The 288,358-nt window shown below is 43.2% G+C and overlaps 2 protein-coding genes across 3 annotated transcripts; one reads left to right on the forward strand and one right to left on the reverse strand.

Moving 5' to 3' along the window:
• The first annotated feature begins 42,795 nt into the window (after positions 1 to 42,795).
• Positions 42,796 to 152,888, forward strand: PHIP (PHIP subunit of CUL4-Ring ligase complex). Of its 2 annotated transcripts, XM_083177163.1 has the most exons (40): positions 42,796 to 43,016; positions 43,132 to 43,190; positions 43,320 to 43,349; positions 43,846 to 43,905; positions 82,131 to 82,281; positions 82,378 to 82,476; positions 99,060 to 99,220; positions 100,520 to 100,741; positions 101,362 to 101,462; positions 104,079 to 104,149; positions 104,864 to 104,964; positions 108,068 to 108,108; positions 108,782 to 108,880; positions 109,203 to 109,350; positions 109,600 to 109,734; positions 112,158 to 112,286; positions 115,955 to 116,180; positions 120,724 to 120,858; positions 121,411 to 121,594; positions 121,860 to 121,980; positions 124,533 to 124,673; positions 125,254 to 125,348; positions 126,374 to 126,599; positions 126,990 to 127,109; positions 130,337 to 130,444; positions 131,667 to 131,791; positions 133,935 to 134,017; positions 134,250 to 134,361; positions 135,782 to 135,843; positions 136,435 to 136,590; positions 136,674 to 136,794; positions 136,909 to 137,034; positions 137,429 to 137,501; positions 140,078 to 140,128; positions 140,894 to 141,043; positions 143,916 to 144,068; positions 144,299 to 144,459; positions 144,794 to 145,050; positions 148,769 to 148,933; positions 150,331 to 152,888. In XM_083177163.1, exons 1-40 carry the CDS (start codon positions 42,818 to 42,820, stop codon positions 151,071 to 151,073), a joined length of 5,700 nt encoding a protein of 1,899 aa, XP_083033289.1. In that variant the 5' UTR covers positions 42,796 to 42,817; the 3' UTR covers positions 151,074 to 152,888. The 2 variants fall into 2 exon arrangements, with proteins under 2 accessions (XP_083033289.1, XP_083033290.1); XM_083177164.1 differs by lacking the exon at positions 136,909 to 137,034.
• Positions 152,889 to 160,375: 7,487 nt separating this feature from the next.
• IRAK1BP1 (interleukin 1 receptor associated kinase 1 binding protein 1) lies at positions 160,376 to 172,004 on the reverse strand. The gene is made up of 4 exons (XM_083177165.1): positions 171,654 to 172,004; positions 167,022 to 167,087; positions 162,843 to 162,973; positions 160,376 to 162,299 (listed from the first exon to the last, which is right to left on the reverse strand). Exons 1-4 carry the CDS (start codon positions 171,936 to 171,938, stop codon positions 162,044 to 162,046), a joined length of 738 nt encoding a protein of 245 aa, XP_083033291.1. The 5' UTR covers positions 171,939 to 172,004; the 3' UTR covers positions 160,376 to 162,043.
• Between the last annotated feature and the right edge of the window lie 116,354 nt (positions 172,005 to 288,358).

Genomic DNA, 288,358 nt, shown 5'->3' on the forward strand with positions numbered 1-288,358 from the left:
AGTGACAAGAAAAAGATATTAATCTCTGGATACTGGCCATGCTACTATACTTGTTAATCAAAAAACCTTAACTGTCCACGATAATGAAATCCCACCTACTGGAGTATCCCAGTTATGTTTCCAGGGGTGTCTATTTGGGGTCTGGACAAATATTGCAATATTTAAAAAAAATAATGATTTTCAAGGGATATCTGCAGTGTTAAAAAATCATTACCGATATACTAAAGAAATACTGAAAGAACCTTAAAGAATGTTAATCAAATATTAAAGGAGATTACAGGAAACAGCCCAGCCAGAGGGATTCATTCAATCCCCTTGGCTGTACCGTGTCCATCTTATAGATCCACCTGGCTTCTAATTGCAACAGGGCTTTTCCCCTGTTGCCTCCCCGTGGTGAGATGGGCACCTGATCAATAATTTTATGGCGCATGGATGCCACCTCATGTTGTTTTAAGGCGAAGTGGCGAGCCACTGGTTGATCACTGCTGCCACTTGCAATGGCCGCCCAGATGGCTGTTCGATGTTTGGATGTGTACGTCAAGACCTTATTGATGTAGATTTTATTGCCTGTGTGCGGATGGGCTATGTAGTTCCCTGTAAGAATGAAACCACACGTGGTGCACCCCAGGCATTTGTGGCACCCATTCTTTTTAGATAGAAAGTGTTTTTTGGGGCTGCCTGTATGCAAACCCGTAACATCTGTCTTGAACAACCAGTTCTTCAGGTTACGTCCCCTTTTGTAGCTGGGCATCAACCGATGATTCCTCAATGATTTTAAATCGGGGTCTGAACTGACCATAGGCCAGTATCTTTTTCCTGTGCGCACCAGACTCTCGCTGTGTTCATGGTGCTGCTGAACCTAAGGTATCACTTTAGTTGTTTTTATTCTTTTATGTTCTTCTACCAGCTTTTCTCTTGTGTGCTTGCTAGCCTTTTGCCTTGCCGCCTGTAATTCTGATGTGGGATAACCTCTGTCCCTGAATTTCCTGGTCATAGCATCCAGTTGTATCTCCCTCTCTACTGGATCACTGGTACATCGGCAGACTCTCACAAACTGTGAGTATGGTAACCCGTGTACTGTGGCTCTCGGATGGAAACTGGCATGATGAAGCAGTGTGTTTCGATCCGTTTCTTTTGTAAAGAGCAATGTTTTTATCTTTCCCTCCTGGATTTGTATATTGATGTCCAGGAAGTGTATCTCGTTCTCGTGATGGGCCACTGTTAGTTTTATCGGGCTAGCAGACGCATTCTGTTGATCGATCACCTCCAGGAGGTCTTTGATGTCCCCTGCCCAGAAGAACAGGAGGTCATCTATATAGCGGTAATAAAGGTGTAGCCTGGATGCAATGTTCTCATTTTCGAAGAACATTTGTCTCTCGACGCTCCACATATATGAGTTTGCTAGCGACGGGGCGGCCGCCGACCCCATCGCACAGCCCACTCTCTGTCTGTAATATCTTCCATCATAATAAAAATAATTATGTTGTAGTGTGAACATCAAGATGGCAAGAAAGAACTGGAGGTCTGGGCCCGTGTAGTTGATGTTTCCCGTTAGCAGCTGTTGTACTGCTTTAACCCCTGCGGCATGCGGAATGCATGTATATAAACTGGCAACATCTGCTGTTGCCAGTTTGGTGTTAACAGGAAGGTCCTCCATCTCTTGTAGTTTTCTGAGCAATTTGGAAGAGTGTTTCAGATGGGTAAATGTGCTCTGAATGCATGGCTGCAGGAAATAGTCAATGTAGATGGCAATTGGTTCGAATAATGATCCCCTGGCAGACACTATGGGGGAAATTTACTAAAGAAAATTTGTAAAAAAAAAATAGGTGTATTTGTATCCAGAAATACACTTATTTTTGACATTTACTATCCCGAAAATACGGCAATTCGTATTCGTATTGATGTGCATCTCCAACAAAGGGGGGGAGACTGAGGGAAATATTTAATGCAATAGAGTGGGGCTCCGATAATACCTAGGAAGCAGTTTGTACTGTGTTTCCACTACCTCCAAACTCATAGAACAGCATGCCATAATGTCACAATGCTGTTTACAGTTTATATGTATCCCCCGAGGGGAGAGATCAGAGTCCCGGGCTCTACAATAGGAAGGGATGTCTGAGGTATAATTATGTAGTATAATCTTGTAGATAACTGATATGACAAGGGTGTAAGTTATTTTGTCAATGCAAGCTGGAGGTAAAACCAGAAGTCCAGAAGGCATGATTCCATTTCGGGCCTCTCTATGGTTCTGCTTTACTTCTGGATGTCCTGTTCTGGCTGCCGATCCTTCCAAAAATCCTATAACACTGGTCCTGGCTGGGCAAAACATCCACAAATTGGTTACTATAAGTGCGGGATGCTCCCCTGCTTATTACTGTGCAAGATGGGAAGATACTTCTACTTTATGGATCTTCTCTATTGCCAGTATCCAGAATTTGTTTAGCTGTTTTTCGGTTTCTCCTCGAAAGCCTGGGGATGCGGATACGGACATAATTGTTTTTTTTCAGCTGATCGAGAATTGGCCGGATTAATGTTATATATGTCATTATAGTTTATGATGCCTATTCTGATTTTTCCTTGTGTTATTTTCATTTCTGTTTTATTCTCTACTGCATTTAATCTTTATATTGTATTATTGTGGATATCTCCTGGCTATATGTGTGTGATGTCCACTGGGTTATTGCCCTACTTCTATTGTTATAGTCTATTTGGTATGTAATTTGACATATGTGACCTGTCCCTCCTATTATTGGTGGGAGGGACAGGTTCCCCCCACAAATGTTTATATTTTATAACTATTACCGAGCCATTGTCCCAGTCAATCCATCCGCTTATTATCCGTCCATTATATGGGGGGGTTTAGATAGATACTGTAGTGTAAGGGATGGGAGAAAGGGGTGAATTAGGTCTTTAGGCTAGTTTAGCTAATATAGCTGAAAGCCACTAATTTATCTCCTCTTAGTGATGGTTAGTATAGTATACCTCAAATACCCCAATTGGGACTGTGGACAACACAACCTTGAAAAAGAGCCACTTTTAATGGCACGAAACGCTTTGGTGAGGAGGAAACATCATCCTTTTGTCTTGGGACCTAACAGCCATTATTCCAGCTTATTTGGCAAACACCTAATTCTCTAAACCCGTCTGAGTTTAGGAGGAGAGACTATTGGCCCCAGTGACCATTGGATATTGCATTTTTTTAACCTTGTATTTTGCATGCTGCCATTTTTTTTTTTTATGATATTTGTGGACTTTTTATCTTTGTGGTGAATAAATCCTTCCTTTGGAAAATATTGGAGTACGTTACCCTTCTATATCCATTTGGGAGGTTCTACATCTGGCATTAAAGATACCTTTGTGTGTCTAAAAGGTGAGCCTTTGATACCCTTGAGCGTGTTACCAGTTTGGAAAACAAAGATACCTTTATGTGAAAATAGTGCAAGGTGGACAGGTCAGTCACAAAAATTGGGTCACCCCCTTAATGTTGGGTTGTGTAACTCCATCACTGACCTGCTTTCCCCGGTCTTATTTCTCTCTTTCTGATTATTCATGTTTTCTTCAAATCCATGGAAACCATCCATTGATCAAGAAGAGGACTAAGAATACATTGTGTGCTAAAGACAGCGCAACAGTGTACACCTTCTTGTGCAATATTAGACAATGCCATCTGTTTATAATCCTCCATGTAAAAACCCATCGGGACTCCTGGCCACCTGGTGATCACTTTGTTGCTACCATAGTCTACCATACAATCCATCACTAGTGGTAATATGCTCTGTGTAATGTTTTTATATTGTTTATGAATTAATGTTTATTTATGGAATTCCATATATTTTAATTTTGTAATATATTGTATTAAAGCTATTTATTTAGAAAACCGTTCATCTCTATTCACTATACAACAGCCGGCACTGGTACATCCTTTTTTCTTGTTGTAATCTTCCAATTGGGGCTGACAACCCCTCTACCAGCAGCCAGTTAGTGGCGCTCCTCCTAACTCCTTTTACTTTTTTAAATTAGAAGTTGTTGACCTCCCAGGCATAAAGCCTATTTCATCATTATGTACGATTTCACTTATGACCCTATTAAGTCTCCTTGCAAGGACTTTCACCAATATCTTAATATCATTTGTTAACAAGGAGATAGGTCTAGAAGATTCAACTAGCCTGGGGTCTTTATTTTTTTTGGTAGAATTATTATAATTCATTTCATTCATTCATTCATTCATTCATTCATAGATGTTGGCAGAGCCCTTATATCATGTAGCTCATTAAAAAAATCCAAGAGTTTTTTTGTTGAAAATGTTTTTTTATACATCTCCAAGGGTATCCCATCCATGCCGGGCGCTTTGCCCCAGGAGTCAACATTATAGCCTCTTCTACTTCTAAGAGGGTTAGTGGAGCATCCAACCTACTCTTAGAATCTAAGGATAGTGTTAAATGCTCCACTCATGCTAGGTACTGTAGGTATGGATTTCTTCAGGGATATGTACCTGTTGTATACAATTGACAGTAATATTGCATAAACCTTTCAGCTATGTCTGGAGTCTGCTGGATTATTTCCCCTCCTACATCCCAAATTTCCATCACTATGCACGTTGGCCAATCCAATTTTGCCAGGCTAGCCAGAAAGTGATTGGGTCTATACCATTTGCATATGTGGCAAGTTCTGCTAACAGTTCCCTATGCAATACCCTCTCGGATAAGCACCTACGCCATGCCTCTTGAGCATCCTTCCATGCCCCTCTGCTCTCTAAATTATTTTGCAAGTATTTTTGTTCTTGAGCACAACATTCTGTCTCCAGCTTCCTTCTTCCCTATAAAATGCCTTTAACCCTGCAATTTCCTTTATTATTGAACTCCTGAGACTGGATTAAATGCATACCATATAATTTTTACCAGTGCTGTCCCTTCATTAATCTCAAAAGAATCCTGCCATAAGATTCTAATTTGTCCCCTGACTGAATACGTGTCAATTAGAAGGCGTTTAATATCCATAAGGTGAACCCTTTCTTATCCCACAGCTGCACTTTCATTTCAAGGGGTGAGTGATTGAATATACCTCTTGTCGTGTAATTTTCTGCCTGAATTCGGATCAACCAATCATCAGTAACAAAGGCCAAAAAAAATACCTCTGTTGGAAATCAAACATAAACACATTGGCATAGGCCAGAGCCACCGCCGCTTCCATGACACACCCGGATGTCTGTAGATATATCTCACCATTAAAAATAAAATAATTTTTGGTCAGGACAAGTTCAAGTAGCTTCAAGTACAAGTCAACATTAAATTGGAAATCATCCAGATTGCACAAAAAGTCCCGCATAGGGCATATTGCTACATTTGATGATTTACAAACCCACACAATTATGTGTGTTATGGACGTGTCTAGTCTATATACGTCCATACCGCACCAGCAGGGACTCTCCGCTATGCGGGACTTTGGATGATTTCCAATTTAATGTTGACTTGTACTTGAAGCTACTTGAACTTGTCCTGACCAACAATTATTTTATTTTTAATGGTGAGATATATCTACAGATGTCCGGGTATGCCATGGGAGCGGTGGTGGCTCCGGCCTATGCCAATGTGTTTATGTTTGATTTCGAACAGAGGTATTTTTTTCAGCATAGGTTTGGCCAACACATTTGGGCGTTCTGTAGATATATTGATGACCTGTTCATGTTTTGGAACGGTGGCATTGATTTATTTAATATAATGATGTCTGAAATTAATGCAGTGGATATGCCCATCAAATTTACGTTCAAGACCAGCAATTGCAATATTGATTTCCTTGATGTGTCAGTGTCTATTGCAAATGGGAGCATCAGTACATCATTATTCAGTAAGCCTACTGACCGCAACACGCTGTTGTTGGCCAGTAGTCACCATCCCCCTCCACTAAAAAAGGGGTTGCCATACTCCCAGATGGTCAGGGCAGTTAGGATTTGTAGTGACAGTACGAAAGTAGAGCTGCAATTGGATAAAATTGTAGAAAAGTTCCGTCAACGGGGATACTCCCTCAAGTCTCTCAAAACAGCCAAAGATAGGGCCTCTAAACTTAACAGGGCAGATTTATTTAAACTATCAGTTAAAAAACAAGGTAATGTGTTTCCATTTATTTCCCAATTTGACACCTCAAGTGTAGTAGTGCCAATAGCCAGTAAGGCTTTATGGCCAATCTTGGCCACTAATAAAGATTTACCAGCCTTTAAAAAGATTCGCCCTTTATCTTGTTACACAAGGGGACGTAACTTGGGAGATATTCTGGTTCACACCGATGTGTCTGGTTTTGACGCTATTAATGAACCTAATACCATTTATAAAGCACCAGGTTGTTATAAATGTCCAAAGTGCGTCACCTGTGGCTTCCTGATTGCAGGGAGCAAGTTTAAGGACCCACAATCCACCAAGTTATATTCTATCAGACATGTGCTCACTTGTGACACGCGATTTGTTGTGTACATGATAGTGTGCCCTTGTGGCTTATGCTATGTTGGCATGACATCGTGTACATTTAAAGAGAGAAAGGCTATGCACCGTTCGGCTATTAATGCTTCCACTGGTGGCAGGGTGACTAGCAAGGTTGCGGAGCAACCAGTAGCCATGCATTTTAAAGAGAAGGGACATTCGCTAGCTTCTCTTAAATATCAGATTATTGACCATGTAACAGAGTCTAACAGGGGTGGTGATAGATATAAACAACTACTTAGACTGGAAGCTAAGTGGATCTTCACCTTAAACACAGTAGCTCCCCTGGGCCTCAATGAGAGATTAGTGTGGAGTACGTTTATGGGAACAGTAAGATTGTGCTACTCTACATTGTGGTTGAGTGTTGTTATTTCAGCTATACCTATATATGGTTATATGAATATTATGGTTTGTTCTTTCTTTGTATTTTTTCCTATGCATTGATATAGGCGGATTGCCTTGGACATGAGCTCTCTATACTCACACTGTACTTGTTTGTAATTATGTAGGTCTGTATATACAGTATGTATATATGTATGTTGATGATTATGCATACCGCTTTGGCAATGTTGTCTGTGTTACTGGGCATGATTTGATGTCCCGGGAAGGTGAGAGATCCCGGGATGTCATCATAGCTCCAGTGAATGAGTGTGGGTCCCCTGGTAGCACGAGAGCGGGTGGGTGTGAGACATCCGTGCTTGTGCAGCGTGCTGGGGTACCTGATACTCTACACAGTTATAGAGTGTATGTTTAGATTTGATAGACATGCCTTGGTATGTTATGCCTATCCTGCCCCTAATCTCCCATGCCGGCTAGCTGAACTGTTGTGATGTGGCTATGGTAACGACGCCTGCGTGGTGTGAGCCGCAGGTGCCAGGCCTAGGCGACATCATGACAGCTGTGGCCTAGAGTCTGGTTGCCATGGAGATGGCGTCGGTATGTGGGAGGTGCTGACGGCAGATCCAGGCGTCTGGCTCTGCAGCTGCCATCGGGACCTGTTAGGGCACGCACTGTGCTGGATACTTGTGCTGATGGCCGGTTAGCGGGTGCCTGTGGAGTGAGAGCCGCGGGCGCACGTTCCGGGCATCGGCGAGTTGACCGCAAGCTCTGTTCTGGATACCATGGTAACCAGTTAGCGTGTGTGAGCCGCTGACGTGGTTGCTGTGCGCCAGTTCAGGGGGTAGGGAGCTCAGTGGCGTGGAGGACGGGGCGGAATGGCGAGTACATATATGTTACTGAACAACAAATTAGCAAGACAAATAGAACAGACTTTGATAGTTTTTACATTATTACCAATAGAATGTAAAAAGAATGTTAAAATAAAAGACACACACACAGAAAAGTATAACTTTATTTTACACACAACCATCTGCCTCCGCTGTATACTAGAGACGCAGAATGATTTCTGGCCAACCAGGAGCCGAGAAAGTCGGCTCCTGATTGCCCAGAAATCATTTTGAGCAGAGACGCAGAGGAAGAAGGATCTCTGCGTCTCTAGTGTATAGCGGAGGCGGAGCGGGTACCACAGCAGCCGGGAGCAGCGGGACTTCAACAGAAGATGCCGAGGTGGTCGCCACAGGAGCAGGTGAGTAGGATTTCCTTCCACAGGTACCCCTTTGGATTACTACGGATCCAGGACCCCGGACTCTTCAGCCCTGGAGCCCCAGACCAGCCCCGGAACCAAGCCACCGGACCGGACCCAGGGACCTACCTACGGGATCAAGATAGGTAAGTATCAGTGTGTTTGTGTAATGTATGTATTAAACTTTTATTTTTCTAATGTGTCAGTGTGTATTTATTTAACTATTTTTTTTCTGTGGAACTACAAGTGCCAGCGGGCCCTTTAATGCCCCGCATGCTGGGACTTGTGGTTCTCCAAGTCCCAGCATGCGGGGGAGGCTTGCTAGGACTCATAGTTCCACAGGAAAAGACAATAGGTTTTTCATCTATTTTTTACACTGAATCAGCCCGGTGGCCACCGCACAGGGCCACCGGGGACAGCACCAGGCTTCAGCCTGGTCAGGTAAGTCCTGGAGGGGGGGACCCCTTTATTGGGGGGGTCCCCACTCCCCCAGGACCCCTGGCCAGGCTGACCGGTCAGAGGGCTGAATGATTTGGCCACGGGACCTTATATAATAAGTGTCCCCGGCTGTGGCATTACCCTGCTGGCTGGTTTGGCCTGGGGCTGGTTCTTAAAATACGGGGGACCCCTGGTCATTTTGTCCCCCGTATTTTGGGAACCAGCCTGGGGCTGGTTTTAAAAAATCAGTGAAGCCCTATTTGTCGGGTTTCCTGATTTTTTAATACCAGCCCCGGCTCTTTCAGCCTGGTGCTGGTTACGGCTGTGGGGGGGACCCCACGCCGGTTTTTGTTTTTAATAGGTAAAAGGGTGACTGCTATAATTATGCCCTAACCCAGCCCATTATGATAATTTTGGTCACGTGACGTGTCAATAGCCCAAATCGAGACAGTGTGTACGGTGATACAATCTTTTTCTTGCGACTGTTTGGACGGGAGTACATCAGACGTCGCAAGTAAAATTGTACAGGTGTATACGCGCGTGTCGGCTGTTGTTTGTGGACGGTCCGACGGGAGTACAGTCGGCCGAACGGTTGCAAAAAATAAGGATTGTATAGATGTGTACCCAGCTTAACACCCTAAACTTCACATTTTACCAATCTATATCTAATGTACTAATGCAACATGCCACATTCAATCTAATTGTAGGGGGAGACATGATGTTTACCTAAATCACTCTAAAGACTCTAATCAAAGAGAAGCCATATCCTTTTTTTATGCTCCCAACATGCTCCACTTGATGTATGGAGGTTGCAAAATGGTTCCAGTAGGGAATATACTTACCACTAATAAGTCCATGACACAAAAATTGGATTACTTTCTTCTGGAAGAATCCATCTTTACTCGTATATCTCACACTTCTATAGATAACATCATGATCTTTGACCATGCCCCTATATTATATGACTTGGATTGACAAAATCCTTTTAAAGCTTCAAAATTATGGCACTTCCTGATGTACCAGGTTACCTGCTCAGTGTCTGGATACGAGTGGGTTCCCATGCCCGTCACCTCTCGGCTTCCAGGCTGCCCCAGCGATCCCCAGTGATCACCATCGAGTCCTCTCCGGCTCCCAGGCCGCATCACAAGTACTCTCCTCCGGCTCCCAGGCCGCACCATCGAATACCATCGACCGGCTCCCAGGCCGCATCCCACGGTACTCAGTCCCCTATACTGTGTACACCTTGCTACCTACATTTCTCTGTGTTGCTACCAAGCATTCAGTGCCATCGATCACCATTGATGGTTTAAGTACCCCATAACATCTTTGCTCTATCAGTCTCCAGAGTATCAAACCCTGCCAAAGTCACAGAGGAACCTGGGTAGAGGGCCGTGACCTGGTCGGCAGTTGCAGCTAAGTCCATATACCCTTGCGGGGGTCACTGGTGAACACCGCTGTCAGCTTAGAACCCGCGCCTCTGCCTTAGGTTCAGCCAATCCTCTGTGTCCCCGACAGGTCATCATTCTCCATCCCTCCGTGCATGAGCTCCAGATATCTCAAACCTCCCAGCTTCCGATTCTCTGCACCCTCCACTGGCTCACCCTGGTCAGTGCCGGGAACACAGCAAGTCCAGGCCGTGAAAAATCTAAAGCAGTTATGCGTGGACACATAATTTCATGTGGCCAGGCGTGACAAAGAAAATAGAGAACAATTACAATCTCTAACCAATAAACTATGCAACTCACACCAACGTTACCTAACTATCGCAAATGAAGACCATAAAATCACATATCTTCGAGATAAGAGCCTACTTGAAGCCTTTCTATTGCAAGAAGCAAAACTAAATACTGACTATATGAGAAATCAATGTTACCGTTGGGGTGGCAATTCGGGATGACTATTGGCCTTTATGGCTAAAAATCAAATGAAAAAATTTTATATCACTAAATTACGTGACCAAAGATCCGAGTCGGTCCTAACTTCCCACTACGATATTTTGAAATTACTACAATCATACTTCACGGATCTTTCTAGTGAACCCAATTCAAAAGATATCGAAGATTTTTTGGAAAATGTAGGTTTACCTAGATTAACAACAACACAAAGAGAAAGTTTAAAGGATAAAATCACGGATCAAGAAATTTTTTTTGCTATTCAATCCCTAAAATTAAATAAAGCACCTGGTCCCGATGGTTTAAATGCCAATTACTACAACTTTTTAAAGACTGATATTATCCCACTTACCTCTTTATATGAATAACTATTTGATAAGTTGCCTTACTCATCTTTCAATGAAGCCATAACACTTTTATTACCTAAACCAGACAAAGATACTTCTATCCTAGGATCATATAGGCCAATTGCGCTATTGATTCAAGACTTTAAGATTCTAACTAAAATATTATCTGTCACAATCCTGCCAGAACTCTGTGTGTTTGTCCTGTCTTACGTGCCTGTCAGTCTTGTATCTCAGCCTGCTGTAGCAAGATCTGAGCCTTTGCTAGTAATGAGCACCTGGGTGAGTTCTGTAGTTACCAGTGGAGAAGAGTCATGCAAGTTCTCTGTTTGCCTCATCCAGAGACTGTTCCAGGTGTGGCCGTTTCTAATCACCCGGCTGCCCAATCAGTGCTGCTCTGAGGGGTTATCCTCCCAGCCCTGCATGAACATTGGGCTTTTGCATTGTTGTCAATCGCTTGGGAGGAAGCTTCAGCCTGTGCTCCTGCTTAAGCTCTGTGGTGTTCCTGTTACCCAGCATTTGTATCCTGCATTCCAAGTACCTGCACCAGTGTTCACCTGTTCCTGCATTGCGAGTACCCGCACCAGTGTTCACCTGTTCCTGCATTGCGAGTACCCGCACCAGTGTTCACCTGTTCCTGTGACCACCTGCCTCTGCGTGCCTCAGTACCTGCACCTGTGACCACCTTCACCGCTGCACTCCATGCTTCCCGCACCTGCGCTCCAGTGGTCCTACTCTGTGCTTCCGGCACCTGCGCTCCAGTGGTCCTACTCCGTGCTTCCGGCACCTGTGCCCCAGTGGTCCTATTCCGTGCTTCCAAGTAACTGTTACCAGATTCCAGCTTCCCAAAGACTATTACAAACTTTCAATTGTCTCCTGTACCAGTTTTCATTCTATGCAATAAACATTTCCCATTTGTATCCACGTGCCTCCATCCTGTTTCCATTTGGTTGTCAGCTAGCCACCAAGGTCACTCCCGGGTCACAAATCCCCAGTCGTGACATTATCTATCAGATTGAAGGGAATGATGCCACAACTTTTAACCCCACATCAATTAGGTTTTACAACAGATCGACATTCAGTTTTGGGGATTCGTTCAGCTATAGCAGTAATCGCCTTCTCGTCAAACGATGCTACCACATCCACAGTGTTATTGAGATCAGATGCCGAGTAAGCCTTCGACAAAATTTTATGGGAGTACCTTTTCAGAATCTTAGAATAAACTTAAGTTTATAAACTTAATGAAATATTTGTACCATAAACCCTCTACTAGGCTTTTGGTTAATAGTCTTCTAGGCAAATCCTTAATAATGCAGCGAGGAACATGGCAAGGCTGCCCATTATCACATATGTTATTAAATCTAGTGTTAGACCTTTTACTATGCCACCTACAACAATGGCCGATCATGCAGGGAGCTAAAATTGGATCTCAGCAACTGAAACTGCAGGCCTTTGTTGATGAACTACTGATATTTATTAGAGATGTGCGGCGGACACTTTTTTGGGTTTTGGATCTGGATCTCCCTTCATGTTTTGGACAAAACCACCCTTGCGGGTTTTGGATCTGGATTTTTATGAAAAAATGCTAAAAATGGCTACAATAACAGAATTTGGGCCTGTTTTTGCCCCTAAAGTATTATTGACCTCAATAACATTAGTTTCCACTAATTTCTAGTCAATTTTGATCACTTTACAGCTCACAAAATTGTTTTCATTTACTGTAGTAGGGCCAAAAGGTTATACCGAGGTAGCTGGATGACTAAGCTAAGTGACAGCAGTGGGCATCACATACATGTGGACCTTACACTTCCAACCTGGCACATCTTGGAAGCAGAGCGGCACTGCAGGGGCAGACAGGATGGCAGTTTAATAAACTACCCCCAAAAAAGAGAAATGCTCCAAAGAGCAAAAAATACAAAGAGGTGCAAGATGAAATTGTCCTTGGGCCCTCCCACCCATCCTTATGTTGTATACAGGACATGCACAGTTTAACAAACCAATCATTTCAGCGACAGGGACTTCAGCAGCAGGGACTGTCACATGTGGCTGAAATGATTGGTTTGTTTGGGCCCCCACAAAACAAGCTGGCAATGGGCAGTGCACAAACTGGCTTTACAAGACGTCATCCTCAGCATCCGATTCCTCACCCGCATCCTCTTCTTCACACACAATGAATTTGTCATCGCTGGAATCAACCAATACAGAAGGACTGTGTGTATTCGGACGTAAGTGCTGGTGAAGGAGGTCCAGTTGTTGGAATTTCTCCACGTTTTGTGGAAGTAACCTCCTACGCCGATCGCTAACAAGGTTCCCAGCTGCACTGAAGACTCTCTCAGAATATACACTGGAGGGTGAGCAACTTAAATAAAACAAAGCCAGTTTGTGCAAAGGCCGCCGCATTGCATTTTTTTCTTACCAATAATAGAATGGACAGTCTGACATACCTATATCGATGCTATCGCTAAAGTAATCATCCACCATTCTATCAATTGTGATAGCATCATAGGCAGTAGACATGTCCATTATGGTAGGCAGCTCCTTCAGTCCGGACCAGATGTCAAATATATTTCTGGACTGAATAGCAGTGGGTCTCTTAGGAAAATGTAGTTTTTTCCTCACAACCCCAGTGGGAGAAACGGAAGGAAGAGTTGTGTGCCTGCCACATTCCGCTTCAGCTGACAATTTTTGGACCAAGAGGTCTTTGCACCTCTGCAGATTTGTGCCCATTGGTAACAAAGACACAATGTAAGACTTAAATCTTGAAATGAATTAAGGGCATGATCTACTAGTCCTACATATTTAGCAGATTCAGAACTCCTCCTTCAATTTCTCCAACTGCTTTTGCAAAAGGCCTATCAAGGGAATGACCTGACTCAAGCTGGCAATTTCAGAACTAACTTCGCGTGTAGCAACCTCAAAGGGCTTCAGGATCTTGCACAACATGGAAATTATTCTCCACTGAGCTTGACTCAGGCGCATTCCCATTCCTCTCCCTATGTCATAGGTCGAGGAGTAGCTTTGGATCACCTTTTGCTGCTCCTCCATCCGCTGAAGCATATAGAGGGTGGAATTCCACCTCATGACCACCTCTTGCTTCAACTGATGGCAGGGCAAATTTAGCATTTCTTGCAAGTGTTGCAATCTCCTGCACGCACTTGCAGAATGGTGAAAATGTCCACAAATTTTCTGGCCAACTGCCAACATCTCTTGAACACCCTTGTAATTTTTCAAGAAATGTTGCACCACCAAATTTATTGTGTGAGCAAAACATGGGACATGTTGGAATTTGCCCAGATGTAATGCACAATATTGGTAGCATTGTCGGATACCACAAATCCTGAGGAGAGTCCAAGTGGGGTAAGCCATTGAGCAATGACCTCCCGTAATTTTTCAGCTGTATGCCTTTTACTGAAACCTGTGATACACAGAGTAGCCTGCCTCTGAATGACAATGGGAAATGATGTTGCTGCTGCTGTTGCTGCTGAATGCAATACATCTACCCAGTGGGCAGTCAGTCATGTAGTCTTTAGTTTGCCCTGTTCCGCTTGTCCACATATCCGTGGTTAAGTGGACAGTTGGTACATTGCCCTTTTTGAGGACACTAACAACGCTATTTTTAATGTCCATGTACAGTCTGGGTATTGCCTTCCTGGAGGTGGAACCTAGATGGAATTTGGTACCGAGGACACAGGACCTCAAGCAACTCGGAAAAACCCTCAGAATTAATTGCTGATACTGGACGCACGTCTAATACCAACATAGTTGTTAAGGTGTCGGTAATACGCTGTGCAACGGGGTGACTGCTGGCATACTTCATCCCCTTTGTAAAGGATTGTTTTACAGTCAGTTGCTTGGTTAACTGATCAGGACTACCATTCCTGGTCCCCTTCCTGGAAGCAGCAGCAGCAGAAGCAACAGGTGTAGCTCTTAAGGATGCTTCTGAGAAATCCAGGATAGGAGAGGATTCAGTCAGGCTCATGACATTGGGTGCAGGACTACTTTCCAATCCGATAATCGATGAGGATGTGGATGATGCAGGTGTTTGAGGAGATTGCAGGCCCTTGGAGCTAAAAGAGACAGGGGAGCAGGACGGTGACGCTGGGCAGGCTGCTACATGTTTGTTCATGTTGTTTCTTTTGACAAAAACTTCTGATGGATGCGATGCAAGTGACGTAACAGTGAGGTGCTGCACGTCCTTACCTCTACTTACAATAGATTTGCAAACGCCACACACAGCTTGACAGTTGTTGTCCAGATTTGTGTAGAAATAATTCATACATAATAGGTGGATTTTTTTGTCTTTTGCCCTGGCATGAGAATGGGCTTTTTTATACCCCGGACAACAACTGTCTCCGTTGGTGCCTTGAAACAAACAACATCATCCTCAACATGGGGTCATCCACATCCTTCTGTGTGCCAGCTAAACCAACAGAACCCACATCCTCATCCAATTTCTCAGAAGCATCCTCAATAACCAGGTCAGCATCTTGACTGTGGATGCTTTTCCACACACTTGCAGATTGCACGCAAATGGTGGAATGAACCTCCTCTTCATATACAGTATTTGAAAGGTCCGGCTCACATATGGCATCCGCAGGCACACTTCGACTCTCCTCTGGTATTTGTGACATTTGTGAACTCGCCTTTGTCTTCTTAACAAGTTTCCTTTGTTTGATTGTACTACCAGAAGGGCTACCATCATTCTGAGACGCTGTACCATCAGTCAGAAACAAAGGACTTAGCCTTTCCTTCCCACTGCATGTGGTGAATGGCATATTGCCAATTTTATGCTTCTCTATCGGTAACTTAACCTGTTTGGATTTTTTATGGACCTTTGTAAAATGACATTTGTGCTTTGATTTCACATGGCCTCTAGGCCTTTGACCATCGGCCTTGTCATGACTGGTGGTAGCAGCTTCAGCACTTCTATCAGGTTGCTGATCTCCCATTATTTCCTCTTCCATCATCCTCCAAAAATGTGTTTTTATTTTATTTATTACTTTTATTTATTTATCTTACTTTACACTGGACACAGCCCCTGGACACTGCCCCTGGATACAACCCGTCACCCTGGACACAGCCTCTGGACACCGCCCCTGGACACAGCTCCTGTACACTGGACACAGGCGTCACACTGGACACAGCCCGTCACCCTGGACACAGCCCCTGGACAATGGACACAGCCTCTGGACACCGCCCCTGGACACAGCTCCTGTACACGACACAGCCGTCACACTGCCCCTGGACACTGGACACAGCCTGTCACCCTGGACACAGCCCCTGGACAATGGACACCACCCCTGGACACAGCTCCTGTACAGTGGACACAGCTGTCACACTGGACACTGCCCCTGGACACAGCCCGTCACCCTGGACATAGCCCCTGGACAATGGACACAGCCTCTGGACACAGCTCCTGTACACTGGACACAGCCGTCACACTGGACACTGCCCCTAGACACTGGACACAGCCCCTGGACACATCTCCTGTACACTGGACACAACCCTTGTACACAGCCCCTATAGACTGGACACAATCCCTGTACACTGGACACAGCCCCTGTCACATTGAACACTGCCCCTGCACACTGGACTTGTGTACAGTCAGCAGCCCTAATCGAGTGAGCACTGCAGCACCAAACAAAAGCTTACAGCACAGAGCACAGATCCTAACCACCCTCTTCCCTCTCCTATAATGGAGTGAAGATGGTGGGGCGCGCGTGTGTCTTATATATAATCCAGATCCCGTGAGAATCCGACAGCGCGATAATGACGGTTTGCCTTGGGCGGGAACTCCCAAGTCAGCTCGGATCCAGACTTGCGATGTTCGGGTGGGTTCGGATCTCAAAGATCCGGACCCGCTCATCTCTAATATTTATCTCTGATCCCGAGACTAGCCTAGAACCTTTGTTTGACATTCTTCATCATTATGGTTTGCTTTCGGGATTTGGGATTAATCTGTCAGGGTCAAAGGCCTTGGCATTGAGCAGCATCCATATAGACCAAATGCTCCTCTTGTAGGAGTGAAATGGGCCTCTTTCCAGATACAGTACTTGGGAATAAGAGTTCTGACGAACCAGTTTGTAAAGCACGCACCAACGGTGTGCGACCTGATAGTGCATTGTGACATTCATTGATAATATATTCAGTATATTTGCTTCGCTCATACAAGCCCTTTTCAGGGCAGTGGAGAGACGTTTTCTCTGACCGCTACAGCACCACACGCTGCTATATATACTATTACTTATATTTCTCACAGATCTTCCTATCATGGGGCAATTGCTTTGGTGACTGTAATATATACACGCCAATCCTTAATGGGCACAAATCTTCAAATTGCCTGATTATAGGGTAACCGTATATGTGATTGCTATATATGTGTGAGTGCAGACATCTGCATCAAACCTAAGACACAGATATCTTCATTCTGATCACATGTACTCAAATGAGGGAAGCACACTATGACATTCGTGCCGGGTTTTTGGCGGGGCACAGAGCATCGCAACTTTTAGACCCCGTTCTCACTGCACCTTAGACCCGGGAAATTCCCGTGTCTGACCCGTTCATACTGCTTCCCCTGGTCTGCCCTGCCAACAAGTGTGTGAATATAATAGCAGCTCTGATTGGCTGTTGATAAAGTAGCTGTGATTGGCTGTAATAGAAAGCAGCTTTTATTGGCTTTTTCCCAAGCACATTGCATTGCTGGAATCATGGCTGACGAGATGTCCCTGATGTTTTGCACTATTTTGCTGTTTCATGCAGCAAATGAGAGCTTGCTGCAGCTGCTAACATTGTGCTACCTTGCACAGTGTACTTTGAAGAGGAGGAAAGCGCAATTTCTTGCGGAGAGAGAGAGTGCTCAATTTCATTATGTGCGCAGGAGAAGCGCTTTCATCGTATCCAGCATTACCTCCATATTGAGGTTCAGCACTGGCACTACCCGGCGAATGTGGACCAGAGACCGCTCTCATGGCGAGGTCTTTTGGTCTACAGTGGAGGCTTATGAGGATGACCAGTGGATCGAACATTTTCGCATGTCACATGGGACCTTTCAGTATGTGCTGGACCTTATCACCCCTGCACTTTCTAGGCAGACCACAAACTGCAGAATACCCATCTCTCCTAGAAAGAGACTAGCGATAGTGTTGTGGTGGTATGCTGCCCCTGGAGAATACCGCACAGTCGCGTGCTTGAGTGGGGAGATCTACGGTTTGCACTTTAGTGCATGTGGTAACGCAGGCTTTGCTGGAAGGCCTTTACCGTCGTTTCATCACCTTACCTCAAGGCCAAAGGTTAGACGACACCATTGCTGGTTTCGTGCATCGTGGTTATCCAGAGTGTGCTGGAGCCATAGACGGGACACACATCCCTATTATTGCCCCCACAGACAACCATGCCGATTACTTCAATCGCAAAGATTGGCACTCTATAATTCTACAGGCTGTAGTGGACCACAACTATTGGTAATTTTCATTTTTTTTTTAAATACTAGACTGTGCTATAAATAATTTTTTGCTAAAACAATTCTAAACACTTTATATTTGCAGTTTCACTGATGTCTTTATTGGCTGGCCAGGACGTTCCCATGATGCAAGGGTTCTAGCCAATTCGGACCTATATCTTATTGCTGAGGAGAAGCAGGATGGCTTGCTGTTCCCTAGAGAGGTAAAGATATATGTTTTTGTTTGTTGGGGTTGGTTTTTTTTGAGGGTTATCTATGTATAACCAACATACCACATGTATTGTTGTATTTCAAATGTCTGTCATTACACCTGTAGGGTAAGAAAAGTGGCAATTTGCTATGTGAAGCACCACCAGATGAGCATACTTGTACTCCCACAATTACATATTGTAACTCTTGTCTTACTTTACAGAAATCCAAGATCATCGATGGGGTGGAGATCCCAGTACATATTATCGGAGATGCAGCATACCCATTACGGCGATGGTTAATGAAGGGGTTTACTCAGCGCCATCAACTTACCCCAGAACAAATTCACTTCACCCACACCCTCAGTTCTGCATGGATGGTGGTAGAAAATGCCTTTGGGCATCTGAAAGGCCGTTGGCGTTGTTTAATGAAGCAAAATGACATTGATAATAGCTTCATGCCTCATGTAGTAGCTGCCTGCTGTGTGTTGCACAACATTTGTGAGTTAAACAAAGAACAGTTTCTACCAGAATGGACCGTACTGGAGCCTGAGGTATCAGACCACTCTGCAGATTCTAAGATGTATGAGGGGACACACACCAGTGCAGAAGACATTCGCACCACCATAACCACACACTTATTTGCATTAACCCATTAGATCACAAAAGTTATTAATGACAATAAACTACCGAGACATTTCAGTTTGTTTGTACATATTTATTCATACGTACAATAGTGTTTTTCTTTCAAAAACCAACTGTAGTGTGTGAACATATAGATATAGGAAGTGCATAAAAAATTACAATATAAAAATGTATTAGCACTATAATGACAACACCCAATGCCTAACATAACTTCTGTACAGGCCGGGTGGACGGACAGGTAAACAAAAACACAGAAAACAGATCTACAACACTTGGTAGCGGGGGTACTCCTGTCTTAGAGCAGTTGGATTCTGCTCATGACTATGTGGACCAGCCGCATACTCAGGGCAGTGCATAGGAACTGGTGGAGGGTGAGGTGCACCAGCTGTACACTCAGGGATATGGCGAGGATTTGCTGGAGGGTGAGGTGTCACAGTCGCATACTCAGGGCAGTGCAGAGGAACTGGTGGAGGGTGAGGTGCACCAGCTGTACACTCAGGGATATGGCGAGGATTTGCTGGAAGGTGAGGTGTCACAGCCACATACTCAGGGCAGTGCAGAGGAACTGGTGGAGGGTGAGGTGCACCAGCTGTACACTCAGGGATATGGCGAGGATGTGCTGGAGGGTGAGGTGTCACAGCCGCATACTCAGGGCAGTGCGGAGGAACTGGTGGTGGGTGAGGTGCACCAGCTGTACGCTCAGGGAAATGGCGAGGATTTGCTGCAGGATGAGGTGTACCAACAGTATACTCAGGGAAAAGGTGTGACATTGGTGGAGGGTGAGGCGTGCTGTGTGGCGCCATGTTTCCTTGATTTGGGGGTAAAAAAATAGTTTGGCCCGTGCTATACATTGGATAACTACCCAGAAAAGTATAATGTGGTGGCTGGGGCTGTGCATGGCCTTGTGCCCTAAAAAGGCTATTAACCCCTTCCCGACATTTGACGTACATTTACGTCATGGTCGGGATGTACTTCCCGACACATGACGTAAATGTACGTCATGACTTCAAAGTGTCACCGCGTCTAGGGAGGCGGTGACAGAGGGACGATGTCTGCTGTCCCTGACAGCAGACATCTTCCCTCATTGCCCAGGGGGGGCAGCGATGCCCCCCGCCATGGGCGATCGCTGCGATTGGCTGTTCAAACGTGAACAGCCAAAAGCAGCGTTTACTGTGTGATGTGCATAATTTTGACTCTGCTGCCCCCTAGTGTCCAAAAAAATTAAAAGCAGGTTGAAATAATTATGTAATAATAAAGTATAGATATGGTCTTTGTTCGTTATTAACTATTTTGAGTGGTATGATTATTTGTCTCACAAGCAGAAAATGTAACATTTTGCAAATTGCAAAATGTTCATTTTTTTTACGACATTTTGGTATTTTTCACAAAAAAAAAACTGTATCGACCAAAATTTATCACTAACTTAAAGTACAATGTGTCACGGGAAAACAATCTCAAAATCACTGGGATAAGTAAAAGCAAAATAAAGTTATCCCCACTTAAGTGATACCTGTCAGATTTGAAAAAAAGGCCTCTGTCAGGAAGGCAAAAACATGCTGCATCGGTAAGGGGTTAAGGAACTCCATTTCCTTCAGGTGTTCCAGCATTACGGTGGTCATTGCTTTTGTAGCTTGTTCCATCTTTGTGGCCCTCTTCTTCTGTTGTGGAACATTATAAACTATGGGAAAAACAAACACAACACATTACTAAACAAGCCTATAATATTGTTAGTTCTCCTCCTATCCATTGTTGGTGCCCATGCACTAGGAACCCACCATAAGGACTGCATACCAGGTTAGGTTATCGGGATGGTCAGGGGGGGATTGTGGGCGACTTCTCATTCAGACCTGTTAGCAATGTTGCTGACAGGCCTGATTCAGATCCCCACTACACACATGCATGTTGATGTTAAATAGGAAAAATACATAAATAAAAAAGCAGTGTTGGCAGATACGTGCTTGAGGCCTGTTCCCTCCTGCACACTAGCTACATACTGCGACATTTTTTTTTTACATCCAAAAATATTGTACTATGTAATATTGGTGTGTGTAAAAGTATTACACTTACTGTTGGTGCGTAACTGTGGAAGTGCACTCTCTGTTTGTGGCGTCGCTTCAACTGCAGCACTTGCTTCAGCTGGGAGCGATGTTGCAGACGTTGATGGTGGTCGCTGCAATGGCAATGCTGATGGCGGTTGCTGTACTGGTGAAGGCGATGATGATGGACCTGCAGCGGAATGCTGTGAGTTAAACGTGAGTTAAACGATGAATCCAGGATCTCATGCTGGGATTCACCATGGACTGAGCAGAAATCCATTTCACTGTCTATGGCATCAAGGTCAATGTGTGACGCTGCTGCTGCTGCATTCTCTTCACAGACACTTGCTGCACTGCCAGCAAAACTGCTGGAGGGGGACAGTGATATGGGGTTAGCCAGTGCAGAGTTCCCAAAGATGGCATTGCACTGGTCATAAAACGGCCAGTCCATACGGGCACCACCACTCTTCCTCCTGTTTAGGTCATGGACCTTAGAATACTGCTTCCGCAGGGCTTTGAGTTTGTTCACTACCTGCTGCTGCGTTTTGATGATGCCACGGGCACACAGGATTTTGGCAATGTTGTAGTAAACTGTGGAGTCCTTCACTGTGCCGGTCACTTGCTTATTAATTTCCTCCTCTCCTCTCACAGCAAGCAGCTCCAACACTTCCTCATCCCTCCAGTGCGCCATTTCTGCTCTCCTCGACGCAGCATTAAATGGACGTCACATGTCACCTGATTACATTCCCCAATCAGCTTGCTACTTCGCATCTTGTGTGAAAAACCCGTGTCTGTGCTGTTCAGACTGACGTACACCCGTGTATTACCCAGGAAAAACCCTGCAAAAAACCCATATGTAATTCCCGGGGCATAACACCCGGAAATTTCACAAAGACGCGTTCACACTGAGACGCGACACGGGAAATTACTGCTCACCCTGCCAAATACCCGGGTTTTTTAAGCAATGAGAACGGGGTATCCGTCTCCTTATCTGGCAATATCTAAAGGACATGGTTCCTCTATATGCACATAACCAGGTTTAAGACATAAAAGTGTGCCACAATTATAGAATTCTCATAAAATGTCCACATCATTAGCTGTATAAATAAACAGCAACAACCCTAATCAGTACCATTCCACAGATTGTTCAAACTACAGGGCAATGGTATATGTGAATTAAGTACATACTGTGTACCTGCAGATACCTTATACACAAACAGCCTAAATATGACCACATGTATCTAGTGGGAGAAGGGATAACTCACCTTAATATTTGTGAGCACTTCGCCTTTTTTATTTAAGAAGTGACAGTTACCACCTTTATCAACTAGTGAACACACTGATATATATTGAACACACTGTGATATATATGTACACACAGTATCTGGGTAATTAGATACATTTATAACACCCAGAAACTCAGCATTAATAGACATAAGGGGCATACACACGGAGCAATTTTGTGCTATATTCTAAGCAATCTGACTAGATTGCTTAGAAAGTAAGCACAGATCTCTCTGTGTGTATGTCCCGAGAGACTAATTATCTCCTGCTAACTAAGTCAGTGCATGCAGTCAAAATCTAGTCAAATTGGTTAGCAAGTGACTGCAAATCTGTGTGTACAGCAGGAGAGATTCTGATCGCAATCTCTCATTCTGAACCTATACCCGGACTCTTTTTGCTTAGCACAAATCTCTGCATGTGTATGTGCTCCCCATGGGTGATCTGGACACCTGGAAATATCCTACTCTAAATAGCTTAGCACACATATACATATATACCCCTTAAGTCTATCAGTACCCAAGCATTCAGTCTTTTTATTCGGAAAGAAACAGTTGCAGAGAAAACAAATACAACCCTGCAACATTGTATACAGTGGGGGAAATCTACTAAGGATAATACCCCTAAAAAATTTGTATTCATATAGTAAAATACAATTTTTTTTAGACGTATACATATTTTCAGGATTTACTATCCTGAAAATCCGTAAATCATTATGCGTATTTATGGCACATTCGTATTTGTAAATACAAATACGAATGGATACGCAATCACTAAATATGAATAGGAATCACCATTCAAAAGAATGGTGATTCCTAATTTACTAAGCGGCCATATTGAAAATAGCGGTAAACGGTTGCTAATTGCCGGGCAAATACGCCAGAAAAATACACTTACTTTTACTGGCGTATTTGGCAGAAGCCTGCAAGGATCAGTCAGATCCATGCAGGCTTGTGTGTAAAGAAATTGAAAAAAATAGAAAAATAAATCATTTTAAAAATGGGCGTACCCAGCCCCAGGCTTACAGAGCCGGACCTGGTTGTAAAAAAATCAGGGAACAAATGAAATAGGTGTCCCCTTACTTTTTACAACCAGCACCAGGCCCAAGGGCTGGTCCCGGTTTTCAAAATACGGGGGACAAAACGAGTAGGGGTCCCCCCATATTTTAAGAACCAGCACCAGGCCCAACCAGCCAGCAGGGTAATGCCACAGCTGGGGGAAGACTTTTTCTACAAGTCCCCCAGCCAAAGCATTCACCCCCTGACCGGTCAGGCTGGGCAGGGGTCCTGGGGGAGTCCTCCCCCTTCAGAATTACCCAACCCTGGAGTAGTTCCACAGCAAGACAAATAGTTAAATAAACACACAGACACCCAATAAAAAACTTTATTACACACAGAGCCCTTGCATACAGATACTTACCTATCTTGAGCCCGTAGGTAGCCCTCTGTCCATCATGATCCGGTCCTGAAGTAATCCATAGAGGTACCTGTGGAAGCAAATTATACTTACATGGGTCCTACGGCGTAGATCATGTCCTCTTCAGTCCAAGTAGGCATCCAGGGGGACTTGGCAAAAATAAATAAACCAAGACTTTTCAAAGGAAGGCTGCGCTTATACAATAAAAGGTGCATGTGGCTAAATTAACACTAGACACTTATATAAAAAAGGTTTTTATTGTAAAAATAATATTGTATCGATTTATTTTCCACAATAAAAATGCATATAAATACATACACACACACTTTCAATAGTCGGTGGCCACCTATAGTGTGAACAAACAATTATAAAAACTCTCAGTGCTTTAAATGGTTATTATAAAATAGTCTGTGCATTTTTAGACTTATTCAGCCCAAATTAAAAAATGTATAATTTTCTCTGCTTTAGGACCAAACGGATCAGAAGGGTTAACCAGCTCAAATTGTGTCCATCTGCTTTAATGTATCAAAAGCATAGATATTTGTATCCAATATACCGTATTTATCGGCGTATAACACGCACAGGCGTATAACACGCACCTTCATTTTAAGAGGGAAATTCCAGGAAAAAAATAAGAATAACTCAGAACTTTTTTTTTATTAGTATTATTACCACTTATAAGGTAAATAATGTAAAAGGACAGTAAAAGCAACTGTTTTAACAAAAGAAACTTGGATATTTTGTTTTTACAAAAGTTTACTCAGAAATCACTATCTGGGAAACCAAGAAACTCTTCATCTTCACTGCTATCTTCAAAATCGCAATGAACACTGCTGCTTTCACTGCTACTATCTTCATAAATCAGCTCATCTTCTTCACCATCCAAAGCATTACTTATGCCGCATTTCTTAAAAGATTTGATAACAATATCTTCTCTAACTGCGTCCCACGAAGTCTTTATCCACTGACAAACTTTTGAAATGCCAGGTCTTTTCATTCGGCCAGAATTCGTCATTTCATGTTGGGTTTCATCACACATGTATTTATTCCATCCTTCACGCATTACGGCTTTGAAGGGCTTGTTAATGCTAACATCCAATGGCTGCAATTGTGATGTTAGTCCTCCTGGAATGACAGCTATTTCTGTTTTGCATTTTTGAAATTCTTTCTTTGTTGGTTCTGTAAGATGAGATCTGAATGAGTCCAGTACTAACAAGGATGGCTTCTTTAACAAAGCACCTGGGCGCTTCTCCCACACATTTCTAATCCAAACCTTCATGCCTTCTTCATCCATCCAACCTTTGGGATGAACATGCACCTGTATGCCACGTGGAATTTTCTCTTTAGGCAAAGTTTTCCTTTTAAAAATGACCAATGGTGGCAGCTTGTTTCCATCTGCAGTGACAGCAAGGACCACGGTATAATGATTTTTCTCATGCCCTGATGTTTTAATTGTTACTGTCTTTGCACCTCTTGCTTCCACAGTTTTGTTTGAAGGAACATCGAAGGTGAGTGGTACTTCATCCATGTTGCCTATTTGACCAACTTCAAAATTTGTTCTTTTCCTTTGTTTGATAATAAACTTATGAAAATTTATTATCTTCTCCTCATAATCATCTGGCATACGCTGGGCAATCCTGGTTCTTGTTCGCATCCGAAGCTCATGCCTCTTCATGAATCTTTGGCACCATGATGCTGTTCCTTTGAAATCATGTATTTGCAACTCTTTGCTGATTTTCACTGCATGAATAATGATCATTTTTGTTGATAAAGCAATACCAGCTTTTCTATGATTTACTACAAACTCCTTCACCTTTTCTTCTAATTTTGGCCATTTAACAATACCACTGCGAAAATTGCATTTTGTTTTTCCTAATGTCTTGAGTTTTTCTTCCATTTTTCGCCACTCTCGTATTGTGCATTCAGTTGGTGGCTCTCCAAAATGCCTTGCTGCAGCCCTATTTCCGTGTTGTTTGGCATATTCCACAACCTTCAACTTGAAAGCAGCTGTATATGCTCCACGCTTTTGTTTTAAATCCATTAGGGATACCAGTAGTCACACTGCAGTGGTATACGGTACTTTTTACCTAAGTTTAAATAAAAAAAAAGAGTAAGGTACCGTAGTATCAGGGGGGTGTAATTTTACATTCTGTAACGCAGTCTGCTGCGCTATATAAGACACTGTAACGGAATCTAAATGCACTATATAAGACGCTGTAATGGAACATGCTGCACTATATAGGACACTGTAACGGAATCTGCTGCACTACCGTTATATAAGACGCTGTAATGGAACCTGCTGCACTATATAGGACACTGTAACGGAATCTGCTGCACTATATAAGACGCTGTAATGGAACCTGCTGCGCTATATAGGACACTGTAACCGAACCTGCTGCACTATATAAGACACTGTACTGGAATCTGCTGTGCTATATATAAATATACGGTATCAGGTGCTGACAGCTGTTAATAAATACCGTAAATATATACCGGTAAATATGTATACAGATAAAGCAGAAGCCAGAGAAATTCACTCATCATTTCCCCCCCCCCCCCGCCCCCCCAGCCCCCAGGTTTATTACAGTGTTATTACACTGTTTATTAGCATACAGCATTAATTTAAATACCGTACTGGATTTTACTTGCAGGGCAGCACAGTTATCCTTCTCCTCCTCCAGGCTACAGCCAGCGCTTGGGAAGGCTGATGACGCTGCTGTAGCCAGGGAGGAAGGAGTCACTGTGCAGGGAGGAGCTTTAACCCCTTGGGTGGTGGGTTGTGCTGGGGCAGGACAAACCTACCAGGGCAGGTTTATCCTGCCCCAGCAAAACCCACCACAGAAGGTTAGAAGCAGCCGGCCCCCCCCTTGCCTTCGCTCCGGCGTTAGTACGCCGGAGCTTCCCTGCTGCCTCTCTCCCCCTTCCTAGCCGCCTGTCACATTTAGCAGTGACGTCGGCGGCAGGCTGGGGGATGTTCGCGGCTCGGGAGGACTCGGGTGCCTGAGCGCTTCCGAGTCCCCCCGAGCCTGGCCGACATTACCCGAGCCTGCCGCCGACGTCACTGTAAAGTGACAGGCGCGCCGGGGTGGTCTGGGGAAGCTACGATCGCCGGAGGACAGGGGGACTGGGCCTGATCGGAGGTATGGGGTAGAGGTGCTGCGCCAGTGGTGCACACCTGGACACCACTGGCGCGCACCTATTATATACCAATACAGGTATATTTACCGCAATTTACCGCCGTATAGCACGCATATCGGCGTATAACACGCAGCCATCTTTTCCCCCTGTTTTCAGGGGGAAAAAAGTGCGTGTTATACGCCGATAAATACGGTACATAATTGAGTTACTCACAAGTTCCAGGTTGGTATTAATGGTGTATAAGATTGGGGAAAGGGGCTGGGGTGGAGAACCCGCGCACAAGTAGCACTTACTCAATATAGTGTATAAGATGTATCATGTAATTTGTGTTAAATTAGTGTTGAATCCAGAGTAAAAGGTGAAATATTGATTGGTACAATTAAGGAAGGAATATCACATTTGTGGAGGTGCACCCCTGAGAGTAAAGAGTCATATATTTAATGAAAGGAAGAAAAAAGTACTCTCCTTTGTTTGGGGGCACGCTCAGAGAAAAATATTTCAAATATTTTTCTCTAAGCGTGCCCCCAAACAAAGGAGAGTACTTTTTCTTTCTTTCATTAATGGTATTAACGGTGTTCAAATGCTGATTTAGCAGGGAGGCGGGAGGCTCCTGTACGTATGGTGGTAATATTTGTAAATCAATGTCCCTCCGTTCTACAAGCCGCAGCATGCAGATGCTGGAATGCCGACCCAATTCCGGCAGTTGGTGTCAGTCCGAAAAGCCGCGTCTCTCACTCGCGGCTGCGGTCACTTAGCGTCCGTTCAGACCACGGTGCTGCAGAGTGGCGTCTCTCACCCGCCCACTCTGACATCAGCAGCACTAGTCCTCTGTATCCGTACCTTTGTGATTGATGCTAGTGTCTGTTAGTAGGCAAATGCAGCAGTGGATATTATATAGATCTGGCAAGGTGTCCCTCTTTTGGTCCTGGGGTGCCGGGCAATTCCAATAACATGTTTCGCTCTAATTGGAGCTTTTTTTTTTAAAAGCTCCAATTAAGATCGCACTACCTGACCTTCCAGCCCTCCTATTAGTCGACACCGGAAGTAGGTCATCTGGAACGCACCGGCGACTATTTACTTATTCTTCTATTATTCCCTGGAAATAGATTATAGTGGTATGCACCACCTAACCTCCCAGCCCTCCAGTCAGCCGATACCGGAAGGAGTCATCCAGAACGCACCAGCGTTCCCGGAAGTGCCACTTAGGCTAAGTTTTTACTGCTTACCACAAGTTATACAATATGCACATAGTGCTTTTTATTTATATACATAAAACGCCACTTTCACTATATAATAGGGCTTAATAGCCCCTTCCACAGTGCCTCATATTGGCTATTATAGTCCACTTCCTCATCCATTACCACAGGAAGTGAGGTCATACAGAAAGGGGTATATAAAGAAGCCCCATATGGTAGTCAGCACACTGGCTCTCTGAGAACCTGTGATTCACTACTTGTCACACTTAGAGGTAAGGTTACACTTTTTAGACTCCATATTTGTAATGCATCCTGTGGGGGCATATCTGTATAGTGTTTTTGATGTAAGGTCCTTCTTTGCTTTAAGGGCTATATCTACATATTGTGGACAGGAGAAAATTTTATCAAGCTACTGTCATTAACCTGTCATTGCGTATTCCGCCTGATGTCTTTTTTTGGTAATTTGTTAAATAGGTATGTGAATTTCTTATGGAATGGCTATATATGCTATTTTTGTGCTAGTCTATAGCTTAAACATATATTACATGTTATTCTATAGCTTAAACATAGGTGGATATATATATATATATATATATATATATATATATATATATATATATATATATATATTAATATATAGAATCCAATGCAGCCGGCACTCTATATTTATAGTCAACCTGCCCCAGGTGCCAGAAGAGTGAAGAAAATACTAATCCAATCCCCGCAGGGAAATAACGGCACTCAGGAGACGTTTCTTTGAAGCAATAAAATGTAATGGATGATAGGGGAACGTTTTGGGGGTTTAATCCCGTCTTCAGCCCCACACCACCGGCTGTAGGTGTGGGGCTGAAGACGGGATTAAACCCCCGAAACGTTCCCCTATCATCCATTACATTTTATTGCTTCAAAGAAACGTCTCCTTAGTGCCGTTATTTCCCTGCGGGGATTGGATTAGTATATTAATATATATATATATATATATATATATATATATATATATATATATATATATATATATTATAGTGCGTAGCTTGGACCAGGCACTCAGGCTGCCAAAATCATCTGCCGGGGTGCCCACTCAGGAAGATATGTAGTAGTTTGTGGAAAGCTGGCACTCTCTCAGACTCTCTCAACAGCGTCTCGGTGGAAGGGGAGGTACTCCTACACAGCATTTAGGTAAGCTTGTTTTTACCTTCCTCTTGTCCTGCACATTGTACTTACTTTGATAAAGGGAGTCAAATCCAGAAACGTCAGTTCTACCTATCTGTGTCCGGCTGATTTGTTTCTACAAAGTGCGAGAGAGTGCCAGCTTTCTATATATATATATATATATATATATATATATATATATATATATATATATATATATATATATATATATATATATATATATATATATATATAGTTTCTCCACCCATACCCTCATAAGTCATGTTTGAGGGATAGTTATAATCCTAGAGAGGGTTACAGTCTGGTATATCCCATCCCCCATCTATTTACTTATCCATATTATTGTCCTGTATCGGTACCAGACCCCAAGTAGGCTCCCCTCCCCTCCCTCCCCACACACAGGAGACCCCAGTGCTGCTTAGAGTAGATATCACTTCTAGCTACCCCTTTCCCCCTTCACCCATTAGCTCGGTTGTGTCCCCATATACCTATTTATGTACCCCGAGGGTAAGGTTCCCCCCATCTTTAAACTGCCCCATTGCTAGAACTAATGGGAGTCTCCATTTATTGGTTACTATACTATCACACATATATAGTTCTTATAACATATCACATTTCTCATCTTTTTCCTTAATTAACAAATGGTTGTATTAGTAGTCATCCATTCATTAGCCAAGGTGCTCACACTGTTTGTTCAAATGTGTATTATACACGTCACTGAGCCCCTTCTTATTCTTGTCATTATAAATAAAAAAAATTTCACTAATTAGGAACTCCCTTACATCCCACTAACACCCTTTACACGAATAATAGGGTCCCAAACGTTAGATCTATAAGTTCACTATTGTTCTAAATTTAAAATAATTTACACTTGTAATTCCCCTTCACCGCTTCGTTAGGGAATATTACATCACTTATTTAACATTAGTTGTTTCCTTTTCACATCATACCCACTTCCTTGTATCACACGTTACCATGGATACTGTGGAACGCAAACTGGCACGCAAAGCGTGTGCAGTCGGACACCAGGAGATCATTAACATTAGCTAGATGGTTTTACCAGACAGCATTGGCGCTCACACACACACACACGTTATGGGTTAAATGAGTCACGCACTCCCCCTGTTTCCGTCACGTCCAGCCGCCCATTCAGTAGATAGATCCCACCCACGTGACCAGTAGTAATGATAGATGGTTGCTACGCAATAGGGGAACGCCAAGCAGGCATAACGCCCACCCCCTCCTGATGACTATGGCGCTCAGCCTCCTATCGGATGGAGCTAACGTACACGTGACCAGCCACTCAAACAGAGGGCTGACACGCAAAATGGAACGCAGAGCGTTCCCGGATATGCGATATCCCCCTTTAGATAGTTATTTATCACTAGAGACAGGATTATATGCATTTGCATATTTGCATATGCATTTGCATATTTTGCCCATTCTCACTGGTTATTGCATATTTTACCTAAAATCAAGTGATGGTGCATATTTTAGGCCCTGCCCCCTTTCCACCCGCGAGTCACAGCACTGCTTTGCCCTGCTGCTGCTGGCCAGGTAGTGGTAGAGTGTGCAGGCTGGGGCAATATGTGCGCAGTGTGGGGAACCTTGGATGTACACTGCTCTAGGCTGCCAATCCATGTTGATAAAAGTCAGTCGGGCGGATGCCATTACGAAGCTCCTGAACCATTGCCTGCCCCTGGCCTGGGACTTTACACCAAGAGACAGACTTCTGCAGCATAGGAGACAGGCAGAAGGGTTGTGACATCACACGGCGCAGAGGAAATGCCGTGTCACAGTGAGTATGCGGCACAGGGAGGAAGCCTTTCACTGCACCGCCCTTACATGCTATGCTGACATTTGATCCATCGGCGCTGGACATGAGGGTCCGTGTAGTTGATGCCAGAAGAGCCTAGGACACTGCAGTCTGCTGTAGCAGCCAGGAAGAAAGAAAATCCTGTGTACAGCACTAGACATCTGCAGATGCTGTGGGCCTATTTTTGAGGTTTATTTGCAACTAATTGTATGCTGATTTTTAAATAAATAAGTTAATAATAACTTTTTGTATTATTTAATGTAGCATATTTTAACACTTTTCATGCATATTTTAAGTATTTTTCATGCATATTTGCATGCATATTTTAAGCTTTTTATGTTGCATATAATCCTGTCTCTATTTATCACTTTTGTCTATCTAGAGAGCCTAGGTTCGCCTTATCCAGAGTTATACAGCTATATTACCCTGTACCCCACCCTTAGTATCTCTCAAAAGCCCGTATATATCTTTAATCACTTACCTTAAAACCGGAAGTGAGGTCACTCTAAGAGGGGTATTTAAAGCCTCACTCCACAGAGGTTTATCATCTCTCCCCATGCTGATTATGACTGAGGCTAACTGATTCAGGTAGGTTACACCCAATTGGTCTTGTACACCTCTGACCACTGTATGTTATGGTCCTTTGTAATGTCCAGAGTGTGTCTGATATGCATCACTGTAAACATGGGACATAATGTATGTACTATTTATGCGCACTGGCACCTCTAAGTCCACACTGGGCATGAGTAAAATTAAGTGTTACTTATATATATTGTCCCAGTGAGTCCCAGTGAATCCTAGTTATAACATATACTGATGTTATTTTCCACTAGTTGTTCTGTTTAATAACCAAATATGGTGAACTAGCTAACATATACAGGTATTTTATGTACCTTTATACCCATTTGTGGATTATTAAAGCCAGCGGCCATATTCTTTAAGTTGACATATTTCAGTCAGCCTGTGTTTAACAAGCATCACATTTCCCTATGTATAAATTTGTAACCAATTATTATGTATTAATATTCAGAATTGACTGTACAGTTGGAAAATAAGTCATCTGTCGGAGAGGTGTTTTTTGTGCTTCTTGATTCGGTATGTACATTTCCTTCCCCATTGTATCCTATTTCAAGTACCTATATTACCAATTACACATGGAGATGTTGTACCGTACTGGATGTTCAGTTATATATATTTACCTACTATACCCCACTTTGACCATTGGGCCATGTGTTAAGATGCTTATACGATTATAGATACTTATTATATGCTTTTTAGTCTTTATGATGTTATTATTGGAAAATTGGACCCACTGACTATTAAGTTGTATGTACTCATTCATTCACACTGTATTAATTTACAGATTCCATTATACTCATCACTAAGTGGAGTATCACAGGGTCACCGGAATAACTACTGTGACCACATCTCCCTTAACTCCCAAAAGGGCTACTTATTATATTTTCATTTGTATCGAACCAAGGTATACAAAATCCATAGGTATGTTCATTTTCTACCCCTGTTTTTCACTAGGGTGACTCTGGGAAATCCCGACTTAAACTTTTTCTACAGTTCCCTGGGAGGAACTACCCACATTTTCTCTCCTCTTGCTCTCCTCTTTTTGTCTCTTCCTCCGGTCTTCCATGTTTTGAGAAAATATCCTTCTTAACAAACTTTCTTGGTTAATTCCATCTCCTTACGGCATTGTTTCACCACCCCCTTTTTAGATCCTGGTGTATTACCCCTGAAGAAGTCCCTAGTGGACGAAACACGTAGGGTTCTGCGTGATCTTTCAACACCTATGATCAAAGCTGTATTGGATGATAATGACACACCATTAAATCGTATAATTGACTTCAAATGAGAAGCTCTTTTATGAAAGTATTTTTAATTGTTTTACTGTATGTAATAAATGTTTTATATTTTTCCAATTGTGGATTGGTGAAACTATCTTCTGAGCGCACCTCTACACCTTTTTTCCTCTATATATATATATATATATATATATATATATATATATATATATATATATATATATATATATATATATATATATATATATATATATATATATATATATATATATATATATATATATTTTACATACACATACATATACACACACACAGATATGGCTATATAGCCCAAAAGTATGGAGACATTTCCATTTATGGCATAAAAAGCCACATCTATAACTAAGGGCCTTATTTTGGTTCACTCTTTCTGACAAAATCCTTCTTAGATGGACAAAACCATGTGCACTGCGGGTGGGGCAGATGTAACTTGTGCAGAGAGAATTAGATTTGGGTGGGGTTTTACTTCAAAGTGAGATCTACATTGCAGTGTAAAAATAAAGCAGCCAGTATTTACCCTGCACAGAAACAAAATAACTCACCCAAATCTAATTCTCTCTGCACATTTTACATATGCCCCCCCTGCAGTGCACATGGTTTTGTCCATCTCAGAAGGATTTTGTCAGAAAGAGTGAACCAAAATAAGGCCCTAAATTATCCAGTAATCTATTAGAAATTTAAAATAACCTTATTTCACTCCCAGGTGGTCCAAGCAACTACTATCATTACAATAGATCGCTGCATAAATGACCACCAGTCAATTATTGTATCTATCTAAAGCAGGGCTGGGCAACACCGGCCCTCCAGATGTTGATGAACTACACATCCCAGCATGCCTTGCATTAGTTTCAGCATGGCCACATAGCAAAACTAATGCAAAGCATCCTGGGATGTGTAGTTCATTAACATCTGGAGGGCCGGTGTTGCCCAGCCCTGATCTAAAGGATATACCTTCATTCATGCAGAGGATGCATTACCTCTGGGTATGTAGAAATTACATGTATCTCATCTCTTTGTTCATCATTCTCCTTCTCCTTCTCCTCCTCCTCCCCGACTAGTTTCCTCCTTTTTTGTTTTTGTTCTTGTATTGATCATATTTTTAAGAAAAATATTTAATTTTTTTAATTTTTTGCGATTTGTGTATATATCTTTTTAAATGTATTAAAATAGCAATATATGTGTTTAATGGCAGACCTTCTTTCACCACTTATATAGATTGATTAATTTCCCCTGATGAAGTCCTGAAGGACGAAACGCGTTAGGCGTGGATTTATAGTATATTGCGTGGGTTTACTCCGGTTTCCTTCCACAATCCAAAAATATACAGATAGGTTAATTGGCTTCAAACACAAAAAATTAACCCTACAGTGTCTGTGTGCGTGTACATGTGGTAGGGAATATAGATTGTAAGCTCAACTGGGGCAGGGACTGATGTGAATGTTCAAATATTCTCTGTAAAGCGCTGCGTAATATGTAAGACACTGTTATATATATATATATATATATATATATATATATATATATAGATATATATATATATATATATATATATAGATATATATAGAAGTCCTGGGCTAGGCACTCCTGGAAATGGGTTGTAGCTTGCGGCTGGTGCCTTCACAAGATAGTTACAAGTAGTGGGAAGGTGCGGCACTCAGTCGGCTTGTAGTCCATACGAAATAAACACACAACACACTGGTTGAAGCAACCAGTGTGTTGTGTGTTTAATTCGTATGGACTACAAGCCGACTGAGTGCCGCACCTTCCCACTACATATATATATATATATATATATATATATATAAAAAAGAAGGAATAGATGTGCGCCCTATGTTCTTTTCACCTCAGAATTTACACAAAACTTAAAACAAGTGGTTTTATTCAACACATTAGTACATAGATTCTCAAATCAGATAACAAATTTACAATCCAGATGACAATTTTACAAATAGTAAGAAGATCCTACACCCAATGGTGTTTACATTGAGGATTTCACAGATGCAACCCTACGCATTTCGTCCCTTGGGACTTCCTCAGGGGTGATCTGGATCTAAGGGGTGAAAGATGAACCGTAACTAAGGTGCTTCATTGAGGACCTTAATAAAATACTAGGTCAGACTGACCGCTAAAGGAGGAATGAGACATTGCAGAAAAAAACCCCACCAAATTGCAGAAACCGAATGATGAAGGAAAATGGAGGAGGGAAAGAGAGAAAACAAAAACCAAAAAGGATTCTATGTCCCATACACCAATATGTGCTTGAAATTAATAAACTTCCATACCATAAGAAATGGGAATGGTCTTGGAAGTCACAGATGAAATTAAAACCAATGCAATATAAACAGTTGCTGAATGTGTCAGGTTCCGTATGAAAAAACTTTAACATACAGTAGGCTCCAGGATTGCCTAGAAATGGATATCAACCCAGTGAGTAAATCTAAAATACTTTGTAGGCCATATATAGTAGTATTCAATACGAATAGAAATAAAAACATATAAAATCAAAGAGGGAGCACCTACCAGGGAATGCACTTAATATCGTATACAGGGATCATCCACTTATTGGTGAGTATCACTTTAAAGCAGTCTTTTTAGAAAAGTGTCACTTCCAAATGGGTATTCAACAAAACAATCTAAAAATAATGAAGTATAATACATGCTTAACATACATATTACAAACTTTGTAATGCCAATCCTATGCAGACACTCATTTAGTGTATTATATGTACATATAATACACTAAATAAGTATCTGCCTACTAGGGATGGCCATCTATGGTTGCCATCGATGGCATTAGTGTAGCTGGCCATCGAGAGTGCTAAACGATGCAATGGATGACCATTGATATTTTTACCTATTGATAGTAAACCATTGTATTTGACTGATTGGCCTGTGGGCCAATCAAAACACAGTGGCAGGGCTTCATGGGTGTCGGGGGGCAGAGCTATGCTCCATGCCCTGGCACTTTGGGGGAAAAAAAGCAAAACATAGTTTTGCTGTTCCATCGATGGAGGGAAACCATCTGGTTCTCCCCCATCGATGGCAAAAGTATTCAGCATCAGACATAAACCATTGATTATTGTGAATCATCAATGGTCATCCCTAGCCCCTACCTGACATCAAGCAAGAAACCCATAGCAACGAGCATGTAGGTAAGAAGAAATGAACAATCCGGACGTAATTCAACCTAAAAAATATATATATAATGATAGTGTTTCCACTAATGCTGCTGTTTAGTGGGACTGCTCAACTAGTCCCAATAGGAACAGACAAAAAAGAGGAAAAAACTGCGCAATGGGAAACACTATAAATCAATAAAATTTATTATAAACAATAATTGGTTGTACATGAGGTATGTGGCCACAACCTAAATATAATTAAAACATAAAACACATACATATAAAAATGATACTTTAAATAGCACCAATAGACTGTACTGATTCTTATGTTACAGAGTAGCAAAAGTTAGTATATGCCTCAGCAGGTTAATATTGCAGGTTAATGGATTAGATGAGATTGTATACTAGGATCCATAAAGTCCATGCATTCAGACTATTGATGTAGTTTTGCTTACGTATAGTTAGTAGATAGCAGCATGCAAAGTTGTCATTAGTGAACCATCAGGATTAGTTGTATAATGTTGTCTGGCCAGACAGGAAATATATAAAAAAATATATAGGTGTATACCTTTGGAGACTTGTAGCAAGTTGCAGTTTCTGATGCCTCCCAGTTGCTGGATCTGAATTTCCTTAGTGGGTGCAACTATATCCGGAGTTGTGACACCAGTGGCTGTTGATATAAAGGCAAGTCTCCTCAGGTGCAGAAATGTCTAAGTCCTCAATGAAACATGAGAAGAAGGAAAGTTCTTTAGTCAGTCTCTAACGCGTTTCCCCGCCTGCTGTGAGCGTCGGCGGCTTCCTCAGAGAGAGAATCAGTGGATTGTGCATGAATCCACTGATTCTCTCTCTGAGGAAGCCGCCGACGCTCACAGCAGGCGGGGAAACGCGTTAGAGACTGACTAAAGAACTTTCCTTCTTCTCATGTTTCATTGAGGACTTTGACATTTCTGCACCTGAGGAGACTTGCATTTATATCAACAGCCACTGGTGTCACAACTCCGGATATAGTTGCACCCACTAAGGAAATTCAGATCCAGCAACTGGGAGGCATCAGAAACTGCAACTTGCTACAAGTCTCCAAAGGTATACACCTATATATTTTTTTATATATTTTCTGTCTGGCCAGACAACCTTATACAACTAATCCTGATGGTTCACTAATGACAACTTTGCATGCTGCTATCTACTAACTATACGTAAGCAAAACTACATCAATAGTCTGAATGCATGGACTTTATGGATCCTAGTATACAATCTCAACTAATCCATTAACTTGCAATATTAACCTGCTGAGGCATATACTAACTTTTGCTACTCTGTAACATAAGAATCAGTACAGTCTATTGGTGCTATTTAAAGTATCATTTTTATATGTATGTGTTTTATGTTTTAATTATATTTAGGTTGTGGCCACATACCTCATGTACAACCAATTATTGTTTATAATAAATTTTATTGATTTATAGTGTTTCCCATTGCGCAGTTTTTTCCTCTTTTATGTAGGTAAGAAGCACTTATGTGGCATAATATGTAATAGGCATTACAGTGTGTGGTATATGTAATGGGCATTACGGTGTTTGGTATAACATGCAATGGGCATTGTAGCATGTGGTATAATATGCAACAGGTATTACGGCATGTTATATAGCGTGTAATCGGCATTACATAGTTACATAGTAGGTAAGGCTGAAAAAAGACTTGCGTCCATCTAGTTCAACCTGGTATAGATATCCATTGCTGATTTGGTAGGTTCTGGTATTTTACAGACAATTTATATTTCTTATTTGTAGCCATGGAAGTTTTTCTCCAGTAAATGTTTGTCCAACTTTGCCTTGAACGCATTTAATGAGCCAGCCGTTACCACCTCTCTGGGAAGAGAGTTCCAGAGTTTGACTGTTCTGACCGTAAACAAATTCTTTCTACTAGCTGAATGAAATCTTTTTTCTTCTAATCTATACTCATGCCCTCGCGTCCTAGATTCCTTTCTAGTAGAAAAGAGGGTGTGTGAAAGTTCCTTATATTGGCCCTTGATATACTTGTACATGTTGAGCATGTCCCCCCTTAAACGTCTCTTTTCTAATGTAAATAGTCCCAAATTGCTTAATCTCTCCCCGTAGCTTAAATTCTCCATTCCCCTAATAAGCTTTGTTGCTCGCCTTTGGACTTTTTCTAATTCTATGATGTCCTTTTTATAGTGTGGGGCCCAGAACTGTACTCCGTACTCTAGGTGAGGTCTCACCAATGCTTTATATAGTGGCATAATTACCCATGAGTCCTTAGTTTCCATTCCCCTCTTAATACATGCCAGAATTTTGTTGGCCTTTTTTGTAGCTACATTACAATGGGCACTACATCCTAGTTTGCTGTCTATTTGGACTCCTAGATCCTTTTCAAGTATGGAAATTCCCAGTTCCTCTCCACTAAGGTTGTAACTTGCACACTGGTTGTGTCTCCCAAGGTGCATAACCTTACATTTATCTACATTGAACCTCATCTTCCATTTTTTTGCCCACTCATCTAGAATTGCAAGATCATTTTGAAGCATGGTGACATCTTCTGATGATTTGATGACTTTGCTAAGTTTTGTATCGTCCGCAAAGATGGATACATTGCTGAGTAACCCTATCCCAATATCGTTAATAAAAATGTTAAACAAAATGGGCCCCAAAACCGAACCCTGGGGCACTCCACTTAGTACCGGTATCATTTCTATTACATAGCCAATTCCCTACCCAACTGCAAATATTTTCACCCAATCCTAGGTTCTCCATTTTATTAATCAATCTCTTGTGTGGGACAGTATCAAATGCTTTAGCGAAATCTAGGAAAATCACATCTACAGCATTTCCATTATCGAGGTTTTTGCTAACCTCTTCATAGAACCCTAGTAGATTAGTTTGGCATGAACGATTTTTCACGAACCCATGTTGGTTAGTACTGAGTAGACTGTGATGATCTAAATATTCCTGGATACCATCCCTTAAAAATCCTTCAAATAGTTTACCCACAATTGATGTTAAACTAACAGGTCTGTAATTAGTGGGATCTTCCTTTTTTGAATATTGGCACTACCTCTGCTATTCTCCAATCTTTTGGTACTATACCTGACGATAGTGACTTGCTAAAGATATAATGTAGGGGGGTAGCTAGTTCATCCCTTAATTCCATTAATACCCTCGGATGAATCCCATCTGGCCCTGGTGATTTATTTGTTTTGAGTTTGCTTAGCCTCAGTATTATTTCCTTCGGCGTGAAATCCACAATGAGATCTGGCTTATTTGTCCCGTTTGTGGTAAATGTTCGTTCCACAGTCTGCTCTCCCTTAGTAAATACTGATGAGAAGAACTCATTTAACAGTTTTGCTTTTCCCTTGTCCTCAGTAACACTTTTTCCACTAGTATCAGTTAGTTGGCCTATGTTTTCCTTAATTAAACGTTTACTATTTATGTATTTAAAAAACTTCTTTGGGTTGGTTTTGCTTTCAGTGGCTATGCACTCTTCATATAATATTTTAGCGGCTTTGATTATCCCTTTACAAGTTTTATTTGATTCTTTGTATTTTGCGAACGCCTCCTCATTCAAGTTATTTTTATAGAATTTAAAGGCTCTGGTTTTATTGTTGATAGCTGACCTTACTTCTTTGTCCAACCATGGTGGCTTTTTTTTGTTGAATTTACCTTCAGTTACTTTAGGAATGTATTCAATAGTTAGTGAATCAAGCATCTTTTTTAGAATATCCTACATTTCCTCTGCATTTTTTCCCTCCATAACCGTTTCCCACCCAATTCCTGTTAGGGCTTCCCTGAATAATTCAAAGTTTGCTTTTCTGAAGTTTAGTATTTTTGCAGATCCTTTTTGATGTAATTTACTGAAGTTGATTTCCAGTGAAACCATATTGTGATCACTGTTCCCTAATTGTTCAATTACTTTTGTGTTTGAAACTAAGTCTGTGTTATTTGTTAATACTAAGTCCAAGAGTGCCTCATCACGAGTTGGAGTTTCTACCGTTTGTGTAATAAACTGGTCTTTAAGTAAGCTTAAGAACCCATTGCTTCTTGCTGATTTACCTGTTTCGTTTTCCCAATCAATGTCGGGTAAATTAAAATCCCCCATAATTAATTACTGAGCCTGATTTGATGCTTGTTTGATTTGGTTTAAAAGAAGAGACTCTTCCCTTTCGTTTATATTTGGTGGTCTATAGCATACCCCTATTATAAATTTGTTTTTTGTTTTTTTATTATTGTCGGTTATCTCTGCCCACACTGTCTCCGAGTTGTCGTCTTCCAGGTCTGTGCTCATATTTTTCTCACATGATGTTAAGTTATTATTTACATATAGGCACACACCCCCGCCTCTTCTATTTTCCCTGTCTTTCCTGTAGAGTGTATATCCCTCCATGTTTAATGCCCAGTCATGCGACTCATTACACCATGTTTCTGTAATACCAATGATGTCGTAGTCATCCCTACTGATCACCGTTTCTAGCTCCCCGATTTTACTCACTAAGCTTCTTGCATTAGCCAGTAAGCATTTTAATTTATGTTTATTTTTAGATATGGCTCTAATATTGTGATTAGTTTCACCCCAGGACCCATTTGAATTCTTTACTAGCTTCCTCTTTCCCCTTCAATAGACTCTCTACAGGCCTCCCCACCATGCACACTGCCTGCCCTCTTTATAGTTCTGGGAATTCTTCCTCTGTCATTCCCTCCTTCCCGTATACTAAGATCATCTGTACCTAAGAACTGTAATGGGGTAACGTGACTGTTACAACATAACATTTTATTACATGACATTCCTGATGCACCCTGAAAGTTACCCCCGATTATACCCTTGTTATGTCCCAGGACTTTGTCTATGTCCCCCCCCCCATCTCCTTCCCCCATATGATTCCTGATCCCAGTCCGGCTTCTCTCCCTGATGGTCCTATAATGTCTTGCTGCCCCCACCCCCCCGTCACCTAGTTTAAAATCTCCTCCAACCCTCTAACCATCCTTCCCCCCCAGCACCGCAGCCCCCTCCTCGTTCAGGTGCAATCCATCATGGCAAAAAAGATGGCGCCTGACCGAGAAGTCCGCCCAGTGTTCCATGAACACGAATCCCTCTTTCCTACACCAATCCTTAAGCCACACATTTACCTCCCTGATCTCCCTCTGCCTCCCTGAGCTAGCGCGTGGCACTGGTAATATTTGGCGTACACCTTCAGCTCGCAACGTGCCTGTTTTAAGTTTGTCTGGCTCCTACACTTTCACCCTGGCTCCTAGATTTTAAAGAAATTTGTCGAGCCCTGTACTAGCAGGATATCTCATGAATTTCTGGGGGTACAGTGTGTATTACAATTATATGATTTCCTTTCTCTCAAATCAAGGTGGTAACGTTGGCGTATCTAAATGTATTTTGGGGTAAAAGGTAAAAAGTTCCCTGACCCCTGATTTAGCATAACAAATGAATAACATAAGAAAAAGTTTACTGAACACGTTTTAGGTGAACTAAAGTAAAGCCCCCCAATCTACTACATAGATATATCTGAAGCGACAAATCTCTTCTCTCCCAGGTATCTGATCTGACTCTGGGCTAAATTTCAACTCTATTCACATCAGATACATTTGTTCAGACCTATAATAGACCCCTGACAGCTTCAGATGAAATGGATCTTTGGTGCAGAACCTACAGGTCTCCACAGACGAGAACGATTTTTTTGCTGATTCGCTAATTTCCGACCGAAAAGTCAGCCAATTTTTACAGATAATCTGCCAAATGTGCGCTCCCGTGGATCTTTAGAAAAAGATCCGAAGGAATGCACATGGGATCTTAAGATCTTTCTAGTGTGTGGGCACCTAAAGACTTAAGATCCCATGTGCATTCCTATTGATCTTTTGCAAAATCTTCTGATCTATCATGCAGCAGGTAATGAACGATTTGGCCTCAAAACACCCAATGTAGATACAATGCAGACCAATTGTATGTAAATTGGGTATGTTTTGGACCATTTCAGATCCGATTCCGATCCGTGGCTCGTTTCACAGCAGGTAGGATCTGGAAATGACCATTCAGCTGGGTACAGGTCGAGATCGGATTTAGATCGTGTGCGCCAACAGATCATGTTCCGATTGTACAATCGTCTTATGACCTGCATCGTTCTGGTGTGTACCAGGCATAAGATCAGAAGATTCGGCAAAAGATCTGCAGGAACGCGCATCCGATCGAGATCGACAGATTTGCAGCAAGAATCGCTGATCGCTTGGAAAATCGGCAAAAAAAGTAATTCTAGTGTGTGGGCACCTTAATATTTATTTGTCAGATGGACTTGAGATTCAGCCGCACATCTGATCTGAGGGAGCCCAGTTTTGGCCTTTTTTTCTTAAGATTGGTCTGTCAGATCCATCTGCATCTGAAGAAAACAGGCCAAATTGACAGAAAAATATGTATTTTTCTATTTAAAATAAAAACATTTAATGTTGGTTTACATTTTGCAGGGTTTGACATATGTAAATACTATGTTTAGCTAGACAAATACTTAAAAAAATAAAAAACAACATTGTCACATTTTTATTTTACTGTATACTACATAAACCCCGAGGTCGTAATTGAAAGGATTATTTTCCAAACTGAAAATCAGGGACTTTCCGTTAATGTAGAAGTTATGCAGTGTTTATGAAAAGAGTATGGGACTTTTTTTCTTGTCTTCTCTAGTGCTGGGCGGAGGGATACCAGATTCAGTGAGAGCGTTCTCTCTCAGGCTTGTTGTTTCCTCCCACCGCCTGGCTTTGCATGGTGGAGAGCGGAGGCTTCTCTTTCTCCTTCCTGCTCCAGACCCTGACAGCTCCAGGGGCAGGGCCCGGGGATCCGCTCCGGCGGCGGTGGCGGGAGGAGGAGGAGGCAGTAGTGAAAGCAAAGGAGGAGGGGGGGATACACAGCCACCCCAACATGTCCTCTTCCAGCAGCCAGCACAGCACCGAGCTCAAATCCGGTATGTGCGACCCCCACCCCCCCCCCAATAAACCATATGTATATGTATGGCTCCGTGCAGCCTCGGATGCTGCGTGTGTGTACGGTCACTCACCCTCTGTTTCTGTGTCTTCCAGAGCTCTATTTCCTCGTTGCCAGATTCCTGGAAGATGGACCCTGCCAGGAGGCAGCTCAGGTATAAGCCTAAGCAAAGGGGGTGGTCCCCCCTCCTGTAATCCTAGTGCTCTGCTAGCCCCCCAATATCAGTGCTCAGTTGTGTTTAGGGGTTCGGGGCATGTTGTGATCCTCTGCTCTGTCTCCCCAGGTCCTGATCCGAGAGGTGGAAAAGAAAGAGGTGAGCGGGGACCCGGAAGGGTGATGCGGGAATGGTTGACTTCAGAGCCCCCCTTATACTGTACCATGTGCCCCCCCTGATGCCCCATCGCTGTCCCCTACCCCTAAGTAGGGCTCCTGCCGAGCCATTTCTCATAAGACAACAGGAGAATGCCAGGGCTCTGAGCCTCCTGCACCCTCCCCCTCCCAGCCAGGCAGCACTTAGCAGGGGGGCGTGGGAGCCATGTAGTAGAGTATTGGGGGGCTGCGGGGTGAGCTGGCCGGACTAGTACACCCCCGGGCAGCCTACTGTGGGACAATGGGCACCTGGCTGTGAGGCTGCAGTAAGGAGCCCCAGGAGAGAGGGGCAGCGGGGACGCCATGGCACAGGGGCATGGACGCTGCAGCCAAAAATCTCACCGAACAGCAATAGAAATGGAAGTAGTTTGTGATGCGCCCTGACCAGGCTGCTGCGTGCTGCTAACAGACCCCTCGCTCTCTGCCTTTCTCTATTGCAGCTGCTGCCGACCAGGGCGGACTGGACGGGCAAGGAGCACGCCAGGACTTACCAGAATTTGGTGAGACTCTCCTACCGCTTAGGAAAGTTTTTTATTACCTTATATTTCGCAGAGTGGAATAAAATTGAATTTCCCGCATTTTTTTTGTACTTGCCACTGATGTAGTATGGGGCATGCACTGAGCCTGGCACTGGGGTTGCGGGGCGATGCAGGGCTGCAGGTGGGATCAGCAAGCATGGCTGGGTGACGGCTACTATCGGGGTGAGTGGTGGTTGGCTTTTTATAGAGCCAGGTAAATGCCATTTTAATATGCTAGAAATAAGAGAGACGTCATAGATGTTGTGCAGCAGCAGTGAGGAGATGGAGGAGGGAGGGACCTGCGAGCAGCCCTGGGAGGAGGGGGAAGATGGGAGGACGCTGCTGCTGCTCTGTGCACACACTCTGCCCCAGGCACAGCTCACACATCACTGCGAGCATGGAAAACACTACTTATTCCAGCTAAGAAAGGCCTCAGCTGACCAAGAATGCAGCTATTTAGTGTGATTCACGCCTGGTTAGTCCTGCTGTGAGTAGATTGCATGCATATGCATCACTTTACCATGACATGCCAAGGTTGTGTAGTATTGTTTTTTGACTAGGAAAATATTAGTTTAGGTTGGCTTTGTGAATGTTGAATGTCATGCAGTGTTAGTTTACGTTGCATAGTCAAAGGGTTAAGCAGCTTTTAAAAACCTTTTTATTTTTTGTTATATTCTTTCCATTTGTGGTACATCAATATTTTGGTTCTTGGCATTAAGTACATTACTTTTTCATGTGAGTCAGTTTGTTGTGTAACTGACACAGGCTAATGTGTAATTGTTACATTTGTATCTTCAGTGTTTGTTTACTATCCCACTAATATAGCACATGTCTTAAATGTTTTACATCTTTTTACTACAATGTAAAATTTATTTTTCTTCTGTTTAAGGGTTTTCTAAAAAAATAAATGATTTGTTCTTTGGCAAATCCTTTTTTGCTCTATATACATGTATTTATTTTAGCTTTCCTTTAGTGCTAGCATGTTATGCTTTACAATTAAGGATCTAATGCCGCCCATACATGCTGCGATCCCGGCGGTACGATGTGTGCTTTGAGGTGCGCGCTCCTGCGGCACCTTATCGCACAGTACAAAAAGTATGTTCTGCACATAATTTTTGTACTTGGTTTTTCATCGCATCGCATTGCATTGCATGCAATGCAATGTGATGGATGCTATTTAAGCCCACAACGCACGCCGGGGTCGCAGCGTGTATGGGCAGCTTAAGTTCATATATTCAAGCCCACCCCCCCACCTTACAGTATGTCTCATGTCTCCTTGTTTATTTCTATAATTATTTTGTACTGCTAGTTGCATCCATTTATTATACTGCTTACGTACTCATGATTGTACTCCTTAATTTGTAGCTTTTTGCATTATCTTCTTAAATTTATAAGTGTATTATTCTCTACCACCCACCTTACATGGGTCATAAGGTCGACAGTCAAGAGGTAGACTATTGGTCGACATGGTCAAAAGTTTGACACAAGCAATTAGTCGACACAAAGAAAGTTGATATTATTTTTTATAAGTCGACATGGACACCGTATAAGTATACCATGTCCTGTTGCGTGGATCACCGTGTTTCGGGCACACTTGTATAATCTCACTCTATGCCCACTTGGATAGTAAAGTAGTAGAAAATGTGAAACGTTGACTTTTTTTTCATTACTACCGTTTCCATGTCACCCTATCACTTGTAGACATTTTTACCATGTCGATCTAATGCATGTTGACATTTTTCCATATGTCGACCTATTGACCGGATAACCCCCTAATTACAGTACTGTGGAATTTTGTGGTGCCAAAATACAATTTTGATACATGAAGTGTTAAATGAAAATAAAATATTGTCAAGAGGATTTAAAATGAAATTTCCTTGTTTAGGTAAAGGTTCAAATCCTTGCATGCTAAGGTCATTTGTTATCACTAGATGGTGGTAGACTCACAGCTGTCTTCAAATTGAATATTTCAGCCCTCACTAAAAGTATTTTAGATTCTATGATTTATTGTACATTTTTGGATGACTTTACCTTACTAACTTATCCAAGTCACGTGGCATTATTTCCTTCTGTTTCACAATTATGTTTCAGCCATGTGATACCCCTTTCACGTCAAAAACCCTGTAATCTGACCCGGGTTAAAAGATTTAGGGGGTTATTCTGATTCACTCAGGCACAATCACTCTCTAATGGACAAAACCATATGCACTGAAGGTGGGGCTGATGTAACATGTGCGGCGAGAGTTAGATTTGGGTGGGGGGTGTACTTCATCCTGAGATCTATATTGCAGTGTAAAAATAAAGCAGCCAGTATTTACCCTGCACAGAAACAATAAAACACCCAAATCTAACTCTCTGCACATGTTACATCAGCCCCACCTTCAGTGCACATGGTTTTGTCCATTAGAGAGTGATTGTGCCTTTCCGAGTGAATCAGAATAAGCCCCTTAATCCTGGGTTGCTGTGCAATGTGAACGAGTCCAGTTCACACCATATAGAGGATGCAGAGTTGGTTCCAAACACTACCTCCTCCCCTGCCCCCCAATAACCTGACACCGCTTCACACTTTATTGACCTCAGTGACTCGGTTTATTGCATGTTTTCATTTTTAGCAGATATTTTGCACAGCTCTCACATGTTGGCACTCAAAGGGTTAATAAAAGTAAAACTCAATACATTTTCTTGCCAGTTGCACCCTGTTTTAAAGAAAGCTAAAGGAAACCTGTTATAAAAACTGCTGTAACCCTGCCGCAGTTTTTTCTCACACTAGCCACAATGTGATGAAGTGAAGTCATTGGGAATCCCTCTCTTGAGCATACATCTGTTTCAAGTGAACCTCTATTTGAGGTGAAAAAAAATAAACAAAAAAACAGTTGTATTGGTATGAAATCCCGACGCCGAAATCCGGACGGGGGGGGGGGGGGGACACAAAGTGACACCCATAGAGAGACAAAGTGCTGGGATTCCGACTGCCGGGATACTGACTGCATCCCATTTGGTCCATTCATTTGAAAACTGTAATGTGTTAATCCATCACAGTGTGTTCTCTTAGTGATCAGGACTTTGTACACTGACTTACTTTAAATGTAAACATATGAAGGTACAAGTCATACCCCTTTCACACTGCACTTTTAAAACGGTATATTGCCGTTTTTTTTCCTTTTTAAAACGGTTAAGGCTGCAGTGTGAAGGTGCCAGAGTTGATTTACCGGTTAAAGTTAACTGGTATTTCAACACGTTTAAAAAGCAGAGTCCTACACATTTCAAAGCCGTTTTTTAGGCAGTGTGAATGGCTCTATTTCTATGGCTTGAAACGTGTCCCTTGGGGGTCAAACAGGTTTGGTATTAAATGCTTTTTAAAACGGTTTTCACCTGCAATGTGAAAGGTCTTAAGGTTCAGACCCATTTTAAAGTCCCATTTAAGAATACAGGGTCAATACCCGTTTCTGCAATGTGAAAGCCATATCAGAGTATAGAAAGGATGTTTTGAAAGCGCCAATTGTCGCTGGTTTATATTAAGTATAAAATGAACCTGTGTTTTGGTGTGATTAGGCAGCATTCATTTGTATCCCTAGGAGAACTGCTTTTTGTACTAAAGAAATTGTTCCATTAGAGTTGTTTATTACTAGGTTTTTCCTCAACCTTAGCACTTCCAAGCTTCCCTGCTTATTTATTTTCTATTTTTTTTTCTGTTTTATCCTTTTTTATAGCCATAGAAAAGTGAAACACTTGAATCTCAAGTTTATATCATGAGTGCTTAAAAGACTGTGATGCGATCTTCTGAAATGTGTATTAATTGGGGAACATTTAGTTCCCAGAACACTTGTTCAAGCTGCTTGAATAATTTTGACATCATTCCTGTTTTACATGTAAAATGGATAAAAGCTGTGCTTTAAATGTGAAGTAAAAAGCGTCCATATGACACATTTGATCCATTCACTGGCAAGGGCAACTGTTATCTGTCCCCTGCAGATGTTATATTGTAGTTTGATTGGCTACTAACAACTTTCTGTCCCCTACATATAACTTTCTGTCCCCTACATATATTTGGACAGATGCCCAAAGCAGCTTTTTGTTGCCAGAGGGGTTTGTAATTTCATTTATTATTTTTATATTAATAAACCATTGCACTTGGCCTCCTTTTTAGCTGATATAGTCTTAGGCAACCTGTAGTACATAATACCTTCTACCTTTTTATGATGACCATACATGATCAAATCTGGTAAATTTGACTTAAGCAGCCAGATAAAGTTTCTTTGATTTTTGGACACTGCTGTATAGCTTATGCAGCATAGTAGTGTGTTGGGACACTCCTTTCAGATCGCACCTACTTCCCGGGTTCATGCCGGTTTGTTGCTGGCTCAACCCGGTCATAGGTGTGATCTGTAAGGGCTTACCGGGTCCAGCAACCCAGGATTTGAACCGGTGTAAAAGCAGAGTTCTTGATGGTTCGTTGCTGTGCAGTGTTAATAGGTTAACCGGATCGAGCAACCCAGTTTCCGTTCACACTGATGGAGGAGGCAGTTCTTAGAGCAGCATCAGCTCCAAGCGCTGCCTCCGCACCTGCCTGATGTCAGCGACCCAGCAATATTACTGGGTCGCTGAAGGGGTCTGAATAGAGCAAAATGCAGGGTCGCTCTGGGACTGAACAGTTTCAAAGTCCTGGTGCGACCCTGCATTTTGTGAAAGCGATATTAATGTCTGCATAATAATTAGGTCACAGATTGCAGTTTTGATAGATCTATATAATTTGTTTGTACAGTATATTCCACTTTCTATGTTCATTCTTTAGAAAAACTTAATCTGTGTACAGATATTGCAGCTGTACCCTGGGACATGTGCAGTGTCATCTGTTAATGTCACAAACTTTCACTGTTACATGGACAGTTGTGTTGGTTTCAAATTTCTGAAAGTGCATTAAAATTTCTCATGTTATGGTAGGGGGCGCGTGGTTGGGTGCCGGACAGTTGCCCAACAGTCGGGATCCTGAGTCATTACCCCAACGTCGGGATCCCGACAGTCTAAACCCCGACACTCGGGGTCCCGGCGGCCCCCGGCTATTCTCCCTCGTGGGGGTCCACGACCCCCATAGAGGGAGAAAATAGAAAAGGTGGCGAGCCACTGTGCCCGCAGCGTGGCGAGCAAGGGGCTTTGTTGCGCTGGCCCCGCTGTCTGAGTCCGGCCAGAAGGGCTAATGACTGGACCATATACCACATCCGCGTGGTTATCGTGGGGGGGCTTATATAGACCTGACATTTAGAACCATTCTGTCCAAATGTAAGCTTGCCAACAATACTAAGTTGATACACCCTATCAAATAGTCTGTACCTCTGAGTGATTTATCGGATCTGTGTGTACCTGTACCTAGCAGTCTCTTGCTGATTGTGTAATTTCTTCAGACCTCACTAGGTAGGCCAGGAACACCTATAGTGTGTGTTGCACACTAGACCCTGTCCTAATCTGACTGTTGCAGGATGGTTTTAAGCCTTTTATACTAATGCTTCTGCATACACACCATACAATGATTGACTGATTAGCCTGGTATTTGGGTAGTATGCAAGGAGGAGGAGTTTGAGGTTATTAGCATAATGATGGCCATTATTATGGGCTTGTCCACCGCTTCCAGGTTACCTCAATAGGACAAGTCCCTAACACTACTCTTGAGACAGGTCCAGGGCACGGGATCCCCCAGGCCAGCCCAGCAGAAACACCCCATGGCATCACATTGGTGTGAAATTAAAGTGATGGTAAAAGGGATAGGGGAAATTATGTGTGATAAGACTTAAGTAAGAGGTAATAATAAATGTGAAGGATGCTGGAAAGTGTACGATATGATGCCATGGAGCAGCCCAGCAACAGCAGCCCAAAGAGCCCCGCTCTTTAAAAACAATCTGGGACAGGTGGGAGGGGTGCTAGTTAAGGAGGAAGGAGTCTCTATTTCCTTCCAGTGTGTATGAACACACAATATAGTGTTCCCCCTAGGAATTTTTGGGGGCAGGGCGCCGCTGTATGGGATGGGGGCGGGCCTGCCGACGTCATCGTTGTAGGCGTGCCCGGGCCGCCGCGTCACCATAGGGGGCGTGCCCGGGCCGCCGCGTCACCACAGGGGGCGTGCCTGGGCCGCCGCGTCACCAAAGGGGGCGTGCCCGGGCCGCCATGTCACCAAAGGAGGTGTGCCCGGGCTGCCGCGTCACCAAAGGAGGTGTGCCCGGGCCGCCGCGTCACCAAAGCGGGCGTGCCCGGGCTTCCTCCGTCGTACAAGGGGGCGGACCTGGCCCCGCCGAAGTCCGTGAGCTGCCGGGGAAGCCTAGCGCCGCCGAGATTGCGGTGCCTGGAGCTTCCCCGGGCACAACATTAGTCAGACAGCAGGCTCTTTTAGCGGGGCGCTGCTGGAGTGGCAGGGCGCATTTTGCCCTTTAGAAATCGGGCAGGGCGCAGCGCCCCGCTAAAACAGCCTAGCGGGAACACTACAATATATAGTACATAGGGGGAGGGGCCCTAAACTGCACACCCTGGACATGAGGTGCTACCTGCTGAGGCCTGTAGTGCAGCAAGCAGAAGGATGAGTTTGCAGGTGCACACTAAATATAAATGCTAAATGTGGCAGTGGAAAAGGGGTATTCGGTCTATCAAGATTTTTAATTAGCTTTTTATTTTCATAAGTCTTCTTTTTTTGGGGGGGGGGGGGGGGGGGGGAGGGGAGGGGAGGTGGCTTATATATAGACCTGACATTTAGAACCATTCTGTCCAAATGTAAGCTTTCCAACAATACTGAGTATGATACACCCTATCAAATAGTCTGTACCTCTCTGAGTGATTTATCGGATCTGTGTGTACCTGTACCAAGCAATCTCTTGCTGATTGTTTAATTTCTTTAGACCTAACTAGGGAGGTCAGGAACACTTATAGTGTGTGTGGCACACTAGACCCTGTCCTCATGGGTGTGGTATAATTGACCAACAGTCGGGATTCCAACAGTCATTACTCAGACGTCGGAATCACAGTGGGGGAGCGCAATGAAGCCACCTATTTTATTCTCCCTCTGTGGGGGTCGTGGACCCCCACGAGGGAGCAATCGGGATTCCGACGTCGGAGTAATGATTGTCGGGGAGCTGTCCTGCACCCGTCCTCATCTGACTGTTGCAGGATGGTTTTAAGCCTTTTATACTAATGCTCCTGCATACACACCATACAATGATTGACTGATTAGCCTAGGTCTAGGTGAGCATACACAGTTCATAGTGGTTCTTTTTTTTTTGTTTTAATATTTATTTAAAATGACTAGTTATTATTGGACAGATGTATGAACCAGCGTTAAGTGCAGAAATGCACTTAACGCTAGTTAACTTGGGGGGGATTACATTTTCCCCAATGTATCACTAGCGCACCTAACGTACACTAGTGACAGCCTGCGGGGCTGTCCCCTGTAATCCCCCCCCCCCCCCCCCAGTGTTTAGCGGCTGGGGCGATGTATTAACAGCCACCCAGGTGTTAAATCGCCTCGGCCGCTTCGCCAGCTCAGGGCTAGCGTCCTATCCCCCGCTGTGGGGACAACGCTAGCCCTGCTTCTGGCTCGGGCTGCGCTGAAGATCTTGTGCATGCCCATTAGAGCTGGCCGGAGAGAGCGGGAGCGTGCCAGGGGAGCCGATAAGGAGAGCCATAAACGCTGAACATAACTGACTCTCCTTATCGCCTGGGGGGATCATACATCTGGCCATAACGCGGGCCCGTTAATTAATAAACATTATGGGCAGATTCATACATCTGCCCCTATGTTGGTTACTTGTATTAAAAATAGTTTTCCTATCTGAAATCAGGTTAGCAGATAGTCTTCACTGCAGACAATGCGTTGTGTATATTTTTTTTATGAAAAGGTGATGCAAAAAAAGTTTTATTTTTTTATTTTTTTGTATACATGCTATGGAATAAAAAATGTATTTATGTCCTTATTGTAATCCAGTTAACTGCTGTTGTATCAAGTACAAAGTTTTTCTGTTTTGTTAAATCTAATATATAATTAAAAACTGTTTATTGTACTGTTTACACACTTCAACTAGCTAAAGGACATCCAAATATGTTTATCTCTCTATCTCTCTATCTATATCTATATGTATGTATCTTGCAGTGTTCACAAATCCTTGGATATTGAAATAGAATGTTACATACAAACAAACCTTTCTGAAGCATCTACTTATGATGTAGAGCAGTGTTTTTCAACTAGTGTGCCTTGAGCTGTTCTCAAGTGCCCCCAGATCTAGAGATGCCCAAACCCATTTACAGCCACCACCAGTTCAAATGTTATTGACTGGTCTCTTCTTTTCATTTAAAGGGCCAATGTATTTTATTTTTGTTACCTGTGGGGATCAGTGTGATTGTTTTTAATGTGGGGGCCAATAGGTTTGTTTTTTTCCTGTGGTGGCCAATGTGTTTTGGCCTGTGGGGATCTCATGGTGTGCCTTGGCAATTTTAAAGTCCTATTTAGTGTGCCGCAAGGTAAAAAGGTTGAAAATCACTGATGTAGAGTGTCTGACTGGTACCAGTAGTAGTGCAAGTAATATGGATCCTGCATCCTATGCATCACCCCCACACCAGCTCTGATAAACTATCCCGAGACTGGCCCTGCAGAGTTTTCACCTCTATTGGTCTGTTCCTTCTCTGTCGCTGGGGTGATGTATGCCTCTGCGTTGACTGTGCATGCAGAATTTATTATTACCAGTTTTTCATATAGTGCGCACATTCTGCAGCTTTCAGAGAATATTTGAACATTCCCTGCCCCAGTGGAGCTTACACTCTATATTTCCTACCACATGTACACGCGCACACATTCATTCTAGGGTTGAGTTTGTTGGGAGCCAATTAACTTACCAGTATATTTCTGGAATGTGGGGGGGAAACTGGAGGAAACCCATGCAAGCACAGGGAGAATATACAAACTCCACACAGTTAGGGCCATGGTGGAAATAGAACCCATGACCTCAGTGCTGTGAGGCAGTAATGCTTACCATTATAGCCTTTGTGCTGCCTAAGATGGGTATTATGCATATATATTTTTCACTTGTTTCTAAACTTTAACCATAATACATTACTTTATTAGATTGAGGCACCATATATGCATTATTTCTTATGAAAAACAGAACCTAAAAAGGCTGATTTGCTGCACAACAAAATACATTACATATCAATATGTAAATTCTTACATTGGCCTCCCTTTCGGTTTCTGATGTGTTAATCCAGGCCCGGGGACATACAGGTACAAAGCATACAGACATACATAGCCATAAAGTGCATACACACGGATAGATTTGGCGAAAGATCTGGGCCTTCCCGTCCGACTGAAATGACTAATCGTTCTGTATGTATGAACAAGGCAGATGACGATGCGCGTACCTGCTGGTCGATCTTTCCTGCATGCAGAAAGATCATAGACCAATCATTAGCTATGTGTACCAATCGTTTAATGTGTATGCATGATGAATGACTTGGTAAAGCTGATTGACTGGCTCCCGCTTTAACGATTAAAAAAGTGATCGTTCATGTGCAATCGTTTGTACAATCGTTCACTATTTGACACCAAATCGCTTGTCCAAGAGTTCTGAGGACATCGTTAATGAGATTGGATTGTTTGCTAAATCTTTCTTTGTGTATGCACCATTAGGTTCAGGGGCAAAAAAATCGAGCTGCGGTTCCTAATAACACTTTTTAAAGGATCTGCTCACATTTTCACCCCAAAACCTAAGCATTCTGGGGTAGATTTATTATCTGATGATCAGGGGGCTAGCGCTTCCCCTGATCTGACACCTGCTGAGCAGGTGTCTAACGTGGAGCACTGTGGGGCAGGAGGCATAGCGCAGCTACAGTATTTTGTATTGCGCGCCTGCCTCCTGCCTGATTTTATGAACGGTCATCATCGCTGAAAATTCCGCCCCCTGCAGCTATCGACTTTGACAGCTGCAGGCGGCGATGCCCTCCCTATGCCTACTGCAGGGACAGCGCTGTCCCTGCTGCTGGCTCTGAGCTGTGCTGGGGATCTCGTGTGAGTAGCGAGATCCCACGCAGTCCAGCTGGCCAGGGAGAAACAGACAGCGCGTCAGTGTTAACTGATGCGCTGTCAGCTGGAGGAGGCATCGCCGGAGAGTGGAGTTAGCGCTTCGGCTGCCAAGATCTTAGTAGATCTTTTCGCTCTCCCCTCCTGCTTCGCCTCGCTACTGAGGCGAAGCAGGAAGTGTTATAGCAGCACTTTTAGCGCTGCTATAATAAATCTACCCCTCTGTATCTATTTGTTATGAACCGCTGGGCTGTGGAGTTACGCAATTATTTAGACAGTCCTGCCAAAAACCTGGGATGCCCTATATGTCTGAAAGGGGCTTAAATAGGCAATAGTTGTACTTTCCACTACTGTTTCTCTTGAATGTTATCCATGGGTCTTCAAACTGTGGCCCTCCAGATGTTGTGAAACTACATGTTCCAACATGCTTTGCCACATTTTTTCCTATAAGAGCATGCCAAAACTGTCAGGGCATGCTGGGACATGTAGTTCCACAACATCTGGAGGGCCACAGTTTGAAGACCCATGAATGTTATCTAACAGGCGTTTTGTTAATAATTACTTAAACTGAATAGTCACCTAGAAAACAATACCATTCATTTTTGTTGGTTGCTTGTTAAAGATAAAGGCTTGATTTGTGTGCTATTCACAGACACATACTTGTTACCTGGACAACTTGAAAGATTTGAAGCCTTCCTCTAATACACACTCCTGCTTTGGTGACCTAAAATCACTCAATATATTTCTGTGGTGTAAATGTTTCTTTTTTTTTTGGGCTGCGTGTGGAGAAAAATATGAAATCATATATAGTATACTCTTTATTAAGCGTTGTGTGAGTGCAGAAACTATATTACATGTATAATGATAGTGAGCTTTAGAACTTATTTTATTTGTGAAATACAGATGGAGCCCCTGCCATCCTTGGCCAGGGCTCGCCAGACCCTCCCCTCTGGCGAGCGCCGGCGGCAGGGGCTTCACTGAACTGGTACCCAGTCTCTCGGCAGGGACGCTGCGTGTCCCTGCCCGTCTCCGCTTCAGGGAGACGGGCAGGGTTAGGGGGGCGCTCGGGTGGCGGGGGAGGCGGCGGGGACTGGAGGAAGGCTCCGTTTCCCAGGGGGCGCGCGAGCGTCTCGTGCACACACGGCACCTGGCGTGATGGCGGGGCTGGCGTTTAAAATGCCAGCCCTACAAAGATGAAGCCATCTGTAGTATTCGGTAATCTATGGAAATTGTGGTGATTTTCAGTGAAATGCGAACTGTTTCATCTTTCCACTTGCGTTCTTTATTGTAAAATTCACATCTGCACAAGCAGCAAACACGTTAACTATACATTCTTGAACAATTGCACCCTTGAACAGTGGTTTTCAATTCTGTTATATTTATTGTTCCCGCTAGCGGGGCGCTGCGCCCTGCCCGATTTTTTATTTTATTTTTTTTAAAGGGCAAAATGCGCCCTACCCCTCTGGCAGTGCCTCACTAAAACAGCCTGCCTTCCTCCCTGCAGGTGAGACCAGGGAAGCCCGGCGCCACTGTAGATAGTGATGCCTGGCACGTCCCCGGCAGTGCAAAGCCTTCGGGGCGGCCAAGTCCGCCCCCTTCACGCTGCCCCCTGTGAAGCAGTGCCCTGCCTTCCTTAGTTCCTAGAAGGAACACTAATATTTCCCTGATTTTCTGTTTTTGACCTATCGGGATCTGCATGTTAATCGTATGAAGGGGGAAGTCCATCGTTTTGTGGGCACCCAAATGTGATGGAGGAATTTAGTTGTCATGTCCCCCACCCCATATAACCGTTTGCATGCCCATTTGTACTAGCTAACATGATCTTAAGTACTGCTTTGGGTGCTCAAAATTTAGATTTATCCCACATCGTACAGTGTGAAATTAAATGAAACTGATAAGCTATTCAGTTTTCGTTTGCTGCTTTCGATGACATTCCTCTTTACTCTAACCATTCCGTGCTGTACTCTTCAGCTTAGCCAATTTAAACCACCTGACCCTTCATATGAATGGGAATTTTATGTTGTACTGCAGTCAATACCTGCTATGTGTGGTTGTGTGTGTGTGTGTTTTTTTTTTTTTTGTGTGTGGTGCTCTTAAGTCCCTCCTTTTGTGTAGAATATATCAGTGAAAATGAGTAGTTTGAAGATATTATACAATCTGTGCAAAGGATTTTTCTGCTGTGTTTTTACTGTCTTTCCTTTATCCATCCGAGTGAAGCTGGGTGCACACCGAATACAGTTGTATTCTGGTGAATAGGTGTGTGTGTGTGTGTGTTTGCGCATGCAGTTCTGATGCAGGAGTGCATACAAGACTTCTGCAATGGTCATGACCAGGAGTTTGCATTTTATGTGCTGCACTGCCATCCTTCGTTTCCACTGGTGGTCATGGCTGGATACATACCCTCGGGTAATCAGGAGCATTTAAACCTATCAGCCAGGGATTGAATAGGTGTAAACCCAGCTTTATAATGATTAGATGATTTAATGCTGCTCAAACTGTCTACATTATAGAAGCTGTATTTAATAAAAATATTCCCGTTTGTGTGCATAAGATGACTTTTAAATAGAAGCCTTTCATTGTCTGTTATATTTTATTTCTGTAAGAAATGCAGTTTCTCATTTGAAGCATATGTAGGCCTGGCTGCAAGAATACAAAAATCAATGAAGTGCGGTGAGGGAATTGTTTCTGTATTGACATGGAAACTGCTACAAAGATGGGGGAGCTATACGCTCTGAGAACTGCAATAATAAAAATAAAAAAATCTGGCTTATCTGCATTTTCCCATGTTAATAGCTAAATTTTGTGAGCCAACTATGGATTGCTGTGTTCGGCAACAAATCAATAAAGATTTGCATCTCTAAAGTATCTAAATGAATCATAGCAGAAAATGTAAGCAAATAATTATAAGAGCTACTACTGCTGTGTACACATTCTCCACAATGTAGATTTTTGGATATCATAGTGTCTAATGCAGCAAATTTTGGGAAATTAGTTTTTTACCTAAAATAACCTGCATTGCTTGTGACATTTAGCCCTTTCTACAGAGTTTATATATATGCAACTCTTCACCCCCCCCCCCCATGTAGTATGATATATATGGGGCATTTATTTACTTTTTTTGCAGAATATCTACCATCACTTTTAACAGGGTGATATAGAATTCTTGTTCTGTCACTGGGCTCTCCCTGTACTGTTCCTCCCTGTACAGCCCCATAAACACGGGGTGATTTCAGAATGAATCCCCGTATGTAAGGGTCGCGGGGGGAACATGCTTCTGCGACCGGCCCTGAAGTAATCACTGGTCGCAGGAGTATGCATGAAAACAGGAAACTTGGCAATGTGCTCGCTGAGCGACATGTACTGTAGCTGAGCGATAATCGCTCAGCAAGCATATCGCTTTAGTTTAGCTTTGCAAAAATGCTAAATGTGCTGAAAAAAACATAACTAGAAATATGTGCTAAAAGGACACGCGTAAATAATGGATTCTCGCATCACCCCAAAAAATTTTGGTTCCCTGAATTCAGGGAGATTATCTTGTGTGTAGTAGCTTCACTGAGGTTTATGACTCAACTGTTTACTGGTATAAGAAATAAGTATCTCACTTTGCCGCTTTAGGGCTAATGAGAATATCATGATTACAAATGAAATAGGTTTTATCATAGTTATTGCTAATACTCAGGAAGTAAAGGAGATTAAAGAATGCATTTTACACACCGAGCTAAACTTAAAATTGCCATAATCATGTTCTTATTCTCTCTTTAGCTGTAAATAATCTTTGTGCTGTTTTAGGCCTATGATTGAATTGCTTATTTTAGAAGCTTCAGAATTTATACAATTAATGCATGTGTATTGTAAGAATGAATTTTTAAATAAGCATATTAAAAAGTCCCAATTCCAGGTTCTGGGACGGGATCGGGTCTTAGTCATAGGGCATATTCCTAATGCAGCCCACACACGCGCCGATGCCGGCTGTGCGATGCTGTACGATGGGGTGCGCGCTCCCGCGGCACCTCATCGTACAGTACAAAAAGTATGTGCTGCACATACTTTTTGTACTAGCTTTTTCTAGCATCGCATCGCATGCACATCGTATGCACAAGGCATACGATGCGATGCTGTGTGTGCTAGTTAAGCCCACAACGCACGCTGGAATCGGTGCGTGTGTGGGCTGCATAACACATGAACCCATTTCTCCAAGACACCCCCCCCCCCCCCTTCCCCATGGATCCTTGCTCATTACGGTCTGCTGTCAGCCTATCCAGTTAGGCAGGACAGGGGATTCAAGGATCCTGGTGTGTGGGCCTCCTCCTTTTTTTTTTTTTTTTTTGTTACAGAGATAATGGTTCGCATTACGGCCTCTCAACATTGAGGTCGTGAATTCAATTCCAAGTCATGGCCCACATATTTATAGAATTTGACGGCCGATAAGAACCATTCAGCTCATCTAGTCTGCCCCTATTTTTTTAAGCCATATTGTTACCTTTAAACCCAGTTTGTTTAATTATTTGTAAGGATGTCCTTAGGTCTCTCATGCGTGTTTAAATTGTTCTACTGTCTTATGGTGCCCATACACTTCTGCGATAAGACATTGCAATATGATGTTCTATCGCATCCGTTCCCACGTTATGGTGCCCAAGTGCTTTTTTTTACTATCATTCAGATGGGATACTGAGGTCTTAATACATTGGGGAATAGAGGTCATCCGACAGGAGACAGGCACATAAAATTTCTTCAACCAGGGTGTGCTGGCTCCTCCCCTTCAGTTCCCCTCCACTAGCCAGTTTTAGAAAATGTGCTCTCAGGAGAGGATGCACACTCCTGGAGCTTCAGAGTTTTTCGTCAATTTACTTTATTTTATTATATTGAGGTTGCTGTTTGGGCTATACAGCTTCCCTGCTTCGAGCGAAGCTGGGGGAAGTGACAGTTGCTGGCCTCTTAAGGTACCAAACTGATCCCTGCTGCAGGTCCATTGACCTGAGAGGGTGCTTGTTACCACGGGCATTGCACTGCAGGGCGCACACCCCCAGCTCAGCCTGAAGTCGTCAAGTGGTGAGTGTTACCCGGGGTAACCTCAGTGGGATACCCCGGTTCATGTGCGGCAAGATGGCGACTGCAGTGTCCCTGCACAGGGACCGCTTACAACCCCGCTTGCACTGGATGCCAGGGGCTGCCACTGGACCACCAGGGCATGCTCCAATTCTGCTTTTAATTTTGTTTTAACACAGGCACCAGTATAAACAGAAGTGTAGCCCTGGCACCATTAGAAAGGCTCAAGCTGCTTCCTGCTTCTTCCTCATGCTGTGGGTGTCATTACAGCAAGCAGCAACCACTCCTCAGCAGTGCAGCCTTGGGGGAAGAGATCAAAAAGCAGAGACAGCAAGTATAGCGCTTCTGTGGGAATTACAGCCACTTGGTATATATATATTATACAGGTTGAGTATCCCGTATCCAAAATGCTCGGGACCAGGAGAATTTTGGATAACGGATTATTCCGTATTTCGGAATATTTTAATATTTCAATTATGTATTTTGAAGTATCTTGCATGTATGCTGTATAAACACATAAAATACACACAAATATATTTTATTACCACATAAAATACACACAAATATATTTTATTTGTTCAAAAAACAAGGTTTCAAAACATGAAACAAAATGTGTGTACTATCTCAGATATTGAATTTAAATGCCAAGCAGTCATTGCCTTGCACATATATAGTGCCAGTTACATAGTATGTCCTCAGTACTGCTGTTACAAATGTCCCCAGTGAGTTTTTAGCAAAAAAAATATTTTTTATTCACTTTCTGGAATGTATGGTTTTCGGAATAATTCGGATAACGGATACTCGGATACGGGATACTCAACCTGTATTATATGCACTAGCATATATTTTACCAGTCCCTCAATCTAAGGGGCTAAGGTTTCAAGGTGTCCACATATCCCTCTGAGTCCCTCCCCCACGACTATAAGCATTGTGCAGACTGTATGTATGTGTATATATGTAGGCTGTAGGAGGGTCTGAGGAAGGTGTTTATTCACCGAAACGTTACCCTGTGTTTCTACCACTAAAAGCCTTTTACACTTGTTGGACGTCTCTGAGTGCCATTATCTCCTGACTGGGATATTGGATGCTATGTATATATGTGTGTGAGTGTGTGTGTGTGTATATGTATATATATTGTGTGTGTGTGTGTGTGTGTGTGTGATAGAGCATTGACACATATCTGCTTTTATCTACACTGACTTGGTTGTTGTACGAAGTGTTCAAGTGTGTTTGTGGGGTGATTACATTCTCCAACGTGGTGAGAAAAATAACCTGCATGATTCGCAGCACCAAATTTGCTCCAAGCTCTGCATCACAGGTCACTTGTGAGCAATGTATGTCACCACATCCCAGTAGTGCTTCTCCAAAGCTTAGTGGTCTTTCACAAGGTGAAACCCAGCAACCCTCCTGGGCCAGCAGCATGAAAGCTATGCTGGAGTCTGTCTCATAACAGCTTGCAGCAAATACATTGCAAACCAAACAAGTGCAGCAGGATTTATCTGTCCTTACTGCTAGGGTGGATATTCTCACACCCACGCCAGGGTTGTCCGTAAGCAGGCACTGGCCTGCCATTGCTCCTGATTCTGACCCAGAGGACTCTCAAGGGTCGCAGCCTTCCCATTCAAGGCATAGAGAATCTTATCCTAGCCATCAGAGAGGTATTAGATTTACCTCTCGCTATTCCTGTAGAGGGGGATCCCTTCTTTGTTTCACATAGGAGGCAGGATAATGTGTTCCCAGAACAGGCTGATTTTAAAGGATGTATTTAAAGCAGCCTGGAAAAATCCTGAAAAACGTTTTCAATTGTCAAAGCATTTTAACTTCTCTTTCCCCTTCGACCCCCTCGGGTCGGAAAGCGTGGGAGGAGCCTCCAGTAGTGGACGATTCGGTGTCCCGCTTATCTAAAATGCTGGTACTCCCTGTACCGGGGACTTCAACCTTGAAGGATATGGTTGACAAAAAGGTAGACTGCACGGTTAAGTCATTTTATTCCGCCAGTGGCACGTCATATCGCCCGATGCTTGCTGGATGGCAAAAGCTGTATTTATGTGGGCCAACCAAATACAGGAAGGGTTGCTGGGTGACATGGACGTGGCCCAGGTGGCTGAGAAACGATGTCACATCCAAGATACGGCAAAGATGCTGTGTGAGGCGCAGAAGGAGCTAGGCGCCATTAATGCGTGTAATTCGGCCATGGCTGCATCGGCCTGCAGGACCCTATGGTTAAGGCAGTGGGTTGCAGATGAGGACTCCAAGCGCAGCGTGAAAAATCTTTCCTTCATGGGTGAAAGATTGAATTAATTCATCAAATTCACTTCCAAACAAAGGCCATGGCCGGCAAGTCTACCTTCCTTCCATCTGCTTCCACACAGGTAAGACGTCCTTTTTCAGGGAATACCCAGCAGTCCTTTCGGTCCGCCAAATTTAAGCCAAAGGCCAGAGGTGGCTCCAATGCCAACAGAGGTGCCCGTGATAAGCCCAGGAGAACAGCGACCTCTTCCAATCGTGACCGCTGCGCCCAAGCCCTCAGCATGACTGGCCCCTCCCACCTCTAGCCTTTCTCGCGGTGGGGGCTGGGCTGAAGTATATCAGCCACGTGTGGGATGCATCCGCCCTCGACCTTTGGGTCAGGAATATTATTTCACATGGTTAAAAGCTGGAGTTTGAAAGACCGCCCCCTCACAGGTTTTTCAGACCAGGACTCCCGGCGGCTGCGGAGGATCGCAGGACTCTCAGACAGGCTGTACAAAAGTTGGTTCAGTCTCATGTAATTATACCTGTCCCGGCTCTGGAGAGGGACCAGGGATACTTTTCCAACCTATTCGTAGTACCGAAGCCGATGGCTTGGTCAGACCGATTCTCAATCTAAAGTCATTGAACCCCTATCTTTGGGTCTTCAAATTCCGGATGGAGTCCTTGAGAGCGGTCATTGTGGGGTTGGAGGAAAACTAGTTCTAGCATCCATTGATGTGAAGGATGCCTATCTTCACATTCCGGTGTGGGGTCCACACCAGACTTACCTAAGGTTTGCTATTCTGGACGAACAGTTTCAAGCCCTACCCTTTGGCCTGTCTACCGCTCCACACGTCTTCACCAATGTTATGGCGGAGATGACGTTCCTTCTCAGGACCCAGGGGATAAACATCCCATACCTGGACGACCTGCTCCTAAAGGCGAAGTCAGTGCCAAGGTTACTGAGAGCGATTGCCACCACCAGATTTGTGTTGTCAGAACACTGGTGGATACTGAACATACCCAAATCCTCTCTAGTTCCGACCCAGCGTCTCCAATTCTTGGGGATATATTGGATAAGGTGGAGAGGAGGGTGTTTTCTTCCGGAGGACAAGATGTCCACACTTCAACAATTGTTGGTGGAATCGGGCCGTTTTCACTCCTTGCGTTGAATCATTTTCACTGAAAAATCTGATTCACCCTATTCAATGTTCGCCGAAAGCCGGACAGATCTCAGTTTCAAGCTTGCTGCAATTAGCTGGTGTATTTCAATGGGGTTTTCACTGGGATTTGCCGAGAGTGTATTCAATGCTAGGATGGGGAACTGTTTTCTCCCTGATTTTTGCCATGATTCACTGTTTTAAATTCAACATCTTTTTAAGGTGAACTGGAAAGTGATCTTTTAAAATAAAGGTGGGTACTTGTGTATTTTGGCGGCGCCCATCGCATACCATAACACATACGATGGTATGCGATGCGACGCGATATCGTACGATAGTGCACGATGGCATACAATTTTGAAATTGTATGCCATTGTACATGGCATACGATGCCATACGATGCGATGCGATTAAACATTGTATAAGCACCCTAATGGGTGCTTATACAATGTTAAGCACCCAAATGGGTGCTTACAATGTTAAATGCACCCCCACGCCACCCCCCACTATAAACGTGAACCCGAAGCGTGGCGAGCGGCGGCGGTACGCGTCCTACGACCTTTTCATACCCCCACTATCCACGTCGGCGTGGAGTTGAGAATAGAATAGTGTGGCGAGCGCAGCGAGCCACCGAGCCCGAAGCGTGGCGAGCGCAGCCGGATACCTTCACAGGTAAACGCGTCCCCTCGCGGGCTTCACAGGTGTCCGTGGCGACGCGGACACCTGTGAAGCCCGCGAGGGGACGCGTATAACTGTGAAGGTATCCGCGTCCCCTCGCGGGGCTCGCTGCGCTCGCCACGCTTCGGGCTCGGTGGCTCGCTGCGCTCGCCACACTATTCTATTCTCAACTCCACGCCGACGTGGATAGTGGGGGTATGAAAAGGTCGTAGGACGCGTACCGCCGCCCCTCGCGGGCTCGCTGCGCTCGCCACGCTTCGGGTTCACGTTTATAGTGGGGGGTGGCGTGGGGGTGCATTTAACATTGTAAGCACCCATTTGGGTGCTCAAAAGCACCCTTTAGGGTGCTTATACGATTTTTGGTCGTATAGGGGGTCAAAATCGCGTCGCATCGCATGCCATCGGGTGCATGGCATGCGATGCGATGCGATCTGTTCGTCGTACGACGGACATCGGGGGCGCCGCCAAAATACACAAGTACCTAAAGGTGTTTTTTTTTTTTTTTTTTTTTTGCTCTGTGAAGGGTCTTGCTATTTTTATTCATGTGCATGAAGCACATGAATATATCTTATAATTAATTATTTTTTTTTTTTACACATTCGCCAGCAGTGGGCTGGGAGCCGCTCATTAAATATTCACTTTACACTGGTCCCGCTCATTACAAGCGGGACCAGTGCAGCGGCCCCCTCCACAGCGCCCCTGCCAGCTCTCCTGGGGGGGGGGGGGGGGCAGCTTGTGCTGCCTGTGTCCCTGGGAGCCCTCCATTCCCCCCACACATTCTGGCGCAGGCAGGGAGGATTCCATCTCCCTGCTTGCCGCTGTCCCCCGGCTGGGTTGGTTAATCTGGTTCCAGTTTTGTGCTTTCACACTGCACCTCCTCCCAGATTGGTCTGAAATTTTATAGATGCGATCAGAAAGGGGTATCGCTGTATTGGGATCATTTATACCGCCGTATAAAAATATCTAATGTTGTATTCCCAGGGAAGTACCAAATATTGTTCAATAAAGAATTTTCAGAGTTTTGTTTTGCATGAAATGTTATAAGATATTAGATGCAATAGTATGTACATCGTATGAAATCATTTAGATCTGTTTATGCTGAATTCTGAAAATGTATGAATGCACCTTTTTCTTCTGCGGAAAGTATAGCCTGACTGGGACGTCTGCAAAACTTGATTTTATTATCTGTAAATGAGTTCTAATGGAAGTATAATAAATCCAGAATCGTTACATAAAGGTGTGATTGTTGGGCAAACGGATATCCAAGGTAATTGGAATAAGTGAGCCTGTCCTGTTCCTAGCTAGCACCAATCCAAAACATAATAAAATAAATAAAGGTGCTTGCTTGGGAAAGTCATTATAGGTTTGGATAAATCTGTAGGCTTCTGGAGGGGGTCACCACCTAAATATTACTGTTTAAAATTGAAATAAATCTTACATATATATATATATATCTCTAACGTATTTGTAAAAAGACGCACTCACCGGACTTCTCTTCTCATGCTTTGTGGATTTTAATATACATACCACAGCAACAGTTCACATAACAGTGGGTGACCATCCACCCACTGTTATGTGAACTGTTGCTGTGGTATGTATATTAAAATCCACAAAGCATGAGAAGAGAAGTCCGGTGAGTGCGTCTTTTTACAAATACGTTGGATTTGTGGGAATACCCATTTGGGTTTACCTTCTGGATTGAGACACCCCGGCAGGTGAAGTTGAGGAGGAGTGTGCTGTCTTATTTGTGGCAAATATATATATATATATATATATATATATATATATATATATATATATATATATATATATATATATATATATATATATATATATATATATATATATATATATATATATATATATATATATATAATATTGTGGGTTGTTAGCATACATGGGGCCAATGTTATGATCCCCTAGAAGGTTAGAGACTTCCTCAATGAGGTGACCTTGATGTTGGTGGATCAGCCCAGAACTGTGGCCAAAGTTATGCTAACAACCTCTTTATATAATTTATAATTGCAATTTCATTTTTTTTCTATACGTAGCAATATACTAGTAGGAAATTTTATGCTCAATGATGTTAGTACAGGGGTTCTCAAACTCTGTCCTCAGGACCACGCATAGTTCACGTTTTCCAGGTCACCCAACAGGTGCATTAATTACTCCTTGACACATTTTAAAAGATCCATATGTGAAGCTAATTATTTCACTTTTGATTCTGTGAGACCTTCAAAACATGCACTGTGTGGTGTCCTGAGGACCAAGTTTGAGAATCTGTGTGTAAATACTAATAGCATAAGGAGGAAAAGAGTGTCCTATTGCAGGTGCACCACAAAAAATGAGTAAAATATAACCTTTATTAGTATTCTCTGCCACACACTGTACAATCATCACACGCCATAATAAACAGTTTTCAGCTACACCTGCCTGCCACCTTTGTTTCAAATTGTGTTATCCCACCTCTGTATGTTATGCATGTTTTTTAATCATTAATGCAGCCTTTTAGAGAATACTAATAAAGGTTATATTTTACTCATTTTTCGTGGTGCACCCGCAATAGGACACTCTTTTCCTCTTTTTCTCCTTATGCTCTCAATTTCAGTGTCCAGAGGTAGCAAACCCCTGTCCATATAGTTAACAACCTAAGTACTAAACTACCTAAGTACTATTTCAGGGGTCAATTAGATGGACCCCTGAAATAGTACTTAGGTTGTTAACTATATGGACAGGGGTTTGCTACCTCTGGACACTGAAATTGAGAGCATAAGGAGGAAAAGAGTGTCCTATTGTGGGTGCACCACGAAAAACCACTAATTGAAGTCTTGTGCGACCGACCAAACCCCCCCCCCCCCCCCCCCCCCCCCGTTTCCCTGTAAGTACTAATAGACTAACTACTGTACTTGTACTGGTCATTTCTCCCCCCCCCCTCTGTTTTCCTACACCTCCCCATCGCTGTAACCATTTTCATGTGTACCTTTTTGTATGTTCAATTCTCTTTGTCTAGTCTCCCACTCTCCTCCATTTTTTTTTTTCTCTCATTGATCACCATTTCTCTCCATTTGTCTCCTATACACTTTCTTTCTTTCTGATTTGAGCCTTGCCAGTCTCCCATTAGTTACAACACCAACTCCAGTTTAGTGTTCTGCTGAATGCTCCCTCAAGTTGTCAACAAGGTGATGTACACACTAGTGTCATTTCAGTAAATCACTGTGCATTGTGGCCATTTGCAGCAATATGCACCTTCACCACTAGTATGTATGTATTTATTTATTTATTTGTGTGTGTGTACGACACTCAGTTTTACAAATACAGTAGTGATTATGCCCTCCAAAATGAATTGACATAGTTCTAGAAGGCCTGGCACTCTGTGGCATAGAAAGGAAGCCGCCCGTTCCATTTAACAGGTCAACGTTTCAGTGTTTATACACTGCAAGTTTTGAAAATAGTGTATGAAGAGCATAGCAGGTTGCCTATTTCTGGCTTTTTATTTTTTTTTTGCTTGTTTTTCTGTAAACCAAGTATTGTTTAGTTCTCCTACATAAATATGTTGCTATTCCCTTGTTAGCTTGTGGATGATTTTTTTTTTTTTTTTTTTTTCCTGTCAAGGTTGCTTCTACACAAACAAGCCCCTTAGGACCAATAAGAGAGAAGCACCTGCTACTAGGTTTTGTTAAATAATATAGTTTTCTCGCAGATGTGTGATCAATGAGCAGGAAATAGGATACCGGCTAGGAGTCATTGTCTTATTTATCCGACTGCCCAATTGATGTCTAAACCTTGATTTCAGTCTTGTGTGAATTTCCTGGCATTAAAAAAATGTATCTCTGCTTGCATTTTATTGACTGGAGCAGAGAAATAGCAAAAGGTATAATTTACTGCCTTGTTTTGTATAATCATTTTGGATTAGAATTGGTTCTCAAGTTATTGTGGTGCTATATTATTTTCATTAATCTTTAAACACCAGACTACTGAAGGCATACGTTTTAAGTACTTAATATACTCAATTAGGGTTTTAGGACTACTATACTAATAACTGTATAATATAGATGTTACACCCCCCCCCCCCCACCCCGATACATATTAAATGAAAATCGCCTGCACATCATTGTTTTCATTTGTTCTGTTAACTTTAACTTTAATTATGGTGTTTGATAGGAGATGTAGATATTGCTAGGTCTTGCCACTGAGGCAGATTACTGCAGTGTGTGGAGTTGTGATTGTTTCTCTGCAGGAGACCTCATTTTGAGGAAGGAAAGATTGAGTCCCTTGTTCTTTCCTTCTTGCAATGTGAGTCATGTCTTTAGTGATGTTGAGAAAAGACAATTAAAAGCTTTGACTGATTATTGTATGGGGTTTAAGTTAAATTTCTCTACCGTCCAATGGGATACTGGATTATACTATGGGGATAGAGATCCTCCGCAGGAGAGACAGGCACATTAAAGCTTTCAGTGTGGATGCACTGGCTCCTCCCCTCTATCTCCCTCCACTAGTCAGTTTAGAAAAATGTGCCTCAGGAGAGGCAGTGCTTTCTGGATGCTCCAGACTTTTTCTTCAAATTTTATTTAGTTTATTATTTTGGGGCGCTGCTTTGACCAGGCAGCTGTCCTACTTCGAGGGTGTCAGGGGTAGGGTCAGTCCCCGACCTCTTAAAGTGCAGAGCTGACCCTGCTGCAGGATAATCTGTCCTGAGTGGGGCCTGTCACCGCACAGCATTGCGCTGTAGTGAGCAGGCCCCCCCAGCTGCCGCACACCCCCTGACTGGTCCGAAGACGTCTGTGGTGAGTACAGGTTGGGGGTCCCACAAGGGAACACCCCAAACCGTTCCGTGCGGCAAGATGGCGGCGGCAGTAGTGGCGGCCCTCTCGCAGGGACCGCGTGACCCCCCCTCATCACACGGGCATAGGGTGATGCCGCTGGACCACCAGGGATGCCCAGGGCGTTTTTTAAGCATTTTTATGTGAAAAGCACTTCTTATGCCAGTTTAAATATACTGGAAGCGCCAGCTCCGTGTAAAGGGGGCGGGGCTTTGCTCAGAGCGGGACCAGGCTCTGCTGGGCGCGCCCTGTCTCTGCTTCCTGCTTCTTCACGCATCCAGAGGTCGCCATTACAGCTCCTCAGCGGCGTGGTGGATTTGATCCTTTGCAGCAGCGGCAGAGACAGCAAGTTATAACAGCGCAGCAGCGTTGCTTAGCTGTGTTATTTACACTGTGTATGACATATCACTGTGTGTTTTGTGCATTACCAGCTCATTTAAATCCGTGAGTTAAGGTTTAGGGTGTACTGGTCTCCTCATATTGCTCTGAGTCTACCCCACTGGCTAGTTAACCACTTGTACACACACCATAGTCTCTAATACAGAGGTGTATTACACTTATACTTTGTAGAGTTACAGTACATCAGGTGTGGGTGTTGTGTGTGCGTGTGTGCGCTGCTGGGGGTGTCCTGTTGCTTCATCATGGTGAAAAAGTTAACATGCATGGTGTGCAGCACAAAGTTTATTCCAGCTTCACAGTCACAGGTTACCTGTGAACCGTGTATGATGCCACAACCCAGTGGTGTAGCCACTCAGGTCAGTGGGGTACCCCCACAACTTGTGGATGGGTCACAGGCTGATAGTCAAGAGTCTGCCTGGGCCAGCAGCATAAAAACGCTGATGGAATCTGTTGCTTCCACAGCAGACGCAGAGGGTGCAAAGGGAATTAGCCATGTTGTCTGCCAGGGTTGATATTCTCACCCCTCCCCCTACTCAGCCTCCAAAGCGGCCTGCTACTGCAATGGCCCCTGACTCTGATGATGACATCCTTGAAGTGGGAGATGGGGCAAATGAACAGGATACTGTTCAGGAGCAGTCTTTAGTTCATGGTTCTGAGGCTTTAATTAAGGCCATTAGGGAAGTGTTAGAGCTTCCTATGGAGCAACCCTCTGAGGGAGATTCCTTTTTCATGACCCAGAGAAAACAGCCAGTGTATTTCCCAGAACAGGCTGAATTAGAAAGTGCTTTTAAAGGTGCTTGGCAGAACCCTGAAAAGAGGATCCAGCTTTCAAAGAGGTTCACAAATGCATATCCCTTTGATCCTGTTGGTAGGAAGAAGTGGGAGGAACCGCCAGCGGTGGATTCCTCTGTTTCCCGCCTTTCAAAGAAGGTGCTGTTACCAGTTCCTGGGGTGTCTACCCTCAAGGCTGGGGCAGATAGGAGACTTGAAGCAACACTTAAGTCTATGTTCACGGCCAGTGGGGCTTCACAATGCCCGGTATTGGCCAGTTGCTGGATGGCTAAGGCCATTTATACTTGGTCCACGCAGATCCAAGAGGGTTTGTTGGGGGACATGTCCGTGGCTCAGATAGGTGAAAACCTGCGTCACATTCAGGACATGACACCGGTGCTTTGTGAGGCACAGAAGGAATTGGGCGCTATAAACACGCGGAATTCTGCAATGGCTGTGTCGGCTAGGCGGGCTCTGTGGTTGCGCCAGTGGGTGGCTGATGTGGATTCCAAGAAGAGTGTGGAAAGCATACCTTTCACAGGGGAGAGGCTCTTTGGTAGTGAGCTGGACGACTGGATTTCTAAGGCTACTGCAGGAAAATCCACGTTCCTCCCATCAGCACCCACTCTGGCAAAACGCCCTTTCACTGGTCCCTCCCAGCAGTCCTTTCGTGGGTCCAAGTTCCACCCTAAGGCCAGAGGCGCCTCTAATGCTAGCAGAGGCACTAGAGGGAAATTCAGGAAGCCAAACCCCTCAGGTCATCAGGACCGTTCCACCGCCCCTGCTGCCTCCAAGCCGGCAGCATGACGGGGTGCACCCACCACGAGACTGTCTTGCACAATTTTCAAAGTACAAAATAATTTCCCAGTGTTTCAGCTTTTAACAAAAGTACCAAGTTCAACACCATGAAGTTCTTTTATGTAGTGGCTAGTTCTTCATCAATACCTACTTTAATTCGAGATATATATATATATATCTTGTATCGGTATGGCACTCACCAAACTTTCAAGCAATAAGCTGCGTGCCCCTGCGTCAATCAAATAGTAGTCACAGATCCCCAATCCCGCAAGAAGGAGAATCAGCACGGCACTGCAGCATAGGTTCAAACGTGTTTATTCACCTCAACGTTTCGGGGAGTGACACCCCGTCTTCAGGAGGACATGTGCAAACATACAAACATACAAGTGCTCACCTTAAAAAGGGGATGCAGGCCACCTCCCATCTCTACAATCACCGCCTCGCTGCCCAGGTGCCGGATTCAGGTGCACCGCCGACTGAGAGTGATCTCATCAGCGTGCGTCCCTTGTCTCCATGGGAACCACGCCACCAGACATCCATCCAGCCATACGACTGCGATAGTATGCCCTTAGCGTGGCCAGGTCACCAAGGCAACGCTCCACAACAACCAGGCGCGCTCGACACGGATCAGATAAGAGACGGAGTGCTACTATCCCTTACACCAATTTAAAAACATACACAAAGCAGATACATTAATATATATATACAGAATATATTTAGACACTGTCTATTCTATAAAAAAATTATCAGAAAATTCTGAAACTTTAAAGCAGAATAGGTTACAGAAATGCAGACAAATATAAATATAATGTGGGAAATGTATCAATATATCAACAGTAAAATACGTACATATACTGTATAAGAAAAATAAATAAATAAATTCCTAAATCACCTAGAACAATACAATGCAATAATTGATGAGAACTGCAAAATTATGTCAGGGCATTCCACATGATCCTTTCGTTAAGGCCCTTGGGGGCCACAGTGTCCAGCCTATAAATCCACGATGCCTCCAATCTCAAAAGCTTTTTAACCCGATCACCCCCACGTGGGGACTCGGGTACATGATCTATCATTTGGTATCTCAGTGAACACAACGGGTGATTATGCTCTCTGAAATGTACCGCTACCGGTTGCTCAACCTTCTTACCCTCTAATGCAGCTTTAATGGACGAGCGGTGTGCCGCCATTCTTTCTTTAAATTTTCGACTTGTCATACCAACATAATAGTAGCCACACAAACACATGATAATGTAGACAACAAACCTAGACTCGCATGTTAGTACATGCCTGATCTTGTACTCAATGGATAAATGGGGATGTTTAACCCCTTCCCGACATTTGACGTACATTTACGTCATGGCCGGGATGTACTTCCCGACACATGGCATAAATGTACGTCATGCCATTTAACTGTCACCGCGTCTATAGACGCGGTGACAGTTTAAACATGTCTGCTGTCCCTGATGGCATAAAAATGTATAAGCTGTGTGAAAGCACCTCAGGGTACACTCACAGGTTTAGGGTATATGAAGGGAAGGATTCAAGAATTGAACCGCCAGAATGCCCCCCCTCCCTCGTAGGTGTTAGTGGAAAAATTGTCTGGGATTTAGTGCACCCCTTCCTGGATAAAGGTTATCACCTCTATGTGGATAACTTTTACACTAGCATCCCCCTGTTTAAGGCCCTTGGTTCAAGAGGTACAGCAGCTTGCGGTACTGTGCGCAAGAACCAAAGAGGCCTCCCAAAAACGCACATTGCCCAAGTAATGAGAAGGGGTGAAAGCAGGGGAATATGCACCGAAAATATGTTGTTGGTCAAATATAAGGACAAGAGGGATGTCCTTATACTGACAACAATTCACGGAGACAGTACCACCTCCGTCCCTGTACGAGGTACCAGTACCCACACCTCAAAACCTAATTGTATCCTGGATTACAATAGGTACATGGGCGGAGTGGATCTTTCAGATCAGGTACTGAAGCCGTACAGTGCCCTATGGAAAACAAAAATCTGGTACAAGAAGCTGGCCGTGTATATCATCCAGATGGCACTGTATAACGCTTACGTGCTATTCCGTTCTACCAGCCAGAGGGGGACATTTATGCACTTTCAAGAGGAAGTCATAAAGGGCCTAATATTTGGGAACCAGCAGGCAGAGGGCCCCAGTACTTCTAGTACTGGCCCCCGTATTGTACCAGGGCAGCATTTTCCTGATGAAATCCCCTCCACTGGAAAAAAGGGCAGGACACAAAAAAGGTGCAAAGTTTGCTATAAAAAGGGAATAAGAAAGCAAACTATTTTCCAGTGTGACACTTGCCCCGACAAACCCGGCCTATGTATAAAGGAGTGTTTTAAAATATACCACACATCTATGGATTATTAGGTTCATAATTTCACCGTGCTTCGGGGGTCTTGCTAATGCCACATAGCACCCACCATTCATTCCACCAGAATCTGAGCCGCAAAATCCAAAAATCACTCCTTCCCTTCTGAGTCCTGCCATGCACCCAACTGGTATTTTTTTGGTCACATGTGAGGCATTGCCGTACTCGGGAGAAATTGGGGCACAGATTATGGGGTGCTTTTTCTCCTTCATACCTTCTGAAAATGAAAAATTTGGAGCCAGAACTGCATTTTTGTGTAAAAAAATGTAATTTTTCATTTTCACTGCCCAGTTGTATCAAAATTGGTGAAACCCCTGGGGGTTTGAAATGTACACTATACCCCTAGATGAATTCCCTGAGGGGTGTAGTTTGCAAAATGGGGTCACTTGTGGGGGGGGGTTCCACTGTATTGGTGCTTGGGGGGTCTTGCTAATGCGACATAGCACCCACCAACATTCCACCAGAATCTGAGCTGCAAAATCCAAAAATCACTCCTTCCCTTCTGAGTCCTGCCATGCACCCAAATGGTATTTTTTGGTCACATGTGAGGCATTGCCGTACTCGGGAGAAATTGGTGCACAGATTTTGGGGTGCTTTTTCTCCTTCATACCTTCTGAAAATGAAAAATTTTGAGCCAGAACTGCATTTTTGTGTAAAAAAATGTAATTTTTCATTTGCACAGCCCAGTTGTATCAAAATTGGTGAAACCCCTGGGGGTTTGAAATGTACACTATACCCCTAGATGAATTCCCTGAGGGGTGTAATTTGCAAAATGGGGTCACTTGTGGGGGGGTTCCTAAATTTTAGCATCTTATGGTGCCTAGAAACCTACATGGTGCCTAAAAAATAATCTCATAAAAAGGAGGCTCCAAAATCAAGTAGGTGCTCCTTCTATTATGAAGCCTGTGGTTTGGTCAACGTGCACACTAGGGCCACATATAGGATATTTATGAAAACAAAAGAATTGGGGGAATCAATTTTTAGTCACATTTCTCTAGTAAAATCTACTGTGTTCCTTAGAAAAATGTATTAAAATTGCAAATCTGCAAAAAAAAAAAATGAAATTTTGAAATTTCACCTACACTTTGTTTTAATTTCTGTGAAACACCTAAAGGGTTAACAAACTACCAAAATGCTGTTTTGAATACTGTGAGGGGTGCAGTTTTTGAAATGGCATCATTTATGGGGGTGTCTCACATACAAGTCCCTCAAAGTCACATCAGAACTGAACTTGTCCCTAAAAAAAATCAGTGTTTGAAATTTTCTTGAAAATTTGAGAATTTGCTATTCATATTGTAAGCCTCCTAGTGTCCAAAAAAATTAAAAGGAAGTTGAAATAATGATGGAAACATAAAGTAGACATATGGTCTATGTTAGTTATTAACTATTTTGAGTGGTATGATTATTTGTCTCACAAGCAGAAAATTTAACATTTTGCAAATTGCTAAATTTTCCATTTTTTTACGACATTTTGGTATTTTTCACAAAAAAACACAGACTGTATCGACCCAAATTTACCACTAATTTGAAGTACAATGTGTCACGAGAAAACAATCTCAAAATCACTGGGATAAGTAAAAGCAAAAAAAAGTTATCCCCACTTAAGTGATACATGTCAGATTTGAAAAAAAGGGCTCTGTCAGGAAGGCAAAAACTGGCTGTGTCAGGAAGGGGTTAAATTGTGATCCCTGAATCAAATAGCCGCATGTAACACATTTTATACATTTATAACAACCTGGTTTTCTAGATTTGACCTGTCCAGAGGTATCATTCCCAAACCCTGTAACATCTGAGTGGACCAAAAAGTCCCTCAGGTTACGGCCTCTTCTGTAACAGTTAAGAGGTCTAACACCAGAAAAACATTTGAGGTCTCGATCTGTTGCTACTACTGGCCACAAAGTCCTAACTGCAATTGGTAGGACAGCACTAGAGGTATCGAAATTAGAGATCATGGGAAAAATCTTGGCATCTTTCTGTTTATTACTGGCACTCAAAAGGTTCTGTCTATCAAGGCCCATAGCCTTATGTTTAGACTGCAAGAGATTCTTAAGGGCGTACCCTCTTTCATGAAATCTAGACACAACCACATCCAGTTCTGATGATAACTGTGCCTTATTGCTGTTAATTCGTGCCACCCTCACCATCTGAGAATAGGGTAAACCCTTCTTCAAAGATGGGGGGTGGTGGCTGCTAGCCAGCAGCAAAGTATTTCTATCAGTAGGCTTAGAGAAAACCTTTGTAGAAATGGTAGAGTCTTTCAACATTACTTTAACGTCAAGAAAATCAATTTCATTTGCACTGTGTTTAAACGTGAATTTTATGGGGGTCTCCATATCATTGATCTCACCCATCATCACCTCAAACAGTTCCACTCCACCATTCCATATCATAAACAGGTCATCTATGTACCTGCAGAACATCCGGATATGTTGACTAAATCGATGTTCAAAAAACATCGTACGCTCTAATTCAAACCTATAGATGTTCGCATATGAGGGGGCGACCGCCGCCCCCATCGCACACCCGGATGTCGGCAGGTACATAGCACCATCGAAAATGAAATAATTTCTGTTAAGAATTAATTCTAAAAGGGATAGAAATAGCTGAATATCAAAACCAAAACTGTCGGGAAGCTCATTAGGGAAAATACGCATATACTCCAACCCCTGTTCATGGGGGATTGAAGTATAGATGCTAGTGACGTCCATGACGCACATAATGGTATGTGCCTCAATGTTAGTCACCTGATTCAGGCGATTCAAGAACGATGTAGTATCTTTAAGGTATGTGCTGCGGCGCATAATATGCGGCTGCAGCAACATATCCAATAATTGAGATGTAGGTTGATATAAACTCCCCCTAGCCGAGATGATGGGTCGGCCAGGTGGGTTGACAGATTTTTTTATGTAATTTGGGTAGGGTGTATAGCACTGGAATGACAGGACTCATCACCTTGAGTGCGCTGGCACATTTCTGGTCAATGAGCCCTCCACTCAGCGCCACATCTGCCACCCCAAATAATTCATGCTGGTAACGTTCTGTTGGATTACGCTTTAGCTTAGAATAAACTTCAACGTGGTCCAATTGTCTATAAATTTCACTACGATACTGTTCGATATCTTGTATCACTATACCGCCCCCCTTGTCGGCAGGGCGGATAGTGATACTTTTATCGTTTCCCAGTTTCCTGAGTGCCTGAGATTCCACATTTGATAAATTGCGATGTTTAACAGGATTAGCATTAGTATATTTATGAACTGAATTGTCTAGCAGTCTAACAAAAGTTTTAATAGAAGCATTGTTACTGCAAGGATCAAAAGAAGATTTATTAATCTGATTAGAAAATTTAGACATTACATTACCCACATTAGCATTGGTAGAGTCCTGGAAATGTTCTCTAACTCGCATATTCCTACCAATGCGATGTATGTTACATTGCCACTCAAATTCATTATGGTCAACGGTGGGTATAAAAGACAACCCCTTGTTCAATACCCTTTTCTCCACTTCCGACAGGGGTCTTTTAGATAAATTGAAGATCAGTTCTTGGGCGGCTTGCGACCTCTTGAACTGCCTTTCACATTCGCCACCTCGACGGGTTCTTTGGCTTTTACTGCTCTTCCTCTTGTAACCCTCCCTAAAGGGGGATGGGCAGAAGTAGAGGGCTCATCAGAATTGGCCACATTAAAGTCACTATCACTTTGCGATGATGAATGCTGGTGATTGCGATAGTTTTTCTTATTGCGCCAGGTGCGCCGATTATAAGAAGGTGCTTGCCGCTGCATCGGATCAGGTCCTGTCAGCCATCGATATACAGTATTATACTCATAATCCTGTTGGACTGTGAGTAATTTAGTTCTTTTGAATCGAAGTAGTTCAGCTTTATAGGTTTGACATTGATTATTTAGCTTGGACTAGATTTTTTCATGCTCCTGGTTACTCAGCAACACCTGATGTTCATTAGTGAGACTGTCCAATTTCTCCTTAGTGTGCTTAAGTTCCTTGCCGGCTTGCTCGATGACAAGGAGCATTAGGTCCAAGCTACATTTGTTAAGTACCGCAACCCAGCGGCGGCAGAACTCCGGGCTGGTCCTCCCAATTGTGGGGGTATTCCGGACCCTAAAACCTCGGGGAATCAATTTCTGGCGATAATAATCGGATAGTGACTGTCCGTGTAATAGAAAGTCTATTTCCCTTTTGCGTAATTTGAGTAAACGATGGTACATATCATCCGCTGTAACGTTAACCAGCTCCAAGTCAGATGTAAATAATATTTGGGACGCCTCATCAGCAGAGAAGTTCAAAGTCTCCCCCTTAGGGAAATCCAATGGTCCCATATCTGCATTGCGATCCATGACGGACTGGACTGAAGCAGGTTCCATATTGTCCGGCACTCTAAGCACTGTATCCACAGACAAATAGATCCAATAAATCACGGGTGGTGCCTCTACCCTTTAGGAGTCCTGACAGGGAATCCAATGTATATCTTGTATCGGTATGGCACTCACCAAACTTTCAAGCAATAAGCTGCGCGCCCTTGCGTCAATCAAATAGTAGTCACAGATCCCCAATCCCGCAAGAAGGAGAATCAGCACGGCACTGCAGCATAGGTTCAAACGTGTTTATTCACCTCAACGTTTCGGGGAGTGACACCCCGTCTTCAGGAGGACATGTGCAAACATACAAACATACAAGTGCTCACCTTAAAAAGGGGATGCAGGCCACCTCCCATCTCTACAATCACCGCCTCGCCGCCCAGGTGCCGGATTCAGGTGCACCGCCGACTGAGAGTGATCTTATCAGCGTGCGTCCCTTGTCTCCATGGGAACCACGCCACGCCACCAGACATCCATCCAGCCATACGACCGCGATAGTATGCCCTTAGCGTGGCCAGGTCACCAAGGCAACACTCCACAACAACCACAATATATATAAAAAAAACATTTGCGTAAGAAGTTGTTTCAAACTCTCTTTCCAGTTAGCTCTGTTGTTCACACACTGGGTGTCGTGGCATCTTATGGTGCTTCAGGGCACTTGTAGGGGTACCCTAGGTTGGTGGTCAAATTATGTATAGTTATTTTTAGAGGCAAAACAGTTTTTGTGGCTTCCAATGATAAATAAAAACAAATGCTGTCTATCACCACATAACTGAGGTGCGCAATGATTCAGAAGAGTTCGTGAACCATTGATACCCTTTTCACACTGCACCTCAAACCTAGGTTATTGCTGGCTCGGCCCAGGTCAAAGGTCTGTGTGAAAGCACCAAACCTTATATCCCAGGTCGATCAACCCAGGTTTTCGACTAAGAGGTTAAACCAGGGTCGCCCTGTGTATAATGGATGACCCTGAATTTATGTAAAGTGCTTGACCTGTGTTGGACCTGGAATCCGACTCGTCAGAGCACATTGTTACCTCTATTCGCTCTTTCAGTGAGACTTAAGGGGCAATTCGCAGTACTACACATCACTGTCGCAAGCATAGGCAAAACGCTGAGTACAGATTGCTCCGCACACATCGCAGGTGCACCGTTGAGCGCCATGATGTGTGCTGAGCGATCCTGCTTAAGCAAAATGCTCAGCAGAGGCTCTGCCCCTTGCCCCGTGTGTACGGATATTTACACTAAATTTAATATGCAAGGTATTGTAACTTATTATTTTAAAAAATTTAGTGGACTTGAAGCTTCTCGCTTGGAAAGCAGTTTTTCCTCTGGCTATTTTCACAGCCTGTGAATTGTCAGAGTAGCAATCTACCTTGTGGATCCCCATATTTAATAAATGGACGTTATTTTTGCACAACTATGGCCCTTATTCTGGTTGGTGCGGCCAGAGCCGCACACGGGGCTCCGGCCGCACAAACCAATCCCCGCCCACCCTACGGATCGCCACGGCTGTCCGTACACGGACGGCTGGCGATCCGCATAAAAATGGTGGAGGCGTACGCCTCCACCATGGTGGGAGCTGCCCCCTGCATTCGATGGTCGTCGACCATCGAAGGCAGGTCCGCACGCCGCGGCAGCTCCCGCAAGCTGAGACCACACGGACAATCGTCCGTGTGGTAGCTTGTATGGGGGCTGAAAGCTGACATCCGGCGACGTCAGCTTTCCGCCCCCATGAGTTGCGTCATGGCCTCATTACCATGCATACGCCCCGCGTTTGCATGGGAACGCCCATGAAACGCGGGGCGTACACATAGGGAAATGAGGGCATGATGCCTCTCACGCCCCTATACGCCCCCTTTGCGGCGGACGAAATACGTCTGCGGCGAAGGGGGCTGCACATGCGCAGATTCACCTCTGCGCATGTGCAGAGTAAAAACATCGGCGGTACGGCCGCACGCGGGCCGTACCGTCCGAATTAGAATAAGGGCCAATGTTATCAGTCTATGGTAGTTTTTTTGATTAATTTAAATCGCAACATTGTAATTTGCCCTGGGTCAGAATATGTGTTTAGGAGAAGATGTATACCTTAATCTTGTGCCATTGTGGTGAAAGTTGTTACATGTATGATCAGGTGGGTCATTTTAACCTGTGTATATGATCTTCCTGATTTTTTTTTTTTTTTTTTTTTTTTTAAATTGTAAGGATGATTGAGAAGATTAAAAAAAAAAAGCAAAATTAATAACTTCTGTGTCATTGTTAATACAGTGTCTAAACAAAAAAGTAACTTTTTGTTAACTGAATCGTAAGATCTTTGAAAATGTCAAGCAATTCATAAACCAAATCAGTCTTATGAAATTCTAATGGTGCCCACACACGCACCGATCCTGGCGGTGTGATGCTATGCGATGGGGTGCGCGCTCCCGCGGCACCTCATTGCACAGTACAAAAAGTATGTGCTGCACATACTTTTTGTACTAGCTTTTTATCGCATAGCATCACATGCACAAGGCATACGATGCGATGCTATGTGTGCTAGTTAAGCACAGAACGCACGCCGGGATCGATGCGTCTGTGGGCACCTTTACACAGATATTGAGATTTTGGGTACTTATATGTTATTTGGGCACCCACTATAGTAAGTACGCTCATACCCCCACTATCCATGTCGGTGTGGAGTTGATATTATATAGTGTGGCGAGCGTAGCGAGGCGAGCGGACACGTAAAACTAAGCAAATGGCTTAGTGGGTGCCCAGCTAACATATAAGTACCAGATTTTGTCATAACCTTTCTGGAGTTTGTGCACGTCTAGTTCTCTGTACTGACATCCACTGAGTGGTAGCGGTAAACTGGTATGGAGGGGTCTGAACTCCAGTTACTTAAAGGTTTGACAACATTGCATAACGTAATAAAAAGACATGCAATATGAAAAAAAGCCGATTCCATATGACCCAACCTCAGTGATGCCGGGTTAATTTCTTGGATTTATTTAGGTAGAACCGTTTTGCAAGTATGACTTATGCTTGGATAGGATTATCATCTATGGTTATTTGGCTACAAAATAAGTTGGCATGTCTCCAAGCAAATGATTGTTGATTGGATTACGATTTACCATGCTTTTTGTACATTTTGTTAGGAAAACTGGTTCCTTTAAAATGTTTAGGCCCACTCTAACCAGTGGTTGAGAGGGATGATGTTTGGAATCCGGTGTTCAGAAGATAGCGGTATCCCCTCAGGCATAATGCCAACACCTCTTAGGTGTCTGTGAACGTATAAGCATTATACCACGATTTTCCTTAATAGAATATGGATGGTAACATTTATTTATTCTATGGGGAAACTGATTATATAGTAGAAACCTGTTAGGGACTTAAGTCCCTCATACATTAGGCGGACTTGTCTGAAGGACAAGTCGGACCTAATTTCCCCTGAGCTCCCCTGGCAGCTGCCTGGGAGAGCTCACTATGATTTGGCACTTTATGTGCCATTTTCTACATGGGATAAATCGCATGCGATTTATCCCATGTAAAGTTCCCTGGCAGCTCTCTCTTAGCTAATCAGCAGCCGGCCTATCTTTTGAATTTTCAAATTCTGCCGCTGCTGTCTGCAGTGTCCGCTCATCAGACTGCCCGCTCCGCCGCTGCACCTACAGCCCCCAGGCACTTCACGCAGCCTGGACCCCACGCTGCCCAGGTTTTTTATTTTTTTCCGTGCGGACTGCCTGCCCTGCCCTCACAGCCATTGGGTGATTCGTGCTGCCTGCCCCCTTTACATAGATGTGCCAGCGGTGCTTCACCGCTGGCACACACCTACGGATTAGAACAACACATTGTGGGTGCTAAAAAGCACCCGCGATGTGCAGATGATGGGTCTGATCTGACAGATTGAACCTGCAGCAGGTTCAATCTGTAGGGTCCTACCCGATGCCCACGGGACCTCGCATCGGGTCGGATGGGATGTCAAACACATCTGATTAAGGGCCTATTTCTCGGCCTGATCCATCATAATCGAGCAAAATCAACCCAAATTGGATAAGTGTATGGGCACCTTTAACATTGGGACTTGTATACATTACGTACGACTTTCCTGATCTTTATATCTTCATTTTTATTATCGGAGCTCAACAGAATTCTTACAAACTATATTTGCTGAAAACCGGAATACATCACTTTCCAGCAGTAGCTTTTTTTGCAGGATGCCATGAGTACAAATACCTGCAAATCCCTCACTTCAGCTGATGATTTAGCTACTGGCTTCTAGCTTGTAAGCGCTCTGGAGCTGCAAAGGCCTGCATACAAACTCTGTAAAATATTCAGTCTTCCATATTCTATACTTGTGGTGCTTGAGACGAAATAGTGGCCAAGGAGCCACAACACTGTAAACATCTGCTTAATGCTATTATTTTTATTAAAAGTATAAATGATGCACTTTTCATACAGGATATAGATTTCTAAACATTTCTACATTAGGGTACACATTTGAAAATCTATTATGTACGAATTATTGTTTTCAGCCAAATTGAAATTCTAGTCCTGCTGAGAAAAAACAAAAACAAAAAAAAAAACACACACAACTGGGCAAAACCATGTTGCACTCAGGCGAGGCTGATGTGACGTGCAGAGAAAAAAAATCTAATACCCCTTTTCCACTAGTAACCTGGGTCAGACAGGGTAATTTGTCCCCGGTTCAGTGCCGGGATGAACCTGGGTTTAAGACACATTTCCACTACAGTGCTACCCGGTAGAAGAGACCACAAATATTTATTTGAAAAAGTTTGTGCTTTTATTTTAGTCCCAAATATTCAAAAGTGTCTTCACACAATACATGTACCTAGACATGTAAAAAGTGCACATAAACCTGTACAAAATGCACACGAAAATACCCCAGAAGCTCCAATCAGCTTTGTTTTTCAAATATACCAGGTTGGGAGTGTTTCCACTAACCCTAAACCAAGGTCCAAACTGGGTCCAACCCTGATCATTACCTGGGTTGGAATGCTGGGGAATCCAAACTGGGTTATTTGACATGGGAGCATATCCACTAGCAGAAAGACCAGGTAGATGCGTGTCCCCGCTGACATTTCCAGGTTATTTCTGCTAGTGGAAAAGGGGTATAATTCTCTCTCTGAACATGTTACATTTGCCCCACATACAGTGCAACATGGTTTTGCCCAGTTGTGCACTTTTTTGCTTTGCTGACAAAACGGAATCAGGCCCAGTGTGAATGCACTTTATAGTTTGTCTCGGAATTCATGGGAAATCTGGACGAACATTGCATCATTTTCATCTAATGTGTACCAAGCTCAACTTCTGAATTGGCCAGATCTACTCTTTGCGTATCTGACACCCATAAATCCAGTTTCTTCAATCAAGAAATATCTATAATGTGTGATAATGCAAAGCCATTTGTTCTATTAAAGGGTATCAGTGGTTTATTATGTATATGGTTGTATGTTTTCGTTTTTTTTAAAACGCCTCTGATTTATTTTTGTTTAGGTAAAAAATTACCGTCACTTGGCACCTGACCATTTACTGCAAATATGCCGAAGAGTAGGGCCACTCCTCGAGAAAGACATTCCTCAAAGTGTCCCTGGAGTGCTGACACTATTGGGAGCAGGCCGCCAGTCTCTGCTTCGCACAAATAAAAGTATGACCACTCCATAACATTTTACTCCGAATTTACTTAAAGGAATAACTTTACACAATTGAATGCTCTTTTTTTATTTTTTTTTAATCTGTTTAGGCTGTAAACATGTTGTATGGAAGGGTTCGGCTCTTGCAGCTTTACACTGTGGAAGACCCCCAGAGTTGCCAATAAATTATGGAAATCCATCAAGTATAGGTAAGTGTATTGAGAAAAATACCTCACAAATCTAATCTGAATTACACAGGAGCTGTAGCCAAGTTTTTATGCTTTGCCAATTTTCATAGCTTGCAGACATCCGGTGACTAGAAAAGCAGTCACATGCATATGTAAGTTTGCATGATTCTTGCACTTATGTCCACTGGCAACTGAGGAGGCAAGATGAAGGCTGAGTACAGTGAGGGCCTCTTTGGATCATTGCATGCATACGTATCTGAGAGCCGATGGGCAAAGCAGCTTCAATTCTGGTTGATGATGGATTTCAGCACTACCACACAGCTCATAATTAATAGAATGATTCTAATGGGCACATCTTTCATTGTTCTGGCAATTAAGGATTTGTTCGTTAGCAAGGATTTTACCTGACATGAGTGGCTTCTTATATGAGGTTTATCATTTTTTTACATCTACCAAATCGAGGTTAAAATTGGCATTAAGTGTATCTAATATATACCTAGTGGGCGGGGCGCTGATGCACAGGTGCAGCATAAGGGGGGCGGACCTGGCCTGCCAACGGCATTGTTGTGGGCGGTCCCGGGCCATGACATCATGAAAAAGGGCAAAAAGAAAAATAGACTGAGCAGGCAAGAAAATATAGAATGTGTACACTATGCCTTGAATGCACATCAAATAGATATCGAATAAAAAAAAGTTCAGCTCAACAATGGAATGAAAAGCAAATGCAAATTCAAAAGGAGGTGCAATTGGGGAAATCGAAAGCAAAGCGAATCAAATAGAAAGTTATTGAAATCGATGCATATCTACACCTTTAATTGGAACTGCAGAACTTGTTTCCTAGCACGGCGCCCATCGCATACCGTACTTAGTGGTATGCGATGTGATATTCATGCTAAATTAACAGGAGTGCTTGTACAATGAAATATCGCATAGCATTGCATGACAGCAAATGGCATGCGATGCAATTTTTTAATTGTACAAGCACCCTGATGGGTGCTTACAATGTTAAATGCACCCCCATTGTCAACGCCACCCCCACTATCAACGCCAACACGAAGCGTGGCGAGCGGCGGTGGTACGCGACCTCCGGCTTTTCATACTCCCACTATCCACGTCGGCGTGGAGTTGATTTTATATAGTGCTACCGATCCCGAAGCATGGCGAGCGGCCGCGGAATACGAGCACGAAGCGTGGCGAGCGAAGTGCAATACATGTAAAGTAATCAGTGTCCCCTCACTGCGCTGGCCACACTATCTAAAATCAACTCCACGCCGATGTGGATAGTGGGGGGTATGAAAAGGTCGGAGGATGCATACCACCGCCCCTCGCGGGCTTGTTGCACTCGCCACACTTCGGGTTGGCGTTGATAGTGGGGGTGGCGTTGCCAATGGGGGTGCATTTAACATTAAAAGCACCCATCAGGGTGCTTGTACAATAAAAAATCGCATTGCATGCCGCTATATTGCATGTGATGCGATTGTATAAGATGTAATACAATCAAAATCGGGGGTGCCGTGCTAGGAAACAAGTACTGGAACTGCTACTTGTGCCCAGTTTTGCATATGCACACAGTTTTTGTGACTGCTGTAGTTTGCTGTTTGGGATGCAATCAAATCTAACTTTTTCCTCAGCGCCAATGTCGGTGGGATTAAATTTGCCTAAAAATTTGACTGTACAAGAACAACATCTTTTGTAATTCTACTATGCCTAGCCAACACAAAGCATATGTCAGTCCTGCACCTGTTACACACCTGGGCCCGCTCACCTCTTTATTCCATATGACCTACTAGTATGACATCAATTTTTTGGTTCTCCTCCCTACAGTAACAGAAGATCTTAAGTAGTTCCATGGGTATGGGTTATTGGGTCGAGCCACCAAATGTCAACATGCATAAGGTTGACCACAGAATGTTGACATGGTTTAAGTTAACATTTGTAAGGTCAACATGGATAGAATGTTCACACAAGCATTAGGTTGACAGTGTCTAGGTTGATAGTCAAAAGGTCGACATGGGTTTTTCAGGACTTTTTTTTTTTGTCCTGAATGTCGAAATGGTCGACGCGGACACCGTATGGGTGCATCACGTGCCCTCTCATGGTTTACTGCGATCTGCATGCTTCTGGCACGGTGAATCTCTATTCTCTGCATTTCTCATACAACAACCTAATGCAGTGGTTCCCAAACTTTTTGAATCACGGCACCCTACAATATCAGAATATTTTTCACGGCACCCTTAGGCCAAAAGTTTGTTAATGAGAATTTCAGAAACAAATATTAAATCAAATAAGGTGTGATTAAATTGTATCATTAGGTCCAGTTATGTGGTGACCAACATGATTAATTTCTGTTTAGCCACATATTGTATAATTGGAAGCCACAAGCACTGATTTTGCCTATTTCATTGGTCATACATAATTTGAATTGGTTCTGGACCACCACCCTGAGGCACCCCTGCAAGTGCTCCAAGGCACCCCAGGGAGCCTAGGCGCACAGTTTGGGAACCACTGCCCTAATGGATGGTAGGGCATGAGATACCTCCTGTATGCACCTATTGGCTCAAAAAACAAAACTGAAAAACTCATGTTGACCTTTTGACTGATCTAGACACAGTCGACCTAATGCTTGTATCGACCTATTTTAGCTATGGACCTAAGCCATGTCCACCTTAAGTGGTCGACATTTTGTGTGTCAACCCAACTACTGTATACCTTTTTTTTTTTTTTTAATTTCGTGATTTTTATTGGTTTTACATGCATACAGAACTTTTAAACAATGGTGTTACATTGGGTGCATACATCAAATGTCAAATGTGGCACATCAAAGAGCAAGTAAGCAGAGGAAAGTCGTAGGAATATACAGATATTTTCACATAATCAGGAATAAGATTATCCACAACGGATATTACCTCTCCAGGATAAAGAGAAGTACAGCAGGAGCCGGAGGCGCCATCCGGACTGTCGTGTACAACAATTTAGAAGGGGATACAAATATAGCTTTATAGCTCTCAAGTATCCATTACGCACCATCAGATTACAATTCAAATCAGTCATTGGACAGAAAACACCATTGTTTAACTATAAAAGCTACATACCTATAATAAGCTATCTAAACTACCCAACGCAAAACCCCCCATAATGACCCAAAGTAAACCTCCCCAAAACCCCCCACCCTGTATGACCTAACCCCAACCTAGGTATACCTGGATCCCTTAACAACCCCCTCCCCAACCTACCTAGCACTAACTCAGAAGGGAGTAAATTAGCAGCCACTAGCTATATTTAGCTAATTTAGCTTAAACAGAACTAATTTTCCCCTATCTCCCCCCCTACCCCCTACTTCTACGCTACATTATCTATCTACCCCCCCCCCCCCTCCCACCCAACCCATATAGAGGATATTAATCGAATGTGTTGACAGGGGCAGTGTCACAGACAACCTCCCCATATCCCCCCTCCCACGTAAAAGGATAATAAACGAATGTGCTGACTGGGGCGGTGGCACGGTATTTATAAAAAAATATATATAATTATATATATATACCTAGGGCATCATCGTACATCTACAATGTAGGGGAGGGTCCCATCACATTCAACACCGGGCAATATAGCATAATGATTGCAAGTTATATAGCAGGATACATACGTCTAAAAATATAGTGTGTCAGAGAATATCAGAGCATCAGATGGACAAGATCAGCTGCGGCACACCTAACCCCCCCCCCCTCCACCAATGACAGAGTATGAGGGTAAAGGAACCCCACAGCAACCAGATTATAACATTATAACAGGGTTCACAGAGGAGATGAACTGCAGAAAAAGAAGAAAACAATATGTCAAGAAAGTAATAATCCGTATTTTAAAAGGCAAAATATTAAAGGTTTAAAACTAGGTTGCGTCCAACCCTCCCACATTGAACGGATAAGAGAAGCCTTATTAGTATTAATATACATCCCAATATAAGAAATATCATGTATAGAAATAGAGTAATATAGCGAGAAAAGAAACGCAAGAAGCATTAATCTAGCCAGTCACTTCCCATCCTTAGAGCCGCATATATAAAAACAACAGCTACAATGTAGGAGAGGGTCCCATCATTCCAATATTAGACATATATTTCTTTCATGTAGGCCCACACCCCAAGTCAACAAAGGTACAAAGGCGTAATAGAATATCCTTAGTCTGGCCAATATTCCGCATTGCTGAAAGAGAATGTCATAAATGCTGCTGTAGGTAGGAGAAATGAAGTAGGGTGCAGTGAAGCCGTATCCATGCATATAAGGACATGAGTCCAAAAGTACTCCACGTCAGGGAAGGCCATCAAAGAAAGTACATCCAGGTTGTTAGTATACATAAGTACAGTGGAAGCCACAGGATTGAAACATTGAGGTATAATATCTTCTCCAGCAGCATACTTATCAGTGTATCCAAATTTCCAAAGATATGAAGGAACACATCCAGAAGCGTAAATATATAGTAGAGTAAAGGGCTGTACTGCTGCAGGATGGAAAGATGGAGGAGGTTGTAGTGCAGCCTTGTCCACGCATATAGGGACAGGGGGCCGTAAGCACTCAGAGTTAGGTGAAGCCATCAAAGAGGGTGCATCCAGGATATTAGCATACATAGATAGCATGGAATTCACAGGTTTAGAGCTTTGATGCACAGCTATATCTACTCCAGCAGCATATGTATCAGGAGTATAGGGGGTAGAGAGTACATCTCTCTGTACTTCAGTGAGCTGAGCAATAAGCCTTTCAGTAGAGACATGTATAGCCTGCAGGATTTGGCAATAAGAGGATTCCATATTGATGGGACTGATAACTGGCCAGGCAGAAAGTGGGAGTATGGTGAATAGCACCTACAGTCAGTGTATCTGGACTGTGTAACAACCTGCGTGGCAGCACGAGATCCAAAATGGCCGCTGTAGCCCGGACAAACAGCCAGCCCAGGCACCAAAGTATAGGCAGTCACCCGCAAGGAGACCGGAGGGGGGGCCAACAGGAGATCGCCAGGCAGCGCAGTCCAGTACGCTCACCGGGTCCCTGTCACTCACACGACGCCGCCGCACCGGATGTTCGGCAGGTGCTGCAGAAGAGGATGTCAGGCCGCAGTGTTTCACCTAGCTGCGCCGGCTCCGGGATCGGCGGTCTGTGTGCATACAGAGCTCCCCGGGTGCAGCGGCAGATCCAGCAACCGTGGAGGGCAGAATTCAGCGTTGCCAAAACGTAGGATGGGGGTTTTCAGGATAGATACCCGGGGAGCTCCAATGTCCCGCGTCCTACCCGCTTGCCGCCGTAGCCACGCCCCGCTACTGTATACCTTTTTAGCATTCCAAAGTTTATCAAACCATTATCTGTCACTTATGATCTTGAGACCAGCTAGAGCAGAGGTGGGCAACAGGCGGACCACGGGCCGGATGCCCACCTTTACTGACGGTTAGCACAACCGCAGTGTTTTACAGCGTGGGTCTGTGAATCTCACAGGATGGTGGAGAGGTTACACTCATACAGCAAGTCGACGCTAGGCCACGCTCCAACACGTTTCGTCATCAACGGACTTCGTCAGAGGGCTCCACATTTAGGTCGACAGGGTCATAACGTTGACATGGGTAAGGTCGACAGTGAAAAAGTCAACTTTTTTTGTACCCTCATGTCGACTGTCAGCATAAACACTAAAACGTACCACCGCGTCCCCTCGCATGGCTCGCACATTGGGCACGGTGCCTTGCTATGCTCGGCACAATATTCTATTCTCCCACCATGCCCTAGTGGATGGTAGGGCAGGAAATAATGTCTGCTCAAAAAAATATAAAAAAAAAAACCATGTCAACTGAATGACCCGGTCGACCTTACTGCATGTCGACCTAAACGCATGTCGAACTAGTGGTGTCGACCTACTTGGTGGTGACCCAATGACCGTTTCCCGTTTTGATAATCCATCCCTTCCTTCTAACAGCCCAAAAATTGACTTCAGGGATGTGATCACTAACAAAATACTATACCTATTTATATTGACATAGCTACAGGGTTAAAGCTCAGTAGCACAATGGATAAACAGTCACAATCTCGCTAAAGGAAACAAACAGATAATTATCTGCGTTAAACGGACAAACTGTTATTTTTTTATTCTTAACAGCAAGTTGCATGTGCTACTTTTACTGTATGTTACACATCAGCTAGTTGATCTAGTTAAGCACTGCATTAATGAAATGCATTCATGCAGCAAACCTGGAGAATGTATAAGTATAGCAGCGTGCTGTAGCAGGATGGCATGACACTCCATTGCTTTAGTGCCGGGTCCTGTACAAGTGAAAGGGAGGCGGGTACCTGTGCGTGCCAGCTCACATTCAGTCCATGTCCTCGCAGGAGCATGCTATTGTGCCTGCCTCGCATTGCTGCATGTGCAGCAATAAACACAGGCATAAACACAATCTAAAACTCTGATTTGGAATCCATTTACTTCATAAAGAACACTTCATCCTCCATCTGCAACCCCAGCAATCAACATACTGCAGTGATTTACCTGACACAACAACACCTACAGTCTGAACAACGTGGACACTGATCTCCACACTGAATTAAGTGCTGTCACACACTGCTTCTGTCTCACTTATACATGACCTATACTTCCTGTAGGCTCTCCACGCTTCCAGTACATCACCTTCTCACTACTCATTCTAGGCCACTCCAACCTCATTCTATATCACTACTCTGAACAACTTTACACAGAAATATGGCTCCTCGATCCAGTCCCATACCAGTACTCGCTGTCAGGTCTCACCCCCTCTCAACTTCCACACCTCTCACACGCACCCACACAACCTAATTACTATCTCACCTGTCCCCTCCCTTCCTTTCTCCTGTGCTCTCTGGAATGCTAGATCAGTCTGCAACAAGCTCCACACTATCCACGACCTCTTTATCTCCCACTTATTTAACCTTCTTACCATAACTGAAACCTGGCTCTCCTCCTCTGACACTATCTCCCCTGCTGCCCTCTCTCTTATGGAGGCCTCTCCTTCACACACTCGGTCAGACCTGATGGCCGCAAGGGTGGAGGAGTGGGCATCCTCCTCTCCCCAACTGCACCTTCCGTGCCATCCCAACTGAGCCCTCCCTCACATTCTCCACCTTTGAGGTACACACTATCCGCCTCTTCTACCCTATTCACCTCCTTGTGGCTGTAATCTACCGCCCCCCTGGCCCCTGCTCCCCTTTCCTTGATAACTTTGCTGCTTGGCTTCCACACTTTCTTGCCTCTGACCTCCCCTCTATCATCCTCGGTGACTTTAACATTCCTATTGACATCAATAATGCTGCCTCCTCTAATCTGCTTGACCTTACCACCTCCTTTGGACTTTCTCAATGGACCTCCACCCCCACTCATAATCTGGGACACTCCCTTGACCTAGTCTTCACCCACCATTGTAATCTCTCTGATTTCTCTAATTCTTCCTTCCCACTCTGACCACAATCTGCTCTCTTTCACCCTCTCATCCTCCCCTCTCCCCTCATTGCCCAGACCCACAGTCACCAGACTTAACCTCGGGTCTCTTGACCCTACTGTCCTGTCTTCCCTGGAGACTTTCCTCTCTCTCCTCTTTCAACCATGACTTGCCCCAACCAGGCTGCCTCTTTCTATTACTCTTCTCTCACCTCTGCTCAGGACTCTGTAGCCCCCCTCCACACTGTCCCCCTCCGACGCTCTAAACCCCAACCCTGGCACAACAAAATAACACAATTCTTGCAAAAATGTGCACGCTCTGCTGAACGCCTCTGGAGGAAATCTCACTCTCTGGCAGACTTCCTCTATTTCAAGTTTATTCTCTCCTCCTACAGTGCTGCTCTCTCCTATGCCAAACATTCTTTCTTCAAATCTCTCATCTCTTCCCATTTCTCCAATCCCTGACGTCTCTTTGAAACTTTCAACACTCTACTTCGCCCTGCACCACCCCTCCTCCATTCATTCCTCACTGCCACTGACTTTGCCTCCTTCTTCCTCTCTAAAATTGAGATAATCCGACATGATATATCCTCCCATACCCCCTCTGCTGCCCACCCACCCCAATCATCCTCCCCTCCCAACTACCCCACTCTGTCATCCTTCTGCCCTACTACAGCTGAGGAAGTCCTCTCCCTCATCTCATCCTCTCCCCCCTCTACCTGTCCCTTGGACCCTCTCCCCTCCCGTCTCCTCAGTTCCCTCTCCCCCACTGGCTGCTCCCACCTTGCTCACCTCTTTAACCTATCTCTTTCTACTGGCATCTTTCCCTCTCCCTTCAAACATGCTCTGGTCTCGCCTATTCTTAAAAACCCAAACCTGGACCCTTTATCTCCCACAAGCTACCGCCCTATCTCTCTTCTCCCATTTGCCTCTAAAATACTAGAACGGCTGGTTTACAGGCATCTCACCAGCTACCTGTCTGACCACTCCATCCTTGATCCCCTTCAATCTGGCTTTCGTCCACTTCATTCCACTGAGACTGCCCTAGTGAAAGTCACCAATGACCTGCTGTCAGCCAAATCCAAGGGTCACTTCTCCCTGCTTATCCTTTTGGACCTATCTGCTGCCTTTGACACTGTGGATCACCCTCTCCTCCTCCACACACTCCAAAACATTGGCCTCTCTGGCACAGTCTTCAACTGGTTTTCCTCTTACCTCTTCAACCGTTCCTTCTCAGTCTCTGCCTCTGTCTCTACCTCACCACATTCCATCCTTCCTGTCGGGGTCCCTCAGGGTTCCATCCTTGGCCCCCTTCTGTTCTCTCTGTACACCTCCTCTCTGGGTGCACTCATTAACTCCTTTGGCTTCCAATATCACCTCTATGCGGATGACACCCAAATCTACCTCTCCTCTCCTGATCTGTCCCCCACTGTTTTCTCTCAAGTTTCCAACTGCCTCTCTGCCATCTCCACCTGGATGTCTGAGCGATTTCTGAAGCTGAATATGGACAAAACCGAACTTATTATCTTTCCCCCACCCAGAGCTATGCCCCCTACTAATATCTCTATCACTGTTAACAACACCATCATCTCCCCCGTTCCCCAACTTCGCTGCCTGGGTGTCACTCTTGACTCCTCCCTCTCCTTTGCACCCCACATCCAAACCTTGGCCCATTCTTGCCGGTTCCAGTTACGCAACATTTCTCGCATCAGGCCCTTTCTCTCAGAGTGCAACTAGCTGATCATCCACTCATTGGTCATCTCACGGCTTGACTACTGTAATGCTCTCCTCACCGGCCTCGCTCAATCCCAACTGGCTCCTCTTCAATCTGTCCTCAATGCTGCAGCCAGGCTTATCTTCCTCTCCCGCCGCTCTAATTCTGCCACTCCCCTTCAACAAAATCTGCACTGGCTTCCATTCCCCTACAGAATCCTCTTCAAACACCTCACACTCGCATACAGGGCCATCTCTAATTCCATTGCTCCATATCCATATATCTCTAACCTCATCTCCATTCATACACCCTCCCGCCCTCTACGGTCGGCTGACGACTGTTGTCTCTCCTCCACCCTGATCACTGCTTCCCATTCCATTAGACTCTCCCTGACCTTGCAAAGCTTCAAACGGGCACTGAAAACTCACCTATTCATCAAAGCATACCCTTCCACTGCATAAACCAGCTGGTTCTCCGACCCCTTGCCTGTTTACATCCTGCTATCTAACCACCACCCACTCGTTTGCACCTCTTGTAATCTGTCTCCCCTTCCTACTTGATTGTAAGCTCCTCCGAGTAGGGCCCTCTTCCCTCCTGTTGTCAAAGCCCACTTCTCTTTACATTTCACTCACAGCTCTCCTTTACTCCAACACTCAGTGACCATCTTCGTCTGCATACTCATCTCCATCATTGGCCTCAAGCCTCTAGTTGTATGTTTGAGTCCTCACTACTTACATTTAAGCTGTAATGTGTATTGATCTGTGGCGCTATTTATTTGTACTGTATTTTTGTTGTTTATTCAATGTTATGCCAAGCTTTGCCTCCCTGTATTGTTCCTTTGTACGGTGCTGTGAAACACTTGTGGCGCCTTATAAATAAAATTATAATAATAATAAACCCAAGTTCATTTATAATTCCCATGTTGCTTGGTATTACCTCGGCAAAAGAATCTCGAGCTTGATTAATATAGTACAAATCCGATAAACTTCAAAAATGTACTTAAACATTGCCTTATATACCAGTTTCACACCTTACCTCCATGTATGGCAATCACAACAAAATGCATGTATTTCTTAATATTTCACAAATTGTCTTTTATAGTTTGTACATAATGTAAAGGCATATTCACAATCTAGGATAATGTAAAAGATACCGCTCAGATGTCCCTTTTCTAGGGATATCTATTACATTATCCTCTAGTTAGTACAATCAATATCATTAATGATACTACCTCTACCCTATGCTAGACATGCAGGTCAATTTGTCTATTTAGCCAATGATCTGCATGTTCAGCAGATCCTGGTGAGGTTACTGTACAATATCGTTTACAGATATCGTTCAATGTGTACACTCAAAGGTACTTGTTTCCTAGCACGGCGCCCAATTTTTTTAATCTTATGCTATCGCATCACATTGCATGCCATATAGCCGCATGCAATGCGATAACATTTTTTGGTACTCTTTACCTAGAACGGCGCCAGCGATTGAAATCGCGGTCGTCGTGGGTAAAAATCGCGGTCATCGCGGGTAAATCGGGATGGCCGCGATGCCCGCGATTACCGCGATTTTCCCATAGGGAACAATGTTAAAAAGCCTGATTGACCGCGATTTTACACTTAAATGCCTCAATGGACCCGATTTGGGCATAGAAATCAATGTAAAATGGGCCACACAGCCCAAATAGGGCCAATTAACCGTTAAATGTCCCCCCCAATTTTTAACGCCACCCCACGATCCACGCCAACCCGAAGCGTGGCGAGCGGCGGCGGTATGCGTCCTCCGACCTTTTCATGCCCTACTATCCACTAGGGCGTGGTGTGAGAATATAATAGTGTGGCGAGCGCAGCGAGCCACCGAGCCCGAAGCGTGGCGAGCGGCCGCGGACACGGACACGGACACCTGTGAAGCCCGCGAGGGGACGCGCATAACTGTGAAGGTATCCGCGTCCCCTCGCGGGGCTCGCTGCGCTCGCCACGCTTCGGGCTCGGTGGCTCGCTGCGCTCGCCACACTATTATATTCTCACACCACGCCCTAGTGGATAGTAGGGCATGAAAAGGTCGGAGGACGCGTACCGCCGCCCCTCGCGGGCTCGCTGCGCTCGCCACGCTTCGGGTTGGCGTGGATCGTGGGGTGGCGTTAAAAATTTGGGGGGGCATTTAAGGGTTAATGGGCTCTGTGGCCCATTTAACATTGATTCCTATGGCCAAATCGGGTGGATTGAGCAATTTAACAGTAAAATCGGGTCCATCGCGCCTTTTAACATTGATTCCTATGGGAAATCGTGAGCATCGCGTCGCGGGCATCGCGGGTACATTTATGTGCGGCCGCAACGCGACCGACACGATTTCAAAGTTTAACATTGGTTTCAATGGGAAATCGCGGGCATCGCGTCGGTCGCGTCGCGGACGCACATAAATGTACCCGCGATCAGCACGACGGGCGCCGTTCTAGGTAAAGAGTACCGATTTTTTTATTGTATAAGCACCCTAATGGGTGCTTACAATGTTAAATGCACCACCACACCACTCCCACTATCAACGCGAAAGCGAAGCGTGGCGAGCGCAGCGCTACGCGTCCTCCGACCTTTTCATACCCCCTATCCACGTCAGCGTGGAGTTGATTTTAGTGTGGCGAGCCACCGAGCCCAAAGCGTGGCGAGGGGCACGTGTATTACTTTTCATGTATTCCGCGTTGCCTCGCAGGGCTCGCTGCACTCCCCACGCTTCAGGCTCTGTGGCTCGCTGCGCTCGCCACACTATATAAAGTGCACTCCACGCCGACATGGATAGTGGGGGGTATGAAAAGGTCGGAGGACATGTACCGCCGCCCCCACGCGGGCTCGCTGTGCTTGCCACGCTTCGGGTTGGCATTGATGGAGGGGGGGGGGGGGCATTTAACATTGTAAGGACCCATCTGGGTGGTTGTACAATAGAAAATCGTATACCATCGCATTGTATGCCATACAATTTTTTTATTGTACAACATCGCGCAGCTTCGCATAGCATACCATATTTAGTTTTATGGTATACAATGCGATGGGCGCCGTGCTAGGAAACAAGTACCCACTCAAATTGGCCACCCGCATCTGATATTAACTATATTTGACACAGCCAGGATCACTTAAAGTGTATGGAGCTTAATTCGGTACTCTAGAACGGCGCCCATCGCGACCATCGAATGCACTAAAAAACGGGTGCGATGCGATGGCCGCGATTTCCCATAGGGACCAATGTTAAAAGTGAGATTGGACGCGATTTTAGTGTTCAATGCCTCAATGCCCGCGATTTTTCCATAGGAAACAATGTTAAATGGGCCACAGAGCCCTAATAGTCCCCCTGAAGTCTGAAATGGCCCCCACAATTTTTAACGGCACCCCACGATCAACGTCAACCCGAAGCGTGGCGAGCGCAGCGGTATGCGTCCTCCGACCTTTTCATACCCCCACTATCCACGTCGGCGTGGAGTTGAGAATAGAATAGTGTGGCGAGCCACCGAGCCCGAAGCGTGGCGAGCGCAGCGAGCTCCGCGAGGGGACGCGGATACCTTCACAGGTAAACGCGTCCTCTCGCGGGCTTCACAGGTGTCCGCGTCGCCACGGACACCTGTGAAGCCCGCGAGGGGACGCGTATAACTGTGAAGGTATCCGCGTCCCCTCGCGGGGCTCGCTGCGCTCGCCACACTATTCTATTCTCAACTCCACGCCGACGTGGATAGTGGGGGTATGAAAAGGTCGGAGGACGCGTACCGCCGCCCCTCGCGGGCTTGCTGCGCTCGCCACGCTTCGGGTTCACGTTGATCGTGGGGTGGCGTTAAAAATTGTGGGGGCCATTTAAGACTTCAGGGGACTATTAGGGCTCTGTGGCCCATTTAACATTGTTTCCTATGTAAAAATCGCGGGCATTGAGGCATTTAACACTAAAATCGCGTCCAATCTGACTTTTAACATTGATCCCTATGGGAAAATCGCGGGCATCGCGTCGCACCCGTTTTTTTATGTACCCGCGATTTTTTGCCCGCGATGCTAATCGCGGGCGCCGTTCTAGGTAAAGAGTACCCTTAATTCTAGTAAATGTGATATAGCATGCATGGACTTTGAATTATAATAAAGTACCGTCAATGCAACATTTTCAAACGAAAATTTTTTTTGGTTTTCAAATACCTAAATATACTGCATAGTACAATCTTAATTGGATGTCGACAGTCTTGAAATGTAAAACAAAATGTGCTTCATCTGGCCAGACCTCCTTTTTCCTTTGATCCCTCATCCAGTTCACATGCCCATTGTAGGCACTTTCAATGATGGACAGGGGCCAACATGGGCACTCTGACCAGTCTGCCACATATACAGCAAGCTGTAATACACTGTTCTGACTACTTTCTATCATAGCCAGCATTAGTTTTCCAGCAATGTGTGCTACAACACCTCTTTTGTGGGATCTGACCAGACATTATAGCACCACGTGGCTCAGTGAGCCTTGGGACGCCCATGGCACAGACACCCGGTTACTGGTTGTCTGTCTTTAGGACCACTTTTGGTAGGTAGGTAGGTAGACCTCTACATACCTGAAACACCTTACAAGATCAGCCATTTTGGAGTTCCTCTAGCTGAGTGTCTACCCATCTTTGGACCATGTCAAAATCTTCTGATCCAGTTTTTCCCCCCCTCGGTAACAACCAAGGTGGAAAAGAACAGCAGGGACAACAGCAAAACACGTGTTTGTACATTGTTGGATACACATTATTTTGAAGTAAGGGGGTGTATTTCTCATGTAGGGGTCTTTCTGCTCTTCACAATTTTTGTTCTTAATCTTTTCAGGCCTTTTACATAATCAGAGGTGTTTCTGTTGTATGCAGAAGTCTATTTGGCACACTTAATGCTGTATTCTGAAATAGGATATTCTGCTGAGGCTTACTTCAAGCCAGAAAACCATATTGATTAGCCTGTAATGAAAGCATGTTAGTATCAGCGTATTTGAGCATAGGTCTTTGCTGGAGGTTTAGCAGTAGCTTACCCCTTCCCAAATCCATAAAATGCCAGACAAACATTTAAAGCACACTGACCCTGTTCTGTTCTTGGTCTGCTTGACCGAGAATTTGCAGGCGGCATTCAATGTCCCGCCTGCCGCGGGACTAGAAGGGGGCGTGGGAGCTCGTCAATTCTCGACAGAACGAGCCCGACTGCTTGTTAAGTCGGGCTCGTTCTGCCTAGATCCCCTGTTCAATGCTGTCGGGGAAGACCGCATTGAATAGGGCCCCACAGCCATCTCCCCCATCGGGAGATGGCTGCGGGAGATTGAATATCCCCCTTAACGTATTAAAACAAGCTTTGATTTTCTCAGATAATTATACCAATTGTGTAGTATTTGCATATCCCCATATCCAGCACACTATTTCTAATTCTAAAGCTGGTGACTATGGACTTCGGCGCATTGATAATGGTTGTAACAATTACTGTATTTTGGAATCCAACGCTTATGAATCCTTTGAGTGCCAAGGGAATTTGTCTAAATAGGTGTGGAAATTGCCATAATGGGCCTGTAATATTTACATTTCTATATAGGAAATCTAACATTTTTATCAGAATTTATATAACAAATGTGAGTGGTGCTGACATTTTTAGGGGCGATGTTGGGCATCTCTCATAGTTGTTGGCACTCAAAGGGTTAAGAAAACCTAAGTTAATTTAAAACTCCCATAAATGCTTACTACAAATATGTTGCTAGCATTTTTACCAATGGCAATTTATCTACTAAATACGGCAATATAAAATGGTAGCTGTTAAATTATTTTTATAATTCTTGGCACCCTCTAAATCAAGGGTGTCCAAACTTTTTGCAACGAGGGCCAGATTTGGTGAAGTGTAAATGTGTGGGGGCTGACCATTAAGCCTGACATTCTTTGAATCATTAATCCCATCAGAATGGTCCCCCAGCCTGCCCCCATTCACTGTATGTCCCCCAGCCTGCCCCTTCTTCATTCTATGTCCCTCATTCACTGTAGGGTCCCCACTCTGCAACCATTCACTCTGTCCCCCAGCCTGCCCCCCCCTTCTCTTAATGTCCATCAGTGCCTCCATTCATTGTATGTCCCCAAGCCTGACCCTCCTTTACTGTATGACTCCCATTCACTGTATGACCCCCATTCACTATGCACCCCACTCTGCCCCCATTCACTGTCCCACAGCCTGCCCCTGCTCCCCCTTCACTGATTGGCCATCACTGCCTGCATTCACTGTATGTCCCCCAGCCTGACCCTCCTTCACTGTATGACCCCCACTCTGCCCCCTCCCTTCGCTGTATGTTTCCCAGCCCCTTGTGTGAGCCAGAGGATGGAGAGGTAAAGCAAGCACTGCAAGGACAGGAGATGCTTGGGCTCCTGCGGCTGCCCTCCTCTGCTCTGCATGTTATTGGAGCAAGCTTCCCCTTGCTGCCCCCCTCCCCAAACACTGCTGTCACTGTGGTTGTGGAGTAGGGCGATGTATACGATTGCAGCAGCAAGGGTAGGATGCCTAATACATCTGACTGTGGCAGCCGGCACCTCCTCACTGCAGCAGACATCAAGGTAAAGGCGCACTCACCGGGGACCCACCTTTAGTGTCCTGTACTGTGCTTCCCACATCTGATGCTCTGCCCGCTTCCAACTGGAGGCTGTGAGCCACTAGAAATGACAGCAAGAGCCACATTTGGCCCCCGGGCCTGACTTTGGACATGCCTGCTCTAAATGCTGGTCTCATACAGGACTCTCCGAACAGCAATATAGAACACGAACCTAGCATTTGATATTCAGATAGAACCGCAGCCCCACAGATAAAGCCGCATGCCACATGTTTATTACTGAAATCTGCATAGGTGTCTTACCTGCATAGTGATGTGTAGAAGACTAATTTTTTGGGCAAAATACCCAAAGACGCCCGGCATTAGTAAATGGGCTCATTATTAGGTGCAAGTTGAAAGGCTGTGTAATGTGAGAGAGGGCACATCTTCACATATAGGCAAAATAATGAATAAAAACCTTTTGAACATCAAAGCATATCGGTTATTGATGTACATGTAGTATCTGGTAATTTCATATAACAGGCCATGTAAGTTGACCTTTATTTTACAAATGTAATCTATATTATTCATTCATACTGGTCATGTGTGTTAAATAACTGGTAATTTCTGCACTTATCCCGTTTTGTAGTTTTAAACTTCCAACTATTACTACAATCTTCAGGGTTTTTTTTCTTCAAAAAATAGATACAATAATGATTGTACATACAGTATGTCAAAATTCAGTTTGTTGTATATGCTATATATATCCTCCTAGTATGAATTTAGACCATTCCTTTAATGGTTCAGTCACTGGTCGATTTCCCCCTACTGTACAATGTTTCCTTGGTGGATGGCAATGTTCTAGCATTCTATTTATTCTTAATGTGCTTATTTCAAAAATGTTTTTTTCTTTTAGCAAATACTGTTTTTTCAAGAAAGCTAAATGGAAAGTATAAGTTTGAGAACCTGGTCCCCACAGCTGTCTATCAGCACATGAAGATGCACAAGCGGATCTTAGGGCATCTCTCCTCTGTTTATTGTGTGACTTTTGATCGAACTGGCAGAAGAATATTTACAGTAAGTTTGTGTCCCATGGGCAGTCTGCTTTGAATTTTTTTTTGTATGCAAAGCAGAATATTAAAGTAATTTAAACAAATTGTGAAAGTATCACAAATAATTGTGCTTTATTCGATTATCCTTTTTATTTTTATAATATTTTATCAGTTTTCTTACTACAGGTTGAGTATCCCTTATCCTAGATGCTCGGGACCAGAAGAATTTTGGATAACTGATTATTCCGTATTTCAGAATATTTTTATATTTCAATGATGTATCTTGCATTTACGTTATCATGCATATACGTTGTATATATGATATGATATATGTATCTTGCATATACGTTGCATATACAATCACATGAAATACGCACAAATGTATTTTATTTGTGCATAAAACAAGGTTTCAAAACAATATTTGTGTACTATTTCAGGTACTGAATCTAAATGGCAATCATTTTCTTGCAAATATTTAGTGCCAGTTACATATCATGTCCTCAGTAGTGCCAGTTACATATCATGTCCCCAGTAGTGCCAGTTACATATCATGTCCCCAGTAGTGCAGTTACATATCATGTCCCCAGTAGTGCAGTTACAGATGTCCTCAGTAGTGCCAGTGAAATATCATGTCCTTAGTAGTGCCAGTGAAATATCATGTCCCCAGTAGTGCCAGTTACATATCATGTCCCCAGTAGTGCCAGTTACATATCATGTCCCCAGTAGTGCCAGTTACATATCATGTCCCCAGTAGTGCCAGTTACATATCATGTCCCCAGTAGTGCCAGTTACATATCATGTCCCCAGTAGTGCCAGTTACATATCATGTCCTCAGTAGTGCTGTTAGATGTCCCCAGCAGTGCTTTCTTTAATGTATGGTTTTCAGAAGAATTTGGATAACCGATATTTGGATAAGGGATCCTCAACCTGTAATATATTTAACATAACAACAGTATCTTTAGTTTTTTCTTTTTATTTAGATATTTGTTTCATTTCCTTTTTTTTTGCACTGGTAAGTGCTTGTTTTAAAATAAAAAACGGGATGGTTCCAGTGGAGCACAATATAATTTTCAGGATAAGTTGTACAACCTGATGCTATGTACCTACATCAGGTTGTTATTAACACTATATTTTCCGTGGATGCTGTTTTTCTTAATTGGATAAAACTGACCAGTGCATAGTGACAATTGAGTGTGTGTGTGTATTAGATAGAGAGCGAGAGAGAGAAATATACATAAAGGTAAACATATAGTCTTTGTAGCTTGTAGCAAGGAAAGCTTAATGTTACTTTTGGAAAGTTAACAAACATGTTGTAAAACTATAGGGCTCTGATGACTGCTTGGTAAAAATTTGGGCAACAGATGATGGTCGTCTCCTTGCAACTTTAAGAGGACATGCTGCAGAAATCTCTGATATGGCTGTGAATTATGAAAATACAATGATAGCTGCTGGAAGTTGTGACAAAATGATCAGAATCTGGTGTTTAAGGACATGTGCACCACTAGCCATTCTACAGGGCCACAGTGCCTCAATTACATCACTACAGGTAATGGCTTCTCTCCAGAGTTGGTGTAACGCAGGCTGCAGTGGGTGCTGGTTGTATTATCACAGGGAGCCCTGCATATGTATTTAGTTATTTTTAAATGTCACTACTAAGATTTACTTATAATGTGCATTTTTGTAACATCGAAACACCAATTACATTACAGATTGCTGCTGTTCATATCAAAAAATCCTGTAATTAAACTTTATAGTTAGTGGATTTGTTTTCACCGTTAACAGAAGATAAAAATAAAACCTTAAATGCAACCAATAAAGTTGCCTTTGCCCATTTTCTGTACATTCCATACTGACTTTGTATTCTGGAAGTCCACCTTATCAGGTTGGGTTTTTGTGAAATTGCAAGTTGGGAACAATAATACTGTCCACACAATTATGCTTATCTGGTTGAGTTTAAACAGTAGAAATTCCCATGGGCAATGCATGCAATAAATTGGTTTGACTACTGTTGCTTTGGTTGGCAGATTATAATCAAAGATTATTTCTAAATTTGTATAATGTGATACAATCTTGGTGTGATTCCTGGCTGCCTTTGTGGTTTGCTCTGCTGTGCCACACTTAAAGTTAAATTAGATTATTATGATAATTCTATTTTTAACCTTACAGTTTTCTCCATTGTGCAATGGATCTAAAAGATACCTCTCTTCTACTGGAGCAGATGGAACCATTTGCTTCTGGCTGTGGGATGCAGGGACTTTGAAAATAAAGTAGGTTGTGGTATTTATAGTGCGACCCTATCTATTTGGAGTGATTTATTGAAATTTTGCTTAACAACTTATTTGTTTTTATTAGAAAGTCCTATGTGGTCTGTCATTTTAAAATAAACTATTGTCTTAGTAGGCATTTTATATTCCGTTTTAATATGTGACTTACATCTGAAAGGTTTAATAATATATTTCATAGATTTATCCACAAGAACCAGCTCAATGGTCCAAACAACTGGGCAGTTCAAGCTTGATAACCCACACTATCATAAATAGTCCCTTATGTCGGTATATGGTAGTATGTACTACCATCACATTCATGAGATGATTGATGTCTGCTTTGTGAGTCTTGCTCTAAATTCTACACTATAGTTGCTATAAATTCTACACTATAGTCGAGGAGAAGGCTAGATAGAAAATAGTAAGGGAGGGGGTTGGAGTAGGAAGATAGAAAATGCCTTCTCCCATCCGCCAGTGTCTATTATCCAGAAGAAAACATACATTCCAGTATATCGCTAGTTTTTCAAATGATAAAAGGACCCAATTAGGGTAAAACCAAAGGATTAAAAAGACCTGTGTCCAGAAGTACAGTAAGACCATCTAGAAGATTGATGGATATATTAGATTATAAAGCTACTATATAAAGAGCTATAATTATTGTAAGAATTCACATGGACTGATAGTATGTCGTGTTTCATAAATTTCCTACTCCAATGATACCGTACATGCAGTAAGAAATGGCTCCGTGTACATACCGTATTCTTAGAACAAGTGTAAACCGCTTTCCAACTGATGCCTTTACAGAGTTGATATTCTGTGATCTAATATACAAATGATGAAATATTTTCAAAAGGGAGATATTGGCTGAATTTTTGTTCCTACTTATACATGGAATGTAGCCACATGAACATAGTGGATATACATTATAATCATAAATCATTCACAACATTTTCACTCTCAGCAATAAGGGGTTAATCATCCCTATAACCAGGGATTTTAACAGGTGTGGTATACCTAATAATGGCTTCTTATACATACATTTCAAATAGAGTTTACTTGTTAGGAAATAGGGAACACTCCTCCAAGCAGTATGTAATACAAATATCTCCAAATTGCTTTTAAACTTTTGGCAGAGGGAAACAGATAAAGCTTTACATGTCATAATATTTCTATATAAGACCAACATAGTGCAACCTACCAGAAACATCTGTGTGAGCAAATTCATCAGTCAGAGAGCAGAGTTCCCTGGCTGTGCTACTGGGGTTTAAATACCCCTACGAGCCGTGACCTCACATCCTGTCTCTGAGAATGAGACTGATTGGGTGATGGGGAATGTGTATTACACCCCTAATCTCTGTCCCTTTGAGGGACGCCTGCGTGGGCAGCACGGATGGTGTAATGGTTAGCATTACTGCCTCACAGCGCTGAGGTCATGGGTTCGATCCCCACCATGGCTCTAACTGTGCGGAGTTTGTATATTCTCCCCGTGCTTGCGTGGGTTTACTCCGGGTACTCCGGTTTCCTCCCACAATCCAAAAATATACAGATAGGTTAATTGGCTTCCAACAAAAAATTAACCCTAGAATGTCTGTGTGTGCATGTACATGTGGTAGGGAATATAGATTGTAAACTCCACTGGGGCAGGGACTGATGTGAATGTTCAAATATTCTCTGTAAAGCGCTGCGTAATATGTATGCGCTATATAAGAAACTGTTAATAAATAAATAAATAAATAAATAAATGTAAATCTAGCCTAAGCCAGTTACTTACGAGTAAGAGACGCTGTGTGTAATAAACTCCTGATGCTGTGTATGCTGATATCGAGCGCTACTTCCAGGAACGCTGTGCATTCCAATATGTGCTCCAGCGTCACTTCTGGTAGTGTGAATGCTCGGAGGAATGTGTGATCCCGTTCCTAGTGGTTAGTGCTTCCGGATGTGCGGTGTACTACACTATTGTATTCCGGATATATAGTGTCTACACCTGTAGGCTATCTGTGCATAATTAATAGCGGAAATAATACTAATACCTAGGATAGGTGACTATAAATATTCTAAGGGGGCTAAAGTAAAATTAGGCTGCGAGCTAATATCTATTATTTTAACTTCCGGGAACCTCCTGCGTTCTAATGTGCGTTCCCCCGCCGTAGACAGCGGTGTATAAAGAGCGATACAAAACATGATAATTTATAGTGATTTAATGTGTATAACCCATAGTCTAATATACTACTATCAGAGTCCCATGTTCCCTACATTTAACATTCTGCGTGAATCATTAAGATGTCAATAAAAATGAATAAACATATACTATTACTAATGCCTATATTCTTATAAACATGTATTTACGCAGAACTGAACAAATTAATTCATACCTACGTCATCCATATCACTACATACCTGCGTCACCCATATCACTACATACCCGCATCATCCATATCCCTACATACCCGCATCATCCATATCTTTACATACCTGCGTCACCCATATCACTACATACCCGCATCATCCATATCCCTACATACCTGCGTCATCCATACCACTACATACCTGCGTCATCCATATCACTACATACCTGCGTCACCCATTGTGTTAAATATTTTTCTGCTTTTACTTGTATAGCCCTAGACCCACAAAGTATACAGAGCGACCTCGCCCTGGAGTTCAGATGATTTGTTCCTCATTTAGCTCTGGTAAGTACCCTTAAATTTCCCCAAATATATTTGACATTGGATTTATAGGTGTTTGTTTGTGTGTAAATAGAGAGATACAATGGACTCATAAGCTATTCCCTCGTTATTTCATCATCAATCAAGCAGGTAAAAGGTCTGGAATTGATTCCAGGTGTGACATTTGCATTTAGAATCTGTTGCTGTCGACTCTCAATATGAAATTCAAAGAGCTGTCCCTATCAGTGAAGCAAGCCATCATTAGGCTGAAAAATCTAAACAAATCCAGCAGAGAGATAGCAAAAACATTAGGTGTGGCCAAATCAACTGTTTGGAACATTCTTAATAATAATAATTTATTTGTTTATGTATTCTGTGGCCCGGCACTCCCTTGAGATGTAATATATTAAATAGGTGCCTGCATACGACACGTACAGCTCCACAGGATGCGGCAGTCCCAACAGATACTCACAACTCTTCACCTTAAAATACATCGTTACAGTGCCTCTTTAATGTAACAGTATTTTCATCAGGATAACCACCTGAAAATGCAGAAACATTAAATTAAGTATTGAAACGTTGTACTTTATGCTGAGGCGGCGTGAGTATTTGTTGGAGTGCTGTATCTCGCTCTCTTTTTATCATGTAAATATGCTTTCTATATCTAACATATATATCGATTTAACCCTAATAAAGGTAATTTTTTTTCAATGTTTTGAAATTTTATTTCACTCTTAGGAGGGATGTTTCTTGCTACAGGGAGCACTGACCACATCATTCGGGTTTATTACTTTGGCTCTGGTCAGCCGGAAAAGATTTCTGAGCTTGAGTTTCATACAGTGAGTTTTTTTTTTTATCAGAATTTAATTGGCATGTATGATTATTTGCATATATACCTTATGTGAGCATTACTCCATTTAAATATTTGTTGTAATATGAAGCATCAGACCTAAATTTGCAACATTTATCTAAAGAAGTTTCACAGTATTGGCAATGTAAGTTGTCTGTGAGATGTTACATCTGAGCCAAGTGCATGTCATTATCTGATTGATTGATTCTACATTCTCTGGTTGCTCCACCCAAAAATGTTATACCATTCGAACATTTACTGCATATTTAAGTGTGTAGTAGGCATTTTCTCCAGAAATGATGTGCTTGATATTAGGAAAATGGCAATGATGGAGCCTTACATGACTTTGGAAGGCTCATTCTTTGTCCCTAAATGTGCACAGGCCCATATACCATTTGTTGACTCCTTTGTTACTTAGGGGCAGATTTATTAAGCTCAGTGAAGTGATGTGGCTCATACTTATCACCGGCCAATCAGATCCTAACTGTGAAGTTACTGGCTTGGTTTGAAAAATGACAGATAGGAGCTGATTGGCCTGTGATAAATACACTTTTACCACTTCACCAAGCTTAATAAATCTACTCTTCAGTTGTTTTTCTTCCTACAAAATCTCTCCTTAATAGTGTTGGTGTTGGTGCAATACAAAGAAATACTGCAACCAATAGTGGACACTAACCTTCCATAGAGCCATTGGACAGTTATGGTTGTACTCGATTATGCACCATGTTAATGGCCAGATAAAGATACTCTCCTTGTACAAGGGGGGCATAAGTTATGCTGTATTACATTTTTTGAGGAATGATATCACAATTAAGTGAAAGATGCTTGGGAAGTAATGTTGTGTGCTGCTGTTCCCAGTCTGATTGGCTGTGATAAAGGCAAAAGTGTTCAATACATTTTTGAACCACTAGCATCAACAGCGACTTTTACACCAGAGTCATCATTCTAACATTTGAATGAACAATACACCGTATCGACCCACTCTGGAGACAAGGGAAGAAATGAACTAAATCTATCTAGCATATAGCTTGATTTGCATATAAAGGCTGGCATCCTATTTCCCGCAGCAACTTAATGTATGGCAAAAACAGACTTTTAACGTGAGTTTTGCCCAATGGTCATTATCAGGCCTTCAATAAGGTTCAATAATGTAAAAGTAACCTATACAGCACAGAAATGGCAATAATCACGGCTTTGAAGAAATCTGATAGGGATTTGGCTTTGCCTGATCTGTTCTGGCAGTAAGGACTAATAGAGTAGCTCTGGGGGAGACAAATAGCTCTATTTAGATACCACTAAATCTTTTATCAGGTGGCAGTACCTAGAACAATGATACAACATGGCAGGAGGCGTCCCACATTTTTAACCTCTATTACCTTCCAGATGCTCAGCTCCCATTGCACAGTAGGTGCGTCCAAAGCTAGTGGGTTGATTATTGCCGCATTTGTGTTTTTTAACTAGAGCATTGCCCTTAGACACGTTAAAGCTATCTTGTGGCTCACTCATGAAGCCCTGGTTCACGTGCTGTAGTCATTTTGTTAACCCACTTGGTACTCGAGTCTTGCTGGCTATGTATATTAAGTCACCCATACTGTATGCTTGCTTATCCCCATAGCAACTATGTGTTATAGCGTAATGAGTGCCCATTACAGTACAGAACGTGCATAACCTATGCAATAGCATTCTCTGAGAAAAATATCTATTTAACATACAGTACAGTAAAGTAGTCCTGCGCTATAGTATATTTCAATGGAAATGCATGCCCAGTGGTGATTTATGCACTATAATTTTCTGTTGGACACCTCATGCATGCGCAATGGTGTTTTTAAAAAGTGACATCTGGTGGTTGATCGCAGGTATTACAATCACCAGTAACGCCATACGCTGTGCTAAGCTCTATGCTCCTCCCTACAACTAGATGTGCCTAGGCACGCTGTGACTCTGTGATCGGGACAAACACCATAGACAGCCTAGATGAGGGAGTCTTAGGATTTCCTATTGCACTCTGTGTATGCCCCTTAACTTTAATGCTTGTATCTCTAGTGAGAGATATATTCTCAAGTGGCACAGTTTACCAAGAAGTTGTGTTTAGCTATTATTGCATGCTATCTAAACATTGTGGCTGATGACAAGAGTCAGAATAATTCATTTGGTCTTTAATTGCTCACATAACTACCCTCTTTAAGCTAAACTGGCCATACATCTCCAGATCGATTTGTCAGATTGGACTGGTTGGAACAAAATCCTGGTAATGGATGAGAGCAAATGACAGTTGACCATTTGCTTTGAAATGCTGGAAAACTGCCAAAAACTGTCATTCAGATATTACCAGGTTTTTGTTCCAACCAGTCAGATCTGACAATCCATCTGTAGATGTATGACCACCTTTAGTCTCAACATCTTGCTCAACAGTGTTTTTCCTGAATACAGTATATACAAAATCCTCCTGTTTTAGCTTCATTAACTCTTATCCACCCATCGCCTTATTTAGTTCTATATCCTCAACCAAAGCTACCAACCAACTTTGTTGTTTCTTTTTTAAAAGAAAGTTGGGAGTAAAACAACTTTCTCCTGTAGGCGGATTACAGAGGGCATTTTTCCCTGTCATTCTAATATGGCCTACACACATGCCGATATTAAGGCATTTTCTAAGCGATTTTGCTTAGTTTGGCTTTCGCTTAGCAAATGCCCTCACATCGGTGTATGTGTGGGGGCTATATCGGCAGCAGTGCGCGTCCCCGCACGTCTTAATCGCTGGCCGAGATTGATGGACAGTGTCCATCAATCTCGGCATCGGCAGGGCAGGGTTCTCCCACCGGAGAACACTGGCGCTGTCTGCTCGCTTAGCACACAGAGCTGACAGCTCGCTCTGTGTGTGGGCTGTCAGCTCTGTGTGCTATGCAATAGCGGCGCAGCACAGCCCGACCTAGCATAGCTAGGTAGCCCTGCACACATCGCTATGTGTCTAGGGCCCATAAGTTAGCGATCTTATAGATGTGGGATTTTTTAAAGTGTTGTGTTCAGGAATTGTTATAAAGAATATGAAAAACACCCTTCACATTATAATTGACTATTTTACTTTTTATTTTTAGGATAAAGTAGACAGTATCCAGTTTTCAAACACTAGTAGTCGGTGAGTAAAGGACATGGAGCTACAATTGAAACTACAAATTACAGTAATTCTGTTCCTGTCATAAATGTAAACTTTATTTTACTTAAAGTGCTCTGTGAAACAGTGTGTGTAGCCCTGTGTATGCTAAATGAACTATTGACATTGAGGTACTGCCTGAATTATATTCACAAGGTATGGGTCCTAGTGAGTTTATTGATTTACATTCTGATTACATGAATATTGGTTACATTATGATTACATGAATATTAGTTCAACACTTAAAGGATGCACTCACTTTTAGTTACTGCCTTATTTGGGTCTAGACAGAGAGTGCCATGAATACACGGAACAGGGAAGTGTACAATAAACAAGACAAAGGCTCATGTTGAGAGTTCCTGGTTTTAAATATGGATCCCAATAAGTGTGTGAAAGCTGGAGATGCAGAGGTACTACTGCTTCTCAGCTCATCCAGCATATCAGAATGGCCTGCTAAAACAGTGACTGCAACACAAGAGTAATGGCTATAACATTTATTAGATCCATTATGGGAACCCTAATTTGCAATATTTAATATTCTTTATTACTAGGGGAACCACTTGGTTTTGATACATTTGTACAGCCTGAAGTGTTGGTGACAGGTTCTTTAAAAATGTATGGTGTTGCTAACTTGAATATAATTGTTTATATTTTAAAGGTTTGTAAGTGGCAGCCGAGATGGGACCGCCCGTATTTGGCAATTCAAGAAAAGGGAGTGGAGAAGCATTTTACTAGACATGGCTACTCGTCAGACTGGGTTAGTCTTCGTAATATATTATTAATGTAAAATAACTGCTTTCCAGCTAGATGGAGGTCATTAAATTCCCCACTGATCCAGTGTATTCAGGCTTTATGCTGCAGAAGTAGAACACAATACAGAAATGCCCGTGGTTCAAACAATATGAAGCGGTACTCTAGTTTTCCATTATGATGAATATGCTCAAATGAAAATACTACACTGAGAGGGATCCACTACTAGAAATGTAGTGCATGACCCTGTTTTTTTAAGTGAAACATCCTGAGGTGAATTGCCAGTGTGATGTATTCCTTCTTTGTTTGTTGCTTTGTTCGTCTTACAGCACTCAGAGTGTGGAAGACAAGATAACCAAACTAAAAGTGACCATGGTGGCCTGGGACCGTCATGATACATGTGTGATCACTGCAGTCAATAACATGACTTTAAAAGTCTGGGACTCCTACACGGGACAGCTTATCCACATCCTCATGGTAATTTGCTATTAAGTTATGTAATGGTTATACGTAGATGAGCAATGTATGAGGACAGTCAGAAATAGGAATTGCTTGTGGGATTGTTTTTAAATGTAAAAAACTGAATTTTATGTAAAACTTTTTTTTATCTGTGTGTAGTAGTGTAGGGCAGTTTGGTAATGGCAAGCTGTGACCAGCTTTTTAGTGAGGCTTGCATTATAATGGAACAGTATGCTATTTTATATATGTTTATTTTACATTTTTCAGGGGCATGAGGATGAAGTTTTTGTGCTTGAATCTCATCCTTTTGATCCACGGGTGTTGTTTTCAGCAGGCCATGATGGCTATGTCATAGTTTGGGATCTAGCACGAGGAGTCAAGATCCGGTCTTACTTCAACATGGTAAGTCTGTGCTTGCTTATACTATAATTATTTGATCCTATGATGCAGGAGACTTGTTTAATTACATGTATTCTGCAGAGGTATAAATTCTAAGGAGGAATTCCGTTAGCTGCATGGTTTGTTCTACAGTGAAATGATTGCACTGTGGGAATCCAGTCTATAGGAGGAAGGATTTTACCCTGCAGTCTCAGGAGCTATGAGGAAAAAATCTGCTTTTAATACAGCCATCTGCATTTAACGTGCTCTTTTTTTTGTGTGTGTTTATAATTTTGAGTTTAAATTATTTTATTCATATCCATGGTGTATAAGCACAGGTCATTGATATGTTAGGGTAACTATTTGTTAGAAATTGTTCTTCGTGGTAGTGATAACCCCCATCCCCCGGTGTAGAACTTTAATTTTTCATTTGTTAGTAAACTTTATATTTTTGTGTGTGTGCATGTAACTGGAAAGGATATGCTTTAAGCTGTGTACACACGGGGGCGATTTCAGCACATATCACTGGCAATATGGTCGCTGAGCGACCATATTCCAGGGATTTGTTTGTGCTGTTGGTGATAAATCGCCAGGTGCGCTCTCCTGTGTGCAGCCTCTGATGGTCGCAGGAGCAATCTCCTGCGATCAGCTGTTTCCCTGCCCCTTCCCCCGGCAGAGTCTCCTGTTCATCAGGGACCATCTCTGGTCGCTGATGAAAAGGAGACACTGAGCCATATATTCCTCAGCCATATATTCCTCAGCCATATATTGCTGCTTGTGTACACAGCTTTAAGCTGCTAATTTTTATTGCATAGGGTTAATTTTTATTTGGATAAAAAAACAACAAAAAAAAAAAACATGCATCTTGAAGATAGCATGTCATTGGCAGGAGATACAGATGTGTCCTCCATCATCTAGGATCAGATTTTCTAAGCTTCAAAAGTGATCGAATGGAGAGTGATAAACCAATCGGCAATAAAGCCAATCAGCTCCTGTCTGACATTTTTCAAACAGCCTGTGACATGGCAGGTAGGAGATGATTGGCTGGCTGTTTATCACTCTCCATTTTATCACTTTTGCTTCTTGGAGAATCTGGCCCCTAGACTCTGTACATAATTATTTGCGTCACACAGGGCACATGAGAGCTGTCAGGTCCTATGCGGAAATGCTTGTTTGAATTGCTATGGGAATAAGATGCACAAGCAGACTTTGCTGATAAAAATGATAACATATATTAATACGGTATAGTACGTTGGTGTTTTCCTGGAAAAAGTTTCACAAAAAGACTGTAGGTGTTGGTAAATGTGCTCATGTATAGATGCAACTAGTAGGACTGTTAATGTTCCTGCACCAACGATGAGGCGAGGATGCATAATTTTCAGATCAGAGCAAAACTAATATTGCAGAAGGCACTAGGCCAGATGTACAAAAAAAGAATGATGGTTTTACTGCGAAGAAAGCCTTTCTATTCTAGTCTAGGGTTAATTGGCAAACTATGGTGTTTAATTACTCAAATGTAATACTACCCACTTTCATGGTGGGTTACATTTCAAATCCTACGGAGGGCATGCAGTCGATTCCATGAATGAGAATTCTATTTTTAACAATATTATTCATTCAGGGTTGGACAAACACTGGTTGCCACGATGCTTCAGTAATGGTGACCATAGCTGTTATGGAGGCAGAGTGATGTCCTAGTGCTTGACAGACATTTCTATGTCTATTTTTCACTGCCAGCTCATAACAGCTTCTGCTGGTATTTTAAGAAGCCTTACATAAACACTAGGTCATTAATCTGTATATAAGTACTAACTTACTAAGCAACTGTACCTTGAAGACTTTAATTTAAATCGAATAAACGTGCTTTCTAGATGTTGTCATGAAGCCTGCTATTACAGTGTAGCTTTCCTCAAGTGGTGACATCAGCTTCCAGTGATTGCCAGATACATAGAGATGCACGATACTGACAGCTGGAGCTGATAGGGGTTACTAGCTGGGTGTGTAGTAGTATGTGGTTCATGAGTATACAGTTGGGGTCACAGGTGCTGGTCTAATTAGGGGCTCTTAGCTGTGACATGCTTAATAAAATAAAGCAAATGATCTCATTGCAAAATTAAAAACTGGATGTTTCACATTATAATATGTATATATTTAATTGTTTAGCTGGTGATAAGGCTTTGGATTGATGAGTGGTTATTGTTAGGCGTATGCGATGTAAATAGAACATACTTTCTCTGCTGTGTAGAGGAGCACAGTTTGAAATCAGATGGTTTGGAATCACACACATCACAATTTGGAAAGCATCCTCAAACGTTACATTGAAAAGCATATTGTTTTCTTGGCTCTTGGTATTTTGTACATTTTAATAAGTGGTTGTTTCTGACTGTATTTTCATTGGTTTTTCCTATGGCTTGGAAATTTCAAGATAACCCTGTTAACTGTTGCAGATTGAAGGACAAGGGCATGGAGCAGTTTTTGACTGCAAGTGCTCTCCTGATGGGCAGCACTTTGCTTGCACAGATTCGCATGGTCATCTGCTGATTTTTGGCTTTGGTTCAAGTAGCAAGTATGACAAGGTAAGTTTAACTATATGTGCCATATTTATGGGCCTAATTCTTGGCTACACCACAAAGGGGCAGATGTATCAATCTGCCTATAACGTTTTTTTAAATAATGAGTCCCGCTTCTCCAGCATAACATGGAGAAGCGGGCAAACGTTATAAGCAGATGTATTAACCCCCCAAAGCCGATAAGGAGAGCCAGCTTTTAGCAAGATCTCGCGCATGCCCAGAAAGCCGGCTCCCTCACGCCGCCCCCCCACTCCCAGCCGAGATCTCGCTAAAACCGTGAGATCTCCAAGCCAGAAGCAGGGATAGCATTGTCCCCACAGTGGGGCATAGGACAACGCTATCCCTGAGCTGGCGAATTAACGCCTTGGCGGCTGTTAATACATCGCCCCGGCCGCTAAACACTGGGGGGATTACAGGGGACAGCACTGCCGAGCGTAACTCGGCGGGCTGTCACTAGCACACGTTAAGTGCACTAGTAATACATTAGGCTAAACGTAATCCCCCCCCCCCCCCCCCCCCTACTTAACCAGTGTTAAGTGCATTTCTGCACTTAACGCTGGTCCATTCATCTGCCCCAAAATGCTATTTTAAATCATCTTGACATGCTTCATTGTATGCACAGATACTTGATCTAAATATGATTGTTCTACATTATACCTCCTAAAATCTGATTTGAAAGCAACAGTTAATATTTGTTGAATTAAAAATTGGACTACTGTTTATTAACTGTGTGTAAAAAAGCTTTGTTCAGACATGACCGTCTATAGAATAGAAATAACTGCTTGTTGAGATTGTTCTTTAAAATGTATTTATGTAGAATAAAGCTTTGACTCATTAAAACATGTAGCGTAAAGTGAAACAGGGTTTTCTCATAAAATTTTGAACACATACTTGGATCTGTAAAGTAATCCTATCTTTTACCGCAATGTTTGTCTCCCTAATGGAATGTTGTAGCAGAGCTCCTTAACAGGGAGAGATTGCTGACAGTACTATATATACAGCAGTAACACTTTTGTTTTGTCATAATTTTGTATTTCTTCTGAATTTTTTTTTCTTCAAATTGTATGTATGTATGTATGTAGGGTTTTTGTTTGATCGTGCTAGTGATTGGATTGTTTCTGTTCTCCAATTGATGAATCCACTCCACTAAATACTTTGGTTGGGAGGGGACCATGAGTCATACACTTCAAAAAAAAAAAGAAAAAAAAGGAGAGAGAAAATACCAGGCAAAGCATCTTGCTGTGCATGAAGAGACTTAAGTCTTTATTCTCCCAATGTTCATAATCCAGTGTTTTTTTTTGCTCTTGTATGAAAGGAGCGTCTAAGCCTTTTCTGGTTTTGTTTCTTAAAACCAGAATTATTCGGTTAAGGCATTTCTATTCTGGTGGCAACTCCACAAGTGTTCATAAAGTTCATGCCTGATGGCTTCTTTTTTGTGATCCAAAGGGCCAGACTTTAATTCCTTACCTGAATAGTATTTTGGTGTAGGCCAGTTCATCATCTTCGATTTAGACCCATATTTCTGGATGCCACACAGATACTGGAATCCTACTAGGGAATTTTCAGTTGTTAATTCAAACCACCAAGGTCTAGTTTCATGCACATCATATGATCCTTTTTGTTGCAAGTTTGGGATAATTCTTATCTAGTCTTCCTAATTCTCTAGTTAGTTTTTACATCCGGTTCTATGAAACTAAAGATTTTTTGTTTGAGCGGCTTTCAGCATGAAAGCCCCCCAGTATGTATGGGGCAGCGGTGAGCGCTGCTGCGCGCTCCTGCATCATCGCTGCCTGCCACCGCTCATCTGCTGGTATTAACAACAGATGAGTGACGAAGAGGACAGCTTTCCATAGCGTCCTACTATGGAAAGCTGTCCATCCCTGGGTAAAATGGCTGGGCAGGGGGGAAAAAACGCTCAGTGTGTATGCACTGAGCATTTTTCAGCCCAGCTGTTTTCCCCATCATCGTGCACCATACACACTGGGCATAATCGCCAAGTGTGTATGCCTGTATGGACCTATAGCCTCCACCTTTTAAACTGGTTCAATATGAACTGGAGGGACTATTTGTAAACCATTCTGACGTCAGCCAAGTCACCTGTCCTCACAAGTTTTGTGTTCTGTTTACATGTTGAGGGTAGAGAACTAAAGTCAGTAGTTGTAAATGGGTGCAGATGGCAATGGATGATGGTCTTCTTCGGATGTAGTTTAGGTTTCTAAACTTTTGGTTCAGATACAATGGTCCAGTTACACGTGCCATTGGTCTTAATCTGGTGTTAAATACTTTTCAGTATCCTTCCAGTGCATTATTATAGTTGGTCATATTCAAGTTCCTCATCTGGAAGAGATTTTCTGTTATCTTGAGTATTTGGTCTGTTCATTAGACAAGAACAGGAATCGGCAACCTGCGGATCTTCAGCTGTTGTGAAACTACAAGTCCCAGCATGCCTTGCGACAGTTTTGGGAAAGCTAAAACTGTTGCAATGCATGCTGGGATGTGTAGTTTCACAACAGCTGGAGAGCAGGTTGCCCATGACTAGACTTTCATTGGAAGTGGTCATGGCTTGCAGACTTGCATTTGGAGACAAATGAAGGATGGTTTCTTGGAACCATTTAAGCTGCTTAGGTTAGGGTTGCCAACCGTCAAGAAGTCCATTGATTGGTGGATTTCTTCTATTTATCAGTCTTACAGTGGCACTGATCAGCCTGTTCAAAATCTCGGGGCACAGTCTATCTGCTAGGCAGTGCAGTAATGGAGCTTTGGATAAACCGTTATGGAGGGCTGGTATTCAGTTTTTACTTTCACCAGATTCTACAGATATTTAATTGTTTTTCATATAAAGTTGCCGGATTGATAAAGTATTTGCACTGCTTCCGCTGTCCCCACCATTAAAGTTTTTCCATAGATTCCTATTTGAGAGAAATTAGAGGGTTTTATTGTGTGTGTGTTTCAAGAGGATTTTGTTTTTTCCCTTCTCCTTTGTTAATCTATATATGCTTTGATGTAGTCCTTGATTAATAACTGACGGCTCCTGGTAGCATCGGGTATTGTATATTGGGGAAAAGCCATGAATAAGAGCTAGGCATGGTGCAGGCAGTACTGGGGTTAGGGAGGTGTAACCACTTAAAGTAGCAGTAAAAGCCAGCCACACTCACGGCTAACATTTTTAGTAATGGTAGCAGCACCCCAAGACCCCACTGTAATGTTAGTAGCACTCCATCTGCTAGCCCGCTAACTGCTTACTTGAATCCTAAGATTCTCCATAAAGGAGTGCAGACATAGTTGGTGCCAGGACCAGGCAGTCATCAATTGATTGATCAAGTGCCAGGAGTTTGGCTGCAGATGAGTGTATTCCCTTGGACCCACTGATCCTGCAAAAGCTAGTCCTTGGCCATTATTTTTGCATTGTAATCACTGGGTAAAATCAAACTGAAGTACTAATTAAGTCACCTGTGCTAAAGCATGGGAACCTTGCCTGTTATGGTGCATTGAGGATATAGTTTGACCGACTGCCCAAACATTCCCCAATGGCTTCAAAGAAAATATTTTTATGCAAGTAAAATAGTCCTTTTAAGTGCAATTCAGTGGTAATCTTTACCAATGCACTTTCCTTACCCTAAAATAGTAAGTATGTACAATTTGGTGCTATTTTCTCCTTTTACTTTGTTTTCCAGATAGCAGATCAAATGTTCTTTCACAGTGATTATCGACCACTTATTCGTGATGGCAACAACTATGTTCTGGATGAACAAACACAACAGGCGCCACACCTTATGCCACCACCGTTTTTGGTAGATGTTGATGGTAATCCTCATCCAGCCCGATACCAACGCCTCGTTCCTGGCCGTGAGAACTGCAGGGATGAGCAACTAATCCCTCAGATGGGTGTAACCTCCTCAGGTACATAAAAAGAGAGTACCAAGAAAATGATCGGTACTTATGTTAGTTGGGCGCCCACTATAGTTAGTACGCTCATAACGCCACTATCCATGTTGGCATGGAGTTGATTCTATATTGTGTGGCGAGCGTACCGAGCCCCGCAAAGGGTACGCGGAAAACTAAGCAAATAGCTTAGTGGGCGCCCAACTAACATATAAGTACCACATGGTCATGATAGAGTAGCTGTTCAAAAATGTTATGTTCTTAAACAGTAGCTTGCAGAGCTTAATTATCCACACTAAATTGGTGTTGAATGTAGGAGGCTAAAAGTTATAAAGTATAACAATTGATTATAACCTCCCCTGGGGTTTTTTCAATTGCCCCCAAAAGCTGACACATTCAGGATTTTTTTCTTTTTCACCCGGAGGCATGAGGATGTGAAAGATGCTAAAGCCTGATTAGTTTTATTTCTGGAAACAAATTTGTGTGATTTACCAATTTTTTATTTTTTATTTTCAAGAGCTGGTGCATTGTATAGTTTTTGTTTTTCCCCCCCACTTTAACTGTGGCCATTTTGGCATGGTTCTGAAATGTATGCCAAAATAGGCTCCAGTTTCATGTGTGTAATCTAGCTATTATGTTTTCTTTCTCCATGGAAACATGCATATAAATGATTTAGAATGTCTGTTATTAAAGGAAGGTATACATTTCTTTTAGTTTTTTTTTTAAATAAAAATAAGGAATACATTGCTTATTTAATGACTTATTTAACAAAAGATGTTCCAAGGTAACTAGTGCCAAAAGAACAGTCCTCAAAAGCCTTAATTAGTCAGAGCCGGATTTAGCCCTCTTAGGACCCTATACAAATAACTGGCTTGCACTGATTTTAGACAATCTATCTTCTTAAGTTGCCCACACACGGTGCGTTTGCACCATGCTCCCGCAGGCATCTCATCGCAAAGTACAAAAAGTATGTGCTGCACATACTTATTGTACTGCCTTCTGATCACATCGCATCACTGGCAAATTACATGCTTTGTGATGCGATCATTGCACCGTGTATTGGCACCTTTTAAGGTAGTTTTTTTTTTATTTTAGTCTTCTTTACAACCTCCACATACTGTAATTAACTATGTTGTTGGTCGTGTTCATTCTAGCACCTGCTATCTTTGAAAACCCATGCAGTTTCTCTTTTCCCTGCCTGGGGTGTTGATGTCTGCTGTGGTGTTTCTAGCACAGGTCTGGTTTGCATATCAGTGCTGATATACAGACCACACTGTGCTAGAAGCACAGCCGCAGGTAGCGGCACCCCAGGCAGGGAAGAGAAACTGCATGAGATTTCAAAGATAGCGGGTGCTAGAATGAACACTAGTTGGAGTCTTGTGAAGTGAAGAACAAACTATCATTATTTAAACCTAATTAAGGGTCAGTAACTTATTTGTGTTTTTGATTTCACACCAGGCTCCAAAGTTTATTTATTTTTCTTGTTTTATTTTTTCAGTTGAAAAGATTATAGTAATCCCAAAAAAATTGCGCCATGCTTTTTCCTCAACATCTGTTTCATCCTATGCATGTGATTATTGGTAACTTTCTTACCTTTTGAAACTATGCAGTATATTCATGCTTCAGTAGATTATCAGTTTGAAAAGTATGGGATTGGAAGTGGTCGAAGTCCAACTTTTGTATCAACTGCAAGTTCATCAGGTTGTCTTTTCAAAGTCCCCATGACCATTCAAAGCAGACAAGCTGAATAAATGTCATCTCTTCTCCATGTACTATAGACACCAAAACTTGGGGGATGTTGGGCAGTGATGTTCTTCATTTGGCTGTAGGTTAATTGGTCTTCTGAGAAAGATGTAAAGTCACTGCATTGTTGCAGCTATTTGAATTCATCCTATATAAAGTGGAAAATTGGGGCCTGACTGAGTCCGTCAGATCTGCATCCATTTGCTTTGTTTTTTTTATGGCTAGTGGCATACGTGCAACTTTATGCTAATGCTGCTGCAAAGCTCTACCCTGGTATGCATCTCTGCGTCTGAATGTGTATACATGGACTGCGGTGTCTCGTTTCATGGACTGCAGATGCTAAAATACTGCTTGCTTTAGAAGCTCCATCACTCACACCAGGAATACTTGCACCATCCCTATGACGTGTCTGAGCAAGCATTTGTGGGCAAGTTCACTGCCATGTATGGGACATTTGTAAAAGTTTTAATATCCGTTATGTTTAAAAATAAACGTGGAAATGGATGTAATATCAAAGTGCCTAATTAGGCTTATTTTCTGGGTAGAAAATAACTGTATCCATTTAAGATTAATTCCAGGCCTTACCATTTGGTATAGCCACTGGTATGCACATTTTACACAACATATAACCAGTAATTGCAATCTTACTGCGCAAAGCGAGTTTTATTGCTGGAGTTCAAAGCAAGAACCCTGTAGAACTTGGTCACCAGGGTGCCTCGTCTATCGACCTTATCATGCATGAAGTTGTTGGTCACGATTGGCTTCGCCTTTTGACCCATGTTTCCAGCTCTCTTGGGGACCCAATATGTCCTTTTTTTTACAGGTCTGTTTTGTAATCAGTCTGTCCACCACACAACAGCAGCATATATAAATGATCAGCGACTCACAAAGCATCTTTTGCATTGTATATCATGGCGGTTCTGTGAATTTTTAAATTCGGGTATTTGTTACCACTGGCCCTAATGTCGCCTAGGGTGTTTCAGTGCATCAAGAATCAATGAGTGACTGTCAATCTAGTGGCTCCAGACTGGCCACGAAAGTTGTCGTATGTCAACATGTTTGTAAGTCCACGACTTTGACCAGACCTGCTGCATCAAAATCACTTTCCACATAAGAACATTCCTCAGTTGTTTTTAACATCCAGGCATTTAAAACTAAGCTTTTGAGAACTAAAAGTTTATCTCTGTATTCCATTCTATTTTGCAAGACTGGAAACTAGTTTCTTCACACATTTACAATGGAGAATGGAAACTCCATCTTGTGGTGTAAACAATCAAGGTTCATACCACCATTTGGCCTATCTTCAGGGGTGTTTGGGGGCCAGGTTAAAGTACAGATTTTGTCACGGCCTGTTTATTTCCAGCTGCTTTTGACCCTCTCCATCGTTTAAACCTTTTTTTACAGGGTGTGCTGCCTATTCAATCACAATATCATCCACTGGTAGCACCGTGGGATCTTTAATCTTGTCCTTGTGATTCTAAACTCCATGTGAGCATTTAAATGCATCAGATTTTCAGTTTAATTGGAATCTGGTCTTCATTATTGCTTTTGCCTCATCTCATAGTGTTTCGTAGTTGGGGGCTTTGTCTTGCAAGCAGTCTTTACTTGTGTTCCATGATAGAGCAACAGTCTATAGTTCCTATGGTACAGCCAAAATTTGTATTGGCTTTACACTTTACCAGGAAATGTTGTTTTCTTTTTTCAGCTTCCTATACCAGAATAACCTGGCTCTGCTAAACTAGTCCTATGGCTACAAATCTACTTTGACAAGACTTCTCCTGTCCATCACACGGACTCTCTTCTTGCTCTTTACAATGCACATAAAGGTGGTTGGTCGTCTGCAAAACCGACCATTGCACATTAGAGCCGCTCAGCCAACATTCAAGCTTATTCTTGTGCCCGACGACTGACACCAGATCAGGTGTCGGCGTATTCCACTATTGTGGTGGGAAACTCCTGGGCAGTGTGACATGGAGCTTTGGTAGCAAATGTCTGCCTGGTCCTCTGTCCACATGTTTACTCGTTTTCAGGTTTTTATGTCTGGCAATGCCCACTTTGGATGTTCAGTTTCCTGTTTGTGCCGGAGTGACCCTCCCCTAGCAGAGCAACTGTTGAACATCCCACTCTCCAGTGTTCCCCAACCTTGCAGCAAGAGCAAATTGTACGCAGTGTTCCATTCTTCATGCTCAGACATGCAGCATTTTGGTTCATGGTTTTTTTTTTTTTTTTTTTTTCTTACTGGTTTGTTTGGTGTAACTGTTTTTCTGGATTATTGCTACTCCTTAGCATATTTTTTTTAAAGAAGTTCTGGCTTTATGGGATTACAGGGGGAGAAGCTTCCTTTTTAAAACCAGTTTAGTTTATGTACCAACTCCAGCACCAACATGCAATCCCTCTAATGGTCCAGTGTCCCCCAGACTGTTTAAGAGAAAATAATTCAACATTAAGTGATCAAAAATTCTGTTTTTATCCCCTACATGCCCTGCACTAGCCTCTCTACCTCATGGTAGCAGTGTCCCAGAAATTGAATTGGATAATTGGATCCAATGGAATACAAATAAATCTCTTATTTCCTAAAAATGACAATGTGGCACACCGTGCAATAATATTTAGTTGAAAGTATATACTGTATAGAGTGTGCATACCTTTCTAGACCCACATGCACTGAGAAATTGCAGGGAGACTCAATAATTTATCCTATTTCACAACTTGCTTTGTCTTTAAATCTCAATATGCAGCTGGCAATTAAATTCTTTTTATGACTGCATTTGATAAGTGATGAAAAATGCTTTCAATATGCTGATGTGTATTTTTATAGGGTTGAATCAAGTTCTCAGTCAGCATCCCAATAATGAAGTGAGTCCTTTGGATAGTCTGATACAGCAACTGCAGCTGCAGCAGGACCAGCGAATAAACACAGAGACTGGAACCATCAGCAGCCGCATGGCTAGAGGTCATTAACTATTTCTAAAGCTAGAATAGACTACATTGCATTCTTATATATATCAACCTTAAAGTATAGTTGTCTATTTCACTTATGTTGAAAAATCTTATCTGCTCTCCTGGTTACCATGAATACATAAATACGCGGTTTACTCATTAACCCTTTGAGTGCCAAGTGAATTTGTCAAAATAGTTGTGAAAGCTGGCAAACAAACATTTTCATTCATCATAATAGCCTGTAATGTTTACCTTATTTTTGAAATCTTAACGGTCAATTTTTTTTAGTTGAATTTATATTACAAATGTGAGCGACGCTGGCATTTTTAGCAGATATTCAAAGGGTTAAGCCCCATATGTTAACCAGTTGGTGATTCAAGGGCAGCAAAGCTTCTTACTCTGAATTTGTAAATTAGATGCAGATTTCTTTAAAACCCAATCGGCATTATTAGGTCTTAGGGATTCTTGTTCACAATTAACATATCGCAGAGAGTATGTTTGGTTGTAAGTTTCAAATATTGTTTTTTTTTATACACCTTTTTTATGCTTAATTTATCCCAAACAGCTTCAGTGAGCTCCTCTTCAGAAGTTCATTCACCACCAAATATTGGCTTAAGACGCAGTGGTCAAATTGAAGGTGTGCGACAGATGCACAGCAATGCGCCAAGAAGCGAGATGGCTACTGAACGAGACCTTGTAGCTTGGAGTCGTAGAGTGGTAGTCCCGGAGCTCTCCCCTGGGGTATCCAGGTAAAAACTTTTTTGCATAACAATCTGCGACAATCTTTTCCAGTCTCTTGTGATACACCAGTGAGAGGTCTAAATTGTTTTATGGATAGTACTTCTGAAATCTGGCAGCAACACTGTATGTAGTACACATTTTCTTCATTCATTGGCGGTCTTATTAATTACCTATATTGCACAAAGTGGTTGTTGTACATATCAATATGGTGGTTCTCTATTGGTTTCAGAATAGAGCTTAAAAATATTGCTAAGATTCTTCTGCTATTCCTAGTAAACAGGAAGAATGGAGAACAGCAAAAGGAGAAGAGGAAATACAGCTGCACAAATTAGAGGAGAGAAGGAAGCCACTCAATCACACGGTTAGAGAGAATAAAGCAGCCTCTTCCTCAAAGGTGAGACGCTGCTTCCAACAATATTGAATTAATGCTTTAAGGAAAATGTTAGGTGATTGCAATGGACATGGCAGTGACGTTGTAAATTCTCTGTTAAGCCCAAATCCCTTTTTCATTTGTATCAACCCTTTGAGTGGCAAAGGAATTTGTCAAAATAGGTGTGAAAATTGAAAAACAAACCTTTATATTCCTCATAATGACCTGTAATGTTTAACTTATATAGCAAATATCTTTTTTACACATAATTTTTAATTTATATAGCTATACATGCCACCCCGAAGCGTGGCGAGCGGAACGCGTCCTCCAACTTTTTCATTACCCTACTATCCACGTCGGCATGGAGTTAGTTTTATATAGTGTGGTGAGCGCAGCGAGCCCCACGCTTCAGGCTCGCTGCGCTCGCCACACTATATAAAATCAACTCCGACGCTGCACTCGCCATGCTTCAGGGATAGTTGGGGGGTGCGTAAAACCTATTTTTAGGACATACAATCATATTATTGTATACCGAATGTAAAATCGCATGCGATCTCATGCGATTTTGCGGGAGGTGCGATGCGATTATTGTGGTGTAAAAAAGAAAATTACATGAAAAAATCGCATTGCATGCCCTTAAAATGGCCCATGCGATGCGATTTCCCTATGTTACCATCCGTATGCTAATTGCGCCCAACTAACTTATAAGTACCGACTTTTGTAAGGAAGAATGGGCGAAGATACCTCAAACAAGAATTGAAAGACTCTTGGCTGGCTTCAAAAAGCGTTTACAAGCTGTGTGCTGGGGGCAGTAGAAGGTATTAAATCTGCAGGGTGCCCAAACTTTTGCAGACGCCATTTTTTTGTTTTCTGTTCTTTTGAAAGTGTAAATGATGGAAATAAAATCAAACTTTTTTTGACATGTTATAAGAATGTCTAATCTGTAAGTTGATGCCTTTTTGGAGGTTTTTCCATCGTTCCTTGGCTTCTTTTTTGCACATTAAAATAAATTTTTGCCTGGGGTGCCCAAACTTTCGATAACCACTGTATGTCAATAATGGGTACTCTTTACCTAGAACGGCGCCCGCGATTGGCATCGCGGGCGTCGGGGGTAAAAAATCGCCGCCATCGCATGCACATAAAAAACGGGTGCGACGCGATGCCCGCGATTTTCCCATAGGGATCAATGTTAAAAGTGAGATTGGACGCGATTTTAGTGTTAAATGCCTCAATGCCCGTGATTTTTACATAGGAAACAATGTTAAATTGGCCACAGAGCCCTAATAGTCCCCCTGAAGTCTTAAATGGCCCCCACAATTTTTAACGCCACCCCACGATCAACGTCAACCCGAAGCGTGGCGAGCGCAGCGAGCCCGCGAGGGGCGGCGGTACGCGTCCTCCGAACTTTTCATACCCCCACTATCCACGTCGGCGTGGAGTTGAGAATAAAATAGTGTGGCGAGCGCAGCGAGCCACCGAGTCCGAAGCGTGGCGAGCCCCGCGAGGGGACGCGGATACCTGTGAAGCCCGCGAAGGGACGCGTTTACCTGTGAAGGTATCCGCGTCCCCTCGCGGGGCTCGCCACGCTTCGGGCTCGGTGGCTCGCTGCGCTCGCCACACTATTCTATTCTCAACTCCACGCCGACGTGGATAGTGGGGGTATGAAAAGGTCGGAGGACGCGTACCGCCGCCCCTCGCGGGCTCGCGGCGCTCGCCACCCCACGATCAACGTCAACCCGAAGCGTGGCGAGCGCAGTGAGCCCGCGAGGGGCGGCGGTACGCGTCCTCCGACCTTTTCATACCCCCACTATCCACGTCGGCGTGGAGTTGAGAATAGAATAGTGTGGCGAGCCACCGAGCCCGAAGCGTGGCGAGCCCCGCGAGGGGACGCGGATACCTGTGAAGCCCGCGAAGGGACGCGTTTACCTGTGAAGGTATCCGCGTCCCCTCGCGGGGCTCGCTGCGCTCGCCACGCTTCGGGCTCGGTGGCTCGCTGCGCTCGCCACACTATTCTATTCTCTACTCCACGCCGACGTGGATAGTGGGGGTATGAAAAGGTCAGAGGATGCGTACCGCTGCGCTCGCCACGCTTCGGGTTGACGTTGATCGTGGGGTGGCGTTAACAATTGTGGGGGCCATTTCAGACTTTAGGGTGACTATTTGGGCTCTGTGGCCCATTTAACATTGTTTCCTATGGAAAAATCGCGGGCATTGAGGCATTGAACACTAAAATCGCGTCCAATCTCACTTTTAACATTGATCCCTATGGGAAATCGCGGGCATCGCATCGCACCCGTTTTTTAGTGCATACGATGGTCGCGATGGGCGCCGTTCTAGGTAAAGAGTACCCAATAATGTATATCTATGATTTGGCTTTCAATTAAGAAGTGTACAAAGTATGCTCTAATAACTTACTGCTTGACAATTTTTGTTACATTTGTTACATTGGTTTATCTATGGAGGATTCGTAATGAAAGAATTTTTCTACAAGACTGTTCTCCTTAAGAAGTTGTCTCTGAGGTTTTTTGTGCCATAATAATTGGTGAAATTGAGGACGGATTTATCTTTATTCTCAGAACCATTCTCAAGAGCTGCCATTGGAAACTGGAGATTCAAGAAGACCGCAGTCCAGCCAGCACAACTATCGCACTAGGGCTACCCTAGAGGAACCTGCTGAGCAAATGGAGGATATGGAAAATGCAAATAGCTCATCAGATGTAAGAGTTTGCAGTTTGTTTATATGAATACTAGTACCTAGTCCATTGTTTTTATTGCATTTACAGTAATAGCGTGAGAAGGCTACATTTGTGGTGGTTTGATTTTTGTATCCTGTATTATAGTTTTTTATTTGAATTTTGCAAACATTTTTCTACTATTCAGTCCGTTAAATACCAAAAATATAGTAATTTTTTAAATTTAATAATTTTATTCAAATTTTGCAATAATACACCTACAAAAGAACGATTTACAAAACTGTAAAAGAAAGAGTAGACTGAAACAAAGTATGAACTTCCCGTCATATGACAATGCAGATAGGCATAAGATCTTTATCACACTCAGGATATGTAAAGTACCCACAATACAGGCAAGGAATACCCCATCTACTTGAATGCGCCAATCGGGTACGCAAAGTCGAAAACATAGCATTATAAGTTTTTGTAATGGTGTAACCAGTATCCCCCATGGTTGATAAAAAAAACAAATCAGCCATACTCTACTGTATAAGAATTCCCTCTCCGTGGAATCAGAAAAGGTTTTATTGGTAAGTACTAAAATCTTGTTTTTATTTCTGACAAGGAAGCAGATGCTGGAAGTGAAGTAGCAGCGGCCAGTGGTGCAACATCGGAAGATGAGGAAAAGCCAGACTGGAACAGTGATGGCAGTAGTTCAAGGTAAATGACTGGACCTCTTGCAATGATATGGGAATAATAGAGAAAGTTATTGAGATGGTTTTGGTAGCTATTGATGTATACTTCTAATAACAGCTCACGGGAATAGGCCACTTTTTCAAGCAGTAACCCAACTTTTTTTTTTTGCCATTTTTGTTGCTATAAAAAGACACGTGTTTTTGGTACTGGAGGTTGGGTTTGCGTTTCTATTGCTTAGCGTTTATTCAGCATAAGATACTGCAATGTGACAAATTAATTAATATAGTGCAAACACATTAGATATCCATGAAAATACGGTTATCCTGCATATCTTTTTAACCATGTGCGCTCCCGGGGTTGTTAGCCATTTCCTCCATCTGCATGCAGGATGACTGAGGATATCACCAGCATTCTGCAGCAAGGCCCCACTGCCGCTCAGTGAGCCCGGCATTGGCAAGTGTGTGTTCACTTGCTGATCCCAGTATCCCCGCTAGGTGCTGTCGCTGGGCACACATCATCTAATGTGTACTCCATTTAGGTATCGGGTGGCAGAAAACCAAGGGATTTGATGTCGTCATAGGTAGTATGGAGTAGAAGATAGTTTGAGTTGGAAAAGTTCATGAGGGCAGAGAAGGTGTTGCTTGTGAGAGCTTACATTGTAAATGGGAGCAAACTCAGCCACTTGGATTACTGCACCAGGAATGTCATTTTCTAGATTATCACTTAAGGCACATAAGCTCTGAAACATGGTGTACATTTACGAAGATGGGGTGTTGCCCAGAACAACCAGATTTTACTTAGCACTTTCTTGAAGATAATAGAATATGATTGGTTGCTATGGGCAACATCCCATAAACAACTTCCATTTTAGTAAATGTACCCTTTATGTATTCATACATTTAACACTAAAGGTGCCTATTAAAGGACACCAAAGTTGTTTAAAAGCAAGGCAATCGTGCAGTGAAAGAAGGACTCTAATATAGTGACTGATTTTAGCTATAAAAAAAGCTATAATTTAAAGCTTGTTTTAAGCCATTCACATTTTACAGTGACTACTCAAGTGATTACTCAGACTGGACTGCTGATGCTGGAATCAATCTGCAACCACCAAAGAAAACACCTAAGATTAAAAGCAAGAAAGCAGAAAGCAGCTCTGACGATGAAGAAGGAGCTGAGAAATGTAAACAAAAACAAAGTAAAAAAGAAAGAAAAAAGGCAGTTGAGGAGAAAGATGGATCGTCACCAAAGAGAAAGAAGCCAAAAGAAAGGAAGAAGGTAAAGAGACCAATTTCTGTTTATATAATGTTAACCTTTTGACACCCATTAATATGTATGTAGAATTTCCTAACATTTTGCTGCTGTCCACTTCTGATTTCCACCGGCTGCATATCATTTTATAGTTTTCAAATGACCATAGCCTCTTTATGGTGCTGACCTATTTTTACAGTTCATGCTTGCCTTGGTTTAATACTGCTTGACACTTGCCTGTCTTTGACAAACCACGCAGACTTTTTGCATGAGTCATACTTATTACACATTAATTTATATGTAAAGATAGAAAAGCTTACATTGGATCCTTCAGCATTTATTTAATCTACAGACCATATAGATTATAGAAGGGCTTTCATTTTAAACTTTTGCTGAATAAAACTCTTCTACCTTTAGCGGTTACCAGTTGCAGCACTAACTGAACAAGGCTTGACCCTGGAAGAATGGCTACCTTCTGCATGGATTACAGACACTGTTCCAAGACGATGCCCATTTGTACCACAGATGGGTGACGAGGTGTGTTTGTGTGACATATGCGGTTCACCTGCTACTTCCAGTTTTTAAATTGGCAGATAACTCAGCTATCTTCTATGTTGTAAGTTCCACATTATAACAGGCATCTGAGAGCCCTCTTGAGTATGGACATATGCCTTTTTATTCTGAAAAGCGACCATTATCCATATTAGACGGAGCTGGTGGATTAAACAGACTTCTGGTGGGTAACTCCCCCTCTGTTAATAGCCAGTGATACAAATACTACTACCAAGCACAGTCCCTCTCTCCAGCCTTGGAAAAAGACACAGTGGAGAGTGTGCTGTTTTCTGCTTCACATTGGGATACCTGGCCTGCTTTTAATGGCCATATATCCAGGTAGCAGGGGACCCATGGTAGCATGACTTGCCTCTACCACATCTGGGTAGGTTACAGGGGCATTAGAGCCCTGACTCGCGTGCCCAGAGGGAGCTAGGTCTTCTGCTGCTGCTCTTTAGTGTGCAGGGAGAGGGCTGTATCCGTTAGCCATATTGCCTGCTCCCCGCCGCCATGCTTGTCGCGGCCGGGGGGCTGGCTGTGGAGCCAGTAATTTCTCCATGAGGCAGCTGCTGTGGGTGCAGAGGGTGTCGCCTGGTGTCAGTGGCGGTATGAAGGCTCTGGAAGCCATGTAACTATGTCGAGGCGGAGCTGAGGGAAGGTGCTTCCTCACTCCATCAACAGGAAGAGGAAATCTCCGATCTTTTATTTAACAATCCATTTCTGTTGTCCAGTGTTAGGCTTTGACTGTCATTGCTCACATACATTACCAGACTTTAGTTTCCTCTAGACAGATGAGCTGTTATACATTAGGGATACAGATGTGTTGAAGTACATCTTTGCTGTAGTTAAAGCAAACAGACCCTCTTGTCTTCTAGGCCCTGTGAGACAGTCTTTTTGACAATAATGCATCTTAATCACAGCACTTTAAGACACCAGGAGCCTCTGATGATTTTATTTGGGGATATGCAAGATTTGTTAATCCATGAGGTTTTTTTTGTTTTGTTAATCTGCAGACAAATATCTGGACTTTTCTGTGTCAAGTTCCTTTGAACTTCATATACAGACTAGGGGTGAGATTGTAGTGGGTACGATATTTAGTTATATTTTGAAATCGGATGTTTAAAAATCGCACATTTAAAAAAAAAAAAAAATTGCAAATGTAAATAGGGTGCAATTACTAATTCCGAAAATGTTCGATTTTTTAGTACTGATAATGTGCGATTTTTTTTTTTTAAGACATGGAAGTGTGTGGTGTTTAGTAAAAAAAACAACAAAAAAGCAGGTACTTGTGTACTTTCACGGCTCCCATCGCATGCCATATGTAGTGGCATGCGATGGGATGCGATTTTCCTGTGTTTTTATGCATTTTTATGAAATCGCATGCGATCGCATCGCATGAGCATGCGATCGCATCGCATCAGATCGCATGCGATCTGATGCGATGTCATTTTTCACAGAAATAATGGACATGAGTTGACATGTAAAATGCACCCCAAATGTCATTTTTCACACTACCACCCCCACTATTAACGCCAACCCGAAGCGTGGCGAGCGCAGCGAGCCCGTGAGGGGCAGCGGTACGCGTCCTACGACCTTTTCATACCCCCCACTATCCACGTCGGCGTGGAGTTGAGAATAGAAAGTGTGGCGAGCCACCGAGCCCGAAGCGTGGCGAGCGGACGCGGCTACCTTCACAGGTATCCGTGTCCCCTCGCGGGCTTCACAGGTATCCGCATGCCACGCTTCGGGCTCGGTGGCTCGCTGCGCTCGCCACACTTTCTATTCTCAACTCCACGCCGACGTGGATAGTGGGGGTATGAAAAGGTCGTAGGACGCGTACCGCCGCCCCTCGCGGGCTCGCTGCGCTCGCCACGCTTCGGGTTGGCGTTGATAGTGGGGCTGGTACAGTGTGAAAAATTACATTGGGTGCATTTTACATGATGTCAACTCATGTCCATAATTTATGTGAAAAATGACATCGCATCGCATCAGATCGCATGCGATGCGATTTTTCCCTGTACGATGCACAGGGAGCCGTGAAAGTACACAAGTACCAAAAAGCATAACCAGCCCCAGGCTTATTGAGCTGGACCTGGTTCCAAAAATACAGTGGCCAAAAACCGTAGGGTTCCCCCCGTATTTCTGAAACCAGCCCTGGACTCTTGGACCTGTCCTGGTTCCAAAAATATGGGTGGAAAGAAAACTGTGGGTCCCCATATTTTGGAACCAGCACCGGACTCCAACAGCCCGGGGTGTCATGCCACAGCCGGGGGACATTTTTTACGTAAGGTCCCGTGGCCATGACATACACACTGTGACTGGTCAGCGCTGGATATGGCACCTGGGGAAGTGGGGACCACCCAACAAAGGCCTGCTGGGACTTGTAAAAAACAATGTATTTTTTTTTTTTTATTCCAATTTTACACGCATCAGCCACCCTGGGACACAGGGGACAGTCCCGGGCTTCAGCTCTAGATGGGTGAAGCTTGGGGGGGGGGGGCTATTTGTCTGCATTTGTGATTGCATTAATCTACAATGATGCTGCAGATTAAGAGGAACATTGCATTTGCAGCCTAAGTCAGTCTGACTTTACTCAGGCTGCATGATGCAGGGCTACTTGCAAGGCCAAGGAAAAAGTCTTTGGCCTGACCACTCCTGCGAACACCTCTACTTGTCAATCAGGCAAAGGCAATTACATTTTTGCAATGCGATTGCAGGACCTGTTCTGTACATGCCGACCATCAGGAAACTACGCTGTGGAGTGCTGCTGCAATCTTTAATGAATAAGGGCTTTAGTCACACAAACATTATACAAGTGTTACATATCAATTTATTCAGCAATGTATGGGAGCAATTGACGGATTGGACATAAATCTTTGTGTGTACTAAGGTTTATACACATTTTTGGCCAAGAAAAAAAAAAAATCCGCCAATACTAGGGAGTTGCACTAGATCTGCTCACTCACTTGCGACAGGCGTTTCCCCCTCCATGCTGTATTGAGGCTAGATGTTTTAGAAGCCTTAAGGATTTAACATGAGAAGACCAGAACAGACATGGTGTCCCTCAACAAATTCTGTGGACATGTTTACTTCATATTGAATTAAAATTCAACTTCAATACACAGGATTGAGTTGGGTGACTCAATGTGTGTTGCGGTGTTCTGATGTTGAAATATATATATAATCTGTAGTAAATGTTTTGTGTTTTACAGGTATATTATTTTCGTCAAGGCCACGAAGCCTATGTAGAGATGGCCAAAAAGAATAAAATTTATCGGATAAATGCGAAGAAACAACCCTGGCATAAAATGGAGTTAAGAGTACGTATTTTATTTCTAAAATATGCTTACATTTTTAAGTGCGACATTTAGGCTAGATAAAAGCATCAGACTAGGAGTATGGATCATGCTGTCACAAATGCAGTGTTGAGTACATTCTGTCCAATTTGAACTATAACTTGCATGTGACTTTGTGTGCTGTTGATCTAATTGTAATGCTGACTTAGATGAGACGTTCTGCATACCTTATGTGTTACCACCAGTGCCTGGCATTGGCTACCCCTAAGAAGTAAAGACAGACAAATGGAATATATTGCACTGGTGAATTGAAAAATGGTGATATAATATACTTAAATACCTATCATGCCTCTCACGAAGACACAGGACACATGAAATAGTTAAAATAAAATAACTTTTATCAAGTAATACAAAAACAATACAAAATAGTAATAATCTATAATATTTATAGATTATTACTATTGAGGGTGTGAATCTGTTGGTCACCAGCAAGTTGTTAGTCATTGGGTCAACATGAGTCTAGGTTGACATGGTCAAAAGGTCGACGGGGTTTTCCACAGTTTTTATCAGAATGTCGACATGGACACAGGTTAAAGTGCACCGTGTCCCTTTGCTGCGCTCGCCATGCTTCGGGATCGGTGCCTCTATTTTATTCTCCCGCCATGCCCTAGCAGATGGTAGGGCAGGAAATACAGCCTGTCTGCTCAAAAAATCGTGAAAAATCCCACGTCGACACATGTCGACCTAATGACTGTCTAAAAACTTGCTGGTGACCCAATGACCGTATCCCACTATTTTGTATTATTTGAGCAGTTATTTTATTTTAACTATTTCATGTGTGCTGTGTCTTCGTGAGAGACGTGATCGGTATATTATCACCATTTTTCAATTCATTTGAAACTATTAATTTTGTTTTATAACTTGTGGATTTAACCTAAATAATTTGTGTAAACGGCGCCCAAGTTTTTTTGTCTGATCTGGCCCGTGTGGTCAACTCAGCTCTTTGTATCTACCCATAAGAATTGCCTTCTGCTAATCATATGCTCCATTTGGGACTGCTTTCCTGTTTATTTATATCAAAAAGCACTTACAACGGGAAGCCACTACCCTATAATTACAGTAGAAGTGAAGTGGTCTTGCATGGTGTTTTTTTCCCTCCAAAACTATACATTTTGTGTGAATGTATTATTACTTGGTTTTAAATTCTGAACACACAAATTGTTTAACATATATTTTCTCATTGAAGGAACAAGAACTTATGAAGATTGTTGGTATTAAATATGAAGTTGGCCTGCCCACCCTCTGCTGTCTTAAACTAGCTTTTCTTGATTCTGAAACCGGTAAACTGACTGGAGGAGCATTTACAATGAAGTGAGTAATCTAATTCTCTATTTTGCCTTGCATTGCTGTTTTATTGGTATTTTTTATTGTCTTGGGTTGCAAATCTTCAAAACTATCTGGTATAGCTACTGAGGTGTCATTGGTAATATTTGCATTTTGGGTTATTTGCAGTACGTGAGCCATAATCCTATTCTAAATTGTAAGGAGTTGTGTAGAAAGGGAATTACTGTGTGTGCAATGGGTTGGGTTGAGTGTGTCCTGGAAGATCTGCCACAATTTGAACATAAATTGACTGCTTAAAATAATTTAGTCTGTTACAGAATAATGTTGATGAAGGAATACACCTTAGCAGAGAGTGTTGCTATGGTGGATTACGGGCTAATTCCACTATACCTGGCCATAGTAATACCTGGCTCTCTTCTCCCTTTTCTTGGTTGCTAGTGTCATACATAAATAAACCATGTATCAAATAGGTTGAGTTAATTTAATTTGTCTACGGTATGTCAAATTACAGCTGTACCCTCAAACAATTGCCTCAATCTGCATGCAGTGTGAAATGATGGTCTTGAGTAAACAGTCAGGTCCTGTGCAACTCTGCTAGCGCCAGGCAGTTTTTAATGTATTTATTTTGACTTCAATGCATTGCAAAGATATGCAACTAGGATGCACCATGAGATTGTGCTGATCTGCATTTGCAGCTGATACATTGTTGGACATCAGGTAGAGATTTGGTGACTCAGTCGCACACAAATCTACAAGTGTTGAATATCAAACATTATAGAAGATGCAAAATACTTGTGTGTTCCATTCACTCTATTTTGCAAATAAACAGAAAGTTGCAAAAAAAAAAAAAAAAGAAGCCTGGCACTACAGACATGCATTTATGTCCATACATCTGTAAATTAAGCAGGTTTTTAAATGTGTTTTTTTAAATGTATAGATTGTAAGCTTGCGAGCAGGGCCCTCCTACATTTTGACTGTCTGTAAATACCCTGTTTTGTTGTATCACTGTCCCCTATGTAAAGCGCAACGGAATATGCTGCGCTATATAAGAAACTGTTAATAAATAAATAATGTCAATTGTAAGGATTTGGCTACACAATAGCAGTCAAGTTCTAAATTCCAAGATGGCACAGAGACAGTATTTGAACTAATGGGCCATACACACGGAGGGATTACTGACCCATTTCTAAGCAATCTGTCTATATGTAACTCTTTCACTAACATAAAACCACATGAAATACTGATTATCAACATATAGTTTCTGACAGAACATGTCCTCAACTTGTGTTATAGACTACAATAATCCACCGGCACAGTTTTGTTTTGCTGGATAAATGGTTTGTTATACTGAGCTGGTCACTCTACATTTATCAATTTTGGTGAAACTGCATTCACTGTTTTTCTGTTCTATATGGTACCCCCTCATTCAGGTTACAAATAGTCACCCTATATCAGATATTGGATAGCCCTGCTCCTGACAGACCATTTATATATTCCATCAGTGGTTCCAAAACACAGCTCTTAAGGCACCTCCAACAGACAAGGTTTTTTTGGAATACACAGCTTGTGTACATATGGTATAATCAAACTCACATGTACTTATTAAGTCATCTCCTCCTCCTATGGATACCCTTAAAACCTGGACTGTTGAGTTGTCTTGAGGACTGTTTGGGAACCACTGTATTATAATAATTTTTAATGTCATGTAAAAAGGTATCCGGATTTATGATAGATTGACTCTTGGTCGACAGTCATAAGGTTGGCCACTATTGGTCGAGAGGGTCCAATGGTCGACATGTATTTTTTTTTGTTTTGAGCTGGCATGTGCCGACAGGCGGTATTTCATACCCTTCCAGACACTATGGCGTGGAGGAAGAATATAATAGTGTGCCAGGCGCAGCCCAAAGCATGGCGAGCATAGCAAGCCATGCAAGACAGTGTCCATGTCGACATAGACACCCAAAAAAACATGAAACACTCATGTTAACCTTTTCACTGTCGACTTTTGGACCATGTCAACCTTTTGACACTGTCGATCTTAGCACTAGACATAGATCTAAAATACCATAACCATGTAAAAAGTATTCCATATAATTGATTATATCCATTTGTTGTGGTATCTTTGCATATGAATTAACTGACATGCTAATGATTTCCTGCTTTCTTACAGGTATCATGACATGCCAGATGTGATAGACTTTCTTGTTCTGCGGCAACAATTTGATGAAGCAAGACGCAGGCAGTGGACCATAGGTATGTATGGGAATATTACAGATTAAAATGTCTATCTAATCACACTGAAGGATAGATTGCGATAAGACTTGAAACTGTAATTTGGCTGTCACTTCAATTCTTCTTTTCATTGACTGTTGTGTTGATTTTCTTTACTTTTGCTCAGATGGTACCATGGAGAGATATTGCACATATATTGTATGCTAATAAAAGGCAGATTAAGTTTACCTAAATGGAAATGTACATTTTGTAGGTGATAGGTTTCGGTCAGTGATTGACGATGCCTGGTGGTTTGGAACTATTGAAAGCCAGGAACCGCTTCAGCCAGATTATCCAGACAGCCTGTTCCAATGCTATAATGTCTGGTACGTATTTCCTGATTCAACCATCTTATCTTTTCATTTTGATTTGGTTTGTTGGAGTAATGTTTGTTGTAATAGCAACTTTTCTTTGGTGCGATTTTTCATACAAAATTGTAGTTTTTTTCCTTTTTAAAAGCATACTGCAATTCACCCGATACTGTTACTGGCTGCCTAAACAGCTCCTTGCCAACTTCTCTTACAGCTTCCACTGCCTGCCACCTCCCTTCACAGCTCTTTTTAGGACACAGACCTCATGCCATCTCCCATTTACACCAGTCTCTGGCTGCCTTACAGGACACAGTCTAAAGGCCCATACACACTAGAAGATTCTTTGCTATCTGGATGGTTGGAATGAAAATCTAGAAATTTTTGGGAGCAAATGACAATTGACCATTTGCTTCTAAACATAGAAAATAGATTAAAATGGTCATTCAGCCAAATTGGTTACATCTATTTATGCAGATGACTGATTATGTCCATTTTCCAACTTTTGGGAGGAAATGGTTGGTTGAAATGAAATCTGGACATTTTTGGGAACAAATTACAATCAACCAACCATTTCCTTTCAAAAGTTGGAAAATGGACATAAGCAGTCATCTGCATAAATAGATGTAACCAATTTGGCTGAATGACCATTCTCATCTATTTTCTATGTTTAGGAGCAAATGGTCAATACAGTACATACCTGTTTCAAGTGTTAATGCTACATCTGCTGAGTTTATAAATGCATGGCTTGCACTAAATTATAAGAAAAGGAAGGGTGAGAGCAAAAAGTAGTGGTTCTGATACAGGAAAAAAACATGAGAAAGCTAAGTGAAACATAAGTTAATAGGGCCTACACAATTAGATCGGTTAGTAAATGCCCATACAGCACTCTGAGTGTAGGGGCATAGCGATAGCCGCGTTGCTATCGCCCAGCAATTAACATCCAGCATGCTTGATAAATCTAGTAAATCTAGAGAACAGTGGCCCTGGCAGATCACTCAGCACACATTGCTGACACATCACTGTGTGCTGAGCGATCCTGCTGAGTGTTCTGAGTGATCTAGCATTGCTCAGAACGCTCAGCAAATCGCTACATGCATAGGCCCCTTTTAGAGAGAGCAATACAATATGGGAATGTGGAGAGCCGGAGAGAAACTAGAGGAAACAAATTAAATGCCGGCCATCACAGCTAGCAATACTTGCAAATGATTGATACTTAATATATTATAATTATCGTGGGATCTTTTCTATAGGAAATGGGGGTTGAGGTTCAATGTTTCTATTGCTTAATTTGCAAGCTATTTAACTGTAACATTAGTATTTAACAAGTGCTGCTTGTCTCACAACACACTCAAGTTCAAGCATCCCCACATGTATATGTAATTAGAATAGCTGTTATTTCTGATTCACACTCTTCATTCCTACTTTTTTTTTTAAGTTGGGACAATGGAGACACTGAGAAGATGAGCCCTTGGGACATGGAATGTATACCCAATAATGGTATGTATTCATTTTCTATAAAATCATGTTCAGATTATAACTTTGCACTGTTAAACCAATGCTAATTTGGCATTTAGAGCTACATTAACCCTATAGTTGTAGGTTATTTATCTCTTATTTATGTGACTGAAGTCCCCGGGAGCCTTCCTTATCCCCCACAAATTCTGCGGCAGGCAGGGAGGCTTCCATCTGCCTGCCGCCGTCCCCGGGGTTACAAATCACCGCCAGGGTCAGCGAGCCCCTGCAGCGTTGAATAGGTTGATAGGGAGGGTTGGCAGCGAATGCTGCAGCCCTCCAGGACCCTGCGAGTGTGCAGCGAATCCTAAACAGGATTCGCTGCACCTTGCTAGAAATTGCATTGAATACTGGCCTAAATGTAGGTGCAATTGTGCCCATACAAAATAGAAGACACTAAATTGTACTACATCTCATGCATTTTGGGCTATTGCTTCCATTTGAATACCACAGAAGGTTTCCTTTGAATCTCAGTACTACTGCTGTTGAACCACTTAACTATGTTTAGCCTTTTAGTTGTTGTTGCTGTCATATAAGTAGAATTAAATGGTTTCTCCTCTATTTTGTGACTGCTAGCTGTGTTTCCTGAGGAGCTGGGCACCAGTGTTCCTTTGACACAAACCGAGGTTCGGTCGTTGCTCTACAGGTCCTTGGATGGAGAGTGGGGCAGTAGAAGTAGAGAGGAAGAATGTGAAAGGATCATTGCTGGGATCACTCAGTTGATGACTTTAGGTATAATTGAAATGTATTTAGTGTGTCACATGCTGCATCGAACATTTTAAGCATTTCTAATCTGGTATTTTTTATTTATTTAGATAATGCTTCTTCCTTTGTGGCTCCAGTAGACCTTCAAGCCTACCCTCTGTACAGCACTGTGGTGGCTTACCCAACTGACCTCAGTACAATTAAACAGCGACTGGAAAACAGATTCTACAGGTGAATAATGCCTTAATGGAGTGGTATTCTGTTTCATTTAATGTGTCAACATTTGTACTTGCAGGGAAACGAAGCAAATCTGAAGTTTTAACAAGCACATGTTTTTGTTTCCAGACGTCTCTCTTCATTAATGTGGGAGGTGCGATACATAGAGCATAACACCCGCACATTTAATGAGCCTGGAAGTCCAATTGTGAAGTTGGCCAAGTTTGTCACAGATATTTTGCTATATTTTATAAAGTAAGTCATGGTGCAGAAATATATACACTCCTTCAGTGTTCATTGCTCTCTTATCAGCAATGCACATTTCTTGTGATACCCAGTACACGAAGACATTCATATAATGTCACAAGCAGGCTTATATATATGTGTAACATACTACTTCAGGGGATCTTTAGGATTACCGGTGTTCTGTCATTTCTCTTTCCCTTCAGATTTCTTTGTCACTACTCTTTCCCTACAGATTTCAGAGCATTGCTTTTTTTTTTTTACAAGATAAATGCATTATGTAAAATTGCCTATTTGTGTATTAGGTATATGATTTTCCCAATGTTAATGTATTTTTACTGTAAGACTCTATATGAACATTAGGATTACAGATATTGTTTAATAAAATAGTTCTGTGTGCACACAGGGATCAGAGTGGCTATGATATCATCCCACAGTACAACATCATGAAGAAGAAGCTTTTGTCTGACTCAGAAGAGGTAAAGCAAAGGTTGCATGTATGCTTGTACAGGCATACACCCTCACATATAATCTATAACATATTAGAAAATTACATTTTCTTAAATGATTATTAGCGAAGCTTATAGATTGTATTCAATGTCATTTTATACCAATTATGCATAATATGGCTGTAAAGGTATTCAAAGCAAGCGGTTATTCAGGCTAGGAAAACATACCATTTGTCTAGCACACTGCCATACAATATGTAGCTTTGTATATGTAGCTAAAATGGAGTAGCTTAGATACACACATCTGTAAGTATGATAAGCCACTTGCAGCACTTCTGCCAAATGTGGAAATTATTATAAACAATGAGCCGGCTTATACAGTCATAACTGGAGGAACCCCAACTGTGGCACTACAAAGACCCTGCCAGCTACTGATAGAATCTCTATACCTCCTAGCCAATGATACACAAAATGGAGATTGCGCAATTATTTACATGCTAAAACAGGTGATTGAAAAGTAGTATATAGGATCGAAAAACACAACACATTTAAACAGTACTTTACCATAAAACAATTAAAGGGTAATTCTTTATCCACTATAGCGGATAAAGATGGACGTTTAGCATGCTCCAATTATCGGACAGGAAAAAGTGGTGGTTTCTCCCAAATTTTAGAATCTTGAGATCTCCCTGCACTATGACGAAGATTCCAGTTGGAAACAGGGAATAGAAGATTTATTGTATGCCTTCCATTTGTGTTCTATGGCAGTGTTTTACTTTTTACCAAACTTTCCACCTACATTTTCAGCCATTTCTTTGCCACAGTGATTCAGTTGCATTTCAAACGGGCTATGAGATGCATGAACCAGGGATTAGAAGCGACCATTGGGGGTGTGGATTATTAGACCGTCAATAGGTCTACCTCAGAAGGTCATTTGGTCGATTCTAAAAATGTTAACGGGGTCAAAATATCAACATGAAAAAAAGTGAACACGAAAAGTTGAACAAGAGGTTTTGCATTTTTAGGGTGCAACTGTCCACATGGACCGCCAATAAGTGAAACCCTTACTACCCGCCCATGGCTCCCCATGCTTCAGGCTTGGTGCCTCGCTACACTTGGCACATTATTACATATTCCCTTTGTGCCAACATGGATGGTGAAGTAAGAACAAGCTGGTTTAAAACAACAACAAAAAAATCATGAAACCTTGTGTTAAACTATTCATGTGTTAACCTTTTTCATGTTGACATTTTGACCCTGTGGGCCCAATGCATGTCAACCTTTTGGGATAGGCCTTTTGACTGTCTATCTAGAGACACTAGATCTATCATCCGGAACCAGATCATTTAAAGGTGAACTCAAGCAATTTTGGCAGGTTTCATTGGGGCAGAATAGCCTTTATAAAGTTTATTTTAGATTTCTGTTTCTTAAGGGCCCCATACATCAGCAATTAATTGTGACAATTTTCAGATATGGAGATGATTGCCACAATTAATTTTAGATGTGTGGGCTCCTCCTTTTGGCAATACCAATCAAAATCGCCAATCGATTGCTTAATCAGGTTTTTAAACATGTTTAATAATCTGGTATTATCTGCAGATCTTTTTTATATGTGTGGGCATTCCCAATTCGTCTTCTTCATCTATTTACATTATGAACAGCTGAGATGACAATTGATCGGGCAATTTCCAGATATGAAGATGCAATCTTTAGATGGAAAAATCTGCCGATCACTGAAATAAATCTGTAATGTGTGGGCAAAGTCAGATAGATTGTAAAATCCATTTATCTGGCCAAAAAATCCCTGTATCTGGAAATCCATAAATTGTGATTGCTGATGTATGGGGCCCATAAGGATGCTGGTACTGGATGGCTATAGCTTCACGTGATCTCGACAAACTATGACCATTTTCAGCATAATGGGCGCAACTTCTTTTAAAGTCTGGTCCATTCTAACGAGCTGCTGCTTCAGTGCTGTTGGGAACAACAACATTAAATAGACGCCTGCTGCTATTTCTCTCGTCGGAAATAGCGGCGGGGATTGAATACTCCCCTAAACTTAACTTCCTCCAGCTGATCATCCAAAAGGTTTGGAAAAGCAAAGGGATGCAGTCATACTGTGGAGGGGTATGCAATCTACCGCCACTATTTCCGAAGTGGGAAATAGCGGTGGCTCCCTATTCAATGATGTCTTTAGCAACAGCATTAAAGCGGGATCACAGCGGAACACACCCGACTTTAGAAGCTGTCGGGCCCGTTCTGCCGATAACGGCTGTGGATTGTCGCAATCCCGGCCGCAGATCGCCAATCCACGGCCGTTTTCGCAGCCACGCCCCTTTGCGCAGAGTGGCAGGCCGGACATTGAATCCCGCCTGTCGTTCTGCGGTCGATCAGACCACAAATGGGCCAGGATCACGGCTGTCGACAGGGATAGACAGCCGTGATCCTGGATTGCATACCCCCTGTGTATACCGCTATTTGTTTTCAACATGATTGTTACTTGACACAAGTGACCTTAAACAATGTGTTTCTTTAGTAGCTAAACGATAACTTGAAAGACATTTCTTTCATGTATGGCTTTGTGTAACCATGCTTTACACTTAAAGGAAGAAGAGAAAGATACAGATACACCTGTGACTTCTACAAGGAAAAGAAAGGTTAGTGTCCTAACAACCCTGCTTACTAAGTAATTCAGAATCTGCTCTGTGCATGATGCCAAGTCTCTTTCTATATTCACATTCACTGTTCTGATTTCCTCAGTAAATTGCACTAGCCACAGAAATATATTCTCCATCTAGCAATTATTTTATTTAACCTTCTATAACCTGTTACAATTTCACATTTTAAAGACCAAGAATTGCAATTGCGCACCTGGTATCATTCTGTTTTTGCTTTTGTATATGCCGTTTACCTCATTGGAAGTTATCAACGAACGTAATACTGTAGCTTCAGTCTGCAAATACAAAGAGATAAATACTTATACTGTAAATCACATACTAATTTCAAAGGTGTGTTCTTGGAGGTTTTTAAAAGCGCTTCTAAATTCAAGTGGAAAGTTGATTTAATTGTGAAAAAATCTAAAACCGTGTATGAACTAAGCACTGCTTGTCAAAATAAACTTTGAGGTACTTGGCATAATCTTGGCCAAAAATATGAGCGCAACAACTGCGACTAGGTGACTGCATTAGCAGTGTTTAGTATTTAAGGTATGCCCTTGCATTTTCTTTTTTCTTTGTGGAACTAAATGTTTCAGCATGGTGGCCCCACTCATTATGTTTAGAATCAGTCTGCGTAGTCTAAGGTCACCCCATATACATAATAATCTACGTTACTGCCACCTTACTATCCACTTAGATGAATGCAAAATATATTCAACAACATACCTGTTTCAGAACTAACCTAAAAATTTTAATGCATTTCAGGAGTACCAGCCAAAGCGTAAACTGCGCAGCAGAGCTCAGGCTTATGATCTCCAATCTTGGAAAAAGCAGTGCCAGGAGCTGTTAAATCTTATTTTCCAGTGTGAGGATTCTGAGCCTTTTCGACAACCAGTTGATCTTGACGAATACTCTGTGAGTTTTATCATATGTCAGGATAATATGACCAATGTGGAGAGATTTTTTTTTTTTCCGGAGGGGGAGGTTGTTTATTTAATTTTCAACCTTTTTACTTTTTCATGTTTCTTGTTAATGTATTATATAGTAATGCAATAATACAAATGGTATAGAGTCTGGTGTTGACCTGTAGTGCATACCAATTTAATCAGAAGTTGTTCCACTAGAACTGCGCAAAGATGCTAGTAGGTTGTATTTATAAACCATACAACCCCCGTGCAAAGGTTTTTTTTAAATATTTAGTGGTGCATTTTACCGCTCTGTGTGCTTGTTTCCAATAGTTGAAAGGTCAAGGTGGTTCGATATTTGACTCTTGTGCCATTTAAAGGGCGCTTACCCGCGGTAATACAAAATTAGGTCCATGGTCCGTTGCGGTTCAACCACCTACATAAGCTATTTTACCCAATTATCTCCACACTATTTCTGGATGAAGTTAGTATTCTGGTGGTCGGGATACCAGCAGTCAGAATACAGACACTGGCATTCAAGCTAGTGGCCACAAGCTGGAATATGAAAATCACTGAGGATAATGCCAGAATCCTAGCTTCTGACATCTCAGACAAAAATATTCAGGCGGTTTCAAGAGTGTGTGCAGGTGATAATGCTTTGATGGGAGAGAAAGAAAGTAATATTAATGAAACCGTAAACTGAGCATAGACTAGTGAATACAAGATTAAGGCTATGTGCATTCGAATAAGTAGGAATCAGTCCACTGGGAGAGGCCAAGAGCATAGTTTGGAAACAAATAGAATGTGCACTATCAACAGGGATGTTTAAATCATCCATGATGTTTGGGGATATCAGAGGATAAGAAATAAGGCAGCCAGGCAGAAAAATGTGAAACAATTTTAGTGTGGTGCAGGTGGGTATTAGATCACTGCAATCAGGTTGAAATGCCCCATAGCATGTATAATTTTTGTGAATGTGAATGATGGCACCTACAGTAGAATTGTGAATGTAGGACAGTAATGTTCGAACCTTACATCATTTTACGGTTTCCAGGCCTGGAGTTGGATATGTTTGAAGTGTAGACAGTCATGTGCAAATGCTGCAGGTAAGGCAGCATCTGATTGTGAGACACATGTTTTTCATTGCCAGAATGTTAAAGTTGGTTTGATATAGAGGTCATGGATGTGAAATTATAGAATGCATATGGGATATTTGGGTGGGACCAGAATTTGGATAGACATTTTCAGGATGTGTGTGAATATATTTTGTGGCTACAGGTTAAGAAATTCATGAGTGTTAATACGAGGGGAGTTTATCATTAAAGAGGCAGTTCGCAGGGAGAGTGAATGGTGCTCTACATGAGACCAAGACCAACTTATGATACATGGTGATTTAAATAAAAGGCCAGATAATAGTCCAATATAATAGGATAAGGTGATACAGTATCAAACTGTAATAGGTTAGCAGTTATATATTTAATTGGGTACTTGTTTCCTAGCAGGGCAACCAGACTTCCTACGTACGCTAACATAGTGAAATCGCATCGCACGGCCATTTTTGGTGGCATGAGATGTGAGATGCGATCTCCGTAATTAATATGGTAAAACCTAAAACACCACCACTCTCCACCTCACCCCAAAGTGTGGCGAGCGCAGCGGAACGCGTCCTCCGAACTTTCCATACCCCCACTATCTACGTCGGCGTGAAGTTTATTTTATATAGTGTGGCGAGCCAGAAGCGTGGCGAGCCCCACGAGGAGACATGGAATACATGTAAAGTAATTTGCGTACGCTCGCCACGCTTCGGGCTCTGTGGCTCGCTGCGCTCGCCACACTATATAGAATCAACTCCACGCCGACGTGGATAGTGGGGGTATGAAAAGGTCAGAGGACGCGTTCCGCTGCGCTCGCCACACTTCGGGGTGACATGGAGACTGGTGGTGTTTTACCATATAAACTACTGAGATCGCATCTCATGCCACAAAAAAGGGCCATGCGATTTCACTAAGGGTGCAGTTAATAAATTAACTAAATTAACTACTGAGATCGCTTCACAAAGCACAAAAAGCCATGCAATGTGCGATGCGATTTCACTACGCAGAATAGCCCACTAAGCACATTTAACAATTGCCCTGTAAAATGTTAATAGTCAATTAATAAAAAAAAATTCATTTCAGAACTGAAACCTGCTTTAACTTGTGTTATGATTGAAAACTTAAACTTTGTAAATAATTGCACAATGTTTGTATGTATGTGTTTATATGTATGAATGGGGTGTGTGTGTGTGTGTGTATATAGATATATAATTAATTTTTTTCATGAGGTAGAAAGGCACAACATTATATATAAGATCAGTTTGTGCACGGTCAGTTTAAATGATAGCATGGTAGTGTCTCAACCTTGATGGAATCCACATGAGACGACCAGCACAAATGCGTAGAAAAATGTAAAAATGTAATGAAGCATGAAGTAACAGCAATGACAGCTTATACATTTGGTGAACAACCCATTAGGCAATCAAACATGCATTACTGAAAGTGGTACCATTCTGGACAGCCATTTCGGTGCCACAGCACCTTTATCAACTGTGAGGGCAGACTCTGTTGACAAAGGTGCAAAGGCACTGAAACGGCCATCCGGAATGGGACCTCTTTTAGGCCTGATTGGCTAATGGGTTGTTCACCACATGTATAAGCTGTGTGTATGTATGTATGTATATGTGTGTGTGTGTATATGTGTGTGTGTGTGTATATATGTATATATGTATGTATGTATATATATATATATATATATATATATATATATATATATATATATATATATATATATATATATATATATATATATTTTTTTTTTTTTTATTATTTTTTTTCTGTTCTTAGGACTATCGAGACATAATTGAAACGCCAATGGATTTTGGTACAGTCAGAGAAAAATTGGAGGCTGGAAATTATGAATCTCCCTCGGAACTGTGCAAGGATGTGAGGCTAATTTTCAGCAATTCAAAGTCCTATACACCAAGCAAGAGATCAAAGGTTTGTCTGGTTTTTGTATACATGCAGCTTTGGGAAGGAGGTTGTAGGATACGGTTTGTTTTGGGTCTTTTTTTTTTCTGTCCATAATGTCTCTAATGGAGTATTAATATGCAAGCTCAACAAAGCTACATGCATAATTAAAATTGTGGTACTGTAAGGTATTTGTAGGGCGTATGTGGATTTTTATATAATAATGAAAATGTTAATTAAATCAATTTGACTTCTCCTAGATCTACAGCATGAGTTTGCGGCTGTCTGCATTCTTCGAGGAACGGGTTAGCACCATTTTGTCAGACTATCAATCTGCTATCAAGTTTCATCAGAGGAACACAATAACAAAACGGAAGAGAAGGAATCACAGTAGCTCTTCTAGCAGCAGCACAGCATCCAGGTATTTCCAGAAATCACCTTCAGTTAAACAGTACCTGCAGAACATCACATACATGCAGGGGTTATGGAAGCCAATATACATGAAAATAATTAGCAAAGCAGAAAATGTTTTTTAGGTACAGATGGAGCCGATCATCTGAGCGTCTCCCCGCGTGCCGATCACCATCCCACGCTGGCAAATGGCGCGACCCCCATTCTTGGCAATGGACGCGCGGCCGCGTGAGCCGCTCACGCGTCCATGTCCGCTGGCAGAGACAATAAGAACGGCCCCATCTGTAGTTAGGTGTTTTTAGTTTGATTTGATGCAATATCTACCGATTTTTCTTATTTTTTAGCCCTGAAAGGAAAAGAAAATATGTAAAACATCAATCCAAACAAGAAACCACAGCGATGTCTCCAGGACCAGCACCCCAACGTTTACTGGCTCAAAAAGTGCTGATAAATGGCAAGGGGACAGAATCCAGTCCGGTGGCTCGAACACGAAGTTACAGGCGACACATAGAGCCAGATGTTGCTGATCAACCATCTACATCTGTAACACCTAAACTCATGGTGACGCGACCTAATAATGCTGCAATTCCAGGAAAGTCTGGTAAGTATATTTTTAACCACTTAATTAACGTTTTCACCAAAACTGCACAGAAATTTACCTTTTTTTAACCTTTCATAGTGTTCCTTCTAGGAGCTTCGGCCGGCAGGGCACCGCTTCAAAAGGGGCAGTGTGAAGGGTGCAGACCGGGCCTGCCGACGTCACTATTTTGGGCAGTTTTTGTCTGGGCTGTGACAAAAAGGGGCGGGCCCAGCCGCTACCATCAAGAAAAGGGGCGGCCCGGCCCCCCTGAAGGCTTTGCACTGCCGGGGAAGTGCCGGGCATCTCTCTACAGCGGCACCGGGCTTCTCCGGTCTCACCTGCAGGGAGGAAGGCAGGCTGTTTTAGCGGGGCACGGCCAGCGAGGCAGGGTGCATTTTTAAAGATATATATATATATATCTATCTTTAAAAAAATACACCTGTGGTGTGCTTTGTACCCGTAACCCATGTCCATTGGCCATGCTATAATTTTTACTTCCCATGTCCATTAGAAATATGCCCCTTAGTGGCAAAGATCCCCTGAATCAACCACCTGGTAGTAACCAATCATTGGAAGAGACTTCACTCTCTTCCTCCGTATCAATGGTCCTTCGTTAAATACTCATTATCAAAGTCCTAGCAAGAGATAAAAGGTTTGTCTGGTTTTTGTATACATGCAGCTTTGGGAAGGAGGTTGCAGGATACGGTTTGTTTTGGGTCTTTTTTTTTTCTGTCCATAATGTCTCTAATGGAGTATTAATATGCTCCCCCCCCCCCCTATATATATATATATATTGTTGCCCTACTTACACTTTTTTAGGAATGTCGCTAGCAAGGCACAGTGATCAGGACAGGGGAAGTGCAAAGCCCTAGCCTTCCTTGCCTAGGCAAGTCATAATAGGCACTAATTAAGTTTTACATTTATAGGAAAGGTCAATTTAATGTGGTCTTAACCTGGAAAGGGTGAGGATTAATACTTATTCAGTGCCCAATATTAAACCATCCCACCTTTGTGCCTGGTTCCAAAAATTGCAGTTGGCTGCAAACGGACGGTCAATTCAAATATCAAATTCCAACCAAAAACAATTCTGCGCAATTTAAAAAGTTCAAATGGGGCTGCTAGTGTGAAGTCCAATCCCCTGTCCGCCTTTCCCAATGGCGGTGATTTAGGACACATAGAGGCGAGTATCCAAATATACAAATTGGGGGTCGGTCCTCAACACCAGTGCTCAGACAGATCTTATCTACCCCACCTCCCTTAGGGGTAAATGGCGCCTCCTCTTCTCCAAAAATAAATCTCAATGGTTCTATATAGACCCTGGATTTCTTTCATACGTCACACGGTCACGAATTCCATCCCATAGAAGGTTTCCCTCATAGGAAGAGATTAGAAAATATAGTGCAAAACCACTTTTTATTTTCAACACATATAGTAAAAACTTTACTTTTTACTGTTTTTACTATATGTGTTGAAAATAAAAAGTGGTTTTGCACTATATTTTCTAATCTCTTCCTATGAGGGAAACCTTCTATGGGATGGAATTCGTGACCGTGTGACGTATGATAGAACCATTGAGATTCATTTTTGGAGAAGAGGAGACGCTATTTACCCCTAAGGGAGGTGTGGTAGATAAGATCTGTCTGAGTGCTGGTGTTGAGGACGGTCAATTCAATAGCTCAAATAGCCAGATGCCTTCGCCCTTTCATTAGTCTGGTTTCATAATTAATCCAATTTTTCTTTTACTGTAATCCAATATGTGGCCCTCACCTTCAATAAGACTATATATTACCATTTCTGTCACAACGTAACCTTGGGTTGTGATCTCCAGTGGCCTACCATATTAATAAATACAACTAACTAGCTAATGGTCCCCAATTTATTAAGTTTCTTGTAAAGCACAACGCAATATGCTGTGCTAAAGTATCACTAAACAACCTTGCTCAAACATGTACTTACAGTACCTTTTGTCATTCAGTATTTGGCTTTTTTTTTACCCAGAGAGGGAAGGGACATTATGGTGCAGTTCTCTGCTCTTCTGCTACACAACCCACCTTCTTTCTGTAGATACATGATTGTAAAGTAGCTTACTCCAACCTGCTCTCATATTGATTCACCTATAGACCTGGGCCAACAAATGGCTGGTTGCTTGTGGTCTACCGGTTGCTATTTATTTCTTAGAAAAGTGTTGCCCGAAGCCTCTGATTTGTATAACGTTTTAGACAATGAAAGCAAACATCTGGTTATCGGCAACATCACTTTTTCTAGATGACTTCTAGTGGAACACCTTACAGAAATTTCCCCCTTCCTAGTTTTCTTGAGCACTATTCAACTATTTTTTGTGACAGTTTACGGTGTTGCACATCTATTGTTTCTATGTAATTGTTGAGATTTGCATATAAAAATATGTTGAGTAAAATGTTAATTGGGCACCCACCCCTACATGCAGACCATGATTCGTTATACGAATTACATATTCAGTGTACAATTTAATAGATGGTACATGTGCACATTACAACAATTCTTTAAAACAATTGTCATAATAGATACCGGGAGTTACATCCAACACACAGTATAAAATACGAGGTACTGTGTGCTATTCATATATAGAAAATATTGACTGACTTTGATTCCTGTGCATTTTTCATTATGTGCAAAAAGCACTATTCCAAGAATAAGAAATGTTTTTGTAATGTCATTTTAAAGTTTATGCTTACAGCAGTTGTTTATAAATTGGATTTGAGTATATAAAATCAAAAATCTAAGTAATTGAAATTATTACATCTAAGTTCTTTTAAGAGCTTTCAGTATGATCTTAGTAGTTTCACAATCTGCTGTGGAGATTCTTTTATATAGGAGGAAGTAGTCCTTCTGGCTTAGTGAAGACAAGGATGTGGAGAGGTAGTGGCCTCTGGGTGTCCCACAAATTCTACTCATGTCAGGTGGAGATACTAAGAACATGGGGATTGTACACGAAATGTTTTAGCAGATTAAAACACAAAGTAGCAGGTACAGGACAAAGAAAGTCAGTAAGGGCGGTCTCTTTTTTTTTTTTTTTTCTAAAATATGTTTATTTTCAGCAATCGGATAATTATCCATGCAGTAGACATAAAAATAAGGCACAAAACCGAACTGAGCAAGAATACATTTACATAGATAACATCAAAGATACAGTAAAAAAAAGTATATGGAAGAAAACATAAATAATCCATTAAAGATAAGAACTAGTATATGAAGGATCAATAAATAGCAGCATAATTGACACGGATCATGTAATATCCGATTACTCCATTGCAAGAAATTCTCATATATGCAATAAAATATTCTCAATCACAACTTAAGTCTTCGTGAACATGTCTTTGACATGGATATAACAGAACCTTGGCTTTGGAAAAAAAAGACTGACCGTGTATTAAAGGGGATTAGACCAGGGGAAGGATAGTAGTAGTGGGAGAAAGGGAGAGAAAACCAGGAAAGGACACTTTAAGTGCTGCAAATATTCCTATTTTATTTCAATATTTTTCCTTCCATAAAGGCTTTGCTGCTACTGTACTGTGGCTTATGAATTACAGTATTCATAAGCCACAGACTCCAACTTAACTGGGTGTTCCCATTTTGCTGTACTCTATATAATAACTACTCTGAATCCATTGATTCCAGACAGAAATCTAAGAGAAATGTACAGCACTTAAATTGTTCTGTGGCGAATTCTATGGACTCCTAATTGTCTTTTATATTATAGCCGTACAAGAAAACACCATAAAACATCCCAAAAGTCAAACCACAACAGCCAGTGCCAGCCAACCAACAACCAGTAATCTGGCAAAGAACAGTATACCCAAAGAAAATCTGGATAAAGAGAAAACATTGAAGCGAAGGATGAGAGGGTTGTCCAGCCCATCTCAAGGTAGCTATCTAAATACAAAACTAATTGGTAGAGAACATTTAGCCTTATACAGTGTTACAATAGAGGGTATACGGAAAATTAGGTCGACACAAGCAAGCTGTCCACATGAGTATTTCAGATTTTTTTTTTTAAAGTCACGTTCATATTTTACCATCCTAATAGGCATAGAGGAGAATATAATAGTGTGCCTAGCGCAGCGAAAATGTGTCTGAAGCATGGCGAGTGCAGCGGTACACTAAAGTGTCGACACAAATGCCCCCAAACAATCTGAAAACCACATGTTGACTTTTTCCCAATTCAACCTTTTGACCATATCGACCTAAGCTTATCATCCACTCACTGGCCATCTCACGGCTTGACTACTGTAATGCTCTCCTCACCGGCCCCGCTTGATCCCAACTGGCTCCTCTCCAATCTGTCCTCAACTCTGCAGCCAGGCTAATCTTTCTCTCCCGCCGCTCTTAATTCTGCCACTCCCCTTCAACAAAATCTGCACTGGCTCCCATTCCCCTACAGGATTTTCTTCAAACACCTCACACTCACATACAGGGCCATCTCTAATTCCATTGCTCCATATATCTCTAACCTCATCTCCATTCATACACCCTCCCACCCTCTATGGTCGGCTGATGACTGTTGTCTCTCCTCCACCCTGATCACTGCTTCTCATGCTAGAGTACAGGACTTTGCCCGTGCTGCACCTCTTCAGTAGAACTCACTCCCTCGCTCCATTACTGTCTCCCCGACCTTGCATAGATTTAAACTGGCACTGAAAACTCACCTTTTCATCAAAGCGTACCCTTCCACTGCGTGAACTAGCTGGTTCTCCGACCCCTTGCCTGTTTATATCCTGCTATCTAGCCACTACCCACTTGCTTGCAACTCTTGTAATCTGTCTTTCTGCCATTCCTACTAGATTGTAAACTCCTCCAAGCAGGGCCCTCTTCCCTCCTGTTGTCAAAGCCCACTTCTCTTCACATTTCACTCACAGCTCTCCTATACTCAAACACTCAGTGACCATCTTCGTCTGCATACTCATCTCCATCATTGGCCTCAAGCCTCTAGTTGTATGTTTATTGAGTCCTCACTACTTATATTTAAGCTGTAATGTATATTGAACTGTGGCACTCTTTATTTGTACTCTATTTTTGTTATTTATTAAATGTTATGCCAAGTTTTGTCTCCCTGTATTGTTCCTTTGTACGGCGCTGCAAAACACTTGTGGCGCCTTTATAAATAAAATTATAATAATAATAATGCATGCCTACCTTTTTATGTGTTTATCTTCTACATGTCGACCTAATGATCCACACCTCAATAGAGTTCATTATAACTTTACAATTGTGGATGTTTATAGCATATGAAGTAATGTATTTTAATGTGTGAATATGTTGCAGCTGAAAGAAAAGGTGACCTACTGCCACCAGCAAGTGTTAAGGTCAATGGACACAGTAGCCTTCCAAACAAGCCTGCCGTGAAGGGGCGTCCTGGCCGGAAACCGAAGATTATCCTTAATAATAACAACGGTAACAATGACTCCAACAATACTGTTCAAGTTGTACCTAAGAAAAGAGGACGAAAGCCAAAATATCCAAGAAATGATGACCAGCAGCAAATTGTTCCCCAAAACACTCCTCAACCTGTACTGCACACACTCAAAAAGATTAAGGAACAGCCTACTTCTTCCTCATACAATACTCATACAGAGTTGAACATTAAGAGTGAGAATGAGGTACCCAAAAAACGGAGAGGTAGGAAACCAAAAGTAAAAACTGTGCCACTGGAGGAAACTTCTCCTCCTCCTCCTCCTCCTCCTCCTCCCACTTCTGTTTTACCATTACAAACTGAACTACAATATGAAAGAGAGGAAAATGTCAAAATACAAACTAGAAGTAAATGTAGAAAGCCTGAAGAGCCAGTGGACATATCTACAGATGCTTCTGAAGGACTTGATAATTCAGAATCCCAAATGAGAACTAGAAATCAGGGAAGGAGAACTGCCTTTTACAATGAAGAGGATTCTGAAGAGGAACAGAGACAATTGCTATTTGAAGACACTTCTTTAACTTTTGGAACCTCAAGCAGAGGAAGAGTTCGGAAATTAACAGAGAAAGCAAAAGCAAATTTAATAGGCTGGTAAATTTACTCGAAATGCAGCTTTAATAAAGAAAATATAATCTTGTGCTGCTATAAAGGATTGAAAATGCTTCTGGGGAAGGGGGGAGTAGTCCTTTTTGTCAGATTTGTTTAATTTTTTAAAGTTTGCTATTTATTGCCTATGGATTAGGTTTAAGCATTCAGTATGTGTAGCTCTTGGTTTAAGGAAGTTAAGGCCAGATTATGCTCAGGGCATACACATTGAAAATCTTTTAAAATGCATTCTTGAGTTCTGTACGATGACTAGAAAAGACCTTCGATATTTGACTCCTTATGGTACATTGCATTAAATGCAGAGTTGGCATTGGTTTGGGGGGTATGCTGACTGTGGTAACTGACTGAGGGATATGTCCTAGCACAGAGAAATCTAAATGTTACCTCTAATGTGGGGCAAAAATACATAATCTTAGTCTTTGTGCGTTATCTTATTACATAGGCAGTGAAAAAATATTATATATACATATACCAGTGTATATTTATATATACTTATATATCCACATTGGAAAATATTTCATTTATGTCTAATTTTTCAGACCATGATTCTAATATCAATAAATCAGATTAGTGTGCCAAAGACTGAGACTGAATGCAGCTAAAGCCTACAATTTGTGTCAGAATAGCGCACAATCTTTGTGTATATAACAGGTATACAAAATAACTTGTATATTGCTTTCCAAATCTTGTAAGCTGTGCTCACCTCTTGTTTTGGTACTTTTGTTAATAAATTGCAGTGGCAGGGTTCTTTCAAGAGACATTTTAGAATTGTCAAAAATGTTTAAGCTTGAGAGTTAGATGAAAAAAAATATATATATATATATTTTTATTTTTTTTGGTGTTTCCCACTTACTGGAAGTTTCCAGTAAATGTGAGTTTTAGAAATACTGATTATTGCTATGATCATGTTGCCTAGATTATTATTATTTTTTACATGTATAACAAATTACAACTTTCTTATAATATTCAGAAAGTTTTTGTCCTAGTTCCTTTCCGTCTAGACAAGGGGAGAGGAAAAAACATGACTACATTTATATTTAACAAAATGTATATTGGAATGTGGCTTTAAAATAAATGCTTTTTTATTGGCAACATATTGTGATAATCAGTATTGTGAATGTTTTATGGTTTGAAATTGTACTGCTACTTTGGGAAACTACCTTCCTTGTTTAAATGTTTATCCCACTGTACTTAACTGCAAAAATGTGTACAGAATAAAACCTGTACATGTGTACACATGTAAATGTAACACAGCATTTTATAATCCAGGTATCAAAAGTTTTACATGATTTTTTTTTTTAGGCAAACCTAGAATTGAAAACTAAATTTTAAAATGTCAATGTGTAGTTTGATTTTAAAGGTTAGGTAGGTTACATAAAGGTCAATCCATTTTTCATGTCGTTTTGATTTTATAAAGTAATGTCAATGCACACTGTTTTATTTTTCATTAATGATGTTCCTTGGTATTTCTACCACACTGACAAAAGTAAATAGACATTTTGAGAAAAATATCATTTAATTTGTGTGCCTTGTATTTTTTTTTTTCTACAGAAATCCTGTATAATAAAATTGTCTATTTTAGCTGAATGTATTAAACAATGCACTGCTGTGGAAAAAGGAAACTGTTATTCATTTGATACGTGCACTCCAGCACTATATTTCTCTGTAGTTATTTTATTGAAAACTGGCTAATATGTCCCTTTTGAAAGATTGTTACTTTAAAAATTCAAGGCTATATCTAGGTAATTTTACAGATTAGAACCTTGTATCTCCTCCTGAATTAAAATGTTACCTATAAAATCCATTACTGTTATAGACTCTTTTCAAAAGCTTGTCCGCTTTTTAATCCATTTCTACACATGTGCACACACTGGAAAAAGAATCCTCTTGCAACTGCAAGGTTTTAGAATTTGGTCTATTTTCAACTATAAAAGCTTTATATTGGCATGTTAAAAACATTGCTTAGAAATGTGGTTACCAAATTTTTCTGAATCATGGTGATTGTCCACATTTTAGGTTTGGCAGGTCTAGGACCACCAACCCAAGAAACAGCTTCATGAGGCTTGTGGCATCCCAGAGTGCCCTAGACACAGGTTGGGAAACACTGGCTTAGATTGTTACTCAATATGTATCTGTTCCTCCTTATATCATATATCAGTACAATATTAAAGATGATTTTAGTAAAATAAAGGTTTAAAAAATAAAAAAAGTATCATAAAACAATTAAATGTACTGTACTTATGACAGAACAGGACTAAGGTAACAACAGTTTTGTGAAATTAGGTCGCACTGGGCCCTTTGGCATCCAGTGCAACAGGGACATGCAACAGTTTTTTTTTTCTAGTAGTTTTTAAAGATATGTGTGTGGTCTTCATTCTAGCATCCTGCATCTTTCAATGTCCATGCAGTTACTCTTCCCTGCCTGCCTGGAGTGTTGCTCTCTGCTGTGGTGCTTCTAGCACAGTGTGGTCTTTATTTCAGCATTGATATGCAGACCAGACTACAGCAGTAGAGATAGACACCCCAGGCAGGGAAGAGGAACTACAAAAAAAAAAAGTGAGGTAATAACTGCGCCTAAATATAGAGGTGCTATACTATACCACTTAATAAAAAATATCACAATTTAAACAATAAATAACAAATCATAATTACATAGATGAAAAGCCAGCACTAGCGATACTGATAATATTAAAAGGGTGACATGAAAACTACAGTCCATACGGTACTGTATATACTTATACGTATCCAATTGGACTAAGCAGTCATCAGTGGCCATTCCTATTATGCCTCACCAGATGGAATGCCCCTGACGGGGTTCCACTTAGGTTTGTGGGGTCTTTGTGTTAGTGGGCGATATATATGCTATAAGAAGCCTGCAGACTGTACAATAGGTTCACTGTAAGGGATAACACTCAAGCTGAGGTAAGTTGTTTTCAGAGGCTGGTCTGGTCACTCAATGGCACAGATAGATGTCATAGCAAAGGACTGGAGTTGTTCCCTTTAATGGTCCTGCCAACGCGTTTTGCTGTGATAGCAGATTTTTTTCAAAGTGTGAAAAAGTTGACAATGCTCTACTGATTTCATGACTGAAATGTTCTGGAATTCCACTGCATAAAACTATGGCAAGAGCTTAATGGAATGTTTTTTTATGGCTAGCCAGCGACATACAAGCCTGCAGGTAAATCCTTTTAGTCCATAAGGGATACTGGAGTTGATTAGTACAATGGGGTATAGATTGGGATCAAAAGGAGTAAGCAGGGTGGGCTGGCTCCTCCCCTCTATGCCCCCATCTTAAGAAAACTGTGCCCGAAGGAGGGAAACATACGTGAGAGGAGGCACAGACCAGCACAAGTGGTGAGACTAGCGAACACACCTAACGAAACAGACCAACAATGGTCTCATAAGAGCAAAAATAGAAGAAAAAAAACTTCTGCAGTCCACGAACTACTAAGGTGGGTGCCCAGTATCCCTTATGGACTAAGAGAAAAGGATTTACTGGTAGGTAATTAATCCCATTTTATCTAGCATCCAAAAGGGATATTCTGGTTGCTTAGTACAATGGGCATTCCCCAAAGCTTCCAGAACGGGTGGGAATGTGGGATAATGACTGCAGCACCACCTGTCCAAGAAATGTATCCTCATTAGCCAGGGTATCAAATTGGTAAAATTTGACAAATGTATTCTTCCTAGACCACATAGCGGCCCAGCATAATTGCAAAGTCAAGACTCCCTGAGCTGCTGGCCAGGATGACCCCATTGATCTTGTAGAGTGGGCATTATTTGACTGTGGAACAGTTAAAGCCGCTGAAGCATAAGCTTGTAGGATAGTCAGCCGAATCCTTCGAGCAATAGTCTGTTTTGATGCAGAAAATCCCTTCTTCCTTGTGTCATACAACACTAGGGGAGCGGCCGTCTTACGAACCCTAGCCATTCAGTTAAGATATATCTTCAATGCTCTTACATCTAAAGTCTCTGGTATGGGAGATGCATCAGACCTTGCCAAGACCACACTATCTAAAATCAACTCCACGCCGACGTGGATAGTGGGGGTATGTAAAGGTCAGAGGACACGTTCCGCTGCCCCTCACAGGGCTTGCCTTCGGGGTGGGGGAGTGTTGCAAATACTGGTTCCCCTCTTTGTGCTGCCCTGTTGGTTAACATAAACCACAGCCGTGATGTTAGCCGACGGGACATGGATAGGTTGATTCCAAAGTAGTAGTCCCGCTTGAATCAGAGCATTGTATATCACCCAATTTTCTAATATGTTGATCAGGAGAGAGGCTTCATGTCTCTGCCACTTTCCCTGGAATTGAAGTCCCAGAGTTACAGCTCCCCAATGCTTCGGACTCGTGTCTGTCGCAAGGAGGATCTAGTTCGGAGTCCTGAACAGACAATCCTCCAGTAGGTGAGAGGACTGCAACCACCATATCGGTGACAACCTGATGTGCGGAGAAAGACAAATGATTTGGTGCATCTGTAAGTGTGAACTTGACCATTTTGCTATGATGTCAAGTTGGAAAGTCCTGGTATGAAACCTGCTATACTGGACCGCCTCGTATGATGCTACCATCTGCCCCAAAAGACAGGTGCAAAGCTGACCCTACACCCGTTGAGGCCTCAGAACTTCCCAGACAGGGTCCTGAAATGCCTTTGCCTTGTCTTCTGGAAGAAAGACCTTCTGAGCCAGTGTCCAGAACCATACCTAAGAACTGATGTTTCTGTGATGGTACGGTGGATGCTGCCCAGCAGTGGTTTCCTAGCCAAAGCTTTTATTAACAGGTTGTGGCGGTAGGGGGATTATGTTGATCCCCTGAAATCGGAGCGGAAACACCATTTCCAACATTACTTTGGTCAATATCCTCGGTGCTGTTGCTAGGCTGAATGGCAAAGCTTGGAATTGGTAATGCTTTTCCCCCAGTGCAAATGTGAGGTGGCCAAATTGGTACGTGATGGTACGCATTCTTTATATCTAGAGATATCTAGGGGGGTTTGCTTCCGGCATACAGTTCTACAGTAAGGCATCCTCTGCGGTCTCTCTCCCTTGGGGGAGGCTGTTGGACGGTCAAGGGCCCTGCATCCAACCAGCTTTGCTGTAAGAGAAAATAGGATTTGTCTGGCCCACATACTGCAGCCCACATGGACACACTAGATGTTACTAACTCTTTGACATGTAATGCAAATGAGTCCTTTTTTTGTTTGATTATATTTGAATGTCATAATGGCTTTTGTGAGTTTTTACAGCTAACACATATTTGAATGTCATAATGGCTTTTGTGAGTTTTTACAGCTAACACAATTGAGACATTTAAAGAATCGGTACTTGTGTACTAGCAGGGCGCCCGGCTACGCTGACAACGTACCTTAGGCTACATTGTCAGCGTAGCGTAGCAAGGCGCCCTGCTAGGGCCACGTTGGGGTCCCGGCACTGAAGGGCGGGTGGCGGAGCTGGGGCGGGGTCACGGCACTAAAGGGCGGGTGGCAGGGCTTGAGCAGAGTATCTCCGGTGCCAGCAATGTATGTAATTCCGCGTACTGCCGCTGGGGGAGCATCACATGGTTTCCCTGCTCCCCCAGCGGCAGTATGCTAATTGCGTACATTGCTGGTGCCGGGGACGGATTGCGGAGGAGTAAGTGCTGGAGAAGGGAGTGAGTGCCGGAGGAGAGGGAAGCCAGGGAGTGAGGGCTAGCCCGGAGGAGGGTAAGTACACGCACCAACAAAGTCGTATCCCCACTATCCACATCATACCCCCAGTATCCATGTGGGCGTGGAGTTAATTTTATAAAGTGTAAAGTGTGTAAGTTACATAGTTTACATAGCCAGCATAGTGGTGTATTGGTATTTCTCAATACACCACTACGCAATGGGCACCCTGCTAATACACCAAGAATCAAAGAATCCTTTTGATTTTCTTTTCTATTTTTAAATGGGGATTTAACTATAAGTTTTTGTTTTTTTTCTGGGATAAATTACTTAAGGTCATTAGCTAACTTCAATATATGCCAAGGTTTATTTAGAATTTGATAATGATTGGAATATTGTGTAATAATTTTTTTTTTTACTTTTGTGTTTAATTATTTCTGTTCAGTTTCGATGAGTAGGAATATTTCAAAGTCTAGGAATATTAGCATATTTGTAGTGGTTGCTGTAGTGAAGTCCAACCCTACTCTGTTATCATTAATGTAATTAATGAGTTTTTCTATTTTTTTTCCATGATCTTCCTAGATGGATCTGTGCTACTATACAAGATATTTTTGGGAATTTTTCAGAGTCGTTGGCTGGATGCGTCTCCATGGAGACACTTTCAGCCAATCAGGGCTGAGCGATGCGTCTCGCGCATCAAGCTAACGATGCTAGCAGCCTCTATAGCGCTAGGACAGCGCTATAGAAGCTATTAGCAGCGCCGGAGGAAGCCGTCTCACCCCACTGTGGGGTGAGCTGGCTGTGGAGGAGGGAGGGCAGCACTGGACCCTGGTTCGGTAAGTATATTGGTGTAAAATTGAGGTGTGTGTGTAATAAAGTTGTACTTTTCTGTGTGTGCGTTTTATTTAAACATTCTTTTTACAGGTGACCTACAAGTCCCAGCGGGCCCATTAATGCCCCATATGCTGAGACTTGTGGTTCACCAAGGGCCCCGCATGCGGGAGAGGCCTGCTGGCACTTGTAGTTCACCTGTATAAAGGGGGGGGGGGGGATCTCTTTATTGGTGGGATCTCCACTCCCCCAGGTACCCCGTCCACGGTGCTCATGGTACGGCCGGGGGACCTTATGTAAAAAGTGTCCACCGGCTGTGGCACGACACCGCGGGCTGTTGGAGCCCGGTGCTGGTTTCAAAATACAGATTTTTGTCCTCCGTACTTTTGGAACCAGTTCTGGCTCAATGTGTGGGGACCTCACACCATTTTTTTTTTTTTTTACACAAAATCTGATATTTTCTCAAATTCGCAGTTTCATGACTAAAAAAATCACACATTTTCATGACTAAAAATCGCATATTATCGCACTTTATTGCCCAGATTTTGCATTCCATTAAATATGCGTATTCCAGGAAAAATGGGATTTTGAAAAGTCAGGCAGCTTTCCCACAGTATCAACCAAGGGTCCAAAGGACATCAGTTTCACGCAGTTCCGTTTTTTTTTTTCACTATTGCACTTCAATTAAAATTTAGTTTTATTTAGAGTTTTTTCTTCTTTCACCACTGCGTGACACTGATGTCCTTTGGACCCTTGGTTGATACTGTGGTAAAGCTGCCCGAAGAGGCTGCCTTAATTCATCCAGGCAGTTCCCGGGTAACCCGCATCAACAGGATACCCTATCATCACATATTGATAAGCACTAAAGTACTATAGAACGGTACGCACAATATTTATTTTTATATTACATGGAGAACCCACTTACTACACTATAGAGTGCTTTTTCTCATCCCCCCTTTTCCCAAATATATATATATATATATATATATATATATATATATATATATATATATATATATATATATAATTAACTTAGCAAATATCTAGAAAAAAAATCTAGCACTATACTATAAAATAAATATTAAATAGTGTTTATTGCACACTTATTGCACTCTTATGAGGTATATAGGCCTTGAACATGTTCTTTGTTTCACTCAGACTTCTTGTTAGTACAGGTTGAGTATCCCTTATCCAAAATGCTCAGGACCAGGAGAATTTTGGATAACTGATTATTCCGTATTTCGGAATATTTTAATATCTCAGGCACTGAATCTGAATGCCAAGCAATCATTGTCTTGCACATACATAGTGCCAGTTACATATCATGTCCCCAGTAAGTTTTTAGCAAAAAAAAATATATATTTTATCACTGTCTGGAATGTATGGTTTTCGGAATAATTCGGATAAGGGATACTCAACCTGTAAAGCCAGTGCATATAGACCAGCATGCGTGTCCAGATTGAGGAAATTGTAATACTTTACCATTAAAATCTCACAAACAAGGAGGTCCAACTCATCTGATCCAAGTGCATAAAGAACAGTCCTTCAGGTTCTGGACTCCCGTCAAGACAGCTGTCCCTCTTATATGGCACCAGTAGGGAAGTTTGTTCAGTTGCTCCACCAATGTGTTTTAATCTACTGTATGAGTCAATCTCCATCCATTGACAAGGATAACTTTCAACATTAAGTGACTGTATACAAATTCCTTTGCTTACATCATATTAAGTTTAATACATAGAGGATGGTAGTAGAAATATTAATTGCATGGTGTCTCCTGGGCATAAAACTTTATTGAGTCTGGTATAATTAGCTTAGAAATGGTATAAATCTTGTATTGTGCACAGAAATTATGGTCCGGATGCAATGCGGTGCAAGTTCCGGTGGCAGTACAGAATACCGTCCAAACTCAGCTTTTGTTTTTTAAAAAGGGGTCACCATTTACCAAGCATGATTTTACCTTGTAGGTGATTTCCCTTAAAAAAAAAAAATGTGGCCCGATATGTCCACAGCAACCCACTGAAAATTTCCTAGACTATTTTTAAGGGGATGATGCAGATTAGTTGTATGCAAATCCAATGGTCTGTGTCCGACTCCAATGCATGATTGCCAGGCTACATCCATTTTGAGGTTTTGGATAATAATGGAGAGTGTTTCTGAAAATGGGGCATGCATTTCTTGGCTTTCAGCAACATAGCTGCAATGCCAATCTGAGTAGCCTCATGGCCTCTGGTGTCTGTTGTTTTCACTGAATAATCTAATGCTGCATTTTAGGACACAACAGCAAATCAAAGAAGCAGGTAGGAGGTGTGTATTTACACAAGACGCCTACTGTTCATTAGCATATTCACATCAAAACAGCCATGTGAACTGTGTCCATCTCGAAATCGAACATAAAGATATAAGAGTATTGAGGGATACAATAAGTGGGAGGTCAGTTGATTCAGCTTGTTCTCTAACAAAAGGGCTCACATTCACACCTGACAAGTATTTAGCTGCTGCACCAATAACTAATTAATTAACTAATTCCCTGAAAAACCAATCACCTCCTGCAGCAATATAGCTTGTGAGGCCCATTGTTGCGCATTGCTCTTTGATCCCTCCTAGGGACAATTTGAGGTATAAAATATCCCTTTTGTTTCTTCCAGAATGGGACTCCCAAAAATTACTGTTAGAGTACAGGATTTCAGGGCTAGATGTATTACCTGAAAACACTGTTATCCAAAATGCTCAGGACCAGAAGTATTTTGGATAACAGATTTTGGAATATTTTTATATTTCAATGATGTATCTTGCATTTATGTTGTATAAACACATCAAACATGAAGTTTACACAAATATAGTTTATTTATTTGTGCAGGAAACAAGGTTCCAAAACATGAAACAAAGTTTGTGTACTATCTCAGGTACTGAATGGTAATGCCAATAAATAATTATATTTGGTGCCAGTTACATATCATGTCCCCAGTAGTGCCAGTTACATATCATGTTCCCAGTAGTGCCAGTTACAAACTATGGTTTTATTTAGCCACTCTTGAAATTATGGAGGGTATTCTATCCCGGATTCCGACTGTTGGGACGTCCCGAGAGTCGGAAACCTGGCCGTTTCCAACAGTACATCGTCAGTCGGTATTCAATGTACTGACTGTTGAGTGACGTAAAGTCCATAAATTGTCAGAAACTTTAATGGCAGCATTGAATATGTGAGTTAATCTTAACCCTAATCTCTCATAACCCGGTGAATGGGAAAACACCTCAAAACCCCAATCGCTGATTGGCTGAGAGAGCTCCCAGCCAATCCCTGGCTGCCCATTCATTTGTTTTTTTTTCTCTATCTCTGCCTTCACATATCTGGCTCTCTGGTCCCCTTGCTGCGTTCACCCCCCACTGACCCTGCCCACTTCCAGGCTGCACATAAGATTTACCAAATCATGGGACCGTGCATCAGCTGTAATAGGTTAATAGAAATTGGGCCCAGACCAGTAGTCAAGTGGTCGACAGTCAAATAGTCAACACAGAAATGGCAGACATGTTTCCTTTTTGGAGGTGTCATTTTGTATATTTCATCAAATGTGACTCCAATAGTATACAGTGTATGCTCACCAAGCTCTGGGCAAGGTTGCTCCTGCACTAGCAAGACTTATCAGATCAACAGCAAAAGTTGAAAACATTATTTAATTGTGTCAAACATTATCAAGTCAACCTTCTGTATCGGTCATCCTTAAGGCCAGCCCAAACACTAGGATGACTTCTCCGAGGGGACAAGTCACCCGCTGTCCTCCCCTAGGAAAATTGAGAATTGAAATGTATGGTGTCATACAATCTATATACTTGCATCTTTCCACATGAACTGCATTGCACAAATTTGGACTTTTACACTTAATATCAAATAACCAACATAATGGTCTAATCTGGCAACTGGAATAAGTCAATTTGTGTGTCATATCAGCCACAACATACTGGTGTGTTGCTAGAGACAGATCAGGGATATTAAATTTGATACAATAACAATAACAAATGATTTTTGGAAATATATTTTAAATGTTGGTGCATGTGTGTTACCCCCCAGAAAAAAAAACATTTAGATAAATTTTCATCTATTTTTCCATCTTTGAAAAACAACCTTTTGCAAATATGGTTTACCCCTAAATGTTTGTACAATTAAGAAATTTAAGCATCTGTTTGCAAGAATAAAAAGTAATTTTATAATAGATACAAGGGCAGATACAAAATAAGGGACTGTGTAAATATAATGCAGTAAAATATCTGATACAGGAATGGTTCAAGGAAAGATATCCACACTAAATCCAGTTTCTACAGTCACGCAATAGGTATAATCCAAGTAAAACGTATTTTTTAATCTGAACAAATTAAGGATATGATCTTAATCATCATAAGAATGTTTGATTCTTGTCCAAATTTTTTTATATGTACACACAAATTAAAAATAACAAAAGAAATGCCAGTACAGTATTACCTGTAGCCTAATTCTTAGCAATTTTTTTTATTTCGCTCTTTTCCTTTTATTTCAAAAGTTGCAGACACTTTTGATGCTGCATGAATTGTAGCACTTTTAATTTTGTGTTGAATGGAGGAAGGTGTACAATTGCTCTCTGTGTGATCCTCCAGCTCCTTCATTTCATCTTCTCTAATCACTAGCGCCCGTCCAAGTGATTGTCCGACTATTCGACAGACTTCCTGGGCTTTGCGGCGTGCATTACTTACTGCATTAAGACATACTTCACGCCTGAAACATGATAGATCTCATTTAAGAAACATCAGCTAATTGTATAATAAAAATGTGTTTAAACAAATTGGAATATCTGGATGCTAAGTCAACAGCGTCTATGTAGACAGTCACACCAAATGGTTGACTTTGACATAGTAAATGGGTCGGCATGGCAATGGTTGACACATGAAAATGTAGACATGAGTTTTTCACAATATATTTCATTTAAAAAAAATGTTCCTACTTTACCATCCATGTGTATGGGAAGGGTACGATTGGGAACGGTAAAAGGTGCAGAGAAGCACCGAGCCTAAAGCATGGCAAGAGAAACGAGCCATGCGGTAAACTAATAGGGGGTCCACTTGCGCAGACCAAAAAACACGAAAAACTCAAGGCGACCTTTTCCATTTTGATCTTGATCAAACAAATATGCCACTTTGGTCTTAATAGAAAACATAATTTATATTGCTTCTGCATATTCTACAGCAGATTAGCAAATACTTGATGGAACAAAGATTTAAAGAAAAAGAAAAAAAAATGAAAAACAGTGATATAAAGTACCTTAATTTTTCTATGTTCTCTGGAGAGTGATAGAACTGGGGTGAAGAGATGCATACAGAATGGTCCAATTTTTCAACAAGCATGTTGCAAATGTCCTGCAGCTTTTCAAAATCCTTAAAAATAACATTAACCTGAAAGTGGAAGAAACACAATTGTGAAATATGTAAAAACTGGTACATGATAAGAGCCCAAGTCATGTCTGAACACATTTACTTTCAAGTTCCAGATAGAAAATAGGCTGAAAAGAAACAAAAATTTCATAGCAATGATAAATTGCAAAAATCCCAAGCTGCGTGAAAGACCCTTGAACACAGCAGAGATCACTTGCCTCATGTATTACAACAAAATTAAAAGTTGCTAAAATACTGTACAAGAAAACCATATACATGAGCAAAGAAAAAAGAACCTAGCTGCTTCAGAATTTATCCTCAATCAGCCAATAAGAAGGTCCTGCTGATGATTATCCTGAGCAGCAGTACGTATTTGCACTTGCCCTAAGGCACTTCAGTTGACATTGCTTTAATAGGCAATATATACATCTGAGTGGGTCTGCAACTTTTCATGAATACTGTATGTTATTACTGTACTCTGTGCACACCTTTCAAGTAGCAAATGTGTGCTGTTGTCTGATTTCGGCAAGTCTGCATATTGTGCACAGGGCCAATTTGCATATTATATTTTAGGCTATGCATGTTGATGTAAGTTCAACTGCACTTAAGCCCCAATGTGTTCTAAGAAAAGAGAATAAAATAAACTACACATGAAGTAATAAAAACATGCAACATAAGTATTGAAAATAAGTATGGTTGTATCAATCTAAGCCTTTTCACCTTAAAAAAACTTCAGTGACAAAATAAGTGCCCTAAAACCATGCCTTTGTCTATTTACAAAATATACTATATGGTCAAATATATTTGGCCACACCTGTTAATTATTAAATTCAGGTGTTTCAATCAGACTCATTGCCACAGCACCTAGCCATGCAGTCTCCATTTGCAAACATTAAGCCCTGTACACATGCATCGATTTTTCACGATTTTCGACTTTGCTTATAGAAGAAAAATCAAATCGAATCCCAAACGAAATGGAATGTTTTTTGTGTCACTTTCGATCTACATTCGATTCGATGCGTGCTCCCGTTTTCACAAAAATCGACCAGAAAAATCTACTGTGCAGCCAAGGAAATATCGAATTCAATCTAGTAAATCGAATGTGTACAATGTACCATGAATATATATATCGAATTCGATATAGAATTAGATTTAAATGCAAAGGTACAGATCTAATGCGAAATCGAATGGAAAGATCTAATGCCAGATCTAATAGAAAATGTAATCTAACATTGAATCAAAAGCAAAATCGGTGTGTGTGTAAAGGGCTTTACCGATACAAAAGGAGTTGTTCTGAAGAGCTCAGTGACTTCAAGCATGGTACTGTGATAGGGTGCCACCTGTATAATCCATGCTGGATATTCCACAATAAACAAAGTTTGGTGGAGGAGGGATAATGTATGCGGCTGTTTTTCAGAGTTTGGATTAAGCTTGACTCATTATCTCCATTGAAGGGCAGTTTTAATGCTTCAGCATACCAAGACATTTTGAACAATACTATACTTCCAACTTTATGGCAAAAGTTTGGGAAAGGCCCTTTTTTATTCCATCATGACTGAGCACACAGCAAGGCCTTTAAAGACACGGGGGGGGGTTTCTTTAGCGCCAGCATTGAAGCGGGATCACGGCAGAACGGGCCCAACTTTAGAAGCTGTCTGGCCTGTTCTGTCGATAACGACCATGGATTGTCGCGATCCCGGCCGCAGATGGCCAATCCACGGCCATTTTTGCGGCCACTCTCCCCCCTTTACGCTGATCGGCAGGCGGGACATTAAATCCCACCTGGGCCGGGATCACGGCTGTTGTCAGGGATAGACAGCCGTGATCCTAGATTGAATACCCCCATGGTTAGATGAGTTTGGTGTGGAAGAGCTTGACTGGCCTGCAAAGAGCTCTGACCTCAACCCCATCAAACTGAAAATTCCTAGTATACGGGCCAATAATGTATTCGGATATTGAACACCAGACCTTCTTGTCCAACATCAGCGCCTGACCTTATAAATGCTCTACAGAATAGAAAAAATGCACACAAAAACACTCCAAAATCTTGTGGAAATCCTTTCATGATTGGAAACTTGCAGCTGCAAAAGGGGACCAACCCCATATTAAAGTATATGCATTCTTGTTGATGTAATGGTTAGGTATCTGAATACTTTTTTCCATATCGTGGATCCTAATTTGTGTCAAAACTTCAGAACTAGAAGTGCTCGCTGGGTATAGTGAAAATTATCTGACAAAGCTGAAATTTTGCATATGTGTTACTATTGCAACTTTTCTATACAATTGGAATTTCGAACTAGCAATTTAGCAGTGTCAAAAGGAAAATAGATTTAACTGTTACTTTTCAGTTCTCCAAATATTGAACATAAAAAAATTTGACAAGAAAATTGCAGAAATTCATAAATGTAAGCATCACCTTCAGATTTACCAATCCGTGTTGTTCACAGCATATAATTTCATACACTATGAGGGAGATTTACTAAGATGTGAAATACACTTCACAGGTCATGTTGCTATGGGCAACCAATCAGAAGCTACTTCTTATTTATTTACCACCCTATAGAAGATAGTAGACATCACATGTGAAGTAGAATACACATTTTAGTAAATTTCCTTGTATATTACAAGGATAAGTTTCTTATTGTAACACCCCTTTCCCCCTCTTTCATTCTGCATCTCCCCCCTCCTCCTATAGAATGCTCTAAAAACCTAAAACATTCACAAAAAAATTTCGTGCTTGTTCAAAACTGGTAGATAGGTACAGATGGAGCCGGACTAGACTTTGCAGGGGCTGGCGAAAATATCGCCAGCCTGCTAGCGTCCGGCTCCCGCACGAGATGCTCGCATGCCCCATGGCAACGGAGCTTGCCACCCCCCCCCCCCCCCGAACCCTGCCCGTCTTCCTGAAGCGGAGACGGGCAGGGAGATGCTGCCCAGTCATTCTGATACTGGGACATGCGTGCACATGAGACGCACGCTCGTCCCAGTCCCTATAGCCGGCGCTCGCCAGAGGAGAGGATCTGGCAGGCGCCAGCATTGAATGAGGCCGGCTCCTTCTGTAAGTGAGGAAAATATACTAAAGGTCGATACACACTGGGCAACTATGCCCAGCGTGTATGGACAGCGATGATAGCGTCCATCGCTGCGGGGAAAGCCGCTCAGTGCATACACACTGAGCTGCTTTCCCCCTGCCCGGCGCCAACGGAGGGGTGGGTGGGACGGCGTTGCATAGCGTAGGGCTATGCAAAGCCGTCCTGAAAGCCTCTCATTTGCTGGCTTTCCTGGCGATGTTGCGGGAGCGCGCAGCAGCGCTCACCACAGGGCCATACACACTGGGCGGCTTTGAGCTGAAAGCCGCTCAAACCTGCTGTTTTGAGCGACTTTCAGCTCAAAGTTGCCCAGTGTGTATGGCCTTTAGAATACAATGCACGTTGTTACAGTAATAACACACCACCGTCATAATATTATGGAAATCATGGTAGACACCCATGCTGTTTTGAATACATCTTTTGGGTTCTTTCCATTCCCACTGCACCAGAATCTCAGGATGAATCTGCTTTAAAATGGAACCCACTAGGACTTAACGTTCGTACATGTGACTCGAGTGCAAACAAAAATAAAAAAAGAGATCACAAGAAAATGGACAAATAGTGAAACAACCTGTAGGCCCGGTAGACTATTTCTGAGCAGTTCCAGAACCTCTCCTTACACAAATGAACATTCCTAAGTACAGAAAGCCTCACTCAGGTGGCGTATTAGAAACTACTGTGTCTCAGTTTGTGTCCTTCAATTGAGTAGGAAAAATCCTGCGCCTATGTGTTTTAGAACACAATCAACCCTTTGAATGCCAAGTGAATTTGTCAAAATAGGTGTAAAAACATTATCTCAATCTTCTTTTACACAACATTTTTTATTTGAATTTATATAATAAATGTGAGAAATGCTAGCTTTTTTATTGGACATTTTGCACATCGTTCACAGAATTGTTGGCACTCAAAGCCCCATAAATATCTAGTTGGAGGTTCTTATGGGAAGGTAAAACTTCCATTGTTTGACACACTTTTCTTACCTCAGCTTCCATTTGATAGGTATTAGCTGTTCTTTGCATTTCCCTGGAAATTGTCATATTTTCATCCTGATAAAAAGAAAATAAATGTTTTACCACAAGCCAAAGCTTAGTTTAGACACAGGCTAGATATGTTTAAAGAGCCAAACTTTGACTAAAGGTGCATACACACCGTACAATTATTTTGACCAATTTCGTTCATTTGGGCCATTCTGAACAAAATTGGTCAAAATATCTTTCAGTGTGACTGCGACGAATGATGATGCGCATACCCGCCAGTTGTTCATCATGATTGTTCGTTAACTGTGCATGCAGCTCAATTTGGATATCATTCAAAAACAGCCTATAAACTGTAGCTAGATCTTTCGTCTTTCATCAATATCTTTCGTCAACATCTTTCGTCCAGGACACTGGGTTCAAGGGATATGTCTTTCAACGAAACTGGTCAAAAAAATTGTAATGTGTGTATGCACCTTAAGTTACCTGGAATTTAAGACCCGGGTTGACCCTTTCACACCAAAGAAAAACCTGGGTAATTCAGCAAATTCCTGGGTTGAAAAGCTTATATCCCATGTCAAATTACTGGGTTAAAAAGTTAAATGTCTCTCAATGCAGACACTGGACAGGATCAGCCTGCTTTTGTGTTATGTGACTTCCTCTGCATAATACAGGGAGGTTCATGTAATTTGACAGTAGGACTGAGTGCAGTACATTCTGTGGCATTTGATTTCTCTATTGTATCTACAGTTTTTGGTCACTATCCCCTTCAGTGGTGTTTTTTTTTTTTTTTAGAGCTTCCCCACTGGGCGAGTTTTTTCTGGGGAGCGCTCCCTAAAAAAAACCACCACTGTGTCCCCAGGTCCGGGCAGTGCCGATAAACTGTATCAGCCCCTACCTGGCCTTGCCCCCGCCAACCGGCGTGATGTCACCGCACAGTCATAGACTGCCACACAGCCAGGGGAGGGGAAGAGGACACGCTGCTGGGCAGCACTAAAGCTGATTTCAGCCCAGCTCTAAACAGCAGTAATCCTGACAATTTTCCAGGCTTGCCAGTCTGGGCAGTAAGGCATAGCACAGAAAATTCTCAGGATTATCAGAGAAGGGGTTAAGATGTTCAGGAGTATTTAAGAAAGGGTATTTTATGGAAAATTAGGGTGCAAGAGGCATTTGATGGATGGAGATCATTTTTTAATCAGTTTTCTTCATTAGGCCTACTAAATTAAATGAAAATATATAGATAGTGCTTTTATAAGTTGAAGAACTGCACAGGTGCTCTTGAAGAGCATCAAGTTGCCCATAACTATAGTGGCCAACCCATCTAGTGTTACACAATTACAAATGCGGACGCTAGGTATGCTTAGTCTTTACCTTATTAAGATATTAAGTTTCCGCTTTGTGTATAGTACCCTGCCCTATCATAATTATGCTGCTACAATGTGAACCAATGTACTTCAATCATAACAAGTACCCATGACAACTGAGCTTGTTCTGATCACCAGTGGCGTAACTATCGTCCCGCAGCCCCCGGGGAGGCGCTGAGCGGGTGTGGGCGCCTGGGGGGGCTGCGGGACATTACTCACTGCCTTCTGTCGCCAGCACCTGTGCCGGGTCCCAGCTCTCCCGAGTCCCGGCTACTGCTGCTGCAGCGCTGCTAATACAAATAGTGACACTCGGAAAATGGCTGCCCCCATACTGCAGACAGTTTTTCGTCTGCTTTTTGTAGGCAGCCATTTTCCAGGTGTCACTTTTGATTAGCAGCAGTAGACGGGAGAGTGGGGACCAGGCGCAGATGCGACAGGAGGTAACATCTCATCCACCCCTCACCCCGGCTCCCCTCCGCACACCCCGGCTCCCCTCCACCGCACCCTGGCTCCCCTCCACTGGGTAAGGTAACAGCCACATTGGGAGAGGGGGGGGGGCCTTTGTTGTTAAACCTAGCGGGGGCGCCCCCCTGCATTTTCGGCAGGGGGGAGCAGAATTAGTAGTTACGCCACTGCTGATCACCTATTCAAAAGTTCCCAACTATAGCAGGGTTCGAAGGTACAGACAACAATGTGTATGATGCTAGAGGTGAAACGGTCTTGCTCTTGTTAATACTGCTGGATATACAAATACAAGATCCCTTTCTGAAGTAAGAAGGGGGAGAAAACTTTTACAAGAATACCTTTATAGAGAGGGGAGTTTTCAGTGGATGATTGGAAGCTCTTCACCTATGTAATTCTAGTTTCTTGAAGGTAATCAGCAAGCACTATGGCCTATATTTATTCTTCAAGTAGAAGTGTTCCAATCATCTTAAACCTCAATGATGCTCATCCAGTCCTGTGAGTGAATTATATTGCTAATGTTTTATTCAGGATCATTTGTGTTAATATTGATGTGTTTTTTTCCTTTCTTTTCCATTTACATCAAAAAAGAGCTGGAAGACCACAGGTCAAGTGCTAGACAAGAATGTTCTATGCTCAAAGCAGCACAGGTGAGAGGTCATTCTGATGGACTCACAAAGGAACAAAATGAGCAGTTTTGCGAGTGAAATAAATGCTGCACGAACACCTGAACACATTTTGCTTGCACGCATGCGAATGGATGTTTTGTATAAACATTCATTCACAGCTTGCGTTCGCAAATCGAAGTCACTCTCTGGTGACTAAGATATGCGGCACCTTGGTTCGGGAAGAGAGCAGGCAGCTGACATCCGGTGATATCAGATGTCCACCCCCAGCACCCGCAAATTAACATGGGAATGGACAGCGTTTTCATGGGGACGCCCAAGAACCCCTGGGCGTTCCCATGGGCGCAACTCGTATACACCGCCCCCCATACCACCCCGTGCGAATGGGCCGGCGACTTGTATAGTGGCCGCGTCGGTTTGCAAATGGAGCCTGCACATGCACAGAAATGTTTATGCGCAGCAGCTAAACATCGCTCCCGTGTGAACATGCAGGGGAGCGTATGAATTAGAATGACCTGCATAGCCTGTTATCCCAAATGACAGATATCTAATGCGGTGTACAGTTTTTGTAAAGTTTTACAAATAGATCACAAGTTCTCAATGTCGGTCCTCAGGACCTCACACGGTGCATGTTGTGTAGGTCTCCCCAGCGAATTAAGTGAAATAATTAGCTCCACCTGTGGATCTTTTAAAATGTGTCAGTCAGTAATAAGTGCACCTTTCAGGTAACCAGGAAATCGTGAGCTGTATGGGGTCCCGAGGACCGAGTTTGAGACTGAAATAGTTAATGACTAGTGTCTCCTCGTGCTTTGCCCGACCAGCAATCCAATTGGAGCTACTTGCGCTGTCCTCAAACATCAGCTTTCATCTGCCCCACGCTGCCCGGGGTGTAGGAAGCAGCTACAGGTGTCCAGGAACCCCCGGAGATATTACACAGCCAGTGGCCAGACTCGGAGGTACCTGATTACTGACTGCACACTGCTCCTCTGCTACTCCCTAATGTAAGGAAACGCATAAAGGTCACTTCAGCTCCACTTGTAAGTACTGTGGATATTTCAAATTGAGAGGAGAGGGTACTTATAAATTAAAAGGGTACAGGAAATAAAAAATGTTGGGAACCGCTACTCTACACTACAAACGGTCTGCTACAGACAACCATGAGAAATTCTTTGCTTGTACTTGTTACATGATAGATGAACACTGGAAAAGCTTAAAAATGTGTGTTATGTGTGGGAAGCTTAGTCTGGCAGGACCCACAACCCATCATAGAATCCAACTCTACATTTCGTTGTGCTTATACTGTGTGACAATGCAGTTTAGTGCTATGTACGTTATACTGTAATGCTGCCTGTGACTACATAAGCCTTTTTATTTTTAGGGAAATGGTTTCTAATGACTTCTTAAATGAGGTAAGTTTACTAATACTACTTTTCCACTAGCAACTATAACCCAGGTTTTTGTGTGGGGACTCCGTTTTTTTGGTAGTGGAAAAGGGTCCTTGGAAAAAAAAAAAATCACAGCTCAAGTGTCCAGGAAATTCTACCTGGTAGCTACCAGGGTAGAACATGGGAATGACCTGAATCTGAGTGCAGTGTAAATGGGTCAATGCGACCAGGGATCCATTCGCTGCAATGGAAAAGCTGGCGCTGGGTGATGCTCTCATCGCCTAGTACCGGCTCTGGCCCAGCCTCTGGTGACATCATCTGCCCAGCATTAATCTGGGTGGGGAGGACGGTGTAAAAGGGGTCACAAGCCAGGTCACACCCGGGTCTAAAATCCCAAGTGCGACCCAGCTTGCTGGTGTAAAAGGGGAATAAAGCTTCTAAAAATTAAGAGGCAATGTTGCCGACAGCACCCAATCAAATTCTGTCTAATTTGTCTATTGCATCCTAGAAAATGATATACAAAATCTGATAGGTTGCTATGGGCAACAAAACCTCTTCATTTTTAGAAGCTTTAGTACATTTACTGCTTAGTTTTTAAGCTAATGTATTTCTGTTAATTTTGCAGTCTTCCATTCAGTCTGGCTATAAGTTTCTGTAACTACTGACATGTAAAATAAATGCTTACTGACACTTGCTGTACATGAAGGTATGCATACTATATAACTTTATAACAACTAATGTAAACAACGTGTATCAGCCTGCGCTATTCCCCCTACCCCCTATGAACAGGACTGTTCTCACCGTGACGCCTCTCTGGCGCAGACTCTGCGCAATGTACTCCAATCTCCTCTGAACGCTATCTCTCGCCTCTGCCGCTGCCCCTTTGCTACTTGTAACCCGGATGCACACATGGGCTGTGTCTGGGGCAGCGCTTAGCTCTGCAGACCCGGTCACCTGGACCTCTCGTCCTCCTCTCTTTCCGACCACTAGACCCGGTGTATTTTCCACTTCCTCTACAGCCATGTTTGTGACGTCCGCCGGCTGTACGGAGGCGAAGAACCGTGAGACCGGCGGCTGAGTAGCCATTACACAGACTGAGCCGTTGCCATGGTAACTAACTGACGCAGCGTGCCTGGGCCCTTCTCGCAGGACCGGCGTGCGGTGTGACGCAGTTAATGTATGGACGTAATAATACTACCAAAGTCATCGTAACCGCGTCACGTGTGTAATGAGACAGGTATCTTTCAGATGGAGGTTTCTCTTCTGCGTATGGTGAGGCATAGTGTAGCGTGAAGTAATAAACCTGTACGGTTTACATCACAAAACAGATCTACTGCTGCGTGTTTGGGCGGGGTCCATTCATGGGGCAGTGAAAATCCATTTATCAGGACTTTTTAGTGCCTCCTGTCACATACCCTCCAACATGACCCATTCCATTAGGTACAAAATGATCTGCTTCTGGACTTCTTCCTTAATTTAGGATTGCCTTCACCTTTGCTGGAACATCGTTATCATCACTTAACTAGTTCAACACAGGTGACTGCAATTATCAATTAAGAGAGAAGTCCCGAAACAGAGCATTTTTGTACCAAATGGAATGGGTCATGTTGGAGGGTATGCTGTCATTCACAGGAAGTGTTAGTTAGTATGGATAAATCTCAGCGGTGGCCCTACTCAAGGGAGTAACTACCATAGGTCATGGTTGCCGACTTTCAAAAAATCCTCTCCGGGAGAAGCCCGGAGAGGAATCTTGCATTACAAGTTTTGGGGGCGGGGCTTAACAGTGACATCATTAAGCCCCACCCCCATTACGGGAAATAACCGAAATAACTGCTATCCATGGAGGGGGCGGGGCTAAAATGACACGATTGTGCCGTTTTAGCTCCGCCCCCTCCCCTGAGACCCGGGGGGGGGGGGCCGGGAGGAAGGACCCGATTTTCGGGAGACTCCCGCAAATTCCGGTAGGGTCGGCAACCCTGCCATAGGTGCAAGGGGTGCAGCTGCTATGGGGCCCAGAGGTGAAGGGGGGCCATCTTTGCTGTCTAAGTAATATGTTTTACATACATTTATCACCATCAGTTGCTCAATAGAGGGCCCTTACAAACTGTTGCGGATTCAGTATTAAATCCCGGCGGTCGGGATCCCGGCGTTCAGAATCCCGACGCTGGAATCCCGACCGCCGAAATCCCGACAAGGGGGGGACGTGGATCGCCCCCCCTTGCGGGCTCGCTGTGCTCGCCACGCAGCGGGCCCGGTGCCTCGCTACGCTCGGCACACTAATTTATTCTCCCTCCGGGGGTGTCGTGGACAAGAAAGTGTAGGGATTTCAGCGGTCGGGATTCCAGCGTCGGGATTCTGAACGCCGGGATCCCGACCGCCGGGATAAATGGGCCCCATACATCAGCAATCACAATTTATGGATTTCCAGATACAGGGATTTTTTGGCCAGATAAATGGATTTTACAATCTATCTGAGTTTGCCCACACATTACAGATTTATTTCAGTGATCGGCAGATTTTTCCATCTAAAGATTGCATCTTCATATCTGGAAATTGCCCAATCGATTGCTGTTCATAATGTAAATAGATGAAGAAGACGAATTGGGAATGCCCACACATATAAAAAAGATCTGCAGATAATACCAGATTATTAAACATGTTTAAAAACCTGATTAAGCAATCGATTGGCGATTTTGATTGGGATTGCCAAAAGGGGAAGCCCACACATCTAAAAATTAATTGTGGCAATCATCTCCATATCTGAAAATTGTCACAATTATTTGCTGATGTATGAGGCCCTTTACACTGCATCCCACTGTTGCTATGGGGCCCATGAATATCTAGCTACGCCTCTGGCCCTACTCCTTGCTGGGGTCACTTCCCCCTACAGTTGTAAGGGAAGAGCTCTTCATAGAAGCTTAAAGTTTCTAAGGAAAATTGGAAACAAGGTAGAAAGAGTATACTGTTGCGCACCCAGCAGCTACAAAGGGAATTGTACAGAGATAGTCCTATAATCTCAAAAATCATGCAAGGTACAAATAAAAGTGACAAAACCCTTCACCAGCGTTTAGGATAAATACTTAGAACTCTCCTTCTTGAGATATCCTTAAAAGTAGGAGCGCTTCTCCAATTGTCCACAACAGGCTCGGTGGTGTATAAATTATAGGGGATAAACAAATAACATAGCGTAATCCAGTTTAATGATGACATTTACAACATTAAAACATACAATTCACACAGTACTAAAATAAGGCTTAAAAGTTTTTTCCATAGACAAATAAAGTGCAAAGTGTGCGTTTACCATACGGTATTGAACTGCAAAGAAAAACAGTTCAATATAGGCTTGGAAAGGTGAAAATACCAGGTGGCTCCACGGGCAGGCTGACTGGTAACCAAGTCCCGATATGGCAATCGCGTTCCTTGACACACCTTTGTTCTATCCTGGACAGTTTTTTTTTCTAAGGAAAATTGTAATCTCAGGATGGCATTGATAAGGCGGACGCTAGGGAGAAGAGCATCGATAACTGCTGTCTCTCCCATCTCCTCCCTGTTCTCTCAACCCAGTAGCGCACGCAGGGGGGGGGGGTCTGAGTACCCAGAACCCCCCCAGGAATCTAAGGGCCCTAGGCCAAGTTCAGTTTGTAGTTTATAAAATTATGAGCATACAGATTGCACAGATATTGTGGTACGGCAATTCCCAAGTATGTAATGTGTGATTTTGCCTATTTAAATGGAAAAGGTCTAACCCAGCATTGAGCTTGTCCAAAAAAATAGCAAGTCTCTGATTTGTCAAACTTGATAGAAAATGCAGCAAATGAGGAAAATCTATTAATTGTCGATACTAGCAAAAGGAGAGAGCATTTGGGGTCAGACATAAATATAAGCAAGTCATCAGCAAATGCTGTGACGCGCAGGTCTTGGTTTCCAACCGAAATTCCCTGAAATCCTGGGAGTATCTGAATATAACGAATAAGAGGCTCCAATGTTTAGTCAAAAAGTAATGGAGAAAGAGGTCAACCCTGTCTGCTGTCTCTTTCCAAGAGAAAAGAGGAGGAAGCTATATTATTCACCACATGCACCAACAGAGCAGTTTAAAGAGTTTGTATTATATCACGGAATACTGGGCCAAACTGTTGGTGTAACAAAACTCTAGAGAGGTGAGGCCATGCTATCATATCAAAAGCCTTCTCAGCATCTAAATGAAGAAAAATATAGTCTTCTGCATTATGAAGGCAAGAATGGGATATTGCTGCTATGACCACCCTAATCCCCTGTACCGACTGTTTCCCCTTAACAAATCCAAGTTGTGCAGGTGTGATGCACACCCTATATACACCCTATATACATGAGGTGCCATCATGCTGGGACTTGTAGTTCTGCAAAGAAAAATACATGGTGCATATGCACACTCCATATTATTAATCAATAATAGAAGTTCTTGGTATATTAATTAGCCAATAAATATTTGCCCACCAACCAGCTTCACGGTGACCTCATTTCTGGTGGGTCCCTAATACTAAGTTTGAATCTGGGGTGCGGAACCCCAAAAAGGTTGGCATAGGCCAGTCACCCCAGGGCAGCACACAATTGAAAAATTAAGCTAAAGGTGTATTAATAAGAAAGAAGCAGAATCTAGAGGTTAAAAAGTGAAGTGCTAGAAAGTATAATATTAGTGGAAAATAAATAGTGCTATATAAATTTTTGGGTGTGCCACCCGGAAAGCAACTCAGCCGCACCGCCCCAAATCCATCCCCAAGACTAGCAATTAATGTCAATTTTAGGCCTTACCTACATTGTGCCTCCAGTTTGCAGTCTGTGGCTACCAGGGACCAAGCTGGTAAAATATTATTCAAATCAGGTGGGTGGGGTGCTACTCTAATGCTGTGTACACACGGTCAGATTTCCTTTCCGATGTTGACGATATAGTCAACATCGGATCGGCATCGGATGCAGATCGCAACGATCCCGATCCGATCCCGATGCGCGTTCACGTATCGGAAGCCAGAAAGTCTTGGCTGTCTTGTCTATATAGTGCAGATCTGCACTATATAGTCCAGATAGGATGCAAATCGGATGTGCCTTAAGATCCTATCCACGATCCTATCTGATTAGATCGTGGATAGGATCTTAAGGTACATCTACCGTGTGTACACACCATAAGTCTAAGTCACACACTTGCTGCATAAACATCCCTTCACAGCTTGCGTGCGGGGAGGAAATCATTCAATGTTCACCGACCATCAAATTATTTCTACAGTACTTGCAGATGTAAGACACCTAGAGAAGCCTTGACGAGGCGCGGAAGCTTATCATATATTTAGCAAAATATATGTAACTAAGGCTGTGTACACACGGGCCGATTTTGTCTAATATCGCGGGCAATATGGTCGCTGAGCGACCATATTGCCCGCGATGGGAGTGTGCACTGGCTATATCTCGCCGGGTGCGCGCTCCCGTTTTCTCCCCTGTAGTGATCGATGGTCGCAGGAACATGCTCCTGCGACCAGCTGATTTCCACTGCCGGGCTCCCCCCGGCAGTTTCTTTTTCATCAGCGACCATCTCTGGTTGCTGATGCAAAGGGGACACTGAGCGATATATCGCTTGGCAATATATCCCCCCCCCCCCGTGTGTTTACGGGGTTTAAGATCTCTGAATTGCCTGCTATTATGTTTGTTCTGCAAATCTTATTACTAATGCCCATTGGTGTGCTGGGGGTTAAATCCCCCTCCCTTGCAGCACCTGGGGGGCATTACTGATTTGATTGAGCAGCTCTCACATGTTTGTTTTTAGATGTAAGAACCCTCTCTGGTGTCTTACATCTGTGAGCGCCCTGTGTGGGAAGTGGCTGGGCAGCTTAGCATGGGAATGCCCAGCAATTTCAGGGGGAATGCCCATGAAATGCTGGGCATTCCCATAGGCGCGACCCCTCAACTCCACCCCCCATGCCTCTGTACACCATGGAGGTTGTGAATGGGGCAGCGAACAAGCAGTTCGCCATGTCCGTTCGCACCAAGCAGCTGCACATAAGCATAAATGCTCAGTCGATAAACATTGCCCCTCTCCTGTGCGATCGTGCAGGGGAGCGAGCAAATCAGACTAACCTCCATGATGTACAGAAGCCATCAGGATTTTCAGGGTTGGGGGTATTCAGCTCTTCCTCCTGTTTTTTCTATTTCATTACATTTTTATTCTTGTAAATGGGTGAGTAAGGGTCAAAGTGCATTGCTTTGCCCAGAGCCTATATTGCTGTTAAGATGCCATCTCTGTCATGTTTACTCAGCGGAAAGTTTTGGGCCTGCCAGGAAAGTAGTGACAACACCTGACACCTCCAGATGAGTAGGAAGATGTGCATTAGGGATACCGTCCCATTCTGTGTGTATTTGGTGGTGCCCAGTAATCTCAGTAAGCACAGCTATAGCAGCCAGCACTGTTGGGATGGGTGGTGATAATTTTGAAGTAAGATTTTGGGTACAGTGATGGGTAGGGTGAGAACATTGAAGGGGGGGAAGTAGCTGTGCTCAGCCCTCTCACCCACATCTGCCCCACAGACACTAACTCTATCCCCCACCAGACCTGTCCCCATCCACTCATTCTGTCCCCCTCTAGACCTGTCCCTGCACATTCTCCATCACCTACCAGACCTGTCCCTGCACAATCATTCTGTCCCCCACCAGACCTGTCCCCACACACTCATTCTGTCCCCTGCCAGACCTGTCCCCGCACACTCTCTATCACTTACCAGACCTGTCCCCACACACTCATTCTGTCCCCTGCCAGACCTGTCCCCACACACTCATTCTGTCCCCTACCAGACCTGTCCCCACACTCTCATTCTGTCCCCTACCAGACCTGTCCCCATGCACTCATTCTGTCCCCTGCCAGACCTGTCCCCACACACTCATTCTGTCCTCTGCCAGACCTGTCCACCACAAGTGTTTTGCAGCGCCGTACAAAGTAACAGTACAGGGAGACAAAACTTGGCATACCATAGAATAAATAACAAAAATACAATAAAGTACAAATAAAGAGCGCCACAGTTCAATACACATTACAGCTTGAATATAAGTAGTGAGGACTCAATCAACATACTATAAGAGGCTTGAGGCCAATAATGGAGAGGAGTATGCGGACGAAGATGGTCACTGAGTGTTGGAGTATAGGAGAGCTGTGAGTGACATGTGAAGAGAAGTGGGCTTTGAGAACAGGAGGGAAGAGGGCCCTTCTCGGAGGAGCTTACAATCTAGTAGGAAGGGGAGACAGACAGATTACAAGAGGTGCAAGCAAGTTGCAGGTATAGAGGGGTCAGTAATGCAGAGTAGGGTATAGAGGGGTCAGTGGTGTTCTGAAGGGATCACTAAATTACTAATCCCAAGTACTTAGGCCCTCATTCTGATCCATTCGGACTCCTGGGCGATGGTTGTGTTCTGCGCGTATTCATAATTAGCTATTCACATGTACAGGGCTTCTGTGCGAGCGCTCTTGCCAACCTGCACTGTCTGCATGGCGCTCGCACAGGGGCGGTGGTGCTCTGACATGGGAACGTTCACATGTAAACGCTGGGCGTGACGTGCCAGGGTGTGTCACATGACGTCAGCCACCCTCCCTGTCTTCGGCCAGAAGCACGCAAATAAAAGTCAATCTCCACTGACTTATATTTGAGAGCCATTGGAGAAATCACTCGATGGTCGGCGACCATTGAATGATTTCTCCAGCAGCAGGCATGGGATACAGCAGGGGGGGGGGGCATTCGACGAGGCGGTGCAACAACTGCTCGGTAACCTGCGAGCTTCGCGGCTTACCGAGTAAATTACAATGAGGGCCTTAGTGCACTATTATTGAATTGACACTGTTTTCCCCTCCCAATCCGCCCCTGGGGCTGGCTCTGGCCAGGAAGTTGATGGAGAGAAAACACATTAAGGAGATAGAATATAAAATGAACAAAAGGTACATTAAATACATGCTCCTGTCTCAGTTGGCAGAACCACTGCAATCCGATCCCATGGAGCACATCAGTGCTTTCTATTTTGTTGATTCATGATACTACACCTAACATTTTCTGCTTAGCATGGTGATTGAAAACTGCTTATCACTGCAATTTTGTATGAAATGTAGCTGGGGCATACTGGCTGCCAGCTGGAAGACTGCGTTTACTTATATGCTGACCAGTTTAGATACAAATGCATAAGTGTAGTCCAGGCTTTGCCAGTTCTCACTTGTACATGGAACTTTTAGCCAACTAGAAACTTCTGTCATCATCAGTGTGTATTTGCACTAACCCTCAGGCATCTGCAAATAATATGGTTTGCCTTACAGTGTATACACACTGAGCGATTTTCGCGGGGTTAACGACTTTCCACAGTAGGTGACTGTGGAAAGTGGTTCACTCAGCTGGTAAAACCAGTCGATGAATGGCGGATGCCGGCGATGAAGCGGGGGCACGCATCAGCGCTCATTGCAGGGCCATACACAATAGAAGATTTTGAGCTCAAATTAGCTTAAAATGATAAAACAACTGCACTGACTCAAAATCAACTAGTGTGTATGACCCTGTAATCACAAGTATGCAAACACACTATTACTGCTTCATTTAACTGCCCCTGCCTTCCCCTGATCTACTTCTAGAAGATCAGGATATGGGTGTAGGCGTAGGTGCATAACTCTGGGAGGCAATGTAGTCATCTGCTGCCAGGCTCCTGCACCCAAAGGGGACCCTCTCCTCCCTTTTGAGTTTGAATCAGTTAATTGAAAGCCATTGATCTCACTTCTGTGGCTGACCCCCCTTCTAACTTCAGTTTTGCAAGTGTGACGTCCTGTATTAGAACCCATGTCCTGCGGAGACAGACACCTTACTGATTGAGCTATTTGGTGGGCACCAATTATTATCATGCCTCCAGGCAACTGGGATGAACTTACCCCACGGTGCAGGCATGCATTATTCTTTGCAAGTCATGCACAGTACAGATATGCATATTTTACACTAGGCAATCAGCCATATACACCTAACACTGCAAAATTCCCAATGTATTTTTCCTCTTTTGGCTCATACAGGTAAGTTACTTATCTTTTATTTAAACAGGCCCTGGTGTTTTGTGTGTGTGTGTTGTAGGAAAAGTAGACTGTAAATTCAATTGGGGAAGTGACTAATAGGAGTAGGTACAGTTAAATAAATGAAGGTCTAATTACAAAAAAAAATAGCATTTTGCTAATTTCAGAATTTCCAAAACCTTATTTGAGCGTTAAAATGATATAAGTAATTTTTTAAACAACAGGCATGATCAAACACAAAGAGTAAACATTAATTTCTGATATTAGATTATGCATTGTAACACCAATCAGTTACATTTCTTATAAGAAGCTCTCTTCTAATCCACATAATGCTTTGATTGCAATAAATACTAATTGCATTACTCACCACTAGATGGCAGCATCACATATAGAATAAACATTAAATATGATCAATATGTCAAGCTTCCAGGGGACAGAAAAAAGACGGATGAAAGGTGTGGTAAAATGGTTTAAATTCTTAAATGGCCATAAAATGATCTATAATGCTTGAAAATCTCTTGGGGCACAACAAAGAAACAAGATAGAACTAACCAGTTTATAGTTGTAGCACATTTTTCATTCTGTAGCCCACATGTGCTACTGTATCTTCCTGCGTTCCTGTTATTGTTGGGGACATGTAGTTACTCTTTCCAGTATTCTGGAGGTAGTATAATGCACCAATAGATGCAGGATGCAAAGCTAAGTTGCTTTAACTTTCTTTCAATTTGGAAGAATAGTGTGGTGCGTGTACGGTATGTGTGATTATTATTTTGTTTTACATTAATCTGAATTTTGTTTGGCTAATACTAATAACTAGTGAATGTCTGTAAAATATCTCTTAAAAAAAAAAAAACATTCCAGAATATTAGGACAAAATCAGCTACAAATAAACAGACCATAGAAGGTAAAATCCCAAATAACATGTACTTTTAAGTTAATGTTGCTTGTTTACCTTGTTACCTGTTTTGACTATTATTATAAATTGAAACTAAATATCATGCAGTCTTTATACCTAGTGAAGTGATTATGTGCCATGTAGCTGTATCGAGATTCTCCCTTTTAACAAAACTGTAATGTATACCTAGATGTGTGGTACAGTCAAACCTTTGTAATAATGGTGGTGATTATTAAGTCTGCCTTCCTGTCAATCCCCCGTGCTGCACTCGGACTATCTGCCTCATCCACCTACTCCCTACCTATACACAAAAGATGATAGCGGCTAAGTCTGTCATCAAGTAAAGGAATGGACTAACGAGGATAAGCTGAAACTCCAGTCCTGCCTGGACTACACGGACTGGAGGGTCTTTGAAGCCTCTGCAACTGACCTGAATGACCTGACTGACACTGTCACATCCTACATAAGCTACTGTGAGGATATGTGTATACCCACCAAGACCTACCGTATCTTCAACAACAACAAGCCTTGGTTCAATGCCCAGCTCAGACAACTCCGCCGAGCCAAAGAGGAGGCCTACATCAGTGGTGACAGAGCACAATACAACCGAGCCAGGAACTCCCTAACAAAAGAAATCAGGCTAGCAAAAAAGCGGTTCTCTTACAAGCTGACAAATGACCTGTCCATGAATGACTCTGTATCTGTGTGGAAAGGAATGCAATCTATAACCAGCTACAAGAAAACACCCCAAACCACCGCCATGTATTAAGATCTAGCTGATGAGCTGAACAACTTCTATTGCAGGTTTGAAAAAGTAGTCCACTGTGAACCAAACCATACCCTCTGTGCTGCCCCAAATGTCGACAGCCAACTCCAGTCAATTCAGGTCACCCAAGTAGAGGTGGAGGAGATGTTCAAGAGGGCCAAAGTGAGGAAAGCACCATGTCCTGATGGGGTGTGACCATCTGCCTTGAGAGTATGTGCGGTCAACTTGCCCCCATATTCACCAGGATCTTCAACAAATCACTGGAGCTACACAAGGTTCCCTCCTGCCTCAAAAGCTCCACTATTGTTCCAGTCCCCAAGAAATCCACTATTACAAATCTGAACGACTACCAGCTGATAGCTCTGAAATCTGTGATCATGAAAAACATTCGAGCACCTGGTACTGAACTACATGAAAGCTGTGACTGGCCACCAGCTAGATCCTGTCCAGTTCGCCTACTGATCAAATCGATGCATTGAGGACACAGTCAACCTGGGCCTGCACTACATTCTGTAGCACCTGGATATGCCTAGTACCTATGCAAGGGTCCTGTTTGTCGACTTCAGCTTGGCTTTCAACACAATCATCCATAACATCCTCCACCCCAAACTACTCTGCCTAGGAGTCCCTGAAGCTACGTGGTCTTGGATTGTGGACATTCTGACTGATAGAAAACAAGTTGTTAAAGCGGAGAAATCCACCTCCCAAGTGCGGTCCATCAGCACAGGAGCCCCCCAGGGCTGTGTACTCTCAACCCTGCTCTTCTCCCTGCACACCAACGACTGCACCTCAGAGGTGCAATCAGTAAAGATAATCAAATTTGCCGATGACACTATCTTCTTTGACCTTATCAAGGACTGGAACAAATCGGCCTACAGACAAGAAGTGGACCGATTGGCCCAGTGGTGCAGCAGCAACCATCTAGAGCTTAAAAAACTCAAAATAAATTTCTGCATGACTGTGCATGTTCCCCCACCTGTTAATATTGTTTATGTTTATACTGTATGCTGTTTACTTGTTACCCACCTGGCTGCTGCACAGCAAACCGAAACAAATTCCTAGTATATGCAAGTATACCTGCCCAATAAAGCTGATTCTGATTGCAAATCCATAGTATAAACACTAACATGTAAAGGGGAATACACACAGAGTGATTTTGTGCTCTTTTGCAAGCGATCTAGAGCTCTAAAGCGATCTATAGTAAGCATAGATCGCCCTGTGTGTATCAGGTGTCACTATTGCCCGTTAGTTAAGTCACTGCATGCAGTGACTCCAACAGATTGAATACTCAGCTCTAGATTGCTTACAAACTGTTTGAGTGAGGAAATAGTCAAAAATTGATTACAGGACCTAAACAGTAACACATCTCTCGGCCTGGACAAATGCACCCTAGTATATTAAAATAATTGTGCTCGGGGCGTGGCCTGGCAGGACAAAGGGCTAGACGTGCCGAACGATAGCTCCTGCCCAAGCGAAACTTAAACCTTCCTCTACACCTCTCTACCCCCCAATCCCACCGTCTCCCCTTACTCCATCACCTCTCCCCCGTGCCCCAGATACCTGGGATCGTTGCTGCGGAGCCGGGGAGTGCCTCCCGGCGCTCTCGCGGGTTGCGGCCTGTTCCCTGTGACGGAGCCGGGGCCTCAATTACTACGCCGCCCGACTTCCGCTCCCGTCCGGAGATCCGCCTGGAGAGCGTACAGAGGTGCCGGAGAAGAGGTATCCTCCTGCCGACCCCCACCATCCTTGTCTGGACAGGGAGGGACGTGGAGAGACCCCCTCCGCCGCCGGGTCATATCCCACATCAGACGCCGCCGGAGCCACGTACAACGCCGCTACTGCCTGTAGCGCGAGGTGAGCTGTAACACCTGCGCCCCCGGCCTAACAGCTCACAACCCCACAATAAGCACCTTGCAGCCTGCGGGGGCCTGGGGAAAGTAGGTGAGAGGCGCCCTATACTCCTCCCCCCCCCGGATCAGTGAAAGAGCACGGCCGCCATTTTTTGCCTGGTCCCCTCCACCCTTACTAAAACCCCTTAAAAAAATCCTAATCCAGCACCCCAGGAGCACACAGCACTCACCAGCCCTTACTGTACTGCCCTGATCACATAAGGGGCTATAAACTCTGGGAATCAACCCAGTCTGTGCTGCTTCTGCTGCAGGCAGCTCTCTATGCTACTGCACAGCTACATACTTAGCAGGACAAGTGCATCTACTACAGTCTCTAAATTTGAGAAAACTGTCCCCCTCGCAGCTAATCACTGAGGCTACTTCCACAACCGAAAACAGGTCCAAGTGTACCCTCTTATCACCTCCACTGGAAACATCAGGAGCAACTTTTCTCAATATCTGTGGGGAAGAAGCTCAGCCTTACAAATCTCTAACCCCCCCCCCCCCCGCAGTGCAGCCGAACCCCACCAGGCGTAACAAGATATATACCCGCCTTCTGTTAAGAGCTCTGCTGGCCAGGCTCTTTCTCCTACCAAAAGTCTCCGCACCCAAGAGCAACCGGACCTGTACCTGCATATCTGACCCCCTCAGGCTATTTCCCCCGTCCCTACGAGACTGACGCTCTTCCCTCATCTCTAAGCCTGCCAAGACACTTCACAACCAAGGCGTGGCTTATCCTGAAGCGCAGTCTCGCCTTTCGCTCCTGTGTCCCAATCAACACCCCCACTCAGCCACTTAAACAGCAACTTACTATGTCGGCCTAAAGCCCGCCCTCCACTTCCCCTGGGTGCTTTAGCCTATCCCTTCCCGGATCTCAGAACCCCCGGCCGCTGAACTCCTCCACTCCAAGCCCTCCATATCTTGCATCCCACAAGCAGACCCTGCTGAATAATTATTTATACACGTAGCCCTGCCCAGGCTCTCCTCACATGCGGAGATCGGTCGCTAAAACACCTAAAAAAGGAGGCTCGGACATTTCTCACCATTTCACCAGAGCTAATAAATTGACTCATCAGGAAGACCCCTCTTCCCCCCTCGCAAAAACCATGGATAAGAAAGGCCCACCATCCCCGTCTACCAAAGAAGACATCTTGGCCCTCCGCTCCCTCATCACTGACCTCAAAGACTCGCTAGAAATCAAACTAGATAAAGCGGTTGCCTCCATTAAATCAGACATATCCTCTCTAGCCGCGAGAACCTCCAAACTTGAGTCCCGTCAAGATGGCCTTCAAAAGTCTTTGAACGACACGGGCAGAGACTTAGACCACATCATCTCTGAATTAAACGATCTCCGCACCAAAAACGAAGATCTCGAAAACAGGGAGCGTAGGAACAACATCCGCATACGAAACATTCCCGAATCCATATCCCAAGATGCTCTAGAACCCTACCTCCACAATCTCTTCTCCTTCCTCTCCCCGGATATTGGCACTCGGAAAATCCCACTGGAAAGAGCACACCGCGCGCTTCGTCCGAAACCCCGAGACAACGACCCACCCCGAGACGTGGTAATCCGGTTCCTAAGCTTCAAGGACAAGGAACTAATCCTCTCAGCCACCAGGGGGAAAAAATCTGTCATATTCGAAACCTCCAAACTTCAATTCTACCAAGACCTCGCTCCTCTCACCCTTGCGAAAAGAAGAGACTTCCGAGACTTCACAATGGCCCTCCGAGAGAAAGGTATTCGTTACCGATGGGGATTCCCCTTCAAACTCATGGTGGACCTCAATGGTAAGACTGTTCTCATCAGAGACATGCGGGAATGTAAAGACTTACTCTCCCATGTGGAGGAGTCCACTTCCACCCCAGACGGAGCCCCCCCACTACGTTAAAAAATGACTCCCCCTTACAACTTAGTTTTGGTCTGTTCCGTTGAACTTTACTCATGCTTAAACCTACCCCCATATACCCCCTCTACTAGTGGGCCTCCGCAACTTATCGCTATATTTGGTTCAGCTCTCTATGATTACCTGTTATGCTACTAACTGCTTAAGACAACTTTGTTAGGTCTAAAATTTAAGTGTAACCCCCGAGGCGGCTGTTACGGGCTGGGGTGTGGTCCCGATACCCCTGAACAATGGAAACCTCTGATTCCATCATACTTACCCTCATAGCCAATTTTGGCGGAAAAGGGTGTCGCGACCAACCCCTGCTCACTGCCCCCCCGTCTGGGGTTTCTCCCACCCACCAACGTTAAGACTGTTAACTGTTTCAATTTTTGATGTTTAACATTGTTTTTACCCCTATGCACCCAGGGGCAGTGACCCCCTACTCATTCATCCTCCTGATTCCCCCCCCCCCCACATACTGTCCCCTCACCTTTTACCTCTCCTTGAGGTGACCACCTCCATAAGGCTCATCACCTCCCTGGACACCTCCGTCCCAACTTCTGAGTACCTCCTCCCTCTGCTGAGGATTCGTACCCAGTCCTAACTCCCTCCTCCCAACACACCTGACCCCTTCCCACAATACCTATTACCACATTTTTGAACTACCCACACACATCTCGACACTCCAGGACCCCCCCCTTACCTTCTCCACCCTCACCATCCCCCCCCTAAACGCCTTACCCAGCTATCTTTATTCCCTCCCTTCAGCCTCCTGTCCCCCCCCCCCCTCACTTAGTCAAAAATGCCACTAACCATTACCTCCATGAACGTACGGGGTCTAAACACCCCTCAAAAACGATCTCTCTTATTCCGCACTATCCAATCCCTGAAAGCGGATGTCATCTTGGTTCAAGAATCTCACTTCAAGGAGCCCAGTCATCCCACCCTTCGCTCCAGACACTTCTCCACTGTGTTATACTCCTCCAGCACGACCAAACACAATGGAGTTGCCATCCTAATCCACAATAGACTGCCCTTCTCGCTACAGTCTGTGTTTAGGGACACGGATGGTAGATATATTATCGTGACCGGTCGACTGGGTCCCGCGGAGGTTACCTTCGCCAACGTCTACGCCCCCAACACTGGCCAACAACGTTTCTTTAAAAAATTCTTTAACTTCCTACACAAAAAGAAAATAGGCCACCTATTTCTAGGCGGGGACTTCAACTGCATTCTAGACCCAAACCTAGACAAATCCTCCCCCCACCCCTCCTCACGATCAGACCCTCTAGCTCGCGCATTGGCAAAGCACGTAAGAGAGACAAATCTCATTGATACCTGGCGCGCTGTAAACCCTTCCGCCAGGGACTACACCTTTTTTTCCCCGCCCCACCACTCACACTCAAGAATAGATTTCATTTTTTGTTGCCCAATGGCCTCAACACACTTGATTGACTCCTACATGACCCCTAACTCCTGGTCAGATCACTCCTTCCTCACCTCATCCTTCAACCTGCTAGACACACCGGCATCTAAACCTTCTTGGCGTATTAATGAGACCCTCCTGAAAATCCCAAACTTCCAAAACAAGATAAAGGAAGCCTTACTTGACTACTTCACTCTTAACGCTAACGCTCAGGGGTGCACCCCACTAGTCTGGGAGGCACATAAAGCAGTAATCCGTGGCCATATTATTAGCTACGCCTCCCACCGAAACAAAGAACAGAAACAAAAATTTCAATCCCTTCTAGAACAAGTCTCCCAACTAGACGCCCGTCACAAGCGATCCCCGACCGATGACAATTACAGGCAACTTACCAAGGCTAAAGCCTCCCTTTATGCAATCCTCTCAGAAAAAATCGAAAAGTCGCTCCGCTGGACGAATCAGCGCTTCTACGAAAAAAGTAACAAAGCGGACGCACTTCTAGCCAATCAATTAAAAACGCGTAAAGCTCGATCAGCCATCCCGTCCCTTAAAAACTCCTCAACATCTACATGCTACCATCCCATCGACATCAACAATACATTTAAGGAATTCTACAAACAACTATATAACTCCCCCACTCCCGCTTCCTCCTCCCCCACGTCGTCTTCACCATCCGAATATCTATCCTCCTGCTCTCTCCCCGAGATTGACCCCAATACCTCGGCCACACTATGCCGCCCCATATCCCCAGACGAGATCATGACTGCTCTCAAATCCCAAAATCCTTCCAAAGCTCCAGGCCCCGACGGATTCACCTTTTCTTACTACAAAACTTTCCAACAAACCCTCATCCCGCACCTTACCTCCACCTTCAATCGTATTCTTAACGGGGAATATTTCCACCCGGACACTACCAGAGCCGTGATAACGGTCATACCAAAACCTGGCAAAGATCCCCAGCTAGTCTCAAATTACAGGCCAATATCTCTCCTAAACACAGACCTAAAACTTTTTGCAAAAATACTCGCAAATAGGCTCAACCCCATCCTCCCCTCCCTCATTCACCCCGATCAAGTAGGCTTTGTCCCAACGAGGCAAGCCCTTGACAACACCAGAAGAACCATTAACTTGATCCACCATGCTAACTCTATAAAACTCCCCTCCCTACTGCTGGCCCTAGATGCTGAAAAGGCCTTTGACCGGGTCTCCTGGTCCTTTCTCACTCACACCCTTCGTAGATTCGGCTTTCAAGGACAGTTTTTACAGGCTATCCAAGCCCTGTACCACAACCCCTCCACATCAGTCTCGGCAGGAGGTATAACCTCTGACTCATTTAGCATTTCAAACGGGACTAGACAGGGCTGCCCACTATCTCCACTTATCTTCGCACTAATCATAGAACCCCTGGCCAGCCGAATTAGATCCAACCCCGATATCTCTGGAATCTCGAGGACTACAAAATCTCCCTCTTCGCCGATGATGTTCTCCTCACCCTAACTAACCCAACAATATCCCTTCCTAACCTTTTCCAGGAACTCTCCCTATATGGCCACTTCTCAGGTTATAAAATCAATCACGACAAATCCGAAGCACTCCCACTCCACATCCCTAAACCCTCTCTTGATCTCCTTCAATCGAACTTCGCCTTCTCATGGCGAAGAGATTCCATTAAATACTTGGGCATCCACCTGACAAAAACTTATACTAACCTCTATAAATTTAACTATCCTCCTCTCCTGCGGGCTATCGCACAAGACCTCGACAGGTGGAGTAAACTTTTCATATCCTGGACAGGTCGTATAAACGTCATCAAAATGTCGGTGCTCCCAAAGCTCCTCTATCTCTTCCAGACTCTCCCTATCGCTGTCCCCAAAAGAACCCTTGCTACTCTCCAAACCACTTACTGTAAATTCGTTTGGAACCACAAGAAACCCCGCATACGCCGAGACATACTCGCCATGAACCCTACCTCCGGCGGCTTGGGCCTTCCCCTTCTTTCCAAATACTACTATGCGTCTAGACTCAGTCAACTAGTCGCTTGGCACTCCCCTCGCGGTAAAAAAAGATGGGTCGACATGGAATCCGACCTTGCAAAGATGCTCTCAGTCTCCTATTTACCTTGGGTCCCACGTCAACTTAGACCTGCCGCAGCTTCAGCTTCTCCCACAATATCCCTCACCCTCTCAGTCTGGGACTCACTCTCCACCAAGCTCTCACTCACTACACACCCCTCCCCCCTAACCCCTCTCTGGCAAAATCCTGCCTTTCCCCCCGGTCAATCCCTACACATGGCCTCCACGTGGTCCTCAGTAGGTATAACACGCTTGCAACACGTACACGACAAAAGCACGCTGCTATCCTTCGCCGATCTGCAGGAAAAACACAGTCTACCGCACTCCCTCTTTTATCAGTTCCTCCAAATCCGGAGCTTTATTAACTCCTCCCTCTCTGGTACGGACTCTCTTAGAAACCCTACCCCCATAGAAAATCTATGCTCCCAAAGACCCATGGATAAAGGCATCATTTCATACCTATACCACTCCGCTCTTACACCAAAGGGCCCTCCTCTAGAAACCCATGAAATTGCCTGGGAAATGGACCTGGAGACCTCCCTGGGGGAGGACTCTTGGAAAGAAATCCGCCTAGCAATCTCCAAAAGCTCCATCAGTGTAGCTATTAAAGAAACCTCATACAAAATCTACACCCGATGGTACCTAGTCCCTACACGCCTCCATGCTATATACCCATCTGTCTCTAACGCATGCTGGAGACAATGTGGATGCGAAGGAACTTTTTTCCACATATGGTGGACCTGCCCACGCATTAGGCCATTCTGGAACATGGTACAATCGGTTATAAACTCAATAATCCCAAATTGCCCCCCACTCACTCCTACCACGATGCTTCTGTGTGCCCCAGTCGACCGGTTAACACCCCCCTCTAATAAATTAATCCTACACATTACCTGCGCCGCCAAACTCCAAATCGCCAAGGCCTGGAAAACACCCACGCCCCCAACCAACCAGGAATTACTAAACCGAATTTGGTTTATCTCCAAAATGGAATACATAACCAGCCTCCAAAATAACACAGTGGAGAAGTTCCATAAGGTATGGGAACCCTGGTACGCCTCAAAAAGCCTCCCCCTCCCGGGTCTGGCTTGACTTTCCTGGCATCCGTACATCCCCCCCCTAACAAACCAACCAACCTACCCCACCCTAGGTCTTTGCAACCATCTCAGAACTTCACTCTGACCCCAACCAGACCCTCCCCCATCAACACCTGAATCACCCACAAACCCCAACCTCCCCCCTATGCCTCCTATAATCACACGCCAATCCCATCCCCCCCCCCCCTTTCCTCTCCTTACTCTTACACTCCCCCTCCCTACTCGCGCTCCTCTAACCCTGCCCTTACACACTCATCCCCCCCCCCCCTTATTAGTAGTTCTTCTAAGTACATTTATTTTATTTTTTTCTCAGGGAATGCTCAGTGACCTCGTTGTTTTTCTTTTTTTCAGTCACCTATTCCCACGTTAACTATGTAATCAATGTACTTATATTTGATATGCTTGTCTTCTATTTTCAATAAAATATTTGAACATAAAATAATTGTGCTCTGTCTTAGCCCTACCGTTATATCTGATATTCAATGAATTAATAAACTCAGGCATGGTACAAGATACTGTCGTATAACGAATGTAGTACCAATATGGAAGAAAGGAAGTAAAACTAACCCTGAAAATTATAGACCGGTCAACCTTACATCCATTGTGGGGAAAATATTAGAAGAAATAATAAGAGATAGTATCCAAAATTTCTTACAATAGGAGAAGGTGATAAGTAAGGCTCATCATGGGTTTGTCAACAATAGATTGTGCCAGACTAATTTAATTAGCTTCTTTGAGGAAGTTAGTAAGGGGTGGACTTAGGAAAATATATTATTTGACATGGTGCCTCATAAAAGGTTATTAATAAATATAGGTAACTTTGGCGTAGGAGATAGTATTTGTAACTGTGTTAGAAACTGGTTGCACAATCGTGTACAGAGAGTAGTGGTAAATGGTATACATTCCAACTGGGGTAAGGTCCAAAGTGGAGTCCCACAAGGCTCAATATTGGGACCCACCTTGTTTAATATATTCATTAACGATATAGGTAATAACATAGTGGGTTATTCTGGTTGGTGCGGGAGGACCGTGTTCGCGTGGTCCGGAGGTTTTTTCTTCTGCGCATGCGTATCAATCTCTATGCGCATGTGCGGCGTCAGCAAACTGCTGATGAATGGACTGTCCCGAGCGAAAAATCCTATCCGCAATCACACGGTGACAGTGAGCGTGATGTGGGCGTTTTTAGGGGAGAGGCTAGAAAACTGGGCGTACACGGGGGTGTGCACTCAAACTGCACGGAGGGACAACCGCCTCATTCGGCAAGCGCAACGTGCATTTTGGGCCAAAAACAGTTGGACGCCAAAGAGTGCTCAATACCACTCTTAGAGTTTACGCCTGAGTGCGGCTGCCCTGGTCTGCTAATTAATGCCAATTGCAAGAAAATTGCATACACCTGACTGCAATATTAAGCAATGCTGCAGGCTATTAATTGAAATGCCTCATTTCAGTACCTGCAAGCCACACACAGCCCAGAAATACATAGGAAGGTTCTCTTTCTTCACTTCTCACAATGTAAAGGTTGGTTTATTTTTATGTAGTATTAATGCAAATACATGTTTCAATATGTCCAGGTAGTTATTTTCTAACCATCTACACCCTTAGTGAAAGTATGTTTTACATCTTTACAAAGCAGGATACACAATTCAGAAGAAAAAAGAGAAAATAGCTTTTATTTCTAAGTTTAATGACTACAGTCATAAAATTAGAAATATAATAAAGAAAAATCACAATATTCTAAAAGGGGATAACTTACTAAGCGGATTTCTGCCAGAACCCATTTTTATTTTCCGAAAAAATCGATATGAATACACCAATGAACATAGTGATTAAATGATCACACATGTGCTGATTTGTCCAATCAATGACAGGTATATAAACCATCCCTAAAGCCACATGGATATTCCTTTGACAAAACTGCCCTTAGTTGCAGGGAAACGCATCAGAAGTAAGCCCTGGACATTGCCCCCAGCACTTCATTTCTTTTTGGATCCGGACCAGCCACCTCCAGCGACTACACACCACGCACTCCATTTATCTATTACCATTGGACCTTGTTACCTTCACCCATCTTGGAGAGACATTGCTGCTATGCATTCCGAATGGAACTATTCCTCCTGGTGATCCAATTGTGGTAACTATTAACATCTACCCACCTTCACCACACCATCAATTGGTGTCCTCCACGTGGGATTGATTTATCATTCTGGACATTATTGGAGTTTATGTGGTAAATCTGGTGGCATTTATAGGAACGGATCCTGCTGTCCTTATTTAAAGTGTTTTACATGATTTTATATGTTATTAAATATTGTGAATGTTCATTGGTGTACTAGCGCTACTTTTTCTTTTTCTGAATATGTTTGAATACAGGATTAGGAATCATATGGAACTGGGAGATGATTTGTTCACTAACAGGCCTATACTTAGGACACACCGGCATGTACTGAATTTAGAAAGAGGATTCTTCACCATTAGAGCAATAAAATTCTGGAACTCATTGCCGGTGGGGGTGGTTACAGAAACTACTGTTAATGAATTTAAACTAAATTTAAACTGGATAAAGTCTTGGCCACTAAAGGAATCCTATAAATACTTAGTCAGTAGTTACAAGACAAATATATTGATTTTTCAACCTTAATTACCATGTTACTATGTTTTATAATTACATTTTCTTGATATGTCTCATTTTATACAATATGGGCTTGATTCAGAGACACACACAATTCAACCTCAAATAAGGTTTGCCTCATGTGTAAGGTTGAAGGCCCTTATACATCTACTTGTGAAATTAGTTGTTTTTACTATCAATGCAGACCTCCAACTATCCTTTATTGGATCAAGAGGACTGTCAGAAATAAGACTCATATCTGCATATTCTCCCCTCTGGATAGTTCCTGCTAAAAGCTCACTGCAGACTTTTCCTACTGTATGAGACAATGCTTAGTCGCAGGCCAGTTGCACAGGCTAAGCAGCAAGTGTATATGTGGCTATTAGACTTGCCCAAAGTTGCATATGCAAGCTTTTTTGAATGCCAAATGTTAGCAAAATTAACCTTTACATGATACGCAGGCTCAAACTTTTCTACTTTTTAAAATTGCTCCCCGCTAGAAGTCTGGAGAGGAGAAGAATCTGGGCACTTTAGAAGGAGGGGCCGGGCTGTGACACACATCCGCCTCTGTTGAGCGGAAATTCGATTAGTTGGTCCGTGGTGAAACAGTGGGGCTGAAGGACACAGATTTGCATCTTTTAATCTTTGTACTCAGACCTGCGATTTCATCAATTACCTCCCCATTCTGCCCACTTTAATAGGAAGCTGGCAGAGAGTGGGAGGAGTACCCACTCTTCTGGGGGTGGGGGAGACTACCTCCAACTTCTGGGAGGTAGGTAGGTATGTGCTGAGTCAGGTCTTGTGTGTTCAGTTTTGCTTTCCGTGTCACTCAGATTCATGTGCCACAAAATTGGGTTTTTGTTTGGAATAACGTAAATATGATTTTTGTTTATAATAAACATATAACTGTGATGTTGAACAATTGTTGTTTAAATGATTCATTGCTAATTGCAAAAAAATCCCAAACATTTAAATGGCATTGTGTGTATTTAAGGTAGTTATTGGTTAATGTGATTTTAACTGAACGTAGGACCTTATTCTGGTCCACACGCAATGTTGCGAATTTCACAGTGTTGCGTGTGGACCAAACGCTGCCTGCACTGCCTTCAAACATGCCCTCATATCAACTATCCTTAAAAAAGTTACCCTTGATCCAAACAACTTGGATGTAGCAGCGCTGTAAATTGTTATATGTTTTAGAAAAATAAAAATAAAATTATAATAATAATGAAAAATAATAAATAATAAGGATTGGACTGATTGTACAATTAAAAACAATAATACATTTATTAATAAAGTGACCAGGTGCTGGTATGGTAAATTTGGGGGGCGGGAATAAAATCAACTTGCAGAACTGTCCATTCCTATTGTGCCGAAGACAATATTGAGTGCATATGCATAAAAAATGGATAGGGGTTACCGTCCACCTGTAGACACACCGGGGTGTAGCTTGTGCTCCCTGGGACTCAAGGCCCGGGTTGTTGGTAGGGCCGAGTCACCGTCCAGAGTAGGGGAGACACGGACGGTGACTCGGCCCTACCAACAACCCGGGCCTTGAGTCCCAGGGAGCACAAGCTACACCCCGGTGTGTCTACAGGTGGACGGTAACCCCTATCCATTTTTTATGCATATGCACTCAATATTGTCTTCGGCACAATAGGAATGGACAGTTCTGCAAGTTGATTTTATTCCCGCCCCCCAAATTTACCATACCAGCACCTGGTCACTTTATTAATAAATGTATTATTGTTTTTAATTGTACAATCAGTCCAATCCTTATTATTTATTATTTTTCATTATTATTATAATTTTATTTTTATTTTTCTAAAACATATAACAATTTACAGCGCTGCTACATCCAAGTTGTCTTTTCTATCCAGTTCGGGCCCAACTAACCCGACAAATCAGCAGCTGCTAGTGACACAACCCAGGTCACAGCGCCACCTACCACCCCCTCCACCTGTGGAGGTACTTTTTCTTCCTTGATCCAAACACCCTCTCCAACTACCGACCCATTTCTCACCTACCTTTTGCCTCCAACCTCCTTGAGCATATTGTCTACAACTGCCTTACTAGCTTTTTTCCTCCCTACTCCTTACTTAACCCATTCCACCTTGGCTTCCATCCTCTCCATTCCTCTGAAACTGTCCTCACAAAAGTGATGCTTATTCTTGTCTTCCTCTCTGCTGCTTTTGACACAGTGGACCACCCTCTTCTGAAAATCCTTCACTCCCTTGGTCTGTGCTATTCTACCTCCCTGACCATTCATTTTTTATCTCCTCTCATGACGCCACCCTTCTCCCCTCTTCCACTAACTATAGGTGTCTCCCAAGATTTTGTTCTCGGTACTCTTCTTTTCTCTCTATATATGTCCTATATAGGTTATATATAGATCTAGTATAAGACTGAACTGATCATCGTTCCACCCTCACGCACAGTCTCACCTCTCACAATATCATTATATTGACGGCACTATTATTATTGTTTATATGGTGCCATAAGGTTTCCGCAGCGCCTAACAATACATACATGAGCAAAAAACAATGAAATATTAAATTACAGTAACTAGGCAATTTAGGACAAGTACAGTACATGGTAAATGATGACAGTTCCATCAGGGGACAGGACACTGAAGCAATTATTAGGGTGATTTTATATATATATATATATATATATATATATATATATATATATAGTTATAGTCCAGGTATTCCACACACAATGGTGTGGAATAGTGAGCACTCGCCAGTATCACAAATCAGCACAAACAAAGATGTGGGGCGCTCTTGGGTATCAGGATGAAAAAAGTTTTATTCAACACACATGTTTCAAAAGTAACACACAATTAATAGACAATAATGCATGAAAAACACAAAAATTAATAAATAAAGAAAAATACGTAAATGGAAAGAATGGCAGTAAATAATAAAAAAATATAAAAATATAAAAATTAAGGCTAAGCAATTAATAAATATCAGCACAAAAATAAACTAGATATGATGCAAATGATTGCTCAGCGTGTTCCACCAGTGTGAATTTCTTCTTTGCCCTTTGTTCGGGTCTGGCAGGTGGGTATATGCAAATATATAGGGTACAGTTCCTTATATAAGGATTAGGTGTCCAGTTATTTGACTGAGACCAATTTGAAGTATGAATGACTATTGTGCACACTAAGTGAAGTTGCAGAAATAGCTTGGCAAAGCGACAGTATAATTGAAGCAAAAGTGGGAGCAAGGACTTCTGTTTTCTAGTTGTTACGTGGTGAAACAGTGTCCGTCCTGTCCCCTTTCAAGTTCTTACCAGTCGTTGTCTGCTGGCGTTTTTTCAGACTTGCGCTGAATGGAAAGGTCAGCACCGCAGCGCCCGCTCTCTCTATCCTCCGCTCGGCTTAGAAATTGATATCGCCGTTCAGCCGGTAATTGGTTTGTGGCGATAGCCGCTTCCTCCTGCAGCCTTCTCCGCTTGGAGACTCGCACGGCGCTCTGCCACAGCGTCCGTGGGTGGTGATGTAGTTTGCGGCTTGGAGGGAGTGTAAGTAGTCGGCTCAGCGTCTGGCGGGTATTGTAGTGAAGAGAGCGTCCTTCCTGAATTCTGCTGGAACGCGTTTCGCCGCGCACTGGACGGCTTTGTCAACAAATCAGCCTTGTGATATTTATATTTAAACAAAATAGTAATTTATTTATAGTCAACATGTCCAGCGGTAGTAAAGAGTTATGTGGGGTACACACCACGACGACACGCTCAAGATGCACATTGTGAGCGGGTCGTCAGTGTTTCTGCAGACCCGCTCACGATGATGCGGGGGGGCACGACCCGCTCATGATGTGCACCATGAGCGGGTCCGATCCGATGGCGACCCGCACCCGGCTGTATGGATCTGAATAAGGACCGACCCGCGGGACCGCGCATCGGATCGGTAACGGTCCACACCAGGACAGAAAAGGGCCCAATCAGCACACAATCTTCATCCATTTGGTCGGAATTGGATCTAGATTGAGGGGATCGGGCCCTAGTCGTCCTGGTGTGTACCAGGCATTAAAGTTTGTCTGCCCCGACATTTTGGTCCCACCAAATCATGGACCTTTATCAAGGAGCTTAGCCATTAGTAGTCAATTGTAATCAGCGACGTTAGAAGATGCCTAATGGTGGTTAGGATCAGCAAGCCCACCTGGCTGCCTGCCAGACCTGCTATATATACCTGTCTTAAGGAGTTAAAATATATAAATAGTGATCTCCAAACTGGACTACTGAAATCTCCTCCTGTGTGGAATCCCTTACAAATGTCTCTCTCCACTATAATCTATCCTTAAATCCTGCAGCCTGGCTCATCTTCCTCACCAAATGCACATCTGCCTCCTCCCTTCTACAATCTCTTCACTGGTTCCTCTTCCCTTTCAGAATCCAATTAAAGCTTCATTACATCTCTGAACTCATCTCCCTTTACACTCCTGCACATCCTCTTTGCTACGCTAATGCACATTGCTTTTCCTGCCTACTGATTACTTCCCTCTCCTACCTCAAAGACTTACCGTGCTGCTCCCTTTCTTTCTCTCCCTCAGACACTTTACCTCTCTACAAAATTTAAAATGAAATTTCAAAACCCACTTCTTCACCACACCCAGCCAAATATTACATTAGCCCTCTGTTCCCTGCTCACTATCTACCACATATGTGTCACCCCTGTCTTGTCTGCCCCTTCCCTTTAGAAGGTAAGCTATCACAGCAAGGCCCTCTTCCCTCATTTGCTTTTCCTTTGCTTATTTAAACCATCTTTGATAGCACCAAATCATGTGGTTTTCTGCCACGCTGATATTTATTTCAGTGCGCTTTATGTATGTACCCTGTACTTGTTCTCGATTGTATTCAACTGTAGGTCACTGTTTTTCTTATTTCTTTACTTGTTTGTTTATGAAATCTGCAGATCTCTTGTGGTGCTATATAAATAAAGGATGATTATAATAATAATAACCAAGCCTGATTTATTTGGCATTATTAAGTAAAATTAGCATAGTTGCTTAACATAAAAATAGCATAATAGAACAAGACTCAATGTTCACCGAAAACACAACTTTTTGATTATGATGGCATTTTTTAATTCGTAAATGTGTAATTTTACAATTTACTGAGGACTAGATTAGTATTCATTACATACTTAAATGAAAAAACACAGATGTGAAATACTGTAGGGTGTTCTGTTACACATGACTGTCCACACAGTGAATTGGGGAGGGTATATTGCATTACATGTGGCTGTGATGGCCTGCCAATCTATCCAGTAATGAAATGAAGTGAAGCACACACATGGGAGCAGGCTCAATTAAACATATACTGCTGACCGCAAGTTACACTGCACATTTCCTGTCCAATTATGGTCACTGATTTCTACACTCACCTCCATAGGCTCCTAGCAGAAATCAACTACTTTGTCTAACATGTGCTGCTTGGAAACCATTGCAGCAGGTCCTGAGCTTTATTGAATTTTCTCATAGACTTAAAATGAGTAATATCAATATCACTGGCGAATCTAGAAATATGTTATATATAATGGGTGCTCCCAGAATCAACTACTCCAACAGTAGGTACCCTTGCACGGCGAAAAGGGGACATGGCCTCATGGCAAGGGGCGTGGATTATATTCCTGCAAGCCACTCCCCCTGTTTCCCTGCATATTAGCCTCTGTGGGGGCATGCCCAGTGCTCTGTGAGCTTGCTGGCCATGCCCCCAGCTCCTCTCTCCCGGCTAATAGACTGCTCTGTGCATGCAGAGCAATAGGGAGAGGAGGACTCCCTACTGTCCCCACCACCACGCACACACACTAGATACAGGGACAGTGTGCCCTGAAGGCATGTGCCGAAAATGTACACTTTATTGCCCATTACACATTATGTCACACTCCATAATGCCCATTACACATTATGCCACACTCTGTAATGCCCATTACACGTTATACCACACTCCATAATGCCCATTACACATTATGCCACACTCCATAATGCCCATTACACATTATGCCTCACACCGTAATGTAGACTGCCTCTAAAACAAACCCTTTTTCTGGTAGATATAACCATGGTGCCCTCTGTGCAAGATTGGTAATATGGGAAAAGAAAACAGAGGCACTCTTGGAATTAGTGACTATTGGCAAAACCCTGCACCCCCTTCCCCCTCCACACACACACAGTGCCGCCGCTACCCTTTACAACAGGGTATACATTACACTATAGCCGCTATCCTGCACTTTAGACTGCCTCTAAAACAAACCCTTTTTCTGGTAGATATAACCATGGTGCCCTCTGTGCAAGATTGGTAATATGGGAAAAGAAAACAGAGGCACTCTTGGAATTAGTGACTATTGGCAAAACCCTGCACCCCCTTCCCCCTCCACACACACACAGTGCCGCCGCTACCCTTTACAACAGGGTATACATTACACTATAGCCGCTATCCTGCACTCCGCTCACACTAACGTCGCCACTCTGTACCCCTCTCCCATACACACTACTTTAACCTTCTCTGGATGGCTTCTTTTGTCATGCACATGAGGTCAGCAGCATAGGCGAATCTAGGGGGTGGTCCGGGGGTGCACATTTTGTAGCTGAGGGATGGGGCTTTCCAACGAGCCCAGCCCCGTGTCTCTAGCCCCCTAGGAACCGGAGATACTGCCAGGCAAAGCTGGAACATTTTCCCATTCCGACCCCCACCCAGTTCAACGGCTGCCAGTTCCCCCTTCGCCATCACTGAAGATCGAGGTTGATCTCAGTCGTACCCAAATCGCTGGGCCTTCAATCTGATACAAGGCTGGATCCATATGGGTTAATTGGTTCCAGGGATATTGAGGTTAAACCGTTTTTTTTTTCATTTGAAGCCAACTCAAAAGTTCTTCAATATGATACTGGTCTCATGTAAATGGGTCAGTTGGTTCCGAAGACATAGCTGGTTGGTTAAAGGGGGGTAGGGAGAGGGGAGTGGTTGTCTCTCCCCCTCACACCAGAAAATGCAGGGACTAGGCTGGTGTATAAGGGGTCAGCCTGGGAATGTCCCTGCATGATCCTGGGACCATATTCCCAGGTAAATCCCTGCATTTTCTGTTGTGAAAGGGGCATTATTTCAAACAGCCATGACCTGCAGTGCTCTGAATACAGCCGGGCATCCCCCTGCTCTCTGCCCAGCTGTCAATGACTGTCACCCATGCAGCTTCTGCTCCAATTCTTCTCCCCGCTTTCACCTCAGCCCGCCCCCCCTTAAATCATGTGGTGCCGGCACCCGGCGTGCTCCCCCGACGTCACGCACAATATTTCAAATGTCCACTCGGCTAGAGGGGACACCAGGAAGGGAGTGGGAGCGTGCGATGCGCTCTGCTCCTCTCCCCATAGAAGCAGCTGCACCGCTCTCCATCTCTCCCTGCAGCAGCAACGAAGGCTGATATAAAAATTTACAGTAAGTGGCAGTTTTGGGGGCATTGCTTAAGGGGCGCTACAAGTGGCAGTATGTGGGGGCATTACGCATAATGTGTGGCTTAATGTGTAAGGGGCATTACGGTGTGCAGCATCATGTGTAAGGGGCATTACATGTGCAGCATCATGTGTAAGGGACATTATGTGTGCAGCATCATGTGTAATGGGTACTATGGTGCGCGGCATCATGTGTAATGGGTACTATGGTGCGCGGCATCATGTGTAATGGGTATTATGGTGTGCGGCATCATGTGTAATGGGTACTATGGTGCCATCAAGCAAGAACCCCCTAGCAATGAGCACGTAGGTAAGCAGCACTTATGTGGCAAATATGTAATGGGCATTACGGTTTGTTATATAGTATGTAATGGGCATCATGATGTGTGGCACAATGTGTAATGGGCATTATGGTGTGTGGCCTTATGTGTAATTGGCATTACGACGTGTGGCTTTATGTGTAATGGGTATTACGGTTTTTGCAAAAATGTGTAATGGGCATTACTGTGTATGGTCTAAAGTGTAATACCACACCCCTTTTTATGATGCCATGCCTCCTTCCCGTGAGACCACGCCCCTTTTTGCTGCACAAAGGTCCTCCTACTGTTATGGCTAGATCTGGGACCAACCATTACCATAATTCTAGATTCGCCTATGGTCAGCAGCTAGTCACAGGTGACAGTGGAGCACTGGAGCTGGTATTTCTTATTTTTTTTTCTTTCTTCGCACAACTGGGTTTTAAAGAGGAAACTGAGTGTTCAGCATACATTGTTAATAAGCCATCCTCCCTCCCAGCACGCATTATTACACCATACCCCCCATCACAGTGCACTTTAATATGCCATTACCCCCCACCCAGCACAAATTAATATGCCACCCTCTCTCAACACACATAATAATACGCCCTTCCCCCTCTCACCACACATAATAATACAGTATGCCACCCCCTTTCAGCGCACATAATAATACACCATCCCCCATCCCAGAACAAATAATACACCATACCCCCAGACTGCACATATTACGGTGTCCCCAAAACACATTACAATGTCCACCCCAGCATATTACTCTGTTCCCCCAACACATTATTCTGTGTGTGTGTGTGTGTCCAGCACATTACTCTCCCCCTCAACACATTACTCTTCCCCTCAACACATTATTCTGTGCCCCCCAACACATTATTCTGAGCCCCCCAACACATTATTCTGTGTGTTTCCCATCACACTACAGATTCCCTCCAGCACATTACTTTGTGTCCCCCTCCCCCACATTACTCTGACAATCTTTTCTCAAACACCCCCCCCCCCCCCCCCACACCCACAAATAAACAGGGATTTTCCAGAGAGCTTCTGTGTGTAGCAGGCTGCTGCTCTGCTTGTCATATATGCTGGGGCTGGGCTCCTCCAGTGTGCACCATGTGACAACTCCCTTTTCATAACTGGAAGCAAGGGAGAGAGACAGGGGAAGGAGATTCCCCTCCCCACTGATGGAAGGAGATAGACGTGGGAGAGGGAGGGCATGGTAGATAGAGGGTGGAGTTGCTGCCTGCCTATCTTTCAAACTGACAGGTACAGCAGGGGAAGTAAGAAAGAGATCTGGCTACTAGATGCCGATGCTGCTGCTGCTTTCAGTGAGAAAGAGCGTGTCACTGAAAAAGTGCAGCGCAGGCTGTTGCAGCCGGCAGCAGTAGCGTGCAGCAGGGTATGAGAGCAGTAAGAGAGCCTCCCTGCACTGCATACCTCGCTGAGCGGTTAGCGCTGGCCCTGGAGCCTATGATCGGCGGTATGTCTAATGGGTGGTTCAGTGCACCCCCGGACCACCCCTTGGATTCTCCTATGATCAATATCTGTATTAGAGACAATTTACATTGAATCACTTGGTGCTGGAAAAACAAGAACAATGTAAAAATAAGTAAAGCATAGTATATAAGTCATATTTATGGATGGTGTAGTGGTTAGCATTACTGCCTCACAGCAATGAGGTCATGGGTTTGATTCCTGCCACGGCTCTAACCGTGTGGAGTTTGTATATTCTCCCTGTGTTTTTGTGGGTTTCCACCGTGTACTCTGATTCCCTCCCACAATCCAAAAATATACAGGTAAGTTAATTGGTTCCCAAAAAGGAACCCTAGAATGTCTGTGTATGTGCGTGTACATGTGGTAGCGAATATAGATAGTTAGCTCCACTTGGGGCAGGGACTGATATGAATGTTCAAATGTTCTCTGTAAAGTGCTGCAGAATGTGTGCGCTATATAAGAAACTTAATAAATACATAATAAATAAATGTACAACTTTGTATTGCAATCCAATTTTAAATAATATATTGTAGTTGTTATTCTGACTGTACATTGTTAGGTATTATTGGGCTTGTAGTATTTGTGTACATGGCATAATTGGAGAAATAACTGTTTTCTTTCCTGATTTTGACCTTCATTCATTCTAAAAAATTATATGTACTGTATGTTTATGGACTTGGTGAGCTAAAATAAATGACTTGGAACTAAATTTGGGTAAACCCTAAAGCAGAGGTTCCCAAACTTTTTTGAATTACGGCACCCTAGAGTATCAGAATATTTTTCAGGGCACCCCTAGGCCAAAGTATGTTACCAAAAAATAATTAAATGAAATAAGTTGTGCCTCATGTCCTGCCCGAACCTCGCCACCTCCCTCTATAATGACACCCTATCTTCGGCACTGGACTCTGCCTGCCCTCCCTCCTCTATCCCCCTTCGATGCTCCAACCCCCAACCGTGGCACTCGCCTATCACCCGATTCCTTAAAAAGTGCTCTCGCACTGCTGAGCGCTTCTGGAAGAAATCACGCTCCCTTGCGGATTATCTCCATTTCAAATTCATTCTTTCCTCCTTCAGCTCTGCCCTTGCTCTGGCCAAGGAATCCTACTTTAAGTCCCTCATCCTTTCCCAATCATCCAATCCCCGCAGGCTCTTCGCCACCTTCAATTCCTTGCTCTCCCCCCCTCCTCCAGCTCGTCCGTCCTCCATCGTAGCCGCTGATTTTGCTACCTACTTTTCAACCAAAATCTCCTCTCTCAGGACTGCCATCACTGCTGCCATGACCTCACCCTCTCCCTCCTCCCCTCCTACATCTCCACTCCCCTCCTTCCAACCCCTGTCCACATTTTACCCCACCACTGCTGCTGAAGTCCACTCTATCCTTCAATTCGCTTCTCCCTCCACCTGCCCGCTCGATCCTATCCCCTCCAATATTATCCGTCGTCTCAGTCTGTCAGTCTGCTCTCACCTGGCTCACTTCTTTAATCTTTCCCTATCCTCTGGGATCTTCCCTTTCTCCTTCAAACACGCTCTTGTCTCCCCAATTCTCAAAAAACTAATCTGGACCCCAACTCTCCATCCAACTACAGGCCCATCTCCCTCCTCCCTTTTGCCTCCAAGCTCCTAGAACGTCTGACCTATAATCGTCTCCTAAGCCACCTTACTGCTAACTCCATTCTAGACCCCCTCCAATCCGGGTTCCGCCCTTTACATTCCACTGAAACTGCCCTGACCAAAGTCACTAACGATTTACTATCGGCTAAATCCAAAGGCCTCTTCTCTATCCTCATCCAGCTGGATCTGTCGGCAGCCTTTGACACTGTTGACCACCCTCTCCTGCTCAACACCCTCCGCTCCTTTGGCATCACTGGCACGGTCTTCTCCTGGTTCACCTCATACCTCTCCGATCGCTCCTTCTCCGTCTCCACTCCGAGCCCATCATCTCCTACTACCCTGCAGCCAGTCGGTGTTCCCCAAGGGTCAGTCCTTGGCCCTCTCCTCTTCTCCCTCTACACCACCTCTCTGGGCACCCTCATCAGCTCCTATGGTTTTCATTACCACCTTTATGCTGATGATACCCTAATCTATCTCTCCTCCCCCGACCTATCCCCATCACTCCTGTCCAAGGTCTCCGAATGCCTCACGGACATCTCAGCCTGGATGACCCAACGCTTCCTGAAACTAAACATGGCTAAAACTGAACTTCTAATCTTCCATCCCCCGAACATCCCCTCTTCTCCCACTATCTCCATCAGCATTGGTGAAACCGAGATCACCTCCACCGACCAAACGCGCTGCCTCGGTGTCATCATTGACTCCTCCCTCTCTTTCACCCCCCACATTCGTGCTCTCTCACAGTCTTGCCGCTTTCACCTACGCAACATCTCACGCATCAGACCATTCCTCTCCACTGACGCGACCAAAATTCTCATTCACTCTCTTGTCATCTCCCGCCTTGACTACTGCAACATCCTTCTCTCTGGGCTACCTCTCACCCGCCTCGCACCTCTCCAAACCATTCTTAACGCTGCTGCTAGGCTCATCTTCCTCTCCCGCCGCTCTACCTCCGCCTCCCCCCTCTGTCTATCTCTTCACTGGCTCCCCATTCCTTTCCGAGTTCTCTTTAAACTCCTCACCACCACCTACAAGGCTCTCTCCTCCTCCACCGCTCCTTACCTCTCTTCACTGATCTCTATCCACACTCCCTCCCGTCCTCTTCGCTCCATCGCTGACCGCCGACTGACCTCTCACCTAATCACCTCCTCCCACTCCCGTGTCCAAGACTTCTCTCGCGCTGCCCCCCTGCACTGGAACAACCTCCCACCACCCATCAGGCTTTCTGATTCCCTTACCTCCTTCAAGCGCTCCCTCAAAACCCACTTTTTTCGAATAGCCTATCCCTCCTCCTAACCTCTTTTGATCCTCCTATCCTGCCTCCGTTCCCCTCTGTTCCTACTTATCCTGTTGTTTTTCGTTCGTCCACCCACCTATTTTTAGTATGTTAACTCTTATGAGTAGGGTCCTCCTGCCTCACGTACTCACCCTACCTCTTTACCTCACCTGTCCTCCTGTCCTGTTCTTCCCTTCCTCTACTTCATCTTCAGTCTCCTCGACAATTTTGACACCTACTTCTGAACTGATGCTGATTTTATTTCTACCAGCTATACCCCTATTTATACTGTATTTTTCAACACACCCTGTACGTTACCCTGTCATTTGTTTTTTGTTTGCTATGTACGGCGCTGCGGACACTCTGCGGCACCTTATAAATAAACGTACTACTACTACTACTTAAATGTTATCCTTAGGTCCAGTTATGTGATGAGGAACACGATTCACTTCTGTTTCCCCATATATTTTATAATTGAAAGCCCCAAGCACTGATTTTGCCTGTTTCATAAATAATTTGAATTGGTTCTGGACCACCAACCTGAGGCACCCCTGCAAGTGGTCCGAGGCACCCCAGGGAGCCTAGGTGCACAGTTTGGGAACCACTGCCCTAAAGGCATAAACTTACTACATGAAATTATGCTCATCTGAGAAAAATATTTGATTTGTGAGTTATGCATACTGTGTGTGTGTGTGTGTTTTTATCTAATCTACTGCATATTAAACATCTGATAATATAGGGAACCAATATAAAAAAATTATCTTGTGAATGTTAATCCATTTATATTATACATAAGGCACACCAAATAGTTGTTCTTAATATAGTTTCACCTTTAACGTTATCTTTTCCCTTGCTCAATCATATACGGGCTTGGGAAAGTGGCAGCACAGTAATCATCTGTTCTACTATGTAATGGAGTAATGATCATCTAGCGTTCCTGCAGGCAGTCCTGTAAGAGATACAAAAAGAGTTCTAGTAATTTGTGTTGAAGTAACATTGTTAATAGAAATGGTTGTCTTCAAGCTTGCTGGTTTACTGATTCATTTATATTGGGAGAAACAGAGGTGTAATGCAATTATATGCTGAGGTTTAAGGAACAAGAAACTGATGGTTACTACTTAAAGTGGAAGAATCAATAAAATGTCAAGTATATGTCTCTTGACCAACATTCTCCCAACACACACAACATCTTCAAATTAATTGAACTTTAATATATGTCACAGTTGAGAGGTTAAAAGTTGAAATGCACTGACAACTAAAGTCACTTCATTGTCAAAGAAGTTCATGATGTCAGTAACATTTCCTATCTTTTACAACCTTCACCATGCATTTTACTTTTTATTGGTATTTTAGGGGATGTCAAATGTTCAAGCTACAGTACTTGGCCCTAATAAAGGGATTCATACAAAACACTGCACTGGATATTCTATGGCACCAGGACTGAATTTATACCATGCAATGACAACAATACTATATTTATTTATCAATAAGAAACAATTGCAATGGTGGCCACCTAGATTAACCTTAATTATGTTTCTTTCATCAACAAAATCATACACATGTATAAAAAAGTAAGATACAATATATTAGGGATCAGAGAGTTCAGTTTTACTCGGAGCTCAAAGCCGGATCTTATTGGCTATCCAAAACAAGTGACAGACAATAGCCATTTGGAAAAATCCTAAATTGCGATAATTTAGTGAAAAGAACTGAGTAAATCTTAGTAAAACCAAATCTGCTCACCCCTATAATATATAACTGTATAACTATAAGACTCTACTGGTTATTGGTTTAATTGTTGTAGATTAATAATGGTTTATAGTCTCCTGGTACTGCAAAGAAGTCCTCTAATGCATTTCACTCACAAAGAGCTTTTTCGTCTTGCCCTTAACCCGTGAATGGATGGTCCTGGGGTAAGTAAGTAAGTTTTATTTATATAGTGCACTTTCTCCAACAGGACTCAGCCCTCTGAGTTTTTTTTTTTTTTATTGAGTCAAAGCATCAAAACAGCATTGAATGCATTTCTGCGTTCTCAGGCATGAAAATCATATTTCAAAAATTCAAATAAACAGATAGGGGTTACATAGTAACAATGGAGTTCCCCAATTTCGTAACATGAGTACAGCACAATAGTTGGTAGACTAATCCAGGATTAGCGGAGGATCATTGAGTAGTCTCTGTTCTTCATACCAGCGGGTATTTTGGAAGCATTGGTGGAGAGTTTGTTTAGTTGATGTAGGTAGAGTTTCCATGTAGCTGTTCCAGGTGGCAAAGAATTGTTTTGTACGCAAGCCTTTTTGAAGGGAGGCCTCCAACCAATCCATATGAAAAATAAAAAACTGTTTATCTTTAAACATTGCCAGGGTTGGGGGGGAATTTTGGATCCACACTTGCAGGATAGTTTTGCGGGCGGCGGATGAGATTGCTAGCATTAATTTTTTAATGGGTTTAGGGGCTCTAGTCTCCTCCGGAAGGATGCCAAATATGGCCCACTCCGGGGTGAGTGGTGTGAAATTTACCAGGTGTTCATTGGAAAAGTCACGGACCTCTGTCCAGAATCTTTTAACCTGTGGGCACGCCCAAAAACAATGGTATAGGTCTGCTTGAGGGTGGTGACATTTGGGGCATTTTGGGGATTCTAATATTTGCATTTGGAACCCTCGCGAAGGAGAGATGTATGATCTATGGAAAATGTTTAGATACATTTCCGTGAATTTGGCCATTGGGAATAGTGTGGTTAAAGTCTCTAGAGTTTTTAGCAAGATGTCTGTTGTAAGGGAAGGGAAGTGTTCTAGCCATTGGTTGAGACCTGTTTTTTGCGATGAGTAATCCATGGGCTTTCGGAGGAATTTATAGTAGGTAGAGATCGCTTTTTTAAGTAACGGAGGAGCTAGGAGTACATTGTCAAGGTCATTGTTCCAGTCTCTTTCTGGAATGAGTTTGGAGATTTTGTCTGCGTATGATTGGGCTTGGATAAAATTTAAGTTAAGTGTGGTGATTATTGGATAGTTCTTAGAGGCTTCTAAAAAGTTAAGTGGTTTATGGGTGTGAGAATCAATCAACTGTCCAACTCTTTGTAATCCTGCGTTTTTCCAACTTGTGAAGGGAGGTGGAGCATTACCATCATGAAATTGAGGGTTTCGTACGAAGGGTAGGTGTATAGTGTGATGTGGGTTCAGGTGGAAAGTGTGGCGCAAGGTAAGCCATAACTTGCGGACGGACATTAGGAGAGGATTAAAGTGTATTTCCGGAGGGATGTCTCTGTCTTCTAGGTGCAGGAAAGCAGTTAGTGAAGTGTGGGGTAGAAAGTGTTGTTCCAAGGTTGTGTTAGCATAGGTTTGGTTAGTAAGTAGCCAGTCTTTAAGATATCTGAATACTGCCGCTTGGTTATATATTGATATGTCTGGGAAATTAATCCCACCATTCCATTTGGGTTGTGTCAATTTAATCATTCCGATTCTTGCTATACCCTTATTCCAGATAAAGGTTCGGAACATTTTAGTTATAGCAAGGATATCGGATTTAGTGAGTAAAAGTGGTAAGACCTGAATTTGGTATAGGAGCTTGGGAAAGCCCTCTGAGTTTTTAAGAGTGGTAAGTGTCTACTTTTAATTGTCTTAGCTGTGGTTGCGAAAATAATCTTGCAGCACTGGATACAGGCATATGCACCCACATTAAACCTTTTTTTTCCCATGTTATATTTTGTGTTTTGAATGGACTGGGTGGAGGCCTCTTTACACACAGATCCCTAGCTGAGAGATGTTTTGAACTTTGGGAAAGTTTCATTTATTTCTTGCCATCCAGGACACATATCCAAGTACCAACATGCATTTGAACCACAGCATAGTATGAGACACGATTGGCATTGGATAATCCCTGTTTCCTCCTCATCCCCACCTGCCTAGAGCTTTAACCCTTTCTCTATTTTCTTTCTCACTCCTTTATTTGTGTCCCTTCAGTTTTGAGGATATGTATCCAGGGTTCACTGCTCTCTGTGAGTCAATGTTGAGGGCTTAAGCTGATAATGCCTGTCTTAGGATGTATTGTATTTCTTGTTAATCCATCATAGCTAGAGTCACCATCTACTTATATGAAGCTCTAGTGCTGCGGTTCTCAAACTGTGGGTCCTGACCCCAAAGTGGGTCCCGACCTTCTCACCATAGGGTCGCCACTCCATGTTGCTGACCATCAGGCTGATGACTAATCTCAGTCAGCGACTCAAGGAGTCTGAAAAATCTGTTGCATTGTCTGTTATTTTAGACTCCTCCCATCATTTTTTGCCTCCACAATGCTGCCATGTTTGTGCTGTCTGCTGACCTAACATGTGATGTGATGACCTGCAGTAACTTGCTGGGGTCCTGTAATTATTTATATAATCTGATGGGGTCCCAGAGCAAAATAGTTTGATGACCCCTTCTCTAGTGGTTTATTGCAATGTATATTTTGCATCCCTATTGTTTTGTGTGTAATTTTACATGTGTTTAACCTATAGACTAGTGGTTCCCAAACTGTGTGCCGTGGCACCCTGGGGTGCCTCAGAGCACTTGAAGGGGTGCCCTGAGATGGTGGTCCAGGACCAATTCATTTTATTTATGGTCAAGTTAATAGGGAAAATCAGTGCTTGTGGCTGCCAATCATACAATATGTGGACAAACCGAAGTGAATACTGTCCCTCACAACATACTGTAACTGGACCTAAGGATTACATTTATTAAAATTTTTTTTTTTTAAAGTACTCAATAAGAAACTTTTGGCCTAGGGGTGCCACGAAAAAAAATTCTGATACTCCCGGGTGCCGTGAATACAAACAGTTTGGGAACCCCTGCTATAGACATTAACCAGACATTTTATAAACATATTATTGTAAAGAAGCTGATCTTGAACCAAAAGCAGTTAAGGTGCCCATACACTGTGCAATGAACTCCATGCTTTTAGTACTAGATTGCATTGTATCTAGTACAAAAAAGTATACAATGTGCTACAACACCGTGCTTTTTGTACTATATATGATGCAATCTAGCACTGCATACCTCGCTGAGCGGTTAGCGCTGGCCCTGGAGCCTATGATCGGCGGTATGTCTAATGGGTGGTCCAGTGCACCCCCGGACCACCCCTTGGATTCCCCTATGATCAATATCTGTATTAGAGACAATTTACATTGAATCACTTGGTGCTGGAAAAACAAGAACAATGTAAAAATAAGTAAAGCATAGTATATAAGTCATATTTATGGATGGTGTAATGGTTAGCATTACTGCCTCACAGCAATGAGGTCATGGGTTTGATTCCTGCCACGGCTCTAACCGTGTGGAATTTGTATATTCTCCCTGTGTTTGTGTGGGTTTCCTCCGTGTACTCTGATTCCCTCCCACAATCCAAAAATATACAGGTAAGTTAATTGGCTCCCAAAAAGGAACCCTAGAATGTCTGTGTCTGTGCGTGTACATGTGGTAGGGAATATAGATAGTTAGCTCCACTTGGGGCAGGGACTGATATGAATGTTCAAATGTTCTCTGTAAAGTGCTGCAGAATGTGTGTGCGCTATATAAGAAACTTAATAAATAAATAATAAATAAATGTACAACTTTGTATTGCAATCCAATTTTAAATAATATATTGTAGTTGTTATTCTGACTGTACATCGTTAGGTATTATTGGGCTTGTAGTATTTGTGTACATGGCATAATTTTGACCTTTATTCATTCTAAAAAATGATATGTACTGTATGTTTATGGACTTGGTGAGCTAAAATAAATGACTTGGAACTAAAGTTGGGTAAACCCTAAAGGCATTAACTTACTACATGAAATTATGCTCATCTGAGAAAAATATTTGATTTGTGAGTTATGCATACTGCGTGTGTGTGTTTTTCACTAATCTACTGCATATTAAACATCTGATAATATAGGGAACCAATATAAAAAAATGATCTTGTGAATGTTAATCCATTTATATAATACATAAGGCACACCAAATAGTTGTTCTTAATATAGTTTCACCTTTAACGTTATCTTTTCCCTTTCTCAATCATATACTGGTTTGGGAAAGTGGCAGCACAGTAATCATCTGTTCTACTATGTAATGGAGTAATGATCATCTAGTGTTCCTGCAGGCAGTCCTGTAAGAGATACAATGAGTTCTAGTAATTTGTGTTGAAGTAACATTGTTAATAGAAATGGTTGTCTTTAAGCTTGCTGGTTTACTGATTCATTTATATTGGGAGAAACAGAGGTGTAATGCAATTATATGCTGAGGTTTAAGGAACAAGAAACTGATGGTTACTACTTAAAGTGGAAGAATCAATAAAATGTCAAGTATATGTCTCTTGACCAACATTCTCCCAACACACACAACATCTTCAAATTAATTGAACTTTAATATATGTCACAGTTGAGAGGTTAAAAGTTGAAATGCACTGACAACTAAAGTCACTTCATTGTCAAAGAAGTTCATGATGTCAGTAACATTTCCTATCTTTTACAACCTTCACCATGCATTTTACTTTTTATTGGTATTTTAGGGGATGTCAAATGTTCAAGCTACAGTACTTGGTCCTAATAAAGGGATTCATACAAAACACTGCACTGGATATTCTATGGCACCAGGACTGAAGTTATACCATGCAATGACAACAATACTATATTTATTTATCAATAAGAAACAATTGCAATGGTGGCCACCTAGATTAACCTTAATTATGTTTCTTTCATCAACAAAATCATACACATATATAAAAAAGTAAGATACAATATATTAGGGATCAGAGAGTTCAGTTTTACTCGGAGCTCAAAGCCGGATCTTATTGGCTATCCAAAACAAGTGACAGACAATAGCCATTTGGAAAAATCCTAAATTGCGATAATTTAGTGAAAAGAACTGAGTAAATCTTAGTAAAACCAAATCTGCTCACCCCTATAATATATAACTGTATAACTATAAGACTCTACTGGTTATTGGTTTAATTGTTGTAGATTAATAATGGTTTATAGTCTCCTGGTACTGCAAAGAAGTCCTCTAATGCATTTCACTCACAAAGAGCTTTTTCGTCTTGCCCTTAACCCGTGAATGGATGGTCCTGGGGTAAGTAAGTAAGTTTTATTTATATAGTGCACTTTCTCCAACAGGACTCAGCCCTCTGAGTTTTTAAGAGTGGTAAGTGTCTACTTTTAATTGTCTTAGCTGTGGTTGCGAAAATAATCTTGCAGCACTGGATACAGGCATATGCACCCACATTAAACCTTTTTTTTCCCATGTTATATTTTGTGTTTTGAATGGACTGGGTGGAGGCCTCTTTACACACAGATCCCTAGCTGAGAGATGTTTTGAACTTTGGGAAAGTTTCATTTATTTCTTGCCATCCAGGACACATACCCAAGTACCAACATGCATTTGAACCACAGAATAGTATGAGACACGATTGGCATTGGATAATCCCTGTTTCCTCCTCATCCCCACCTGCCTAGAGCTTTAACCCTTTCTCTATTTTCTTTCTCACTCCTTTATTTGTGTCCCTTCAGTTTTGAGGATATGTATCCAGGGTTCACTGCTCTCTGTGAGTCAATGTTGAGGGCTTAAGCTGATAATGCCTGTCTTTGACATTAGGATGTATTGTATTTCTTGTTAATCCATCATAGCTAGAGTCACCATCTACTTATATGAAGCTCTAGTGCTGCGGTTCTCAAACTGTGGGTCCTGACCCCAAAGTGGGTCCATACCTTCTCACCATAGGGTCGCCACTCCATGTTGCTGACCATCAGGCTGATGACTAATCTCAGTCAGCGACTCAAGGAGTCTAAAAAATCTGTTGAATTGTCTGTTATTTTAGACTCCTCCCATCATTTTTTGCCTCCACAATGCTGCCATGTTTGTGCTGTCTGCTGACCTAACATGTGATGTGATGACCTGCAGTAACTTGCTGGGGTCCTGTAATTATTTATATAATCTGATGGGGTCCCAGAGCAAAATAGTTTGATGACCCCTTCTCTAGTGGTTTATTGCAATGTATATTTTGCATCCCTATTGTTTTGTGTGTAATTTTACATGTGTTTAACCTATAGACTAGTGGTTCCCAAACTGTGTGCCGTGGCACCCTGGGGTGCCTCAGAGCACTTGAAGGGGTGCCCTGAGATGGTGGTCCAGGACCAATTCATTTTATTTATGGTCAAGTTAATAGGGAAAATCAGTGCTTGTGGCTGCCAATCATACAATATGTGGACAAACCGAAGTGAATACTGTCCCTCACAACATACTGTAACTGGACCTAAGGATTACATTTATTAATTTTTTTTTTTTTTAAAGTACTCAATAAGAAACTTTTGGCCTAGGGGTGCCACGAAAAAAAATTCTGATACTCCCGGGTGCCGTGATTCCAAACAGTTTGGGAACCCCTGCTATAGACATTAACCAGACATTTTATAAACATATTATTGTAAAGAAGCTGATCTTGAACCAAAAGCAGTTAAGGTGCCCATACACTGTGCAATGAACTCCATGCTTTTAGTACTAGATTGCAGTGGCGTAAGTTTGTCCCAGTTGCCCGGAGGCAAGATGAATATTGGTGCCAACCCCCCCCCCCACCACCACAAACACACACAAAACTTTATTAAAAATATATATAGTCTGTTATGAAATATAGATTATATACTGTATGTATATACAGAAAGTGAAGGAGAACACATATATATTTCAGAACTCAGCCACAGAAGCGATTTTGATGGCTTTTAATTAATGGATTTAAACTGGCAGTGGTGGAGAGGTGCCCCCTTGAGTGCAGGAGCCCGGCGGCAGATGACTCCATTGCCTCCCAGAGTTCTGCCTCTGCTAGATTGCATTGTATCTAGTACAAAAAAGTATACAATGTGCTACAACACCGTGCTTTTTGTACTATATATGATGCAATCTAGTACTTAAAGCGTGGGCTGCACAGACTTTCTGTGCTGTGCGATGTGCTGTGTGCGGGAGCAACTGAAAAATGCACCGTGTATGGACACCTTTAAAGTTTATTTAAACAAAAAAAAAATTCTAGTCATACAGTAATGTGCTGTGTACACAAGGTAAAATTCGACATTCGATTTTGACTATATAGTCAAAATCATACTGGATCGCATAGACATTGTATGGAGATAGAACATGTTTTTAAGCTTTTTATCCCAATTTGATGACGATGTGCGCTCCCGTTCAGATGAAATGGAAAAGCCAAATAGACAATGCAGCAATGACTATACAGTGCAAATTGAATGTAGATAGTATGAATTGTATGTAAATAGTACAGAGTTAGCAAAGATTGCATAGCACTTAAATCTTAAATCGAATAGCAAAGTAATCTCACCATGTATACACACCATTACTTCGATGAACAGGGTTTCCTTGATGCTTTCTGTGCTGGCTTTTCCTTTGTCCTCTTCATAGACAACAGAATCAAATAAAGTGTTTTGCTCGTCCTATTCTACACAATCCACTAAGGGAGAAAAGCTACCTCTGTATCTCACAAACAGAAAGAACATTAGGCATTACCAGAAAGAACATTAGGCATTAGTTTTAGGTCCACATCATTGCGCTTAAATAAGCTTCTCCAACGCGTTTTAAAATGTCCACACATTTTCCATGACCATCCTATCAAAACTGAGGGTATGGGTGAAGGCAATTGTGTCTGGTGACATTTGAACATGATGGGTGTAACCTTTTAGCAGCCACTGACGCAAAGAACGTGCTTTATCCATGATCAGGTTTACTGGGATCTCCACCTCATCCAGTTTTCAATTTCTGTATATATTGCCAAGGTGTCACATATATTCACATGGGAATCACGTAGGTGACTGATATGTAAATCATTGCAGAATTTATATGTGTTTGCATATATAATATACTTGGGTCTGTAGTGCACATATTGTGAAATGCTTTACAGATACTATTTTGGTCATTTATAACAGCTGAAACATCAACTTAACATTCTAAAATGGCTATCGTATATGGACACATAAAGCTATATTTCAAATTTATAGCTGGAATTATTATATAACTAGTTTTGGAGCTATGTATTGTATAAGCCTTGACAAGGTGCAACTTTGCTATCACAGTTGGGGAAGCTCTTCCTTTGGCCAGAGACACAAAAAGGCTAAAGTGAGTGCCTTCCTGCAATAAAACCTATTCAGCGGAGGGGTAATGAGCCGGTTAAAGGGGTGTACACATGGGCAGGCTTCTGGCTAGTGCACTGAGCAATTTTGGCTTAGCGCACTGAGCGAATTTGACTATGTCTGTATTTGGCTATGTGTGTATGTGGCTATGTGTGTATTTGCCCATTTTTAATGACATCCACAGGTTTTGCAGGGCTGACCTAGGATCAGTGAAAATGGAGCAGGCCCAGGAAAAAATTGAATCGATCATTTAGTGGAAATAGAGTCTGAGATGGGTTTTGGATTTTAGTGGAAAAGGGTATAGATTCAAAAGAAAAATAACATACTGTACTCATATTCAAAGCACTTATCCGTTAATGCATTCTGTCTATGATATTATTTATTTAATTAATTTATTAGCAGTTATTTATATAGTGTACACATATTCCGCTGCACTTTACAGAGAATATTTGAACATTCACATCAGTCCCTGCCCCAGTGGAGCTTACAGTTTATATTCCCTATAAAAACGCACAAACACATTCACTCTTGGGTGTCAATCTATTGACAGTCAAACTAAACATTGTCTGTTATGGGGTGTACGAGGAAGGTCGGGAGGCCGTGCAGGTGGCGTTAGGTGGACTCGCAAAGCTGCAAAATTTGGATTTGGGAAGAATAAGGGCCATAGAATGCACTTTGTCTAAAGCTAGCCGAGGGCTTTTTTTCACCCCAAATTGTATGTGCCAGCTTACACATTTAAAGTTGAAGGAAAAATAAGTGTATAGACAGTTTAAAGTAAAAAAAAAGAAAAACTGCAAAAACATATGAAAACTAAACTTCTGAGCAATATCCAAACTCCAGGCATTGCATGGCAGGGGTGAACTCAGCAGCGCTGCCTGGCCCTAATCACTGGCAATTCCGAGAATTTTCCGGCCTTGCCAGCCTGGGCATTAAGGCATAGCACGGATAATTCTCGGGATTGCCAGTGAAGGGGTTAAAGCAATTGTTTACAATGGAAATAATGGGCCCTGCATTTGTAAAAAATAGTTCAATGCTCTTTGCAGACAGTCGTTTTTTCCCTAACCACTAAAGGAAGCAATAGACCACTTCTTAAAAAAATCAAATTTAGACCCTGACTGGATGACCAACTACAGGCCAGTATCAAATCTTCCTTTTCAAAGAAAGGTTATTAAGAAAGTGGTTGCAACTCAACTAGAGACCCATCTGTCAACCCATGACATTTATGATCCATTTCGGTCAGGATTCAGGAGAAGACATAGCACAGAAACAGCTCTGGTATGTGTGCTCATTGGTCTTCTAAATGCAAGGGATAGAGAAGACTGTTCAGTCCTAATCCTTCTGGACCTCTCTGCAGCATTTGACACCGTTGACCATGGGATTCTAATTGAGGGCCTAAAGAATTTCTGTGGTCTGGGTGGCACATTCCTTAGCTGGTTCGAATCATTTCTCGCTGGCAGGTCACAGAGAGTTTCATGGGGACTATACTCCGCCACCAGTGCCGTTGTCTTGTTGGGTCCCACCGGGTTCTATACTATCTCCCATGCTTTTTACAGTATACATGCTTCCACGGGGTGACATAATAAGATGTCATGGCCTGGTTTACCACTGCTATGCTGATGATACACAACTGTACCTGTCCTTTGCTCCAGGCACCGATAACACAATAACAACCTTAAATGGCTGCCTAGCTGAGCTCCAGGAATGGATGAGTGCCAGTTGGCTGAGACTGAACTCAGAAAAAACAGAAGTCAGAAATCATGCAGACATCCAACAAATAATGGCACTCCGGAGGCATTTGTCAGAAGCAACAAATTGTATTCAGGGTAAGTTGAGCTTTCAGGGTGTAACCACCTTCGTCAGGACACACAATTCCTACAGCAGTGGATTAACAGCTACTCCCCAACTTTATCTCCGCAGTGATCCCCATTTCCCGCCACTGGGACAGTCGCGGTGCCACCGGCAGAAGTGGTCACACACACACTTCCGGGTACTGGCTTCCGGGATCGATGCTAAGCGACACCTGGCATGCGTTCCACCTCGGTGGGTTTGCTTTCCATCACTGCTTCAGCGGCAGCAACTAGGTCCTACATAATAGTGTCCACAGGGGCACAAAATGATGTAGACAATAAAAGAGGATTTACAGGTGAGTTTGTGATGAATTTCATACTCTTTGTTGACATGGGGATGTTTACATTTCCTGCATTGTACTATATAGCTGCAGGTAGTACAATTATGGCAGTTATAACAGCCAGGTGGCTTAACAGTCAGGCATTTCATCCGAGACCGCAAAGTCACTATCACTTGTAATATTAGAGCACTGTTGTCGATTGTGGTTCTGGGCATATCTCGATTGCCAGGGTTTACCATGACGATCACCCTGATCGGTCCGTCTTGTTTGGCGTTCAACTGTTAACCAGCTATATACCCTATTTTCCTCGTAATCTGTTTCCACTGTAAGTTTTTTATTTCTTTTAAATTTCAGGAGATCATTCCTGTAGGTAGTGCACTGCTGTTCTAATTTAGTCAGCCAGCTGGCATAAGATGCTTCACCCAACTGCTCCTTATGCTCCTCCTGGAATTTAATATCTTTTCTTTAGACACTTGTAATTCCCGCTTGGCCTCCTCAATTACAAGGACCATAAGATCCATAGCGCAACGATTCAAAATACCCACCCACTTTCGGACAAACTCGGGATTATTTCTGCCGAGTGTCGGGGTATTTTTGACCCGGAAACCTCTGGCTATTTTTCTGGACCGATAATAATCGTAAAGAGATGACCCGTGTAGCTGAAAGTCAATCTCTTTCCTGCACAGATGATGGTAGATGTCCTCCATACTCTGATCCACATCAATATTAGATAAATGCTCATCAAAGAGAATATTCTTAATCTCCGTTGCAGAGAACGAAAAAGTTTCCTCCATAGGAATATTAAAACTTTGGCAGCCTGCCGTATCCTGCGACAATGCTGCACCAGTAGTATCCATTCTGATGCAATGTAGTTTCAGCAACAAAGAAAAAGCAGGTAATGTGCTGCCCTTGCTATAATATATAGTACATATATATAGGATATAGTACACTTTTTTGTGTGGCACTCCAGACGACTTGGAAATAATCAAATAAACGGACACTGCTAAATCATAAAATCGTAAAAAAAAGGGTGAATAAGTGAAAACATTCCAAAGTGAAATTTACACTGAGATAACGAATACGTGAAATGAGGAATTCCTCTGTTTTCGCATAAAAAGGCCGAAAGAAACTAAACATTTTCAAAAATTGAAAACTAAGCTTCTGATGAAAAATCAAAGTGTGAATACCCGATAACATTTCGAATTCGAAAAAAAAAAGAAAAAGTGAACAGATTCGGCTAAAAAAACACATAAAAGTCTGAATACCCCCTTTAGTGGTGATGTACAGTATCTCCAGTGGCACCAAAAACTGCCCCACTTGTGTCCCTAGGCCCCACTTTATTAGTGCCCCCCTCAAAGTGTGTCACTGTATAATTGCTGCAGCTGATCTTTGCACTCACCGAAATCAGTGTTTGGGAAGGAAGCTATGTTCTTCTCCTTGCACCTTTAGTTCAAGTGCATGAACCAGAGAGTACAACCCAGAAAGTCACCAAGGTTGAACCTTGGGTCGCGGTGCAGTGTAAGTGAGTAACTCATGTCCAAGTGCCGGCACTGCACCTGTGTGCAGTGACATTGCTGACCCATCAGTTAGCCGGGCCCAGCTGCCAGTCTGAAAGGGGTCTCATCCAGGTCACATCAGAGTTTTACCCATGTACAATATCCTGGATCCTGGATATTATTTAAACAGTAAATATTTATACAGTATAATCACATACTGTAGCATGTGAAAGAGCATGATGCAATTTTCATGTTTTTAGTGATATGTTTAATATTGACTTCACAGCATTAGAAAATGTACTTAGCAACATGTAAATAATTCATAATAGCTTGAAGAGTATGGAAACAATAACACCTCCAAGCATAAAAAATTGCATTCAGCACAAAGCACTGTAAATGCATGCAAGGTGAAAATATGTTCTGTTTCAGTTGGTATAATTATATGTATCCTTTTTTATATATGACTAGCGACCTGCCCCGGCTTCGCACGGAAAGCACTAATTATCTATAGCCAGGTGACTTCTGGTGGATAGATGGGGGCAGTCATGTGACAAAGTTTTTAGCAGATATCTATAGGTACAGTGCCGATGGTCAATCTGGTTCCGTTGCACAACTTTGGTGCGTTTAAGTTGCGAATAAGCAGAGACTTCCGGTTCCGGCTTGATGCGGTAAGCACCTTAGAGACGTAGCTCCGGGAGTGGCCCGCTACCCTCAGCATATTACGGCTCTCATCAGCCTCCAAACACCCCAAAACCTTCTTACCACACGGCAGTGCGGCATATGGAGAAATTCCTCAAGCCGGCGAACCCCTCCAAGCCCGCTCAGCCTTCGCCCCAGAGACTGGAGAAGAGACGCGCTGAAGCTAACATGGCGCTCAGCACGGACACCCCGTCCTCCTCACCAGCCTCTAAGAAAGCTGCTGCCAGCTCCAAACATTCAGACAAACCCCAGATATGCAAGTCACTGGATGCCCCCCTTACATACACCGACATGGTCAACACTATTAAGTCGACAGTGGGGCCTCTGCTGACACAAGCAATAAATTACATTACCACCCAGCTGCAGCAATTAACACACAGAGTGGGGGTCGCTGAGAATCACATAGGCAATCTTTCACATGACATGGCCACAATGCAGGCTGACATTATAAAACTGCAAAAGGTTAACCACCAACTGTGGAATAAGCTTGACAATATTGAAAATAGATCCCGCAGAAACAATATAAGAATAGTGGGCATCCCGGAAGTAATCAAAGATCAGGCCAACTTGTAAAAAAACACGTTACCTTCTATACTGGGAATTTCAGATCAGTGTAAAGACCTGGTAATCGAAGATATACACAGAATAGGGCCACTAAAAGCCTCAGACACACATCCCTGTGTAGTGATTTTTAAATGCTTAAATTATCTGCATAAGCTGGCATTTTGGTCCTCCTCCAGGAAATACAAACCCATGATGTAGGAAGGTAACAAGCTAATCTTCTTCCAAGATTTCTCAGTGGAACTCACAGGGGCCAGGAAAGCTTTTTCCCCCATTTGCACCAAACTAGTGCAGGAAAATAAAAAAATTAGCGCTGTTATACCCAGCCAAGTTACGTATTTATCATTCTTTGACTTCTTAGACCCGCGAGATGCTGTGGCTTATTTAAATGACCGAGCAAAGGAAGACACTCAGAATATAACAGATCCGTAACTTCACTTTTAGTCTTATGGTTTATATGGTCTACTTAACAGTCTCTTCAGCTAGTCACACCAACAGGAGATGATTCCTCATGTGACAATATTTGAAAATTAATATGTTATATGTATGCCTCTTTATCTCTTGTTTAATGTTGTTTATTAACATTTGAATGTCTTCTAGGCTATTATAGAATCTATAAGCGGCAAAAGTGCCTTGTGTTTAACACATAGTTTGTTTTCTCCAGAATGGTTTTATTTTTTTACATGAAAAGTATAAGGTTTACACCCACAAAATTTAAATTTAGGGTCACAGCCCTATGAGATACCATTTCCAAACTAAGTACAGCTCACCGCGGTACTACCTCCAGTTAGAATCCAAACAAGCGGTATGTACTATTACCACCCCTCTACCCGGTTCATAACCTTGAAGTCTCCTTACCACACTTCATGGTTCCCTTATCTTTCAAATATCTTACTATTTGATCCTCTTCTACTTTCAGACACTCCCTCCCCCCATATCCCTTCCCGCCTTCCCATTATGGAGTTATCTCAGGGTTATGCAAAGTATTCAGATTCTATGGCTGATTAGGAACATCTCTCTTTTTTGCCTACTATGGCCCCCATGACTTATCGCATAGGATCACTTAATGTAGGAGGTATTCAGTACATTCACCTGCAAAAAGGCGAAAGATTTTACAATACTTGCAGTTGCAGAGAGTGGACGTGGCATTCCTCCAGGAAACACACCTGACCCTGAAAGAAACTCTCAAACTTAACTTATTTGGATGGGAAGTCCTGGCTTCCTCCCCACTTAACTCTAAGTCCAGAGGAGTTGTCTTGTTAGCGAGAAAATCCCTTCAGCTCACACCTTCAGATATTTATAACGACCCGGAAGACGCATTGGGCGACATTTATTGTGTTGACCGTTTTTCCGAAAATGCGATTTTTGCTCAAATCGCCCTGTATCGCCGTTTTTTAAAATCGCATTTTTTTCCCAGAAATCGCATATTTAATGAGGTGTGTATTCCGGCATGAAAAGTGCGAGAAAGTGCGATGTAGGGCGATTTTCGGGATGAAAAGTGCGATTTTTTAGTCATGAAAAGGTGCGATTTTTTTAAAATGTGCGATTTTGAGCTGGACCTGGTTCAAAAAATACGGGGGACAAAAAGCGTAGGGGTCCCCCGTATTTCTGAAACCAGCCCCGGACTCTTGGACCGGTCCTGGTTCCAAAAATACGAGGGACAAAAAATTTGGGTTCCCCCGTATTTTGAAACCAGCACCGGGCTCCAACAGCCCGCAGTGTCATGCCACAGCCGGGGGACACTTTTTACACAAGGTCCCCAGGCCGTACCATGAGCACCGTGGCTGGTCAGCCTTGGACAGGGTACCTGGAGGAGTGGGGACCCCCCCAATAAAGGGGTCCCCCCCCAGGCTTCACCCGTCCAGGGCTGAAGCCCGGGGCTGTCACCGGCGTCCCTGGCCATTGGACGCTGGCCTGATAGGGTTAAATTCACATTCCTAACATTGCTTAATACAGGAGAAATACAAGTGCCAGCAGACCTCCCCCGCATGCTGGGACTTGGAGAACCACAAGTCCCAGCATGCGGGGCATTAATGGGCCCGCTGGAACTTGTAGTCCACCTGTAAAAAGAATGTTAAAATAAAGCACACACACAGAAAAGTAAAACTTTATTACATACACACACACACACACACACCTCACTTTTACACCCACATACTCACCGATCCAGGATCCAGCGCTGGTCTCCCTTCTGCTGCAGAGCCGGCTACCCCCGCACTATCAGCGGGGACAACCGGCTGTCTCCGATGCAGCTAACAGCTTCTGTCGCGCTGTCCCAGCGCAACAGAGGCTGAGAGCGTCTTCGGCTTATGCATCTCCATGGAGACGCATAGCTCAGCCAATCAGGGCTGAGCTATGCGTCTCCATGGAGACGCATCGCCCAATCACGCTCTCAGCCTGTGTCGCGCTGGGACAGCGCGACAGAAGCTATCAGCTGCATCGGAGATATAAATCGCCAAAAACCCAACATCGATCTCTAATAAATGTCACCCAATGTCTGCGCCACAATAACTCTAGCTAACCACCCATATAAATTATGTAACATCTATGCACCTAATACTTATGTTAAAGCCTTTTTTAGAAAACTTCTCACATTATTACTTCCTCATGTTAACAATAACCTTATTATTTGTGGAGACCTCAACCAGATTTCTTCTATATATCTAGATCGCTCACACCCCCCATCAAGATTAATACATCTTCCCAAATTAGATATCCCATCACTACTCTCACAACTACAAACATTTGATATATGGAGAGTTCTGCATCCTACAGAGAAGAATTTTCTTGTCTCTCAGCAGCACACGCAACTCTCTCAAGGATAGATTATACCTGCATTTCCTCACACTTACTTTCAAAAGTCATGGACTCTAGCATAGAAGCAATTGCAGTTTCAGACCATGCGCTAGTATGGTTTTCATTAATTATAGAAAAGCCAGTTATAACTCACAATATATGGCGCTTTCCCACTGAACTTGCCAAATCACCTCAATTCTGCTCTATGCTAATTAAAGCTTGGCAGAATTATGTTACAGACAACTCCCCACATAGTGAAAATGACCCAGCTTTGTTCTGGCAATCAGTACTAAGAGGAGACTTAGGGGGAAATTTACTAAAGGAAATTTGTAAAAAATAGGTGTAAAAAAATAGGTGTATTTGTATCCAGAAATACACTTATTTTTGACATTTATTTTTGATGTGCTATCAATACGAATACGAATTGCCGTATTTACGGGATAGTAAATGTCAAAAATAAGTGTATTTCTGGATACAAATACACCTATTTTTTACAAATTTCCTTTAGTAAATTTCCCCTTAATCTCTTATACATCATCAACCAGACGTAAACACGCTCAATTATATATCTCACTACAATCGGCCTTAATGGATGCATTTTGTTTTATACAAACAGAATCCGAACCCCACATCTAAATTAGAATACCTCTCTGCAAAACCCAAATTTGAAGACCTAATACAAGTTATTGGCGACAAGCATCTTTTCGCCATTGACTATCGGTTCTTCAAGTTTTGTAACAAAACCGGAAAATTGCTAACTAATTAACTTAGAGGACCTAGAACCCCCATGTTAGTACACCCTCTTATATTAGATGATGGAACACATACCGATGACTAAGTTCACATAGTTAAAATAATGTCAGAATTTTACAAAACACTATACTCTAATCCAGGGCTGGGCAACAGCGTCCCTCCAGATGTTAGTGAACTACACATCCCAGGATGCTTTGCATTAGTTTTGCTATGTGGCCATGCTGAAACTGATGCAAGGCATGCTGGGATGTGTAGTTCACTAACATCTGGAGGGCCGGTGTTGCCCAGCCCTGCTCTAATCCGATGCCTAATACTTCTGAACAACATAATGTATCTGCTTTAAATTCTGACTTCTTTAATGTAACCACCCCTTTTCTAGAAACCTTTCCCCAAATCTCTTCTCTCCAATCAACATCGCTTCTAAATCTGATCACTTCGACTGAAATCTCCTCTGCAATTTGACATATGAAACCTATGAAAGCTCCAGGCCCAGACGGCTTCACTATACAATTCTACAAAATATTACTACCTTACATCACGGATCACTTATATATTTAATCATATGATCTCCCACACATCGTTCCCATTATACTTTAACTCCGCGATAATTAAACTCATTCCGAAACCTGGCAGGGATCTATCCCTACCAAGTTCCTATCCTCCAATTTCATTATTGAACTTGGATTATAAAATCCTCACAAAAATCCTGGCGGAACGTCTAAAACACCTTCTTCCTGGAATCATACATTCCATAATGGGACGCCACTCGGTAACCAATGTCCGTAGAGTTTTATCAGTAATACAACACACTCTAACCTCTACGTCTTCGACTTGTAATCTGATAATGGCCCTCGACGCAGAGATGGCTTTTGATATGTTTTTATGGCCCCATTTATATCACACATTAGCCCGATTCGGATTCCCCCCTCAATTTATGTCAACTATTACAGCGATGTATGCTGGCTCATCATCATGGGTATACTGCAATAATCATATCTCCAACGCTTTTGCTATAGCCAGAGGTACCAGACAGGGATGCCCATTATCCCCATTGCTCTTCGCAATAGCAATCGAACCTCTGGCTGTAGCGATATGTCACAATCCTTCCATACAAGGAATTAATATCAGAAATATCACGCTGAAGGTATCGTTATTTGCAGATGATATGCTCTTATTCATATCGGACCCAGCATCAAGTGTACCTGTGGTCATGGACCTAATACATAAATTCAGAAAAAATTTCGGTTAGAAAATTAACGTGGATAAATCCGAAATACTCCCACTGACTACAATACCCATTTCACTCCAGTGCTATCTTCGTTTAAAATTGCTGAAGACAAAATAAAATACCTTGGTATATATATATATATATATATATATATATATATATATATATCAGCCTCTCTACCTAACCTTTACAAATTCAACTTCTCCACAATCCTACAAAAAATTTCTGATTCTATTGAACTTTCAACTTTCTATTGAAAGTTACAACTACCCAGAGAAAATGGTGGAATGAAAATTCCTAATTTGAAATCCTATGCCATAGCAGTTTTTTTCAGATACATAAGCGACTGGCTTCGAAACACCGCTAAATACACATCTCCAGATTTAGATTTAAACCTTTTTGTATCCGTACTCCCCGTCAGGTCTCTTCCATGCAGATGTCTTAAATATTCCTCCAGAAATATTTAATAATATTCTATTCCATGATACTTACTTCATTTGGCTCTCTTTAAACAAAAAATGACATAGAGATTCTCATAGCTCACCATATATTCCAATATGGGGTAACCCAGCATTCCCTCCATCATTAACCAACAAATAATTCCTGAAATGGAAAGAAAAGGGTCTCAAAACTATCTCCATGGTCTTTGATCCTGGGGGCCAGATATGTTTATTCTCGGCACTGCAATCCCAATTCAATTTACCGTCTAGACAGTTTTTTTATGTATTTACAGTTACGACATTATGTTCTCTCTCTTACAAAACAATGTTATACCCAGAATTCTTCAGACGTTGTAAATGTGCTTCTAAGAGTAATGATTTGTACCCCATACCGTACGACAAATCTTTATTCTCATCTGATCTCAAAAGAGATGGATAGCATATGGCACACCATCATCAATCAATGGAATTTACAACCTTTTTCTTCCTATCTGTTTCTTCATTACTTCACTAAGAATTACCAAATACTCTAGATCAGATCCCACAGTAACAATCCTCAATACATGTAAAGTTATCCTCATAAGTTACACCAGTTAACTACTCTATTTTGCCACACTAACGAGTAAATGAAACATTGGGGGAAATTTACTAAAGGAAATTTGTAAAAAAATAGGTGTATTTGTATCCAGAAATAAACTTATTTTTGACATTTACTATCCCAAAAATACGGCAATTCGTAGTCATATTGATGTGCTATCAATACGAATACAAATTGCCGTATTTTCGGGATAGTAAATGTCAAAAATAAGTGTATTTCTGGATACAAATACACCTATTTTTTACAAATTTCCTTTAGTAAATTTCCCCCATTATCTATAATGGACTCTCTACTATTTCTCGTACATGATTGTTATAGAACATATTCTTTGTTGATCTGATCAATGTCTGATATCCAGTTGTATTATTGCACATTATTGTTATGCTTTTGAAAAACCCAATAAAAATTATTAAAAAAAAAAAAAAATTTACGAATAAGCATCACCGGTGATCCAACCTTCAATCTTGATACGTGCGGTGGCATTCCGGGTGGTTCCAATGAATTCAAAAGTTCAATTGGATAATTGACGGCTTGTTCTTCATCCATAACTGCGTCAATCGATTTGTATTTGACTGTTTTGCCGGGCAGTTTCAATTAAATTTGCTCATTGAGCTTGTTGACATCATCATTTTTTGGTGCCAAAATTGCACATTCGCACATTCAATCTGGATTTTTGTAGTTGGTTGTTAAATTTGGGAATACGTTGTCGACATATTCAGTTGCATTTGACAGAAGTTTGGTGGGAACGAAATGTTATTTGTGGCGCAATCAATTATTTGCCAAAAAAAAAAATTATGTTGATCCGATCACTACCAAACTTCACAGGATCACCTGCTGGGCTAATCTGAAGATTGCCTGAAAATTTAATCAAAATCGGTCAGGCCATTTTGGAGTCCATATGGAACATACACACATTGATTTTTATATAGATTAACCTGTTAGGAACCATTTTAACCTTAGAGTCTATAGTGGATGTTTTCAACCAATAATTCTGTAAGTGAGAAATAATTGCTTTGTAGAATGTTAACAAATGGATTCTTAAATGTTATGTTATTGTGAATTCTGGACTGTGGACCTTATTCTTAGAGAAACTAAGAGGAGGCGCTTGACACTTCACTTCACCAAGCATACGCACCATGCCCCTGTTTCACTGAAGGTGTGTACGTGCAGGGGAGCGATGTTCAGCGTATGCTCATGCGCAGGTGCATTTCTGCGCATGTGCAGACTCTGTGTGCAAGCATGTACGCTGTCCCACTTGCACCTAGCAGTGCGGACGGGGCATAGCCCATGGGAATGCCCAGCGTTTCATGTGTGTTCCCATGACGAAGGGTGCTTGCAAATGTAAGACACCATAAAGGTGTCTTACATTAGCGAGCGCTGGAGAAATCATTTGATGGTCGGCGACCATCAAATTGTTTTGCCCCTGCACCCTAGGATGTGAATGCATGTTTATGGGGGAAGTTGCAGTGTTGCGTGTGGATGTAATGCCGCCCGCACGGCCACCTGCCCCCCTCATTCACTGACTTCCACCGCATGGCTGAGAATGGATGTTTACCATAAACATGCATTCGCATCATTGGGTGCAGATGCAAAATCATTCGATGGTCGCCTACCATCAAAAGGATTTCTCCAGCACTCGCAAATGTAAGACACCTCTATGGTGTCTTACATTTGCGAGCGCCCTGTGCGGGAAGTGGGCGGGCAGCTGGCCCCACACCCATGTCACCAGCCCATTTGCATGAGAATGCCCAGCATTTTCATGGGAATGCACATGAAATGCTGGGTGTTCCCATGGGCTATGCCCCCCGCTCGCACTGCTAGGTGAGAGCGGGACGGCGAACATGCTCGCACCCAGAGTCTGCACATGTGCAGAAATGACATACACGTAGGAGAGCATGTCAATCTGAATCACCCAGAATCTCCCCTATGTCAGCTGGCCTTTAGTGAAACAGGCGCATGATGCCTCCAAATTTCCTGGGCGTAGAGAGGCCAAGGACTGCATCACATTTGCAGCTTCCTTTGCCTCGCAATTCCCCTAGTAACTGCAAGTCTGCGAAAGGTCAGACGTACTCAAGGTTGCAGTTGCAGAAGAACACTGCAATGGTCGCAATGTTCTTCTAGAACTGCAATCACTTTACAGTTTTAGCAATCGCAAATGCAGGAATGATGTAGTATGATCCTCCTCCTGCATTTGCATTGTTAAGGCTTGCATATTCTAAGCTGTTGTGAGTACTCTCTCTCTCTCCACTTTATTACTCTCCATGTGATCAAGTATGATGAGAAGAGGAGCATTTAAAACTTTCTCTGCTCTTCTATGTTTTATGTCATGTGACTGGTTGCCATGGTATTAACATGATACAGTACAGATGTAGCCACACTCATCTAGCCTACCTATTACGGTCTGATCGCAATGTGATCCGCAGCGTGGCAAAGCATTCCGCAACATAGCTAGTGTGCTATATGGCGTTGCTGAGGAGTGTAATTATTATGTTCATCCACCAGATGTCACTTTTGAAAATCACCAATGCACATGCGCAAGGTCTCCAATGAAATACAGTACCATAATATAGTCCAAGAACTACTTTACCATTTTGTAAATACACTATGCTAAGTAGTCAATCATTCTCAGCCTGCCATTGTGTTGTACAGTTATTATGCTACGTAGGTGCGTGCTCATTCAGTCCCAGGGACTCGGAGGGGAAATTTGTTGTGTGCAGAGTTTAGCTCCGTAAGAGTGGGTGAAGCTCTGTATACATTTCCCCACCAAGTAACTGGAGCTGAATAAGCGTGTATGTAGCATATTTACTGTACAACATGGTGGTGGGCCAAGACTATCCTCTATGAGAGAGCCCACCACCACCAGCAGCATTTACATTAAATACACTTTTTAAATAAAATAAGTTTATGTACATTGGGCCTTATTCTGATTGATTCAGACAGGTACACATTTGTTCGGATTGCGTATTCCTGCTAAGTGTGCATGTGTAAACTACGCAATGCACATGTGCAACAGTGGCACTCTGAACTTGGACGGATCGCTACACACAAAAAATGTCCACCGAACACTCTCGGACAATATGGGCGTAATGTGGGCGTATCTATGGGTGCGGTTTCAAAGTGGGCAAAACTGGGCGTAAATCAGGGCATAAACATGGGTGTGCTCGATAAGTGGTAGGCGTGCACTCAGACCGCTCACCGAGCAGCCGCCACCCAACACTCCCAAAATCTTCCGACTAAACAAATAGCTTTCTTGTCTCGGAGAGCAGTGGTTCATGTGCACTGCATTCGGTGGAGCAATCAGTACGCACCGCCCCAAAATTACTCTTAGCTGAACACAATACTAACCCAATACAAAAAGCAAGTGACAGGTAATACGTGGCGCAATGCTGCCTTAATTCACAATCCCCGAAGATACACCTTTACTTCAAAACATACAATTGGAAAACATTGGGATATAGAAAAAAATGTCGCAACAGAATACTTGAAGTTTTTATGTTCAGTCTCCTCCTTTAACGAGATGTCGTTCCGAACGTTCTTGATAAAGGTCATTCCGACTGAAACACGTAGATTCTGTCAGAGGAGAGTGAACAGCCACACACTTTCTGGATGTATGTATTGTTTTTATCATTTTTTAAATCTTTTTTTGGTTTTGGAAAACTTTGTTGGATCTTGTGGTTTGGCCCACATGGTTTATTTATGGGACATGTACAAATAACTTTTTATTGATTAAACTTTGTGGAAATATTTTTTATCAAATTGGTTTCCTGGCTCTATCTGGCAATAGCACTTATCAGTAGTTGACCTATTGGAAAAGAAACTGCTACGGGCATTTGCCCCCCCCCCCCATTAAAAGGGGTGAGTAAGGTACGCCATTTTATATGGTGTTTGAACCATCTATGGTATTTTAAGTCTGTTATACCCAATTACATTTGGAAATTCATTGTTTTATGCAATCTGGAATATATGAGTTACCGGGATAGTAGGCATACACCTGATCTTCACAGCTTTAAAAAAAAGCACATGTAAAGAAACCTTTATAGGTTTGAAAACTTCAGATTACATCGTGAGTAGGGGTACACCCTCTTTTCAAAAAGAAACCTTTATATGTGTTCTTCATCTCTATATAAGCGAAAGTGAGGTACGCTGTCAAAATCTATTATTTTTGTTCAGCCCCCCACTTACCCAAAGAAAGGTTAAATATACGGTCACACTTCAATACTAGACACAATTTTCTTTTTTTCGAGCACATGTGAAAACATTTGACCACTCCATATATAAGAAAACGTTCACCCTTATTGAGAAGTGGAGCTCCCTGAGATCATGGCAAACCTTTATGAGAGGGATACCACCTCAAATCAACATGAGTTTTGGTACGCCTTATGGCAGGGGCAATAGCGGCCCTCCAGATGTTGATGAACTACACATACCAGCATGCCTTGCATCAGTTTCAGCATGGCCACATATAATTTCTAATGCAAAGCATCCTGGGATGTGTAGTTCATCAACAGCTGGAGGGCCACTATTGCCCAGCCCTGCCTTATGGGATCAAATCCATCTTCATATTTGAAATATCACTTATTTAATGGTTTATACAAAGTGACACACACACAGAACTTTAATTTTTTATTATTGTTTATGTTTTTTCACTGAACATCACAACCTGGTAACCTATGCCTGCTTGAGAACGACCTCATCTCGTTAAAGGAGGAGTCTGAACGTAAAAAACGTCAAGTATTCTGTTGCGCCATTTTTTCTATATCCCAATTTTTTCCAACAATACTAACCCAGCCCTCTGGTCAATTTACTTTAATTGCCCCATTCCTCTACTGAGATTTCATGCATTAACCCATTCAGTCATTGCAGCCCGCACATGGAAGCCAAACATTTCTTTAAAAAGTTACATTTAGTAAAGTAATATCTATGATTCATGCCATGTGCGTTCTTTTGCCCCATTACTACAAGTACACCCTTAAAACATCAGTGTGTTCATCCTGTTAACACAGTACTGGTCACATTTAACAGTAGTCGACATGTGTCAACTGTCATACTTGTCTGCTAAAATAACCAATATGTCATTATGCATCTATACAATCATGTACTCTAAGCTCACTGATGATTGAAGCCCTGGTTTTCATTAAAAAAAAATTGGTCTGGGGGCGTGGCCTAGCTGAGGAAGAGAGAGGCAGCACACTAGCTGAGCTCCCTCACAAAAGCCCTGAAAGTGCTCCTAATTTCCCCCCAAGTGCGTGCCCTAGCCCCTCACTGCTTGCTAGAGGTGCTACAGACCATTTGGGGACGGTGTGGGAACAGCTGCGGAGTCGGGGGACCTCCTAAAGAGGTCCCTGCGGATTGCGGCCTAGTACCCCCTCTGAAGCCGGGGCCTCGATTTATTTGCCTGCCCACCGCTTGAGCTCCACGGCGGCGCGAACCCGTTTTCGGCCCGCCCGCCCGCCGCCCGAGGACCAGACCCATCGACTCAGGGGAACCCCCCCGACCTGCCTCACCCCCCCTGGAGCTTCTCCCCCTCACCTGAGCGGCAGGGAGAGCCACAGAAGCCACGCCGGGTCCCTCATTACAGCCGCGGCGGCCATCTTGGATTTCGGGAGACGCTGCTGCAGCATCTCCTGACCCCAATCGAACCAGCACCCTGGGCTGCCACACATTACCGGGCTGAAGACGCTGGGGCACTGCCCCCAGCCACCACACAGGAGCCCCAGCACGCTGGGATTAAAGGTACTGGGCACAGTATATATATACAAGGAGGCAGGACGAGGCGGCCATATTGCAGGTGGCACAGGCTCCCTTAATCTGACCAGGGCTGCACAGAACCACAGGGCAGGCTTAGAGGGCACAAATCATCACAGGGTGCCCCATTCCCAACCCTCCCCATCTGCTGCAGGACCTGGCCACGACACCATTAAGCCAGGCCCTGTGCTCTAAGGCAATACATACAGCTCCCAGCCTCTGCTATATAGCACACAAGCTGTACAATATATGTGGACAGTTTACCTATTGCTACTAACACAGCTATAAGACTTTACCTCTTCCTACTGAGCTGGGCCACTACATTTAATTGTTACTGCCTTGCTACCCTTAACTCTGTGAACTGAGTGCTGATATAACACCCATCTCTGAGGCCTGCTGAGATTAGAGCTCCATCTTGTGGCCTAAAGCAGCGATCGCAGCTCCAGTGTTTTTTTTCTCCAGCTGCTAATATCCAGCAGAAACCCTCAATTGCCTAACACACTCTGTATTCACAACTCACCTACAGTAGCTCCCCTCCCCTCCCTGGGCAGTAATACGGTTGGACTGTACGAAATCACAATGCAAAGATAAAGCGGATTTTATCTATCAGAGACATATTTAGTTTGCCCAAATCTTTCATTCGCGCCCTAAGTTTACAGGACACCTAAAAGTAATCTTTAAGATTTCGCAGCCGCTGTGGAAGCCGAACCCCCTGTTGCCTTGTCCAGATTGGCCCCTAGTAAATTTCCTGGCTTTCCGATCTGAAACAACTCTAGAGATGTAAGGCGAACACCCAGCTGCCCACCCGGCTCACCACTAGCTACCTGTTAATAATCACTCTGAACTTTGACCCACTTTACTTTACCTCAATATGAGCAAGAACAGCACTAAAGGAGGTAAAAAGCAGCCCCAGCAGAGTATACGTCCTCTTTTTGCCCGCTCGGACCCGTCCACGATGACTCATTCCCCTTCTTCCTCTCCAAATCATTCGTCGACTATGTCTCCTGCAGCTGAGGACGTTTACGCCACTAAAAGCGACATCCAAACCATGTTCGAAGAATTCAGTAAAACTCTAACTTCCAACCTTCAACAACTATCCGTGGACTTACGAAAAGAGCTCGTTGCTTTATCTAAGCGAACTTCAGTGGTGGAGGAAAAAGTTGACTCTATGACCAAAGGCCTTACTGATGCGACTCAGGACATTGATTTCCTTCATCGGGAACTAGAGTTTCTTAAGGATAAAACTGAGGACCTCGAAAACAGAGAGAAACGGAATAACCTGCGGATTCGGAATATTCCGGAGATGGTCTCTCCCAAATCCCTGGAACCGTACCTCAAACGTCTCTTTATCTCACTGGTCCCTACACTGGATGAGAGCCAGATTCAGATTGAAAGAGCGCATCGGGCTCTGAGACCCAAGCCCAAAGACGATGCCCCTCCCAGAGATGTCATCTTGAGGCTCCTCTCTTTTCAAGTTAAGGACCAAATTAGCCAGGCAAGTCGCTCCTCATCCCACATCAGTTTCGAAGGTAGCTCTCTGCAAATATTCCAAGATCTGGCCCCCACCACCCTGATGAGGAGAAGGGAACTCCGAGATGTCACTAAGCTACTCAGAGACAATGCCTTCAAGTATAAATGGGGCTTTCCATTCCGCCTCATTGTGGATGCCAACGGTCGACAGGAATCAGTACGTACTGTTGAGGAGGGGAAGAGTCTGCTCCGCAAACTCCAGCTGCTCCAACCTGATGATGGAGCCCCCCCCAACCGCACCTCCTTGCCTACTTAACTTTGATAAGGTTGAATTTAACAGTTTTTTCCATATTTGGACATAGGTCTATGTGATATTTGGTTGTTGCTGTTTTGCCTGTTTACTGGTTTTCCCCCTCTCCCTCCCTCCCTATTAGTACCCGTTTCTGCGGGCGTGGTGGGGTAGGGGAGGGGGGGGCCCTCATATTGCTGTTTTTCAAAGTTTTGAATGTATATCTAGATGCCGGGTGGGCCGCCCTCGGCTATACCCATTTGTTTTCTCTCTTCTCTTCATTCACACTTATATTCTGCCCATAGCTCATAATTTCTATATCTATCATATATTTTGGCCGCGCCCCACTCACCCTCCCCTTAGGGATCGCTGCATAACGAACCGTATTAGGTTCTGCGGCTGTCCCAACATTTGCACCCTTCTGTGACAAACACCCCTTCCTTACCTCTTTTCTAGGGGGTGTTTCTCTCTCTTCTCTTTTTTTCCCCTTTCTTCCTTTATCCTCATCTGTCCCTCTCACTTTTGGTCCTCTTTGTTGGGTGCTCAACTAGTGGGCCCTCCCCTCTTTCCCTAGGCATAAGAGGGTAAAGTCGTCCACTCCCCCCCCCCCTTTTTTTTTCTTCTCTTTTTTCTCCTTTTTTTTTTTTTTTTTTTCGTTCCCCTCCCTATTCCCTCCTTTTCCCAGACACTGTTGTGACCACTGGTCTGTGCCTGGGAACGATGACGTTGACTGTGCTTTCCCTTTAATGTGAAGGGCCTTAATACACCGCGTAAGAGATCGTTGCTGCATAGAACTGTACAATCCAAAAGGGGGGATATGGTCCTGCTACAGGAGACTCATTTCAAAAAACACTCCCATCCCTCCCTATCCTCCAGGCGCTTTCCTAATGTTTTTCATTCCACCAATCTCTCAAAGAAACAAGGTGTTTCAATCCTCATTTGCTCATCGGTACCATTTCAACTTATCTCTAAAGCTGTAGATCCAGAGGGGAGATATATTATTTTTATAGCACAAATTGGCCATCAAATCATGACCATTGTTAATATTTATGCCCCTAACACCGGTCAGTCTAAATTCTTCTGGGATCTATTTGACAAGTTGCACCCTATACGTAGGGGACTATTGTTACTAGGAGGTGACTTTAATACTGTTCTCTCACCCACGTTAGACAGAAGCTCCCCTAAAAAAAAGACCCCCTCTAGCGGCGCGCAATTCAACTCCCTCCAGAAATTGATAACAGAGGCTGGACTGTTCGACACCTGGAGAGCAATCCACCCGACCTCACGAGACTATACTTTTTACTCTATCCCCCACGACACTTATTCCAGGATAGATATGTTGCTGGGTTGTAGCGGTTTGTTATCTACCCTAGCCAGAGTTGATCACACACCCGTGGTTTGGTCTGACCACTCCATGGTATCTATAATTATAGATCCCATTAACTCTAAGGTTGGACGGCCCTCTTGGCGACTTAATGAGTCCTTGCTTCAGATCCCTAAGTTTAGAGAAGAACTCCAATCTCAGATAAAAGAATATTTTGCCCACAACTCCTCCTCTGGGACCGCTGAAGCGACAGTCTGGGAGGCCCACAAGGCTGTTATTAGGGGGGCCATAATTAGATACGCCTCATACAGGAAGAAGGTACAGACTGGCAGGATTATGGCTTTAACTAAACAACTGGAAGGCTTAGAAACCCTGCATAAACAAACACACTCTAATGAGACACAGAAACAAATACAGGGGGTAAGAGGGGAACTCCAAGCCATTCTTGCTGAGCAAACAGAGAAATCCTTACGTTGGGCTAACCAGAGGTTTTACGAAAAGGGTAACAAGTCTGACGCACTACTGGCAAGGCAATTGAGAGCTAAACGTGCCTCTCAAGCTATTGTATCTATTCGAGACGAGAATAATACACTCACTTACGACCCGTCTTCGATTAATGACACGTTTTATAACTACTACAAGTCGCTGTACAACTTGTCTCCGTCCCGATCGCCCGCACCTGCACCCTCACTCATAGCCCAACAATATTTGAACTCTTGCAAACTCCCAAAACTTAACGATGCCCAGACATCAACCTTAAATGCTCCTATAACACCCGAAGAATTACAATCTGCATTACGATCACAGAAGCCATCCAAAGCCCCCGGCCCAGACGGCTTTACTGCCATGTACTATAAAACCTTCTCATCCACCCTTTCCCCACATTTATTATCTCTCTTCAACAAAATCTTACTCGGGGAAAAGTTCCACCCAGACTCATTAAAATCCACCATTATTGTTATCCCTAAACCTAATAAAGACCATACCTGTAAAACAAATTTTAGGCCAATCTCTCTGATTAACTCAGATATTAAACTATTCGCCAAGATTCTGGCTAATCGACTTAACCTTTTACTACCCCAGCTTATTTATCCGGATCAGGTGGGGTTTGTTCCTTCCCGCCAAGCGCTAGATAACACCAGACGAACTATCAATTTGATATCCTATATTAATAGATGCAAACTCCCCTCTGTGCTGTTGTCATTAGATGCAGAAAAGGCCTTTGACCGCCTTTCCTGGCCATTTATGTTCCAAACTTTGCAATCCTATGGAATCAACGGTAACTTCCTGCAGGCCATCGGCTCCCTATACGAAAACCCTACAGCTGCTGTTTCCACTAACGCCCTGTCCTCACCTCTGATTTCTCTTCCCAATCTCATGAAAGAACTCCAGGAATACGGGGGATGCTCGGGACATAAAATCAACGACAGAAAGTCTGAAGCCATGCCACTTCATCTACCCTCAGATACTGCCAACCTCCTCCACCAGAGTTTTGGATTTACATGGAAATCCAACTCTTTTACCTATTTGGGTATCCAAATTACAAAATCCTTTGATCAACTTTTCAAAGAAAACTATATTCCCTTATTGCACTCGATTAAATCAGATCTAAAAAGATGGTCCCCCTTTCACATCTCGTGGACTGGCCGCATTAATTCAATTAAGATGAACGTTTTGCCACGCGTATTATATCTGTTCCAAACAATTCCCGCTAAGGTCCCTCCTTCGTTTTTAAAAGAAATTCAATCCCTCTGCGGCTCGTTCATCTGGGCGAACACCAAACCCAGAATTAATAGGACAATCCTTTCTAAATCTCGACTAAATGGGGGGTTAGGCCTTCCCATCTTTGAGAGATACTACAATGCGGTGCAATTGAGTCATATATCATCCTGGCACACCACACCGAACAATAAAATCTGGGTGGCCATTGAGTCAGATTTAATAGGATTACCATCAGTTAGCTACCTTCCATGGCTCCCCCCAAGGCTGAGACCACCCTCAATAGCCTCAGTCCCATGTGTGCGGGCGGTATTGCAGTTATGGGACAAAATTAACAAAAAATTGAATCTTTCAACCTATCCATCACCATTAACTCCTCTCTGGAAACATCCAGATTTCCCTTTAGGAAATATTAGATCGTATTCCTCCCTCTGGACCTCAGCTGGTATCGATAGAATAAGACATATAAGGGGAGAATTTTCCCCCCCAGATTTTAAATCACTAAGCGACCGCTATAACCTTCCTGCCACCGCTAACTTTGCTTACTTGCAAATCGTTAACTTCATTAGATCTATCAACAAATCTGACAAATTCAGAAGCCCCACCCCCTTCGAACGTCATTGCATCTATAGTCCAGGTCGTAAGGGCACAATCTCCACACTGTACTCGTTAACTATCCCACAAATCCCATCGTCCAAAGAAAAACACGAGTTAGCTTGGGAACGGGACCTGGGGGTGTGCCTGGAGGATGAGGACTGGTTGGAGCTGCGTCAATTTGTAAGTAAAACCTCAATTAATACGGGTATCAGAGAGAACTCTTTTAAGATCTATTCCCGGTGGTATATGACCCCAGATAAGATATCTAAGCTCTTCCCGAGCTCCTCGGACCTCTGTTGGAGGCAATGCGGACACACTGGCACCTTCTACCATATTTGGTGGGACTGCCCTGTGATTTCTAAATTCTGGGACGAGGTTACACAAGAAGCGACTAAGGTTCTAGGCCACCCTGTCCCTAAGTCACCACTAAATATTCTTCTATGTAAACCTTTCGATTCCCTATCCAAGGTTCAAAATGCATTTTGCTTGCATTTGTTCAGTGCAGCAAGGCTTCTTATCGCGACCCAATGGAAGCAGACGGAGGCCCCTTCACTAATCGCGCTGACTAATAAAATATGGTACTTAGCTTCCATGGAATATATTACGGCCCTTCTACATAACAGGATTATAAAGTTCCAGCGCGTCTGGGACCCCTGGTACAGGCTACACCAAAGACGGCTACCTGGTCTGGAGTGAGCTGGACTTGCTCTCGGACCATTTAGGTAGTCCCATTCCTAAACTCCTACCCCCCCTCCCCTTTTTTTTTTTCCCTCTCTCTTCCTCCCCTCTCCTCCTCTTACTCTTTCTTCTGCTTTACTACTTTCTCCCTTCTTTATTCTTCTTCAGAAAATTGTTAGAAAACAATAGCCATCTGCGTCAGTCAGTTGGGAATATTTTAGGTTGTGAAATAAGTACCGATATGTATGTGGATACTGTACTGCATGTTATTAATCGCATTATTGTTACTCTCTTGTTGGCTATTTCAATAAAACATATGTTAAAAAAAAAAAAAAAAAATTTGGCCTGTCCTGGCCATTTCTCCATTAACATCCATCAATGCTGTTTAGGGGCATTGATTCAAAATTGTTAAGATGTGTCCTGTACTTCACATGTCATGTTGCTAGGTCACAACAATCACACCCTCTATACTATCTTATACAAGGTGCTCAATCAATAGCAAGAACACTCAGATTGGTTGCCCATAGCAACCTCACATGTGAAATACAACTCCCATCTTACTCAATTTCCCCCAATGCACACATGTCCATTCCTGAAAAAAAAACACTGTAATATGGGTTCATCACTCTCCAAACGAAACACTATGGGTGACATTTAATAGAGGTCGATTTGTGGTTTTTTTTGCAATATTTTCGCCAAAAACGGGCGAAATCCTGAATTCGCATATTTAATGAGATTCGAAAAATGGGAAAAATCACTGATCAGGGCTGAGCTATGCGTCTCCATGGAGACGCATCGGCCAATCATGCTATCAGCCTCTGTAGCGCTACAGAGGCTCTTAGCTGCGCCGGAGATAGACGGCTAACCCCACTGTCAGTGCGGGGGTAGCCGGCTATGCAGAAGGGAGACCAGCGCTGGATCCTGGATCGGTAAGTATATTGGTGTAAAAGTGAGATGTGTGGTTGTGTGTATGAAATAAAGTTATACTTTTCTGTGTGTGTGTGTTTTCTTTTAACATTCTTTTTACAGGTGGACTAAAAGTCCCAGCAGGCCCATTAATGCCCCGCATGCTGGGACTTGTGGTTCTCCAAGTCCCAGCATGCGGGGGAGGTCTGCTGGTACTTGTAGTTCTCCTGCATAAAGCAATGTTACAAATGTGAGATTTAACCCTATCAGGCCGGCGTCCACTGGGCACGGACGCCGGTCACAACCTCGGGCTTCAGCCCTGGACGGGTGAAGTCAGGAAGGGGGGGACCCCTTTATTGGGGTGGTCCCCACTCCTCCAGGTACCCCGTCCAAGGCTGACCAGCCACGGTGCTCATGTTTCGGCCAGGGGACCTTCTGGTTTCAAAATACGGGGGACCCCCAGATTTTTTGTCCCCCGTATTTTTGGAACCAGGAACGGTCCAAGAGTCCGGGGCTGGTTTCAGAAATACGGGGGACCCCTATTCTTTTTGTCCCCTGTATTTTTGGAACCAGGTCCGGCTCAATGAGCCCGGGGCTGGTTATACTCAGAAGGGGGGGACCTCACGTTGTTTAAAAAAAAAAAAAAAAAAACAACACTTTAACACATTTTTTACCACAGGACCATGCACAGATCTCAATGATCTGTGCAGGGTTCTGGCAATTCGCATATCAGAACCTGGTCTGATTTTTTGGCGGATTTAAGACACATTTCCCAAATTCGCATCTCATTAAATATGCGAATTGTATACTTTTCAATGGGAAAACATCTGGATGCGAGTTCCGGCGCAAGTAAAAATCGCACTTTCAGAAAGTGCGATTTCGCAGAAAAATCTGCGATTTTTGCTGTTTTTCGCATCTCATTAAATATGCGAATTCGGGATTTCGGACGTTTTTGGCGAAAATATCACAAAAAAACACAAATCGACCTCTATTAAATTTCACCCATAAGCTCTATGAGTCACTCTGAAATGTACCTCCCGGAGAGCAGAGGATTGAAGAATCCTCATAGTGGGTTCAAAGTACTCAAAAATGTCTGTCACCTGTATAGGCGGCAAGTCCCGCGACCAAGCCTGTCTTTTTATGCAGTGTAGTATATATCATTTTTGTTCTAAAGGAGTTATTCAATATCTTGTCAGCCCAATTGTGTAGGAGGGAGTGTGGAGCCGATACAATCGTCTCGGGGGAATATGATTGGGTAAAATGTTGCATTTGGATTATGGGGAACAATGTGTTGCTAGTTAGGCCAAATGTGCCTCTCAAAGTTGAGAACGATTGTATTTTTCCCCCTGGGTCAAGTACTAGTGAAATTAATTTAAGTCCCTTGTTCTGCATCCTTTTAAAACTGGGGTTGTTTATTCCTGCGGGGAATAGTGGGTTACCACATATAGGAATAAGCTCTGAGGATGCTAGGTCAATACTTGTCTTTGAACACACCAGGCGCCATACATCATGGATATCTTTAAATAAGGGGTTATATTCCGGTTCCGGCAGCGGCATGAGCAGTCGCATGTGAGGGAGCTCCGCTGCCCACCGGCTCACACTAACCCTTTTCACGGCTAGAATAGCCTCCACAAGCCGCTGTATCAGCTCCCACTGCTCCCGACAAGACGCAGACCCGCATGGAACAATTCCTGGACGAAATGCCCGGCTCCAGGACCCGTGCCAGCAAAGCGAAAACGCCAGCACCTGCCACCTCCAAGATGGCGACCGCAGCAGAACTTACACGTGCGCCCGCACAGAAAACCTCCCCGCTGCCTCCCCGGACCAAGCCGCCCTCTCCCCCGGCAGCCGACTGCTACACTGAGACCCAGCAGCCTGTCTCCCCTGCTCCAGACCGCAAGGTAACCCCACAACCTGACGATGCAGTAACATATGGGGATATGGTGGGCGCAATAAGGGCAGCGATGGCCCCCCTGCTGCAAGACCAAACTGACAAAATTAACAGACAGCTAGCGCAGTTACAGCAGCGGGTAGCAGAAACGGAACACAGAGTTGGGGAATGCTTTCAGGACGTAGCTGAAATGAAACCCATAATGAAACAGCACTCCTCAGACTTAATGTACCTTTATAACAAGGTGCAAGATCTGGAAAACCGGTCCAGAAGACAAAACCTGCGCATCATTGGACTGCCAGAGTCTTTAAAGGGAGCAGACTTATTCCAGTTTATAAAGATCAAGCTGCCAGAGCTACTTAACATAGAAGACCGTTGCTCTGACATGGTGGTGGAGCGTGCCCACAGGCTAGGGCCACTGAGACCCCAAGATGGCGCGCGACCCAGAGCTGTCATATTTAAAACGCTCAATTATCTTCATAAAGAGCTCATTTGGACAGTGTCCCGCAGACACAGAGACCTTTCTTGGGAGGGTCATAGAATTTTAATATTCCAAGATTACACCGCAGAGTTGATGAAACAGAGAAAGCCCACTATCAATACCTGCAAATAAGCAGTTATTTCAGGAAAACCAGAACAAAACGGACCATAACTAAAATAGAGGCCCTCTGTCAGAGGAGGGCAACAGCTAAAGGGTTAATATCAATTATATATAAAGTGTTATTGAACTATAAAAAGCCGAGTAAACTACCACAGGAGATAGCGTGGGAAGAGGAAATTGGGAAACAACTGACCCCTGAACAATGGAGCAGAATTAAACAAAACCTAATTTCAGTATCTCAATCGATTTGATTCAGAGAAAATAGTTTAAAGATATACACACGCTGGTATCTAACCCCCAATAGACTGAAGCATATATACCCAGACGCTAGTGATTGTTGTTGGCGAGAGTGTGGGGAACGGGGCACAATAAGTCATATTTTTTGGCAATGCCCCATAATTCAGGAGACCTGGAAGAAAGTGAGGAAATTAATCCAGCAGATAACAGGGGTAGACATCCCTATGGCACTGGAGTACTTCATATTCCCCCTAAAAATTCCAGGGATAGAAAATGCAGTACAAAAATTTATATGGTTTGTGCTGGGGGCAGTAAAGTTAAAAATAGCAAATAACTGGAAGACAAACGCCACCCCATCAATCAACGCCATAAAAGAAGCAATCTGGCATATATACCAGATGGAACTGCTGGCAAGTAGAGTAGAGGAGAAAATAGATAGGTTCAAAGAAATATGGACCCCATGGTTAGAATACCACAATATCTCGAACGAATAAAAACCCCCGTTAGGAAAGAAAAGCAAAGGCGGGTAGCGCTCGGAGAAGTCTAAGGCCATAAGAAGACATGGAAACTAATATTTTGTTAGAAGATTGAGATAAGCGACACAAAGCAGTCCGACAGTGCCCTAACTCCCCCCCCTTCCATCCCCCTCCCCAAAATATTGTCCCTAGTCCCCCCCAGTATGTTTGTGTTCTGTCTGCAATTAAATTTATAGAAAAGGAATAAGCAGGAGACTATTTAACCTTTAAGCAGAAGCTAAAAAAAAAAAAAAAAAAAAGGAAAATAAAAACAATAATCTGTATTAAGCACAGCTGTGGAATGTACAGGAGGGGGCGGGATCGACCAGGGATTGCGAAAATAAAAAAAGGGAATAAGTGGATCAGGGTAACGATAGACAGAAAATAAGAAACTCGGCTAAGTGAGAATATCAGCCAGTTAAAATAAAGAGGCGAGGTATACCAAAAAACAAATTGCATATAATATTGCGATCCCAGGTCCATTCGCCCTTCCCTTCACATGCAGGAGTAAGGAGTATATCGAAAAGATGATGGTCCCCTGTAAGCGTTGTACTTTGCAGAATGTGTTAAATGTTATGTCCTGTTCAATGGAAAACAATAAAAAGAGATTTAAAAAAAAAAAAAAGAAACAGAGAAAGGAGTTCTCACCTATTTGCTCCAGGCTTATCAAGTTGGAGAGGAAGTTCGCCTTAATGTATCCAGCTAGACTCAGGATTTATGACGGCTCCTCATTCAGAGACTTCATGTCGGCGCAAGACGCAGAATGCTTTCTGAGAGAAGAACAAGGGCAGAACCGTCAGCATTCCCATTTGTCTGATTGCGAGTAACTGGAACTCTGAGTAAATTAACTTCCCTCTTTTCTTTGTTTGCACTTTGTATTGCGGAAGCTCCGGGACTAAGTATGGCCGGCACCTATGTGTATCCACACTGACGCCTAAGAACTTGATAACCCGGCGGGGCCGCGCCACAGACCACTCAACTAATGGTTTGATAGTATAAGCTATTTGAAAAGTCGGCAAATGTTCTTTCACAAACAGGCTAAATGTTTTTTAACCTAGTTTTGGGTGTGAGCTGAGGGGCGTAGGAGTCTACGCAACAAGTTGTAAGGCGAGGTGTTCCTTTCTCGCCACATTTATTTCGGAAGCAAGCCCTTAAGGCACACAGGTTACAATGCCCCGTTGTTTCCTCCCCCCCCTCCCCACAGATCAGACCCCCTGCTGTTCTGGCAGGCGTCCAAAGCCACATTGAGAGGGGAAATGATCTCCCAAATGGCACACCTGAAAAAGAAAGTGAAGCTAGAGCACTTACAAGCTCAGCTAACACTTGGAGACGCCTTCCGGAGTTACAGGACGTCCCCCTCCCCCATCACTAAGAATAATTATCTATCAGCCAAGCGAACATATGAAGCCACAATAGAAAGGTCAGAATCCATATATTCCTTTGCCAAAAAGGCGAGGTTTCATAGATTTGGAAACAAATCAAGTAAATTGCTCTCCTCACTACTACAGGGACAGAGACCCCCTGCGACAATACGACCACTACGCAGACCGGACAACACCCTGACGTCATCCAATGCCCAAACAGCCCAGTTACTATGTGACTTTTATACAAATCTGTTCTCTAAACCAATCTCTGACCAATCCAATGCTGACAAATTTTGGGAAAACATCTCACTACCGCAAGTTACCGACACCGAAGCTAACCTTCTAACCCGAGACATAACCGACCTAGAAGTATCCAAGGCCATATCGGGACTAAAATCCGGCAAGGCCCCCGGTCCGGACGGACTCACACCTGACTATTACAAGCTTTTGTCCCCAAAAATAATTCCGACCCTTACCAAAGTATTTAACACCATTCTTCCCATACGATCCCTGACCATTTCAATTCGGCAACACTCAGAATAATTCCCAAACCAGGCAGGGACCAAGCCTCCCCCAGCTCTTACAGACCAATATCATTATTAAATATTGACTATAAGCTCCTCATGAAAATCATGGCAGAACGCCTTAAACAGTTACTACCCAGGCTAGTCCATAAAGACCAGACAGGATTTGTCATGGGCAGGAGCTCAACCACTAATATTAGACGAGTTCTGGCAGCGATCCATGCTTCCCAGTGTGCCGTGTCGGAGGACCCGAAAGCCATCCTTTCTTTAGACGCAGAGAAGGCCTTCGACATGGTGCACTGGGAACACCTACACCACACATTGAAATCCTTAGCCTTCCCAGAAGTCTTCCTTGACTTTTTGTCATCAATGTATGAGGGAGCCTCCTCCAGTATCATTTGCAATGGCCTATTGTCGGAACCCTTTCCTATCCAGAGAGGCACAAGACAGGGGTGCCCCCTCTCGCCACTGCTGTTTGCCTTGGCCCTAGAGCCATTGCCCATACATTTAAGAACATCTCCAGAATATCAGGGAATCCGGGTCCACAATGTGGATCTCCGGGTATCCCTTTTTGCGGATGATATGTTATTGTTTCTATCCCACCCACAATATGCCATTCCATTGATATTTGACACACTACATAAATTTGGCACCTTCTCAGGATATAGAGTTAATGTGGACAATCGGAACTCCTGATTTTAAGAGGCACCCCACCTTCTTTCCCCCCCACGACAAATTACATTCCATTAGAGTACAAACGTCCCACATTAAGTATTTAGGCATACAAATTACAAGCAAACTATCAGATTTATACAAGAAAAACTACCCCCCAATCCTAGTAAAATCAACTAAAACACTACAGGACTGGACTTCTTTGCCCCTTTCCCTCCTAGGAAGAATAGAAGTTGTGAAATCGGTGATATTTCCAAGAATAATGTACCCAATGCAAATGCTCCCAATAAAAATACCTCCCACTGATGTCAAAACCTTAACACAGACCTGCTCTAAATTCATATGGAATGGAAAAAAACCTAAGATTTCCCTGGCAAAACTGAACCTCTCCAAGCAAAATGGAGGCATGGGACTCCCGGACATCTCTTCCTACTCTTGCTCCCTACTAGCTCGAGTGGCAATGGGATGGCTACAAGAGGTCGATTTGTATTCCCTGTATGAATTAGATAGTGCCATTTTCTTCCCATATTCGCCCAAAGCTCTCATACACCTTCCGAAAAAACATATCCCACCTCAAATATATGGCAACCCCCTTTTTCACGATACATACAATGCTTGGCACCATGCGTGCACCAAAATAGGTCTAAACCCATTGTTCACAGAATGGATGCCTATTTGTGGTAACCCTCTATTCCCGGAGGGCTTCCGGTGGGCGGAGCATCGCAATGGCCGCATTTTAGAATACTCTCCAGCGCCCTTATCCAATATCCTCCTCCATCAACCTTTCATTCCCCTTAAATAAGGGAAAATCAAGCGCCATTGAAAAGGGGACACCCAGACCTTTCCAACAAGGTGTCTATTGATGGGATAAGAGCTGCACATCCACCGGAGCCTGGCCTACACGTTTTGAGGCCTCTACGCAGAAGAAGACGCCATTACTGTCGGAGCCTGCAGAAAACACCTATCTCCTGAAGCAAATCCTCCCCCCTCCTTACCTCCCTGCAGTCACAGCGAATAGCTGCCGGAATCCCTGGGAAGGCACAACCGCCGACGGAGACCGCGGCGCTCCCGTGGAGAACCGGACCACACGATCACGCACACGCGGCCCCAGACATCAGAGGCCTCATCCTGCCTGCCGGTGCCACAGCACGAAGCTGCTGCGAGAGGACGGATCCTGATCAGACCGTCCCCGCCGCTACCGCTCAGGACACAACAACCGCCTCGCCAGCCACGCGGAAGAGGGACAGTGCCCGGGACCTTGTAAGTACTGCGGCTCCCCAGAAAAATAACAGGCGACATAGACCCCCTTCAGAGGCCAGAGACAGTGACGCCACAGTGCGGGGAGAGAGTGCCAAAGCCGCACGAAGGGAGTTGGTGAGGAGGCCTGGCTATAAGGGACACTGAGCATCTTCCCCCTCCAAAAGCCTGCTCGCTGCACAAACTGCCCTGACATCCCAACGCCCTCCCCCAACTCCATATTCCCCCTACCACCTCTACCACAGCCCTCCCAAAGTAAAACTCTTAAAAAGCCTGAAGCTATTGGAAAAACTGCTGCTATTTGCCTGCTGGCATTCTTCACCCTGTTTGCCTTATACAATAACTGAACTGAGACATCAATAGGCAAAAAATCAAGATAGACCCAACAGAGGGTCCCTGTCAGCCATAGCAAAATATACCCATAACTGACAGTGTATCTGATTTATCAAACACCACTTCTTCCCCGACCCACAACTCTCACTTCTCCCTATTCTATGCCCCCTCCCATCATCTAATGCATAACTGATGTGAAGATCCATACATCCAGTGTATGCTCTGTGTCCGGATAGACACACTTGAATACAACCTGCATGCCACTACCATCTAGTGGACAAACCACAAAAGTGCATCTGCTATAGATATAGCAAAAACATACTTCTTACTTTTTCTATTGTTTATATGTCACGGACCCACTGATAAGAGATGTTAAGGAAGGGGACAAACTCTAACCTCTTCTTCTCGACCATGGTTTATGAGGGGCTCAGATCTTATCTTACATCCTGACTCCGGAGGAGTCCACAGATGTCACACTGAGGAAATACAGGCCTCAAACTTAAACCAGGGTCACCTACAGTTTACATACAAGACATGTCCTGATTCCAATACTTACAGGAGACATAACTATTACACCAATATCAGACATACATTCACCGGACAGATAATCATAACAGGAGGCATACGTTAATTTGATCGATCACCTGATCTGATCGTTACACCTCCCCCTTTTAAAATGGCGCACAGAGGTGGTGACCCACGTCACCATCTCCTCAGTGCGCTATTCACTTCCTCGCCGTGAGAGTCCATCCGCATTACTGTGGTGGGCACCCTTTTTGTGCTGGATGGTAAAAGTGTACTGCTGCAGTATGAGACTCCATCTTAGCAGTTTACCATTATCTATAGATTGTAAGCTTGCAGCAGGGCCCTCCTACCTCCATGTCTGTCTGTTGTTACCCAGTTTGTTTTATCACTGTTTACTATTGTAAAGCGCAACGGAATCTGCTGCGCTATATAAGAAACTGCAAATAAATAAATAAATAAATAAATAAATGTTGTAACCTCATGATACTCCTATAGAAGCGCTAAAAACAACAACAAATCAAACCCTCCCACGATACTGGAATACCGTCCCACCTTTTATGCAAAACACATCAAAATGCATAAACAAATGCAATAAGTGCCTTTAATGGCCATCCAGTGTTCCACGTTTCATCATACCCAAAAACAGGAGTGCCACTATATACCCGCAGATGTAAGAAAGGTACCAAACTAGCCTGCTAGCAACCAAGTCTACAACCTCTCGTTCTCCAGGGTATGGACAAATTCATACAGAAACCATATCACATACCCCAAAATATAGTTAAACAAAACAAACCAGGTCCCAAGCCACAACTTAAAAACCCACTGGCCCAACAGAACACTACCACGGAAGACTCACTCTCTCCTCTTCCAGGACCAGACCCAACACCACCACAATCAGACTCTCTTACCCCAGAAATGTCATTCTTCCAACAACTTGACAAAAAATTAGACACTATGCAAGCTTCCACAGACGCAAAGCTGAACTCTATTCAAACATCTCTGGTCTCTATAGTCTCTAAGATCGACAAAAACACCAAACGCATAGTAGAACTGGAGACTAGAACAAGCGACTTGGAGGACACAACGGCTTCACTCCAAAACACAATTGATCCCATTTCAGCGGCTCTGGAGGAGATGGCACTTAAAATAGACGAATTGGAAAATCGCAACAGAAGATGTAACTTACGGTTTGTGGGAATTCCCGAATCAATAAAGGGAGGTGACCTGCAAGACCTACTGAGCGTAGACCTAGCAAATGCCCTCAAAGTCCCAACCCCCAATGGAACCATACAAATTGAGCGCTCACATCGCATAGGTCCCGAAAGGGCACCGAATGCCCCAAAACCCAGGCAGGTCATCGCCAAATTCCTAGATTTTAGGGACAAGGAGAATGTCCTTCGCCTTTACAGGAAATCCCCCACTTTAAAACTCAGAGATTTTCCTGTGCTGATATTTCAGGATTTCTCTGCAGCAGTATCAAATAAGAGAAGAGAATTTAGCCCTATATGTAAATTTCTGTATGAAAACAAATACAAATTCACACTGCAATACCCAGCTAAATTGAGGGTTCTGATAGACGGGAAATCCCTGCTATTCACTACCCCCCAGGAGGCGAGAGAACAACTCAACCTCCCCCCAAATGACTGAAATGCTAGCGGCACAAATGTAACGTAATTATATAATGGTTCAGCCGACTGGGACAAAGGGGTTTACTTCTGACCCTACCCTGTTGGATGTTCCTTTACCAGGAACACTTGGTCGGTAAATTATGGTTAATACGTTAAGAAAAATATGTATGCAACATGGTTAACTGTTTTTTTGTTTAATTTGTTCCCCCTACTCTACCCTTCCTTCCTCTCACCTCTCTTTTCTACTTTATGCGCTGGATCTCCGAGACGAAACAACATGGAAGAGGACCGGGGACGTCTGGCTTGCTGGGACCAGATGTCTCCCTCATCACACATGACAGACATGACTACTCACCACCAAAAATCAGGTATCGGATAACACACCACACACACCAACAATGACTAACACACTACAAACTAAACGAGACTTCCGCATTCTATCCTGGAATGTAGCAGGATTGAATTCGGCCATAAAACGCAAAAAAGTATTAGCACATTTAAAATCTCTTAATGCAGACGTTATCCTTTTACAAGAAACACATTGGATCGCGGGGCCCTTTGCTAAATTAGCAGGACCTTGGATAGGAGAATGCATCGCTGCACCCTATACTAGCAAAAAGCGAGGAGTTGCTATACTCATAAATAAACGCCTGCAGTACGAGATACTAGACACAGACATAGATCCTGAAGGACGCTACATATTGCTTTCCCTAAAAATACATGGAGAGATATTTACAATTATGAATATATATGCTCCCAACTCCCCAAACTTATCCTTTTACACCAAAATTTCCAACTTACTACTGGCAAAAAACACCCCAAATCTCATAGTAGGGGGTGACTACAACCTTATCTATGACTCTTCACTAGACAGATCCCCACCACTCCCACAACGTACCACTAGAAAACGAGACGGGCTAACTATACTAATGTCTACGCACAATCTCATAGACCCCTGGAGAACATTACATCACAAAGATAAAGAATACACATACTTCTCCCACGTACACCAACTTTTCACGAGAATCGATCATATACTCATTAGAGATGCCATTCAATCAAAAATTACAGAAGCAAAAATAGAAAACACATTAATCTCAGACCATGCCCCTATACATCTTAATATAAACTTTCAAACCCCTATAAACTCTAACTTTACATGGAAATTCCCCTCTTACCTATATAAACAAGATGACTTCCGCAAATTCTTAGAATCAAAGTGGAGGGAGTACTCAGAAAATAATGATTGCCACAAAACAAACCCTATCCTCTTTTGGTCCGCCTCAAAAGCGGTTATGAGAGGGCATATTATTGCCTACATATCCCGCAGAAGAAAGGAAAGGAGGAGTAAACTCCTAAATCTCTCCACCAATCTAAACCAAGCGTATCGAGCTTATGTAGACGGGCCAACGGAGGATAACAAAATGGAATATTCTCGCCACAAGACCCTTATGGAATCTTATTTAAATCATGAAGCCCAACTGAAGGTAGATTACAGTAAACAAAAATACTTTAATTGGGGAGGTAAATCAGGTAAACTGCTAGCATACATGGTCCGCCAACAGCATAGGAAAAGATATGTAACACGCCTAAAAATTCAATCAGGCTATGCCACTTCTCATACAGACATCGCCAAACAGTTCCACACATTCTTCTCAAAACTATACTCCCAACCTCTCCCCCCCTCCTCCCCGGCATCTCTTCTTTATGAAGAGGCTGGACTCCCAAGGCTATCGGAAGAACAGATAAAACTCCTAGAAGCCGACATATCGGCAGAAGAACTAAGCTCAGCAATAAAAATCCTAAAACTAAATAAATCTCCGGGACCTGATGGGTTCAGTGGAGAATACTATAAAATCCTAAAATCTGATATAATGCCTACCCTCTTGGAGTTATACCAGCTTCTCCAGAAAGAACATCCAAACTACCCAGAATTCAATGAGGCTCATACCATTTTACTCCCCAAACCAAATAAAGACACAGAAAAAGTAGACTCCTACCGACCCATAACCCTGTTAAACCAGGACTTCAAACTCCTAGCAAAGATCATGGCAACCAGACTACAAACTATAATGCCATCCATACTCACACACCACCAACTAGGCTTCACACAAGGCAGACACTCCGTCCAAGGAGTAAGATCTGCAATAACAGCCATAGCGTCTGCTAAGGCCAATAACCAGAAACATAACATCTTGTTAAGCCTTGACGCAGAAAAGGCTTTTGACAAGATAACCTGGGAACACTTATATGGGGTACTAGAACACAGGCACTTTGGCACAAGGTTTGTCAATATCATACGGCTCTTTTACACCAACCCATCCACAAAACTAATAGTCAACGACTTAATTGGAGAACCAGTCACTTTACATAGGGGAACCCGTCAAGGATGCCCCCTATCACCCCTCCTTTTCAACCTTTCCCTAGACCCCCTGATACGCCTTTTAGATGGTATGTCCGTTTTTCAGGGAATTAATATTGGCAACAGTTCACTCAAAATCCTGGCGTTCGCAGATGATCTATTGCTATTTTTCGGAAATCCCGAGACCAGCCTACAGACTGTAATCATAAAAATAGAACAATTCGGCACCATCTCAGGTTTCTCTATTAATGTACTAAAATCTACGGCCCTATCCCTCTCCAACCAGACCTGTCCCGCTTGGGCAAGACCACTCAATCTAACATGGGCCACAACTAGTATCCCCTACGTGGGAATTCAACTCCCCAAAAACCTAACATTACTTTACAAACTAAATATAACGACAATAATAGAAAAAGTTATCTCTGAACTGCGCCACTGGCAAGACCTACAATTATCCTTTTTAGGTCGAGCCCACCTCATAAAAATGATATCTTTACCGAAACTACTATACCCCCTCCAACTTCTTCCAATTATAATATCTAGTAAAGATGAATCCCAAATCAACAGCGCTTTTCGTAGGTTCATATGGGCAGGTAAAAAACCCAAAGTAAGCCTAAAAATCCTCCAAAAAAGCAAGAAAGAAGGGGGCATAAACTTCCCACATTTGGCACTCTACAACCAAGCGGCAATATGCAGATATATAAAAGACTGGTTAAACTCCACAAACAGCTATGCTAACTCCACACTGGAACAGCAATTACTACCGAATACACATCTCATAGCCTTCCTACATATGGACAAAAGAAACATTCCCCCTTCAGCACAGGATAACCCTATTCTGATGTCCACCAGAACAGCATGGTTTAAAATACGCAAATCTTGGAATTTAAACCCCAAAAAATCCATACACCTCCCATTCCTAAGAAATCCAGCCTTTCAAGAGGGGAAATCAGGCCCCCCGTTCAATATATGGACAAAGTTAGGGTTATCCTGTATCAAGCAAATCACTAACACTGACACACTCAAACCCCTCACCATTTCTCAGATTGCAAGCAGATACACATTTACTAGCTCACATACACTAGCGCTACACCAAGCACAATACTACACCCAGGCAGTCCTCAGAGACCTAACCAACAAAGACTGTTCCAACCCGTTAGATGCATGCTTCTCATTACCCACAGATACACCCAAACTAATATCCCTCTTCTACTCCACTATTCGGACACCCATTTTCTCGCGCAACTTCTCCACAGGCATCCATAAATGGATTGAAATCTTTCCACACCTAACCTACCCAGACATATTGGAATCACTACAACAATCTCTACAGAGTATGCCAAATATTTCATATAGAGAAATGACATACAAAATATGCTATCGAAGCTATATTTCTCCATCAAGAGCCGCCCAGATAGGCATCACCTCTTCACCTTCCTGCCCTAAATGTGCCCACCCCCGCGCAAATTTAACACACTGCTTCTGGGAATGCCCCAAAATACAAGACTTCTGGATAAAAATCATAGACTTTATCAACCACACATTAAAAATAAAGTTTACTAGTTCCCCAGAATGGGCAATCCTGGGAATTACAAAATCCTACACACATAATAGCCCAGAAGAAAAAAGAATTCTCTCAATAATCGCCGGCGTGGCTAGAAAATCTATCCTGCAACTATGGCTGTCCTCACTCCCACCCTCCCTACAAATTTTTGAAGATAAACTTTTCTTATTCTTTAAACTAACATGGTTAGGGACATGCACGAACAACCAACATACACACACAAAGTTCCTCAATTTGTGGGGAAACTATATTGAATCACTCTCCCCAGACATAACACGCCAATTACGCATATGTATATCCTGATAACATGTACACTCATGACTACTCCAGACGCCTGGTCAGGGCGGGTACAAGCCGATCACAGACTCGGAGGAAGCGGAAGACCCTCAAGCTAAGGACCCCCTGACGTAAGTCCTGTGTGACCCCCGGAGATACAGCGCAACCTTCTCTCTCTCTCTGTCCTCTCCCCCTTTCTTACCTCCTAAATTCTCCCTAAACTTCACTTATCCTTTCTTTCTCATACACCCCCCTACCTTCTAGGAAACAGCTCCCAAATCCCTTCTCATAACTTCCCCCTCTCTCTTACCCTACAACCTCAACTAAAATCCGTTAATGTTATCTCTGTAATATTTTCGACACAAAAGCACTCATGTGATAAACAAAAATTAACTATGTGAATTGTGTTTCCATGTGGTCAACGACAATCACACAATACGAATCATATCAAATAGAAAACCAATGCTGATGTGTCATGTTAACAAATGTTTATTACTGTTTAAATGTTAAATGAAAAAACTCCTTTGGTATACACATGACCTTGGATTATAACAGACTTACTCTTCAAAAGTTTGAGTACAGGATCTTTCTGTAGACTTCATTATAGAGAAAAAACCCTGTTGACAATACCTGTATAAGTAAAAGTTCAATGTTGTTGCTGTACGTGATGGAACGCCAAACAATTATTGTACTCTTACAACCCATGTATCCAAAATGTATGTTATTGAACACGAATTATTACCAAATAAAAATTCATGATTATAAAAAAAAAAACCTCTATTCCCACCCGGCATCAAAAACCCAATCTTTAAGAGACTTGAAAACAAGGGACTAAAACTAATCTCCCAGGTATTTGATCCAGGAGGAAAAACCCTTTCGTTTTCCTCTCTTAGAGACAAGTTTGGGCTACCTAGCAACGCTCTCTTCCCTATAATCCAAATTCAACACTTCGTGCAATCTCTCCCAACACTAGACATCATGTTATCTTCCCAATCAATCCTCCACACGGGCAAATAAAATACAAAACAGCACTTTCCGATCTAAACAGATTTACTTAGAGCTACAGAAATGCGCTATCCCCACTTTCCAAGACAAAACGAGAGACTCGTGGCTACATGACATTCCATCCCTCCACACATCAGACATATTCAAGCACTATGAGTCATCGATGAAAATCCTACAATCCTCAACCCTGCAGGAAACCCATTACAAATTGATACATAGAGCCATCATGTCCCAGAGACAGAGAAGCCACTTTGACCCGGAGGAGTCGGGTAGATGCCCTAAGTGTGGATATCTCTCGGCATCTTTATTCCACAACTTTTGGGCCTGCAGCCACATTAAAAAACTCTGGTTTAAAATCCTATACTATATGGAAACAAAACTCGCCCTTAAAGTCCCACTTCACCCCATACCGATACTCTTCTTAAACTTTGACCCATGGCAGCTGAAGAGCGACCAAAAATACCTCATACCATTTTTAACTCTACTCCTCACAACAGCAAAAAAAAGGCCATATTGAAGTCCTGGATCACCAGCCACAAACCCAACCTAACAGATGTAGAGGAACTATTAAATAGCTTCATGACGTTTGACAGATACAACAACATTCACTCCAACCAAACACTAAACAAATCCTTCCTGAAGAAATGGGAACCATATATTAAAACTAAACCCTTGGTTACCCAAAGTAAAATACTGGAATCCCTAGACCTGCTACCACATGTCGATTAATAGCACTTACCCCGCTTTAGAAGTCGGGCAGCGGACGAAGGGACCCCTTCTCCCAGAATGCAGGTGCTCTTAGTCGAAGAATCCCCATGCTCCCCTGTGACGCAGAAGACCTTATACATTCTATTTATACCCTGTGATAGCCCCTCGACTGAGAAGTTAGATGCTCTACGCCTGGAACCCCAGGAGAACGCAACAAAAACGATGACACCTACTGCAACACCCCCTACAGCCTCTCTAACCCCCCCACCCCCCCTCCTCTCTTCCCTCCCCCCCACCCCGTTACAGTATTAAACTTTTCATTGTACTAGCACTATTGAATTGACAGCAATCTCAGAATAGATAGTCACCTAAGCATAACTTTTGCCCTAGCTTTCGATTGGAAACGAATCTACAGAATTTTCTGCAGGCTGTGAGACTGTAGTGCCAGCAGGCTGGCAAAACTGTTTCTCATTACCACACCAGCAGACACTCATAATCCTGCCTTACCCCTTACCCCTGCTGTTTCTCACACGGATTACCTTTCTGTAGACTGTTATACCATTGTATAAATGAGACTTGACTAAATATGGTGACAACTGTAAACTGTTTATTACATATGTTTTTTTTTTTCTACTAATGTTATTACAAATGTGCACTACATGTTAAAATAATGCAAAATTGAATAAAAATACTTTACAAAAAAATAAAATAAAAAAAAATAAAAAAAATAAGGGGTTATGATAAATGTGTGGGGGTATCTGTTTTTTGTTTAGATGTACGAGAGCTCTGGGTGAGTAAGGGAAAAGTATTGCACTATCTAGCTCATAAGGGGAGTAAGAGTCAACTTCCTGTATCCATCCCAATGCAAATCACGTCAGGAGAGAATTGGCATAGTTTGATATATCAGTCTTGTTTTTTTTTAATTTCACTAATGAAATTCCAGGCTTTTTAAATTTAGTAAATTTCCTCCTCTACCTGTATTTGTAATGTCATATTGTACTCAAATATCCTCTAACCAAAATAAATATGTATCTTCATGATCACACATCATGGGGTTGATAAAGATCATATGATCCAATTTCAATATTTGTCATCAAAAGAGTCACGTTTCCTGCTGAGAGCTATAAGACGGAACTTAGAAAGTGAAACTGGAGAAAGCAGACATCAGCAAAGAGCTAAAAAAAAAAAGAGAATGGCTTGCAGCCCCCTTAAGCATTATGAAGATGATGACGATGTTAAGGCCAAGGATTTAGTTGAAACTCACTTTTCTCATGGAAAAATCATCCAAATAGAGGAAAACATAGTCCAACCTTTGAAAATATTGCATGAACTATTTTCCTCAGGTCTGTATATACTATACAGTTAAATTATATAATCTCATGCATTATAGCAGAATTTGGAGTCTATGGGTCATTTTAATAGTTAATGATTAAACATGATCCAACATTTTTGTCGAAATTAATATACTGTATAAGAAATCAATTTTAAGCATTGGAAGTAACTACCACATAGATATAACTTAGTTGGTCCTGCAATTATTAACTATTAATATATTTATCTGTTTAATTGAATATTACCGGCAGACTGTGCTGGAAAACTATTGGGTATAATTTGTTTCACCATTTTTAATCATGTATGAAACCAGGGGCGTTTTAAGAGAAGAGGAGACCCGTGTTCCACCTCCTCATACCAAGCCCCATTCTCTTTGCTGGGAGCAGCGCAGTTTGTAGTAAGGTCTGAGCACTCTATTACTGTGTATGAGTGGATTTCTGGAAAAATGTTGCGTTGCCATTTTCCATGGATTATTGCATTGCTGCTGCTGGTGGTGCTTTGTGGTGTCTGAGCACTAGAGCACTGAGACTCCACTGAGCATGTGCAGATCGCTGGAAAAATTTGCTGCCACTCTATTTTTTCTGCGGTCATGCTGCCGCCACTAGACGTTCAAAGTTAGTATTAAAAAATGGACCCATTATAAATACACCGCTGTATGAAGTAGGTATAATGGCCCTTATTCTGATCTGTGCGGAAATTCCCGCATTCTTACGGAGCGGTCCGCACGCCACGGTGTTTTGCCGCGTGCGGCCATCGTCCGTAGAAACGCCCACGTGTCCTCCGCATTCGGACGGACTCACTCTTTAAGAACAGGGCGTGTTTACGGACGACATACAAACCATGCGTGTGCGGGAGAAACACTCCGATTCGGCACGGTATTACAGAGTATTACAGAGTATGCTCGGGAATACCGCATCCGACCGGGAGCCAAGCGGTGCTACCGCACGTAAGCGGAGTATTTACGCCAAACAACCCACTATGAAGTATCTTCTGCAAGACATCACATGACCCACTTATTCAATTACCTATCCTCATAAAAAACTGCTTATTTGGAAATGGAATCAATTAGATTCCAATATATCCTTACAAGCATGCCTAACACATGCATTGCACACATTAACCCTTACAGCAATTGAAGTGCAATGGTTTCAATTAAAGCACTGACAAGCGTCCTATTAGTGAGTAATGAGTAAAGGAGTAGATTGTATTGGGTTCAGGTGTTAATGGTTGTAGTCATTAGGCGTACGTTCGCCTACCGCATGAACGAGTGGTGTCCGCAAAGCAATAGTACACTTGTGGACACCGCACATTTCAGCCCTTTTTGCTCGCGTGCATTCGGAGTGGTTTCCGAATGTACGCCCCCCAACATAAGTGTACTCCCCCGTGTCCGCCCATGTTTCCGCCCCGTTTTGCCCACTTTGAAACTACGCCCATGTGTCATTCCGCATGACGCCCATAATACGCCCCTATTTCCCGACTGATTGCGGGGACCAGTTTTGGACGGGCTTTGTCCGAACTGGTACCGAGTCAAGGCGTGGCACATGCGCGTAGCGTTCTCCACGCATGCGCAGACGCCGTAAAGACGCTATCCGTAAGAACGCGGTAAAGTCCGCATCAATCAGAATAAGGGCCAATGTGAGGACAGAAAGTTGTGCACTGTAGGTGCCATGTACATAATAAATATGATGTATGATCACATGGGCAGCACAGGATGAGTTTAAAAATAAAATGATGTAGAACAGAATCGAATCACTTATACAGTATATAAATACTGCTTTTTTTCTTTTAAATAGCACGTTCATTAAAGGCAGAGATATGAAGGGGCATTTATAACTTCAATACTGGTGTATTGCCAATGCTGGTCCCAGACATTGAACCTGTACAGTAAATGACTCATAGCTGTATAGATAGCACAGAATAGGAATACAGGTAAAATCTATTTGGTACTTGTTTCCTAGCACGGCCACAATAGCGGGCATCGCGGGTAATTTTTAATGGTCTGCGATGCGACCGACGCGATGCCCGCGATTTCCCATTGAAATGCATTGAAATAGTCAAAATCGCGTCGGTCGCATCGTATGCGGCCAAAATAAGCATAAGATGGTACCGACGCGATGCCCGCGATTTCCCATAGGGAACAATGTAAAATGCCTCAATTTACCCAAATCAACATAGGGAACATTGTTAAATGGGCCAGAGACCCCCAAAAGAACCCCTGACCAGTGAAATGGCCCCCCAAAAATAGTTAACGCCACCCCACGATCAACGTCAACCCGAAGCGTGGCGAGCGCAGCGAGCCCGCGAGGGGCGGCGGTACGCGTCCTCCGACCTTTTCATACCCCCACTATCCACGTCGGCGTGAAGTTGAGAATAGATTAGTGTGGCGAGCGCAGCGAGCCACCGAGCCCGAAGCGTGGCGAGCGGACGCGGATACCTGTGAAGCCCGCGAAGGGACGCATTTACCTATGAAGGTATCCGCGTCCCCTCGCGGGGCTCGCTGCGCTCGCCACGCTTCGGGCTCGGTGGCTCGCTGTGCTCGCCACACTAATCTATTCTCAAATCCACGCCGACGTGGATAGTGGGGGTATGAAAAGGTCGGAGGACGCGTACCGCCGCCCCTCGCGGGCTCGCTGTGCTCGCCACGCTTCGGGTTCGCGTTGATCGTGGGGTGGCGTTAACTATTTTTGGGGGGCCATTTCACTGGTCAGGGGTTTTTTTGGGGGTCTCTGTCCCATTTAACATTGTTCCCTATGTTGATTTGGGTAAATTGAGGCATTTTACATTGTTCCCTATGGGAAATCGCGGGCATTGCGTCGGTCGCATCGCATGTGATTTTTTAGCCCGCATGCGATGCGACCGACGCGATTTTTTTACCTGCGATGCCCCAGATCAAGATCATTGTGGCCGTGCTAGGAAACAAGTAACATAGATTTAGATCATTAGAGTGTGACAAGAAATTAGAGTTGATAGTAAGCCCCTCAGGGGCGTTTTAAGAGAGGAGAGGGCCCATGTGCAGCCTCCGTTGCATCCCCTTCCTCCCTGGCAGCAAGTATTCCAGAGTCTACTGGGCATGTGCAGGTCTCCAAGAACATGGTTTATGTAGCTCCAGTAGGCATGCATAAATCACGTGGTGTCCCTGCACGGCAGAGAGAAATCACCTGGAAAATGGCCACTTTGCCATTTTCCAGGTGATTTCTCTCTGCCGTGCAGGGACACCACTTTGAGACTCCGGAGGGGTAAGTATAATACATGGTTGCAGGGTGGTGGGTGAGGGTCCACCATGTCCCAGAAACCTGTGTGCATGGCACACCTTGCACCAATTATAGAAACGCCTTTGAACCCCTGAATGCACAGCAAGTCAAACCAGTTAAGCTGCAGTATGTGTACAAGTCAGGCTCACCGACGTTTAGGCTGCCCTCTCCTGGAGAGGGCAGCCAGCTTGAGGAAGTAGGGGGCGGGGCAGTTTATGTGACGCAAAAGGGGCAGGGATGGAGGCGGGGTACAACAAAGGAGCCTGTGAGTGGAGGTGTGGCAATGCAGGTATTACCGGCATTGCATAGTAGGGGGGGCAGGGCCACAATGACGCAATTTGCCAAGGAGGGTGACCCGGGAGGCTGGGACCATTAAGGAGGACTTGTCCAACTTTCCAGGAGGCTGGGAGACGGACCTGATTTTCGTGAGCCTCCCAGCCCATTCCGGTAGGGTCGGTAAAGTTTTACATCATTTTTGATTTGTCCTTAAAAATGGCTTAATCCTACCACTGCCATATGCGAGTACATGCAGATGCTATTTCATTCAAAATTGACTGTCATGTCTCTTTGCTACAGGACAAGTTACAGGGGAAACATTGGTTGATATTAGTATTGGGGCTGTAATCTACCAGCTGTTATCTGCAAGCAATGTTTTCAAGGAGATCTATGTGATAGAATTCACAGACGCCAATATCAAACACTTCAAGCAATGGCTGGATAAGGGTAAAGATGCCACTGACTGGTCATATGCTTCCCAAAAAGTTTGTGAACTTCAAGGCAATAGGTATAAAAGCTAATTTTCATGTATATTTAATGATAGGGTACTTATGTAATATCTGGGCTCACGTTTTTCTTATGAGACCGCGTCCGCTCGCCACGCTTCGGGCACGGTGGCTCGCTGCGCCCGCCACACTATATAAAATTAACTCCATGCGTAGTTGGATAGTAGGAGTATGAAAAAATGGGGTGCATTTAACATGGGAGTCCAGATAATACATAAGTACCGAATAATGTAATCACAAGCCAGTGTGGGTTACATGATTTAGTATGCGCCCAACTGGAGCCTAAAATCTGTATTCCTTTACACACACCCCCCTCCCAATATGGATTTATATTAATCAGCAGTAATTTAATTTACCATTATATTTTGGGGTTTGGGAAGGAAGCCAGAGCACCCAGATAGATCCCACACAACCTCAGGGAGAATATACAAACCCTGCACAGATAGTGTTCTAGTTTGCAATTGAACTAATGATCTCAAGGCTGTGAGGCAACAATGGCAACCACTGTGTCACCTTATTGCATGATTGAGGATTGCAGTTATTGTCCTGAGCACTTGTATGACATATGTTAGTAGAAAATCAGTTTATTGTATCAGCAGGGGCGGATCCAGGATAAAATGACAGGGGGGGCACCATGATAAAAAAGGGTTTGGGTGGGGGAGGGGCGGTGTTAGTGGTGCCAGTGTACATGCTAAGAGAGCGGCAGGAGAGGGTGGGAATGGAATTAAAAATAGGCCCTGGCATTTAAAGTACGCAGGCCCACCATGGCGACAAAAGTGAAGGATGTAGTTGTGCGCGCACCAAAGGCGTGCTCCAGAAAAGGGTGTGTGGCCACTCAACAGGGGGCGTGTCAACACCATATACAACTTCTACACATTATGCAACAAAATACTAGACCCCATTATACTTGCCCCTTACACATGATGCCAAATGGAATGAGCCAAAATTGACATAATGCCACATGGATTGAGCCAAAATTCAAATAATGACACATGGATTGTGTCAAAATTCACATAATGCCACATGGATTGAGCCAAAATTTACATAATAACACACGGATTGAGCCAAAATTAACATAATGCCACATGGATTGAGCCAAAATTCACATAATGCCACACGGATTGGGAAAAAATTCACATAATGCCACATGGATTGAGCCAAAATTCACATAATGCCACACGGATTGAGACAAAATTCACATAATGCCACATGGATTGAGCCAGAATTCACATAATGCCACGCGGATTGGGAAAAAAATTCACATAATGCCACACGGATTGAGCCAAAATTCCCATAATGCCACATGGATTGAGCCAAAATTTACATAATAACACACACGGATTGAGCCAAAATTCACATAATGCCAAATGGATTGTGTCAAAATTCACGAAATGCCACACGGATTGAGCCAAATGCATAAAATGCCATACGGATTGAGCCAAAATTCACATAATGCCACACGGATTGAGCCAAAATTAACATAATGCCACACGGATTGGGAAAAAATTCACATAATGCCACACGGATTGAGCCAAAATTCCCATAATGCCACATGGATTGAGCCAAAATTCACATAATGCCACACGGATTGAGACAAAATTCACATAATGCCACACAGATTAAGCCAAAATTCACAATACACTTCATAAACAGGGACATTGTCCACCAAAGGCACGCATTAAACATTTACACCATAATGTCCATTACACGCCATTATGTCCATTATGTATTATGCCAAACACCATAATGCCTATTAAAAATTATGCTACATAAGTGCTGCTTCTCTACATGCTCATTGCCAAGGGTTCCATGCTCATTGCCAGAGGTTCCATGCTCATTGCCATGTGGGATTACATGCTTATTGCCAAGGGGGAATACATGCTCGTGGTAAATGGGGGACAGCCGCCACCAGGCAGAAGTGATAGCCACTAACAGTGGCAGAGCCTGGCTGTATTCAGAGCACTGCAGGTCCCGGCTATTTGAAATAATACCCCTTTCACACCAGAAAATGCATTCCCAGGTTGGCCCCTTTTACACCAGCCTAGTCCCTGCATTTTCTGGTGTGAGGGGGAGAGAAAACCACCCCTCCCCCCTTTAACCAGTTATCTCATTTAGGGCCTTATTCTGATCGGTGCGGATATTCCCGCATGCGGACGGACCGCCGATGTTGATCGTCTGCGCATGTGCAGAGGTCACTCTGCGCATGTGCAGGCGATTTCGCCGCACGGATTCTTTATACGCCGCACAGGGGGCGTAGAGGGGCGTGAGGGGCTACTTAGCCTCATTACCCTATGCATACGCCCCGCGTTTCATGGGCGTTCCCATGCAAACGCGGGGCGTATGCATGGTAATGAGGCCTTGACGCGTGGGTACGGGGCGGGCATCTGACATCGTTGGATGTCAGCTGCCCGCCCCCATACATGATTTCACACGGACAAGTGTCCGTGTGGTCTTGTGTTGCGGGACCTGGTGGAGCGTGCGGCCCTGCATTCGATGTTCGGCGACCATCGAATGCAGGGGCTGCTCCCAAGACGGAAGAGGCGTATCCCCGTCCAATTTCATGCGGATCGCCACATATCCACGTACGGACGGCAGGTGGCGATCCGTATGGAAGGCGGGGATTCGCCTGCACGGTTGCGGCCGCATATTCTGATCGGGCCGCACCGATCAGAATAAGGCCCTTAGCCGGCTATATCTTCGGAACCAACTGACCCATTTACATGAGACAAGTATTATATTGAAGAACTTTTGAGTGGGCTTTGAATGATTTTGGTCCAGTGAAACTGGAACGTTTGGTTCCAGAGTAATCTGCCCTCAAAGTCATGAACAGCCATGAAATTACATTTCAAAAATAAAATAATCGGTTTACACGCAATATCTCTGGAACTGATTGACCGATTTGGACCAGCCTGGTATCATATTGAAGGCCCAGCTATTTGAAATTGAATGATATCAACCACAAGCTTCTGTGATGCCAGGGCGGGAACTGGCATCCGTCGGAACCGGGTGGGGGTCGGAATTGACGGGTCCCATATTATCCTATGGGGAAAAAACGTTACAGGTTTGCCAGGCGATATCTCCGGTTCCCGGGGGGCTAGAGACACGGGGCTGGGCTCGTTGGAAAGCCCTGGTCCTCAGCTACAAAATAAATGACAGGGGGGGCACGTGCCTGGGTGCCCCCCCCCTGAATCCGCCACTGTGTATCAGCAACAATCAAATTATATGATATGTTATTAATAACAATAAACACATATGGAACACTTATGTAATATCATTTTGTTGAAAATGAATTATATATTGTGAATCCCTTATTTACAAGTTCTGTCAACACTTTGATTCTAATCTATAATACAGGGCGATTCAAAATTTGCAGGACACCCTTTTGTTTCAAAAACTGTGCAGGAAATGGGAAAACTGACTCAAGATGGTGCCCATATTCGGTTCATACCCTAATATATAGCCCACCTCACCCATACCTTACTAGAGTACAGTATTCAAGTTTTCCCATTTCCAGCACAGTTTTTGAAACAAAAGGGTGTACTGTGAATTTGGAATCACCCTGTAGTCTGTGAGATGCAAGCGAGATGTTATTCTGGGGAGTGTGCACATATTTTTAAAGCAACAATAATTGAATAGGCATACTGGTCGCATGCCTGCATCTCACAGTCTATCTCACAGACTATGGCATAAGGCCCTCTATCCTCTGCTTACAAATCTCAAGATACAGTATGCTCTTACAACTTGTCAATAAAAGGACTTGTCACCTGCGGTGGTTTGTATGTAAGTGCAAACACCAGATATTAACAAAATGATAGTAGTAAATGGTAAAAACAAATTCCCTTTCATCTACCTTAGACAAGGGTGCCAGTGCTGAAGTTCCCACCTGAGGCATGTGCCTAGGGATGGCACTTATTTGGGGAGGCATTTAATGCTTGTGTTGGTATTATCAGCCTGAAATGTACCAGAAATTTCTAATTATTTCCACTGGACTTTTCCATCTTGAATGTAGTGTCTAAACGGGTAGCACATGCCCATACTGCCAGGGCCGTATTGGTGCACCTCGAATACTTGAGACAGGGGGGTGTATTTTAGATTGTACATACCCTCAAACATGATTCATTCTAGGAGAGACAAAATGCTCTCTACCTGGCCTTCACACTAATATATGATTGGTCACCGGGTCCCCTTTTTTGCTTTTTTATCTCTCAGCAGTATGCTGCCACACTGCAGCCACATCAGCTCTCCCAGCTAGCTCTGTCACATCTCTCCTAACCGGGAATGTGCCTGCAGACTCAGCCATGTCTTCTCTTAGCATCAGTGAGGAGAGACCTGACAGAGCTAGCTGGGAGAGCTGATGTGGCTGCAGTGTGGCAGCATACTGCTGAGAGATAAAAAAGCAAGCAATGGGGCCCAGGTGGTGAGTGCTCATCTGCTGCAAATAGACCAGTAAGGGCGGGGTCTTTAAGTAGTTCTTGGGGGTGTCTCTGTGGGTAGTCCACGAGGTGGGTTGGGGAAAGTTCAGTATCTGTGAGTAGTCCATAGGGGAGCAGAGGGGGGGAGGAGGAGTCTGAGAAGTCAGCCATTGGGAGCCCCATGGAGATTGTGCTGTGGGTCCCCCCAGGGTATAGCTACGCCACGGACTATAGATATTACTTAAATAGCTTTCTTTTTTCATAACATAATGCTTGGTAAAATATGTATACAACACAAAAGTGGTAATAATCAGCATGTTGTTTTAAAAGTGTGTGTTCTACCTTGAATAACAAGTAATACATACACACACACACACACACACACACACACACACACACACACACAAGGATTGTCCCTTTGTGATACACTTAATTAGCTGGCATCATAAACTAAGGATAAATAATTGAGATGATAAAATAGCAAATTCTTATAATAATTAACCATATCTACATACTTATTTACCAAGTTCATCTGTATGAGATCCATGATATGTGCTTACTGTAGATAATGTTAAATGCTTCTTGTTTTATTTCAGATATGGATGGCAGGAACAAGAAGATCAACTGAGAAGAGTGATTCAAAATGTTATTAAATGGGATATCTTTAAAAAGAGTAGTATAGATCCCACACTTGTACCCAAGGTTGACTGTGTTATCAGTCTCTGGGTATTGAATGTAGTTAGTAAAACTAAGGAAGATTATCAGAGGAACATAAAAAGTTTCACATCACAGCTTAAAATCGGTGGTCATCTGCTGCTCTTTACTGCGCTAAACATGACTTACTATATAGTAGGAGAGCACAAGCACTTTATCCTCACAGTGGATGAAGCTTTTGCACAAGAGTCAGTAATTAATGCTGGATTTGTCATTGAGAAGGTGAATTTATGGAGTAAAACAGTACATTCGGATTTACTTGATTATGAGCATTTGTTTTTCATCCTTGCTCGGAAGGAAAGAGAGGTCTAAAATAAAAAATTGGGAGATTTAAATTTCAGCAGAGCCGTATACAGATCCTGTTGAAGTTTCTTGCGTGAAATATATGCTGTGTTCATGTTATCCATAGTGACATATTTTGCATTACTACCCTAACTGTGTGGAGTTTGTATAATCTTCCTGTGATTGTGTGTGCTTCCTCTGGGTATTCAATATCCTCCCACAATCCAAACATATACTGGCAGGCTAATCGGCTCCCAACAGATAAAACAATTTAACCAATTAAACGTATGTATAAGTGTTTGCATGTACATGTGCAGATTAGATGGGTCAAGTGTTTCTTATCTGCCCAGTGTCAGAACTCTGGGAGACAATGAAGGCTCCCGCTTTTGGGCACCAAGCCCTGAAGGGGGCACTTCCACTCTGAGAGCTGGGTTAAGTGGGGCTCTGGGGGCAAGTATCCCGAGGTCCTCCTAATTGAGATGCCCCCCCCCCCCATCTACAGGTCTTCATTTCCCATCCACAGTGCAGCTGACTGCACACATAGGCAGTGACAGACTGCCACCGGATCCACAGACCAGTGCTGGACAGTGCGCAGGCTGCAGGGAGGGAGTGTGCAGGAGGACAGGAAGGCACACACAGCAGCAGCCACACCTGGAGAGGAACACGCTGCACAGGGGCGGATCCAGGATAAAATGACAGGGGGGCACCATGATAAAAGAGGGTTTAGGTGGGGGAGGGGCAGTGTTAGTGGTGCTAGTGCACATGCTAAGAGAGCGGCAGAGAGAGGGTGGGAATGGGATTAAAAATAGGCCCTGGGATTTAAAGTATGCAGGCCCACCATGGCGACAAAAGCGAAGGATGTAGTTGTACGCGCGCCGAAGGAAAAGGGGCGTGGCCACTCAACAGAGGTGTGTCCTTGAGTGTAGTCTACAACACCATATACAACTTCTACACATTATGCAACAAAATACTAGACCCCTTTATACTTCCCCCTTACACATGATGCCAAATGGAATGAAACTAAATTCACATAATACCACACGGATTGAGCCAAAATTCACATAATGCCACATAGATTGTGTCAAAATTCACATAATGCCACATGGATTGAGCCAAAATTCATATAATGCCACTCGGATTGAGCCAAAATTCACATAATGCCAGATGGATTGAGCCAAAATTCACATAATGCCACATGGATTGAGCCAAAATTCACATAATGCCACACAGATTGAGACAAAATTCACATAATGCCACACGGATTGAGACAAAATTCACATAATGCCACATATATTGAGCCAAAATTCACATAATGCCACACGGATTGAGCCAGAATTCACATAATGCCACAAAGATTAAGACAAAATTCACAATACGCTTCATAAACAGGGACATTGTCCACCAAAGGCACGCATTAAACATTTACACCATAATGCTCATTACACGTTAAGTTACACACCATTATGTCCATTATGTATTATGCCAAACACCATAATGCCTATTAAAAATTATGCTACATAAGTGCTGCTTATCTACATGCTCATTGCCAAGGGTTCCATGCTCATTGCCAGAGGTTCCATGCTCGTTGCCATGTGGGATTACATGTTCATTGCCAAGGGGGAGTACATGCTCGCGGTAAATGGGGGACAGCCGCCACCAGGCAGAAGTGATAGCCACTGACAGTGGCAGAGCCTGGCTGTATTCAGAGCACTGCAGGTACCGGCTATTTGAAATAATACCCATTTCACACCAGAAAATGCATTCCCAGTTTGGCCCCTTTTACACCAGCCTAGTCCCTACATTTTCTGGTGTGAGGGGGAGAGAAAACCACCCCTCCCCCCCTTCCACCTTTAACCAGTTATCTCATTTATCCGGCTATATCTTCGGAAGCAACTGACCCATTTACATTAGTATCATATTGAAGAACTTTTGAGTGGGCTTTGAATAATTTTGGTCCAGTGAAACTGGAACGTTTGGTTCCAGAGTAATCTGCCCTCAAAGAACATGAACAGCCATGAAATTACATTTCAAAAATAAAAAAAAATCGGTTTACACACAATATCTCTGGAACCGATTGACCGATATGGACGAGCCTGGCATCATATTAAAGGCCCAGCGATTTGGAATTGAATGAGATCAACCACGAGCTTCTGTGATGCCAGGGCAGGAACTGGCAGCCGTCAGAACCGGGTGGGGGTCGGAATTGACGGGTCCCATATTATCCTATGGGGAAAAAAACGTTACAGCTTTGCCAGGCGATATCTCTGGTTCCCGGGGGGCTAGAGACACGGGGCTGGGCTCGTTGGAAAGCCCTGGTCCTCAGCTACAAAATTAAAATGAAATGAGGCATGTTGGGTATAAAAACCCAGACTGGCCATCAGGAAGGCTTGTGATCAAGCAGAAACGCGTTGGTGGTTCTTTTTAAGGACATAGAGGCTGTTGGACTGGACTTGTCAATACACTATCTGAGGCTATTTGGGACGGACCTTTTTTTCGTTGGAGACCCGGGATCCCACTGAGAAATTATCCTTCTGATTGTCCTATAAGCGACATAAATAGCCTTGATGATAAGGCCAGACACGGTACTATGCCAATTTGATTGTGTGTACTATTGTGTTTTGAATAAATTGTTACCGTTTTACGCTATGTGCAATTATTGAATTTTTAACCGAGGTATACGAGTGGAGGAGAAAGGGAACCACATTCTTATCAGACGACATTATACGAAATATCTTGTGGCCTAAGGAAAGGCTCATTTGCGGTACGGAGAATATATTTTGACCGTAGAAGCATTTATTATATGTTTAATTCGAAATCTACACTAGGAATGCTGCGATTTGTTTATTCTTCTCTTTTTGAGGTATCATATTTCTACAAGGTCTACTGACATCGAAGTCCTTCATATCTCAAGTGGGAGCGCCCTATCAGACCCTTCTGTTTTTGCATCTACTATTTCTGGATAGTTTGATGACTATCCTTTATGATAAGGCTGCACCCTTTGTTTAGAGCGCAGGTTCTTGTATTATTTTTTCTTGTTATTTTTGGTTATATGCTTGTGTATTTCCCAGCAGCCCTTCTTATAGTATGGTCATTTAAATTTGTATATTGTGTTCTATCATCTATATACAGTTGTGCTCATAAGTTTACATACCCTACAAGAATTTGTGATTTTCTGTCCATTTGTCAGACAATATAAATGATAACTCACAAACTTTTCTTTAACTCATGGTTAGTGGTTGGGTGAAGCCATTTATTGTCACAATACTGTGTCTACTCTTTTTAAATCATAATGACAACAGAAACTACCCAAATGACCCTGATCAAAAGTTACAGATTTTGGCCTGATAACATGCACACAAATTGACACAAATGGGTTTGAATGGCTACTAAAGGTAACCATCCTTACCTGTGTTGTGTTTGCTTGTAATCAGTGTGTGTGTATAATAGGTCAGTGAGTTTCTGGTCTCCTGAAAGACCCTTGCATCTTTCATCCAGTGCTGCACTGACATGTCTGGATTCTGAGTCATGGGGAAAGCAAAAGAATTGTCAAAGGATCAGCAGGAAAAGGTAATTGAACTGTATAAAACAGAAGGGTTATAATAAGATCAGTGGCATAGCTTGTGTAAGGCAGCCCCTGCCACTGCTTGGGGGAGCGGGGGCTGCGTGGGCGCCGGTGGACAAAACCCCAGAAGTGTCATTTACAAATAAATGACAATATACACATATGCTGCTGTGTGTCAGTGTGTTTGCTGGTGCGCCGCCTGCCGCTACCGCACAGGCGAGTCGGCCGCGGCACGGACGCAGCCATGACAGTCTCTCACTGTCAGTCTGGACTGTCACATTGCCCTTGATGGGCAGGCGGGCATTCGGCTGTCCAATGGGAGGGTGGGGGTGCGGCCTTGCACGGAGGGACAGGAGAAGCAGCAGTGACTGCAGTTCTGGCCAGCGCCGGTGCTATAGAGCCGGAAGCAGCAGAGTCAGTCCGGGGAGCAGCATGCCAGCATCATGGGCGGAAACGGAGCCGGCAGCCACAGCAGTAATCCAAGGATCAGTGGGCACACCAGCGGTAAGGTGCCTTTTCCCTGCCTACCTGTATTCACAACCCGCTGAAGGTGGCCTGGGGAGGGGAGAAGATATTTATATATAGGCAGTGGAGGATGTATGTATATGAAAGAGACATTGTATGCATGCATGCATGTATGCATGGCATTGTATGTATGCATGTATGTTTTTAAGGCAGTGTATGTATATATGTGAGGCAGTGTATGTGTGTATACCTTATATGTAGCTGGTGTGTATGTATAGGAGAGGCGGTGTGTGTGTTTATATATATTTCAGCAGTTGTGTATGTATGTTAGAGATGGAGTGTCTATGCATGCATGCATGTATGTATGTATGTATGTATGTATGTATGTATGTGAGAGGTAGTGTGTGTGTATCATGCAAAAGGGTGTGTATATGTATGTATGAGAGCAGCTGTGTTTGTATGTATGATAAAGGCAATGGATGTATGTGAGAGGCAGTATATGATTTATATTTGTATGTATGAGGAGCAGAATAAAATAAAAAGACATATAGGTGTGTATGTGGCAGAAATAAAAGGAGATAGTAAAGGTGTTAAAGAGAATGAGAGAGACAGAAAAAGGAGAGATATGTGAAGGAATACTGTATGAGAGAGACCAGAGAGTGTATGAGAGAGAGGAGAAAGAAAGAGGGAAATATAAATGAGAGAGTCCTACTCTGTGTTGGGTAGAAGCACAGTGAGTGACCCACACAGTCCTGGTGACTCCCATCCTGCTGGGCCAGTGATAAACTATTAGGCAACACCATACCTTTTGCATGGCACGAGGCATAAAGACACTGGATACCTGAGTTGGAAGGGGCCCCTGTAATAAATTTGCTCCCCCTCGGGGGTCGGGGCGCCACAAGCTATCTTGGCAGGGGGGAGCAAAATTTATAGTTACGCCACTGAATAAGATATCCAAGCAATTGAGAATGCCAATCAGCAGTGTTCAAACTCTAATTAAGAAGTAGAAAATTAGGAATTCTGTGGAAACCAAATCAGTCAGGTAGACCAACAAAAATTTCAGCCACAACTGCCAGGAAAATTGTTTGGGATGCAAAGAAAAATCCAAAAATAACTTCAGCTGAAATACAGGACTCTCTGAAAAAAAAGTGGTGTGGTTGTTTCAAGATGCATAGTAAGGAGGCATTTGAAGAAAAACGGGTTGCATGGTCGAGTCGCCAGAAGAAAGCTATTACTACGCAAGGTACTTGTGTATTACCACGGCGCTGGTGTGTGCAAAGTAGTTGGCGTAGTCAGAGCTACATAGTCAGCGTAGTCAGAGCTACGTAGTCATCGTCAACCAGCGTAGTCGTAGTAAGGCAGCGTGTAGTGTAAAGTAACAAGTAAAGCTGCCGGTGTACACAGGGTTGGGTGGGCTGGCTCACCAGCCCACCCAACCCTGTGGATGCCCTGTGGATGCCTTGTGGTACATAATACTTGTATCATGGCACTGGCAGACCAGGACAGTAACGGGCGCTGTGAACTGCCTCCGCCATGCTGAAGGGACACTACGCTGAATAGGACAGTACATAAACTACTTAATGGGCACCATGATAATACACAAGTGAGTTTGAAGCTCAGGAAGCCTGAGGTGTGCTCTCTCACCCAGTGCAGTGACCTAAATCGAGGAGAAGGGCCCCGTTACTCCCCTAACCCCTCTCAGCCAGAAGGCCGAAGAGGGGACAATAGGTATTGGTGGGTCCTCTTCGCCGAAGCTTAGAGCGACCCACTTCCCTAGACCCCCAAAAGGGTCAGGGTCAGTGGGTTCTCTGCACCCTAGGGTTTAGAGAGACCCTCAGTGGGCTTCCCTCCGCCTTGTGGCTCTGGGTTGCCCTCAGGGGACCGCAGCTCTCCCCAAAAGGAAGAGAGCTTTGGTACCTTGGGGAGTGGATAGCCCATAAGGATCTTGCACACTGCCCAAAAAAAGTGACACAGAAAATGTGATAAGTGACAAACGTGAGAGGGGAAAATAAATAAATAATAAAGAGACCCCAGCCAAAAGGCCGGGGTGGGGGTGTGGAAAAATTGTCCTACCCCAGCCAAAAGGCCCGGGGTAAGGACGTGAAGCGCTAACCTAAAGGGAAGTTCGCAGTGCAAGTGCCATACTAGTGCATAGTGATTTGGGGTCATCACTGCATGTGCCTGCTTTGAGAAGTTTAGGACTTTCTTACAATGGTGCAACCATGCCGCCTCCGGCTGTAGGTGTATTAACATTACCTGGATGTTGGGGGATGCCGGAGATGGTGCAGTTTGTGGCATTTTAGATGTGGCAAGGTCTTCATTCAGGGCACTTGGCATGCCGATTGCCGTGGACAAAGCAGAGGGTCCTACTCACTGCATTACTTACTTGTGTATTGAGTTTGACATGTAGGTGCATTGTTGTCACCTTCCAGTAGCAAGGTTCAGAAGCTCATAGGGCTGGTTTGGGAATGTTTGAGCAGGTTCAGTCTTTGTTGGAATCATTCAATTTTGTGTAGAGTATTATCCCCCTGGGGTGGGGTTTTTTTCTTGTCACAAACTTGAATGGGCAACTGCCAGGTGGCCAGGCAGATCCCAGTCTACCTTTCCCATGAGATCAGGGAAGATTTGCTGGTTTTGTCCTCATTTCTGCTTTCTTTTAACCAGGAAGTTTTGTGACATGTTACAACTGCTGTCTCCAGCTGTTCATGGATGTGTCAGGTAGGGTTGGTTTCGGGGCCTTTCTCAGAAACGAGTGGTGTGCGGCTCCCGAGTCCTCTTTGTGGGTGGCACAGGGATTCACTAGGAATCTCCTGTTACTGGAATTGTTCCCGATCATGGTTGCCTTGGAATTTGGGGATTGGCAGATAGCGCAGCGGATAGGCATGTGGTGTTACCTGGGCCAAGAATTCATTGTCCCCTTCCACGCACAGGGCATAAGATGCAACTTGGAGGGATTGTTGGTACTTGTTAAGTAGGTATGGTCGTGAAGGTAAGGCTTTGGAAGATAACTTTTTGGCTTTTTTTGTGGATCCTTATACAACGGGTAGGTCAAAGTCAGTCATGTCCGCTGCCCTTGTGGGCATTGCGTTTCAGGTATGGTTGCTGGGTTAGGAGAATCCCACTAGGTCCTTTGTGCTGTTTAAGGCTATGAAGGGGTGAGCCAGGGCAAATCCCGTGCCTGCAGATTGCCATCGGGACAATTGCAGTTGCAGTTACTAAAAGGCTAGATGGTTGCTCTGGGGAGCATTGTGGAGGCATCATATGAAACCGCGCTGTGTAGGGTGGCATTCGCCTTGGCCTTTTTTGGTGTGAGTGAGTAGCAAGTCCTCGTTGTACATGGGGTGGTTGTTTAGTAACGTGTCATGCAAGACGATGTGTTGCTTTGCAAACTTGGGCATCCAAACGGACCAAGCGGGCGCAGCAGTTGGGTGGCTCTTGCGGGCAGAGCAGAGGTGTGCCCGGTATGGTTGGCGCATGCATATTTGCAGCTACACCCTCACCAAATTCCAGTTGGCAGCTGTGTTGCGGCACTGCTTAGTGTCTTTGGGCTTGAGGCCTGGGGATTGTGGGACCCATTCCTTTCAGTTTGGGTCGGCTACACATACTGCAGCGGCTTATAAGTCTTATGTGCATTTAGATAAGTTGTAGTTGTGCCTGTTGCGCTAACCATAAATCTTTGTTTACCTTCAGTTTTTGAACGGCTAGCATTCAGAAACTGAGGGTGTAAAGGTTGCTTTTATTTTTTCATCCGAGGGGGCCTTAATTCAATTGGCAAACCTACGGTCCACGGGAGTTTTTTTGAGTTTTCTCCTTCACATGGGTTTCTTACAGTGGTTCAATTTATACTGTGTTCCAATTCTGACGTTAGGGACTTCTTTTTCAGCTTCTTTGGATTACATCTGGATAAATATGGCTGATTGGCCTTTCTTTTATTTTTGGGCGGAGAGACATCCAATGGCAGGCAGACGGTGTAATAGTTAGGTGACAGGGTTGTCAGGAGATAGCCTAAATGATCCCCCATTTTCACTGGCATGGGGTGGTCCGCATCTTGGCTATCGAGAAGGCCCGTATACATATATGTATACAATATACCTGTCAATTTGGTTGGCTGGTTGTTTGTCTGGGCCATGGGTGGTTTGCTGGTTGGTCATCCCATGTTGATCCTCAGTAGCAGACATTGCTACAGGGAGGATAGGGTGCACCTTTCTCTAGCAGGCATTTGTATCTTCCTCGTAGATATTTTTTAGGTTGTGGGCTTTCGCTTGGTTTCTATTTGTTTGTTTGGTTGGAATAGCGGCTGCGGTTTGTTAAACCTTGTTGTGGTATGAAGTCGCTACCAGCCAGCGGTCAAAGCATGACATTAGAAGTCATTGTGGGGCACCCCCTTTTGGTAGGACAGCGAGTGTTTCTTTCCCATGCGGGTGGACAAAGGGCGTTCCTGAGCGGGAGCGCCCATTGCTCTGACAGGTTAAAGGATGGTGGGTCCAGCACAATGCAGGTAGGAGGCGGTGGTGAGCCCCTCCTTGGATTTTGTTAAGATCAAGTTGACTGGGCTGGAGTTGGTAGCTACTTTCTCTCTGCCATCCTCCAAATTTAGTTTAAAGCTTAGTTCTAAAACCTAGTTTAAAATTGCAACTCAAATTAAGTTTAAAGTTAGTCAAACATTTTCACCAATCAATAAATGCTTGTTGACCTTTTGAGATCTAGCACTTGTCAGTGTATTTATTTATCGTCTGTGTAGTTTATTTTGTGTCGGTGTGATATATTTTAGGTGAAGCTAGCTTAAGTTAAGGTAGAGGTATGTCACAATAAGTTATGGGCGCCTTAGGAGCAAAAGCATATTTATCACCATTTTCCAAACAAACATGAGCTTGTTTTCTAATACAGATTGAGTATCTCCTATAAGAAATGCTCGGGACCACGAGCATTTCGAATAAGGGGTTTTATGTTTTTTTTTTTTTTTTTGTTACATACTTACCTACATACTACATACATACTTTGGATGGTCCCACGGCGTCCAATGCGTCCCCCAGTGTCCACGGCTACCTTCAGGATCTTCTTCTGTGGTCCCAGGGGTGTATTGCGTGAGTTTGCAGGCACGCCGGCGACGTCACCGGCGCTCCTGCGCACCCACGCAATGCACTTCCCATTGATGCAGGAGCAGGTTACCTGGCATGACTCTAACACTGAAAACTTGAGCGGATTGTTATTAGAAGCTGCACATACCCATTTGTGGGACGCAATGCACTTCCCATTGATGCAGGAGCAGGTTACCTGGCATGACTCTAACACTGAAAACTTGAGCGGATTATTATTAGAAGCTGCACATTTGTGGGGTGGCCATTTAGGGGGAGAGAAAACACTCCGACTCATACAGCTAAGGATCTTTTGGCCAGGCATCTATGCCTCAGTCAAGAGGTATTGTCAGGAATGCCCAGTGTGACAGAAGACAGCCCCTCAGTCAGAGTTTAGGGCTCTCCTGGTACCCCTCCCTATAATTTCTGTCCTTTTGAGTGAATTGGTATAGATTTGATATGACTAGTGGAAAATTCTGCTTGAGGGAACCAATACATACTAGTGGTAGTGGATTATGCCACCAGAAACCCAGAGGCTGTACCGTTGTGTAATATGAAATCTGACACTATAAGTAGAGAGCTACTACCCCTGTATTCCTGCCTGGGAATACTGAAGGAGGTTTAAACAGAACAAGGTACCCCATTTGTTTTTAAGCTTACGAAGGACTTGTGTCGGTTGTTAAAGGTATTCAGAATTACCACTTCAGTGTACCTCCCGCAAAAACATGACCTGATAGAAAGGTTTAATCTATCCCTTAAACAAATGATAAAGAAAGCAGTTTCTCAAGAAAAATTAGACTGGTATTTTCTCCTACCTTATTGAATGTCTGCAGTTAGAGACGTACCGCAATCCTCTACAAGCATTAGTCCCTTTGAGCTCCTCTATGGGAGAAAGCTCAGAGGAATTCTGGATCTATTAAAAGAAGGGTTGGAAGAACAATCTTGTCAGGATTCTAACATCATTCAGTTTGTATCCCAATTGTATGGCTGTTTAAGGCAGATTGCGCCACTCCTATACGAACACATGGAATGGGCGCAACAATGTCAGAAACAAAGTTATGATGTCACCGCAGTCTACCAGTCTTTTAAACAGAAAGACAAGGTGCTAGTGCTTGTGCCCACTATAGAAATTAAAATGTATGCTTAATGGCGGGGCCCTTATGAGATTATTGTGGTGGTGGGACTGGTCAATTACAAGGTTTGACAGAAGGGTAGTAGAAGGGAGGTACAAATCTACCATATAAACCTGTTAAAACCTTGGAAGTAAAGTGCCAGTGAGCCCTCTTTGGTAGCAAAAAAGATTCCAGAATGATAGATAGCCATTGAAGTCACACTTATTCCTGGACAGAAACAGGAAGTGGGGAAATTGGTGGCGCAGTACCAACATGTGTTTTCTGCCATTCCAGAAAGACACAGATCATCCAGCATGATGTTGTGACTCCACCTGGGGTGGTCATTAAACAAAGACCACATCGCATAACTGAGGCAAAGCAGGGTCGAGTAATGAAAGAGGTGGAAGAGATGCTATGCCTAGGGGTCATAGAGGAGTCAACCAGCGAGTGGAATAATCCATTGTCCTAGTGCCTAAGCCTTCAGGTGCTTTAAGATTCTGCGATGACTTCCATAAATTGAATCAAGCTTCTTGCTTTGATCCGAACCCTAGTTTGATGAGTTGGTACACAATTTAGTCTTGATCTGACAAAAGGATATTGGCAGTTTCCTTTGACAGAAGCTGCTAAGGCAAAAAACAGCCTTCTCTACCCCAGAGGGCTTATTTCAGTACAAAATGCTGCCATTTGGTTTACATGATGCCCCAGCAACCTTCCAGAGAGCTATGACTAAGTTGCTGCGGCCCCACAGGGAATATGCAGCTGCATATTTAGACAACATTGTTATTTTTAGCTCTAACTGGGAATCACACCTACTAAAGGTAGAGACCGTAATAAAGTCTCTATGGGCACACAGCTTTACTGCCAACCCTGAGAAATGTGCCATTGGTATGGTGGAGCCAATTATTTGGGATACATTGTGGACAGAGGACAGGTTAAATCTCAGCCTAGTAAGGTAGAAACCATCCTCATCTGGTCTAAATCCAAAGGTAAGTCACAAATTTAGGATATTTCTCAGTCTGGAGGGATATTACCGCAGGTTCATTTGAGATTTTGCCACTAGAGCGGCTCTTGTATTATACGGTGACACTTGGATGCTGCAATGCTGTAACCATTATTACTGTGCTGATTAAGTGATATGCTATTCATCTGCTACAAAAAAAAAAAAAAGACCAAGACTTTATCTGATCTAGTGTATGTGCTTCCTTGTCACAATAGATATAATCTGTTTGGTTGCTATGAGTATTATGCCATCTTCAATAGAACTCCTATTTTAGTAAATGCACTACTTATATTCTGCTTTAATGTTATTGTGATTTGTTGGCCTCTACAGCTAAATTGTGATTTGTTGGCCTCTACAGCTAAATTGTAACTGAGATGAAAGTTAATGTGAGTAAACTATTTTGGGTTATATGCTTGTGTATTTCCCAGCAGCCCTTCTTAACAAAGAAAAGAATCTTTCTTATAGTAGGGTAATATAAATATTGTGGTGAAACAGGGTTAGTTTCACCAGAGAGCATACCTCCCAACAGTCACGTTTTTCACGGGACCGTCCCGTTTTTTTGGGAGTCCCCCCAGCCTGAAGGAATAGACGCTGTGCGCATGTGCCTCATTTGTATCTGACACACCCATGTTTGCATAGACCATGCCCCCTATTCAGAGGAAGTGTCCCTCTTTTGAGCATTAAGAATTTGGGAGGTATGAGAGAGTGATGTGTTTCCCTGGTCACAACTGCCCTGTAAAGGGTTAAGGAACCGTCCAGTATCAGAGAGAGTGCTTTGCAGTCAGGTAACAGATCCTGGTTCACTGCAAAGCCAGGAATGGGTCTCTGGTGTGTGTTTGGGTGGGCTCCAAAACATACGGCTCCAGTCCAGGTTTTCAGACCTTCACAGCCACAGGTGGGAACTGGGCTGATTGCAGGAGAAATGAAAGGGCTTTAAACCTTGCTCAGTTTGGTGCACATGGCGCTGATGCTCATTGGGAGCCAGTGAGCAGGGACACGTGTTATAGCGCCAGGGACTTGGACTGCCAGTGCCTGGAGGCACTGAGGCTCCATGCACAAGGAGTGTTGGTTGGACAAATATTGTTGTTTGTTTATAAACACCTTATGTTGCAGTTAAGTGGAGTTGTGGAATGTATGCCATTAAATACATACCCAAATACCAGAAAGTGCCTGAATTGTCCTGTCTGAACGGCACACCTGTTACAATATGTATATTGTGTTCTATCATCTATATATGTCTAGTGTCGGATTGTGTGTCTCCGAAACATTGCCATCTGTTGGCAGCGAGTGAAACTACATCTTTTCTCATACATACAGCTTATTTGGGGGTGTCCTTGTTTCACCTATGGCACTAATATAGGACCGTCTTTAGATCTGCTAGGAATCTGTGCGAGGTTTATGAGCATAACCCCTCATTTAATAGTATTCCACCATAGTAGCGCACATTGATAATATGTACCCACAGTATTGCTGCAGTTGATAATATGCACCCAAGGTGGTGCCCCTCTTAACCCCTCCCCCACATATTGTGCTATAGGTAATGATACAGTAGTATCCGTTTTTTTGTACCATTCTTTTTATTTAAAGATTTTTCATACAGTATATAGGGATACAATAGTACGTGCAATAATTTAATTAACACTAGTAAGGTAATGGTATGTTATTACCACAATCCACGTAGTTACAATGTTTCATAAATCAATGTAAAGGTGTGTGTGTGTGTGGGGGGGGGGGGGGGGGCAGAGATACATGAAATACCCATAACATGTTCACCGAGCAAACATTTTATCAGGATGTATTAATATATTTAAAGAGAGTGGTAGATGCTCAATTAATACCCCTTTTACACCAAGGAAAAACCCAGGTTGGACCCAGGTCAGCTTTGGTGTAAAAGGGGTCAACCCAGGTCCAGTAACACTGGTCTCCTACCCAGGTCCTGACCAGGGTTGAACACTGGTTGGACCTGGGTCGTGGGCGGTGTAAATGGTCCCAACCCAGGTTGGGACATCCGGGAAGTGCTGGATGCTTTTCCATAGTGCACTGCAATGGCAAAAGACAGCAGCCAGGAAGGATACGGGCAGTGTACACAGAAATCATAATTGGATGCAGTATCATTTATGTTTTTTTTTGGGGGGGGGGGGGGCTGGGGGGAGCACATGGGGCATTCGGTCTGCTGCTGCAGGGGAAGGGCACTGAATAAAACTTTTTGAAAAATATTCTACAAAATAAACAAACCAACATTCTTCAATGCTAACTAGTCATGTCTTTTAATTTTTATTTTAAATCATTGTCCTAAAATGGACATTTTTAATGTCATCCATAGGGAAAAGCAGGGCGGATCCAGGTTAAGTGTAAACGGCACAGACCTGGGTCCGACCTGGGTCACAGTGCTGGGGTATGAAGCTGGATCCAAACCTGGAAACTCCTGTGTTCAAAGACCAGGGTCCGACTAGGGATTTTGGTGTAAAAGGGGTATTAGTTTAGTAATACCACCATAGGCGTGCGCACGGGGGGTGCCGGGGGTGCACAGGCACCTCCTAATGACTGTCACCACCACCACCCCTCCGCGCTTGCAGGCAGTGCTGTTTTTACCGGCGAGCTGATCGCATGGGGCACCCGCCTGCTCCTTACTAAAGGCTTTTGAATTTGATCAATGACATTGGCAGCTCTGCTCATCATGCCACTGACCCAAGCCGCCTGCACGGTGCATGCAGTAGTATTGGCCAGAGCGAGTTTGCGCGGCGCTGCCTCCCACACACTTTCTTCCTGTGCAGCGCACAGTTTTTGACTCTACCACACTGTTATGACACAAGCGCAGCACCAGTAACATTTATAAGTAGCTGCTGCAGTGGGGCTTCACCACAGACGGCCGATCATCAACAGACCGAGGCACTGAGGCAGAGCCCAGGCAAGAACTTAAATGCTAAATGTATATATACACACATGTATGAACTTCTAGTTTCCAGCAGCACTCCCATGGACTTGCACAATATATCACTCGGACACAGATCTTAGCTGGTGCAAGTCCGTGGGAGTGCTGCTGGAAACTAGAAGCTACATTACTAATTACTGAGCACCCCGGCAGTTACTTTCCTGATCTATTGAGTGCTGGCCTGTCAAGTATCTGTCTCTCTGTCTCTCTCTGTCTGTCTCTCTCTCTGTCGCTGTATCTCTCTCTCTCTCTGTCTGTCTGTCTGTCTCTCTCTCTCGATATCTGTTGTGCTTTTTTGGGATTTTTTTTTTTTTTGGGGGTTGGGGGGTGGGGGGGGGGGGGGGAGAGGAGATTTTCATCCACCCATGTTAAGACAGGAGAGGCCTCAACTACTGCAGTAAAGAAAAACAATATTAGTAATGTGTATCATATATATATATATATATATATATATATATATATATGTGATTAGTATCATGTAATTAGTATAACTTTTTTTTTATTGGTATATTTTATGGTTGTTTTTGTTGGTTTGGTTGATTTTTTTTTTTAAATCATGCTGGCCATACATTCTAATCCTACAATAATGTATATATACTGGCCGTCAGAATACAATGCTGGCATCCCAATAGAGGGAATCCTGACAGCTGTCAGGTAGGTATACTGTACTTATCCTCCCTCTCCCTCCCTTCCTGCTGCCTAGCCGTGCCCTAGTAGCCTAATACTGTCTGTCCCCATTACTCTAATCCCTGTGCCCCAGCACCTAAACATAACCACCCTGCAGACTAACCCTAACCCCACCTTCTAAGTAACTAACCCGAAACCATCGTTCCCGCGGTCTTACCCTAACCTTCCCCCTCCCCACAGCCTACCTCTAAGTTCCCCCATTGAGCCTAACCTCCCCACCCCCCTTCCCTGACCTAATGCTAGCGGTCCCTGCATACTTACGTTAAGCAGTTGGATTCTGGTGCCTGTCTCATGGTGGTGGATGCTGACAGTATAGGGCCTGCCGGCATCCTGTTTGCTAGGATGCTGAATGCCTCCAATGTCAGGATTCGTGCTTACGTGCTATAGCATATCTTATAGGTGAAATAGGCAGATCCTAAGGCGAGCTCAGGGAGGACAGAATGGTGTCCCTCCCTCCCTCCCTCCCCCTACTGTCAGCGACAGCACGGACAGCGGTGCCCAACCCCACCTCAGTGATCACAAAATACTGGCAGTGAGTGACCCCATTTTTTAAATTGAGTGGGTCCTGAAGCAGCCAATAAAAATCCACAGTGCCACCCAAACCAATCACCCCAGCCAGTGACTTGTTCATTCATTCACTGCCTGAGACCTCTGCCCTTCCTTCCCTGGCTGCAACATGCTGATGCAGATGCCATACACTGAGTCCCCGAAGGGCTGCCTCTCCTTCTGGCTCTCTGGATAGGCTCGGAGTCTGTACAGCGGCTACCTACTTCTTACAGGGGCTTAGCAAGCGCTCCCACCACCCCCTGCCAGAAGTCCCCCATCGGGATGGGGGCATCACGGTGTGAGGTGTAATGGGCATCACGGTCTAAGGTGACATGTAATCGGCATCACAGTGTGTGGCGTAATGTGCATTATGGTGTGGTGTAATGATCATAACAGTGTGTGGCATAATGTGTAATGGGCATTAGTGTACGTGGCATTATGTGTAATGGGCTTTTACAGTGTACATTTTTTGCAGCACTTTCACAGCGCACTGTTCCTGTTTCTAGTATGTGCATGGAGGGGAATGATTTATTCTGAAGCCCAAAAACATAAATACGTCACCTTCTATTTAGTTTGCATTGGCGCCCAGTAGTTTGATGATGGACATGCCCCTCCAATGGTGCACCCCCTAAGAAAATGGGCTGCGCACGCCTATGAATACCACTCAGGTGCATGAGAGGGAGGGGTTAATACTGAGTAAGATATAATGCTACTGGTTTATTGGGGTGCCGCACCCTGCACCTAGATATAGTGCTAGGGACCCCCAATATACAGAGAAGCCTTGACGATGGCTTTGGGGCATATTATACATTTCCGCAAATATATTATTATTTATTTATTTATTAACAGTTTCTTATATAGCGCACACAGATTCCGCAGCGCTTTACAGAGCATAGTTATAATCAAAAACACATAACAAATTACAGTACAAGACAGTCTAGGACAAGTACATGGTTAATATGGATAGTTGCACCAGGGGACAGGACACTGAAGCAATTATCAGGGTGGTAGAGGTTTATATATTCTAAGAAAGGCACATAAGGAGAGAGGGCCCTGCTCGTGAGAGCTTACATTCTAAAAGGGGAGGGTTAGACAGACTGGGGTGACACAGAAGGCGAAGAAGTGAGCTTAAACAGGTTAGGTTGAGAGATTGTCAGGTTTTATGCAGGAGGGTGGGAAGAGGTCAGCTTAGTCTTTAATATTTTAAGTCTAAAAAAGCGCTGGGCCATCCAGGAGTAGACAGCAGAGAGACAGTTGGAGATATGAGTGAGGATAGAGGGAGAGAGATAAGGAAAGGATCAGTAGATTTTAGTATTATCAGCATAGAGGTGATTGTGGAAGTTAAGTGAGCAAATAAGCTCACCCAGAGAGGACATGTAGAGATAGAGAAGAAGAGGGCCAAGAATAAAATGTTGGGGGACACCTATTTTCAATGGAAGAGCAGGAGAGGTGTGCATTTTCAAAACAGACAGTGCATATGCAAGCAGAAAGAGTAATATTCAAAGTTTTAACAGTTAAGAGTTGCACTTATGTTGATTGTAGTTTCCTTCAGTTTCTGTCCAGTTTAAGTCCAGGCTGTCTAGGCGACAGTGTGCGGTTGTATATTCCTACTTAGAATCTATATGTTTATTATATATAATATAATAGAATATATGTGACCAATATCTCTGCATTCTATTATCATGTAGTGTTCAAGACTGGTTACTAAAACCATTCATTGAGCTGGGGGAAACAATGGCCCTTATTCTGATCGGTGCGGCCGGATCCGAATATGCGGCCAGGACCGTGCGTGCGAAACCCCGCCTTCCATACGGATCGCCAACTCCGTCCGTACGCGGTAAGAAGCTGGCCGAACGGACCGCACGTGTATTTTTCATGGAATACGCCTCCTCCATCTCAGTGAACCTCCCCCATCATTCGATGGTCGCAGACCATCGAATGCAGGACCGAGTGCTCCACCAGCTCCCGCAACCTCAGACCACACGGACATTTTTCCGTGCAAAAGCAGGGATCTGGGCGGGCAGCTGACATCCGGCGATGTCATATGTCCGCCCCCTACACGTGCGTCACGGCCGCATTACCATACGTACGCCCAGCGTTTGCATGGGAACGCCCATGAAACGTGGGGCGTATGCATATGGTAATGAGCCCAAATAGCCCTTCACGCCCCTCTCCACCCCCTGTTCTGAGTTTTCACATTTCATGCGGGATTTGGCCGTACGCCCCGCTCGCACATGCGCAGAGACGCCTCTGCACATGCGCAGACACAAAACATCGGCGGCACGAACGCACGCGGATATTACCGCACCGATCAGAATAAGGGCCAATGTATTTTTTACTTAGTATTTATATATTTATTACCTAACCAGAGTCTGATATATCTTTGGGGCATTATATAAGTTGAGAGTTTTCAAAGGCTGATAGAACATGTGTCTTGGTGGAAGTATCAAGGATATTACTAAATAAAGACCATTTCTGGTAGAACTTGCGTATAAATCCAATCTTTCGTACTTTCTTTCAAAATATAATACTCGTAAAAGTTTTTGTTCAACTGTTAGCAATGGTGAAGCTGTCGTCTTTGTCCAATGAATCAAGACAAATTTTCTTGCTACTTTAAATATTCTAATGAAAAGAGGAAGTGTAAAGTTCTTCATTTTAGCCATTCACCATGTACGAAAATTAAGCCCCATACATGCTGCAGGGTCTAAGGATAAATTGACATTGAGCATAGTAGATATAAAAGTAGTAATTTTACACAAGAACCTTTTCAATTTAAAGCAATCCCACATAAAATGTCCAAAGTCTGCTTTCATTATGCCGCATTTGAGACAATTTGCCTTTTTCTTCTATTACCATGTGTTTATGTTGATAAAAAGTAATATAGGCCCTGTGCAAGGTCCTTAAATAAACCTCCTGAAGATATGCAGAGTTTACAGCTTTCATTGAAATAGAGTGTCACCAAATAATGTCATCTAAATTGACAATAATTGCTGTATAGCCTTTCCATTTTTCTAGTAATAATTTCCATTGCATATGATCAGCATAACATTTTTTCATAAGCAACATATACATATAGTATATTTCACTTTATATGGTGTGGTTAAAATAAAATTTCTGAGCAATTCTATGGACGTCACATGGGATAATTATAGGTTTGACACTCGAGTTTTGGAGTTTTTATGGAAGTCAAGTAATATCTCATTCGGAAATACATAAACCTATGTGTTTGAGGGAGTGAGAAGAGGTGTGAAAGGTCAGAAATGTAGATACAGAGCCTCCCAGGTCAAAAACCTTGTTAGAGGAATCTGGACATTTATCTTTCCACAAATTAAACAAAGGGTGGAGATCGAAGGGGGGAAAGAAGGATTTCCCCATAGGGGAATAAATTGAGAAATAAAGGAATATCTATGACAGCATTTATTTATTTGGTACTTGTGTAGTTTCACGGCGCCAGCATGGCGCCGTGCTACTTCCGGGTGTACGCTCGCCACTAAATATGTCAAATAAACTAACTTAACTCCATGCCAACATGGATAGTTCATGCCTCCACTATCCATGTTGGCATGGAGTTGATTTTAAATAGCGTGGCGAGCGTAGCGAGCCACCGAGCCTGCAGCGTGGGCGAGCGAAGCGAGCCCCGCAAGGGGACTCAGACACACAGCGCCATGCTGGCGCCGTGAAACTACACAAGTACCATTTACTTTTTTATCCAGGTTGCATATGTGTCTTTAATTAAAATATGAGATTTTATTTCCATTGGGATAGATGTAGGTTTGGTTTGAATCAAGGCTCCTGGAGGATATGGAGAAAAAGTATCTTGGTCTAATGAGATATCGATGTAAATAGACCTGTTTAGAATCGAATCGTTCATGTACATAAAAAATATAGCCGAAGAATACGTTTTCAGGTCAGGGCATCCAAAACCTCTAGAATCTAGAATTATGGTAATGGGTGGTCCCAGATCTAGACACAACAGTAAGGGGACATTTGCGCGGCGTAGCCGCGCGGCAAAAAGGGGGCATGGCCTCATGGGAAGGAGGCGTGGCATCACACAAAGGGGTGTGGTATTACACTTTAGACCATACACAGTAATGCCCATTACACATTTTAGCAAACTCCGTAATACCCATTACACATAAAGCCACACGCCGTAATGCCAATTACACATAAGGCCACACACCATAATGGCCATTACACATTGTGCCACACATCATTATGCCCATTACATACTATATAACAAACTGTAATGCCCATAACATATTTGCCACATAAGTGCTGCTTACCTACGTGCTCATTGCTAGGGGGTTCTTGCTTGATGGCACCATAGTACCCATTACACATGATGCCGCACACCATAGTACCCATTACACATAATGCCGCACACCATAGTGCCCATTACACATGATGCCACGCACCATAGTACCCATTACACATGATGCTGCACACATAATGTCCCTTACACATGATGCTGTACACATAATGCCCCTTACACATGATGGTGCACACCGTAATGCCCCTTACACATTAAGCCACACATTATGCGTAATGCCCCCACATACCGCCACTTGTAGCGTCCCTTAAGCAATGCCCCCAAAAGTGCCACTTACTGTAAATGCAGGGAGAGATGGAGAGCGGTGCAGCTGCTTCTATGGGGAGAGTAGCAAAGCGCAGCACAGAGCACGCTCCCACTCCCCTCCTGGTGTCCCCTCTAGCCAAGTGGACATTTGAAATATTGTGTGCGCTGTTGTTGTGCCGGCACCACATGATTAAAGGGGGGGCGGGCTGAGGTGAAAGCGGGAGAAGAATTGGAATGGAAGCTGCAGGGGTGACAGTCATTGACAGCTGGGCAGAGAGCAGGGGGCTGCCCGGCTGTATTCAGAGCACTGCAGGTCACGGCTATTTGAAATAATACCCCTTTCACAACAGAAAATGCAGGGATTTACCCGGGAATATGGTCCCAGCATTTTCTGGTGTGAGGGGGAGAGACAAGCACTCCCATCTCCCTACCCCCCTTTAACCAACCAGCTATATCTTCGGAACCAACTGACCCATTTACATGAGACCAGTATCATATTGAAGAACGTTTGAGTTGGCTTCGAATGATTTTGGTCCCGTGAAACTGGGCTGTTTGGTTCCAGAGAAATCTGCCCTCAAAGAACATAAACAGTCATGAAATTACTCATGACTCTCCTGGCCTCGGCGGACGTGTTGTCTGTACATAAGACCTGCCTGTAACGGAGTCTGGGCGGACCTAATTCGCCCTTACAGCCGGGACGGGTACAGGCGAAGCCTAGCCCTGCACAAGTCAGTCGACTCCAGTGAGAGGCAACGGAGTTAGGTTTGGCGGGGACACTCCCAGAACCCTTGCACTTCCCAGGGGAAGGTGTTTTATCCGTCTACAACTTCCAGTGAGAGCACTTGCAAATAATATCAGTCCTATTTGGCTTCAGTGGGCTGCAGTTGATACAGTCCATAGAAGCCTGTCTGTCGAGCAGTGCAAATTCTAAGCCCCATCCTCAGTCATTATCCCCTTCTCAGCTGATGCTGGACCACCTTCCGTGACATCAGCCAACAATCACTAGGAGGCAGGGAGAAGAGGACCGCAGACCACACAGTCAGACAGGTAAAGAGACACTGCTGATTACTACTCCCTTAACTTTAATATTTGTTACTTATCTCTACTTGTAATGGACCCCTTGCTGTGCCGATATAAAGTGATGGGACAAGAATTCCATTTAACAAATTAATATTAAAATATGGCCTTTATTAAACTATTCCTATATATTCCAGCATATAGGTCCATCAATCAATTATTACATATAAATCATTTAAGGTATCTATAAGGGGAAAACTTATAAAAATAAAAAGAGGTGATAGACTTAATCTGACTGCTGTAGATGGGCAACATCCCCCATTTTAATTTTTTTAATCTTTAATAAATTTACTCCTAAATTGGTATTTGAATGACAGACTGGGCAGCATCATGGGACATGGCTACTTGAATCTCCTTAATCAGCAGGATTTTAGGCAATCTGGGGTATAAGAGGCACCACTTTGGGTGTTGGTGCCATAAAAAATGTAAAGAAAAAAAAAAGAGCGCAATTACTATGGTGGAGCTACAAGCCTCAGCCTCATGGGGGCATGCTAAACAAGCTTATACTTTTAAATGTATCCATATTTATATTACAATTTGAATACATAGAATTAAAATGTTACCCATTTCAGAGTAAATATATATTTTTTTAAATGTAGCGGTATTTTATGCCTGGATAATTTAGGTTTTTCAGGGTTAACACTGACACCGCACATAATTATTAAATATAATTAGAGTCGTGTTATGTTAGCTGCAGTTGATGTCTATCAGGACATCTACTCAGTAGCGTTAATTACTTACTTTTCTTTGCACTCTTCTATACAGTATTATCACAATCCTTTTGAAATTAATGTAGAAGTGTCTTTTTTAGAGAACAATAAACCAAAGCAATTTAGTGGTAATGACATTGAAATATGGTTACAAAGAATAATGTAAATGTGTTCTAAGACAAAGAAAAACTGGGGGAAAAAAGCTTTTGGATAAAGAATGGCCTAGTAATACCTCTGCTAATTACAGTGCATGTTCCGTGTTAGAAAAACATCATTTTGCAGCACATTTATATTAGTTTAAAACCACAAATAAGTTGTCTAAAATGAAAGAGTAATTTACCCATATCTTATACATAAGGGTCCGTAGGTTTTCTGTACTCTTACAGTACTCTTCTAAATAACATACAAACTGAGTTCCGGCAGTTCCAATTGAAGCCGGAACTCAGTTCCGCCTCCTTCAGCCAGCCTGCTGCTGCTGCCGCCGACAATCCTGTGGCTGGATCTGGATGCAGGGAATCGCCGATGCGGGCTACCTGGCTGCCGTGAGACTGTCTATGTGCCCCGCTCGGCGCTCACAATCACAGCAGCCTGTCACAATAGAGACTCTATTGAGTGACAGGCGGTTGTGACTATGAGCGCCGAGCGGTGCACAGCACTGGGTGGGGACTGGCCGGCTGATGGATGGAGGCGAAGCGGAGGCGGAGCATAGAGGGAGCCTTGGAGACCACAGTGGACCTGGTGGTGGAGGCGGAGCAGCACTGTGTGACTGACTGCCTGGTAGTGCCTCCCCTTCCTGCTGTCAGGATTGACCACCCAGGGGACAGAGGAGGGACCTGGGCTTATGTGCAGGCCTGTCATGAGTAGCTTCCTACAATTCAAATGGCTGTGATCATGGGAATAGAGTTGCAGGAAAGCAGCCTCAGGCTCGGCCAGCACCTGGCAAACTAAAGAGTGTCAGCCAGGGAACACAGAGCAGCAGCCTCCAGCATGTAAACCCCTGGCCATGGGTATAGTGAGTTCCCCCACCTCTACAGGACCACTTTAAGCACTAGTTCAGGGGCAGATTGGCCAAAGCCTATACTAGGAGTTTTCCAAGTGGGCCAATGGTGTCTGTGACTGCTGGATGCATTTTTTTTCAACACTAAAGGGTATATTTACTAAGATGGGAATACTATTTCAGATGGGATGTTGCTATGGTCATACAATCAGAATCTTCTTCTTATATATTTTGCACCTTCTAGAAGATAATAGATATAATCTGATTGGTTATGTGATTTTATGCTGTAGAGCAGGGGTTCTCATACTTTTTAGAAGTATACTTCTACATAATTGAGCCTTAAGATGAAATATATACACAATTTATTGAATTTTTCATTATCAAACTTTTGGCCTAAAGGTGCCATGGATAAAATTTTGAAACTATATGGGGTATATTCAATACCCTTTGGCAAGCTGTGATGTCGAGCAGTGCCAATAGCCAGTCAGTATTCAACTGATCCCCTGCACTTGCCATTTCCACCTAGCTGGGTTTTTCCAGCGAGGTAGAAATGGCAAGTACGGGTGTTAAAATGGCGAGGGTCGCAGCTATATGCAGCAGGCTCAATGCATTAGCGGCGAACCTCGCCATTCTGGAAATCCGATTTCCCGGAACATAGAATAGGGTGAGCAGCACACGAGGGGGTTAGATGGCAAGGATAGACGCTGGCGGCATTGAATAATTTTTTAAAGAAAGCTATGAAATAGTCCCATACCTATGATCTTTTTTTCTTGGTGGACCTTTTAGTCCCTTGTACCTAGTGGGTACCAAGCACTTTATCTTAACATTTACTTAAAATTACTACAGGAATATATGCTATATAATTTATATAATAACATATTTAGTTATATTTGTATTATTTTATACAACTTTACTTTGGGTTGGCTTTAAAAATTTAAAAGATTATATATGTATTCTTATTAGTCTATTAATTGTATCATTATCTGAACAAATGAGTACAAATCACTATGTTGAGGCTATGATATTTCATATCTATGGCCCATGAAAAATGGCCATTTGGTCAAAGGAAACTTCACAAGGATATCTGCACATGTTTTTGGACATTAATTCACCTTTATACCTTTTTAAAAGTCATCTACACTTTCACTGT

This window comes from Crinia signifera, chromosome 3 (assembly GCF_055691185.1).
Source record: "Crinia signifera chromosome 3, ASM5569118v1, whole genome shotgun sequence".
Lineage (NCBI taxonomy): Eukaryota > Metazoa > Chordata > Amphibia > Anura > Myobatrachidae > Crinia > Crinia signifera.

What these genes read in the sequence shown, in the direction of transcription:
- PHIP (XM_083177163.1), top strand. Translation starts at nt 42,818, where the DNA reads ATGGTGGAGAGCGGAGGCTTCTCTTTCTCCTTCCTGCTCCAGACCCTG. An exon ending in TACCACAGATGGGTGACGAG is followed by an intron (nt 127,110 to 130,336) that starts GTGTGTTTGTGT and finishes TGTGTTTTACAG; the next exon opens with GTATATTATTTTCGTCAAGG. An exon ending in GGAGGAGCATTTACAATGAA is followed by an intron (nt 131,792 to 133,934) that starts GTGAGTAATCTA and finishes GCTTTCTTACAG; the next exon opens with GTATCATGACATGCCAGATG.
- IRAK1BP1 (XM_083177165.1), bottom strand. Translation starts at nt 171,938, where the DNA reads ATGGCTACTCAGCCGCCGGTCTCACGGTTCTTCGCCTCCGTACAGCCG. An exon ending in TGCGCCAGAGAGGCGTCACG is followed by an intron (nt 167,088 to 171,653) that starts GTGAGAACAGTC and finishes TCTTTTTATCAG; the next exon opens with GATGAAAATATGACAATTTC. An exon ending in GAGAACATAGAAAAATTAAG is followed by an intron (nt 162,300 to 162,842) that starts GTACTTTATATC and finishes ATCATGTTTCAG; the next exon opens with GCGTGAAGTATGTCTTAATG.